General features: G+C 45.5%; 2 protein-coding genes across 4 annotated transcripts; one reads left to right on the top strand and one right to left on the bottom strand.

The window, feature by feature from the left end:
* Nucleotides 1-229: 229 nt before the first annotated feature.
* On the bottom strand, nucleotides 230-110,755 carry LOC142777401 (uncharacterized). 2 transcript variants are annotated; one of them, XM_075881752.1, is made up of 5 exons: nucleotides 110,283-110,713; nucleotides 54,819-54,945; nucleotides 54,637-54,755; nucleotides 11,141-11,235; nucleotides 230-509 (listed from the first exon to the last, which is right to left on the bottom strand). In XM_075881752.1, the coding sequence occupies exons 1-5, from the start codon at nucleotides 110,374-110,376 to the stop codon at nucleotides 441-443; spliced, it is 504 nt and encodes a 167-aa protein (XP_075737867.1). In that variant the 5' UTR covers nucleotides 110,377-110,713; the 3' UTR covers nucleotides 230-440. The 2 variants fall into 2 exon arrangements, with proteins under 2 accessions (XP_075737867.1, XP_075737868.1); XM_075881753.1 differs by lacking the exon at nucleotides 11,141-11,235 and having other exon boundaries at nucleotides 110,283-110,755.
* Nucleotides 110,756-121,216: 10,461 nt separating this feature from the next.
* Nucleotides 121,217-169,558, top strand: LOC142777398 (uncharacterized). Of its 2 annotated transcripts, none has more exons than XM_075881747.1 (3): nucleotides 121,217-121,632; nucleotides 152,401-152,778; nucleotides 167,825-169,558. In XM_075881747.1, the coding sequence occupies exons 1-3, from the start codon at nucleotides 121,513-121,515 to the stop codon at nucleotides 168,101-168,103; spliced, it is 777 nt and encodes a 258-aa protein (XP_075737862.1). In that variant the 5' UTR covers nucleotides 121,217-121,512; the 3' UTR covers nucleotides 168,104-169,558. The 2 variants fall into 2 exon arrangements, with proteins under 2 accessions (XP_075737862.1, XP_075737863.1); XM_075881748.1 differs by having other exon boundaries at nucleotides 121,628-121,865.
* Nucleotides 169,559-224,228: the final 54,670 nt, after the last annotated feature.

Genomic DNA, 224,228 nt, shown 5'->3' with positions numbered 1-224,228 from the left:
ATGGTGTAAGACACGCCAACTAAATGCCGATGTAGGTGAAAGCTTGATCTGCTTACGCAGAGCGTTGTACTTTTCAACATTACGTCAGTTTTCTGCATATGAGGTAACCTTAGTAGAATTCAGTGTTCCTACATTATGCGGTAAAGGTTGCACAACAGTTGAGCAATTTAGCCAGCGCTTGCCTTCTTGGGTCACGCTCTTTGTTTCTCTCCATTCAAGCAGCTCGAAATTGCCGAAACGCAATGTTTTTATTTACGAGCCATTCATGCCACATGTGGGCTAAAAGACGAAATTTGTGATCGAGTAGAGATTTCCATACTTCTGAGGCCCCAACCACGCGCTTTGCATTTTCAGTAATCAATTTTTGGGCTATATTTTCCTTGTTTCGATCACGCTGTCGTCATTTAGAGTGAAAGCTAGACGACTGGGATCTGGACGTGCTAGTTTCGTCTGTAGTACTTCGGCTCCACTTTGATAGAAGGACTTTCTTGGGTGATGGCCGGGTAATTCTGCAAAAAATTGAAATGAAGCATACGTAAGCAAAAAATATACTGGGGCTGCCAAAATTATTGTTCCGCACTGAAGGCCTTTGAGAGGAAAAGGCGTTTACAGAAAACGTTACCTAGACAGGCCAATTATTATTGTACAAATAACACACATCTTGAAAACGTCGTATTGAGGTATTCACAGTTTGAAACGTATGTATAAATTAAACGAATGCTCAAAAGCGTCGCCATTAAGCCAGCTTAATTACAAAAGGCCTGCGAATAGTACACAAAAACATAGCTGATTATTGCGTCATAAGAGTTGGTATAACATAGATGTAAAGCATGCCTTCACATGAGTAGTTGGTTGTTTATTTTGCATTGATATATGAGAGGTTGTCCAATATATATAGGTGTTAGGCAGTCACACCACCGTTTGACGTGGCTGTACTCACATTGACGATTAACGGCACATCGACATTCCAACGACTAATGCTTATGACAGCGATTCAGCCATTCTGAGTCATGATCGTGAATCCCGCGGAAAGATGTGATTCGAAAGCAGGTAAGAAACAGTAGTACTCAATATGCACTACTTTAAAGCACACAGTTCATACAGAAAGAAATACACAAAAACGAACCTACAAGTATACTTAGGACAAGCATGAACAACTCTAACAATTCTTACTCCGCGTGTGAGCAGCGTGCTTCTTTCGCAAACGCGGCCGTGGCAGTGACCGAAGTGACCTTCGTGCACTCTTTGGCCACTTGCACACCGAAGCCAACTTGAGGCGGAAGCACAAGAGGTACAAAACGCCCCAAACGCGAGAAAAGTGTGCGCGCGAGTGAGCGACTACGCCAGAAAACGTCTACACGCGCTTTCACCACACCATGGGCAGGAGCGCGCGCATATACCAACGCGCGGGGTGGTGCGGGGCGGTGACATATACAACAAGCGCGTCCAACACACGCCCCTCGCACTATCTCACTACTGTCGGCGAAAACGCGCTACAGTTGCTACGTTCTGAGGACAGTCATGGTGTGTACTAGTGGCTCGCTGTTAATCACCTGAAGAACGTACCCTCTGCGGCTTCGAGGCTTGTGGCGCGCGCTGCAGAGAAAGAGGTCACTACCTCAACGCCTCTCTATGGTACATACATTTAGGTGCACGGGGAAGAACGTCGCGTGATCTGCCCCTCTTCCTTTCTGTTCATTTTTTTCTTTCTTTTTTTTCGTGGCCGCGTTCACATGGAGTTGACAGCTAAAGGCTTATGTAGCTATGTTCTGGCGCACGTTGAAGAACGCTAAGTGGTATTATTTAATAAGTCGCCACAGTTTAAGGAGGTCACATGTTTCCTTTTGTGGAGAGGTGAAAATGCTGAAAATCAAGGCTCCGGCTCTTGTATTTGCAAATAAAGTGCCATTTATCCTCAAGAAAGTTTCTCTGCCCCCTCTACCCCATCCCGGTTGTGGCTTTGATGCATCAAACCCCTTTCTTGCTTGCCCAGAACCTCAACTAAAGAGGTTATTACGTTCACCTCACTCCCACACATAATGTCAAAAGCCTTACTCATTGCCAGCTGTTTATCACGACTGCACCTAGAACACCGTACTAAGGTCACCACATACCTTCCTTCGTTATATGTTGAAGTGGCAACGCAAATGACAGATAGGAGAGAGAGAGAGAGAGAGAACATAAAGAGAAAGGCAGGGTGTTAACCAAGGCTGACCCCCTAGTAGGCTACCCTGCACTGGAGAAGGAGTAAGTGGGAAGTAAAGTTATAGAGGAGGAGAAAAAAGGTCACTGGCTGGGCCGACGCGTAACAGTTTCACGCCACAAACGATGAAGCAGGCCGGTGTCTTTGAAAAAAACGCAACAGTGTTTTCGTTGCCTTTTCGAATTGGGATGGGCCGTGCCATGGTCCCAACACTTTCTAGACAGTGAAATCACTTCTGTCTAGTTGATTTAAAACACTGAACGGGTGAAACCTCTCGTTTGTGTATGCCGGGCAGTAACATAAGACGTGTTCAATAGTCTCATCGACAACGCCGTCATTGAACTCCGAGCTGTTGGCCATCCCAATATTATATGAGCAGGCATTGGTGAAAGGTATACGCCCAGACGCAGACGACACAACACTGTACCTTCCTCCCTAGAAAAACCAGAGGGTAGCAGCAGTCGCAAAGGTGGGTCGAGAGAATATAAACACCTCCACCATTCTTCTCTTCTGCGTATATACACGTGTCTACGTATACACTGCGACAATATAGTCGATTATGTGCGAACTGCAATGGCTTCCATTTCTGAAGTGTCATGTTCTGCGCCATCTTACTTAGGTATCTAGCCGAGCGAATCCTAGATAATGGTACGGAAACAGTGTTTGTAAGTGTGCATTTTTGTCCGCTTAATCGGCGAGTTCGTTGCCGCAGATACCACAATGTCTTGGTATCCACTGGAACACAACCTTGTGTCCTTGTTTGGTCACGTGGTGCAGCATTTCTCTGATATCCCACTCCTGTTGTTCGTACGACTCGCGACGAAGTGCTAATTTTCTCTCAGCACGTCTACGTAACGCCCTAATCCTTTCCAATTCGATGTCAAGCTCCGTGCGCTTCTATGAGCATGTGAAGCGGCGCGTAAAATTTTTTATTGCATCTGCAATTACTTCTTCCGACCCACACGAGGAATCATTTCTGCACGTGTCCTCCACTTGATCTTCATAAAGTGTCCATTCTGTATACCGATTGACAGGCGAGGACGAAGTCTCTTGGCCATGAATGCTGACATAAGTCGGAATGTGATAACTACCATGGGTTTCGATATCTGTAAACCACCGCACTTTTGAATTTAGGCAACACGACACCAGTGACAGGTCGAGGCAGCTGCTGTACGTCATTCCTCGCAGGTATGTCGGGCTACCATCACTCAGAAGGTGCAGGTTGTGATCTGACACAATTGATACCAGTGAACGCCCCTTCGAGTTTATCCTCAACCTTCCCCATATCATATGATGCGCATTGAAATCACCTGTTATAATGCAAGGGCCTGGAATAGCTGCCATATAGTCTGTTAATCTTTTACAATTGAATGGACTTGCAGGGGATATTTATATATATATCTATATATATATATATATATATATATATATATATATATATATATATATATATATATATATATATATATATATATATACGCCAATTAGTGTAAAAGACAACCGCTTCTTCTTTAGAGTAATGCACACGTACTGTTTCTCGTCATCTGGTGATATAGCATAGGCGAAATTAGTAAGGTCCTTGCGAATTTAAACAATAGCTTCGCTGCTCCTTCCATTCGTGGTTAAAGCGAAAGACTCGATGAGTTCAGCTCACAGATTAACATTATCGGGAAGTGGTTTTTAAACACTAACTGCCGGAAATTTGATATCCGGGACCTCGGGCCTCTCGCATTCCATTGAAATATGAAGGCGTTTCGAATATTCTCTGCAAACGATAGTTGTAGCCGCTGAGAAGCCATGGTTCTGCTGTTAATCTTGTTAAGCAATCGACTTCTGAAGGCTTGCTTGAGCCGGGCTTATGGTATCCAGCAGCTGCAGCACACTTTGTTCTATTGGTGTTTGCACCCTCTCCATGAACACACGAATGGTACTCACGAGGGAGCTGACCATGGTGACTAATTGTTTATTCGCCTCTGTTGGTTTAGAGAATTCGAACGAGGAGTGCTTCACTGCTGAAGTTTGATGGAGCTCTCTAGTGGCGTGTAGTCGAGGGAGTTCCGGCCAGGCGTCAGCTGTGTCGCTGTTGGCGGCTTCTTTATGCTTCGACCCGACTGCGCTTGTTCTGGGAGACAGAAAGGAGGCGACTTTGAGCACGGTTCACGAGGCAATGGTGTCTTGGATCTCTTGGAGCGCCGTCGATGACGCGATCGTCGTCGCCTAATAGATACGGCCGCTTCTCGGGGAGACGAGTGATCTCGAACCATTTTCTTCAGCACTGCCATTTATACCTTCGAATAATTGGACAGTCCTTCGAAGATGCATCATGAGGCCCATCACAACTAGAACATTTCCGAGTATTGGATTGACATGTGTTAGTGGCGTGAGGTTCAGTGCATCGGGCCCAAACGGTGGTGTTCTTGCACACGCTGCTCACGTGACCAAACTTCGTACATTTCCTGCACTGAAGTAACCTTGGTACGAACGGATGGACAGCGTGCCGAAAGTGTACCACCTTCACGTGTGATGGGAGGCTTTCACCCTTGAATACGGACGTCACGCAACGTGACGTGCCGAGACGAAAAATACTTGTGATGATGGTGTCTTCTGTAGCGAGCTTGATTAAAAGTGGCAAGTCTGTGTTGACAATGGTCTCGTCAACATCATAGATTACTCCAGTGATGACTTCTTTGCCGAGCGGTATGTGAGAGCAAACTGCCTTGCCATTGAGCTCTGTGACCTTGCGCATTATGTCCAGCGCAGCCACGTGGTTGACGTCAATGGCTAGAACATTCTTGCACGTGTTCACTCTGATGTCTGTGATATCGTTGGGCACCAGTGCCTCCAGCTGTGCAGACACGGCTTGCCTGTCGAGGGGCCTCATAATGTCCCTGGCGAGAACTGGTATGAATAGGATGATGAATGCCTCGATACTACGCGAAGGTGTTATAGTAGATGCACTCCAATCGGATGGCGTGTTCAATAAACGTCTCTTAGCCTTGCGGCTCCTTACCAGCTCGAAGGTGTCGTCACCGGACTCTTCACTGCTGACACAATAGTTAATGGTATCGTCACTGTCAGTGTCGCTGTTTGCGCCGTTGCGCTTCCTGGAGGTGGCTTCCACGGGATTCGTGGGGTCTGGCGGACGTGTGTGCGACTCCATCTCCACCGCACGCCGGCAGGAACCCGCACTTGACTGGTAAAAACAATGTTATCCACAAAAAATAGAAAAACTGAAGGACTCGCCTTTGGACACTTTGTCTACAGATAGGAGATGATAGATGGGAATTGTAGAAGTGGTAAAGTAAATTCCAGATACCAATTAACGATGCACAAGAAAACTGACAGAACTATTTGATCTCCATATTAAAAAATGTTTTCAAGATTTACACATACGCACAATAATTGCATAGACCACAGTGCGAATCTGCTAACGAAAATCGCGTTCTTTTTATAACAGTGTACGACTACACAAATAAAAAAAATTACGATTGTAACGAATCGGGCACCAGGGACCGTCTGTAGAGCAAAAAATAGCAGAATTGGCATGAACTCTGAATGGTTTGCAGAAAAAGAAACAGCCACAGCAAAATACGCGATCCATCCTACAGCAGCGTACGTGTCTATTCTGTTTGTTTGTGTGTTTCGCTACAAATCGCCTCCGAGAGAAATTACCAGTGCGTCACAAAACGTAACGTATGACATCAGCGAGCAGTCTTGTGGCGACATGCCTCTACCGCAGTCCTAAGTACGCGTCAGAATCGAAAAGGCAATGTGCCAATTGCAACAGTAAGCGACATTTTGCCTTTATTCGGCACATGTATGCCGCAATATTGTATGATACGCGTTGCACAGAGTTTGCGATTGCCAAACTATCGCCCTCCGTGCGTGTCTACGTCGGGAGAAGCGAGCCATGAGGCGGCGGCAAGAGTACTTATCCCGCTTTCTTGGATTATGCGCATCCATGTGAATGGGATGGCCGGAAGCGGTGCGCAGCCGGTTCATTTCGAAGGCCACGCTGCAGCAGCCATGTTGTCTACGGGCACAGCCAGATGGCGCGAACCAGTGGCAGCGGCTGGCCGTGGTCAGGGTACGCATTTGCCACGAAAAACAGGCGGCCACCACCTCATTATTTGAGTGTTGCTAGCAACGATGTGGTTCTTCATGCGAATGAATTTAAACAAAATCAGATTTTTTTTCATACTCTATTAGCCATTCGTTATTTAGTGGTAATGTGATGAATGAGTTCATGCTTATCTTGTGCAGTTCATCGAGAAAGGAGCGAAATATTGCTGTTAGTTGTAGGAAGGCGAAACGTTTATATTCGTGTTGTGAGCGCCATAGCAGCGGTACCCCTGACAAGTTCTTGGCACCTCATGCTGTGAATCTCATGAAGTTAATTGACAAGCCACGCTGTTGGGACTTTGCTGTGTCACGATGGTAGCGGTCGTCGAGAGCGGTGAGCAGCCGAACAGACGTTGCTGAACAGCCTTCGCCCACAGAGATACTGTACACGCTACATTAAGGTAGCAGAGTTGCGCATGCTTTTTTTCTTCCGCCGCTCGCGCCGCTATTCGGTGAGCGTTGTCACGTGGTGCAAAGTGACGCCAAATGCTGAATTTAACGTGGCGAAGCCAACTTTACGTGAACGATGGCACGGCGCCTGCAGGCGTTCTCTGCACGCACCGACTTCAGTCTCATCATGACCGTCATTAGGGGCTGCTAGCTTGTACGCATACGATATGCGTTACCGAGCTACCGGATAGAATTTGGGCAGGTTACAGAACGCAAACCTTTGCGCAACTTAAACCACCCGCTAGGTAGGCTTTACGTTTGTGGCGCTATTTCGCAAACCCAACTTCGTTCGTAGAAACTCGTAATATCCGCATTGCGGAGACTCCAGAAATCGTGCCAAAAGAAGCTGAATTGTGAGCCCCAGTAGCGATTACATTTTTTCAGCCAGATTGCCAAAGCTAGAAAGGCCAGAACATGGAGGAAGGAAAGGTAGAAGAGGGCATGTTCAGCCGGCGAGTTGCGTGAAAAGTGTAGAGGAAATGACATCATGGCGGCCATATTCACTGCGCACAATTACGGCGTTGCTATGGTTACGTGTTGCGAAGTGGAGCTGGTCTAGCAGTGAGCGGCCGTGGCTGGCGGCGGCTTGTGTGCCTCCGCAGGTCTTGTGCTGAGCCGTGGCGGACGAGGTCCATGCTCTGCGCCGCGTTATTAGTTACGCAGTGTTCTCCTGGTAGTTACTGTACTCTTAGCAACGTTTACAAATCCTTTTGTCAATCACGGTGTTTCAACAGTGCGTAGAACGAGTGCATATCCATGTGACGTGCGGCGGATGATGCGGATGAAATTTAGTGTTCAGCAAAATTGCGTTGGGCACTATGACGAAGCAGAACGACGACGAACGCCTTGCAGGTCAGTGACGGTTGGGCAGTGCTCCTGCTTGTGACAACGGACGACGCTGTTGAGCCCAGCAAGACGCCGTGGGGACCATGTGCACATACGTTGTTTCGTGTTGTGTGTGTACAGTAACAACTTTCATGCGCGTAATAAAACGCCTTTTCTGTTCCGCTTCATATACGTACCCCCAGCATTGCATGTAATCTCAACGTAACAGCAACCGTGTTCAAGTGTCACTTGCACCGTGTTCATTGTCACCACGGTCGCAGAACGCTGACGCCGGTGAGTTTCACGCGAAACACGGACACAGTGGCCGGACGCTGCGTCGGCCGCGTGGCGGAATGCAACCGTAGAAGACGCACGACCGATCGGGTTGTCTGTACAGTTGCTCAATTAATGACGTGAAAGCACTCACCGTTGTCAGTGCATCTAGCGCGCGTTCTCTTGTACTTGCTTCGTTGTCAGTGAGCTGTTACTTGCTGTTAATACCGGAACGAAATGATTTCGCCGAAGGTGTCGCGCTGGCCTAGAGTGTTGAGCCCCGTTCCATTAGTTTCGGATCGTCACGACACGCGCGCTGCGCAGCTCACGTGCATTCCGAGCCGGAGAGAGAGTCGTGCCTTCTGCTTTACGTTCGGATGTAAACAAGAGAGGAGAATTTGCCCAGTCAATATGGCCGACTTCCGGCTTCATTGTGGCTTCAGAGCGAGTGACGTCAGGGCCTCTCCTACCTCTCCTTCCTCCGTGGGCCAGAACATCGAAGGCGCAAACGTGTGAGCCCCTGACAGATTGAATAGGTGGCGCCATTTAGCGGGGTCAAAATGAACCAGGTAATCACAAAATTGTTATTGCAGAAACATTGTGCATTGTACGTCTGGTGTAAAAACCGCGCTGCAGCGTCATTACGAATGAGTTACTCTTTTATTCATTTTCACCTCATTTACGTAATTGTTGAGCTTAACGTCCCAAAACCACCACATCAATATAAGAGATGCCGTTGTGGAGGGCTGCGAAAATTTAGATCACCTGGGGTTCATTAACAAGCACCTACATCTACGCACACAGGCCTCAATCATTTTTGCAACCTATAGCAACGTACCGCCTCACTGCAACAGTGCAATTTTGCTCAGCGGACGTGCAGAAGTCTGCGTCACGCCGCACGCGCCGGGACATCACGCCGTATTTTTCTGCTGCACGTGCGCTACGAGTGGCTTCACTGTACTTCCGCTGAACATAATGGCAGACCTATGAGCAACTATGCTTCCGTAGGGAGCATATACAGTAGCTCTATTCGTCCAAAATCGCTTTGTAAAACAGCAACGTTTACTAAAGTAGATTATTGTAGGTAGAAAGCCAGCCAGCACGCGACGACATCAGCTGGGGCGGAACCTACTAACATGGGGCTGATACGCCCTTAAATAAGGTTCCAATCTATTGTCTGAGGCCGGTTACCGGTGCTTGGTGGAGAAAGAGAAGATTTCACCGGTACTCTAAGTGCCTCACCAACGTCTTCGTAGAAGAGGTGCTGGGAGGCGACACTTCACCAGTAATCAGGGCGACTAGCTGATCTACCGTAAGAAGAAGTGCTCCCCACGAGGACAATACATCTGCCACAACAATGCTTATTCTACTTGATACATCTGTTTTTGCGTTCTCTTGCTGTCCTAGTACTAAACAACAGTTAAATATGGGTTAAAAATGGATATCCCGTGGAAATAAGCGCTCCCAGACGAGGACAATGCCTCTGGCCCAACAACACTTATGCTGTTAGATACATAAGTTTTCGCATTCTCTTGCTGCACTAGCGCTAAAGAACGGTTAAATATGAGTAACCTTAAAACTTATCCACATTTCTTCCAGTGCCTTGTGTGTAAACTTAACGCAAAGAATTGTAGGGTGTAGCAGACGTCCTTCGCTTTCCGCGCGCTTCCAGAGCGCATGAAGCCCACTGGTCCTGCGCAACAAGGGCGAGGCGTGGCACTTGACCACAGGAAGCCGACGGAGGAGCCCCCACTTTGGACGCTTAATTTGCATACAACTTCAGAATTTTCTCCTCAAAACGAATGAGCGTCTCCAGACGGACGTCTTTTCCGATTGCCTTGGTCTTCCTGACCAGCACCTCCACGAAAGTTGTATTCGTTCATGCGTTCACATAATTCGACGCGTAGGCTGCGTTTGGCGGCGCCAACTAGCAAACCCGCACGTAAACATTCGTTTTAGTCAAAAGTAAGATGCATAAACAGCCATTAAATCTTTTGTAATTGTATTCTAGATGAAAATAAACAATGTCAATACGTTCCAAATGCGTGCAATGCTTATTTATGATACTTATAAAGTGGTAGCTATTCTCGCGGTGACCAATTCGTGCACATGTCTTATCCACCAGAGTGCGTTCAGCTACGAAAAAGAAACGATGAGTCGTGACGTTATGGGGCACTTTATCACATCTGCACACCGAAGCAGCCAGCTCAATCCCAGCATTAAAAGAAACTGAGTGGACGAAATGGAGAGTAACATGACTTTAAACAAACTTGACAAGCCTGAATATGCGTATAAACGTGTTGAAATGTTCAAAGAGCGATGCAGGGAATGCGTAAAGACCTCTCAGGGGCGTCAGGCGGGCGGCCGCGTTAAATCTTATTCAAGGGCTCACGTGATTAGAGTCGGAGATGTGCGTCCAAAAGAAGATCTCCAGGGGCAGCATTACTTTCGACCAAACGCATTCCGTTTCCCTCTTTTGTGTCTAGAGTTGTGAAAGCTGCGTGGCGTGAAAATGACATGACAATAGTTATAGTGCGAGAACGGAATGACGACAAAATAACAAGAAAGAGACAAGTGTGGAAGTCAGCGATCGTCTCCTTCTTGTCCCTGTGTCGTCGGTCTGTTCTCGCACTATAACTATCGCCATGTCATACCAACTAGCCCAAACCACCACACTTCTAAGTGAAAATGACGTTGCGGAAAAAAGACTGGAAACAGGTGGCACGCTCCAGACAATCCGGGGAGGTCGAATTGAGCATGTTCATGAACTGGACACCGCTAGAATAGATACCGGGTATTTTGGTGGTTGTGTAGGCCTACCTTTAGTATTTTTCTTTTCGTAATGGCAACAAAAAAGTTCTGACATGTCTTTCACACTTTTGTGGTCACCTTTTTTTTAGCTCAGTTTTTCATCCACAATCTTCTATGTAGCGCTCGATTTTGGCACTGTGGCTAGCCCATCAAAAATCACGAGCCCCCATTGTTGTCGAGATAGCAGGCATAATCAATAATTCTTCTTGAGCATTGTTTTATTCTCTCATGATTCGAAAGCTTCTGGTTTTATGTTTTGAAGCTCCATCACCTAGTAACATTTAGTAATGCGCTTTGCATAAACCTTATAGCTACTGTGCTCTCAGTTGAGAGTGGCAAGATTGAAACTAAATATAACATGAGCTCATGAATGGTTGGTGCTTTCAACATAGTACCCAAACAAAACACCTCAGCCAAACATCAGTACTCTGTGAAACTTCAATGAACACGACTTACATCTTGAGGTGGGCAACTTGGTTCCGGCTGCCGAGGGTGGCTTAAATGCATTAGCGACACGTTGTAATACGGAGCCACCATGGCTGGTCCTCCCGCTGCGAGATATTAGAAATGACAAAAAATATTATACGATTGATTGATAAATGTAGCATTTAACGTCCTAAAGCCACCATAAGATTATGAGAGACGCCGTACTGGAAAGCTCCGGTAATTCTGCCCACCTGGTGTTCTTTAACGTGCACCCCATTCTGAGCACACGGGCCTACAGCATTTCCGCCTCCATAAAAAAAAATATACTTGCCTATTCATAGCTTCTCCGTCATGGATTAAAGATAGGGCGCCTTTAGGAAGACTTCTTTGAATAAAGGCAGTCATTCTGAATGAAATTTAGATCTTAGGAACTTAGGGCTGAGCAAAGATATTTTGAAAGGGTATCACGATACGGTACAAAATACTCATGCAAACAATTACGAAATACTACCGCGAAGCTTGTATGTGATACGAACGTTGATTTGGTTGATAAGTGAGGTTTAACGTCCAAAAACAACCATACGATTATGACAAATGCCGTAGCAGAGGGCTCCGGAAATTCTGACCTTTTGTAGTTCTTTAACGTGCACCCAAATGTGGTCTCACTGGCCTAAAGCATTTTCGCCTCCATCAAAAAAGTATCCGGTGCATCCGGGATTTGATCGCGTGACCCGCGGGTCAGCAGCCGGGTACATTACCCACTACACCACCATAGCGGGGCCTGATACCACAGTTGCAAATATTATGTTAAGATGCTTCAATACATTTGTAAATTTGTTGTTATAGACCCCCGAACTATAGTACCGCATGCTCAAAAAGGTCAGCTTGAAAATTTTTTCAACGTAGTGAATTTCATTTAATGAAGTTTTTATTTGATTCTGAAAAGTGTTGCCCTTCTTTGCCAGAGTAAATTACTTTACAACTAAGGAACGTTTTGGGGGTTTGTTTTAGCTACTGAACAGAACAGCTCTGTAGACAATTCTCTGACAGTGATTCCTGCTTGTCATTTCAGTTATTGATGGGAGTCACTGTTGAGCTTGCCGACCAGCTTGCGGGTTGTCATCTGACCACACGAGCTTCAATAATAAGCCTTTACACGATGTCGCAAACACGGTGAGCTCACGGTGGCTGTGCTTCAGCGCAGATTACTAATCCACTGTTCTTCGCCATGCAGGTTCACGGTTTCTTGACGGGAATTCTTCTATCCGCAATCGTGGCGTTTCCTCAAGCCACCTCCACCCCAAGAATCTACCGCAGTCAGTCCGGCGCATGCCCCTTGCCTCCACCTGTCACAACTGATTCATTGCGTTCAACAGCGCCGCCACTACCTACTCTGGATCTGCATTTTCCACGAAAAATGCCATTGGCGGCTACATCGTCGCCCACGTTAGCTATAAAACCACCCCTGTCGTCTCTCGTGATCTGTGGGCTCGGTGGCTGCGCTTCAGCGCAGACCAATATTCCGCTGTGCTTCGCCATGCAGATTAGTGGACCGGATCATTTCTTCGGGAAGAAATCAAGCAACTACTTTCTAATACAGCTGCCGAGCCCCCGGGGCTGCGCTACAATTGTTGTTGAATGCATTAATCTCCTTAAAGTTTTGTTGCTTTTGTCGGGTGATATAGAAATTAGCCCTGGCCATGCCTACTTCAAGGACGTAATCACGAAGTTAGGAAAGCTAACTTCTGGCCCGTCAAAGCTGATCACCGAAGTGTTAGGCTTAAAATGCAAGTTACAAGCAACAGACCAACCCTATCTAACCTATGTAAGCACATGACAGATTTAGAAGAGCGTTACAAAGCCATCTCAACTTTACCAACTAACTTAAATACAGCAAGATCAGGCACTGGTCAAATGGCAGGCCAGCTCGATCGCCTTGCTTCAAAAATGTAAGATGCCGAAAACAGGTTACGCCAAATTGTCATTCGCCACCGCAAAGAGCATTTGAACGTCATCGGTAATCGCAATCACATTGAACGTGCACATCGTCTTGGACGCCATTCAGAGCGCCATGCTCGGCCACTCATTGTAAAATTCAACTCTTTCAAAACCAAAGAATCCTTCCTTCGCAATGGTCCTAAATTTAAAGGAAGCCAATACAGCGTCGGTGAGGATTTCTCGCAGTCCATCAGACTTGCTCGCCACCACCTTATCGCTTTCGCCAAATCAATATCTTTGTCCTATTATCTGCGCTTCAAAATATTGCACACTGGAACTAAACGATACGTGTTTGACCATTCAACAGAATCTGTTGAAGAAATATCATTGCAATTACCCAGTCATCAACATGTGCTTGCCCACCCAAGGCATTCTCCGTAATCAAACTAGTCGCTTTCAGCTATCTTCACTAACAAGCGCTGTTTTCTTCCAAAATGTGACATCATTTCTAATCTGGTTTCGTCATCTCACAGCAATTTTTTAATATTAACTAAAACATCGCTTACAGGAGACGTAACAGACAGTAAAGTCCTCGCTGAACTACCAAACTTTAAACTTTCTTGAAACAATCGCAGGGGCACGAGGGGGGGGGGGGGGGGTGGAGGGGTACTTGTTTCCGTCAGTCAAAACATATCCTGTACATTTGTGAACTTTGTATCTGATCTAGAAATCAAATGGCTCAACTGTCATGCCTCACCTCATTCGATTTTACTAGGCGTTTGCTACAGGCCCCCTCAAAGTGCTCCAGACTTCTCTTTCAAGCTGAGCAACGTTCTTAATGATATAACAACCAATCACCCTAATATGCATGTTATTTTGTTTGGAGACCAATTCTCCTAAAATCGTTTGGTCAAACATGGACGCTCAAGTGGCTACATCAAAGATATTGAACGAGTTTCTTGAGGTGCGCCTAAACTTTAATTTATCCTAAGTGGTCACACAACCAATTCGTGTTATCAGTAACTGCCAAAATATTCTAGAGCTTGTCGTAACAGATTGCCCCGAAGGCATCTCATCCATTACGTACCTTCCCGAAATCAGTGACCACAAGGTTATTCAGGTACACTTTGTGGTAAAACCTCTCTTGACCCCAACTGTTAAAAAACTATTCGTTTATATGATAAGGGAAAGTAACCATGACTTAAGGCAGTTTTATCCCAAATTTGAAAGCACCTTTTCTTCTCGTACTGTAGACGAAAACTGGCACATTTTTAAGATGACCTAAATAATTTAGTAGAGAAATACATTTCTCTAATTACAATCTCTACTAATTCAGCCAAATCCGGGTTCGGTAAAACACTGAAGCGATCATAAAATAAAAAGAAACGGCGCTTACGCGCAGCCAAGTCCCGTAACACACCTGATGCATGGAATGCGTACAAAGACGCTGAAAGCGTTCACCTGGAAACGATCCGTCATTATAAACACTCATTCTTTCACCATGACTTGCCCAACATGCTTGAGAACAACCCGAAAAAATTCTGGCAATATAAACTCTCATGACACGCGCTCTGTTACCTTATAAAACGTGTCAGGTGATGCCCTAACAGACGCTGAATGCGGCCATGTCTTCAACACCGCCTGTGCATCAGTGTTTATTCATGAAACTGAAGTGTCATTATCTGTTCCCCATGCCACTTTTGAATGTACCATGCCACCAATTACATTTTTGCATCCGGTATTTTATCCTTAACAGACAATATATAACTCTGGTCATGGGCTGGTGTGGATGATATTGCTACATGCATGCATATTGATATTCTAGAAGGTGGCGCGCGTGTGCGTCTGACGAGGAAGACGAAGGGTTGTCTCCGCTTGATTTGCATACATGTAGCAATATGCATGCATGTAGCAATATTAGATCAAAAGTTCTCAAAAACGCGAAACATATTTGTGCAGATTATCTATGTTTATCGTTTTCACGGTCACTTTCAACAGGCATGCTACGTGTTGACTGAAAACAGGAAAATGTTTGATTTGATATGTGGGGTTTAACGTCCCAAAACCACTATATGATTATGAGAGACGCCAGAAGACAGGAAAATGTTGTTCCAGTTTACAAATCTGCTAATAAAAAGGTCCCCATTAAATTATCGCACCATCTCATTAACCATTGTGCCATGCAAAATGCTTGAACATAATATATATAAACAAAACATGAACTTTCTTCATTCTAACCACTTTTTTCATCCATCACAGCATGGCTTCAGGAAAGGATTTTCGCGCGAAACGCTGCTAGCCGTATTTGTTCATTACCTACATGTAACGCTGGATTCTAACTTACGGACTGACGCCCTCTTTTTAGATTATTCAAGAGCCTTCGACGAAATTCCTCATGATCGTCTACTACTAAAACTTCATGCGTTGCATCTAAATCCTAGTATTTTAGCAAGGGTTAAACATTTCTTAATTAATCACTTAGAATCCGTCTTCGATAATAAGCATACTGCAGTATGTAAGCATACTGCAGTATGTACTGCAGTATGTCTTAAATAATAAATAATAATAATAATATTCAGTGCTACCACATAACTTAAGGTGTTCCTCAAGGGGCTGTACTTGGTCCACTGTTGTTCTTAATTCACATTATTGATTTACCATTGCATGTCTCGTCTAATATTCGTATGTTCGCAGAGAATTGCAAAATTTATCGTACTATTACTAACGTTTCCGATAACGCATCTCTCCAAGCTGACTTGTGAAGTGTGCGAGAATGGTGTATGGCTAATGGAACTAAACCCTAATACATGCATAACTGTCTCTCTCCACCGCCGTAAGAATTCACTCATTTTTTCTTACCGAATTGCTTTTCCTAACGTTAAACTAGTTCCTTCCTACAAATATCTTGGAGTGATTGCAGTGATTTAACCGGGGCGACTCACATTACGAACATCATTTCATCTGCCAATGAAGCACTCGGGTTGTTAAAACTCCTTGTGTACCATGCCGCTCAAGATGTAAAACTGCTCGCCTATCAGTCTTTCAACAGGTCTAAATTTGAATATGCATACCCCATTTGGAACCCTCATCACAATATCTGATCAATCCACTCGAGTCGCTTCAAAATCAAGCTACAAGGTTTATTCATTCCAAGTACTCATATGACGTCAGCATATCGGCACTGAAAACAGAATCGAAATTATCATTACTCGCATCTCGTCGCCGCACTTTGTCTTCTTCACAATTTTTTTTTTTTACAGCTCCCTCGACAAGCCACCGTACATTCTCCTCCATTTTCCCTCGCACTGGTCTCGCAACAAGTTGCTCGCCCACGTGCCCACACCGTCACTTTTTCGTCTCCATTCTTTTTCGTGAAGCAACAGACTGGAACGGCCTTTCCAATGACATCACAGCCATCATAGCACTATGCTCAAGACGCATGTATATTTTAAGCGCCTGACTGCTTTCCCAATGAACAAGAATATTTCCCACCATTCACTCTTTTGCATGATGCGCTCATCGGCAACCGCGGATTCATGCTTCGGCATCGAGAACAGTCTATTTGCATAACTCATCAGTCACAATTATTTTAAAATGGTATTCCTTCGATATCTTTGACCACTTTAACAGATCACTTCACATTGTATAAAAACATGGCTTTTGTTTTTCGTGTATATACCCATTCCCTATGTAGTACCCCTTCAATGGGGCTTTTAAGAAATGAAAGTGAAATGTAATGAAAATACCAGTATGCAGTTTTATCATCCCATAAAATACGGTTTTTGAATACTGTACAAAGTGCGCAGGCACAACAACGCTGGTGGCGATATTTTCGTGGCCCATTTTGTATATAGGCCTACGTAGAGGACAGAAAGCTACTATTTTCATATACGCCTCTATCTAATGTATTTTCGCGTAGGGGTGAGAGAAATCGGCAGCTGGTCTGGCAAAAAAAAACTCACTAATCGGGTAACTTACGCCCCGAACGCTAACCAAAAATACAAGCAGAGTGTGCTTTACTCTGATAGCAACAATAAATTTCCTCAACCTTCAGCAATGTCATCATCCGCTGAATGCTTCTTTTTTTACATCAGTGATTTCTCCTTCTAGCATTGCTGTTCGCATAAGCTCACAAATTAAGAAGAGTACGCTCGCATTGTGCGTAATGTGAACAAAACAATTGTTTTTACGTCCTAAAATCACAATATTATCTCGTAGTCATGATGTGGATAAAGGCAGCCAGCGGCGTGTCCGAGATGAAACTTTATACAGCTAGATTTGTGACTGAGGAACCGAATGCAAAAATACAGGAACATGCACTGACATTGGCAAACGGGGCGTCGGCCCTCGATAAACTGAGACGTGGCAAGACGCGTCGGCATTTATACATTCGGCACCGAATATTCAAGCGTTATCACTGCTGGCAGCGTTTGTTCGAGAATAAACTCAGGTGTTCGCGTCTGCACGCTCAAGACCACCAGATAATCCTGAAATAACCACGAATGCTCTCAGATATTCTGGTGCTGTTTTCGTAAGGCATTATCTACACGTGCAGTAGGCCAGCGACATGCAACATACAAAGGGTGTGTGTAGCAATATGATTATAACAAGGGCCGCAGAAGTGGAGGCGCTGCGGAAAATTTTACACTGTCGTGTTCTTTAACATGCAATAATATCTAAGTACGGTTGACCACAAATGTTTGCGGATAACACAAGCGCGTCGCCTAGAGCCTCTCTATGACCTTTCTGCCACATGAGCGGCGATCGAAAGCAGCACTACACCCAAGGCGCATGCATATTTGAAAGGCCTGACTGCTTTCCCAGTGAACAAGAATATTTCCCACCGTTCACTCTTTTACGGGATGCACTTTTCGGCAGCCGCGGATTCATGCTTCGGTATCGAGGGCAGTCTATCTGAATAACTCATCAGTCACAATTATTTCAAAATGATAGCCGACGACACACCATTCGAAGCACGCCATCGTAGCTCCTGCTATTAGAGTGAAAGTACCGCACATGAGCGCTTTGCGTGAATACATCGCTCTGTTGTTGTTCTGCACAGCATGTGGAAAATCGATATTCCAGTGAATACCGCGAATACGCGTTTCCGGTATAGCTAGCGCTGCGTTCGACGGTAGGTGACATACTGATAGGGGGCGTGGAAAGGGAGCCTAGCACGCACTCGCGAGGTCCATAAACTTATGCCGTGACTGTACATGCCCTATAGAATTTCGCCTACATTGTGATGCGGCTGCCACAGCAGGATTTGCGAGTAAGTTCAGCAGAACAGCCTGAGACAATCTCGAAGTCTACGAATGATTGCGATGACCTCGACGCTTGCGTCGAGCACTGATAAGTTTTTGTGCGCGAAGCAATTCTTGGCGAACTTCGGTGACTTAAAGTATCTATCTATCTATCTATCTATCTATCTATCTATCTATCTATCTATCTATCTATCTATCTATCTATCTATCTATCTATCTATCTATCTATCTATCTATCTATCTATCTATCTATCTATCTATCTATCTATCTATCTATCTATCTATCTATCTATCTATCTATCTATCTATCTATCTATCTATCTATCTATCTATCTATCTATCTATCTATCTATCTATCTATCTATCTATCTATCTATCTATCTAGCCACCTACGACTTTTAGCCCTCCTGACCGCTTCGATAATGGTATCAATACCAATATTAGTATGTCATAACATGACTGTATTACGAGCATAAGTGACTAGTCATAAAGAGAAATTATTGATATGTATGTCAGGAATGTCATGATTTACATTTCATGGTCTTGCTGCTCTTGCGGTGGTGTCTTTCATATGACATATTGCAAAAATGCTATGGTATGACATGACTGCATGGGAAACACAAGCGACGGACCCTAACATGGAAACCATGAAATGCGTGTCATGTAACAACCTCACTACATCCCACACTCATGACGCGCTCACGGCCGTTGCGCTAGCTTCACATATACCAAATATGGTATTACGGGACGTAAATGGATGTCGAAGGTATGTGACTGCTGCAAGCATAATAATCATGAGATGCGTGCCAATTTAGCGATAGAAACAAAAAATATGAAAGGAAGTAAGTTAAAAAAGAGAGATATAATGCTGAAAGGCAGGGCGGCTGAATTTTTTAGGAACAAATTACCCTATTTGCACTTTGTTATATCCACGGTAGCCATAATACCAAGCGTACGTAACAGGGAACGGAGTTAACTTTCAGGAAAGGCATTTGCGCGCAGCACGGTCCAAATGGTCCAAGCGCCGGCTTTCGAGTCCGCTGTGAGCCATAAAAGGGGTGAGGAGCACAAAGGACAGGTAACCAGTGCGCGGGCGCACTGATTGCCCCGACAGTCAGTCAGTCCCGCACGCGCCGTCAAGTATAGGGGGGGGGGGGGGGGGAGGGGGGGCACCCCTGCAGCTGGCTGGAAGCGAGAATGCCCGGTCTAAAGCCTCTCCATGCGTTTTCTGGTAGAAGACGCGATGGAGTGGCTTTAACTTCAACAGTGCCCATGGATGACTGATTACATCCTCTCCAACCGAAAACAAACAGACTACTAGTATCATAAATGAAAGAAGAATAAACACAATGGGTATTACCTGCGTAATTACAAAATGATGCGTAATAAATCAGTGTCGGATATTAGAATACGCCAAAAAGAATATTATAGCCACCTTATACAGCACGCAAATGGTAATACTAAAAAAAAAATATGGGAAATAGTAAAAGAAGTTACTGGCAACAACCCAAAACAGCAGGTTCTTCCCGACTGCATAGACGCAAGTATTCTTGACAGGTTTAATCTATATTTCACGAGCATCGGTCCGGCCTTAGCAGCAAAGTTTGACAATTCAACCGAGTACCGCTTTCACGGACACTCTTTGATTGATTGATTGATATGTGGGGCTTAACGTCCCAAAACCACCATTTGATTATGAGAGACGCCGTAGTGGAGGGCTCCGGAAATTTCGACCACCTGGGGTTCTTTAAGGTGCGCCCAAATCTGAGCACACGGGCCTACAACGTTTCCGCCTCCATCGGAAATGCAGCCGCCGCAGCCAGGATTCGAACCCGCGACCTGCGGGTCAGCAGCCGAGTACCTTAGCCACTAGACCACGGCGGCGGGGCCACGGACACTCTTTACCCAACACTTTCTGTATGTATGATATTGAATCCAAGGATATTGAAGCTGTTGTATTAAACATGTCTACGAATAAGGCTGCCGGACTAGACCGAATCACGGTGCGGTTTCTTAAGGAAAACATTGATATCCTGTGCCCTATCTTATGTAACATTTTCAATCATTCTCTGCATGCCTCTACGTACCCATGTTCTCTAAAAAAAGCTAGGGTCGCACCAATATACAAAGACGGAGAGCCCACTAACCCATCTAGTTATCAGCCAATATCCGTGCTAAGCGTCCTTAACAATCTATATGAGAAACTTCTTGCAACCCGAATACATATATTCCTAGATAAATACCACATACTTTTCCCACAACAGCACGGTTTTCGTTCCGAGCACTCAACATCAACCACGGTGCTGTCTCTAACACAAGCAATTAACTCCGTCCTAAAAAATAACAAACTGGTGGCTGTCGTGCACTTAGACATAAAAAAAGCATTCGACACCGTAGATCACTCCGTACTCTTAGGCAAATTAAAGCACTACGGTTTTAGAGGTACATCGTTTGACCTATTCTCAAGTTCTTTTCGTGATCGGTACCAGATTGTTCGCATTAACAATATATGTTCTTTACCTCAACGTATAGAAACTGGTGTTCCACAAGGATCCGTCCTTGGGCCCTTATTCTTCTCCATGTATATAAACGATCTGCCATTATCCTTACATTGCTCCGACGTTCTGATGTACGCTGATGACACAGCTATAATTATTACAGGTAACAATATCGAGGAAGTTAAATCTGAAACAAACTCGGAGTTATCAAGAATTTCCAAATGGTTTTGTGCCAACAAATTAACAATTAATACTAAGAAAACTAAATATACAATTTTTCATTCTCGTAACAAGACTGTAAATGTTAACTCCATCAATATAGCTATCGACAACCACTCTTTTTTTCATGCAACCTCTTACAAGTACCTTGGCGTTTACTTCGATAACCACTTAAACTGGCAAAACCACATAACGGAAGTTTGCACTAGGTTGGCGTCCGGATGTTATGCTTTACTGCAGGCCCGTAACTACTTCGATAGAGACATTTTACGAACATTATACTTCGCATTCATTCGCTCTTACATTACATACTGCATTGAATCTTGGGGAAGAACTTATAAGACTTACCTAGAACCTATTCGAATATTACAGAAACGATCTCTAAAAACAATAACATACTCTAAGCATGATTATCCGAGTAAACCACTGTTTACCGACATGCAAATTTTACCTTTTGATGCATTGCGTAAAGCAAAGACAGCTTGCTGCGTAAATAATATCATACGGCACAACAACCCTTTCGATGCATCCTTGTTCTACACTGCTTCTCGGCCCACTAGAAATGCTGCGTGTGGTATCTTCAATCTGCCCCCCACAAACAACGAGTATGGAGAGCGTCAGTTGCCGTTTATAGGAGCAAAAATATGGAACTGCTTGCCGCCTGAAATAAAGAAAGCCCCAAATTTAACACTTCTATAAGAAAATTTTATCTAAGCTTGAATGATGCGAGCTAACTTTGTGATTTTTTTTTGTTTCCTGGCATGTCGCGTTGCAGTCACAGAAATATCATAGGAGCTGGATGGTTATTTGGTGTGTGCAATTTTCAAAATGCGTGCCGTTGTTCTGGATTGTGAATCTTGTTGTGGCCTAGCAACGAATGTTGTATCTGTATTGCATTTGGGAATACGCATACTGGTATTGTTGACTACTTAATATGTCTTTGAGTTGTCTTGTTTATGTTATTATGTACACTTTAATGATATGCTTGCGTTGGTGCACCTTTTGACACTATTGCGATTATTGATTTTATTGTCGTTTGGCACGAAGATCGCATGCTAAAAAATGCTTGTAGTATTACTGTACAACAGCCTGTGTTTTTGAGTGTTAGTTTTTTTTATGTAACAGTAAGCCTGCATCACTGTACACATTTTCTTTTTGGACCCAGGACTAGCCTTTGGCTATGGGTCCAAGCAGTATGATGATCTTTTGTGTTGTACGATTCAATAAATAAAACAATAAAATAATAAAATAAAAACAAGCCGAAATTCCGGCTGATACCCTTTTTTTTTTACGATAGCCAGCGCCCATTCGGGCATTCTGTGAAACTGGCGGGCGACCACTGGTTGTCCTTTGTGGAGTTACCGGCAACGTGAGGCGTCTTCCTTATCTGGTGTAACCTTTCAAGGCGGTTCTGGCAGAATGGCTGAGATGTGTGTTCGCCACTCGCAAGAAAACATGAGATTCTCCGGTACCTGGCCCGTCTGGCCCGTTGTGAGTTGCTTGAAAAAAAAAAAAGCGTAAAGGAGGCTTTACCGTTCCTCATGCATGCTGGTGCATCTCTTTGCATGTGTACGTGTACACAAGCACACCCCCCCCCCCCCCCGCCGCGGTGGTCTAGTGGCTAAGGTACTCGGCTGCTGACCCGTAGGTCGCGGGTTCGATTCCCGGCTGCGGCGGCTGCATTACCGATGGAGGCGGAAATGTTGTAGGCCCGTGTACTCAGATTTGGGTGCACGTTAAAGAACCCCAGTTGGTCAAAATTTCCGGAGCCCTCCACTACGGCGTCTCTCATAATCAAATGGTGGTTTTGGGACGTTAAGCCCCACAAATCAATCATCAACCCCCCTCACCCCAGCACTGCCTACGCCACGGGTGTGTGCGATTTTTGCAGCTGAAGTGAGTTCTGGCACCAACAAGACGCCGAAATTGAGAATTCCTGTGGTTTTATGCTTGAAAGAACTGAAGAAGTTACTGCAATGGTAATGTTTACGTCGTTTGATGGGCTCTATCTCATAAAGATAAAAATGTTGCTGAGGCTTTATAAAGACAAGAAATGAAAGCACTTGTGAATACTTTATTTTTTATCTTTTGTTTGAATGTATACAAAGTGCATTCATTACTGAATACAGTGCTTGAACATATTGACGCGTGTGTGCCTACCTTTTGTACCTACCTTTTTTATGATCTTGGCATTTGCATCTGTTCATAGGTATAATTTGTAAATTTGTGTGCGCCATAATTTTTTATACTTGTATCGGGATATGTACATAGGTTGCACATATTTGTGACGGCTTTCGTGCTTGATTTTTCGCGCATACATTTTATATGTGTGCGCAATGAATGTCTAACAATCTTTGTATTTGTTAGGCACATTGTGGAAATAGATCATAATACACTCTTACAACATATTTTTTAACAAACGAGCTGCGTTGTATTTTGCATTTGCATGTTTTACAACAATCTACAGCTCTATGGAGCCTATCATTCCACACAGGTACTTTACCTTATCAGTGGAAGGTAGAGGAGGTAGTTCCACTTCTCAAATCAGGATAGAAAAGCTTAGAAACCAACTATCACCCCATTTCTCTTACCAGCACGTGCATCAAACTACTATATAATACTTCGTAATCAGAAGCATCAGCAGCCTCAGTTTTCTTGAAAATAACACCTTCTTTTTGCCTTCACAACACGGTTTTAGGAAATCATAATTATGTGAGACTCAACTCACTGATCAAGTTTCACTGATCTAATTCTTGATCGTTTATCGTCCGCTGAGTGAATTTGTTTTAGATTTTGCAAAAGCATTCGATAAAGTGTGTCATAAACTTCTCATCCACAAGTTACGGAACTTAAATCTTGACATTAACCTATTAAATAGGCCGGATGCTTTCTTGCTGATCGCTTACAATACGTTACCGGTAACGACTACAATTCATAAATGTACCCTGTTACCTCAGGGGTGCCCCAAGAGTTGGTCCTTGGTTCTTTGTTGCTTCTAATAAATATTATTGACCTATCCTATCAAGTAACTTCTAAGATCCACCTTTTTGCTGATGATTATGATACTTTCACAGAAATTACTTCAGACGACTATTGTAATCACCTACACTCCGATTTAAATATGATATCTAACTGGTGCAGCTTGTGGCTAATCAAACTAAATATTAACATATGTAAATTTAAGCATATATTTAGGTCACCTAATTCTTCTCGCGTATACTACTCAAATAATCTCCCGTGAGATCAAGGAACCTCATACAAATAATACTTAGGAATTTATATCACATCCAATCTTACTATACGCATGGGCTTGTAATGGTGCAATGGTGACTGCCCGGTCCCCTACTCATATCAGGGTGTGGGAGGGGAATGCCCATCTTGGCAGACAGAAGTTGTTTGTTATCTCGTTGAACGCGAGCAACGGTTCGCCTCGAGGTAGGCGGACTGCGGAGGCAGCAAGGTCCTCTGGCGTCGTCGTCCGCACAATGAAAATTCGGCGAACGCCTTCCTCAAACCACATGCCCACAAACGACACGCTGGGGGAAGGGGGATAGAATGGACTTCAACCATGGTCGGAGGCTCAGCTGAGCTCCCAACGAGGGAGAATGAACATTTTTCTGCCTGGAAAGTCTACCCCCCCCCCTTTTTTTTTTTTCACTCAGTTGTCGGCTTGACGGAGGGATAAGAGATAATCATTACTGCGGGAGCAGGTTTTTCTTGCTGAAGTGCTAGTGTGGGGACAAGTGTGGAGGAATCAAAATCGTGTCCCAGTCGGGTACGCGGCAGGATTCCGGCCCTGCTTTTGGCAGAGATAACCACAGCATGCAGCCAGTGACCCAGTGCTTCTATTTTGTACTCGCTCGCTTCATATAAGGCCTTATGTTGGCTGCTCTACGTCTCACCATATTTTGGTTCTGGTTTTACTGCGCATTTGCTATTGAACATTCTTTTTGCGTATTCTCTTTTTATGATGTGCCTGTATGTTCTATTCCCTCGTGTTCTTACCGATGAAACGGGCACAAGGGAGAGGTTTTCCTGCATGATTTATTTCATTACAATAATATAGTGATATGAGCAATGCGTGCGTGCGGGCGTGTCTACCCTCTCTGTATGTAAACTTTATTGGATCTTGCGGTACCACTCAAGCCTCGTGATGTTTTTCAGGCCGTGTGCAGTAGTTTATTCGTGTTTTATGCCCGTAAGATATTACTGGAATATATTGAATTTATGCTTGAAGCTTATCGGCAATTTGATTACCGAGCACGTGTTGCAATTGACTAACGTTTAATTGCGAATCAATCTAACCTTATTTTTTTGTAAATGCGAGAAACATAAGGGGAGGGGTGGCTTTATTGCTAGTAACCTTAATTCCACGTTTTCGCCGGACCACCTATTAATATCTTTGTTTTCTTCGGGCCTCTCTTTAACAATTTTTAATGTGTTCTTCTTTTACATCTCTAGATTTTTTTTCCGTGAATCATCACCGGCATTACTAAAAACCGCGATATTGTCCACAGTACTGAAATAACAAAGATATTATACGTTAAGCATTATTTTTCGTTTTCGTTCTACTTTAATATTATGAAAGTGCAGCGAATCCGATTCAAGATATTCTAACTCTTACTGAGCGCATTACCGACCATGATTTTCTTGCTTTTCATGAGGCATACGGTGGTTGTGGGATCGTTTAGAAGCACGTAATAAACTATTAGGTGCCTAAGCTACTACAAATATGAGTCTTGCTGACGACACTTTCTTTTATCATATAGGTACTTACATTGTTGTCGTAAGCATTTGCATATATGTAATTATTCGTGTTTCTTTATAGGTTTTTTTTTCAATTTCTCTGGGGCAGCACAATGTACAGAACTTTTTTTTCTAGAGGGGAAGGGAGGAGCAGGTGTTTAACGATACTTCATTATGTTCGTGCGTGTAATTTGTATGTGTGCGCGTACAAAAACACATGCATCCACGCCCTCCAGCCTTGGACAGGGGTCTGCCCAATTTTCGCAGCTGTAGTTAGTTTCGATAGTAATGAGGTTTTCATAGCACTACCATGGTTCCATGCTTGACAAAACTGAAAGATGTAGCTTCATTAATCTATGGTTCCGAAACAGTGAAAGGATCTTTCTCACACCAAAAAAAATTTGTTGGGGCTTGATAAGGACAAAAAAAAAGTACTTGCAAGGTATTTTTCATTTTTCTCGTTTTTTTTAATCTTTACAGTGAATATAACTTTATATTGTGCATGCATATACGTGCCTTGTATTGTTATGATCTAGACATCTTCCTTTGCTGGTAAAGTTTCCAGATTTGCACAACATAGTCTTGTACATTTGAATCGGGACATGCACATACTTTTACACATTCAATTGAGTATTTGTGTTATCTAAAAAAACTCATTTCTTATTGATTCCTTAACAGCACACAATGAGTATCAAAAGTTGTTTATATTTTTAGACACATTACAGATTATATCATAATATTGAATCGCAGCGCATCTTTGATTACAAATTAACTGCGCCGTATTTTGCAGATATGCTTCTTGCTATAGGCCACCACTCTATCAATGACAAAAATATTTCACTTTTCTTGAAATATTTTAAACGCTCAATGTTTTCGGAGTATTTTACATGACTCAATTCTACAAATTGACTACGAATTGAGTACGAATTGGGTTACTACAAATTGACTACAAGTTTGGTTACTGTGATTCGGTTTGTGGTGGTAGCTATAAAACTTTGACGACAGAAAGACTCATTAAAACATACGATTGACGACATCACTGCTGTCTATTCCTATATTTGCTCGAGTACAAGTGTATCCACAATATTATACACTGCGCCATTATTCAGAAGCATAGCCTCAGAGGGACGGGACTTGGGCAATGTCGGTAAAAAAAGGATACATAGTTTAGATAATTTGCATTTCCACGCTGAGTGATGACACCTTCACACCTAGAATATTTTGTGTGCGCTAAGAGTTATACTAAGCACACAGTGCACTAGTAAATGCATCAAGGCCTTCAATGTGCACTTTTGTGACGTTCAGGATGGTAACCATATGTGCATGAGGGGGTTCTGACCCTTACCAAATTTTTTGTAGTGCTTTAGCTTTTCGGGTGATACAAAAGTATCTCCACGCGTTCAAATTAACCACCGTTGTGAAAATGAGCATATTTGCACAAACCCAGGCAGGATGGCTTGAATTCATTCAATTATTTCTTTGTAGTATCAATTTCCAAGACAAGCACGCTCCATGAATGACGATGGCACGAACGCAGATCGAAGCAGCAATTCAACTACACGTAGTTTAAATCTGCTACTTCAGGTGCTTATTAGCAAAGCAAACTGCCCTGTCTCTCTCTCTCTCATACACACACGTACGCACGCATATATATATATATATATATATATATATATATATATATATATATATATATATATATATATATTGAAATAACTTGAAGATAGCACATAAGAAAAGGATCGTATTTACTAACGTTTCGGCCGTGGCACGGCCTTCGTCAGAGCAAGTAGGTATGATACAATGCAGCCGCTTTTATAGGCTCACGTGATGAACTCTCGGTATTGCAGCTAGGACAATCAAAGTAAAAAATGGTAATCTGTCAGGACCTTGTGTTGACATGACTGACATGTGACGGGTGCATGAATATAAAAGTTTCAAATTTCCTTGCGCATCGACACGTGGGGCACAGTATGGTTGGCAGGACATGTAAAAGAGCTCAGAGGTAAAGAAACCACGGTTGACTAATATACAATTTAATATACACTAAAATATTTTACTAATCTAAGAAGTCGTGTTGTTATAGTGCGAGGCAGGTGAGCTTTCCTACGTTTTCATTGATACCTGAACGAATGGTGTTAAATTTGTGGATCAAGAAGGATTCCCTCACTTCCCTATCGTGATTTGTCTTAAAACCGGACTGAATAATCGTGGCCCTAATTTTGTCGAAACCATGGCCAGGCATACTGACGTGCTTCGACAGCGGTAGATTAGGGAGGCTTACGGCATGTGCACGGTGATTATTAAAACGAATTCTGAAACTTGTCTCTGTTTGACCTATGTACTGAGCACCGCAAGTTGAACACTCGAGAAGATAGATGACGTTGATACTATCACACGTGTAGTTCCCATTTATCTTTAAAGAAAAACTGGACGATGTACTTGAAACTGTTTTAGATGTCGTCATGTGCGCGCACACTTTGCAACGTGGTTTGTTGCAGGGATGACAGCCTTCATGATGTGAACACGTGGTTTTAGATGAGGTTAGTAAATCAAGAAGGTTCCGCGATCGTCGGTAGACCACGCGTGGTTGTTCTGCAAAGATTCCTTTGAGCCGCTCGCTCTGTATTAAAATGTTAAAATGTTTCTTTAAGATATGGTTCACATTTGGAGCTGAGGCCGCATGTGTCAAAATTAGATTAGTCCGCGAACAATCTTTGGGTCTTTTGTTAGTACTCAGCAGGTCTGAACGGTCAAGCTCTTCTGCACGTTTGATGGCGTCTGTGATTATGCTGGCCGGATAGCTCTGTTTTTCGAGCGCGCTCCGAAGTTGTTCGCAGTGGTGGGAAAATTCGCTGCTATCAGAGCATATTCTTTTAAAACGGACTGCTTGGCTGTAGGGAATACTAGTTTTATTGTGTTTCACGTGACTACTACTAAAGTGAAGATATTGCTGCCTATCCGTGGGTTTCCTGTAAAGATTAGTTATCAGCTTCCCGTTACGTAGAGTGACCATGACATCAAGGAAGCTTATGTTCACAGGTGAATATGAGTGCGAAAAAGAAATCGCCGGATGAGCGTTGTTAAGATCTGCTATGAAACACAAATCACGATAGGGAAGTGAGGGAATCCTTCTTGATCCACAAATTTAACACCATTCGTTCAGGTATCAATGAAAACGTAGGAAAGCTCACCTGTCTCGCACTATAACAACACGACTTCTTAGATTAGTAAAATATTTTAGTGTATATTAAATTGTATATTAGTCAACCGTGGTTTCTTTACCTCTGAGCTCTTTTACATGTCCTGCCAACCATACTGTGCCCCACGTGTCGATGCGCAAGGAAATTTGAAACTTTTATATTCATGCACCCGTCACATGTCAGTCATGTCAACACAAGGTCCTGACAGATTACCATTTTTTACTTTGATTGTCCTAGCTGCAATACCGAGAGTTCATCACGTGAGCCTATAAAAGCGGCTGCATTGTATCATACCTACTTACTCTGACGAAGGCCGTGCCACGGCCGAAACGTTAGTAAATACGATCCTTTTCTTATGTGCTATCTTCAAGTTATTTCAATATAGAAAATACCCGGACCTGTCGTGCCTTCCCTTCAAGTTCTATATATATATATATATATATATATATATATGAAACGGGTTGTTGAACAAGCAGGGGTTAACTCGGCGAAGGAGAGCTTTATTTAGCGCAAGGGCTAACTGAACGCAAGCCTGCGATCACAGCAAGTCTTCTTCTTTTTCTATCCTCGAGCTCCATGCCCACTGCCCTCGTTACAATCACCCCCGGCCGATGAGGGAGCCATCCTGGCGACCTAAGGACAAGTGTAGACAGAAGGGTCATGGTATGGCTTGAGCCGAGAGATGTGTACGATTTCTTTTCCCCGACGGCGCTTGTCCGGAGATGCATCCAGCGGCTCGACAAGGTAGTTGACAGGGGATGTTTGGCGTACAACTCAATAAGGGCCATGGTACCTGGACGAAAGCTTGTGGGAGAGTCCTGGAGTAGTAGAAGGAATCCATAGCCACACCAGTGAGTTCGGAGCAAAGCTCATATGCGTGGTTGACGCGTCGTGGCGATGTTTTTGGCGCGTCTGGTCATGTGACGTGAACGCACGAGCAAGCTTCCGACATTCTTCAGCGTGTGCTGCTGCTCGAGAAACGGTAGTCATCTCTGAAGGGTCCGGTCGATAAGGAAGAATGGTATCCATTGTTGATGATGGCTCGCGTCCATAAAGAAGGAAGAAAGGCGAAAATCCAGTGGTGCTTTGCGTTGCAGTGTTGTAAGCATATGTCACAAAAGGGAGTATGCTATCCCAATTTGACTGGTCGGATGAAGCGTACTTGGCCAGCATATCCCCAAGTGTACGATTAAAACGCTCTGTCATCCCATTAGTTTGCGGGTGATAGGCTGTGGTAGTGCGTTGTATGATGCGACACTCGCTCAACAACGCTTCGATGGCATCGGAGAGAAAAACGCGGCCACGGTCGCTTAGTAACTCCCGAGGTGCTCCATGCCTTAAAACCAGGTTTTGCAGTATAAAACACGCAACGTCTTTTGCGGTAGCAGAAGGTAACGCAGCTGTTTCAGCGTACCGCGTTAGGTGGTCGATAGCGACAATGACCCAGCGGTTGCTACTCGAAGTATAGGGAAGCGGACCGTAAAGTTCGATTCCGACACGATCGAAAGCTTGTGCTGGACATGGCAACGGCTGCAAGGGACCTGTGGCATGTTGAGTGGGCATTTTGCGTCGCTGGCACGTAAGGCAAGACCTTACGTAACGGTGAACGAAACGGTACATACCGCGCCAGTAGTACCGCAGCTGCAAGCGGGTGTATGTTTTTAACACACCAGCGTGGCCACATTGCGGATCATCGTGGAACGTGGCACAGATGTCAGAGCGCAGATGTCGGGGGATGACGAGCAACCACTTACGGCCGATCGAGCTGTAGTTTCGGCGGTAAAGCAGGTTATCCCGAATAGCGAAGTGTCCTGCTTGACGGCGAAGCGTCCTGGAAACTGGAGCGGGCGTCCGGTTTGAGAGAAAGTCCAAAAGAGAAGAAATCCAAGCATCTTTGCGTTGCTCGGAAGGCATGTCCGAGATGCTGATGGCCAAGGCAGCACTAGTGGAGATAGGCGAGCCGACAGGCTCTGAAGCCAATGGCGAACGTGACAGGGCATCGGCGTCGGAATGCTTCCGGCCAGAACGGTAGATAACACGGATATCGAACTCCTGTAACCGCAATGCCCAACGAGCGAGCCGACCATTAGGATCTTTTAGTGAAAATAACCAGCAAAGCGCATGGTGGTCTGTTACAATATCAAACGGACGTCCATATAAATAAGGCCGAAATTTTCCGATTGCCCAAATAATGGCGAGGCACTCCTTTTCAGTTACACTGTAATTCTTCTCGGCTTTACTGAGGGTGCGGCTGGCATAGGCAACGACGTACTCGTCAAAGCCCTCCTTGCGTTGGGCCAGTATGGCCCCTAGCCCGACACCACTAGCGTCCGTATGAAGCTCCGTTGGAGCAGACGGATCGAAATGTCGGAGTATGGGAGGCGTGGTGAGGAGCCGTCGGAGTTCCTGAAATGCATCATCACACGCCTGCTACCACGCTGACAAGTCAGAACTTCCGGCAAGAAGATTGGTCAAGGGGGCGATAATGGAGGCGAAATTGCGGACGTAGCGCCGGAAGTAAGAACATAGGCCGATGAAGCTTCGAAGCTCTTTGATGGTGGTTGGCTTTGGGAACGCCGCGACTGCATTAAGTTTCGTAGGGTCCGGGAGAATGCCGTCCTTAGAAACCACATGGCCGAGAATTACAAGCTTGCGAGCGCCGAAGTGGCATTTCTTCAAGTTAAGTTGAAGTCTCGCCGTGGAAAGGCACGTAAGAACTTGCTCGAGGCGGCTGAGGTGGGTCGCAAAGTCGCTTGAAAATACCACAATGTCATCCAAATAACAGAGGCACGTTTTCCATTTCAGACCTCGCAATCGCAAGACGGTATCCATCATCCTTTCGAAAGTGGCAGGCGCATTGCAGAGGCCAAAGGGCATAACGGTGAATTCATATAGTCCATCCGGTGTTACAAAGGCTGTCTTCGGGCGGTCACCCTCTGCCATGGGCACCTGCCAGTAGCCAGAGCGTAAATCTAACGAAGAAAAGAACTCTGCTCCTTGTAGGCAGTCCAAAGCATCATCGATGCGCGGCAGAGGGTATACGTCTTTGCGCGTTATCTTGTTGAGTCGGCGGTAGTCAACGCAGAAACGGATTAATCCGTCTTTTTTCCTGACGAGAACAACCGGTGAAGCCCAGGGACTGTTGGAGGGCTCGATGATGCCACGTTTCAACATGTCGTCCACTTGTTCGTCGATGACACGGCGTTCAGCAGATGACACACTGTACGGACGCTGCCTTAGCGGGGCTTGTTGACCGGTGTCAATACGGTGAACGACCGCAGAGGTTCGGCTTAAGCCTGACTGGTCACGATCGAATGAAGAACGAAAGCGGAGAAGAAGATTTATAATCTCTTCGCGCTGAGTTGGTGCGAGCTCAGAGTCGATGGCATCCGAGAATACGTCCAGAGCATCATTAGGCGCGTTGGTAGGAGTGACAGCACCAATTGGGAGCGAAACCGCAGAATCGGGTATAGTAGCCGGAAGAATGCACTCGTAAGGTTCGTAGCTTCCCAGGCATTCTCCACGTAGTAGGGATGACGGGCTGTCCGATGGATTGCACACATAAATGGCAGCGTGACCATTGCGAAAAATGACGACGGCAAACGGAAGCATGATATTTCGACGGCACGCAGATGGGACCGATGGCATAAACAACACAGGTGATTTCGGAGGGGAGGCACACGACACCGAGACAACAACAGCTGAGAAAAGCGCAATGCCAACGTCAGAAGCAGCAAACACTCTACACGAAGCACCATCGTCGGGGTCATAGCACGGCACAGATAACGCGAGTTCACAACGAGCACAGTCGACCAAAGCAGAATTTGACGAAAGAAAGTCCCACCCAAGGATAACGTCATGCGAAGAACGGAATAAAACTACAAATGTGACGACGTACATCGCACCTTGAATGACGACTCGTGCAGTGCACAAAGCTGAAGGCTGAATATGATGGGACGTAGCTGTCTGAAAAGATAGGTCGGTAAGTTGTGTGGTCACTTTCTTCAAGTTTCGCCACAGTTTCTCGCTAATTACAGATACGGCAGCTCCAGTGTCAACAAGTCCGTTCACCTTAATGCCATCAATATAGAGTTCGATTTCGTTCGGGGGACAGCAGTTAGGTCTTGAAATTTTCGCTGCCAACGCAGTTCTTGCCTCCGGAACTGCGCCCGTCAGTTTTCCCCTCGCGGTGGGCTGTTGCGACGTAACATCGGAGAAATAGATCGACGACGAGGAGAAGGTGAACGACTTGCGCCGGATGGTCGGCGACCGGGACGTACGTCTAGAGGTGGATCGGCAGGAACGGGATATCGCGGCTGAGTGGGCATGGTGGGCATGTAATGCGAGGCCCCTGCAATCTCGTGAGAAGGGAAGCTGCGACGACGGCAGTGACGAGCTACGTGGCCTGGGATGCCACATGAAAAACATATCGGCCGATTATCTGGAGTGCGCCATTGGCTGACGATAGGGGCACTGTTCGCTGAATAAGGTACCGTAAATGGTCGTGCAGGCGGCGGCGTCATATAAACGTTCTGACCTGTTTCATATACAGCCGGAGACGGGATGGTCAGCGAGCGGGAAGGTGGCGTCGACGAATAAACGTGGCGAGTAGCTTCGTAGATGGCCGGAGACGCTGGCGCACGTGGCCGAGCAACTGCGGCTGCATACGTTAGTGGTGCGGTAACAGTTGGGGGAGCCTGAGCTGGCGGCAATGCTTCGGCAACTTGCGATTGAATGACCTGGCGAAGCGAAGGCGACAAGGGTGCCATCGGCTCGGTAGTTCTTGTGATTATAGATAGCTGCCGGGCGACCTCCTCGCGTATGAATTGCTTTATGACTGGCATCAACGCAGAGTGGTCGGCGGTGTCATGGCGATAGTCGAGGGATAAGATGTCCGCGGTGTCTTCCGCAGCGCAACGTGTAGAAGCGCGCTGCCTACGCAGCTCATCATAGCTTTGGCAGAGCTGAATCACCTCGGCGACCGTCGGGGGACTCTTCGCAGCCAGCATATGGAATGCACCGTCGTCGATTCCTTTCATGATGTTCTTGATCTTGCCTGCCTCGTCCAGAGTCGAATCGACGAGCTTGCAGAGAAATAGCACATCTTCGATGTAGCTCGTGAAAGTTTCATCTGCTCTCTGCACTCTGCCCCGCAAGCGCTGTTCAGCACGAAGGCGGCGGACAGCCGGACGGCCAAAGACTTCCGCGAGGGTTTTCGCCAATTCCGACCAGGTACTGAAATCACTTTGATGATTTCTGTACCATAGTTTTGCCACGTCGGTCAGGCAAAAACTCACATTTGTGAGCTTATCGGCGGCGTTCCACTTATTGACGGCGCTCACCAGTTCATACTCGGCAATCCAGTTGTCCACATCTTGGTCCTCTGTGCCACCAAATATGGGGGGGTCGCGCTGCCGGAGAGCGCCAGCGCAGAAGACAGGCACAGGTGCGAGATCTGGAGTAGCAGCATGAGATGGCCCCGGATCAGTCATTGTAAGAGGTCGTTGGAGTGTGCGGCTGCGAAGTTCCAGGGTGAGGACCAGATGTACCCAGCACCTCCACCACTTGAAACGGGTTGTTGAACAAGCAGGGGTTGACTCGGCGAAGGAGTCAGCTATAGGAGTCAACATATATATATATATATATATATATATATATATATATATATATATTTAAATATATACGACGTTTAAGTAGATATTTATAATTGAAAATTATAGAAATCGATTGTCAAAGCCGTGTTCTCCAAGCTCCATGACCTGCGCAGTACCAGCAGCACTTTAGCAGCCAGCACTACACAAAACATTTTTTATTTATTTTTGCTTTTATTTCCGAGTTCAATAAGTTGTGGAGTGAGAATTTTATAAACTTAAATGTAAGCATTTTGACTGTAACCTGCTGGGCTCGGTAGAATATTTAAGAAGTTTGAAAAATTGTAGAGGACGTGGGGTGTCAGGAACGACTTGGTAATTTTCTCAGGATCGGTCTGTGTTTGTCACAAAATCATCTCCGTATCTTCTTTTGCCAAAGCTGCGGCTTTCCGTTTCCAACACGTTTCAAAAGTTGTGAACGTATACTGATGACATTGTTCCTAGAGAACGGTTCAAGTTTGTTGGCGTGTTGTACATGTGCCAGGATTCGCGCAAGGACCTCCTTCCGAAATTCTTTTCTGTTTCTAGAACAAAAAAACTGTAGGAATTGATCACATGGTCGGGCTGCTCAAGGGCTCTGCAAAAGCGCCACGTTGCACTTCTGCTTTCGTGACGTCGTTCTTAAGTTGGCGTAATCTTTACGAGTGGGTGCGAAAGCTTATTGCTGCCCGGCAAGGCGCACGTTAGCGTTCAGCGGCCGACTCCCACGTCAGGTACGCCAGTCCAGACCTGTCGGCCGCTTCACAGGCTTTCTGAACGGAAACATTTGCTTTTGCCTGCGTAGCTGGCTGGACACTCTGAACACGGCAACTTGCAGACTACTCGCTCATGTTGCTTCTTCCTTCGGCCGTGGTAGCAAGCGGGTGAGCATCGAAACAGGCTTGCGAACCACCTGAACCCCTGATTTTCCGAGAATCGCGAAGAGCCCTTCACTGGCGGCCGGCACATATGGAATGACAATGCGCTTGGCTGGCTTCAATCATTTTTTGCCTGTGGGCTGACCAGGAAAGGAAGGTCTTCGCGTAGTGTGTCTTTCATGGGTCTCTTTACATCGTAAAGTGGTCGTTCTTTAAATACACGTCGTGACGTCCAGTTATAATAATAAAAATGCAGGCATAAACGGAAAGAAAACAAAAGCCATCTAAATGCACAACGCTGGGTAACAATTTTGTCAGTCTTTACCTCTCGAGGGGTCTTCACAGAAGTGTATCAAGTGAACGTTTCCATTGATAAATGTAAAACCTGGTTGCTGTGATCTATTAAAAGTGATAAGCCAACTAAAAATGTTATGAGTGAGTTATGCTGTTGTATACCATAATTGTAATAATGCCGCAGGTAAATTTTGTGTTACTGTGTTGCTTTCCGGCACTAAAACTCAGCTGTTGCTCCAGTAGTTCATCGCGTGCATCTAGGCACCAAGAACGTAACCCAATCAACTGTGATGAATAATTTAGTATGAGCATTTAGTGTGGCAAAAGCCGCCTAAAATCTATATTGCGTTCCGCAAAATCTCTGGTACTTTGCAACAACACTAGTCTTCTTATTAGGGCAGGCAAACTACAGGAAGCTCTGGCGACTCAGACTCAAAAGCTGACAACGTCCGATTCCATGAAACAGACCTACCTATACGTTGAACAGTTTAAAAAAAGAAAAAAAAGCAGGCTTTTAACAGAATGCTATTCTAGTTCGATGATGCATTTTATTGTCGCTTTCCTTTGTAACATTTACAAACGAAACCACTTCGGGCACTCTAGCACTGTGCGAAGAAATGCGAATTATATAACATTAATATATAAACAAATGTTATTGCTGACCTAAAGGGGGAAAAAAAGCAGATTTAATTGGCGCACACGAAAAGACTGCGGAAGCAACGGTACTGGTGGCCTACCCCAACTCCTTTCCTTTACCTCTTCCTCAGTTTCCTTTTTCCCTTCTTGCAATATTATACAAGGACAATATTAAAGACAGTCTATCAACTCGTCATTCACGTAACAATAATATATGTGGCAATGCTTTGTTTCCACTTAACTTGACGCATGTGTTCCGAGTTCGGAGTGGCCGTCGGCCAGGCTGTAAATGAAGCTTAAACACTCGGCTGTTGAAAATAAAATGCTACATGTATCAAGCGTGTATTTCACTTAGATTTTCATCCTACAGTATTGTTTGAGCTGTGGGAGGATTGAAGGTGTAACACTGTATACGATGGTACCAAGCGTGAACATTAGTTTTCTTTTTCCTGGAAGGAAAAATAAAAGCATATTGCTGCCAGTAATTACCTCACATTAGCAACTAATGAATTATTATCAATTGATAAGTGCTTTGTAGACTAATACCAAATGTTCTGCATCATTTTTTTTTCTTTGGCTACAGCATGATTGGTGTTCCTGCCGTTCCCATGTTTACACATACATCAGTGAGACCATTGAGTAAAAAGGTGGATTATCATGAATATTTTCTAATCTAATATTGACAATAATTATGGTGCATTCACTCTTCAGTCGCAAAATCAAACTCTGAATTCTGACAACATCCTGGCGCGAGAGGAAGCAATACGTGTTTGAGATGTATACCTAAATAAACAGCGTGGGTTTAAAATTGCTTTTAAGTTAAGCATGTTAGCCTTTACATTGTACGTCAAAGACCTTATTCGATAGCTGCTTTATCGGAACACAGGCCTTCAACACATATATCAACAACGCGGAGAGCGTTGCACATTCGACTATCTGTTGCATAAAGCACTAGTAATGTGCGCAATAACACTATAAAATTTCCTTTCACATGTCGCAATAAAATCTCGCCAGATGAAGCGTTACATATATAATTTATCTATTACTATTTTTAATATATCAAGGTGATTTAAATGTGCCAAAAACATAGATAAAGACACAATGGTTCTAGGTGTAGCAAATCTTTTGTCAAACACGCGATGCTGCATAATCCGGAGTTGCGAAGTTCATCAATGTTTTCATGTAGTAGTGCAAAACCAATCAGGGGCACGCTGTCCCTTGAAGCAGACATTGTTTGAAGTACAGTTTACGCAACTATGCTGGTTACCTTATAAAATAAGACGCCTGCAATGAGATGCCAGCAAATGAGATGCCAGCAAATGAGATGCTAACACTAAATTACAAAAAAGGTATACAAAAGCCACTCCTCCAGTTTACACTGTAACTGTGCTGTCCATCCCGAGCAACTTGTGTGTTTTTTTTTCCTATGGAACTATACTTAGCTCCTTATGTGCATTGACGCAAAGAATAAGCGCTACGTAGAAATAAGAAAGCGAACGAGCTTCCACAAGGGATAAGTGGGCAGTACAATCTCGGAGCGTTCACTATGGGGTTGCCAAGCATATTTTTTTCCTACCCCATGACTAGTGTATTGAACATATTATTTATTATTACTACTTATTTACAGTTACTGCAATCAACACTTGGTGATTGCAGCAGGGTAGTACATATAGTTAGTGTTGACTAAAACATGACAAAAAAGTGAAGCAGAAAAGTAAGCAGAGCTACAGTCAGAACTGAAACCACTTGTGTAGCTTCTGTAGGAGTCGAATAACACGTTTTTAAGTGTAGTTCATTCTTCAGCCCCACCTATTTATTGGCCACTAGAAGTAATTGCATAATCTACGCGAAAATGCGTGCACACGATGCGGTCAAGTATACAAAAGTGTTTGAGGAGATATTTTTGCACCATTGACATCATTAAATCGTACAAGCTATGTTACGTCTTTTTGATACATCGTTGCAAAAAATGTATCCTTTGTAATCAAAACTTTGCTGGAAATGCAAGAATTACTTATTTCCAGTACACTCGACACCAAGACGCCATTGGCGCACTTCGTGCTCAATATAGAAGGGAAAAAAAGAAAACAAGAGGTGGCTTGACATGACACTCTTCAAGCTCAGTCATAGAAAAATGAAACTGGGACATGCTGGGAATCTATCAACAGCATGGAGCACGAGGGGGATCAGCGTATGACGTAGTTGAATTGTGGGCAGTATAAGCATGCTCTCTTCTAGTATTGTTTCCTTTGTGGTGCTGAACGCTATGTGCTACAGCCAACCACGAGAAACTTTTTCTCGGGTCAAAACGAATTCACTTGTGTTTTATAAGACTATTAACCTAACAGCGCCAAAAGCAGCGCTCTTTCAAAGAGAATAGGAGAATGTATGTACCTGTATGTTCAACAAATGGATACCAGTGTCCAGTATACTGGACATGGTTCTCCTGCGAAAATGGTTGTACTAGCATCTTTTTTTATTTTTTTGAATGCTTTTGAATAGCCAATTAGCCAGAAAAAGAAGATTTAAAACTTTTTTCTGCCCTACAAAAAGTTCGGGTCAGAAAAGAATATGGCTGAACCACAAATTAAGTATTGAACCTGATATTATGAATACGACAGATTACCTACGACGAGAAAAAAACGAAAGAATGAAATGCAGTTGGTCGTACCTTCTTTGTATATAAATAACCTATGACTATATTTAAAAACTGTGAGGACTCGAACTCTACCGAGCCAAAGAAAGGCAGAAGCCCTTAGTCTGAAAAACCGTTCATGGCTGGTCCGGACCATGTTCGCGTACTCTACACCAGCCGGCTCTCAAACGGCGTGAGTAAGAATGCGCTGGCAGCGGGGCGCTATTCTTTGGTTCCCGCAATGAGTGGCAGGCGAGAACAGGTTGAAGAGCGAAACCATTTTTGTAGGGAACTCGTCAGCGTCGTGGTGGGAGGAGAAAAGAGTGAGCGGGGTGGGGGAGGGCTAAACTTTATGCGGCACGTGGTGGACGTTTAAAAAACTAGCCCCTCGTGAGCCGGAATCCTGGCCTCGCTCAACAAAGCACACCGCTTACACTAGCAACAGAAGTTCCCCTTAGGTTTCCTCTACCCCCGCTCAAACAAAACCTTGTACCGAATTGCCACCACTGTCGTCCGATGCTCCAAGAGCTCCACGTTGGGCCGCCAGGGTGGCGTCTTGAAATGGCGAGTGTTCGGGCTGTCACGGTGGATGGACGTGTTTTTCGAGCGCTCCGGATCGACTGCGCAGATAAGTGTTCTTGCATGTTTTCAGCTTTAATTATAAGGCAGCGGTTGAAATCTTCGTAGCACTTATTTTATGGTACGGCTTTTTCGGGGGCCAGTCACCAGGTATTTATTAGTGCGGGTGTGTGTGTTTGAAATTTTTTGTTGTTGTTTTTCTTTTGTCACCCCGTGGAAGAGGTGCGCGTACATTGAACACGCAAAATTTTGTAGTAGAGCTTAGACTTTCTTTTTTTCGTAGTGCACGGCTCGAGTTTATTAATTATCGAGTATAGGGACAATTGGTGTCAGAAAGACATGGTTAAAAAGACTGTAAAGTGTTCAGGATGTGGAGTGGGTTTGAAAGTGGACCCAAGCGTAGATGCGGATGGAGAAGAGGCTGACGCGAAGTGTAGGCAATGTGAGGTCGAGGCAAAAATGGAGAAAATGATGGTTGCCCAAAGTGAACTGCTGGTGAAAATCGATGAGCTCGAGACTGCGTTGGCGACAGAGCAAGAGAAAACGAGGGCAATGGGAGAAAGACTGAAGTCCACTGAGGAAGCACTAGCGAAGCTGAAGAAAAAAGCGGCCTACGGAGAGAACAGAAGAGAACCGGACCAGAACGGTGGAGAAGAAAGAGCAAACAAGTTTGGAAATAAACAGGTTTAGCCGGTTCAACTGTCGCAAGGCCCAGCTTCAGCGAGGTAGTGGTGGTGCTGGGAGGGGACAAAGCAGCCGGCGTCACAGGTGCAAGTAGCCCCCAGGTGCAGGACACTCCAGCTGAAAAGTCACAACATGTGATAATCGCCGGAGACTCGAATTTAAATCGATGCACAGAAGCCATCAAAGAGAGGCTAAGAGGTGACAAGAGGGTTGCAGTAGGGGCGTTCCCAGGACGCAAGCTGGAAGCAGTCATGAGGCAAGCGAGCGCAAAACTCAAAACTACATCTGATAGACGAAACCTCGTGATAATTTCAGGCGGTTTAAACGATGTCTTAAATGAAGATACAGCAGGACTAGCAGCCACACTGGCGAAAGGCGTCGATGACATGCGCGCCACTTCTCCTAAGGTACAGGTAGTGATATGCACGATACCGGAGGTACCAGTGCGTGATAGCAACCTGCAAAACGCGGTTGTAAACGCAAACCAAGAGATATGGCGGATGAGTCGAGAGAAAGGCTTTGAGGTGGTGGAAATAAACAGAGAGGTGCATAGGGGGGGGGGGGGGGGGGGGTTCAACTAGACAGAATTCACTTATATGGGCGGCTAGGTCATGAGGTGGGTTGGCGACTTGCAGGATGCGCAGTAGCTTTTTGGGGGGGCAAGCGAGCCCTTCGGGGTGCAGGATAGCTAGTAACGAGGAAAACAACCAGGGAGACTCTTCGACAGGTGTTATGGACAGATACGATTCCAAAGTGGCACCAATGTCTAAGATAGGTAGAGTCCGGGGCATAAATAGACGTAGCCACGAGCGCCGAGCCCATTCAGACATAGGGTATATTAACATGCAGGGTGGTAGGAACAGGCTGAAGTGGGAAGAGATAGAAGAACATCTAAGGGAAGAGATGCCGATGGTATACGGTTTTGTATAAACACATCTCAGGGACATGGAACAACCTCAGAACAATCCGGACTACGCGTGGGAATATTGTAATAGAACAGAAGGCAGCAGAAAGGGGGGTGGTATTGGGGCATTCATTCATAAAATGTACAGACTGGCAAAGGGTCAAGCAGGAGTGCAAGGAACATTTATGGCTAAAAGGGAAAGTGGCAGGTCAAATGACACTGCTTGGTTTCGTGTACTTGTGGACGGGAGCAAAGGCCAGAGAGGAAAACCAGGCAATGGCAGAGTGTATATCAAAGGACATTCAGGAGTTAGGGAGAGAGTGCGAGATAATTATACTAGGAGACATGAATGCGCACATAGAAGATATAGATGGGTATACCGACCCGACAGGCAAAATGATCATAGATATGTGTGAAAGGCTTGATTTGATCATTTGCAACAGTACCGAGAAGTGTGAAGGGCAAATAACATGGGAGGTAGGAAGGCTGCAGTCGACAATAGATTATGCACTGATGTCACATAGAATGTATGATAAGCTCAGGGGAATGCACATAGATGAAGGTGGCTCCAGAAGTCTGGGTAGTGATCACAAACGTATCAAGCTAAGTTTTGGAAGAGCAGTGAAAGTGGGAAGGAGACAAGATGAGCAACTACAGAAAAATTTTTATTCAGAAAGGCAAATTGAAATAGCCACTAAACAAATTGAGAAAGTAATCACGGAGGATATTAAGACAGTGTGGACATACACGAATCTAATTAGACTCTTGGAGCTAGAGCTTGCTAAGACGCGTAACAAGTCACCCCGGAAAAGAAGACACAAACCCAAAAGTAGGTGGGATGAGGAAGTTAAGAGAGCCATAGCAAAACGTCAGGAAGCCTCTAGAGAACACAGACATGCTAAGCAGCGGGGTGAACCGACAGATGGTGTTGAAAGAAAATGGGAAACCTTTCTAAGCTGTAGAAGGGCTGCATCCCTTCTGATCAATGAAAAGGTTAGAAGAAAGGGAGCTCAGTGGCTGGCAGAAGTACATAAAAAAGATTGAAAGGCAGCTGCGAACTTTTGGAACCATGTAAACTACCTAAGATATGAGACGAGCCTAGAGCAGAGTTTTACAACAACAGCCCAAGGTGCCAGGCTAGAAGGGGACGAAGCTATTGAATATATATAAGAACAAGGGTGACAGAAAAATTTCAACAAAAAAGTACTTTATGCACAACAATAGACAAGGACAAATCAAGTGGTGCAATGGCTCCATTTTCACAACGAGAGTGTGAAAGGGCTGAGAAAAGGGTTCCTAGTAGTACATCAACAGGCCCAGATGGCATTCCAATTAGGCTGATAAAGACATTAGGTCCGAAGTCTAAGCAGGCTTTGAGAGAGGCAGTGAGCAAAATAATAATCGATGGTGAAGTTCCCGATTGATAGAAACTTAGCAGGATGAGCATGATCTATAAAGGAAAAGGGGACAAAGCTGACATAAACAACTACCATCCTATAACAGTGACATCAGCGGTCTACAGGCTGGCGATGCAGATTATAAAGGAAAGAGTGCAGGCATGGATAGAAGATGAGGGGGTGCTGGGGGAACTGCAGAATGGGTTTCGGAAACACAGGAGGTTGGAAGACAATCTGTTCTCACTGACGCAGTGCATCGAAATAGCAGAAAAGGAACACAGGCCCTTGTGGCTAGCATTCTTGGATATCAAGGGAGCGTACGATAGCGTGGTTCAAGAGGAATTGTGGGGAATACTGGACACACTAGGCGTGGAACATGTAGTCACTAATCTTTTAAAGGGTATCTATAAAGGTAACAAGGTACTTATAAAGTGGCAAAAACAGGTATACAAGCCTGCAGAGGTAAAACGGGGGCTTAGGCAGGGGTGCCCCCTGTCACCCTTATTATTTATGATGTACCTACAAGGACTAGAGGTAAAATTAGAGGGAAGTGGGCTGGGCTTCAACCTCTCTTTAGTCAAACAAGGAAAACCTATTGATCAGGCACTACCAGCATTAATGTACGCAGATGATATAGTGCTAATGGCCAACAAGGAAGATTTGCAGAGATTGATGGACATCAGCGGTAATGAGGGAGATAGGTTAGATTTTAGATTCAGTAAGGAAAAATCAGCAGTCATGATTTTCAATAACAACGAAGGTAGTGAGCTTAGGATACAGGAGGTCACGCTAGAGATAACAGATAAATACAAATATCTGGGCATATGGATAAGCAATGGGACCGAGTACCTGGGGGAACACGAAATATACGTGACGACTAAATGTAACAGGAATACAGCAGTGATGAAAAATAGGGCACTGTGGAATTACAATAGGTATGATGTGAGAGAAATATCGAAAGGGGTCATGGTTCCTGGGCTGACGTTCGGCAATGCGGTCTTGTGCATGAGATCAGAAGTTCAAGCAAGATTAGAAATTAAGCAACGTGGAAGAGGTAGGCTTGCTTTAGGAGCTCACGGGAATACACCAAATCAGGGAGTACAAGGTGAGATGGGATGGACATCATTTGAGGGCAGGGAAGGTAGCAGCAAGATAAACGTTTAGAAGCGATTGAGAGAAATGAAGGAGGAGCGTTGGGCTAGGAAGAATTTCAGCTACTTGTACATGAAGAATGTCGATACAAAATGGAGGAAGCGAACCAGGAAATTGACTGGTAAATACTTAGAAAACAGCAGGTGGCCAAACCGAAAAGAACTATCGGTTAAAAAGGAAGTGAAGAAAACGGAGACTGACATGTGGAAAATGGGCACGATTAAGAAGTCCGCACTAGACATCTATCGAACTTTTAAGCAGGAAATTGCCAAGGAAATGATCTATGATAATACTCGGGGTAGTTCTCTACTGTTTGAGGCAAGGACGGGAGTACTGCGAACCAAGACATATCGGGCCAAATACGAAGGGGTAGACACAGTATGCAGTGCGTGTGGAGAGGAAGAAGAAACTGCCGAACACTTGATAATGTTCTGTAAAGGGCTTCACCCTATAGTTCAGGATTATGGCGCAGAGTTTTTCAAAGCACTGGGGTTTAGGGACCGGGAGGAAAAAATAGACTTTAAGCAAGTAGACTTAACTAGAAGGAGGTTATCTGATTGGTGGCTAAAGTCAAGGCACGAGTGAAAATTAAACTCTTCACTGCAATGTACGAATCCTCAAACTCACTTTTTAAGAGAAAAAAATAAATATAGTTTTCAGTTCATTAAGTATTACGGCTTGGTGGTGCTAGCCACCGCCCGATCTAAAGGGTACAGCCATATCCATCTATCCATCCATGAGCACCCGGCTCTTAGAGTGAGCGGACACAGCAGACGCGCTTTGAAGGAACCAACAACTAACATATTTATTTACCAACATTTAGAACGCCAATATTGTCAGCCGAATTATTATAAGATCAATTGGGATCAATACGATAAAACAATCGTGCACAATATTATCATACACTCCACAACATAGTGACATTAACAAGGCAGCGAACGCTGACCTACCACGAGGGCCCTCGGCCGACGGCCTGCGGTGCCGTGCATCAGGTACACACCGCGAGAGATAACCGTTCGCGCCAAACGAGATGCGCAAAAGAGACACGTTCAATTCTTTCGTGCCGCCACAAGTCTTGCCGCCAGGGGTCACCACCGGCACTACCGATATAACCATGATGATGAGAGTGGTGATCAATGGATGGTCAGATGAATGTATCCTGTGCCCTTTAGATCGGGTGGTGGCTTTCACCACCTAGCCATAAAGTTAAGTACTATCACTGTGTGTTTAAGGATTGAATTTCACTCTCGCCTCGATTGTAGCCACCAATCAATTAGCCTCCTACTGGTTATTTCTACCCGTTTAAAGTCTATTTTGCCTTCACTGTCCCTAAACCACAATGTTTTGAAAAATTCGGCGCCATTATATTCAACAATAGGGTGGAGCTCTTTACAGAACATTATCAAATGTTCAGCCGTTTCCTTCTCCCAATACGCACTACATACCGTGGCTGTGCCTTCGTACTTTGCTCGGTACGTCTCGGTCCGCAATACTCTAGTTCTAGCCTCGAAGAGCAGAGAACTCTCCGAAAATTATCGTAGATCTTTTCTCTTGCAATTTCCTCCTTAAAAGCTGGTTAGGTCTCCAGTGATGATTTCGTAAGCATTCCCACCTATCACATGTCCCTCTCTGTTTCCTTTACCTTCTCCTTAACCGAAGTTTCTTTTTGGCATGGTATTCTGCTGTTCTCTAAATACTTGCTCGAAAGTTTTCGAGTTCACTTCCTTATTTAGTACCAACATTCTTCATGTAGAAGTAGCTGAAAACTTTCCTAGCTTGACACTCCTCCCCCCTTTTTCTCAATCGCTCCTCAAATTCTATTTTGCTGCTAGCTTCCCTGCATTCAAGCGATGCCCATCCGTGTCCCCCTGTACCCTCTGATTTGGGGTATTCCCTGGTGCTCCCGAAGCAAGTCTACCTATGCCACGTTGTTTAGTTTCTAATTTTGTGTGAACTTATGATTTCATGCACAAGACAACATTGCTGAACGTCAAACCCGGAACCATGACACCTTTCTAAATCCCTCTGAGAACGTCACACCTATTGTAGTTCCACAGTGCCCTATTTTTCATTACAGCTGCATTCCCGGTGCCCTTAGTCATTACGTATCTTTAGTGATCCCTTAGATACTCAGCCCCGTTATTTATCCATACGCCCAAATATATGTATTTATCCTCTATTTCTAGCGTGACTTTTTATATCTTATGCTCACTGCCTTCATTATCATTAAAAATCATAATTGCATATTTTTTCTAGCGGAATCTCAAATTTAACCTATCTCCCGCATTACCACAGATGTCTCTCAATCCCTGCAGATCTTTGTTGTCGGCTAATAATACTACATCATCTGCATACACCAATGCTGATAGTGACTGTTCAACGTGTTTTGCTTGCTTGACAAAAGAGAGGCTGAAGCCGAATCGACGCCCGTCCAATTTGGCTTCTAGTCCCTGAAGATTTTCATTTTTATTATTTAGTACATACTGCAGACCACGTCGTGGTCCTTGCAGGACAGGCATACATAATTATACACAAAACTAAAGCATACATATGTATATACATACGCAAATAAACATACAAATATATATCCATATACAAACACATATACACACACATACACATATACACTACATATACACACATACATATACATTATATACACATATATACATACATATATACACACATATATACATACATATATACATACACATATACACACACATATATATGTACACACTAATATATAAATGCCTATACAAACATATTCAAAAGAACTTAACAAAATTGTGATAGAATGCACATAAAAAAGGTAGAGAAAAGTACATGTCACCCATCGTCACAAGTTCTACGGTGCGGGCAGAGAATTCCATTCTGAAATGGTCTGTAGAAAAAAGGAAAACTTATACGTGTCTGTTCTAGCATAGATAGGTGTTAATGCATCAGAGTGATGGTGCCGTGTTTGCCTTGTGGAAACAGGGCTTACGTAAAGCGAAGAGTTGAGGGTGAATTTGTGGTCAGCTAGATTATGTAAAAAATCCAAGCGGTACTTCTGTCTTCTTAATTCAAGAGAAGGAATCTCATTAGCGAACATTAGTTGTGACGGGGAGTCCGAACGTTTGTATTTAGAATAAATAAAACGAACCGACTTTCTTTGTATTCTCTCAAGTTTGTTGATATTGAGCTTAGTATACGGGTCCCATGCTACGCAGGCATATTTTAGTTTTGGGAGGATATAGGTTAGGTAGGCAAGTAACTTATCGTTTCAAGGAGAATTTCTAAGTTTGTGTCGCAGGTAAGCTAGTTTGCGGAATGCAGCAGAGCATGTGCTCTCCACATGAAGGTTCCAAGATAAATTGGCAGTGAAGATTACGCCAAGGTATTTATAGCTTTCAACTTGTTTTAACGGGACAGACCCCATTTTGTACACGTGATAGAGGGGATTCTTTTTATGCGTTATGCGAAGAGAGACTGTTTTGTCAGTATTTGCAGCCATGCCCCATTTTTCGCACCACAAGGATATGTTATTCAAGCTGAAATCTAGTTCCTTCTGATCATCCACAGATTTAGTTGTACGAAACACAACGCAGTCTTCTGCAAACAGTCTTATTTGTGTTCCAGGTGGGACGACGGGGACGATGTCATTAATATATAAAAAAAGAGTAATGAACCCAAGACACTGCCCTGGGGCACACCTGAAGTATGTGGTAGACAGCCCGAGTTGTGCCCATCAACTGAAACATACTGTTTACGGTTAATCAGATAGTCTGCGATCCAGGAAATTAGGATATCAGCAAGCCTAATGTTTCTTAGCTTTAGAATTAATTTTTCGTAAATGACCCTATCGAAAGCTTTACTAAAATCCAAAAATACAGCATCAATTTGACCGTTAGCATCCAAAGCTTTAGCAAATGGATAGATTACTACAACTAATTGTGTCATAGTCGAGCAGCCTTTTCTGAAGCCATGTTGACAAGTGGTTAGTATCGACTTTTCTTCTGAGAATTCATTAATGCGACTTGCGATTATGTGCTCAAAAATTTTGCAGCATTATGACGTCAGTGATATGGGGCAGTAATTCTGTAATAACGATCGATCGCCTTTCTTAAAGACTGGGACAACTCGAGCCATCCTCCAATCACTAGGTACTTTTGCACATAGCAAAGATTCTCTGAATAACACAACCAAGAATTTAGCAATAGTTTCGGCGTATCGCCTAAGGAACACATTTGGGATGTCGTCAGGGCCAGGAGTTGTTTTGGTTTTTAAGTTTAACAACATAGACACAATTCCATGGTATGAGATGAAGTTCGCCTCATGGCGTTGAAACACTACAGAGTCTGAAGATAACCCTGAACTACCACTGGTAAATACGCTATGAAAATAATCGTTAATATGTTGTGCGATAGCATTGAAGTTGTTAATAATTGTTCCAGTAATTGTGATTTCCATGACAGACTTCTTGCTTTCGCCTAGGTATTCCCAAAACTTATCCGGCGTGTTCTTTATAAATTTCGGCAATGTTGCAGTCATATATAGGTCTTTCGAATCACGTACAGCGCATGCTAGCTTGTCTTGTAGTTCACTGATAACATCCGTACGCGCACTAATAATCCCCGTACGCGCATGTTTCTTCTTTATTCGTTTGATTTTGCGCTTCAATTGAATTATGCCACGCGTCATCCATGGCATACTTTTATTGATCTTTTTAGATTTAGTAGGTATGAATGTATCTATGAAATGCTTGTACATTGTAGTAAAGGTTGCCCACAGAGCACTCACTTCACCGCCACCATCAGCAAAGCCCGTAAGACAGGTTTCCACGTAGTCAACGACGCTGGCATCATCAGCTCTCGAATAATCTACAACATCTAATACAGAACAGGATGACCTTTGCACACGCGTGGTTTCATTAGCCACTTGGATTATATCATGTGTCAGCATAATGTCGAAAATAATGTTAGCGTTTTCATCACTCCTACTGTTTGCTTAGAAGAGCTCCCAATTGACACCAGGCAGGTTCAGATCACCAATCAATAAAATTTTCTTATTCTGGTAAGAAGACATGTGCTCTTGAAGTTTATTCAAATAATCTGGATGCAGCATAAATAACAAAGGTGACAAGAGACATCCCCGTAGAAGCCCGCGTTGTATCACTATAGGTTCGGATACCTGCTCTTCCCATTTTATTACTACCTTGTTACTTTTATAGATATGCTTTAGAAGATGAGTTATACCTTCCACATCTAGTGTGTCCAGTATTCCTGACAAGTCTTCTTGAATCACACTATCGTAAGCTCCCTTGATATCTAGAAATGCCAGCCACAGGGGCCTGTGTTCTTTTTCCGCTATTTCAATACACTGCATCAATGAAAAAAGATTGTCCTCCAACCTCCTTCATTGACGGAACCCATTTTGTAGTTCTGCCAGCACCCCCTCACTCTCCACCCATGTCTGTAGTCTTTCATTTACTATCTGCAACACCAGCCTGTAAACTACCGATGTCACTGTCATAAGACCATAGTTGTCTACATCGACTTTGTCCCCCTTTTCTTTGTAGATCATGCACATTGTGCTTAGTTTCCACCCATTGGGAGCTTCACCACCTATTGTTGCTTTGCTTGCTGCCTCTGTTAATGTTTGCTTAGAGTTTAGGCCTAGTTTCTTTATTAGCATGATTGGGATGCTGTCAGCGCTGTTGTGCCATTACGGACTCTTTTCTCTGCCCTTTCCCACTGTCGTTGTCCCAGTGGAGCCACTGAACTAAATGGTCCGTCCTCATCTGGCCCGGTGCATGGAGCATTTTCTTGGTGTTCAAATTTTTTTTCATCATTGTTTTTATTTATACAATCGCCTCATCCCCTTCTAATCTGGCGCCTCGAACTGTAGTTATAAACCTTTGTTTCATTCTTGTCTTATTACCCAGAGAATTGAGACGGTTCCAAAACTTTGCAGCTGTCTTTCTATCTTTTTGTTTACTTCCGCCATCCATTGGCCCCCTTTCTTCTAATCTTGTCACGGATAAAATCTCACGCTTCCATTCTGCAGCTCAAAAGGTTATTCTAATTTCTTTTGACATTATCTTCTGGTTCACCCCTCTGTTTAGCATACCTATTTTCCCTGAAGGCTTCCTGGTGTGCTACTATGGCTCTCTTAACTGCCTAATCCCACCAGCAATTAGGTTTGTGTCTGCTTTTTCCGGGTAATTCGACTCGTACATTACCAAGCTCTAACTCAGACAATCGAGTTAGATTTGTGTACGTCCACTCTGTTTTAGTATCCTTGGTGATTATTGTCTCAATCTCTTTAGTTGCTATTTCCATTTGCCTTTGTGAATAAATATTACTATGTGGTTACTCGCCATTCCACCTTTCCAATTTCATTTCTCTTCCAAAAACTCAGCCTGATACGTTTGTGATCACTACCTAAGCTTCTAGACTCATATTCATCAATGTTCATCACCCTTATTAGCGATCATACATCCTATGTGACAATATTGCGTAATCTATCGTCGACTGCAGCCTTCCCACTTCCCATGTTATTTGGCGTTCGCATTTGTCGGTGCTCTTCCAAATGATGAACTCATGCCTTTCACACGTATCCATTAGCATTCTTCCTGTTGGTTCAGTATATCGATCCATATCTTCTATGTGCGCATTCACATCTCCTTATATAATTACCACACACTCTTCTCCTAGTTCGTCAATGTCATTTTCTATGCACTGCACCATTTCTTCGTTTTCCTCTCTGACTTTTGCCCCTGTCCCCAAGTATGCCAAACCCAGGAGTGTCATTTGGCCTGCCACTTTCCCTTTTAGCCATAAATGTTCCCTGCACTTCTGCTTGACGCTTTGCCAGCCTGTACTTTTATGAATGAATGCCCCAATACCACCCCCTTTCAGCTGCATTCTGTTCTATTACAATAGTTCCATGCGCAGTCAATATTGTTAGGTTGTTGTTCCATAAGATGTGTTTCTACAAAACCATATACCATCGGCCTCTCCTCCCTTAACTATTCTTCTATTTTCCCTCTTCAGCCTATTCCTGTCACCCTGCATGTTAATACACATTACGTCTGAATTGCCTCGGCCGTCGTGGCTACGTCAATTTCTGCCCCGGACTATACGTGTCTTAAATATCGGTACCACTTTGGAATCGTATCTGTCTATACAACTTGTCAAAAAGTCCCCCTTGTTGTTTTTTACGTTACTAGCTATCATGCACCCCGAAGGGCCCACGTGAACCCCCAAAAAGCTACTGCGCGTCCTGCAAGTCACCAACCCGCCTCATGACCTAGACTCCCAACGAAGTGACTTCTGTCTCGTTAAACCCCCCCCCCCCCCCCCTATGCACCTCTCTGTTTATTTTCACCACCTAAAACCCTTTCTCTCGACTCATCCGCCAAACCTCTTGGTTTGCGTTGACAACCGCTCTTTGCAGGTTGCCATCACGCACCGGCATCTGCGGTATCATGCATATCACTTTGCACCTGATGAGAAATGTCGCACATGTCGTCGACCCCTCTCCCCAGTGTGGTCGCAAGTCCTGCCATATCTTCATTTGAGACCTTGTTCAAACCACCTACAATTATCACGAGGTTTCATCCATCAGCTGTAGTTTTGAGTTTTGCGTTCACTTGCCTCATGACTGCTTCCAGCTTGCATCCTAGGAACGTCCCTACTGTAACCCTCTTGTCACCTCTTACGCTCCATTTGATTGCTTCTACGCATCGATTTAAGTTCGAGTCCCCGGCGGTTTTCACATGCTGTGATTTTTCAGCTGGAGTGTCCTGCACCTTGCACCTGTGACGCCGACTGCTTTGTCCTCTCCCAACCCCACCACTACTTTGCAGAAGCATGGTCTTGTGACCACTGAACTGGCTGAACCTATTATTTCTGAACTTGCTTGCTTTTTCTTCTCCGCCATTCTGGTTGCTGGTGTCCTACCGTTTTCTCCGTCGGTCGCTCCTTTGTTCACCTTTGCTAGTGCCTCCTCGATGAACCTGAGCTTTTCTCCCATACCCCTCGTTTTCTCTTGCTCTGTCACCAACACCGTCTCCAGCTCGATGATTCGCATAAGCAGTTCACTCTGGGCAACCATAATTTTCTCCATTTTTTCTCGACCTCACATTGCCTACACTTGGCGTCAGCCTCCTCTCCGTTCGCGTCTGCACTTGCGTTCATTTTCAAACCCACCCCGCATCCTCAACATTTTACAGTTTTTTAATCATGTCTTTTTGACACCAATTGTCCTCGTGAATTGTACCACTCGATAGTTACAAAACACGGCGTACGATTAATCCTGCCCTGCGAAAAAAAGAGAGTCTAAGCTCTACTAAAGAAATTTGCGTGTTCGGTGTACGCGCACTTCCCCCACAGGATGGCAAAAAAACCCTAACAAACAAAACACACACACACAAACAAGTAAATACCTGGTGACTGACCCCTAAAAAACCGCACAATGTAATAGGTGCTAGAAAAGCTTAAACTGCTGCCTTATAAATATAAAAGCAAGCTCGAAACATGCAAAGCCACCTATCTGTGCAGTCGATTGGGCGCGCTTAAAAAACACGGTCATCCACTGTGCCAGTCCGAACAGAACTCCTGCTTTACCGTTTGTCATTCTGTACTTTTATGAATGAATGCTCCAATACCACCCCCCTTTCCGCTGCTTTCTGTTCTATTACAATATTTCTATGCGTTGTCAGGATTGTTAGGTGGTTGTTCCATGTCCTTTTTTTGGCAGCTTACCGGCAGCATTCCTACAAATATTATGACAGTCATGCATGATACACTCCTGTTTGACCGTGAATTAGGTTCATCCCTTATAGCTGTCTTTCCCGCCCGTATACGACGCTGCTCACAGTCGCGACTGAGCAGCAACGTTCGCGAACACAACGCCACCTACCGCTCAATAGCTATGAACCCAAATCACGGCTTCTGCGCGAGACACGTGCGCCACACGGCGCAAACAACTTTACAAGAAGTAAAGTTGTTTAGTAAAGTCTTCGAACGAGCGAAGCATGCACTATGCGCCAATGTTTTCCAAGGCAAATTTCTTTACCGCTTTGCTTGCCACCGGTCCCTCTAACCACTAACACACCATCCCTCTGCATATATGTCCCTTGAAGGGTATTTTCATAAAGATGCCTTTGTCGTAAGTACACGTATGTGTACCTCTTTTATATAATAAATTTGTGCTCCTGCTGGAAACAATATTATCTGGGGTTCAACATCCCAAAATCACCATATGAATATGAGAGACCCAGTAGTAGAGGGCTTCAGAAATTTCGACCACATGAGGTTTTTTAACGTGTACCTAAATCTAAGTACATGGGCCTTAAACATTTTCGGCTACATCTAAAAGGCAGCCGCCGCAGCCGGCATTTAATCCCGCAACCTTTGGGTCACCAGTAGAGTGCCATAACCACTATATGTAGTGGTTATAGCAATAAGGCCATTAAGAATCATCGACTGGATTCCAAGAGAAGACAAGCGAGTGAAGGGAAAACAACAATTTAGGTGGCAGATGAGATGAGGAGATTTGGAGGTATAAAGTGACAGAAGCCAGCACAAGAACGAATTGACTGGCGAATTAGGGAGAGGTCTCTGTCCTGCAGTGGGTGTAGTCACGCCGATAATGATAGTGGTTAGGGCCCTCGTAAACTTTGCCGTAGATTCTGACGCCACTGATAAGCCAATCGTGATGTTTTACGGCTTTAACTTATAATTGCATAGTATGGACTGGCGGCGATAGTGGTATTTGCCCATTTTTTTGTGATGAAGCCTGACGATGGCATGACATGCCGAGACCGAGAAGTTCTTCCCCCCTAAAAGAGTTGAGAGCCTCAAGTATTGTATGGGATGCAAGAGAAGGATGAATAATAAGAAAGTTGTGCAAGCAATGATATTATGGAAAATTTTAACAGCTGTATGAACAAAAACAGAAAGAAGAAAGATATATACTTTACTCCAAGAAATTGTATGTGGTAGTGATTATTCTATTACATTTAGCCTCGGTACCAGTGGTGCTACAGTTAGAGTTTTTTGTTGTGCATGTCACTCATCTGTAATTCGAACTTATTCACAAGATCTTTCATTTCACTGATGAGTGAAAATCATAAAAAGTCGAGCAACCTCGTGCTTCGGAATTCATAACAAAGCAGAACTTAGGAGAGCGGCATAGTGGTACGCCACAGGCATTGTGGCGTGCTCCTCTGGTAAATGACTAAGAATAATATGACGGCATTGACACAACCTAAACAGAGAAAAAATCTAGGAAAAGAAGGCACGTAGGCAAGCGCGGAATCATCTACATTTGTGCACTTACTTTTGTCAAGTCTGCACCAGCACTGCATTGTTGCTCTCTCTCACAGAAAGGGACACATACACATGATCACCTGCCCCAAATGATTCAATGTGCTGGAATGATAAAATTATGTAACGGTCCTTGGTCTTATTCAAGTGGAATAGTGACATCAGTACCTGCTTGAGAAGAGGAGTTCATTCGGCGATTACTGTTTAATGCGGTAGTGCACGATAACAGTACCTTGCATTTTTGATACATGACACATTTTAGGATACACGAAACATTATTTAATGTATCGCAAATGCAGGCACACATACTCTTCTTGCAAGATGTTTGGTGATACATATACAAGATATCAATAGAGTATCTAAGATGCACGTATCATAGTTACTGCGCAGCCCTGTTCCTTCGCTAACTGGCAAGGTTGAAGTGATGGAAACGCAATGATGACCAATATAGATTCAAATTTTTAGACTCAGATTTGACACTTCCTCATGGTGGGCAATCGTACAGCGCCTATGTTATTGCTTTCATATTACACGAGCACAGTGCTTTGCTCACCGGCAATGGTCGTATCCGTTGGCTGAACAGTGACGTCGATGTTGTTAGGGTTTGCATAGTTCTGCCGTCGCTGCTGGTGGTGCTGGCAGGAGCCGTCGCAGCTGTTGCTCGCCAATGCTCTGTGCGTACAGACACATGTATTTTTAAGCACGTAGGGTAACAACACACTAAAGACTTCCCACCTAGTGGCGATGTTCACCAATCCAGTGGCAACAATCAAAGCGCTAAGGCAAATCCCGATGACAGCAAAGACCAGCAGAAGCGCAGACACGTAGTTATTCTTGCTCAGAAGGTCCGAGAACTGGTAGCCTGCAACAAGCTCACATAGAAAAGTACACAATGCAGTTCAGTGGCACACAAAACAGCCTAGAACCAGTGCCCTCAAAATCAACGCTAACCAGTTTAGGCTGTCTTCGAAACGAAGTTGTAGGTGTTCAAAAAACAAAAAAAACGTGCACATAGTGCACCAAATAAACGTCATCATTATAGTGAGCATATTTTATGCATGTCTGCTTTTATGTATGATCTTGCTGGATCTGATTCCATTCTGTTCATCATTCTATAGTTCGATCTAACTGGATTACTTCATCTGATTCTTTTCACAACGTAGGTATTCATTTCATTGCCCTGCCTGTCAAACGCATTACGTGGTCGGCTGAATCCATATATTTCGCTTAATATAATCAACTAGAATATCAGCCACGCTTTCTCGCTGTCTAACTCAACGTGGTAGCTTAGCGGGTAGGCTATAGCACTGCTTAGCACGTGACCATGGCTTTGGTTCTCGCCTGCAGTTTTAGGGCTGAAGCTCCTAACGGCATAGGCGTGTCCACCATTGTTGTCCGTCGTAGCCATAGAGTTGATATATAGTATAATATCTTTATGGTCGTAACCACCTCTATGGCGATGGCGATGGCGCTGTGGTACTCACACAGCTAGTACTCGGCTAGCTCACTAGATGGTGCTGCGGGGCTGGCTCCGCTCGCACCCACTGAGCAGCCGACGACATCCATCCACAAAAAAAGATAAATCTAGTTTTGGATTCAATAAGTATTACGGCTAGGTGGCGTTAGCCGCCGCCCGATCTAAAGGGCACAGCCATATCAATCCATCTATTTACTCCGATGCATGCGCTAAAGGCTGTTTCACATGCGAGCGATTTTGCCCCAAGAGCGGAGCGGCAGCCACCGCGCGAGCCTAAGATAGATGTCGGTCACGAGCACTTCACTTCACTTTATTACCTTAAAGACCCCTCAATAGGGTGTTGCATAAGAGGTGGGTTGTACAGAGATGTAACCAATGCCACAATTTATTAACGAGACAGGTACATAGATACACTTTGAACAAAATGTGATGCACAAGTGATAGAAACGATGTCGCGGGGAAGGCCATTCAATTTTGCAGCTGCGCATCCTGGCTGCGGGGGCTGCATTTCCGATGGAGGCGGAAATCCAGTAGGCCCTTGTGCTCAGATTTGGGTGCACGTTAAAGAACCCCGGGTGGTCGAAATTTCCGGAGCCCTCCACTACGGCGTCTCTCATATACATATTGTGGTTTTGGGACGTTAAACCCCAAATATCAATCAATCGTCAATTCTGCAGCTGCGCGGCAACAAAAAAAAAAAAGGTGCAGAAAAAGTAATGGTGCTGGAACGGGGTCGGCAGACTTGAAGTGGATGGCCCGAACGGGAGGAAATGCGCGTGGCGGGAGCGGTGTAAGGAGGTTGGCTGAAAGAACTGTGATAAAGTTTGGGGTAAAGTGATATTGTTGCGATTCTGTGGCGGCACGAAAGAGTGGACAGCCCAGATTCATTTTTAAGAGATGACACACTGATATCATATGAATAGGAAGACTGAATGAAACGCGCAGCACAATTTTTCAATGCTTGGATAGCGTTTATTAAGTAAACTTGGTGAGGGCTCCAAATGGGTGATGCGTACTCGAGTTTGGGTCGTATTAGTGATTGGTAAGCCAAAAGTCTCACGTGATGGGGTGAGTGACGCAGATGGTGTTTTAAAAATCCTAATGACTGGTTAGCCGAATAAATGATATTAGTAATATGCGTGCGCCAGGAAAGATCAGGGGTTAGTGTTACGCCAATGTATTTATAAAGGTCACTTGTTTCGACAGGTATGTTAGCGATTTCATAGGAAAATAGGAGCTGGGTTTTGTGGTGGTGAAAGGAAACTAATTTACATTTTTTTATGATTAAGGGTCATTAGTCAGTGGTTACACCCGTCTAACGCATTATTGAGGTCATTCTGTTGGGCAATTTGGTCAGAAGTGTTATTATTTTTGTAGATAACACAGTGGTCAGCGAACAAGCGAATGTTGCATGGTAAATTGTTAGGCAAGTCGTTGATATAACAGCGGACCCAGGACAGACCCCTAGGGTACGCCGGAGGTTACAGGAAGCGAATTAGACTGGACATTGTTAAGGGAAACAGATTGGGAGCGGTTAGTCAGAAATTGGCTAATCCAGTTTAGGACGTCGGGTGGTAGATTCAGTTGAGAAAGCTTCATTAGTAGGCGCTTGTGGGGTACCTTGTAAACGCTTTGGTGAAGTCAAGAAAGATAGCATCTGTGTGTAGGTTAGTATCGAGGTTAGTATGCAGCTCATGAAGAAAAAGGGCTAATTGGGTTTTGCATGAAATGCCTTTTTGAAATCCATGTTGTGAGCAATAAAAAAAGCGGTTAGAGGCAAGGAACTGCATGATTTGAGAGTATATGATATGTTCCATAAGTTTGCAACACACACTGGTTAGTGATATGGGGCGTTAATTTAGCAAACAGTCTATGTTACCTGATTTAACAACATACACTGCACAGATAACGAAGAAAAGCTGTTAATTGCAGGCCCCAGTGCAGCAACATATGCCTAGAGGCATGAAACTAACATACACGGCCGGATACTACTAATTGAATGTCACTGTTTTCTGACTGCGAAGATGCGTTGTGTAAAATGATGTGATACTTGGCTTTCCTGCTCACCACCGCAGCATTTATGGACGAAAATTCCCGTTAAAACAAGAATTGCTCCGTAGTCCTCGATATGGTCCATGCACAAGCTTATTATAAAGAAGCCAAAAAAAACGAGACAACGAGTGTATCACGTATACCATGCTGCCTGCCCTTGGTGAAACTCTGTCTGAGGTGGTTTACTGAACCATTGAAAAACCTAGGAGGCTTACTATTTAGTGTAGAAACAAACAAATCCGAGCGCCAGAAGATATGTAGACCATTGGGAAAATCTCAATGAATAGTGTGCTCACACAAACCACAGTGTGACCGAAAACACGGCTGAAGCTCACCCCCGAGGCTTTTTATAAAAAACGTTTATTGTGACTGGAGCGAACAGGCACAGAACTTTAGGTATGAATTTTGCGAGGTGTATATACTGGGCTGACAGAAACCGCGTTCTGCGTTCCAAAAATCAATCGCTGAAAGCAAGAGCCATGAATCGGAGAAACACTGGAAGTTCTGCGTAAAATACGCTCGCAGTTCTTAATAGCTGAAAAAGCTGTCTAATAAAGCAGTGCCAGCAAACTCTTGCATTTGCTTCTTTCTTCATTGCCAGTTATGTGAGCGCGAAACAAGAACCATACTTTAAAAAGCCAGAACAAAACAAGAAGCGACTGAAAACGCTGTTTATTTATTTTAAAAGTCACGTTACACATAGTTCAATCAGTGTACAGACGCGTCAAAGTCGAGCGGCAATTGAAGAACCTCGCAGCAAAAGGGCGCCAAAGGCAGGATACTTGGAGCAAACCGTAGTTTTTAGATACGACTGAAAACAGCGGTTAACCGGCGCCTTCCGCGGACAACACTGTTCGCCAGAGCGGGGGGCGTCGCGTAAGGTCAGTGCAAGGAGGATCAGCGGCGCGTGTGAAACGAACGCGCGTCCTGCTGCCGCTCATCGCCGCCGCTGTCACCCGCATGTGAAATAGGCTTAACGTGTGATAGGAGACCGCTAGAGGCGCAGCTATAAAATGCGTTCACTCAAGGCGCACCTCCTGTTTCGCCGGCAGTCTGTGGCTGTGTTCCAATTCTTAGACAGCACGTAGACAGTCTATGAAGTCTGTTTAGAAGACAGCATCGAGCCCATGCTGTCTGAGAAATTGAACACATTCAAACGGCCTTTACGCGACAATGCGCTACCTCGCGTCTAGAAAAAAAGCTAATATGAACAAACGTAACAGTTGTAATTTCTGGCCTATTTCGTGTCGAAATAAAAAGCAAATACACGTTACTCTCATTGAGCGTTCGGGAAAACATCTGTTTGTGTTCAGACGACCATTCCGGCGAGATTCGATCTATCTGAGCGATTCGTTGAGCCGCCATCTTGTTCAGACAGCAAAGTAGCCTGCATCCACCTGCATCGTATTTGTCTACGATGCGGTTTTCCCGGAGGTGTCTATTTAGCCGGCTACATGAAAATTGGAATGGGGCTTAAGATGGCCGCCATCCATTTAGCTGTCTATTTAGCCGTGTACGGTGAGTATTGGAACACAGCCTGTGTGCTTCGAGTATGAGCGACGAAGACGGCGGAGGTGAGGACTCGGAAAGCACGCGCTGCATTGAGAGCCCGTGAAGCTGAAGCTGCACGGGAGCGCCGGCAAGACGATTCTGAGCTGAGAGCCAATGAAGCGGAGGTGAAACGCACACAAAGTGGTTGCCACGCCTTCACATGACGATCGACTGGGGAAAACTTGCGCAGGCTTCACGGTTTACCGATGTACCTCCGAGCTTCACCCACTCATCGTCATGACCGCGCACAAATAAACTGTAATATAGTTAGCACATGAATAACAACTTTGCACCGAAATGCGAATGTTGGTTCACCGTGACGAATGTTGCCCTCAGAGATTCAATCTGGAACACCCATCACTGAGGCCGTGCATAAGTAACCTCAAATCTCGTTAGCCCTTGAATAAAAACTTTCTACAGAAATCAGGACGAAACGTGCTTCATTGCAACAAATGCTGCCCTCAGAGATTCATTTGAAACACGCATCTCAGAGGCCATGAATAAATAAGCTCTCACTTTGGTAGTCCTTGAATAACAACTTTTTACAAAAATAAGAAGGACGGAATGCGTTTCACCGAAACAAATGCTGCCCTCAAAGATTCATTCAGGGATACACATCTCGGAGGCTGTGCCTAAATAACTTGAATCTCGTTAGCTCTTGAATAAAAACTTTCTACAGAAATGATACGGACGAAATGTGCTTCACTGCAACAAATGCTGCCGCCAGATTCATTGTACAAGAGACATTTCGGAGGCCTGAAAAAAAAATAAGCTTTAAAAAGACGGTTTACCGTCCTTTGTTCCTCTTCTGCTCTTTGTCACCATGAAAAACGTACGATGTGAAGTGCGTAAAGTGTTAAAAAAATTTTGTCCCCGTTATGCCTCCTTCCATCAGTGGAATGAATGTCCACTACTCTGGTTGGTGCAGGTTAAAGTGAAAAACTGAAACCACGTGTGATTTTTGGAGGCTTGATCAAGTTTTGGCATCTTCGTCTGGCAGCACCGATGGCGTTTCTGTCAACTCGTGCCGTGCAGTGTGCTCGTCTGGGCACCACGCCAGCTGTGCCGCATGTTCGGCTGAGCCGGCCACGACAGGAGTGCACGCCACTACAGCACCGCGGAGCTCGACGGTGGAGCATGGTGCAATGCCATCAGCCCGCGCGCACTGGCAGACGATTCGGCGACATTCCGTCATTGCAGGCGTAATTTACAGCTGGCGCTGCGGCAAAACACGACGGCAGGGACGGGACGGGAAACGTGCGTGAGCTTACATCCTACGGCCGCACTCGCACAAGGCTATTTCGCTGCCAGGATTCCACTGGACACCAAAGGCGATGGATGCAAAAAATTAGCGTAACCCTCGTCAAGTTCATACAGAATCAACGCAGCACAGCCACCTGAAGAACAGACCCGCACTCACTGGACGCGTAGCGTATCACAAGTGTCTCCTATTGTTTCATTTACTGTTGTTTGCTCTCTGATTATCAGTACAAATAGGACGCTGTAAATTGTCGTCTGCTAAACGGTGGCTTTCGCATGCAGCGCCGCTGTAGCAGATTCTAGGTTTGTGGTTGACACGTTCGGCTGGCGCATAGCAAGGTGTGAAACTCGGGTGATGTTTGGCGTAACTTTCCTTCCCGTTGCGCGCCAGTGCACCTCAGCCGAAGATGCCTTTTGTTATTAATAAAACAAGTACCTTAGTGGTCGTTTTAGGCACGCAGTCACTTTTGGTTGTTCTCATGCGCGGCGGTGGACTCCGTGGTCGTGTTTCTCTGCTGATTGCAAGCAGGTATACAGGCAGGCGATGGATGGATGGTTGTATCCGGCTGTGCCCTTCAGATCGGGTGATGGCTCACGCTACCTAGCCATAAAGTTAAGTGCTATCACTACGTGTTAAAGGATTGAATTTTACTCGCGCCTCGATTGCAGCCACCAATCAGTTAGCCTCCTCCTGGTTATTTCTACCCATTTAAAGTATATTTTGCCTTCACTCTCCCTAAACCCCAATGCGGACACACTGCCGGCAGCGCCACAAGGCGGCTAATTGAAGCTCGAGAAAGAAAAGCAAAAATTGGTATCTGGCACAACGTAGATCTCCCTCAAGTACATAAAATAAAATTTCAAGTTAACTGTGTTTATTATTCAAGCAAAATTCTTGTCCTACTAATATATTCTTACCCTACTGATAGATTGTCAAGATTGACCACATTCGCTGTTGGGTTACGCTTGGGTGATTTTTATCTAATTTCAACATTAAGTTAAAACAATAATTCATTTTTTTTCTGGCACAAAAACATGCTCGTTGCCACCGATGTGATGAACAATCTTTTCATTTCCACCACAACTAAAAAAACTTGAGTGGACAGTCGCTTTATTCTCGTTGCCCTTGAATGAGGTTGAAAGAGGCCAACCGCCACGGTGGTCTAGTGGCTAAGTTACTTGGCTGCTGACCTGTAGGTCGCGGGATTGAATCGGGTTTGTGGAGGCTGGATTTTGGATGGAAGCGAAAATGCTGTAGGCTTGTGTGCTCAGATTTGGGTGCACGTTAAAAACCTCAGGTGGTCGAAATCTCTGGAGCCCTCCACTACGGCATCTCTCATAATCATACGGTGGCTTTGCGACGTTGAACCTCACTTATCAATCGAAATTGGCCACCCGCTTAACGTCCCTAGATGGTCCGTACGCAATCCGTGCATTGTTTGGAAACAGCTGCATACATTCATTTGCGAATTCAGGCTTAAAATGTTTAAGTGTCCTGTTATTATACAGTGTGTTCACTTTCACTTCACGCTGTGCATGTGCTGATGGGCTTGGTGCATCGACGTGATCAGGAGTGTCATTACGGCCCGACTCGCCAGCTTTTCAAGTAACTGAATGTGTTCTCTTGAAGTGAACATGCCCACTAGGGCTGTATTCCAATTCTAGACAGCATCGTAGACAGTCTACGTTGACAGCTTAGAAGAGAGCATCGATCCCATGTTGTCCGAGAAATGGAACGCGTCTGAATAGCGTCTACCTGACGTGGGGCCACCTCACGTCGAGTAGAAACAGCTAAGATAAACAAACGTAAATCTTATTTCTTTAGCCTATTTCATGTTCAAATCTAAGAAAAATTGAACGTTACTCACATCGAGCTTCTGGAGAAGCGCCTGCTTGCGTGCAGGTGATCATCCCGGCGAGATCCGATCTATCCGAGCGATTCGCTGACCCACCATCTCGTCTGGACAGCAAAGTACCCTGAATCGCTTTTTTTATAGATGCCGTCTTCACGGAGCTGTCTATTTTGCCAGCTACGTCGGAATTGGAATGGGACTTAAGATGGCCGCCGTCTACGGTCAGTACAGGTGGACACATCGTAAATAACTCCCCTGTTCGTGGCATTACTGTGACTACAAAGAGCAGACAAATATAACGTAGAAGTTAGCTAAAAGCCGAAATGCGTCAACAATCTGCTTTCCAGACTATGCAGACGAGCTTTTACAGCGAAAGCTGCATATGGCTAGGAGAAATGAAAAACCGCCCAGCAGCGCTGCTACGAGTGGGGGAAGGAGAAAGTTATTTTAAAAGGAAAGAAGAAAAAAGTGAGCCCCATAACTGTCTTTCAGGGGCAGGACACCTCAGCAGTAGCTCATGGGAGATGGGAGTAGAGAAGGGATTAAAAAGAATAAGATTAGAAGGTACAGAAATAGAGAAAGAGGAAAGAGAGAGCAAGGAGGTGGGACAGGGAGCGACGGAAGTAAGGACAAGACAGGGAAAAAGGACACGGTTGCAGAAGTCCGAGTACGGGGCACATTGATTGGTTGTGTTATCAGTTACGTTGTTCGCAGTGTCGTACCAAGCACACGCGCTATTGGCTGCGTTGTGAGTAACGTAAGCCATCCATCCCGTCGCAGCCGTGGCAGTGAGGCGAACACGCGCGAGTTTCTCCTGAGACCTTGGTGCATGAGTCTGCTACTGACAACTCTGGAAGAGAGACGACAGTGAAAACGTGAAAGAGCTCAAATTCGTAGGGCCGAAGGTGCAGTCCGGGCACAAAAACAGGCCTGTGAGGCCGAATGCCAGCAGGAACTGCGTGCCGATGATCCGGATGCTTTACAAGCCGTGCTGAATCGCTAACAGGAATGCATGCGCCGGTGACGGGAGTATCCTGCAATCAGCGCCGCTGAGTTAGCTCACGGTGTCAAAGCATACAACAACGCGCCGTCGCGGCGTTAATGTGATTAGGGAGGTTACATGACCAGGCGATCATATAGGCTCCCTAAATGTGATGATTGCGAGGGAGTGCACACCGAGGCGAACGTCCGCTTTCGGCGGGACAAAGGTTGCACGGCGGGCTTGTTGGTTATTCATGTTGTTCGAGGTATAGCGCATCCAGGACGGGACAGAGAAGGAAACGCAGAACACATACACAGCGCTAACTTTCAACAATGCGGTTTAATCCGAGAAGCAGCAATACTTATACTCATTATCATTATCATTGAAAGAATTGCATTATTTGAATGTCGCATGAGTTGCAGTAGATCACAATTTTCTGGTTCTAGCACGTGCTTGAGACGCGCCATGTTTGGGTCTAAGTATTGCTGTTTCTCGGATTAAACCGCATTGTTGAAAGTTAGCGCCGTGTATGGGTTTGGCGGGAGTTTCTGCAGTGGCCCATTCGCTTCAGATGCGACGTCCGTGACCGCCTGTGGTTCCAGAATAACCACTGCGAGTACACATTGCGGAAAACATTTACCGCTCATTACACTCCTCCACGGCCGTAATCATGCGAGGCACAAAGTGAGGCATGTGAAATATACACTGTGGTAAACCCAAGCCAAACGTGTGTTTAACCTCATTAGAAGCACGAACAAGTAACCAATAATGGCGAAAAGCCTCAGTTCAACGTCGAGCTGAACCCACTGGTTAACACAGCGGCCGCATGTTTCAGCTTTCACTGGTTAACAATTTGTACAGAGTGCTTGAGCGGTGATTTTTTTCTTCCTCAGCCTAGCACTCTGCTGGCGGCCTCATAACATTTCAAATGCTATACATTCTTGGCTCGAGCAGCTTAAAGTACACCACGAAGTATTGCCAGTAAACAGCGTGTGTTTAATTGGTCTTCAAACTCCTCGGATAACATAACACAAACCAAAACAGTAGACAGGACGAGCGCAGCAGGAATATGACTGCGCTCATCCTAATATTTTCATGTCGTTTATCCTCCCCTATTTTTCGCTGAGTTTAAATGTCGTGCCAGCTAGCCTTCTAACGCACTCTACTTTACCGCCTCTCCACTACGTGACTCTCTAAAGCTTATTATTAATACTTCATATTGTCATGACGCAGAAAGAGCAGCAGTCAAATGCAGGACAGCTCACTTTGTTTTACCACCGCCGCTTCTTCTTCTTTTTCTTCTTCTTCTTCTTCTTTTTCTTCTTCTTTTTCTTCTTCTTTTTCTTCTTCTTTTCTTCTTCTTCTTTTCTTCTTCTTTTCTTCTTCTTCTTCTTCTTCTTCTTCTTCTTCTTTTCTTCTTTTTTTCTTCTTTTTTTCTTCTTTTTTTCTTCTTCTTCTTCTTCTTCTTCTTCTTCTTCTTCTTCTTCTTCTTCTTCTTCTTCTTCTTCTTCTTCTTCTTCTTCTTCTTCTTCTTTTCTTCTTCTTCTTTTCTTCTTCTTTTCTTCTTCTTCTTCTTCTTCTTCTTCTTCTTCTTCTTTTCTTCTTTTTTTCTTCTTTTTTTCTTCTTTTTTTCTTCTTCTTCTTCTTCTTCTTCTTCTTATTCTTCTTCTTCTTCTTCTTCTTCTTCTTCTTCTTCTTCTTCTTCTTCTTCTTCTTCTTCTTCTTCTTCTTCTTCTTCTTCTTCCCATCTTATAGCTATTATCCAATGCAGGGGATTGGCTGAGTGTTAGGTATTTTTTTTTTGTTTCTTCACAATATACTTGTATATGCTAGGGATAGGTTACACAACAAATAATTACTGAATAATATTATTTAAATTTTTAAAACATTGAATAATTTAGCTCTATATTCTTTTAGTCTTAGTCTGACTGATGAATTTTTCTAGGGCGTAGTAAACATCCCTGTCACTGTAGCCCAGAGTAAATGCGCCGAATGATATAACTGATTCGGATACTTCCAGGCACTTGCAAGCTGATCGGGTGACAACCTCGCCTTTCGCTCTCACTGCACGTGCTCTTCGTTGTCCTTTTGTGCTGCATGCTGAGTGCGACATTCGCATTACTCAAGAGAAAACATGGTCCCGGTGTTTTACTACAAAACATGGTGCAGTAGATGCAAATGGTGCAAATCAGTCTGAACAATATGGTTTCATTCGCACAACATGCACAATTTCTGGTTTGTGCTGGCGAGTTCTCGAAGGTCTATCAGGGACGACCTGTCTATAACCAGTCTATAACCAACACTACCGTCGATGCCAGTTGGCTTCTTGACAGCTAGATGACGTCATCGTCGAGCGTTTTATTCACTTGTTCTTAGATTGCTTCACGCTGTTTCGGTGCTTCAGAGCATGAGCTTTGTCGTATTGGCCTTGCCATGTCATGCGTTAATCATCGGTGGCGTTGGATCGACCCTCGAGTTCTCTGAGAAACAGTCTTTAAAGTGGCGAAGAAAATCTACCAGTTGCTGTCTATCAGCTGGTGATAAAACTCTGCTCACGTCGATAAGTGGTGGGGCTGACGCGGCTCCTTTGTCGCTGCACAGCACTAGCGGAGTTTGGCAATCTCGTCTAAGTAGGCAACTTTAGTGCCTTGTGTATTGTGTCGTAGCTCGTTGCTAAAATTCATCAACAGGACATCCACTGGACCGCACAGAACTCTGACGATGCTTCTGGGAATCGCAATACCTCGAGAGAGTAAAAGCGTCGATACTTGTTCAGTGCCACCTTTTCCAGTATTCTGCACGTTGCACATGACAGAAACAAGGGGGTCCAATAGCGGAGTACAGTCCCGTCATGAAGAAAGAGAGAAACGAAAAAAAAAAGGAAGGCAGGGAAGTTAACCAGATGCTAGTATTCAGTATGCTACCTTACACTGGGGTTGGTAAATAGGTGGTTGAAAGAGAGAGAGGTAAAAAATGAGTAAGAGTGAGAAACGCGTAGGGACTTTCGCTGTAGCGCTGTGCTTTGATCTACGGAAAAGGTGAGTACATTGTCCTCTATATTGATGAAGACACCTGCCTGCTTGCAACTCTCAAAAAGAATAACAAACTTTGGACGAAGGATGAATTCCCTATGTTGATTTTCGCGGTGCACTTTCTAGTAGGTGCACTTTCTACTAGCTTCCCTCCAGCTCCTCTAATCTGCGTCCCTGTCCAATTTATTCACAAATTTCTGAGCTTGTCTGCCAAGTTTTGATAATGATGTGTGGTGCTTAATGGCGCAAGTGCCAATCGATGGCCAAAGAGCGCGATTTCAGTACAGAAGAGAGGGGGACAGTATTATGGTATGTGACCGTATAGGAACCTTAAAACTCCTCACGCTAACGCGACTAAAAACATAGAAATCACAAAACCAGGACAGTAAAGATAAAGATGTGCAGTTAAACTGAAAGACGACATGTCCTGATAATAAAACTATAGTGAACATATAGCCACCGCAGCCTCGGCCTCAGTAGTAACGTCGTGCTACGGATCAGCTCAGTATGGGGTGAAAACTCTGTAAATCGTTTGAAAGTCAAACGGTGATTATAGTTTAAAAAGCGGATCTCTATTGATGAGCATCACAGGGTGCTGTGGAAGCCGCCGTCGGTGGTATTGTAAAAGTGCTTCTTTTTTTCTAGACAAAACGTATGACTAGACAAAACGTATGAATGTGCTGAGTGAGGTTTCTCTTTAGCCTCCTAAAAGTGACTTGTGTATAGCGTGATCTGGATACTGTAGGGCAATTTTCAAGTCTCGGTTTCAACATGCAATTCTACATGAAATTTAACATGCAATTTGTTATCTGTTTGCTATCCCACAGGCGCGCCACACCACGGTGGTCTAGTGGCCAAGATACTCAGCTGCTGACCCGCAGGTCGTGGTACCGAATACCGGCTGCGGCGGCTGCATTTTCAATCGAAGCGGAAATGCTGTAGGCCCGTGTGCTCAGATTTGGGTGCACGTTAAGGAACCCCTAGTGGTCGGAAATTTCAAGCCCTCCACTACGGCGTCTCTCATATTGTGGATTTGGGACGCTGCACCCCACGTATCTATCAATTATATCCCACAGGGGCTGCCAGCACGCCTTCAGCTGCTGTCATAGGAAAGGTTTCATGTCAATTGAAAGGACGGCCAGGGATGTGTTGGCGGGTGCGTGGTGCGTAGACCCAGCCAGCTGGTGGGCCACTACTTTTCCAGCAATCTCGAGTTGCCCTGGCACCCAGCACAACACAACCTGTCGTTTGAGGGCGTAGATCATGCATAAAACAGAGTAAAGTGATACAAGGACAGGATTTTTATGGGTTTTTTTTTCAGAGTTATCAAAGCAGTTACGACGCTCAGCAAATCTGTGCATAGACCCTATCAATGTTTACAAACGCAGGCCTTCATGACATGCGGTTTTCTTCCCTGATGTGCCTTAATAGCATCGGTGGACAACAACAGCTTTCGAAAATAGCCCACTGACTTTCTACAGTTTCCTTCCCCTATTTGTCAAATATATTCAAATAAATGTTCTTTTCAGCTACATAAAAATTATAAATCATTCTCTTGTACTTTACACACATTTATTTTGTGTGAAAAACGAAAGGAAGACTTTGATTACCCTTGAAAAAAACAAAACAACGTGCTTTCAGTTTCGACGTTAGGAGTTGGTAAATGAGATGACCGGAAGTTTTTTGGGGCACAGTTCTTGCAGCCTTGAAACCGTGTATACAACGAAACGTAGCACTTGCAACTCCTTCATATGCTTGCCAGCTACATATATGGCATGGACTTCTGCAGTGAAGATGCTTGTTTGCAGGTGCAGGGTACCGTATATTTAAAAGGATAGGCCAACAGCTGCATAGGACACACCATTATGAGACTTTGCCACATCTCTAACGAATTTTCGGCAAGTGTACTTACGTTGAAGTTAGAGGTAGTGTGTGCAGTAGGTGCTTGTTTATAACTTCCACGAAGTAGTTTCCACAAAGTCTACTACTGCCACGGCGGCGGATAAACTGCGGGAGCCATCTGCCATCAACCAGTGCTCTAGAAATGGCATGCCTGTTTCCTCAGTGAGGCTCCTCACACGTAGTGAGTAACCCTTACAGAAATGCCATATATGCACTCATGTAGGTTTTATGTGGCCACATATAAGCATATATGTCAGCATAAGTGGCTTCCGTTTACCATATATGGATGAATATTTGGCGGGGGTCGGTTCATATATGGGGTTATATGCAGCCATATATTGCGTGGTTGGCCCATATAAGGAGTCAAATTTGACCTTATAAGGCACGGCCACACCATATCTTCAAGTGGATCATATCAAGTGGATCATTATATGTGGAAGTGCTCCCTTATACGGGATGAACCACGTATATATATAAAGCACCATGGTCACAATTTTTTATGCAGATTGTCATATATAACAATTCGTAAACAAAGGTGACCTGCTTGTTTTCTCAACAAGAGTAATAATTATATATATTGTTTCTGCCATACAAATAAACAAACAAAATTTTAGGTCAGCTTTGTGTACGTGATAGTTGCAACTATGCATGCATTTGTGTAATTTAACTTGTACAAATTTTCAATGGTATTTAGGTGTGAAACAATAAGTTGCAAATAATACGACGTAAGTAATGTATATGAGAGCAGACATGATTTACAAGGATGGAATCGTGTCTGGTCACAAAGCGTATGCAAGCTCCCGAACCTCACTATTATTATAGAGCAATTCTATGTAGTAATATATAAAAATAAAATGCATGTAACTTATATTGTTCACATTAATGCATTGTTTAGAGGGGCAACAAGAATAAAGAAATTTCAATGCATTTTTAGCTTCCACATTTGTGGACAAAATCACTGATTATTTGAAGGTTTTGATGGCTATATGCTCCCTTCATATAACTAGACTTCAGTTAATCCTGTTTACCCTCATCTGCGACTGCTTTCAGCGGCCATTTACCATAATTGCTTGCGCAGTGTGATGTTTAGGAGAGTATGTTGAAAACAAAAAAAAAGTTATGTGAATGCAACTGGCAGGCAATATTATGATTAAATTCAAGATGAAAGTTGTCCTAATTTATTCCAAAAATACATCTTCCGTTTCCTTAGGCTACGTATAACGTTCTTGGCTGCGCAGGTAGTAAATTTATCGAAATTTTCATGATTGCACTAGTAAACAAATAATTTGGTGTAGTGTTCGCAAGCATCAAATAAATCTCACGTCGTACACAAATACGTTAAGAAGGGTGCAAGTGACTCACACGCGATGCACATTTATTGCACCATGTATTGAAATGCTGAAGCTTTATAACAACATTTAACATAGGCTGCCGAATTCACAAAACTTCTATTTTGCGTGCATGTGTCATTACTTGGCCGAGGTCACTCATGCGCACGTGCCATCATCAGGATTAGCTTAAGAATTACCTTGCGAATACCATTAGTATGACACATTTTTGCGAATAAGGGCTGTCGTGATGCCTAAGCCAAAATCTACATTATGTAAACAGTCCTTCACTGTGCAGCCACGTAATAATTAAATATGCTTGCGAACATATTTTCGAACGCTAACACTGTGCTGCATTTACTTGTAAAACATGTATCCCGGTACATACTCACTAAAATGTGCATATACACACTCGCGTATAGAGATTCATGGGCACCCGGACACTGGCATTTGCTTGAATGCGCCCAGATATTTTCGGCCATGTGCGAATGATATCAGTGTATTATTATTATTATTATTATTATTATTATTATTATTATTATTATTATTATTATTATTATTATTATTATTATCAATGCTTGAGAAATAAGGTGAAAATCTGGCTGGAAGGCGTCTTGGTAGCCAGCATACACGAAGCAGTGCTGTCCGCTTCACCGAATGCCTGTCTCAAAGGTCATGCACTGCCGCTTTCTGGGCCCGCGGGATGAAGTTGAGCTCCATTGTCCCAGAAAACTCACCTGACCGCACTGCAGCTATTGGCAAGTTTGTAAGGAGTGCGCACAGTAAAGAATACAAAAAGGTGCGCAAGTAGGAGGGGTGGAAAGTTCGGAGAACGTTGTTCGAAGAAGCGCGCGTAGGTGCACTCTAGCCCGGCTGAGGCCTACAGCAGTCGGTCGACACAGCTAGCGAGAGAGTGCCGCGGCCCATTTCAAGTAACGACACAGAAAATAGTATGCGCAAGCTTTCGGTCGTATGGTAATAATATTGCGTCAAAAATTGTGAACAAATAGAACGTCCTTCGCAATAAGCTCAGGAAAATGTAGTTCCCGTGAAAAGCACGTCAATCAATGATCTCAAGGGGTAATGTAACTTAGAAGCGTGGCAGCTTTGGCTAGTTGGTATCAAGGGGTAATGTAACTTAGAAGCGTGGCAGCTTTGGCTAGTTGGTATGGCATGACGATAGTTATAGCGCGAGAACAAAACGACGACACAGAGACAAGGACACGAAAGACACGAGCGCTCGTGTCTTTCGTGTCCTTGTCTCTGTGTGGTCGTTTTGTTCTCGCGCTATAACTATAGGGAAATGTAGGTTACATTGTAAAACCTGCACTGTATTCTTCCGCGCCATTGTTACTTTTTCGCTCACCGGAGTCATGGGTGTGGTGCTGATGAAGTTCGTCACTTCTCGATCCTCTTGCTCTTATTTCATGTTCAACTACTGCTGCAATTTCTACAAGATAATCACGCAGTTCTCAAGAATCTACTTCACTGTACGTGACGAAACTGTGGACGGACGTGGAAGTGTTTTTTGTGCGTGTTCGTGTGTACGCCGCTGTATTGGCGATCGTCAAGTTTTGTTGCGAAGAAAAAATGGACACCCATGCTTGCGGACAAGGACTACTTCAACACTTCTCCCAAAAGCAGTACGAATGGATGTGTTGGCTTTAAGGTGTGAATAGGTTATCTAGATGAACAGGCTCCTTGAAAGACAAGTCTCGGTTAATTTTGAGGGTAAGTTCATCATTTTCATTACCTTCGCACGTTGTTCGCAAATGTTATGGTTGTCTCAATTAAGGTTTCGCACATGGCTGCATTTTGTGTAAAAAAGGGGTAGCATAGTTTCAAGCACGAGCAATATTATGTTATGGAGTGTCCAGTAAAAATTGAAACACAAAAGGAAGACACCTGGACACAGCGCGCACTGACAACTGAAACTTTGTTGGAGAAAACAGACATATATATGCAGTTACGAGAACACCTGCAGTGAAAGAAATTTATTAGGTGAGCAGACAGATTTTATTAATAATGCGCTTCCAGAAAAGCTACCTCAGCGGCTAGCAACATAACCGAAAGTTACGCTGACCCATGAATCACCAGCTTTGCTTGTGAGATATGACTCTTCAATTTCTCGTGCTACCGTGTCCCTGAATCTAGCTTTACCTACTGTATCCTCAAACAAAAGCGCGCAGCCACACTCTCTACAATGCAACGATTGGTTAGAGCATGGTTGTCTCTTTAGAGAAGCTTCGTGATCCACAATTATATTACTGAATCCTAAATAATACTGCCCGCACGATGTCCACACGGTGAAAGAAAATGATTAGATGTCTGCTCATCTAATCATTTTTTCCACCTCACGTGTTCTCGTAACCACCTATATATGTCTGTTTTCTCCAATAAACTTTCAGTTGTTACTATGCGCTGTGTCCAGGTGTCTTCCTTTTGCACTTCAATTTTTCTTCGTGCAACTCCGTTAAGATGAATTGCCAACTCGCCCAGCAGACCGTGCTTCTCAATATTATGCGTGTAACATGTTTTTGAACTTTATGCACTCACTACGCAGTCGTGAGGGAATACGCGCAGTAACGTGTGTGCCTTTGTAATGGTTGGTTGTCTTTAGACCACGAAGTCACGTTGATAATAACGTATGGTGATGTCCGATGACAATGCACGCTTGTATCATGCAATAATGTTGCGATAATAAATGTTGTGCTGTGAAAACTGTATACAGGATGCATGTATTTGTTACGCATGACAGTTATTTTTCTTGCATTTCCAACCAGAGGAAGTTATTCATACTTTATTTCCAAGCAGAGCACTTGCTTGCTATGTCAATGGCCTGCATGATTTTTATCATTACTCAGACCCAAAAATTTATAATATTTGTTTTGTTTGCATTCTCTCAATTCCAGGTCATGGAGAAGACGATTTTTCACTCAGAGCCACCGACGCCTACGCCGGAATTTCTGCGGAACGAGCTCTTCACCGCTGTTGCGTTAATGATGCATATTTGGCAGAACGGAAAGTGGGTTACGTTTACAAAAGACATTTTTTAGTGTCCCGTCGGCAAGAAACATCACTAAAAGCCCCCGTTTTCATGTGCACAGTGCCTATAGACACCAGTTTTAGCAGTCACGCTATAGGTCATTCCTAGTCAGAATACTTGTACATGACAAGCTTGCATAGCAATCGCTTTTAGCAAGGCAATAATTTGTTTTTACTCACTATGCACGCTCCATTGGCACGCCATAAAAGTTTTGAATAAAAACACGGGGGAAAATCTTTTTACGAAACTCAAATTGGGTTTTTTAATGCCATTTATCATTGTCAAGTCGGAATAGATACAGCGAAATATTTACTTGCACCCTATTATGTCTGAGACCGTGTTGAACACCGGATCAAGATAAGAAAACTTGCATGCAAGACTGACGTATTTCAAAATGAATTTTTTTACCAAAAGAATCAGCGAACAGAACCTACTGCCTTCTAGCATTGCCTCTACCATCTCAAAATATTTGTTTTATTTCATGTTAGAATTAGTGTGTTGCACTTTTTTGGGGTGTGTTACATTTTTATTGATATATGTATTTGTGTGGCAGATTGTGATTGAGGCGACATTGATTTGTTTGGCTGACTATGTATCTTTTTGTATTCTAATTTTTCTAAACTCTCCCCAACTCTGATGCCAATTGGGGCTATCGGTAATGAAATAAATAGATAAATTAATAAAGTGTCGACAAATAAACAATAAATTGAAGCCCAAACAATGTACCTTTTCACGGAAAGTGGACTGACAGTGACATGTACTCACCGCAAAGTTTAGGTATGTTGCCAAGTTACATTTTTAGCAATACTTTCTTGAGAATAACTCGAGATATAATGAGGATAACTTGAACAAGATTGTTGAGGAGATATGTATTTTGGAAACGATGGTGACTGCATGCAGACCGTTCAACAAACCGCCATATTTCTAGCTGAAGAATGATTTGTGGGGCTAAAATTTATGCCAATGACACAAGCTGAATTCGCATAAATAAATTATCTGAATGGCTATATATACAGCTATCAATATAAAGCCATGTTTAACTTTATGTGGATGCTTCTATATATAGTCATATATAGATGATCGCCATATATGACCATATACAGCAACACTGGTAAATGGGTATATAAAGGATTAGATATATCAGCTTGTATAAGGTTCATATATGGCTACATCAGGAATTGGGCTTAGGTTATATAAAGCCCATATACGGGTATTCATATCAAGCTTGATATGCCCAATTCCTGATGTAGCCATATGTAGGGATTTTTATATAAGTCCATATATAATATTGTTGTAAGAGAAGGCTGTCTCAGTGTAAGACAGTTGTTGAACACGGCAGCATTGGACACATCAATATTTGTGGAGTAAGTGGGATGTTGCTCGTCTGTGTTAACCTTGAAATAGTATGTAAAAGACATGTAACACCTCTGCAGGCGCAGTGACCATTCATTTGTATATACATGTATGCTCTCTAAGGAGCTAGTTCCAAAGGCACCCGTAGAAATGCCAATGCCAAGATGGTGGACACAATCGAGCGTCTTGAAGGCTGACGGTGTCGCAGACTGATAGGTAATAGCACTGTAACCTTGGCGCGTACGCACGAGGCTTCTATACAAATTCATCAGGCATTTCCTGTCACTACCCCACGTAGTGCGTGACAACACCTTCAGTATATTCACTGTATTTATTCACCTGTTCTTTAAATACTCGATAAAGATACGAAGGCGTGTTTCGCGTCCAATATGAGGCCCAAAACTTATGCTCAGGCTTTACAGACAGATGTTGACCATGAAGGTCAATCTCAGGATCGGGATGAACGCCCCTCCTATAGCAGAACAAGATGCAGGTACTCCTTTACACGTTCAGTTTAAAAACATTGTCATCTGCCCATTGAGAGACCTTGTTCAAACCTAATTGAACTTTACTTTCACACATTGAGAGGTTATGGGACTTAAAACCGACCTGCACGTCGTCAACATATGTACAGTAAGACATTTTTTATGAGATAGCGAGGCGCAAGGAGCTCATTTTTACTATAAAAAGTGTACAACTGAAACACCTTCTTGTGGCACTCCCGTTTCTTGGACATGTGTACGGGACAACACAGTGCCTATTCGAACACGGATTGTCCGATCGGACAGGTAGCTTTCGATTATTGCCAACATTCTGCCCTGCAAACTTAGGAGCGACAGGTCTCGGAGTACACTCTTAGCAAAAAAATGTGGCAGTACTTGCTAATACTGGGGTAGTAGTGGTTTGTCACATATGTAAAACCCCGGTAGAAAGCACAGTTATGGTGAGATGGTAACAGTTACGACCTTTGTAGTTACTACCAGCTTTTAGTAACTGTTACTACCCTAGCTGTTACTACCCATAGATAGTAACTTTTAAACGTGTCAAAAAGTAGTAACTGATACTACCCTGTTCATTCATTTTGGCATATTATATCAATGTCTCATTGCTACTCTGTTTTGGGTAATGAAGCGTGGTGTACCATGAACGCGAAGAATACATAGACCTAACACATTCGCTATTTTACGCATACAGTATCAAGTAAGCGTGCGGTATATATCGCCGCTGTTTTGCAGGTGCACGTCTGCCACAGAGGAGCACTTGTGTTTCAGGATGAAATATAGCAAATTTAAACTTATAGTGCTATGTTATACTACATAGTTACGTGAGTATGGGAACACAAGACTTTTATGCAGCCTTACTTATAAAAAATTATGTCATATTTACTTATTATAATAAAGCCACAGAAAGGCATAATGTACGGTGGCCGAAAGAAGGTACTAAATGCCATCTCAGTGCATTTGAATACTTCACACGGCTAATACATCAACGGTTAAAAGGTAATAATGGTGGTTTGACAGGCCAAAACAATAATATTATTTGGAGACACTCCGCAGCGGATTAATTGTGACCGTTCTCGGGGCCAATTGTGATCGTCTGGTTATTTTGATTAGCCGGTCTTGTTAATTTGCTGTGATTTACTAAAGTTTGTTGTAATTGTCTATTACAATGCATGTAGCACTTGCTTATGCTTCGTTAACTCGTACTTCTCCGTTTCAACAATATCAGAATGTCGTTTACATATCTCGGTTGCGCAATTTAAAACAAAATGTATTTTCTTGGTCTATAATTGTCTTCTGCGTCATTTTTTCGTTTCACGATGATACGTCGAGACGATTCCTCTAATGAATTATCAGAATCAGAATGACACTATTTTGAATTAGATAGTCAGCAGCCCGGTAGCAAAGAGGTAGTAGCGGGGCAAGAAAGGTGGTAACGGATGCAGTTACTACCTCTTTCATTCCAGTTACTAACTGTTTACTAACGTAAATAGTAAACAGGTAGCAAAATTGTAGTAATATTTCAAGAAAGGTCGCAACCGTGATTGATTGATTGGTATATGGGGTTTAACGTCCCAAAAGATAGCAACCGCGGCAGTTACTGCCTATTTGCTTGCAGTTGCAACCTTTTTACGAACTTTTTTATGAGTGTATGCCAAAGCACCAAGTTGTATCATAGGCCTTCTCTATATCGAGGAACACAGAAAGAAAAAAATGTTCATGGATGAAAGCATCATGAATTTGTGCCTCAACACAGACAAGGCGTTCAGTAGTGCATTTAACTTCTTGAAACCCGCACTGGTATGGGTCAAGTAGGCTATTTGTTTCAAGGCAGTGCATCAGTCGCCTGTTTATCGATTTCTCAAAGGCCCTGCAAAGGCAACTTGTAAACGCTATGAGCCTGTGCTGACGATGGGTCCTTACCCTGTTTAAGGATCGGAATATTGATGGCTTCTTTCCAGGCGGAATGGATCTCACCGGAAAACCAACCGGCATTATATAAGGAAAGGAGGGTTTTTAGGGTTTCATGGGGCAGGCATTTCAGCATTTAGTATGCTATACGGTCGGAGCCTGGGGCAGTTTTGTTACAGCAGATTAGCGGTCCTTGCAGCTCAGCTAAGATAAAAGGCTCAATGTATACGTCACTGTTTGCTCATTTTCGTTCTATTTTTTGTTTTCTATTGTTGCTTCGTAAAGTTGGAACGCTTGACTGTAATGGGATGATCTGGAGACCTGTTCGAAGTGTGCATCAAGAGAGCTCACTTGGCTTTTTCAAATCAATGCCTTGTGTGTTTACTAGAGGAAGAGAATGTGCTTTTCGTCCTACTACCCTACTGACCATGCTCCATACTCTTGCCTCATGTGTATATGAGTTGATGCCAGATAGAAATTTTTACCACCTCTCTCTTCTGGCCTATCGATGCGTTGTCCTGCCTCGAGACTTGGTGTTTTTAAAATTCACAAGATTCTCGGTGGTCGGTGAGTCTCGAAGACGCCTCCATGCTTTCTTTTGTTGTTTGCGCGCATTAAGACACTCATTGTTCCACCAGGGGACGCATCGTTTTCTGGGTAGTTCAAAACTTTGTGAAATACACTGAGCTGCAGCTTTCATAAGAAAAGCAATAAAGTATTTACAGCTAGATCTAAGCTAGCACCGCATATGTCAGTCCAAGTTGAGCCATTCGAGAACGTGTGCATGGTATCCAGATGATGTTAGTGCGCTCAAAGTTATAGTAAAATGGTCACTTCCATAATTATTATGCATAATTTTCCATGTGAGCATAGGTAAGAGCGGTGAAGAGACAATGCTGAGGTCTATCGGTGAGTACGTATTGTTAGCCAGGCTATAGTATGTTGCTGTTGCTTCTATTCGATTGAAGAGACACGTATCAGAACAAAAAAATAACTGCTCAATAAGGCGGCCTCAAGCATCGGTGCGAGAGTCACCCCAAAAGCTACTATGTGCATTAAATCCTCTAAGATGGTATACGGTTCTGAAAGATATTCGATCAGCTACTGAAATTTATGTTTGTTTATTTGGTGGTGTGGAGGTATGTAAATACTGCAAATTGTTACCGGTTGGTTGAAGATGACCGCTCGGACAGCTACTGCTTCCAGTGATGTCTGAAGGAGTAAATGTGTACAGGCAGTTCCTTCATTGACTATTGCGGCAACACCCACAGATGACGCGACTGCGTCATCTCGGTCCTTACGAAAGACAATGTCATTGCGTAGGACGTTTGAGTGTTTTATTTAAAGTGTGTTTCTTGCACAAAGAGCACTTTTGGTGTACGTTTGTGTAAGAGCTCTTCAATATCGTCGAGGTTTCTGAACAGTCCTCTGAGATCGCACTGCATTGCATGGGTCATTTCAAAGTTGTGTGGTGCTGTGTGTACAAAAAGTGTTAGCTTTTGTAGGCCCGTGTACTCAGATTTGGGTGCACGTTAAAGAACCCCAGGTGGTCGAAATTTCCGTAGCCATCCTCTACAGCGTCTCTCATAATCATATGGTGGTTTTGGGACGTTAAACCCCACAAATCAATCAAAAAGTGTTACCTTAGGTTACAGGACTTTTTGGGGGCCCCGTAACTCAAGCTTTTTTTTTCAGGAATGCTCCAAAGAGCTGCGTCTATCTTTCGCGGGCTGAGGCGCCGCAAGAGTGGGACTTTTATCTACCACCTTTGGCGAGGTGGCGAATGGTGACTGGTGAGCAGGCACGTTCACAGAAGTTTAGGGCCTAACTTTGAGTGAAGTGGTCCGGGGTCCGGCAGACTCTGAAACCTGCTGAATCTGTTTGGCAGGAGGTGGAGCGGCACAGGCTAATCCAGCCTTCGGTGCAGATGGCGCAACCGCGGTCACACTGTGACCCTCGTGGGCGCGGAAAGATGTGGCGCGGCGCCCTGACGCGTCACATCTTCAAAGGAAGGATAGCATTGTTTATGAATAGAGAAGCGCTGGCGCACCTCTTGAAAAGTCAGATTGAGTTTTATTGTAGGCTCAAAGATTTGTTTTTCTTTCTTCGAGAAAGGGCACGATGTGAGCAGGTGGGATGGTCTCCTTCGCAATTCGCACAGCGGGCTAAAACGGTACAATTATCAGATGAATGTTCGTTGGAGCTACATTTCACGCAAGTAGCACACCCTCTGCAGCCTTGCGACCCATGTCTAAAGCGCTGACATTTGAAACACCTTAAGGATTGGGTATGTAGGGCCTTACACGAAGCTTGCAGTAGCCTGTCTCAATAGATTCGGGTAAGTCACTGGTACCAAAGATGATAATTACATGTTTTGTTGGTGTTTGTTTGTTGTATTATCTTATCACTATTTGTTTAGACTTTTCCTACATTCTGGGCTTGCCAGCCTTCCAAGAATTTACTCTGTAATGATTCAAAAAGGTCGTCATTTTATATGACACCGTAGACTGTGTTTGTTGATTCGTGTGGGCCTAAAAAAAACAGGGACATCCCCAGACGCTACGAGTTAGGTAAGTTGTCGTATTGGAGCTTGTCGCGACCCTCCAAGAGGAGGTCGCCGCTTCCCCACTTGGTTACACGATACTGTGGGCTGATTTTTTTAGTAAGTGTTTTTGAGACAAGAAAAGATGTGATTGCTCGGACTGTTTTCTTTTCTTTCTGACTCTGCATGACATAAAACTTGGGTAAGGACTGCTTTGGTCTTGAAAAAATGAACGGTTCTTTGGTACTCCAGCTTTTCGGGTGGCGATCGGGGAGGGGGGGGGAGCGTTGGCCATACAGATTGTGTGAAGTTCGGCAGGGATTGTAGCTGTTCACCACCAAGCCGAACAAGGGGACGCAACAAGGTTGAGTAGTAAACACTTGAATATGTTAGCCATGCATCGCCGCTATAACCAAATCTAACTACCTAAGGTTGGGCAACTACACAGGGTTCAACCTCGCCGCCACGAAATTTGGAAGTAATCAGAAGAGAGAAGATGACAGGACAGATAGAAAAGTGAGAAATAAAGACAAATGTGTAGAGAGAGAGAAATAGAAAAAAGGCGACTGCTGATTTCCCCTGGGTGGGTCATCCGAGGGGTGCCGTTTACGTAAATCTGGGGTGAAAGGGGTGCGTTGCCTCCACCAGGGAGCATTAAAGGTCCAATCTCCCGGCGTCGGCTTAACCCCCCGCATCCCCTTTTCTCAGGACACGGCTTAGCCACGCACGGCTAGGCGTGGGAGAGGTCGAAAGCGCCCTTGAGCTCGGGTGTGTGGTATCGCTACACACCAAACGCCTGATTTCGCCGATGCCGGGGTCTGCCAGGTTTTTACTCATTATTGAAAAGCCCGCACCATCGCCGACCATTTTCATCACGTCGTGCCCGTCCATTCCGGTGTTAGCAAACTCAGTTTTTATCGACTCATTAGAAATTTTCCGCTATTCGTTCGGCAGTAATGGAGTGACGGGAGCCCAGGTGGAACATACCGCGGGGTCATCACACTCATGTCGACGTCAGGTGTTCCTCGGAAATGGCGCCGAGGAGCAGTGAACGAAAATCCTTGATACCCTGCAACGCGATATGTGAAATATCGGTCGATATGGCCTGCGTCTCCACAATGACAGGGGAAGGGCCTAAAGTCAGGGGTACGCCACACGTTGGTTTTGCGAAGCGGTGGAGCATCAGCGACGAAGTTTCACTGCAGTACCAAAGCGCTGTCAGCTGCTGTATTGATGCAGTGTCGGTGCGTTAGGTGGCAGCCGGTGGACTATGGGTGCACTGCTTGCTCTAGAAGTGTTGGTGTTTGGTTCGGAAAGCGAAAGCGTTGCTTGATCTCCTGGCGCACAACTTCTGGGACCGACGCAACATCGCAGTCATTGGGCTTGACGACGAGCTTCATTGACCTCTTTCTTGTCCGATATTTCGTACCTGTTGGCGCCAAGAAATCCCGTCAGGTGTTGTTACTGCGGTCACAGCTACCACACTGAAGGGTGCACTGTTGCTTGGCCGGTCATACTGGGGGTATAGCGTAGCTGCAGTTCGCGTTCGATAGCTGTCACCCCCTTCGAAAATATTCGGCACTTTAAAATAATCGGCTTTCGCACGAGAAGAGCAAAGAGCTGCTCCTTAAAGCCGCGCATGCGGTGGCTAATTTTTTAGTTCTGGACCTCTGGAGATATGGTTGGTGAAACAGCCACGCTATATTCTCAGAAAAAATCTGTGACTCGACGATTCGCTGTGCAAGCTCTCGTCTTTCTGTGCTTCTGACTTGTTGAGGAAGTTCGGCCGCTGCTCGTCCTAAGCCTACTACACGCAATACGTGAACAATGTTCGGCTTTCGTCTTGAAGGGTAAAAATTGGCAGATGCCACTTACAGCCGGCATCGATGATAACACAAGCACGAATGAGAAAGGTTGATATGTCACCTTAAAATCAGCACTATTTTACGAGACGAAGGTAAATTATGCCGTGCATGACTTTTGTTCGAGGGTTCTCACGTTTGGACGAGTCATTTACCTTCATCGTCTATTCATGTCATGTGACACCAAATTTGGTATATGTGGAACTAGAGAAACAGCCGTGAGCGTGCTATGAACGTAGCATGTAGTCATGTTCCACATGACACGCACATCATGAATACCATGTTTGGACGTGTCATTTACTTCGTCGTCCATTGATGTGGCATAATACCCAATTTGGTATATGTGGAGTTATTGACGTGGCCGGGAACATGCTATGAGCGTAGCATGTAGTCATATTTAACATGACACACATTCCATGATTATCATGTTTGAACGTGATGATTGATATGTGGGGTTTAACGTCCCAAACCACCATATGAATATGAGAGACGCCGTGGTGGAGGGCTCCGGAATTTCGACCACCTGGGGTGCTTTAACCAGCACCCAAATCTGAGCACACGGGCTTACAGCATTTCCGCCTCCATCGGAAACGCAGCCGCCGCAGCCGGGATTCGATCCCGCGACCTGCGGGTCAGCAGCCGAGTACCTTAGCGACTAGACCACAGCGGCAGGGCATGTTTGAACGTGTGATTTACCTTTGTCGTCTATTAACATCACGTAATACCAAATTAGGTATATGTTGCTCAAGCGAAATGGCCATGAGCGCGCTATGAGTGTAGCATGTAGTTATGTTTTTCATAACAGGCATATCATGATTATCATGTGTCGACATGTCATTTACATTCGTCATCCATTCACGTCACGTAAGACCAAACTAATTAAAAATAAATAAAGATATGTAAAAATAGGGAAAACGGCCGCGAGCTCATCATGAGCGTGACCAGTAGTCATGACTGATGACTCACATGACATGCATGTGGTGATTTCCGCTTTGGGGCCGTCACTTATGTTCGCCATGAAGTCGTGTCATACCATACCATTTGCCATATGTCATGTGAAGGAAACCACCGCTAGAGCAACAAGACCATAATATCTAAATGACATTCATGATATGAATATTATTATTTTCATGATATGACTTATTAATTATACTTGTCATACAGTCATGATATGTCATACCAATTTTGGTGTCGATACCATTATCGAAACGGCCAGGAGAGCTAAAAGCCGTAGACAGACAGACAGACAGACAGACAGACAGACAGACAGACAGACAGACAGACAGACAGACAGACAGACAGACAGACAGACAGACAGACAGACAGACAGACAGACAGACAGACAGACAGAAAGACAGACAGAACGACAGATGCGCTCAAAGTCACCGAAGTTCGCTAAGAAATGCTTCGCATTTAGAAGTTCGGCACATGCCACTTACCTTGGCCAGCCATTTGGGCTACAGCCATTTGGGCTATGGCTGGTAGTGGTTCATTGTGAACCACTGCCAGCCATAGTCTGTCCGTGTCTATATTTTTGCGCTGTTTTTACTTCCCAAGTATGAACCACCAACTAGCCCAACTTTATCGCTGTTATTCATTGTGAAAACAAGAAGTGGGGCGCAGCCCGTAACAGGGACTGGTGGCGACAAAAATAACACAGGCACCACAACAAGGGAATTAGCAACACTACAAGCGGTGAACCTATATGTAGCACTCGTGCCAGCGAGGATAGTGCCCCTGGACACTGCTAAATGAATGAGCTTCAGTGAATGACACTTCTCTATGACTGTCCTTAACCCAATGTCATGGCTATATGATAGGAGTACGCATGTATTGTTCATAAGATTAGATAGCCAGCACTAAACCGCATTTGACGTTGCACTAACTTTATGACCTACATGAAAAGCAATTTTGAGACATAACGTGACTCTATGGCAGAGTACTTGAATGACAAGTGGTATACTGGGGTTCGATTCCAGCTGGGACCATGAAATTTATACTATGCAATCGTTGAGAATTATATGGTGGTTTAGATACGTTCAACCTCAAGAAACATTATAATACCACGCCGTTTGTTTAGAAGGCATATTAAGACATTCATGACATGAGAGAGCTGTGAGCATGACGCCCAGATCATGCCGCAGATGACACGAGTGCCAAGGTTTCCATGTTATGACCAGCAGTTCTTATGCTGTGTGCACTCACGTATCACTAAACTAATTCTAATACATATCAAGTTAACGAAGAGGCTGTGAGTTCAATATGAGCAATGCATTCAAATAATATCGTGCGTGGCACCCATGGCATGATTTTCTCGTAACCAGACCGGTGTTAAATTTTCTCAAAAACTCATGGCCCAACACGTATGCTTTCTTTAGCATATAAAGCCACCGAAACCGCACAATGAACGTGGCATGTAACAGCAAACAACAAAACGAGCAGCTGCGGGTTGTTTCTGTTCAGCTGCGAGTTAGCGCTTGTGTGCGTCGCATCTTCTCCTACGGTCTGGTCGTTATGTTGTGTGATATTACATTGAAACATGAACCAATAAAATCTCACCAATTTTGCAGTTTCTCATGCTGGACAAGCACGCATATTATGATTATTGCGTTACACCTGTCGTAACAGTGAACAAAAAACGAGCAGCTGTGAGTCATTTCAGTTCAGTTGCTAGTCAGCACTTGTGCGCGTCGTTTCTTCATTGTTCAGCAAACTGGGAGCGCGGGAGGAACACAGACACGAAGCAAAGAGGAGGCACACAGCACGAGCACTCACTAACAAGAGTTGTTAGTGGGTGCTCGGGCTGTCTGCCTCCTCTTTGCTTCGTGTCTGTGTTCCTCCCGCACTCCCAGTTCGCTGAACAATTATGAATTACCAACTAGCCCACCTTTCCATCCTATTGCGTCGTTTCTTCTCCTACAGTCTGGTCGTCTTGTTGTGTGCTATCACACTGAAAAATTGTCACGCAGCAGGAATTTGCTGGAGCCACGAATACGAGGAGGAAGGAGGGAGCGCGAGGAACGAGCAGTTGTGGGGCTGACTGTCCTGCCCTTTGCGCTGGACAACGCATCTTTAGCCTTTTGATTTTGTAAATAAACCCATCACATCGTTACAGTTTCGGTGGATGTGGTGGGTAAGTCACCCTGGACGACCGACCTCGACGCAGTAAATGATTGGCCGTAGGCTACCACCAGAAGGCATTGCCATGAACGACGCGGACGGACGTGATGGCGGTCGAGAAAGAGACGCGCAAGAGAATGCTCGAAAGAAACGCGCAAGAGAATGCTCGGATGAGGACGTCGATGACTGGCTGAAACACTATCAGAGGGTGAGCTGTCTCAATGAATAGAATGCATCTGCACAACTCACTCATGTTGTGCTGTACCTCACCGGAACGGCACTTCTCGGGTTCGACAATAATGAGAGTATACTAACGACTTGGGGAAAACTTTGTTGCCGAGTTATTGTGCCCTGGTGACTCACTTTCGAAAAATAAAAAGACCGAGCAGACACTTTCTTGGCGAGCACGGTTACCTGGTAAGACATGCACAACCTACATAAAAAGAGATTCTGAAGCACTGCGGAATAATGAATCGAAACATGGAAGACGAGGATAAGGTCGGTCATTTTCTCAGGAGAATCCCCGAAGATGTCTATATTTTTCTATCTCCAAGGAAAACATCAAGACGCCGTCCAACTTGAGGCGTCATTGTCGTGCGTTTGAAGTGCTATGAACATGGCGGATACTTCCGAAATTTGGTCGAGTAGACAACGTCACAACGATACCAAGCGTGGAAGTCTCTCCCCTTGAAGACTTCGCCGCAATGGTACGGCACGCTGACAGAGACGAACTGGCTAACTTCTACGGCACCGATGCCAAACGCGTGTGTCACCAGTATGCATTGAATGTGCGCTATTCGGAAGTACCGCTTGCCTGGTCACGACCTGCATACCCTATCACCCAGTCGGTGATGACGTCATCATGAAGGACACCATGACACAGCCTCGAGAGATGGGTTTAACATGTCGCCAGGACGTGCCGCCTCGGCGAGATCCTCCCGATTATGCATTGCCCCGAAGGCCTGTGTTCTACAACAATGAAAACTACCGCAACCAACCTGTGTGCTTCAACTGCGGAATTCTTCGACACATCTCGAGGTATTTGCAGACGGGATTCACAACGCAATGCAAGAGATTGTGCATACCCGCCTCACATGCAAAGCGCTGTAGCCTGGTGACCGTCCACTCCATCTGCCCCTTTTCATCCACCACTTCGATATTACATGCCCGGGAATGCATCTCCAGCGTCTAATCGCAGCCTGACTCCGCCGCTATCCCGGACGCATCGATCACCATCGCCACGTCACCGGCCGCCTACTCCACCCAAGCTGGGAAACTAGGTGGTGCGACCGATGGAGGTGTGGTCGGAGGACGGTCAGCCCCACAACTGCTCGCTCTTCGTACTTCCTTCTTCCTCCTCGTCTGCCAAAATGCCAAAATTCATTAAGATGCTCGACACATGCCTGCAACACTTGCCCCAGGGGACTTTGTTTTAATTTAAACACCTGTGCGGAAAAAAAAAAGGTCTATATGCGAAGTTTTTGCCTAGGAATACCGGACCATACGTCATATTGCAGCGTTTAAGTGACGTAACGTTTGTCATAGCTTAAGTGACCTCTGACAACCAGTGGTCACGTAGAACCCAAGCAGTGCACGTAGCCCGGCTGAAACATTACCACCACCGGTCTACGTAAATCGCTCGGAGAGCTTCGTCTGCACCGGGAGAAATGGTCACGCAGCAGGATTTCACTGGAGCCACGAAGTCGAAAAGGAAGAAGGGAGTGCGAGGAGCGAGCAATTGTGGGGCTGACTGTCCCGTCCTTTGCGCTGGACAACGCATCTTTTAACTTTTCATCTTGTAAATAAACCCCTCACGTCGTTACGATATGAACCGATATACACTCACCAATGTTGCGGTTTTTCATGCCGGGCAAGCAACAGAATCCACAGGTTATCATGTTACACCTGTCATATATATTCTTCGCACACTCACGTCCCGCAATACCACTTTTGGTATGCAGATATGTCAAGCTAGCAAAACGGCCCCCTGCACATCATGAGCGTCGCATGTAAAACATGCCACACATAACATGCGTTTCATGATTTTTAAGTTACGGCTTGTCGTTTGCGTTCGTAATAAAGCCATTTCACGCCACGCGTATTCTAGCATATGTAAAACTAGCCAAAAGGCAGCAATATTATCGTCAGCATGTCATGTAAATCATGCCGCATATGAGATGCATATTATGTTTTTATGTGCGTCAAGAAGTCACGTCATGCAACAGAAAATTTGTTATCCGAACGTCAAGCTAGCGAACGAAGGCGCCATGAGCATGGTATGTAAATCACGTTGTACATGGCATGCATGTCAAGATTTTTGTGTTACCGTCTGTGCTTTAGGCTCTTTGGTATAGTTGAACCCACTTACAACAATACATAGGTTATAAAAACGGGAGGTGGGGATTCTTAAATAGGGGAAAAGAGGAGAAAAGTGAGCCCCGCAACTGTCTGCATGAGAGTGCGACACCTCAGCAGTAGCCCACGAAAGAAGGGGATAAGGAGGGATTAACAGAATAGAGTGAGAAGTAAAGATTCAGAAAGAGAAGGATTGCGACACGGTCGAAGGGGTCCGAGGACGACGCACCACTAAGCGACAGCTTTACTGCGTCAGGAGACGGCGGAGGGTGAACAGGTCGGCCAGAGCTGCGCTGGCGTCGGAGATCGCGGGGGCACAACCGTTCGGCATGGAATCCAGCTGCTGCACCATCAACGTTTGTCTGTTTTCACAACCCGTTTATCGCAATGCCCACATGCATCTTTATAGTACATTAAAATTAATTCTGTCCTTTGGTTGTTCGTACTCAAAGGTAATGAAACGCGAAACCTTTGAAAAGAAAAAAGAACACGGGAAATGCCAAGATGCTGAACCCACAATCCCTTCACATTCACGCTACGCTGCACCGCAGGGTCGCACAAAAATGTGGCAAAGCTTACTTTTGAAATCTGCGATGATGCAGAAGTGCCGGCAAATTCTCTTAAAGCACTTTCGTGCATGGAAATTAAGTATAAGTTGATACTTCCAGAAGATATATAGTCAGGAATTTCAGACATTGGCATACATTGGCTTTATGGGGCTTGTGGTACTCTCGTGAAAGCATATTTTGAAGCATGCCCAAAATATTGACAGCTTTGACATCCTTATCTATGATGTCTCTTGGCATACCACTCGATTTTGTAGTTGCCTAACTACAGCCTTGCCATACCTCACATTGCTTTTTTTTGTGTAACCCGTTTATAACGATTAGCGGTTATAAAGATCACATTTTCTTGGCGCTTGCGTATTGCTATATATGGGTTTGGCTGTGTATACATCGAAGTAAACAGCCGCGACCACTCGAAAACCATGTCATCTAAATCACACCATACGTAACATGCATTTCATAGTTGGCACATTACAATCTGTCACTTACTTTCGCCATTAACTCTTCTCTCGCCATAGCATTTTTCGTATATTCGGCGCGAGACCCACCACTGGAGGTGTGAGTGCTGCAATTGCTTTGGCGTGCAGGGTTGGATCATGTGACCTCGCCTCACTCTGGCGAAGGAAAGCTCACGGTTGGACGCGTTGTTTGTTTACAGTGGCTTCACGGTGTTTTCATTTTTGAACAGTGTTGTTGCTGTGGCTTCATGTGTACGGACTTTTGCGGACTGCACAATCCGCAAAGTGGCAGCAAAAGTGCCACGGTGTGATACGTACGTATGGGAACAGTCATGCTCGCTGGCCGTGCCACTGTCACCTCTCTGTTTCTGTGTTGTTGTGGTTGCTATTTCGGGCCTATGGGGTTGAAATGAGCGCAGGCCATGAATGCTGTAAAAGCAGAATATTTCAGTTTCCACGCGGGACACTCGTTCACAACGAAAAATGAATGTGCAAACAGTCCGAATATGAATGTTTTGAAATAGTACGCAGGTCTGTACATGTGGGATAAGTTGCCGTCATTACATTCAAGAACGTGTGCCGTCGTCTGAATTGTCAGAGTCAAGATATAGCCCGGAAGTCCAGCCCTTTTTTCATTTATCTTTGGTAATTTTACCATATTTCAGTTTATATTGAGTGGCTGTCAAATGAATGATGTAAGCTCGAAACTGGTATCTAAATACAAGTAACTCGGTGTTTATTTTACGTCACCGCATAAGTGGCAGAGACAGGTTGATTACGTTGCAGCAAATGCTTGGAAAGTGCCGGAATTTTCGTGACGATATGTGAAATATTTTCCTGCTATTACTAAAGAATCATGGTTCAAGACCAATGTTAGACCCATCCTTCAAAATGCATGCGCAGTTTGGGACTCTTCAGCTAAGCGAGACGTCGATAAATTTGAAAAGACCCAGAATCTATCTGCTTCGTTTGAGTCGGGGATTAATAATACAGATATTTGTTCGGCAACACTGAAAGAAAATGACCCGGTGCTTTTCGGTCATTGAATGGCCCTTGCACCACAAAGCACCAAACATCATCATGTTCCTGAAATCTCATCATCAACGATGGGATTTCAGATTTCAGGTTTTTTTTTTCGCCCTATCGCAGTGACCTAGTGGCTAAGGTACTCGGCTGCTGACCTGCAGGTTGCGGGATCGAATCCTGCCTGCGGAAAATGCTGTAGGCCCGTGGGCTCAGATTCGGGTGCACGGTAAAGAAGCCCAGGGGGTCCAAACTTCCGGAGTCCTCTACTACGGCGTTTCTCATAACTATATGGTGGCTTTTGGACGTTACACTCCACATATCAATCAATTATAATGTAACCCCTTTTGAGTAACTTTTAGGCATACACAGTTGTCAAAATGTAGCTGCTTCTCCAACGCGGCTAGCTACAATCACAGAAACACTTATTGATTGCTATATGAGATATATTGATGAAACAAATTTAAACTGTATGTCATTAACTACTCCATTAGTGATCATGTTCCCGTATTTATATCTCTAAATATCTCATCTGAATTGATTCGCCACTCTGAATCAGCAGTGATGTTTTCTTACTGGTTAATGAATGCTTCCACGCTAACCACTTTTCTTCAGCCTGTCTCATGTGAAAGTTTGGTTGATGCTGTTAGCGAAAGCTATTCAGAAATAGTCTACGACACATTTTTTGGAAAACATTGCGTCTATCTACGATGCATGCTTTCCACAAAAAATATTGAACCAACCAAAAAAAAAAAAAAGAGCGTAAGCCATGGATAACGAGTGTGGACATTTTCTGCTCATAAGGAAACCAGACCACCTATACGATAAATTTATTCAAACTAGATGCCCTGATATGCCTATTGCCTTCGAAAAACAGCAGTTATGTAACTGCAAGAACAGGTATTATTATCATCGACTCGTTACTTCGAGCCGACGCTCTGGGGACATATGGCGCTAACTAAATATGATAAGAGGCAGAGCAACTGATCATATTACTGGAATAGTAAGATAATGCCCAGAAATTATTGGTTAAGGACTACCGGACGCATTTGACGATTCCTTTCTTTGCAAAATTTTATTGTTATCCAGAAGTGACAGCGTCCCCTACATGCAGCTGAATTTTGAGCAGACGATATTTCTGTGGCCTATATCTAAATCGTCACTTATTGCAACCTATATTAGCCTTAAAAACACACAACTACAGATAATACGAAGCTTTAGATCAAACCACCTAAATTTTTCATCGACTTAATCGCCTCGTGCTTAACAAATATAATTATTAGTTGTATTTTATGTGCAGTGCTTCCACGTAAGAAGCAGTGTGCTTAAGTTAAAGCCATATACAAGCAAGACAATAAAAATGATCTTTGAAATTACTGTCCGATCCCTATTCTCCCAGTGTTTCAAAAAGGGCAGGAAAAAATAATTTAGCCCGATAAATTTCTTTCACTGATCGTTACAGCATTTTAACAGATTCGCAGTACGATTTTCGAAATGGTACGTCTACTAAGCGGGCATTGCTCACGTAAAAATAAATATTTTGTTACATATTTGGAAGTTAAATCTTTGTTCTTGGTATCTTTTATTATTTCAAAACGCATTTGATCTTATTACCCACAACATACTAATTGAAAATCGGAGCAATCTGGCATTCGCGGAAAAGCTTTGTCGCTTATTTCATCCTATCTACAGCACCATTCATAGGTCATCATGGTTAATGGGCACTCATCTAACCAGCCAATATACGTGTACCTCAGGGAATTATTCTCAGTCCTTTTGTCTTTGTCCTTTATATTAATGACATTGTTAACATTGATCACAGGGCAAGACCTATACTATACACTGATGATGCTGGCCCCTTGTTCGCTGGCTCGGACATTGCATGTCTTTCGGATCAGGCAAATGAAGTACTTCAGTCAATTCACTCGTGGGCTACTAACAACGATCTAAAGCTAAACATTACTAAAATTAAGGCTGTTTTTTTTTTTGCTCGCAAAATAAATTTTGTGCAGTCCCCTGGTTAGTGCTCAATACTTCTGAAGTAGAAGTTGTGAATACTTTCAAAACAGTAGGCGCATTGATTGATATGTGGGGTTTAACGTCCCAAAGCCACTGATGATTATGAGAGACGCCGTAGTGGAGGGCTCCAGAAATTTCGACCACCTTGGGTTCTTTAACGTGCACCCAAATCTGAGTACACGGGCCTACAACATTTCCGCCTCCATCGGAAATGCAGCCGCCGCAGCCGGGATTCGAACCCACGACCTGCGGGTCAGCAGCCGAGTACCTTAGCCACTAGACCACTGCGGCGGGGCTACAGTAGGCGCATTTTTTTTCGAGTAACTTGCCCTGGGATGATCACATCAATTATTTCCTGAGACTGTCAAAAGTTATTGGTCGCATGAGTAGACATTGCCTTGCCCCCCCCCCTCTTTCAATTAACAAAAGTTTATACAACGCCTTGCTTTCCTCTACTCTGACCTATGGTGCACTGGCCTGGAAGAAGGCCACAAAAGAAAAGATAAAAAACTTATCTTAATTAAATAAGGTTCAGCAAATAGTTGTCTAAAGCTGCTCACCTAAGTCACACACAAGACATGTTCAAAAAGGTGAAAGGTGTAAGCATACAAAATATTTACAATTTCAGACTACTGCAACAACAAAACTTGGAAAGACAAAAAGTCACAGCTTTGTTGCAAAGGCGAAGCAATAAACGCGATAGCAACAAATTTGAAGGTCACGCGCAGAATCACAAGCAGGTCTAAACGTGCTCCGCGTTTCTCACGCGCAAATGACGCACGAAACGGACTCACAGGTGCAGATGAACGCAAATAAGCATCTCAGTTGTTACTTCGCTGTGTATGAAAGGCGCGCCCTTTTCTCAAACGGAAACTGTACAGCGATTGCAGTGACCTTTGTGCGCCCCCTAACTATAACACAATCCTTCAAGTGCAAGCCCAACGCCAGCCAATACGTATGATCCTCCACACTGGGAGATAAGGGCACTCGAGAGGTTGTCCACTCCCCTCCTCTGCACGGGCCTAAGTGCGCGTGAGAGATGAGAGCCGCCGTGCTTTCACTGCGCCATCTTGCTAATAATGCTGAAAACACGATAGCTCCCCCGCCGGAGATGCCTCCCAAGGTATGTAATAGATATAAATAGCCTGCCATTTGAACGTTGAAGGAGGTACTCCTCGGTGGCTCAGTGGTTAATGCTTCCCCTTCACGACGGGAGGTCTCACGCTCAATTCCGCGTGCCGGAGTTTTTCTTCTGGATTTTTTTTCTTTGTAGCGTTTTCATATATATAGATACGTATACATATGCGGTGAATGAAATCGACGCCCACGTCGATGCCAGCAACGAAATCCAGCCGAGAGTCTATATAATTGCTATCACGATAAAAAAAATTCCGCGTCTAAAAACATTGCCGAAATTGACAAAAAGAACCTGCATGCCACACACGCCATTCTAAGATGTGGAAAGTTTGAAAATGCCAAATGTTTGAAAATGTTTTATGGAAATCAAATGCTCAGGTACACATTACCTACACTACTAAATGAACTACCAGATATATCACGGACGTAAGTTAAATGGCTTTGAATCAGTTTCGCAATATGCATGTGCAACTGTGGTTGTTATTTTTGATCAATGTACTACCTATGTTTGTTACTTTGATTTGAAATTTAGCCAATTTTGAATAGTTTGAATGTGTAGAGAATAAAGAAGTCAAGAAAAGCTCTTGTAGTTCTGATGTGTGTATTAGGTTTTTTTCTCATTATTGATGTCTATACGCGCTTTCATTGCGCTTTTTTCTTTGTGCTCATTTTCTCTTTATGTGATGCGTTCTACCTATAGACGAGAGCACGCCTATCTCGCACCCAGGCGCCTTCGGCGGTATACCCTTGCTCCCAGAGGCGCCAAAATTTGTTTCGAACTGCCAAGACGTGCCTCGCTAGCATGGCAAGCAGTGGCTCTGGGACATTAAAATGTGAGAAGAGCGCCTGTTCACGCTGCGCCAGCTTATAATAAGTCATCTGGGTACCATGGCGCCGTCTTCAGATCCAAAAACAACCAGTGCAACGCAAGATATTACTCAGCACTGTCTGTGAAGATCTCACAACGATGCGGCAATTGTGCTGGTGCTGTGCTTGCCAATTGCACAGATTTCCATCTGCAACGGAAAACGCCGAGCTCCACCAGCGGAGGATATAATCGCAATCGGCAGGAATAAGTGCGAGTCAAGCAAAAGTGTAAAAGTAAATAAAATAATTGCGTTTACTCAAGCGCGGCGCCAGCTGTTCCACTTTAAAATAGCAACTTGCTTGCAGTATGCCTGTATATTATGTGGCACCAAATCATTGCCGTACTCTTTCGCAGGTAACAGGCCAGTAATAGGTTGTATTATGACTCACGCGTGGATGCAAGCACCGCGCACTTATACTACTATAACGGCGTACTATAGGGATGCAAAAAGATGTGAACAGCACGAAAAGCATTGCTTTTGACTCAGTCAAGCTGCGCAATGCCTTGACTCACTAGACGAATCTGTACTTTCGGTCGGCGTCGTCGTAGCAATTTAAAATCCTGTTCTCGGTGGCACTTTCCCAACGCGTATGTGTTCCGAGTGCCCGGAATCAGTGGCAAATGACAAACACAAGCAGTGAATGAGCGCAAGTTGGCGCGAGATTCTAGCACTACGTTGGCGCCGACTTACCGCACAACTTCTGCCTTGCCACCACAAAGACATGCCGCAGTGCGACTTAGTCGAAAGGAATGCTTTCCACTGCTCGCGTTTCTTTCAATCTCAACAGTACGTACCTGATGAAGTTGCTTCCTTAGTCTGCAATGCACGTGCTGCAGACATTTCGGACTGTCGAGGAAGGTGTTCTCGACGGTTCACACAAAATCAGCACAAAACTCCAGAAGAGCAAGAGTGCGAAACATCCTTACAGCCAGACTCGGATTCTGCAGTTTCGCATTTCATTTTCGGAGCGTCTGCTCGCGTGGCAGTGTATAGGTGTTGCTTCGCCGCGCTTGCAACAGATGGCGCGACACGCTTTACAGTATGGCAGCACGCACTGAAGTTACTGTGTTCTGTTGTATGTTGTTGTAATTCACACCACTGTTTGCAATACTCTGGTGCACGGATCTAGTTAAGCCTTCTCAGGCTTTTTCTCCGCGCACCAGATATCTGTCAAGTGTTCAATAAATTGAATCGGAAACTATTTCAGTTGAAATTTGCAGTACGTAAACTACCCGCTGCTAGCTGTTACGTTTGTGGCACTGTCTCGCAAATCCACCTTCGTTCGCAGAGACTCACGATATCCGCCTTGCGGAGAATCCAGCCATCGAGTTTAAAATAATCCGAGTGCAAGCCCAAATAGCGATCACATTGTTTCAGCCGGATTACTAGATAAAAATGGCCTACAACACTGAAACCGTACACGTGAGATTCCCCGAGAGGCTGAATAGCTGGCGCCATCTAGCAGTACCAAAATGAACCGGGCAATAACAAACACGGCCGGGCTAGACTGCACCTGCGCACTCCCTTTTTACGGCCTTCGCAACGGGTGTAGTACATGCCTCTCGCCACTCCTTTGAGAGAGGCGCTGTGAACTTGCCATCTTCCAGGCAAGGTCGCAGGCAGTGAGCAGGGCAGTGAGCAAAATAATAATCGAAGGTGAAGTCCCCGATGGATGGAAACTTAGCAGGATGAGCATGATCTATAAAGGAAAGGGGAAAAAAGCTGACATAAACAACTACCGTCCTATAACATAACATCAGTGGTCTACAGGCTGGCGATGCAGATTATGAAGGAAAGACTACAGCCATGGATCATAGTAGAGAATGAGAGGGTGCTGGGGGAACTGAAGATTGCGTTTCGGAAACACAGGAGGTTGGAAGACATCTCACTGACGCAGTGCATCGAAATAGCAGAAAAGAAACACAGGCCCCTGTGGCTGGCATTTTTGGATATCAAGGGAGCATACGATAGCGTGGTTCAAGAGGAATTGTGGGAAATACTGGACACACTAGGCGTGGAAGATTGAGTAACTAATCTTTTAAAGGATATCTATAAAGGTAACAAATGTAGTTATAAATTGGGAAAACAGGTATCCAAGCCTTCAGAGGTAAAACGGGGGGGCTTAGGCAGGGGTGTCCTCTGTCACCCTTATTATTCATGATATACCTGCAAGGATTAGAGGCCAAATTAGAGGAAAGTGGACTGTGCTTCAACCTCTCTTTCGTCAAACAAGAAAAACTCATTGAACAGGCACTGTCAGCATTGATGTACGCAGATGATATGGTGCTAATGACTGACAACAAGGAAGATTTGCAGAGTTTGATGGACCTCTGCGGTAATGAGAGAGATAGGTTAGATTTCAGATTCAGTAAGAAAAAATCATCAGTCATGATTTTAATGACAATGAAGGTAGTGAGCTTAGAATAAAGGAGGTCACGCTAGAAATAACAGATAAATACAAATATCTGGGCGTATGATTAAGCAATGGAGCCGAGTACCTAAGAGAACACGAAATATACCTGACGACTAAAGGTAACAGGAATGCAGCGGTGAGGAAAAACAGGGCACTGTGGAATTACAATAGGTATGATGTTGTGAGAGGAATGTGGAAAGGGGTCATGGTCCCTGGTCTGACGTTCGGCAATGTGGTCTTGAGCATGAGATCAGAAGTTCAAGCAAGCTTATAAATTAAGCAACGTGGAATAGGTAGGCTTGCCTTAGAATCTCACGGGAATACACCAAATCAGGGGGTACAAGGTGATATAGGATGGACATCATTTGAGGGCAGGAAGCTAGCAGCAAGATAAATTTTGAGAAGCGATTAAGAGAAATGTGGCAGGAGCGTTGGGTTAGGAAGGTATTCAGCTACTTGTACTTGAAGAATGTCGATAGAAAATGGAGGAAGCAAACCAGAAAATTGACTGGCAAATACTTAGAAAACAGCAGGGGGCTAAATCAAAAAGAATTATCGCTTAAGAAGAAGTTGAAGGAAGCTGAGACCGATATGTGGGGAATTGACATGATTAAGAAGTCCGCACTAGAGATCTATCGAACATTTAAGCAGGAAATTGCCAAGGAAAGGATCTATCATAATACTCGGGGTAGTTCTTTACTGTTTGAGGCCTGCACGGGAGTATTGCGAACCAAGACATATCAGGCCAAATACGAAGGGGTATACACGGTATGCAGTGCATGTGGAGAGGATGAGGAAAGTGTCTAACACTTGATTATGTTCTGTAAAAGGCTTCACCCTGTAGTTCACGATGATGGCGCAGAGTTTTTCAAAGCACCGGGGTTTAGGGACAGGGAGGGCAAGATAGACTTTAAGCGGGTAGAATTAACTGGATGGAGGTTATCCGATTGGTTGCTAAGGTCAAGGCACGAGTGAAAATTAAACCCTTCACTGCAAAGTACAAATCTTCAACCTCACTATTTAAAGGAAAAAAAATAAATCTAGTTGTTCGTTCATTAAGTATTACGGCTTGGTGGTGCTAGCCACCGCCCGATCTAAAGGGTACAGCCATATCCATCCATCCATCCATCCATCCATCCATCCATCCATCCATCCATCCATCCATCCATCCATCCATCCATCCATCTATCCATCCATCTGTCCATCCGTCCATCCATCCGTCCGTCCGTCCATCCATCCGTCCGTCCGTCCGTCCGTCCGTCCATCCATCCATCCATCCATCCATCCATCCATCCATCCATCCATCCATCCATCCATCCATCCATCCATCCATCCATCCATCCATCCTTTCATATTCCTTACAAAAATGGAATTTGCGTTTCAATTGACCATGAACTGACGCCTTTTTTACTCAATAGATGGTCAATTAAACGGCATCTTCTGATGAGTGCACTCAACAAAAATTTAATTGAGATGCGGCACCAAAAAGTCTATTCACTCTCACTGTTTACATTTTTTAATTGACATGCGTTAACAAATGGTCAATTGAGCCGCAGTCACTACAGTGTTAATCGACATGCGGTAAGAAATGTTCAACTGAACCGCAGTCACTACATATTTAATTGACATGCGTTAAGAAACATTAAACTGAACCGCCGTCACTACACGCTTAATTGACCTAGTACTGATCCCTCTCAATGAGGGATAGGTGTTGATGGATGTTGACACCTATAGCTACATCAATATTGGGAGCCCGACGCACAAAACGTGTGTGTGTGTGTGTGTGTGTGTGTGTGTGCGTTTGCGTGTGTGTGTGTGCGTGTGCGTGTGTGTGTGTGTGTGTGTGTGTGTGTGTATGCGTGTTCTGCAGTTTTATTTTGGGTATATTTCTGCAAAATGCATTCGTCATTATGGGCCCTGCATCATGCATACAGTTGCAGCACTCCAGGAAGCAGCAATTTATTACATAAAACTGTACGCAAGCAAATGTTTTCAGGTACTAGCTGTCCGACGCACGTGTTTTTGAATTGCGTGCATGGATATTTAGATCACACACACTAGCGTGTAGCAGTAAAGAGTGGTAGATGCATTTTTTTCATTGACGGGAAAAAATTTGCCCTCTGGGATTAGCAAAAGTATTGTTCATTCGATGTTCATAGCGATGCAGCTTCTGTGCATTGAGCGACAGGGCCTTTGTGTTTATCATATTGTATTCGTTGCACCTTGTTCATTATTGTCCCTTTGCCTGTTGTTTATTAAACTCTAATTTGTCTTGTAGTGCAACTCGATTTCCTAGTCAAGATGTCTCTTGTTAATTTATTTGATAGAAAACATGTATTTGTTTGTATTTGCCACCACTCGAATAAGGACTGTTTATATTTCTATTATTTTATTCACACTTCTGGCAGTTCCTGTTCGACTATGGTACCCGTGTGAGATAACACGTGATGTTGTAATTTTCTGTCCACTGTACTTGCGGTATGTTTCTGCTTTACTGCCAGGGTGGCACGACCAAGTCAGGCATTTACTTAGCCTTTAGTCATGTCCCCCAAGGCAATGTTGTTCAATTTTGCCTTGAATAAAGCAAACCAAACAAAAAAAAACAATTATAATTCATGTTAGTTTAATATATATAATTATTTATTTAATCAAAGTATGGTAAACACACGGAGAAGACATATCGTGGTAGCAGTTCTCTGCGAATAGATTGCAGATTTGCCACGTCTTTCAAAGGTCGGGCCCTTTTTCCCTTCTGTTGACTCATGTGGGGGAGATTAGTGGGCTACGGAATGCGCACTCTATTGTTCGAAATCTCGCCGGTCTGACTGGTTTTTTTTTCTTTCTTTTTTTTAGCAAGTCTAGTGCGGTGCTGGTTGCACGTGCAGGGAGGAAGCACGTGGAGTTGGCGACCGCTGAAGGGGTGAAAAGGCACCTGAGCCCTTTGGCTGTTGCGATCAAGAAAGTAGACCGGGAAAAAAATAATTTGTAGAGTGTTTAACATTGCGTTATAAAAACTTGAAACTTAGTTCTCAAACAAGCTTCACAGTATTAGCTGCCAGTTACACCCGTGTGAAGTGAAAGTTTGAGATGGCCGCTTTGCGCTTGTTGTCTATCCCTCCATACGGCACTTCTTTCTTCACAATCGCTCACCAGAGTCACACGTGTGGCTCGTGCTTGTCACTTGATTTTTCTTGCCCTGATTTTGGGGAAAGTGAGTGCCGTGACTTACTCGGACTATCTGCTCAAAAGTGAAGAAGCTACTACGCTGTATGTGATGCAATTTTTACGTTACATGGACATTTGTGCCGCCGGCATGGCTGTTCATCAGACCCAACATCGCAACCTTCAAGCGGAAAAATGGACACCTCGCTTATATGCAAGACTCCAGCACAGCTTCCTTTCTGGAAACTACGGAAATGGACGCCGTCACCTTGATCTGTGATCAACATTCACTGCAATTACTGGATCTGCAAACCACGTGCCTCACTTGATTATTTTGAAGGTAAGTTTGTCATTTTTCATTGGCTTCATACGTTCTATTCGTAAGTTAGGAAAACCGAAAAACGTATTGGGCGTAGGATGTTAGAATATTCAACTGTGTAGTTAGTCGGGTTTACAATATTGAGCCGTCTTCTCCTAGATACTATATTTTTACGGCAAGGCCTCCTCTCTTTTTTGCGTTTCTTACAGGCAGGCCTCACCCAAGTGATTCGGAAACAGGCGCTCCACGAACTCAATGATCCTAGTCGTCTCTATTGTCGTTTTCGTAAAAAAAATAAAGATGCTAACAGATCTGTGTTTTGCTTCTTGGATTGAACAATTTACAGAACACCGTGCATCACTGTGTACGTGCGTGTGTGGTATTCATGTGAATTGTGTACCCGTGTCCTAGTTCGTGATTATCACCCAGTTTATACCTTGTTTGAGGGACTGAACGTGTTTCCGATTGAAATAACGCACGCGACAAGAAATTTTCGCTCACGCGAGCTTCCAATGATCACCCCTATTTTATTTCTAGCAACCGCTTAAAAACTGAACTGATAGCAGTGAATTCGGTACCGCTTCTGAAACAAAATATTCAAGTGGTGAATTTTCAAGTAATGTTTGCGTGAATATTTGAAAATTGCATAACACGCTTGCGCATTGATGATTTTGACCGAACTCAATAAGGGTTGAATATACACTCCCCTAAATGGTTTCAATTCACACTCGGTACAGGAAGTCACTAGCTGGTCAATAATTCCTTTTGACTCGCTCAAAAGACTCTCAATTCATCCGCAAAAATTAATATTCAATAGAAACACGGTGGCCAATATCCTTGTGTAACTCAATAGGAAAACTCAATAGACGCTTAATTTATACACAGTACATCCTATGGAGAAAAGTTAATTTAGCCTCAATTAAATCTCTATAAGGATTTTTGTAAGCACGCTGCGACAGCGCGTGAACTCATGAGTTCGGGCACACTTCTCCACTGACTTCGCGTTGAAAAACAAGTTGCCTACTTATTGAAAACGCACAAATGGTTTATGGCATTGCTCATACCCGATGATGCTGGGCTTCAACTTATACACCTCTGAAGAGTGCCCTTTCCTGGCATTGTTACATGCCCCGAAGTGTGCGCATGATCGTAGCCTCTTTGTGACAAAAAGTGGCATGCCACACACCCCTTACCAAATTGTGTGGAATGCTTTCTTCCATCACATTCTATTTGAGGCAAAAAAAAAAAACACGGCCTTTTGTCTCCTGTCTATGCAACTGCGGCGAGTTTCTTAACGCATGCGGGGTGCTTGCTTTCACGATAATATTTGGATGGATTTTTTTTTCTTTCAGCAATCACTGCACTTTCTCGCATTTTAAAGGATGGTGCGACACTTGGGAGCGCAATCGTCCTATTATAGTCTGATATCGACCCACCCGATGAGAGTCGCTGTTTATTGTTTGTATACAAACACTTCCTGCATCTTGTTCAGTGAAAGCGTCTTGTGAAGTTGCTACATCCAGATCTGTTTTATTGGTCTCTGCTTTTCTTGGGACGTTAAACCCCACATATCAATCAATTGGTCTCCGCTTTTCACTTCCTAGATGTTTGACATATATGGGCCAAACCCGTGAAGCAGGATCTTTGCGAAGCTTCTATGCGCTTGAAATCATGTAGGAAAGATAATTCTCAAAAAGAGTAGGCGCGTGCGCAGTCAGGAAGAAATTTTCTGAAGCGGAAAGCAGGCCCGTAGTCTTCCCCGCGCAAGTGTCTGCTGCATACGACTGTCGATGCAGACTTGTCGTTGATGATGAGCTTGTTTCTCGCAATATTCTTTTGTCACTTGGCGCACAGGTCACTATTGTTTGGGAATTGTTGAGAAGGAACACCGGGTGTATTCTCCACACGGGACATGCAATACGCAACCACGGCGATCGAGCGGCCGTGACGGAACACAGTGATACACCTTCACGCACCTTATATATACCCTTGTGCGTAATGCACGCACTGAAGGTTGTGCGACTGCCTTCTCGACTCAAAAATCACTGTAGACTGAACATTGACAAAGCATCGAATAAAATGTAGCCGTGGTGGGTAAATATCAGAATAAAACAAGTCACATTAGAGATAAAAGCAATCCACAACAACCTGCTTATAGCAATAAGCTACAAGAAAACTTATACAGATTTTTTAGAAGAACAGCTGTTACTTGCCAAAAAGTTGTAATGTTGTCAATTTCCATTACTAAACATGTTATTCTAAGAAATAGAAAGTTAGCGTAGAGGTCATTTGCACTACACTTTTTGTTCCAGGTCAAGCGGCTTACAAGCGTAAGCAGCTGCGTACTTCGTTCGTATAACCCATGGACGTGGCTTGCAGTACCAAGGGATGCAAAAGGGCTTGGGGTCTCTGGAATCAATATGTCCAGGTTGTGTTAACGCCTTACAATGCACATCACCACTCTCTACGCGTGCCGTTCGAAGACGTTATTCAACAACAAGGGCCCTCTCTTTTATTTTTTACTTTCTTTCTTCTTATACGCAGTTTTTTAGCCATTAAATATACAACACACGTATGTGTTTAAAAGAGTTGTCAGGCTGCAGACAGCAGCTACTAGGCCTGAAAACAATCCAAATGTATTTGAAAAAATAAAGAAAAATGGAAAATGGCTGGAAAAGGGAAGGCGCGCTCGTCATTCCGTGAGCGATCTCTCTTAATTGCGACGGCGTTGTCCTACGAGAACAAGGGCCAAAGGTGTTGAGTGCTTTCTCATTCTAGAACAGGTGCAGCATTGTTCTTCTATCTCTCTGATTGTTGCCAGTGATTTATGTCTTCTGAATTATGCCCCTCATTAGCCGATTCTTCCGCATTTTTACGAAGTTTCAGTTTGTATTATCCACGAGCACATACATTACATCAAGCGGCAAGCCATCTGGTAAATTAGTTTTTATTTAGTAGACGATCCTCCTTCTGTCCTCGATTTCTTCAATAATCCCCCTCTCCCTCTTCGTCATGAACTCTTATTCAACGGTTTCACATTGTTTTCTGTTTTCAGTCGTGAAAATAACTTTGATAGCCCCAATTTACCCTTTCAACATGTCTTCCAAATGCTTCCGATTAGCATTACTGCCTCGGGTATCGCTAAACTAATAGAAAAACAAAAAAATATCTTGTGCCCCAGGACCTGATAAAATTACAGCTAAAATACTTAAACATACGCTAACGTGTTCCCGCAAAATATTAGAAATAATATTCACGCAAAGTATAAAAGAAAGTACACTTCCGCATGACTGGAAGCTAAGCTGCATATCTCCAATATTTAAAGCGTGTAATCGGTCCGTTCCTTTGAATTATCGTCCAATTTCTTTAACTTCTATACTTTGTAAGCTGCTTGAGCACATAATATACTTTAGTGTGGTAACCCATCTTGAAAACAACTTCTTATTTAAAAAAAAATATCAGCATGTCTTTCACTCAGGTTTTTCCTGTGAATCACAATTTTTTTAGTTTACGACGGACCTCCACTTGAACATCGACTCTTCATTTCTAACCGATGTCATCTTCCTTGATTTTGCTAAGGCGTTCGATCGCGTTCCTCATCAAAGACTTATGCCTAAAATTTTCTCCCTTTATCTAGACCTGCTCATACTGTCATGGATACAAGCCTTCTTCACTAATCGATCCCAATACGCAGTCATCGGAGGTCACCGTTGCTCGACTACAAATGTAATATCTGGCGTACCTCAAGGTTTCGTCCTTGGTCCTCTCCTCTTTCTAATTTTTATTTATGACCTTCCCTCAAATGTTACATCTCCGATACGTCTCTTTGCCAACGATTGTGCTGTTTACCACCGTATATGTGATGGCTCTTATCAACTTGCCCTCCAAAATGATTTAAATGTAATTGAAAATTGGTGTGTTTATGGATGATGCAGCTTAATATTTGCAAGTGTAAATCTATGCAAGTTTCCCGTAAGCGTTCAAATCTAAATTTTACTTATTCCCTGCAGTCTAACGATTTCACTCGAGCAGAATCGTACCGATACCTGGGTGTTCTCATCAACAGCAAACTAACATGGACTGACCATATCGCACAGCTTACTGCCGATGCATCCAAAACATCGGATTTCATCAGAAGATTCCTGTCCTGCTCACCGGCCTCAGTTCGAAAACTCGCCTACGAAACCTACGTCCGTAGTAAAAGAGCTACCAAACTCATCGCTGCGACGACAGAAACGCCGGATGTGGACCGGCATCTGCTACATCTCTGGGATGCCCACAGAGGCTTGACACGGCGGTGGCGGCGACAGAAACATAACCGAAAACTTCGTCTCCGAATCGCCAAACTAGCTACTGAGGCACATGACTATGCGAACATCCTCACCAGCAACAATTGGCATAACTTCTGTGATCGACTCAACGGCTCACTAAGTACACCTCGAACGTGGCGTATACTCCGTGCTCTTTTAAATCCCACGCAGACAAAATCACACACTGCTAACGCAATCCGCACCATTCTCCACAAATCAGGGCTCGACGATAACACTCTGCTGCACACCTTAAAGCAACACTATGTATCCACGGGCCCCCGTCCCGCCTACCGTGATTATCCACACGTACACGATACGCCTCTAGATGAGGACATTACAGAAGCAGAGGTTAGGGCAGCTTTGCAAAGCATTAAGCGCAACATAGCACCAGCACCCGGCACAGACGGGATTACGTACACACTTCTGCGTAATTTAGATGACCAGTCCATCGAATATTTAACCGCTTTTTACAACGAACATTGGAAAAACGGCACGCTACCACAGGAGTGGCGACACGCAGAAATCATACTTATTCCAAAGCCTGGCAAGCCGCTATCCCTCCAGAATCTTCGCCCTATATCCTTAACTTCATGTGTAGCTAAACTCTTTGAACGCGTTGTCCTCTCTCGACTACAACCATTTCTCGAAGACAATCATTTTTTTCCAGATACACTATTCGGCTACCGTCCTGGTATCTCTACACAGGACCTATCATTACAGCTTAAGGAGGACGTGTTAGATAGCCCCACTTCAAACCAGGTCCGAGCTATTCTGGCCCTGGATCTCAAGGGCGCTTTTGACAACGTCTCCCACAACCTTATTCTTGACAATCTCGCTTCATCTCAGTGTGGCTCACGTATTTACAACTACGTGAGGTCCTTTCTTTCTGACCGCACGGCCACTATTGGGATTGGAGACCTCCGTTCGGACGTCATTCGTCTCGCAGGCAGAGGAACACCACAGGGCTCGGTTCTCTCGTCCACTTTGTTCAACGTGGCTATGGCTAAACTCCCTTCCCTATTACAACAGGTTCCCAACATCCAGCATGCCATCTATGCAGATGACATTACAATTTGGGCAACCAAAGGATCAGACGGAACCATTCAGGACGCCCTACAGGAAGCTGTGTCTGTGGTACAAGACTATGCTGCTGCGGCAGCCTTACGTGCTCAGTGGATAAGTCGGAGTTGTTATTGGTATACAAGCGGCGCCGCAAAACCGCTGATTCTCCTGACATTTCGCTGTTTCTTGATGGCCATCCTATCCCTCTGGTACCACGAATTCGCATTTTAGGCCTCTACCTTCAGTCCGATGGCAAGGCCTCGCACACTACACACCTTCTGGCTCAGCAGATAACTCAAATTACACACATGATCCAAAGCATCACCAATCGCAGGAGAGGCCTCTATAAGAAGGATGTCCTCCGCTTGGTACAAGCACTCATAGTTAGTCGGCTCACCTATCATCTTCCCTTTCACAATCTCACGCTAGCTCAAATAAAAAAAATGGACATCCTTCTACGGACAGCTGTGAAGGCGGCTATTGGCTTGCCTCCACACGCATCTACACAACGCCTCCTTCAATTAGGAGTCCACAACACCATAACCGAACTCATCGAGGCCCAGCACAACAGTCAGCTCCAACGGCTCAGGCAGACCCGTCAGGGCTGCGCCATCCTGTCTCGTCTTGGCTACCCGATTCCTCAAAAACCCGCACAAGTACCGCGACATAACCTTGCTTCTACTGTCCGCGCACTCATCAAAGTGCCTCCGATTCCACGCAATATGAATCCCTCCCGCCACGCCGGTCGTCGACGTGCCCGAGTTCAGGCTATGACACGCGTCTTTGGTGATGGTACCTCAGACTTACAAGTACTTTGCACTGATGCAGCACGCTACCCAGAGAAGTGAGCCATGTGTTTAGCCGTGACAGATGACACAGACGCCCTTGTCGCGTCTGCCACACTTCACACTACAGACAGTGGTCTGGCAGAGGAGGGAGCTCTCGCTCTGGCAATTGTTCACGCTACGACACTGTCACATGACTCCCCTGTCACTATTGTAACAGATTCACAAGCTGCTTGCCGTGCTTTCGCTCAAGGACTTGTGGCTGCACATACACACAATATCCTTTCTTCTGTCTCACCATCTGCATTACGTCCTGTGCGTATCGTCTGGACTCCTGGACACGCCTCTCTCCATGGTAACGAACGCGTTCATGCGGGTGCCCGAGAGCTGACCGGCCGGGCTCCATTGGAAGAGCTGTCCAATCCAGACGACGCATCGACAGAACCACTAAACTACAACGCTACGCTGGAGTACTACCAACAGAGCCGTTATACATATCCTCCTCCTCATCCTTCACTTAACAGAGCAGATGCTGTCGCTTGGCGGCAACTACAGACCAATTCATTTCCTTGCCTTTATATGCTAAATAGCTTTCATCCGACTCTCTACCCCTCCTACTGCCCCTTCTGTGGATCCGTACTGACGGTGTACCACTCCACGTGGGAATGCTCTGCCCCACAGGGCGTTCCTCCCATTCCCAATCCCACCCCTTCCTCTTGGGAGTCTGCACTGCTCAGCTTACACCGGCAGGAACAGCAGCAGCTGGTCCAGCGGGCTCGCAGGGTCGCACAATGCAATGGAGCCCTGGACTGAGGGCCCCACCCAAAGAAGGCTCAGTGTGCATTTGTTATTAATAAATGTTTATTGTCTCTCTCTCTCTCCGTGGTAAACTCGAGTATGCCTCTCCAATTTGGAATCCACATTAATCTTATTTATTAGACGCCCTTAAAGCCATTCAAAATCTCGCTGCTCGTTTTATAACCTCTCAATACAATTTCCGCGCAAGTGTTACTACTATAAAATTATCACTGTCTCTCACCTCTCTGGATATTAGACGAAAAATAGCACGCCTTTGTTTATTTCATCATTTATTGAACCCTTAAAGGCCCCTTGCGGGGTATTACATAAGGGGGAGGCAAAAACACAATTCAACAGATGCATGATTGTCAATGGTACAAAGCATAATTTAAAGTGAACTACATGATAAAAAAAACAATGTCAACAGAAGGAAAATATATATATATACGTAGAAGAAAACGGCAACAATTGTAAATTAACTAACATATCAAGGGATTTGTGATTAGCTGTTTAAATTTTAAGGGGTTTTGTTCGTGCACTATGGATTCAGGCAGGTTATTACAGTCTTCAATGGCAGTAGGTAAAACTGATTTATTGAAAGCATTAGTTGAACCATGTAAGCGCTGTAAACATAGGGAGTTAAAGAGGCGATGCAATGAACGGGCGGGAGGTAGAAGAACGGTATTGCGTTGCGACGGGAAATTATGGTATAGTTTGTGCAGAAGGCAGAGCCGAGTGACTTTGCGGCTAATTTCTAGAGGAGGGAGGTTGAGGGATAGTTTGGTACTGGTAATACTTAAGCGAGAACTGTATTGTGAGGTGATGAATCTGGCAGCGCGATTTTGAATTGCTTCTAATGCGTCGAGTAGGTGATTTTGGTGAGGGTTCCAAATAGCAGAAGCATATTCAAGTTTAGTACGCGGGAAGGTTTCATAAGCTAATTTTCGGATTTGTGGTGGGCAGGACGTGAGCGATCTTTTAATGTAGCCAAGTGATTTTGCTGAAGCGGTGACTAGTTGTTCTATGTGCTCGGACCATGTTAGTTTACTTGTTATTATTACGAAAAGATAACGATAGGAGTCGACCTGGGTCAAGGGTTGGAAGTTCACAGAATACTGGAAGGAAAAGTTAGTGTGCTTGCGCAAAACTTGCATGAATTTACGTTTTTGTGTGTTAAGCTGCATTAGCCACCGCGAACACCAATTATGTTTGTTAGACAAGTCATTCTGGAGTGAAATTTCGTCAGTGCAACATGAGATGCGACGGTAAAGCACACAATCGTCTGCAAAAAGGCGGATGGTGGATAAAATTTTGTCTGGAATATCATTAATAAAGATCATAAACAAAAGACGCCCAAGAACGGAACCTTGCTGTACACCGGCAAATACATCAACACGGGTTGATTCAGTATTCGCTACAACAGTATACTGAACATGACCGGTTAGAAAATTTTTAATCCAAGATAGGGCTAAGGGGTCTATACTGAGACAAGAAAGTTTATTTATTAGACGGCGGCGGGGAACACGGTCGAAAGCTTTGGAAAAGTCGAGGTATATTACGTCTGTTTGAAAGGAAGAGTCTAGGTTAAAATGAAGGTCAGTAGAAAATTTGTACAGCTGTGTCTCGCACGACAGTCCATGCCGGAACCCGTGCTGGTTAGAAAAAAAGAAGGAATTTTGGTGTAGTTGAGTTGCAATGTGGGAGTAGATTACGTGTTGTAGCAGCTTGCAGGCGATGCATGTTAACGAAATAGGACGATAGCTTGAGGGGTCTGAATGGCTTCCTGATTTGGGCACGGGGGTGACTTTACTTATCTTCCAGTCTTTAGGAAACTCTATTTCACAAACTCTATTTCAATTATTCTTGCTTACATGGCTCCTTGCTTTTCCCACCAATTCGAACTTCGCGCCGTCTCTTCAATTCATTGAGTGTCCAAAATTTAAAAGGTTCAACCAACGCTTTTAACAAATCTTTTCTCTTGTTAACAATTGAGAATTGGAATCGGCTTCCACATGTAGCCAACAAACGTAATACTCTGAAGTTTAAAACCTTACTCGAAACTCACTTTACAACCACACCGTCATAATTTCTGTATGCCACCCGTTGCCTTTCTCTCATTATTATGGCACTTTAAATCGTGCGATTAGTTGCATAACGAGTTCTGTTATTATTATTACCCTATATTTTTGATCCTTGAATTGTATCCTACTTTATGTTCTCGGCCTGTAATTGCCTTTGTGTATTCTTGTTCAACCCCCCCCCCTTATGTAATACCTCGTCAGGGCCCTTTAGGGGTCATTGAACAGGCTCCGACTTTTTTTTACACCCCGCATACAAGCTCGGTAATTCGTAGAATAGACCGCAGCGATTACGTTTTCTGAATATTACAGCGCTGCGCGCCACGCAGAGCCTCTATATCGAAAAACCTTTCCCGCGCATCTTTCCTACGCCTGACCGACCCCCTTGCACGCGCAGTTAGGTCGGCTCGGCAATCGTCGACGTGACGTAGCACGCAGCTCGCCGATCGGTCGAAATCAGGCGTGAACAAACAGTGGTGAAGTCAACGTCGGGTCCTGTTTCACCCACAGCTACGAAACTGCTCCTTGTCTCTTGGCGCTGCGGTGAAAGAACCAGCCTCGCAGTTGTCGCGTGCACGTGTACACTCGTCGCTCAACTACAGCGCCTGTGCGCACGTACGAAGGTACTTCGCCCTCAACATGAGCAACACGGGTAAAAAGCGTTGCTCTGTCGTCGGCCGCAAATCAAGCGACTGGGCAGCGAAGAAGCATCAGCACCGGATGCCTCACGATGGGGCCCTGCGCGCTGCATGGCTGAAGCGAATCAGCCATCGAGCGACGTATACGTCAGGGACCTGATCGCTTGTGGTCGACATATTGCACCTGACGCTTACACGGTTGACCCGCAGCTGGTGCGGGAAACGGTAAACAAACAACTACGCTTCGCGGCAAGCGGAAGTGCGTTGCGACTGATAGAGTTCGCCGATGACGTCAATCACTGACGCGATGTCACGTTGCCTAAGTGGGCGGAGTCACGACGATGGACTACGCCTTTCCCTTTATGGAAGGAAAAAGAGGGGCGAGGCCACGCGAAAATTTGAAACCAACTTAGATCGATGTTATAACCCCTGTAACTTCTTTAATATAGCACGTATTCGCAAAATTGTTGCGGCAGCATGTTCGCAATGAAAAACTGCACATATATCTCTTTATAAAAAATTTTTGGGCCTCAGGGCTATTTACTGGCCCTTTAAGAGAAAATAAATGATGGTGATGGTGATGATGATGATGATAATTTCTTTTGTGCTATGTTCGCGGCGCAGAAAATGCAAGGTAAGGGTCGCTGCGCCCCTACCGCCAACGGGTGGCTAAACATACTCAGAAACGCTCCCCTTATATTCGCGACGGGTGAGAAGGCCGTAATGAAAGAAGCGCGCGCAGGTGCAGTCTAGGCCAGCCGTGTAACAAAACTATTATTGCAGAAACATCATGCATCATACGACTGGTCTAGAAACCTTGCAGTGGCATTATTAGGAATATCTTATCTTGTTAATCATTTTGACCTAGAAATGTCACGTGATAGCCAACGTGTTCACTGGTGTGGTTGCAGGAAGTGTCACAAGATGTCAACATTATCTTTGCGGAAACTATGTATTTCTTCAGCCTTTTGCGCATACGAGGATACTTTGAGTAATAAAAAAAATCTAGTGACTTTTTTGCGCCGCAGTGATTCAGTTTAGCTAAGTTAAATATAGTTTGAATGCACTATATAGTTGAAATAATATAGTTGAATGAATATAGTTGAAATATAGTTTGAAATATAGTTTGAATATAGTTTGAATATAGTTTATGTACGTAACCAAAAGTTTCAGTAATATACGGGGAGCTAAAGCTTTGAAAAGCACGTTCTCCGGTAAAGCGGGAAACGCCATTCGATGTTACGGTAACGTAAAAAATTATACGTACAAGCCCTAAGTCCATTTTTACGTTCAACATTCGTTAATATGATAGTACCTCCTAATTTTTACGCGCAAGTTGCGAAGGGTGTCTGCTGCAATTTCGATGGAGGCGAAAATTCTGTAGGGCCACTGTGCTCAGATTTGTGTGCATGTTAAAAAACCGCAGGCGGTCGAAATTTTCGGTGTCCTCCACTACGGCGTCTATCATAATAATATGGTGGCTTTGGTACGTTAAACCCCACACATCAATCAATCATTATCATCAAAAGTCATGAAGGAATCTACGGTGGCACAGGGCTCAAAGAAAATATGAGATGTTAATTGTAAAGGGACCACATACGCACATCGTATGGAACGCCTATTTAACCTGCAATAATGCACCTTCACTGAAGTAAAATTTTCACTTTTTAATTTGTTTCATTGCGTTTCTCAACAGAGAACGCAATGTTCCGGGCTCCTTATGGTCAAGGTTAACATACCTACCTCTGAGGTACATTAAAATGAGCTATTACGAATGCACGTGTCTTTTCTTAATGACATGGCAAGCTATCACGAGTTTGCTTGAAGAAAACGTCATGCGGGCAAGCATGCGAGAGCAGAGTGTTTCAATCTGGCCGCGGGGCTTTTTGCGATAAGAAGAGCAATCTATCCAATCTGCGCCATAAAATTAAAAGGGGGAGGGTTGCACTTGGCTTTGTAACGCTCACCAGTGGTGTCAACAGTGCCAACCACCACAAGGTTTGCCGTTTGAATAACTTAGGAAATTACGTCGCTCGTTAGCAGTTCATTAGGCAAGACTGTCTACTAAAAGTAGGTTCATCGGCAAAACAAGTTTATTTTAGCGCTTGCGACAAACGTCCAAAAAGAGTATGCTTTTCGCCACACTCCTTGGTTGGCCTTTCTTTGAAGTAAGCGCAAACGCCTTACAAGTTTTCTGTCTCCAGGAAAAGCAGTGAAATTTCGAACCTTGCAATTTTCAACGACGCGGATGAACATGGAGCATCGCAACCTTCATTTGAATGAACACGTTGTGCACCACAACATGAACGTGTTGAACGAGCACCCTAAAGACAAATGCCAAATGATGAAAAGCAATATCCGTGATTTGCGATCAAGCGAGATAAATGGCACCCAGTGCCATTGAGCTCACTCGTGAAGGCATCGAGAACTGCCCACCTGAGTTGTGCCAGTAGTGCTCCACGCTGATCACAGCGGCGACGCTGGCCAGGTAGGCGACGACGAGAAGAAGACGCGTCTTGAGAGTCGCCATCCTAGGTGCTGCACGCTGCCTGCGTTTCTCCCCTTGATAAGATAAGTGCGCTCTCTGGTGGTAATAGCCCGGCTATACACATCTCCCATTATTCACTTGATGACGTGGCAGCCTACTTTGTCACTTCTATAGGGCGTTTGCTGCATAGTGTTTAGTTACGTGGATCTGTGTAAAGCCACATTCTGAATTCATGCTTTCATCAACCTCAGTTAAATATTGGGGTCGTCAGCTACGAATATTCGTCATACATACTGCATCTTCCACGCAAGTACACCACGGGACGCCGTCATGAAATGCAATTGTGAGTGCGACTAAGAAAGCGTAAATCACTGAAACAGTCAAGAAAGATAACAAGAGTTTGAACAATATGAGCGAATGACTCTAAAAGCACCAGAAGCGATTTATATGGTAATCATCTTTTAAGGAGCGAAAGTGACGCCTCTGTTTCACGCCTGCAGCACAGTCAGCCACTAATAGCAGCTGTTTGTGACACGTGTTGGCTTCCGGCAACCTTGTTTCAACGAGTGGGGCACAGAACTAGGGTTGCTGCGACTGCTTCCAGACGCTTATCTCCATCGAGCAAGGCACTTCCGACGTGACAATTATGGTGAACGATAACGAGAATAGAGACTTTTACAACCTGCAGCAGATAAGAACAGCATGAAGCATCTGCCTGCGGGCACTGCTTTTGTATTTGATTACATTGGGATAGGCATTAACTATTTAGTTTGATTCCCATAAGCTCCATGCACATTAGCGACACAGAAAGAACTGTGGCAGCGAAATGGCCAGCGTGTGTTGGTACTTTGTGTGATATATTAAACTGCAGGATTTCTCTTCTTTTGACTGTTATGTCCTCTATTGGCTAATAAAAACCAGGGGCCGTATTAACAAAACTTACCAGAAAATCATCGAGTAACAAATTTTGTCACGTAAATTTGTTCACAAAGCAAAAAAAAACATAATAAAAGACCATATAGTTATCACATCAGCCAGTGCGATAAAGCGCACTGCGTCGGTCCAGGAACATGTCAGCAATAGTGATACCGTTGCTATGTTCAGTGACGTCACAAAAAAAGACTCGTGATTGGGTTCACAAACCAAAATTCTCGCCCACACAGCGTGGCTACGAGAAATTTCAAAGAGTGGTCTCTACCAGTGTGGCGGAGTTGCCACTCCTGAACTGGGAGGACCACAGAATAAGTCCCCATTTTCGCGACCCCGAAATGAAATGGGAATTGAATTTGGGTAGGGTGGAGTAAAATCAGATGCGGGGCAAAACGCGAATTTTGACTTTGCCGCGGCCTCTGTACTTAACACAAAAAGTACCTTCCCTTGTTTCTATTTTCCAGTGATAAGTGTTGGTACATGCCAACCTTTCCATGTGTAAAAGTTGAAAATTGCTCGCAGCGTTCGCATGGGAAATATTTGCGAGGCTAATGCCATGCAGTGTTTCAATGACCCGTTAAAAAGGGGTGAAATTCGGCTCACCCAAATTTTCGGATCAATGAATGAAGCCGCTCCGGCGTCAGTTCAATGAGGTAAGTATTTATTTTGTTACTTTATACTACTAGCTACAAATCACCAAAAAAGTTATCTTTGATTCCCTAGACCAAAGTAGCATTTTTTTTTAATTTGGGTTTGTCAGAGAGGCAAAACGCTACAAAAAGGCATCAAGTTGCCATAGTGACTGTCTTTTTAAGTGAACCATTTATTTGGACTCATTGTACATTTCATTTCCTTGATTAAGGTGGGTTCGCCCCGCCGCGGTGGTCTAGTGGCTAAGGTACTCGTCTGCTGACCCGCAGGTCGTGGGTTCGAATCCCAGCTGCGGTGGCTGCATTTCCGATGTAGGCGGAAATGTTGTAGGCCCGTGTGCTCAGATTTGGGTGCACGTTAAAGAACCCCAGGTGGTCGAAATTTTCGGAGCCCTCCACTACGGCGTCTCTCCTAATCATATGGTGGTTTTGGGGCGTTAAACCCCACATATCAATCAATTAGGTGGGTTCGGACGTACAAGGTAATAAGACATAGAACTTCCTTCGTGGAAAACGGCAATAAAAGCACTGATTGCTGTTAAGGACAGGACTCACTTTATTCGCGCAGCGTCAATGTGGTTGCATGGTCCCAAGGATGCTCGTAAGAGGCACTTGAAAAAGTGGAATAATCTCCAACTAATGCCGTTCACAGACATATCTTAAAATCAAGCTTCACTTAGGTTTTTCTCATACAAAGGAAAGCAGTCCGGTTCATTTATAACAAGTTCTCACGAGTCGACTCTCCTTCTGAAATTTTGAAGACCAATGGCATTTCCCTTCTTAGCACACGTAGAAAAAAGATGAGAATTGACCTTCTCTCTCTTCTTCTGAACCACAAACTTGCGATTGACCCATCGCCGTACTTGAGATGGTTATCAACCAGACCCACAAGGCATCATCACGCCAAATCTCTAACACCCTATTTCTGCAGGACAGACGCTTATAAGTTCTCATATTTTCTACGAACGGTCTCAGATTGGAACGGAACAACTCGGGCATCCTGAAACAATCTATTTCTCCTTTGCTCTAAATAGCATTGTCTTGAAAATTTAGGTTTCCGATCTTTTATTACAGCGTTTTTTTGTTTTTGTTTTTTTTTTCATCTTGTATGTGCCGTACTTATTGTATACTTATGTATTCATTACTTTCTTGGCTTGAACGGTGAAAATTATTGTGTTTATTGTTTTGCATTTATTATGTATTTATTTTCACTTTAATCACACAACATATGAAGTATGAATTTGTGGTGTTTTTTTCTCTTTTGTCCGGTACATGCGTTATTATGAAATAATTTGCTATGTCGCTCCTTGTGTTCACTATGAGTGTATAAAATACTTACCCCAAACAATCTCTATGCCATTTATTGTTTCGACTATCTCCCCTTGTAACTGCCCACCTGCTTGGAGCTAAGGGTCTGCAGAATGTAATAAATAAAAATACCAAAAATATTAAAATCGCAAGTGATAGAAAATCCGAAATTCATGGCCTCACGAAGCCCGCCTGACGAAGTTGAAAGCCACGATGTGTCCGTGCAGTTCTGCATGAAAACGGCAAAGAGAGGTGAAGAGGAGGTGTGGGGGAAATATGCATTTCAGTCGTTAAATAATCCGATTAAGCGTAAGCCTTCAAAAAAGACAACATTAGCACAAATAAAGACTGACACTGTCGGACCTGCAAAGAGTTCAGAGCAATAGAGCGCCGGGGCCTGTCTGTTCTCATTGCGTGGAGGGCAAGAACTTAAGTGTGAATAACCACTGCGTGGAGCACAAGGGCTTAAGGGGACTGCGTGAGGAGGGCCTACGGACTGAATTTCAAGTGCTTCTACTTCAACAGCTAAAGAGTTGTTATTTCTTTGTTTAATAAATTTTTGAACAGTGGCAACATGGTCATATTTATGTTGCACATACCTTATATTAAAAGAAAAAGTTCTGCATTGTCATTTAATGGTAACGAGAGAAAGCCAAGTTTATATTCACTACTATTAAGCTTTTGTCTTAATTGTGGGGGGGGGGGTGCCACAAGAAAACCAAAATTAACTTGAATGAAAGATGACGACGTCCTGCACTATCAACTGTGAGTTGTCTAAGGCGCTAGAGAAGGCATAAATTGAGCAAACATCAAACCATACTGATAGGAAGAGAGGCGTAACTTCGCAAAGTGGATTCGAAAATTTCGGCCTGAAGTTCTCACTTCCGGTTCTTTGAAACCATGTATTTTGTCTCACCTCGTAGCACTTAGCGGTATCATAAAGAGGTTTTGGCCGTCACTTGTTCCCGCATTAGAAGGCGCAACAACCACCCACGGCAACGAACAGCAACGTCCTTCTTGAATGAAACGTATTTCGCAGCACTCCGCGCACGGAAGGACAAATTCGTATTCGTCAAAACAGATGATCTGTGCCCCAAGGAGTCCGCGCCTGCAGAGCCCAGATGGCTGTCGCTAGCGACTGTAAGCAAACGAACACTGCGAGCGGTCCCAGGTGACGCAATCTGGCTAATACCGACGCGGTGCCATCCTCGGAGAGGTCAGGGGAGGAAGGAAAGACAGGAGGCGCGCGAATAACCACATACGTCACTGTTTTGCAAAGTTTTAGGGACTTTAACCAAAATTGCTGTAGTTGTGGTAATCATACAGTTAGTATACATAATGACTATAGTTATTATGTATATGAATTGTTATGTATTATGTGTATATTATGTATTATTATGTAGTTATGTATATTCTGTATATGATATACATAATATACATAATAATCCTCCATGAAGTATGACTTATGCACATGTTGAACTCACGGTTCCAGGCATAGGGTCAAAAGCCCGGCTCTAGTCTCCAGTGCTAAAGCAGTTTTCTCTTCTCTTGTTATATCAGAAGTACAGTGAGCATACTCATCTATATACTGACGCTTCAACTAAAGTGGATGGGTCTGCAGGGTCAGTGATCTTTCCTGCAACAGCGACAACGGTGAAGTTTTGGTTATCCCACCAGACATCATCGACAGCTGCGGAACTTCCTGCTCTGCGTGGCGCAGTTATAGTCATTAAACACCAAGAAGCCAAGAAATGGAGCGTGTTCACGGACTCTAAGGCAACACTACAGTGTTTGATATTCGCCTTACGCCGGGGACCTCATGAACAACTAGCGCTGGAAATTAGAGAGCTGCTTCACCACCTCTTCGACGAAGGACACAGAATCACGTTTCAGTGGCTTCCAAGTTACTGCGGCATATTGGGCAACAAACATGCCGATGCCGCTGCTCGATCAGCACACGAAGATGGTGAAGAAGAATCTATACCATTTTCAAAAACTGATGCTGCAATGACAATCCGAAGAATCGCTAATGTGGAATTAAAATCCCTGTGGAACGCCGAGTGCTTACGGCACACGCGACTGCATAGACTGGACACGTCTCGCCGACTCCGGCCTCCGTCTGGACTCTCTCGACTCGAGACAACGGTGCTTTGCCGACTATGGCTTGGTGTCGCCTTTACCAAAGCTTTCGCTTTCCGAATCGGCATGAAAGACAGTGCTGCTTGCGGTCATTGCGGCAGTGATGAAACTATAGAGCGCGTTCTCTGTCACTGCCCTCGTTAAAGCGTGCAAAGATGGCAACTAGCTGCTCCGTTAGCTCGCCTTGACGACAGACCTTTGTCTGAACAATCAGTGCTTGAAAGGCGCCATGATTTGTGTGCTCACAGAAAATCAGAGAAGGCCTTACTGAACTTTTTGCGTGGCAGTGGCCTATTGTATAGACTGTAGCAACCAAGCCCCATCCCCCCTTTTTTTTTTGCCCGCGTCTATTTCCCTCTTCGCTTTCTTTCCCATCTTTCTTCTCCATTCCCCCTTCCCCAAGTGCAGAGTAGCAAACCGGATGCTCCATTTTCTGGTTAACCTCCCTGCCTTTCCTTCATTTTATTCTCTCTATCTCTACATAATTACTTTATAGCGGTGATCACTTGCATGCGCGGAGCCTTCGTCGGGCTCCGCCGCGGTGGTCTAGTGGCTAAGGTACTCGGTCGCTGACCCGCAGGTCGCGGGATCGAATCCGGCGGCGGCGCCTGCATTTCCGATGGAGGCAGAAATGCTGTAGGCCCGTATGCTCAGATGTGGTTGCACGTTAAAGAACCACAGGTGGTCGAAATTTCCGGAGCCCTCCACTACGGCATCTCTCATAATCATACGGTGGTTTTGGGACATTAAACCCCACATATGAATCAATAAGCCTTCGTCACAGGTGTTATTACTGCATGGTTGCCGCCGCTTGCGACCAGGACAATTTTCCATGGCATTCAAATTTTCATGAAGGAAACAGCTTGCTTGAGTGCGCGAGACCCGCGCTGTGATCTTGCGCCGGATTCGACGTTCGACGCGCTGGTACAGCAGCCGGTTCGGTGATGTTCTGTTGTGGTTGGGTGCCAGATTGGGCATCCAGCGTGCGTCAAATGCTGCTTTCAGGTGCCGATGGCCTCGGTAGAGGTGCAGTTGGTCTCGGCGGCGTGCTCCGCCGATGAGGTAAGGGTCTCACTTTCTGTGCCTTTTGATACTTGTTTCTTCCATGCGTGCGCTCTGTTGCACGTGGACTATCGGCGTCGGGTTTTTGTGCCCTCGTTTGATCTCGGCGACGCGTGTTTAGTTAAGTGCCTGTTTGGGACAAACACCATGCACAAGTTCACTTCTGTAGAGCGCCGCGCCTTTTCCACATTTTCCAGTGTAAAATTAGTTGTATGGCACCCAACTGGAGGAAAAATCTCAGCCGAGAACTTCACCCATCCCCTCATAGCAAAGCCATGCAAAGCGTTGTTGTCTTCTAGGCTTCCAGAAAGTTCCGTGGCTTTCGGTGGCGTCTCCATGGGCGCTTATGCAAGCTATGCAAGCAGTGCAAGCAGTCTGCGCTCTTTCCTGTCTCTTGATTCTTGTGGGCGCGACACGCTACCTCTTGAATGATAAGAATCACCAAGCTGCAAAATGGTCTTGTTATTAAAGCGACCTTGTTTAGTAGTCACAGTTTGGGATCGTTGGCTTTCCCTTGTCACTCATCAACCAGGATTTTGTCTTCCACTTTGCAGGAAGGTTAACCCGACCCAGTTGTTCGGAGCTTATGTTGGTTTACTGCTTCTTTTAACGCGATAACTTTATAGGGATCGTGTCGCAGAAATTCCGCCGTAAGCATCGGCCCCGTTGGTTGTGAGCGAAAAAGCTCGTTACAGAGATCACCGCCGGGGGCTGCTACTTGTCCACGTGTGTGCACGTGATCACACTGAAAAAAGTCGCGCATTAGAAAAAAAAAAGAAATAAGTGCTCAATGTCACGAGGTGCAGGTGACGTAGTTTCTTTGCCCCTGCCACCCCTCCCTCCTTAGCTTCCAGTGCTTTCGTCGGGGCGAGAAAAGAGAGAATGCAATTGCAGCGTGCAACGAACCTTTGTAACTCCTCTCGCACTCGACAGATTCTTAAAAATTTTGTAGCGTTAAATTCCAGAGACAATAAGCTCTTCTAATGAATTTCTTTCATGGTTACTTGGTAAAGTGTTTCAGGGCCCCTTTAACGCATTTTGTTCGACAGGTGTCACGACGAAAACGAGCCCATTCGACGATTTGTAAGCGCATTTGGAAGGCCATCAAACTATACGTCGAAAAAAGCCGGGATAGTGCAGCCATCGCTGCTAAAAACACGCAGGATCTTTCAAAGAGCTTTAAAAATATACAACTATGTCCATCTAGTGGAAAACATATCATGCGTTTCCGGAGGAGTTGATCAAGCAAACAGCAAATGCTAGATGATGTGCTGCAATCTCTAAGGCATTGTGGGCCTTTTTATAGCCTCCGGGATAGCGAGGTCGCGGCGTGTATCTTGGAGGCCATGCGACTCTTGCTTTAGATCAAAAACCTGTATGTACCATTCCCGCGCGTACGCTGGTACATTCTACTGTGTGTGTGTGTGTGTGTGTGTGTGTGTGTGTGTGTGTGTGTGTGCGTGCGTGCGTGCTTGCGTGCGTGCTTGCGTGCGTGTGCGTGTGTGTGTGTGTGTGTGTGTGTGTGTGCGTGCGTGTGTGTGTGTGCGTGTGTGCGTGTGTGTGTGCGTGCGTGTGTGGTGTGTGTGCGTGTGTGTGTGTGTACGTGTGTGTGTGTGTGCGTGCGTGCTTGCGTGCGTGTGTGTGTGCGTGCGTGTGTGGTGTGTGTGCGTGTGTGTGTGTACGTGTGTGTGTGTGCGTGCGTGCGTGCTTGCGTGGGTGTGATGTGTGTGTGCGTGTGCGTGTGTGTGTGTGCGTGCGTGCGCGGTGTGTGTGCGTGTGCGTGTATGTGTGTACGTGTGTGTGCGTGCGTGCGTGGTGTGTGTGTACGTGTGTGTGTGTGTGTGTGTGTGCGTGCTTGCGTGCGTGTGTGTGTGCGTGTGCGTGTGCGTGCGTGGTGTGTGTGCGTGTGCGTGCGTGGTGTGTGTGCGTGTGCGTGTGTGTGTGTACGTGTGTGTGTGTGTGTGTGTGTGTGTGCGCGCGTGTGCGTGTGTGTGTGTACGTGTGTGTGCGTGCGTGCGCGCGTGTGTGTTTGGGCGCGCGTGCGTGTGTGTGTGCGTGCGTGTGTGTGTGCGTGTGTGTGTGTGCGTGTGTGTGTGTGTGTGCGTGTGTGTGTGTGTGTGCGTGCGTGCGCGGTGTGTGTGCGTGTGCGTGTATGTGTGTACGTGTGTGTGCGTGCATGCGTGGTGTGTGTGTACGTGTGTGTGTGTGTGTGTGTGTGTGTGTGCGTGCTTGCGTGCGTGTGTGTGTGCGTGTGCGTGTGCGTGCGTGCGTGGTGTGTGTGCGTGTGCGTGTGTGTGTGTACGTGTGTGTGTGTGTGTGTGTGTGTGTGCGCGCGCGTGTGCGTGTGTGTGTGTACGTGTGTGTGCGTGCGTGCGCGCGTGTGTGTTTGGGCGCGCGTGCGTGTGTGTGTGCGTGCGTGTGTGTGTGCGTGTGTGTGTGTGTGCGTGTGTGTGTGTGTGTGTGCGTGCGTGCGTGCACTTAGCGGTTGAAAGGTGCACTAGGGTCCGGATTTCGCTATCGCGTTCAAAATTTAAAGGCGAAGCTTAAGGGTGCCCAATTTTTTTTTCTGTGCTGCGAAAACTATCTCAGCTATGCTCACGTATTTTGTTTAATGGCAGCAGCAAAAGTCAATGCAGCAAGAAGCACGCACACCTGTGCACAAAATGTGTCACCGGTGTAGTTTATAAATTTCCGCTATACTCCGGCAAGACGTATGCTGGCCAGACAAAAGGTGCGTGAGTGAGCGTGCGTGCGAACTGCACGAGCTCTAACTAAATGGTAAAGATGCGGGACACTTGCTGACGCACTGGTATTTTCATCAGTGTGAGCCATGTTGACTGAGATTAATGTTATCAGCAGAAGCAGGGATACCACGGGTTTAAAATTGTTTGAGGCATTCCAGATAGAAGCACGAAGTTCCTCTCGTACGAGTGATACATTTGTGACTCCTTCGGAGGAAGAGAGCAACTGCTTAGTCGACAAGTTGTGATTAGAGTGGTTTGCAATCACGAGTGCGTGGCTTGCTGCGGCTATCGATTTTTGTGCGGGATATCATCAATAAACATATCGACAGTTTACGCTTCCTTTGACCCCTGTTTTTTTTTTTTTTTCGTGCAAAAACAGTCGCAACTTTGTGGCCTGTGTTCCAACATGCTCCGCAAAGAGTGCTTCTAGTCCCCCTGTTAACGTTCCTGAAAAAATAAACCGTGCCGCAAATCGCTGCATGCCTACCAGCTGATCAACGAGCACTTGACTCCGCAGGTCCCAGATTAAACTAGCGTACTATAAGGTTGAGCGCACAACTCTTCTGCAAGCCATCAGCATTGATTCAGACACGGGATCTCATAATCGTAATGAAAGGCATAATTTATGTGCGATGGAATGTCAAGTATCTTTAAATAGTTAATTCTCAAGTCAAATCGTGCTCATCTTAACGGCGAGATATTTTATTTGTGTGGATTAACTTGTTTCTTTCTAACTTTTTTGCGCGGTGACATAAAGGTATTTTTTTAATTATTTTTACGGCGCCCCCCTATTCGCCTCACTCGTCCACAGCCCTTAAAGCATCATTGTACACCTAGTAAGCGCTGCTTTTTACACGAGTAAGCAATCAACTGTCATCCACCAACAGTCTCGCATCTAAGGAAGAGTGAAGCGCTTTTTCATTTTTTTTTTCACGCATATAGAACAGAAATGATACAGTTACCACAGCCGAACCCTGTGGTACTACACCGAATGTCCAAGGCAAAGTGGCCAGGCCCAGGATATATCGACAAAGTCCTTGTTATTCAAACAGTAGATATTCAACCCATTCTTAATTCTCAGAGCCAAATCAAGCTTGTGCACCTTTTCAGATAGACTTCTAACGACAAGTGGTGTGAAATACGTTTGACCAATCTGTCGTGCTCTTTCTTCACTAGCGTTAAGCGCAGTGGCAAATGCATCGATTATTTCAGAAAGCTGTGTGACAGCTGATGGGTGCTTGCTTCCAGAAATTATGTCTGTCATCGTAGATAACTTCAACGTATTGCACCCGTGTGCTCAGATTTGGGTGCATGTTAAAGAACCCCAGGTGGTCAAAATTTCAGGAGCTCTCCACTACGGCGTCTCTCATAATCAAATGGTGGTTTTGGGACGTTAAACCCCACATATCAATCAATCAAATTAACGTATTACACTCATTGCTTAAAATTATACCTTGTAATATTCTTCACGTGCTTTATACGCGAGAGATCGGAGAGGTAACGAGTCAAACTTCTTTTCTCCAGAATTTATTGAGAGATTATTTGCAGCCAGTCACGTGGCATTGCTGTCAGCGATACTTGTGAATTTTTTTCAGCAAAATTGCGAGACTCACTGGCAGTATTATTTTGGCCGCCATGTGGCAGCATATCCGGAACTGCTGCCTTTTTAAGAGCTAATTGTAGCCACCAAGACAAAATGCTCTCATCGAAATAATTATAGAGTCGTTATTTTGTTTGTCGTACACATGAAGGATTAGGTGCATTTCAGGCAAATAGCGAGCTCAAGTAAGCAGACAATGAATTATTGAGCATCACCGTTATTTTCCGAGCTACCTCCGTCAAACGGGTTGTTTGTGCAAATGCCGTATATGCAGAGTATTCCCAAGTTTAGCACGGTGTAATTATGTTTTTTTTCCTCGCGCTATTGCTCATTTTTACAGACTTCGACATTCTGAATGGACAGAATCAGCGGAACTCAAGCACATTATTACTTGGCCGACAACGACCAAAAAAGGTCGGTAAGCAAAGGCTGGCACATTGTTTTGGGTCATTCAATCTGTCGGTAATTATGGAGGCGCAGCTGTGTACACTTCATGGGGCCTCTTTATTCAGTTATCGGCCAGCTTTTTCATAACGTCACGTAGAATAATACGTACGCGCGCGCTGACAGGCAACAGCCACGGCTTCAATTTTTCACGAACCGGGCGGCATTTCCCAACAATCAACGAAATATTTGTTAGCTGGGAATCTCTGTAGTACACAAACATCGTGAAACACCGTCAGACAAGTAGAATGACCAGGTGTAGCGCTACACTCCGCGAAATTGCATTTTTTACGAGAGAATAATGGGCGCACTTTTTCACAGCGGGCTTGGGCGACGAGCCGCCAACAGCGCCCTCTGGCCAAGTGGCGCGAAGCCGCCGATCAATGCGGCGGAGAAGAGCTGCCGTCGCTGGACCGAGCAGGTGAGCCCTATTGATGGCCGCCCTTCGGCCACCACCAAGTGTTGTTGTGTCGGATGCTTGTTGTATCAAGAAAGCGACATCTTGGCAGCCCATATGTCCTGCCATTCTAAGTCGTACGCGCGACTTCGAAGGGCTCATACGTGGTTCTGCACTGATCACAACGCATATTCCACGGCGTAACCTTTCGATATAGGGATCGCAACTGGATCATCACCGTGGAAATTCTTACTGAGGTATGTGGAGGGGCCCTCTGCCGCAAATACTGTTGGTAGTGTATGGATGCGCTGCACGCGAAATTCATGTACGTAATCATCTTTCGTTTATTTTTCATTTTGATTTATTTATTTATGTATTTATTTATTTATTTATGTATTTATTTATTTATTTATTTATTTATTTATTTATTTATTTATTTATTTATTTATTTATTTATTTATTTAGATAGATAGATAGATAGATAGATAGATAGATAGATAGATAGATAGATAGATAGATAGATAGATAGATAGATAGATAGATAGATAGATAGATAGATAGATAGATAGATAGATAGATAGATAGATAGATAGATAGATAGATAGATAGATAGATAGATAGATAGATAGGCAATGTGTCAAGGACTAGTTCATCGGCTCGGGTGGTCTGTCATTATTCGTTTGTTCCCCCGATCGCCGACAGCAAGCGCCCTAGTGGCAATGCCTCTGCTATTCTCCATTGCACTCTTGCATACTTTGGGCGTTGGCAGGTGCCAGAAATGTGAAATGTCTCTGGCATGCAGAACTGGCTGTGTCTGGGCGATAGCCTGAGACGGTTTCGTCGGCCCAGATACCTGTTTGGGGCATCTGTCAGAAACCTCTCGTGTATTACACTGGCAATGCCGTAGCTTCTCAGACGACTGTATTGTCGCAAGTGAGAGAATGACACGCGGAGCCGCGAAATATTAACCCCTTTCTGACTCACTAAACTAGGTCTGTCGCAGTGAGGGCGATGCGTCACAGTTCATCATCGTCACGATGTCTCATGCAAAACAGGCAATTGTTCCACTTTAATGTGACGACTGTGGTCCAGTAATTCTTCAAGCCAGGGCTGAATATCTCTATATTCAGTTAATGTATTTGTTGTCAGCCGAGGTTGCTGATCCAAATGTCAGGAAAGGGTGCCCTACACGTTCGGTTCCAGGTATGGCAGTATGGCCAGTGCGAGCACAGCTGCCACCTCTGTAAGTAGCCAAGTGATGTCAAGCTTGAGGGCTGCTTCTCCGAATGGCGTATATGGAATATTGTTTTGGCCTTTAACAACAGTGACTGTCTCGTGCAAGAAAACGAAGACCCCTATAGGCACTTAGGTGAACACACACTAAGTCACGATGGAAGATGCTAAGTCGCGATGGAAATGCCGGGATGACGAGCTTACTCTTTAATAACAGTAACTTATCTATTTGTTTGTTAACTGTGCAGGGACTACAGACGCGCGCTCCAAATATGGCGGCGCGCACTTAAATGGCTGTGATCTGGTGCACAAATAAGCACCGAGGGATTGTTGCGCGCTCCGATCCATTCTTATGGTTATAGCATCGGCGAGCGCACAAGGGAGATGGATACCCCTTTCTCCTATCCAATACGGGTGCCAGTCTTTGCCCTATACTTTCTCAGTTAGGCTGGTCAGGTCATATTTTTAACGCTTATAGTGATTGCCACACAAGCATTATGACGATAAGGGCGACCGAGAAACCTCGGTGTTCCACTTAGAGAGCTGTAGTTCACTTTCCAACTTTACCCCTAGAAAGTCGGGGCGAAAGGCTGGCTGCTGTAAGAAGCACGTGATCATTCATTTTCTTGCATATATACCGGACCTTCTTTCCTTTCTGGCTTGGCAAACGAATTCCCCCCCTCTTGAACAAGGACAAAGCGCACGCCTGTGGTAACAAGACCCCAGCCTTTATCGATTAGTTAGGTTCATCAAGTGTTCCTCATGATCGTTTAATCTGGTCACGTTCATAGTCATGACTGATTTTGCGTTGTCTCCAATATCTGATCTTGCTACATAATTATGGTGATCGTGTCTACATTAAATATTAAGCCTGCGTAACCAGGGGCAGGTACAGTGTGTCCTCGAACCCGCAGATTGGCAATGACCAAGTCCCCATGTCAGTACATACACGTGTACCTAATAAATTTTGTACAATCATACGCCAGCGATAAACTAAGTTCACACGCAAAAAATAATTAGTGACTGAAAATATTGAAGAATAGCCAGGTTTTTGTCTCCGTCAAGTCTCTAACGAAATTCGTTGCTGTTCCTTGCTAGTCCGTAACGCACTGCCAAGCACAACGACAAGCAACACTTGCCCCTCTACCACGAGTGCCAAACCTCTCGGCCACTTTATCTGTTCCCCTTTTTTATAACGTGGGGCCATCGATAATTTGCACGCACATTACTGCAGTTTATGCGAAAAAGGTCGTTTCTCTCCAGAACGGAGGAAAACACTCTTTTCACCACGCCGTGTGATTTGCCTCACTTTGCCTCTTGTTAGACGCAAGCAGCCTTTTCTGTTTACCTGTACTCACGAAACCATTTTTAGATTGGACTAGCAGTTGCTCTTTCTTGATAAAAAATATTACTATTATTTTACGGAGCAAATTTACTATGATTGAATTACGAAACATTTAGAATTTGCTACACGTATGCGACTACATACACAATCATCATACACATGTACAAGAAACGCACAACACATAGGATTCGAACTCGTGACGATTCAATCAGCTACCACGCACGCTAACCAATACAGCACTCCACGACATCGCAGAGTGAGAAGTACTGGGGTATACGCAGCAAAATGAAGTTAGATTAACGCTATTTGCATAGTTAGGAAGCCAGTGGAAATGAGCACATTGTGTTTCAAGTCATTTGAAGGGAGCCATGGCGCGTGACACGATTTCGTTTTCTATTCGTACAAGTGTAACATAACATAAATTTATTTTTCTTAAAGACCCCTCGAGGGGGTATTACATAAGGGGTGGGTTAACATATAATTTTTTTTTGTTGCCACAAGTTTTTATCACGAAATGTGGACACATAATTGATCAAAAAATGATGATGAGCATTCAGTGGTGACGGCATCATGGGGAAGGTTCTTTCAGTCTTTTGCTGTCCCAACAAAGAAGGACATAGAAAAGGTGGTCGTCTTAATCCTCGGCCGGGCAACTTGAAGCGAATGACACGTGCGGTGAGATATGCGGGCCGGTGGGGCGATGTAGGGATGACGAAGAGTGCTGTGAAAAAACTTATGAAAAAGGCTGAGACTAAAGATGCAGCGGCTAATGTCAAGGTTTAAAATAGCTGATTCTTTTTTGAGTGATGTTACACTTGTATTGTAAGAGTACGAAGAATGAATGAACCTGATGGCACGGTTTTGAACTGCCTCGAGTGAGTCGATCAGATAGGCTTGGTGTGGGCTCCAGACTGCGGGTGCGTATTCCAATTTGGATCGGATAAGGGACTTGTAGGCCTGTAGCTTGACATTTTTAGGTGCGTGCCGGAGGTGACGTTTCAGGAAACCCAGAGATTTGTTCGCTGATGATATAATGTTTGTAATATGCGTGCACCAGTTTAGATCACTACATATGGTGACACCGAGATACTTGTATGACTGCACGTGTTCGAGGGTAACGCTAGCAATTACATAAGGGAACAGAAATGGGTTGTGGCGGCGGTGAAATGAAACGGTCTTGCATTTGTTGGGGTTAAGTTTCATGAGCCACAGGTCACACCATTCTTGCACGTGGTTTAGGGCATCTTGGACAGCGGCTTGATCAGTGGGGTTGGTAATTGGTTGATATATTACGCAGTTGATATATAGTGTAAGCACAGACATTGGAAGTAATAAGCATCGTTCGGACGCGACGCGTTCTACTATATTTGGGTAGCAAGCTTTTTAAATGCGAAGCATTTCTTAGCAAACTTGGGCAACTTTGAGAGTATCTACTTATCTATCTAGACGCTTACGTTTCGGTACTCTCGCAGTCACCCCCTTATCTTGGCGTGAAGCAAAATTAGCATGGGAGTGTAAAATGGATGGATGGATTCGTGGGGTTTAACGTCCCAAAACCACCATATGATTATGAGAGACGCCGTGGTGGAGGGCTCCGGAAATTTCGACCACCTGGGGCTCTTTACCGTGCACCTAAATCTGAGCACACGGGCCTACAACATTTCCGCCTCCATCGGAAATGCAACCGCCACAGCCGGGATTCGATCCCGCGACCTGCGGGTCAGCAGCCGAGTACCTTAGCCACTAGACCACCGCGGCGGGGTGAGGGTAATATGGTTTGACGAATATGACACGCTGATCAAGACATGAATAATGTCACACTCCCGTCACGTACGTCGTCAAAACCGTCCTGCCAGACAGTGGCACATACTGACAAGCGGGCATGTGCCTTTGGTATGCGGGTATGTGCCACAGGTGATTGACATTTAGTATACCTACCCAGTAACAACGAGAAACACATCGGCAATTTTAACGCGCGAGCGTTAAGAAATACCCGACATCGGTAGCGTTGAGCCAACGAATTCAAAGAATTGCAATGCAACGAATGCAAACTGTGTGTGTCAGGGTCCCAGCTAGAATCGAACCCAAGCATTCTGCGTGGCAATGCAACATTCTCCACAGAGCTACGCCAGGTCTCGGAACTACTTTTCAAATAGACGCTAATCTTCTTGAAACGTCAATAGTAGTTGCAGTGCGCCCTAACCAATTTTATAAACATTACATATGTACTCCTTTGATACAGCTGTCACGTCGGGTTAACGTCAATTATGGTTTGTTGAATGCGCTGAAGTTGATTTATGTAGCAGTCTCCAGGGCCAGCATCCTCGCGTGCATCAGCGCTTCATATCAGCTTCTGATGTTTCTAATACGCATATTCTATTTGGCAACGTTGCGCAAGTGCAAATAACTGGTTATATAAACATCTGCAACTCTTCGACATATATGTCTGTGCGTGCAACATTTGTACATAAATTTAGCGTTGTTTCATGACGTGTCGCTCAAAAAAAAATTACAACACGGTCACCTTCCCTCCGCATGCTTCGCATTCCGTTGATTCCGAGATACATGGGATCTACCGAATTTTTTCCATTTTACACTTAAGCCTTTAGTTAATCATGAGCAACTATTTTTTATGGCGTACGTGAAAATAGGAAATGGGTAAAAGTGGTATTATGCAAGCGTGTTTTAGCAAATTACTGTGTGTACGTGCGTGCTCACGCACCTGTCTGTGTGTGCGCGTGTGTGTGCGTGCGTGTGTGTGTGTGCGTGCGTGTTTCTGCGTGTGTAAGAAAGAAAGAAAGAAAGAAAGAAAGAAAGAAAGAAAGAAAGAAAGAAAGAAAGAAAGAAAGAAAGAAAGAAAGAAAGAGAAAGGCATTGATGTGTCCAAACCTTCTTTTTTTATCTATGAGATGTTTACGCATTTCGAACGCTTACATATATGCTCCTGTGATGTCCAACTTGCTCCTTTTATTTACACAGCGCTCTCTTTGCAACATATTTCCATTGGCTAAACGTTCGACACGTACCATGTCATGCTTCGGGAAGCCTCCTAAAAATCATTGCATTTGGGAAAACGATTGCTGGAAGGAAAACCTGTTGAGGCAGGTATTTCTTGAATGTTAGACAAATGAACACAGTCAAAGAAACACACGAAGGCAACTCACGTTACAGAGGCGATGCACGTCTACTCTAACGTTGCGCTCACACGCCAACTCAAATAGCTAATCTGTTGAACACTGCTGATGTCAGCGAGTAGATATAGATATGTCAGCAGATAGGATGACCTCTCTGCATTCTAGGGTCGACATTCAAATGCGAATATTGTATTACAATGGAGGCTGCCCACCATTACAAACATTTTATAGAAAACGTCTTTACGTTTTTAGTCATTGTTCTCACATTGTGTTGAATAGTAATTCTCTGTTCTTTGAATAATCAATGAGCACGTTGTTGAGACGTTTGAAAATTGTTAGCTGAAATCTCATTCAAATTTTGTTAGAGAAGGAGGTGCTGAATTCTAGTCCATTTATTATCAAAAGTGTATACTGTGTATTGAAAAATCACTGTGATGTTTCTGTTGTATAGTTACAGATAGAGAATTGAAGCACTATTTAAATTTTGTGCAGTATATACGCAACAAAAAACATGTTTTAAAAGTGGTTGAATTGTTGCAGACAAGTTGTTGAAGAAGGCTACGTCAATGTGTTGCGGCGCTAATAATGACAGCGCAGACGCCCCTTAAGGCAGATTGCGCTTTTCGTTAGGATTACATACAAATTTGAAGATGGTCGAGCCACTGAAGAATTGCAACCTGAATGAAAACCTGCCAATAATGAGGCCAAAAAAGCTATAGGTAACGTTAATCGTACACTCTTAAGCGTGTAGTAATATTTTTGATTTAAACAAAGTAAATTGCATGAAAAGACAACTCGTCGCTTGCTGGGCAAATGATTTTCGTCCACCGCCTATAAATATGGCAAGTCGTTTCGCACCAACAGACTCCTCCATTACGACACTTCTACTATACGGCAACATACAGGTGCTGTAAACACGTTCGTCAACCACATTAGGAAGTTTTATAGAAGTATTCAATTTACTATGCACTATTCTTCCAACAAAATTGACTTGCCAGACACGATAGTGTCTATAGAAAGAGAGAAATTAAAAAGGGCACTCTGCTGAACATGAACACATAATCAACAATACCTAGATTACACCATAATCAAGGTATGTACCCGAAGCAAGGTATATTTGTTGAACGGGCCAGGCTTATAAGATTTGTAGCTAATATGTTCGGCACTTAGAGAACCTAAAAAAAACATCAGTTCATAATGACGTTTTTAGGGGCGAAGCTCCGCAGGGCGTGGGTCTGTAACTCCTCTGACGTATGTAGTATGTAGCCATCACCTGTGGCACATACCTGCATCCAAGCGGCCCATACCCGCCCCCGAGTATATGCCACTGTTTTAGGGGTGAAGGTCCTTGGGGTGAGGGTCTGTACATACTTCGATGTATGTAGTATAAAGCCACTTCTAGTTTAGTTCTTGGAGTGTTCACTGGATGGAGGAACTTGTAGTTGATGAAAAGATGTTGTAAACCAGATGGCGGTACTTCCCTGCTTCTGTCTGTCCGTGCTTCCGTCCGTGTGTCCGTCCGTCTACCTGTCCGTTCCTGCTTACGTTCATTCGTGCTTCCGTCCATCCGTTCATCCGTCCAGACTGTCCGTGCTTCCGTTCATTCGTCCATCCACCCGTGCTTTTGTTCGTCTGTCCATCAGTCTGTGCTTCCGTCCGTCTGTCCGTGCATTGGTCAGTCAGTCCGTGCTTCCGTGCGTTTGTTCGTGCTTCCGTCCGTCTTCCTGTCCGTTCGTGCTTCCGTCCGTCCATCAGTCTGTCTGTGCTTCCGTCCGTCCGGACGCTTCGCCTCACTCATCATTCACTCCGTAGATATGCTGTGGCTTTTTACAGCGAAAGCTGCTATGGGATCAAAACTCGAGTCACGCGCGGCGCCGTAGTTGTGCGCCGCCGCCGGTGTCCGTAACCACTATCGCGAAATAAGAAAAACAAACATAGTACCAAGGACACAGTAGGACTCGAATCAGGGTCCACTGCGTGTCAGCCCAGTATTCCACCACTGAACCACACTGGTGCTTGGGAGGTCATCGCAAACTTGCTTGAGGCAGGCTTGATGTTGGGAAAAGAATTGCGTTAATATGAGTAATAAAGCGTCTTATAGGAGCAAAAAAAAGCGACGAGGCGTCACACAATGCGAATAGCGTAACGAGTGGGTCGTCCAATGCACCAACGCATTCCAAAACCATGTTTATGATCACCTAAAAACTGTGGCGCATACCCACTTCAGGCATAATTCGTCATCGTCGTCAGCCACATCAAGAACAACTGGCACGAAATTGCTTGCAAGTGTATAGCCGATACAACGCTTCTCAGAAGAATGACGAAAAATGGCATAGCGAATGCTGGACTACTCTCCAGAAATTATTAATATTATTATAGCCGTAGAGGGTACCCAGCAAGTGTGCTTGCAGCAGTCATCCAATGAGTGTTTATAAAAGGCTCTAAAAGACCGCTCTTCTAGCTTTCGCTGTGACTGTGCTGTGCTTTCCGCGCAGGCCTGGCATTTTTGCTTTTTCCACCGCATGAACGAAACACGGCTTTAAAAATAATTCTCCATAAAAAAAGTTCTTTGAACACCTGCATTTGGGTCAATATAACTGCGAATAGCTCTAGATGCCATGTCCTTTAACTTAAGTCCTTCGGTGCTTAATCTGTTCAGCAACCTTGGTAACTTTTTTCCAAGCCTTTGTTGCTGATAAGTTGTTCGTACTGTTGGTATTTAGGTACTCTTTTTTTTCAAAATTTTCGTACAGTAGCCTTATCTTGTAATGTAGAAAAGTCCGTAACAATATCCTATCCAGTTTTCAATTCATGTTTATATGCTCTACACCAGCCATGCATGTTTCGGGGACCCATTTTGGTAGCGATGAGGGACCCCTTGCAGTGAGTGAAAGGCGTCAATAATGAACGCAACATACAGTGTACAATAGGTGATCAGTTGTTGTCCCTGGCAAAGAATACTCAAGCCACAGCGATCTTAACAGCTTTTTAATAAGTATTGCAATCCTAGGTCACATTAATCTTGTTTTCAGCTACGTTTCCTATGCAAACCTAGAAAAACTATGCTCGTGGACATATGTCCTAGAAAACTGCAACAAAACCTTCACAACCATCTCATGCACAAGGGGAACACAAAACAGCTCCACCGCAATGAAAAAAGTTTTATGTGGCATCCCACATCAAATATAAGAAGGGGCCGCTGTCACGGGACATAGTATGCTTCAATATAAATAAATAAATAAATTAATTAATTAACGAGTTTTATTCATTTTTGATAATGGCGTTTCTATCCCCAAAAATGACTTTGGGGCCCAGGGTACACAAACTGCCATTCAATAAGCACTTGTTTACACAATCAGTAATCATACAAAGTTGTGAATAGCAACAAATAATCACAGGTATGCAAGTTACTTGTCGCATTTTCAGCCCCATGTGAGAAACTTTTTTTGTAAAACGTGTAAAAAGGCGCACAATTTCAGTGTGTGCGCAGGCTGGGTAAATTCAGAGGCTGCAGACAGAGAGCGGCCACAGCTAAACTTACTTCCCTTAAAAGCAGTTAATTCTGGCGTCCACCGCGATAAAGCAATGTTCGAAGTGATAGGCTGGCTGACGCGAAGATAGCGCGTTAGATCCCGGCTGCAGCGGTCGCATTTCAATCAAGAGAAAATGGTAGAGGCCCGTGCGCTGTGCGATGTCAGCGCAGCTTAAAGAACACCACATAGTCAAAATTGCCGGAGCCCTCCCACTATACGGCGTCTCTCGTAATCATGTCGTGGTTTTGGGGCGTAAAACCTGAGGTGTTATTATTATCAGTAGTAGTGCTTTTTAAGATTTATTTATTTTACATATTTACATAATATGTGGCTGTTCTAAATCATAGGGGGTCTCAACGTTCTATAGAAAAGTTTTTTATACGTACGCAACAGGCTAGAAAAAAGTTTATCGAATTCACCAAAACGCAAAAAATACAACCATGAAGCTTTCGGGTGACAAGATATGCATGAATGGCAAAACTTACACACTCGACCATGTTAGCAGCGCTGTTATTTTATCAGAAATATAGGTCGTAATGATAACATGTTCACCATTTCGAAATATCAATCACCGGAATACCAAGTTGCAGCTCTTACACCTTGCACGACAAAAGCTCCCTGAAAACCAACATAACATTTGACTACTCCTTCTTTGCTAGTATAATTTGCTAACGCTATATAATTTTTGGCGTTCAACGTCCCAAAATCACCATATTGCCATGCGCGTTTCTGATTTTGGATCTTGTTTGATTCGGTTTCGCTTACAAACCCTGGGCCAGGAATGCTCAGCGCTAACTGTGCGTCATTGTTCGAGAACGTTCGCGCTCATTGTAGACCGTTCTGTGAATATTTCCTTCTAGACACGAACAATCGAGATTATTCCAGAGCTTGCACAAAGACCAGTGCTAAGAATGTAATATCATCATCATTATCATCAGCCCGACTACGTCCACTGCAGGACAAAGGCCTGCAGTGGACGTAATATATGCATGTCTGAATGCCGCCACGCTTCGCCATTTGTGAGTTGATCGACGGCCGACGCTCTGTTCACCGCTACCAGTGCCCGTGTGTTGCTGTAATCTGACCTCCAGTTTCCTGGCCTCAAATTTCGCCGAATAAACAGTTTCATCTGAACATCGAGGGTGCTCCGTTCATCCACCTCATGACCCTGTGGTAGTATGATTATGAGAGAAGCCGCAGTAAGGGGCTCGGAAAATTTCGACCACATTGGGGTCTTTAACTTGTACCTAAAAACCTAAGCACACGCGCCTCAAGCCTTGATTGATTGAGATGTGGGGTTGGACGTCCCAAAACCACCATATGATTATGAGAGACGCCATATTGGAGGGCTCCGGAAATTTATACCACGTGGGGTTCTTTAACGCGCACCCAAATCTGAGCACACGGGCTTACAATATTTCCGCCTCCATCTAAAATGTAACCGCCACTGCCAGGATTTGATCCCACGACCTGCGGGTCAGCAGCCGAGTGCCTTAGCCACTAGACCACCAAGACGGGTATATCCTAACACTACAAGCTTAATACACAAACGCGATGCAATCTGCTCTTTTCTAGAGGCTAATGCTGATACCCTCGTTCTCACTGAAACTTGGCTCTACCTTGTAATCGTAAGTAACGAAGTTCTTGCTTGATAGTGAGTGCTGTAGCATATACCGCAGCGATCACGTTGACAACAGAGATGGTGGTGTACTTCGCGTAAAAATTCGCTCACTTTTTACTTGCTGAGTCTTGACTTGACCAATAAAATCATTTGGATAGTCTGCATGACTAAATACGCTAAGCTTCTTATTGGCAACTGCTACCGTCCACCTGATTCTAGTAGTACGATTGCGCGTGAGCTTGTTCATAGTTTAGAAACTTACATACATTTTTGCCCTACATATGCGATTTGTCTCTTTGTTAACTTTAATTTTCCGCTAATTGTTTGCGCGATCATATCTTCGCCATGCTGCCTTTCAAGAAAATTGGTTGGCTTAGCATTGGATATGTTACATGTAGACCATCACCCGATTCAAGGTTTAAATACATTGAACTTGTCAATTACAAATGTTCTAGAATCAGTGAAGATGCCTAGAAGGTTTCAGTGGCCATATTTTATTAAATTAATGTTGATTGATATGTTGCGTTGAACGTCCCAAAACCACCTTATGATTATGAGAGACGCCGTAGTGGAGGGCTCCGGAAATTTCGACCACCTGGGGTTCTTTAACGTGCACCCAAATCTGAGAACACGGGCCTACACCATTTCCGCCTCCATCGGAAATGCAGCCGCCGCAACCAGGATTCGAACCCGCGACCTGCGGGTCAGCAGCCGAGTACCTTAGCCACTAGACCACCGCGGCGGGGCTTTATTATAGTAATGCTGCACCTGCCTTTACCATTCACAGGAATGTCTAAAAAAAGGCGGGAATACCGCGAATATCCCTTTTGCGAAATAAACGCACAGCTAGAAGAATATATCAAGGTAGTGTTTTTTTTTTATTGATATGATACATGAGGAGATGTTGGCGCACAAATAAGGTGCCGGGTACTCCTTAGTCCTTGAATGAAACTTGAACACGTATCTTAAAGTAAAACATACGAAGCAGTGCATGCAAAGTAGAACACTCGGGCACCTATATGCAAAGATACACTTATACGCACATATCACAACAAAATTGTAAATGTTCGAAAGTCAAAAAATTAACTTTCTGATGATGTCCCTCATTAATAATGGGTCCAACCAGCACAAAATATTCAGTCCAACCAGCACAAAACAGCAGAGCACACGCCTGGTATTTATGATTATGTATTCGCTCGTGTGTACATAATAGTCGACACGTCATTCACTTCAGTACACACATATGATGGGTGTCGCGTGATACTGCACATAATAAGTACATGTGTCCTACAAATTAAAGTTCATTATTTCTTAGTACTTGTCAGCAATTCAGCTGTCTTGTAAGAAACGTGTTAATAATTTTAAAGTGTGTGACTGTAAAACTCCAGTTGGCCACGGCCCCAGAAGTTTCTTCATGCTAAATGGTCTGCGGTCTAATGCCAACAGTTCCGATTTAAGACGGCGTCTCGGCGTGTCATGATGTGGACAGTCTATGAGAAAGTGACATACGTCTTCATCTATAAATCCCCATTCATGTTCGGGAGTTTCAGCTCTGCCAATTCTGTGCGAAAAATTTGTTGTGTATGCGGTGCCTAGCTCAATCAGTGAATTAGAGTTTCCATACCTCTATCTAATGCCAGCGTAATTTTGAATTCAATAAATGGATGGATGTGAGATAAATCACAGCTCTTTGTACTTTGGTCCAATTAAGCAGTTTTACTCATTCTGAAAGTTGTATTCTTTGTAATACTACGCAATTCATTTGTCAAAATCGGTAAAGAAAAAGTAACATCATTATGATGTGCTTGTCGTTCTGCTTCATCGGCAGCCGTGTTTCCAGGAATGTTGCAATGCACAGGTATCCACTGAAATTCGATCTCATGTTGTGCCTTGTTTGCTTTAGTGAGCTCTTTCAGCGTTTAGTATGTCATACTATCCCTAAACTGTCGTGTTTGTACTGGAGAGTTATCTTAATGTGGTCTCTGAGTCACTAAAAACTTCCCTTTTTTTTTGCGCCTGCTGCCGAGTTTATAAACTTTATAGCATACAGTATAGCGAAAAGCTCGGCGGTAGTAGATGACGTCATGCAACATAATTTAAATGATTCCTGAATATTGAGCTGTGGTATAATAAATGCCGATGTTGAAGACGTTGTAATACTTGAACCACCTGTGTAAACGTGCATGTACCCTGGATACTGCATGTGTATCTGATAAAGTGCTAGTTGTTGAGCAGCTTGGATGAACATGTCTCTCTTTCTGATGATGCCATCCACTGAGTATTCAATGCTTGGTATTGCAAACAGCCATGGAGGATAGTTGATTTCAGAGCTCCAAAATTCATTTCTTGGTAATATATGTACATTACTCTGTATTTATTCGTGATCATTGCTTTTATCCCTTCGTGAAATATCCAGCGCCAATGGGTGGTCCTTGTGTTGCGTCTGTAAGTGAAAAAATGGGGGCATGTTTTGATTGTTTTCATGACTGGAAGGGGTGCTTGTCGAGTCTCTGTTATGACAAGGCTGCTGGAAGCCGCTCATGGAACACCTAGGCAGACGCGCAGTCCCCTAGCTAATAGTCTTTGGAGTCACTCCTCTGAAGTGCGGGAAAGGCCGTGCAACACTGTTGCAGAATATGCAACATTTTTTGTCGTAATAAAGCACTGTGAACAGCGAGCATGGATGATACAGATCCACCCCATAATGTCCCAGCAATTCTGCGGAGTATATCCACTAGCATATTCACCTCGTTTTCGAGTTTCTTTATGTGAGGTGCCCATGATAGCTGCCTGTCAAGTATTACTCCGAGAAACGGATGCTGTGTCACAATCATTAGTGGTTCTCCTTCTAAATTTAGATTGAATTTTTTAACTTCTTGCGAGTGAAGGGCAATACAGCTGTCTTTGCGTGCGACAGAACTATTCACCCTTTCTTTTAAAAAGTTGTTAATAATATTTATTGCGTCTTGCAATGCAATCTGAATCAACCGTACGTCCGTGCCAGATGCCCAAATGCACTCATCATCTGCATATAAAAAGTACTTCAACCTAGAAGGCAGTATTTTTGCTAGATCAGTCATAACACAGTTGAAAAAAAAAAAAGGGCTGAGTACGCTTTCTTGTGGCACTCCCTGTCTGACATCTTGTCCCACACTTTTTGCTTCGCTCGTCTGAATGAATATTTTGCGACCTGATAGAAATTCAGATACCCACCGCAAAGACCTGCCCGACAGTCCAAGTTCCAACATACACAGCAGAACATGGGTGTGACTGACTGTTTTAAATGCCCTTTTGATGTCTAAGAACACTGCGACCGTCAAACTACCGCAGGTGCGTTCATGCTCCACATACGTTACTATGTCCAGTATTGCATCCATTGTGCATCTCTGTTTCCTAAAACCTGTTAGGTAGTTGGAGAATACACCGGTTTTGTTGCACCCCCACTGAAGTCGCGAACCAATCATTTCTTCCATTACCTTACATAGACAGCTTGTAAGACTAATTGGACAGAAAGGTTCAAGGGAGCCTTAGCCGGTTTTAATACTGCAATGATGCGAGCGAATTTCCGTGACTCAGGTTCAATTTCTTGCATCCATTGATAATTGTAAATATCCTAGAGAGTAGTTGTGCCTGTCGGCCCAAGGTTCTTTAGCATACTGTACGTAATGCCGTCCGGTCCAGAGGCCGATGTTTGACGACACGATGCTATAGCACATTGTAGTTCACTTAACGTAAATAGAGGGTCTAGTTGAGGACGCTGGGCCCAAAAGCAAGCAATAATTTTCTGGCTGGCTAACGTGACAGAATTATCAAATAAGGCACATTGTGGTGCGGCGGGCCTACTGATAAGTTGACAAAAGTCATCTGCTACCACAACTTCCCGTTTGTTCAAGGCTACAGCAAGAGCACGAAATGGGAAGCGCTGGGATACAGGGCTACTAAATGCTCGAATTACAAGCCAAATTTTTGGAACAGGTGTGTGGGGAGAGAGCGTGCCACAAAAATCCCGCCAGCGTCATTTCCCTAGATTTTCTAGTCGTCTGCACATTACACTGTGGATTTTCTGCGCATTTTTATATGATTCTAAACTTCCGCTGCGTCGATATGCCCTTTTGTCTGACGGCTCTTAGATGTTCATACTTTCCATCGACTGCAGCATAGTCTTTTGGAATCGGGACTTTTTCTGTACATTTATTCGCATTCTCTTGCAGAAATTTAGTAAAGCTTTCAACTGTCGTTAGTTCATTATAGTGTTGTTTCCGTCAATTTGTAACTGGTCTGTGAACAAAATCTCGGTGCTTTTCAGAGACAAAATATCTCACAAATTGGTCAATATAACACAATTACCGGTCAAAACTTACCGCAATTAATCAAATCCCCGGTGCACAAAATTTCTTCGAAAACAAGGAAACAAAAAAAGTGACTGTGCTGTAATGCTAACCACGCTACAACCTCCGCTTAGAAAAAATTCAGGTGCTACTTGATCAATTACAGTACGAGACTGTGTAATACCAAAGACGAATATTTTCAGAACAATTTGCCTTCTCTTTTGCAAAGTATGCAAAAGACATTCTAGTCGCTCATATACCCTGTCACGGTTTTAGTCACTTGTCATCAAAGCAACCTTTCGACTTCAAAGTACAAGGGTGCTGGTACTTCCAACACAATTCACTAATATATATATGGAAACCGGGAAGATCCCTACGACGTGCCACATGTCCCTGATTACAACTACCTGTACATGTACGATGCAGCCTAATGAAATTATTGTGGATGGGATTGCGTGTGGGATTAAACAGATTAACGCATCCTCATCAGCCGGTATTGATAATACTTACTATAAATGATTAAGAAGTACTCTTTTGATTCTAGCATTATATTGGACCACATTATTCGACAGTCGCTTTCGCCCGAAAACCTGCCAGAAGACTGGAAGGGTGCCACAGTGATACCTATTTTCAAACCCGGAAATAGACATTCGCCAAAAATTATCGCCCAATCTCACTCACATGCATCAGTTGCATACAATACACAAAACCATATACAGGTCGCATGTCACCTCAGTACTGAAAAATTCTTCTCTAACCAGCACAGATTCAGTAAGAGCATGTCAAACAAAACACAAAATTCACTACGGGTATTTATAACAGCATCAATTGTCTGCAGACTGATTGCACCCTCGTTAATTTAGCCAATGTTAAAAAAATATGCTTAGAACAGAGCGCAAAAAAGGCACATCACACACAGATAGCGGACGCACCCAGCGTTGGCTCAATATTTTTGTTAAACAGTGCACCGCTATAAGTACAGAAGATAACTCCCATAACACCACGTGAGAGGACATAGCACAGAGAGGCCAGCTACAGCATACCTAATACAGATTGCGAAAACGCCTTACGTAGATAATCTAGTTCTATGGGCAATAGATCTATTGACATTGTGTTGACGCTGTTGTCGCCCAATCGCGAAATCTGATACGCTTCAACAATTTTGCGTGTTAAGCAGCATGATACTTGCTAACTGCGCCAAACTTCCTAAAAGCCGGTGAGCCCGTGCATGAGCGACAGTGATTGATATGTGGGGTATGAAATCCCAAAAGCATCACACGATTATAAGAGACGCTGTAGTGGAGGGCTCTGGAAAGTTAAACCAGCTGTGGTTTTTTAACGTGCACCCAAATTTGAGCACATGGGCCTACAGCCTTTTCGCCTCCAACAAAAATGCAGGTGCCCCAGCCGGGATTCCATGTTACGGTCTGCGGTTCAGCCGCCGAATACTTTAGCCACTAGACCACCGCGGTGGCGCCATGGGTGGCAGTGGATGGCTAGCCAACTATCTTGTGCACGTTTTAGATTGTTACCGTGATATCTTATTCTACCGTTAAAACAACGACCCGTCTGGCCTACGTAAAATTTTGCGCATGTGAGAGAAATACGATAAACAATATGTTCAATGCAGTCGATATACTTAGTCGTATGCTTCGTTTGGCAACATTTATTATGGTTCACCCAAATTCATGGTTGGCTAGCCATGCACTGTCGGTCATGCACGTGTTCACAGGCTGTCGATAAATGCAGCGTAGTCAATCTTCCTATGTCTCTTCTGGCGCCTCACAGGGCAGCGCTCGTGGTACATTACTTTGCTTTATCTGCATCGAAAGCCTCCCAAATATTATATCATCAAATATCAGAAACTTCCCTGATGAATGCATCCTGTACAGACCGATAAACCCAATGACCTAGTGACCACTTCATCCTCAAGTATGACCTGAACACGATATCTAACTCTTGTAAGACTCGGCTGATACCCTAAGTAATAATAAGTGCAATGTGTAATTCCCTTCCCTTGGACGCAAAACATGTCGTTTATAACTTGACTTTCTTTACCACATACAAAGTGACAGGTTTTCCCGAGCTACTACTTATAAATATCTAAGCATCCATCTTACTCCAGAACTTTCGTGGTTTGACCAGATTGCTGCTACTTCTGGAAAAACTTCGTCATTGCCTCTCCAACGTTCGTAAATTGTCCTACCAAACTTTCGTCACCCTGCAACTTCAACATGCTCATCTGTTTCGTCTTCTTCCGTTCAATATACAATTAACATGCTTGAAGCGGTTCAGAACAGAGCCGCTTCTTACATTTAACAACACTCCGGCAAACAATTTAGTGTGACTCTGCCTAAACTCAACCATTTTGTCCATGTTTGCCGTCAGATGTTTTGTTATGCCTATTTCATAGATACGTCTACAGTAGCACAGCACTGTCGTTGCACCTTCAACACCCACACGTCATGCAGGTTACATAATTACATCAGCTTCACACGCATCTTCGGTAACACAAACACGTTTGACACATCAGCACTACACTACCACAAGTCATTTGTACGTGGAATGGCATTCTTGTCTATATCGCATCGGATAGCAACCATAACACGTTTCGGCACAAACTTAAATAGCACCGTAAAATTGTTTTATCTTCTAACTTTTTAGTATTTTATTCTTGCAATGTTTACAGCTTTATTTAATATAAGTATATTTTTCTGGTATTGTTAAAAAACGTGAAGTAATTAAACAGGTTCTGCTTAAATTTTAAAGAATCAACAAGCATTGCTCAGAGTATATGTTTCTAGTTTACATATGAATGGTTTGTATGAAAAGAAATGACTTGTTTATGCAACGCTAGAAATATATTAGAATTGCAAACTTTTCAGTTAAATAAGGTACAAATACAAAAGTAAATAATAAGCTAGAGCACATGAAAGAGCCTTTATGAGCATACCTTATTGGGTAACCTTAGTCGCATTGTAGAAACAACCACAGGCAACGTCTTTCACACCGCGATCTATATATAGGCCACGCCCGCTACCAACAGAAATGTTTGCGGTTGTATGAGTGTTATGGACATAGATGAACTATAAAAATGGCTTGCTTTTTATGAAAAGTAAATTCTCACAATGCAGGTGCTCTAATTTTTTTTTAAAATTAGAACAGCAAAAAGAAATTAGATGAATACAAACAATCGCCACGGTTGAAATGCTCGTATACCAATATGACAAATGTTTCTGTAATTTCATATACTAAGTATAAATAAATCAAACACGTGCGTACACATGCATAACTGTATGCGCGTGTACATCTATGGGCACGTGCACATTAGGATGTTCTAACTGTTATCCTAGAACCACCCGGAACGCGCGGCTTAGCAGGTATCTGGAGCACCCCTCCGATGACACTTTTATAGAGACTTTGAGAAATCAGCTTCACCATTGTTGAGAAATTCTTCTGACCTTGCGCAAAGCAGGCATTCGCTGCGAGGCGCTCTTAACCTGGGACATCTGAGAAAAGACACGCAAGTATTGATCACGGTGAAACATGTTTACAAATCTTCGTCACGCTAAATATGCGTTCCCGAGCACCAACGATAGCGTCAATTCGGGCTCATGTAGTTTTATCTAGCAGGTACAAGATTTCGCGAACCATGGTTCGTGCACGGTTACTGAGATAAAATATACCCCTTCACACCGCATGAAATTATGACAAATTTCCAAGATTTGGGAAATCATTCTGGCGTTATATGCATTTCAGCACAGCTTATGACTTCATTCGGCAAAAGTAGTACAGGGCGCACCTTCTTTCTAAATCTTTGTTAACAGATAAGTTGACCCTCCTGCAGGCACCATCTTCAATCGCAAGCACGCCAGCTGTAGTCGATTAGCATAGCCACAGTATGAAACGACATTCTGGCCGCAAGACTGTATATTGTCTTGCCCGAGCCCCTCTGCTCAAACCCAAGGGGTGATGCTGAGTATTTACAGCTGATAAAACCAAGCCTAATAATAATGCTTACACTATCTCCCCTCGCGCTGAAGAGGCCAACCAGACTACGACTTAGACTGGGAAGAAACGTCGAACTACAGACGTGAAACATGGACTTTCTTTGAACCATGGTAGCTATGGTAAAAAGAAACCTGAACGGGGGGGCATGATAATTTGCATAAGATGTTTGTTCGTAGATGTAGGGACCAACGGGGGGGCATGATAATTTGCATAAGATGTTTGTTCGTAGATGTAGGGACCAAGAAATTGTGACTGCGACTTTTCCCGCGATCCTGGATAACGAGCACTCTTCCAAGGGAGGACTTTATCGCCAGGATGGAAAAAGACGTCATGATAGGAGCTCTCCTAACGCTACATGCTAAATGTCTTTGGGTGAGTTGGTGAATAATGATTGCTTGGAACATAGATGCATAACGTAGAGGAGAACAGCCCTCATAAAAAAGAACCTTGAGTTTCTAGTGTACTTAGTGTGCTCCTAATGAGTAAATATATATCCATTAGGCACGCAATGGTTTATTCCATTTATTAGTAAGTGCAAATCAGAGTCAAACGACCATACGCATTTTAATTTATTTCTGGTCGCTGAAGCACTCAGATTTTTGTTTGTTGTTCCTTATGTCAAGACACCTTCCCTCCCCCCCCCCCCCTTCCTCAAAAAAAGTTCAAGAGCTTTATTGCTACCGTAAATGAGTTTATCATTTTTATACGTTCGTTTATTCTTTTTGTTTTTCAGTAACTGCATGCCATAAACAATTAGAGCTCAATCTGCACTAATGCGATGTTCAAGTAGAATATATTTCCATGTTTCACACAATCCGTGAAATAAATGTCAGCTAGCAAAGCCCAATAACTATTCGAAAGCCTACCTGCAAGTTGGTCGAATAATTGTTTATAACTACAATAAGGCTTATTGTTCGATGCGGTGTATATTCGGAAAAAAACGTTTCCTTATTTTTAACAAGCATGTCTTGATCGGACAGGCAAATGTGGACAGATATGATGAAATTATGCCGCCAATCACATTCGCTCTGAAGCCTAAGTATCCCGCTTGGCCGCTAGGAAGAGGGTAGGGGAAAGGAATGGCTCAGGCGGTGTCATCAAAAGTTTTCGGGTGGAGAAGGCTATGAAGCCAAATTAACTGTGGAAATGATGCGACTTACATAAGAAAGTTCGTCAACACTAATAAGGAAATTGAGGATTCTTCTTATTCATGGTGTAATTATATATATATATATATATTAGTCTCCGCGGATATTTTTAGCCAGGATTGAAAAATATGCAAATGCACTCGGTGACCCTTCAACGAAATACATGTTATTTACTACCAGCAGGAGTAAGTCAATTTTGTGTGGTTCTGTTTTCTGCCTAAATGACTAGTTGGACATGACTAAGCAAGTAACTTCGAAGCAACAAAGCTAGCCGATAAGTTTGTGGAGAAAAATTGTACATCGGTTTGGTGAACATTTGACAACACAGTTTTAACTTTATATCTGTTATTATTAGAGCCTTTCTACTTACTAGACATCCACGCGAGATACAAATACACGGCGTGACATGCCCGCTTGCGCGCCTAGGTGCACCATAATTGCAGTTATCTTTAACAATCTACGGATAAGCGATATACTTACCTATTTACCCACTTACCGATATGCTATCGCCGTTCATCATAGCAAACACATGTCTTGTGTGCACATAGCAACAATGAAGGCACGGCCCTTTGGAGTCACATGCGTAGGTGCATTTCATAGAATAGTAGCTGCCAGCATATGAAACATAGCGCTTTTCGTTGCCTGACTTCATGCCACATCCTCCACACAGCACAAGCGAATTTGTGCTGTGAAGCACTGTCTGCGCTTCCTCAGGTGACGAAACAGTGCGCTGTGAGTAGAGGTGGCCCCTCAAGTACACACAGTAGCACAACGATTCTGGTTGATTGACAGCTGGCTTGAATTTCACCAACTTTGGCAACAGCATGTGGTCTGCCTGTTCACCCTCAAGCTCGCATAGGCCAAAGTGAACCGCATCTTGTTCAGTATCAAATGTCAGCTTATTCCAGGATAGACTAGGCAGGAGGAGATTCCCGCAAACATCTTCTCCTGTCACGGCGTTCAGTACATCCGTTTCAGGATGGCCGACAGCTCGCTGCTCCTGTGGCGGCTGTGCGTCGGCTGCGGCGTGTTGTGGCAGTTCGCCTTCCGTGGAACCATCGTGCACCATTTGCTTTTTTGAAGGATTGCCACGCTGCTCACACAAATTTCTTTCTTTCCTCTTGATAGGCGCTTTCGTAGTGAAGTACTTCGGCGCGTCGGGGAATACTGTCGGGACTGCGTCCGCTCTCAACTGCGGCGGATCCCGCGGCGTTTCAACCACTTCACCGTAGATGATGTCTTCTCGACAAATCTTTCTTCAAAATGACGCCCGCAAACCACACAGTCGTGCGTCAGCTCCTTGTCATCCCGTTTGATATTTCGGGCCCATTGCTCCCTTCTTGAGGCGTCCTTTGGAGCTTTAAACACCGACCCCTTGTCCACGCACGACCTATACCCAGTTTGGCAGCCGGGTACAAGGCACGTACTTGACCTGGACGACGGCATTGCGTGGCTACATTCTCCAGCGACGATCTCGTTCGGCGAACTAGGTGACTGACGGATCAAAACGAAGCAAGCGCACCACAGAACACGGAGATGGCGCACGCAGTGTTCGGGGAGGCGAGCGCCAGCACCTCAGTCCACTGCAGCGCCCCTAGCGGTGCAAAAATTTTTTCATCGCATTTTGCGCCCTCCTCTCTCACGGGGCGAATACGGCGCCCGTCACACTTCCCCTTCTAGCCACCATACCACGAGAGAGAGAACACAACTTTATTGTCGTCAGACTTAAGGAGGTAGGTGACCCGCCAGGCTGAACCTGATGGCCACCTCCTCTGCCCTTTGTACGGCCTGGAGCTGAACGGCCAGGCTGGTGGAGGTCAGAACTGCCTCCCACCCCTCTGGCGAGGGAGCGGCTAGGAGATCGAGAGAGGGGGGATCTTCCCTGCAGGCCCAGAGAATGTGATTAAGTGTGGCTATTGAGCCACAATGCGAGCAATGCGGATCAATCGAGTCGGGGTATATACGTGCATAAATGTATGGGCACGGAAATGAATGTGTTTGCAAGCGGCGCCAGATAACCTCCTGGCGCTTAGTTAGCTTATGGTGCGGGGGTGGTTTTGTCTGCCTCGAAAGACGGTAATATTGTGTGATGTCATGGTAGGATGTCAAGGCTTCACCAGGGTTTTCCAAATCAGAGGCGGGTACCACCGCTCGGCTGACGAATCCTCGAGCATATAGGTGGGCCGCCTCGTTCCCTGGGTTCCCCGCGTGAGCCGGCACCCATACCAGCGCAATGGAGGATAGTGCGTCTTCCTCAGCATCTGTAAGGAGACTGGGCAATAGTAAACGCAGAGTTGTGGGGGCCACAATGCCACGTGCGAAGTTGGATATAGCAGCCTTTGAGTCACTGAGTATAGTGGTGAATCCGGATGCTGCTGCTAGCGCTATCGCCGCTTCCTCAGCTTCTGTCGTATTAAGCACACGGACAGAAGCAGCCGCTTTAATTTGAGGTGAATTGGCGTTGTTGCCGGGGAGAGTGATTACGCTTATTGCATATGCTTTAGTAAACTCTCGGTATTGGGCGGCGTCAACGTACGCAACGGTTGGGTTGGACGCGTACGTTTTTTGCAAGAATTTGGCCCTCGCTTTCCTTCTACCGTCGTGATGGCTGGCCAACATGTTCTTTGGCAGTGGTTTTATGAGGAATTTCTTTCTGATGTTGGGGGGGATGACAGCCGGATCGTTACCCGTAGGAGATACCACATGGTCAATGTTAGCAAGGATCCAACGCCCCGTCCTGCTTCCCTGTAATCGGTGAATTTGCGCCGTAAGATGCGCTTCAAGAAGTTCTTCTAAGGTGTTATGCAGCCCAAGACTGAGGAGGTGCTCTGTCGATGTGTTTCGGGGGAGACCCAATGCCACCTTATACGCTTTGCGTAAGAGCCGATTTAGTTGGGCTCGCTCAGATTGAAGGAGGTGCAAATAAGGGAGGGCGTACGTGAAGCGCGACAAAACGAAGGCTTGAATTATCTGTAGCAGTTCTTTCTCCTTCATGCCTCGATTGCGAGCGCTCACTCGAGATATAAGATGGGCCGTCTGGTTCACGGTTACGGTGAGACGGTCTAGCGTAATGTTGTTGTGGTGGTTTGTTTGCACAATGAGTCCGAGTACTCTCATGTGGGCCACCTGCTTAATTGGCGTGTCATTGACATACACGTTAATACTAGGAAGTGGAGTCTTAATTTTGCGGCGATCTGGAGGTCGCAGTAATAGTAGCTCCGATTTGCTCTGGGAACACTCCAAACCCGCTTCTGACACGTGCTGAACGACTACGTCGGTTGCTCTTTGAAGAGTCTCCTCGATTTGACCATCGGATCCCACCGTCGTCCAGAGCGTGATGTCATCTGCGTAGAGGGTGTATCGCAGGCCGGGTATCGTGTCAAGTTTGGGAGGTAGTGACCTCATAGCGAGGTTGAAAAGGAAAGGGGACAAAACAGCTCCCTGCGGGGTGCCGCGATCACCGAGTGTGATGAGCTTAGAACGAAGGTCACCCACTGAGAGTTCAACCGTTCGATTAGATAAGAAAGCACGGACGTAGTTAAATATGCGTTCCCCGGATCGTAGTTCGGACAGACTGCCTAAAATGGCACTATGCTTCACGTTGTCAAATGCTTTGTGAAGGTCCAGACCGAGCAAAGCCTTGGTACTAGTGCCACTCTCAGGTCGTAGGAGATCGTGATGCAACTGGATGAGCGCATCCTGAGTGGATAGATGGGCCCTGAAGCCCAGCATTGTGGGGGGAAGTAGGCGGTGCTCTTCCGCGAAATTTTGCAAGCGACAGAGGACAACATGCTCCATTAGTTTGCCCAGGCAGGAGGTCAACGAGATTGGACGAAGATTCTCCAGGTCGAGTTTCTTGCCCGGTTTCGGTATAAACGCGACCCTTGCGTGTTTCCATTCTGATGGCAAATGGCCGGACCTCCAGCACTCATTCATATATTCAGTAATGGCCCCTACCGACTTTGGATCGAGGTTGCGCAGCGTCTTATTTGTCACCCCGTCAGGACCGGGTGCCGATGTTGTACGCAGTTTATGTAGCGCTATGCAAACCTCACTTTCCGAAATGTCGGCGTCCAACTGTTCGTTGGCTGTTCCAGTGTATTCAGGCAACTGCTCTGTGCTGTTCTGTTTCTGAGATGTGTTGATGTAGCGGGTGATGAGCTCCTCCAGCAGCTCTTCGTTGGTGCCCGGGTATTGATGGACAATTCGCGCGAGCTGTTTGCGTGCGGCCGACTTGGAGCTACCAGGGTCCAGCAGGTGTCGCAGAAGATGCCACGTTTTCTTGCAGCCCATCTGGCCATTGAGGCTGCCGCAAAGTTGGCCCCACTGTTGGCGTGTTAGCACAGCGGTGTGGGCTTCTAATTCACGTTCGAGCCTCGAGATGCGGCGGCGGAGCCTTGTGTTGTGACGTTGGCGCCGCCACCTACGCATGAGGCTTTCATGCGCCTCCCACATATGTAGAAGGCGTGAATCTGTTGATGGCTGTTCCGGAGTTACGTCTGCTCGGTATGTTGTAGCGTCCACATCTCGACTCAAAGAAAGTATCCATTCGTTCAAGTCCAATACCGAATCGGGTGCCGTTTCTTTGCGCAGTTGGCGGAATTTATCCCAGTCTGTAATGCGAGCTGTGGCTCGTTTTTTTACATTGCTTGTGGTTAACTCAATGGTTACCGCTAGAATGAAATGGTCACTTCCTACGGTGTGACCTGTGTTTTGCCAACGGGCACCCTCCGTGTTTTTGCAAAGGGAGAGGTCTGGGGTAGTATCTCGACATACGCTGTTCCCGATTCGCGTCGATTGCTCCGGATCATTGAGGATACTGAAACCTAGGTCGTGAACCATACCACGAGGGTTCCCTTCGAGGAAATGGTCAATTTTTTGTTTTGTACTGTAAGAGCACACAGGACGTTCGAGTAACATTTCTAAATCGAATGTTTCCTTAATGAAGATTCATAATCCGCTACCATATGCATGGGAACAATTTCATTAGAAGACATTGTACGATTTCAGGTATCGAATGTAATTACCCGTCCGACATTCGAAAGAAAGCGTAAAACGATAGGGTGCAAATTAGGAGACAATGTCGAAGAGGCCCTAAAGCGCATCATGAACGGTCGCTAGCATTTATTACAAAATTCGCCAATGCACCCACTAACATAAAATATTCCTCCACAAGTATATACAATATTAGCTTACAACGAGCCCCCCCCCCCCTCCAGAAAGCGTTTCCCGTAGTACCAAGAGTCGTGTATCGCCGTAACAAAGACTGTAGGAATATGCTAGTGAATGGAAAGAAAATAAACCCTCATTCTGCTACCCACATGACACCAAGTTCTTGTCCCCAATGTAACCCGCGTATTCTGAAGCAAGCTTCGACTGAATTCCAGGCTTCACTTGGCCGAGCTGAACACTGCGCCACTGTTCGGCTGAAAAAACGCGGCGATTTTCAAGAATCACTGGATATATAGGTGATATGCAGTGACTTATTTTGCCTAGTGGCGGTGGTCGCATGAGCTTTCTCAAGTCAAGGTGGAGTATTGAGTGAAGAGATGCTCTAGAAAACGAGGGTAAGACGGCGAACGCCATCAAATTGAGGTTATCCCTAACAGTACCGGAAATGATTACGTTCATGATATAAATCTTTATTTTGCCTGCCTGGTTCAAACGAATACTGAAAAATCGAATGTTGAAATTATTCGCCGCCACGGTTGTCTGGTGAATACAGTGATTCACTGTTGACCTATAGGTCGTGGGATTGAATCGCGACTACGGCGACAGCATTATGCAAAAATGCTCGAGGCCTATTTACTTAGAATAGATGCACGTAAAAAAATCCCAGGTTGTCATATTTGCGAAGCCCTCCATTACGGTGTCTCCCATAATTGCATTGCAGTTATGGGGCGTTAAAACCCATTATATATTATGACAAATGTTCGCCTTGTCCTAAACAGTACATTGAATAAACAGGGCAGCCTCTTAAAGGGGTCAAGACACCCAATTTTGAACCATAATTTGTGTTGTGTGCGCTCATTCTTGTACGTTCACAGAGAAGCTGGTGAAACTTGAGTGAATCCGGTCGAGCCGTTCATTTATAATTGAATATTTTTATAAACGAGCGAGCAGCTTGACAAATGGCTGATACTGGCACGCACGTCAGCGGTGACATCCCGATTCGCATGCTGGGCGAGCTCCTACACGGTCTACAGTTCGGAGGACGATCGTGTTCTGTGGTCTGCTGCGCTTGCAATCGAACTTTTTCTACGTTGTTCACCTTGCCACTAGAACTAAATTACCTTCAGGGGTTGGAACAATGCTACCGCGTCAACCATGTAGTGCTGGTACTTGCGGCAAGCAATTTCGGAGGTCAAAAAGTATTGTGTGAATGTGCAGTGCGTAGGCTGTTTGCCACTACGGATAAACATTTATTGAAACTCCTCGCAGGAAGTGGCGTGGTTGAGCGTCACACTTCATATTTGTTACTGGAACCTAATGCAATCGACCGAGTTCAAGCAAAGATTCGGTCAAAATATATGTCGTGAGTAACCCTAGCGCTATACTGACATGCCATTCACTTCGGCTGATGTTTACATATGTACACGTAACAACCAATCGGAAAACCACGGTTCCAACGTGCGGCATCGCTATGACCAGTTATTTATTATATTCAGCCCCGAAGGTCGTCCATGCACGTATGCTAGTCAACACAAATCTTTACGCTTTATCAATTCTACGGTGCTAAGTAACACTTGCTCATGACACATTTTTCACTGGAGGATGAAGATGGTTTAACACGCGCAGAGAAAAACGAAAGATCGAGAAAAAGAGAGAGGAAGCGACCATGGATGAGGTAGCACGGCGAGTCAACGGTTGTGCGCTGTACAGAGGTATTGTGCGCAAAAATGACAAATGGCAATATTGCGTCCTAGTTTCTGTGGTCCGGTTCGATATACATGGCTATCATGTCTGACAGTGTACAATGAAAGCGCTAAGTCAGCCCGTTCGTCTGAGAATGGTATCTGGAGCTTGTTTTGTGGGTGGTAACGTGTGCTTTGAGCACTTTTTCGACGAGTTCTGAACGAAATACTTTTCCAGGGTCACTCAGGATTACACCAGGATCACCCTGACGAAGGATTATTGCTCCAAGGATGAAATCGCCAACTTCCGAAGCTGATTCAGGAGGCACGGAAGCTGTTTCGGCGCAGCGTGTCAGGTGGTCGACACCTGTAACTATCCATCGATTGGCCGTGGCAGTCATACGAAGTGGACAGTACAGGACAACACCAACTACCTCAAATGGTTTCAGGGAATACGGAAGTGCTTGCAATATTCCGCTTAGAGCTGATGTAGGAAGCTTGAGACGCTGACTAAGGACACATGAGACAACGTACTCCGCTACACTGGTTGGTAAGCCCGGACAGTAGTAGTGACGTATTATTCGGTCGTACGTTTTCTGGAAGTCCAGGTGTCCAGCAATCACGTTTTCGTAATATACCTGGAGGATTTGAGCCCGAAAAGAGCAAGGTAGAACGGGCACTCAGCGTTGACTATCAGGGTGGCAGATATGGTGGTACAGGACGCCATTTTCGACCTTCAGTTGCGTCAGCTGCTGGCGAAGACGGGCGTTAGGGGGCCGAGAAGTCCCGTCAAGACAGTCGACATCAGGCGGGGACAGTAAGGATCAGCGCGTTGGTGGGAAGCAACAAACAACACTCGTTCGCAGAAGTCGGGTTCAGAGTAGATAAGGACGAAATGTGTTAAAGAGAGACAGCGGAAAGCTCGTCGCGTGTGGTATGGATGCTTTTTTATGTGACTCTGAAGGAAGCGGGCAACGCGAAAGCGCGTCGACATCTTGATGTTTTTTCGCCGACTTGTATATTATACGGAAGTCATATTCTTGTAAACAAATAATCGTGCGATAAAGGCGCCAAGACAAATTCTTGAGTGTCGAGAGCCAGCACAGGGCCTGATGGTCCGTAACCACAGTGAAGTGGCAGCCACGGAGATAAGGTCAAAACCTTTGTATAGACCAAAGGACCGCAAGGCACTCTTACTTGGTGATGGCGCAATTCTTTTCGACAGAGGTCACCACACGGCTCGCGTATGCGACGACTTTCTCACGTGAAGATTTATCTCACTGTAGGGGAATACCACCAATACCGTGACCACTAGTGTCTGTGTGCAGGATTGTAGGCGCGTTGTCATCGAAATAACAAAGGGCTGGTTCGGATGAGAGGGCACGCTTAAGTTGGGCAAATGCCAATTCACATTCACAAGACCACACAAAGGGGACCAAGCAACTTGTGCAAAGGCGAAGCTATTGAGGCGAAGCCTCGAATGAACCGGCGAACATAGGAAGCGAGGCTGAGGAAACTGCGCAAATCTCTGGCTTTTTCAGGTCACGGGAAGTGTTGGACAGTGTAAATCGTGTCTGCATCGGGAAGAATACTGTCCTTGTTTACGATGTGGCCTAACACTTTGTCTTGCTCGCAAAACGGCACTTCTTGATGTTTAGGTGAATACCTGAGTTTGCAAGGCACTTAAGAACTTCGTCCAGTCGTTGCAATAGCTGAGGGAAGGTTGAGAAGAAAATAACGATATCGTCTCAAATAGCACAAGCAGGTCTTCCGTTTCAAGCCTCGGAAAATTTTGTCCATCATAAGCTCAAATGTTGCTGGAGCATCGCCGAGGCCAATGACATGACGTCTGGTGTTGAAAACGCTGTCCTGGTTGTCCTCGTGCCTGGGTATCTGCCAATAACCCGAACGCAGGTCTAGGCTTGAGAAGTGCTCAGAACCCCGCAGCGAAGCCAAGGCATATTCTATGCGCTGCACAGGGTAGACATCCTTGCGAGTGATCTTATTAAGTGTCCTGTGGTCTACGCAAAATCACACGGAGCCGTCTTTTTTCCGTACTAAAACAACGAGAGAAGACCAAAGACTCGCGGAGAGACGTGTGATGTACCGTTGCAGCATATCAACTACTTTTTATTCAAAGACCTTCCGCTCGGATGAAAAGACGCGATAAGGTCGACGGCGTACGATGGAAGTGCAATCGATCACGATACGATGCGTGATAATGGACGTCTGTCCCAGAAATGAGGAATAGTCATCAAACGATGTCTCGTGCTTTTGTAGCAAGGCAAGCAGCTCATCTGTCAGTGAAGAGCACAGCTCTGGACTAATAGTCGCCGCAAGAGCAGAAACGCATTCGGAACGTCTAATAGAAGGAAGGTCAGAACACACCGGATTAACCGGCACAACAGAGACAGGCTGGGATTCAGTAGCGCAAGCCATTGTGGTGGCTTTAGGAATGAGAATTTTTTGGACGTTTGGTTTGTACCGTAGAGAATTCCGGAGCCATTGTGAAACCGCACTAGACCTAAAGCGAAGGCCACACCGCTTCTGAGAGAGCGTGCAGATGGCAGTACAAACACGACACCATAGTCGATCACGTTAGAAACGGTGGTAAATATTCGTTGATGACCAGGTGGTAGCTCGTTATCTTCCTCAACGAGCAAGCGAAGGGGCATGTCAGCCACCTAAAGGGCGTAGTCAGTTTCCGTTATATGATCATTTTCTGGACAGCAGATGGAAGCGTTCGTTATAGACAGAAACTTCCAGCCTAATTCAAGTAGCTCGTTATCTTCCTCAACGAGCAAGCGAAGGGGCATGTCAGCCACCTAAAGGGCGTAGTCAGTTTCCGTTATATGATCATTTTCTGGACAGCAGATGGAAGCGTTCGTTATAGACAGATACTTCCAGCCTAATTCAAGCTGGTGGGCACACGACTTCAGTACGGTGAACTGTACATAATGGAGAAGACCATCAATGAAACCATACGCGGTGCATATGGCGGCAAGTGTAGTTCCTTTGAGCAGCGAGCAGTATAGGTCCACCTACACTGCTCGCTTCAAAGAGGTATCTTGAGTTTCAACGTTTCAAGAGTACTCTTTAGTGCCTTCGATACGGCAAGTAGACAATGGAAAGCAGTGAGAATAAACAGAAATTTGAAAACATTCAAAGCCCCGCGAAAGAACCATTATCAGGTGATGCTTCGTTTTAATTGCAAAAAGGTATATTCACCGAAGCTGCCCTTACGAATACAAACCCCTACCGCTTTTTTTGTTGTTCTGTTTACTGAAGCATTGCCATTTTTGAAGTCTTCATTTTCTCCTGTTTTGTTTGGAACAGGAAAGAGGCTGCGAAGCATTCGCATACTTTCGCCATGTACAGTCATTTGCAGCCACGAAGATGACCGCTGAAGAGGTTAAGTGGAGGATGAAACAACTCCACTCAACCTCTCTCATATATGTGAAAAGCATAGTGTATGCAACGATACGTTGTCGTGACAAAAGAGATGTGAGGATTGTGTGTAAAGGATTCAAACCTTTGACTAGTGGCAGTGTCATTCATGGAGAAAATGCGTCGTTTTGTTGTCAGGGCATGTGGAGCGAGCCGCCCGTGCCGGAGGCGATGGCGCGCTCGCCAAGCCGCGAGTCGTTCGGCACCGACCTGTCGCTCCTGTCGCTGTCCAGCCTGGGTTCAGAGCGAGTGCGCGCGAGGCGCTGCCTTCTACAGGTGCCCGGTGACCCACGGCGGCGGCCCCTTTCGGGTGAGGTGCTCATCGAGGAAGAAGCCACGGCACCACTAGTCAAGAGCTTCAGCACTGCAGACATCGTGCAAGCCACAGCAGCGGAGCCACTGCGCACCAGCGTTTCCGAGCTGGCGCTAGCCGAGCTCCCAACGCGCCTCGAGTCACGCTCTTGCTCCACATGGGTCGCTGTTGGCGACATCGCCTCACAGCTGCCTTCACCACAGGTTAGCTAACATTCGAGTGCATTTTGTATAATGGTAGGTCAAACCCAATAAATCAGTTCGTAGGGGGCATGAAACTGGCCATGAGGTTATCCAGCCCAGGCAACACTGGGCGGCTGCTTTTGATTACCTTCCAGATTGATTTACACAGGCTTCCATTATCATAATCATCCATCTGACTGCTTCCACCGCAGACCTAATGTATTTCCCCTGTTTTGTCGTTTAACCTGTGCTTGCTGCGGTTACGTTACCCAGCAATCCTCTTTATCTCTTCTGACCCCCAAAATCTCTCTCGCGCTTGTCTTCCTTTGAAATCTTCTGAAACTTTTTAGACCACCTTCCTTTCTCGCTAAATGCTTTCGTATGCTCATTTTCGTGATTTCTTAATGATTGTTCTTAACACGCGTTTGTTTTCTCACCGACACTGTTCTCTCCCTGTCCCTTAAGGTCACACATATCTTTTTGTACTCCATATCTATTAGTGTCAATTTCGATCAGTAGATTATAAGCTGAACTGTTCTCGCAAGCCTCCAGGTTTCTTCCGCGTAAGCAACTATGCCTATGAGATGCAGCTATTATATATTTTTCTCGTGAGCAATACTGATAAACTGTCATTCATGATCAAAAGATATCTGTCAAATTCTTTCACCACAGTCTTATTCTTCTAGTTACTTCAGTCTTAAAGATCAAACTTTTAGGGACACTGCATAATCAGCACTTGCAGTGGCCACTTCTGGAAGCCTGTCTGTTCACATTGTGACAGGCTGATTTTTCGTTGAGAAGAAGTCGTAGAGGCGTAAAATTTAAAAGTACGTACACATTTCATTTTTTTCACATTTAAGGGCGTAAATTATTCTTGTAACCCGAGGGACACCCCATGTGTGTTATGGATACACCCTACTGAAAGGGTATTACCTGGACACCCTATTCCCGAAGGGTGTCCTGCAAGATCAATCTTAGGGTGTTACGGTGGTCTCACAACTGAACACCATTATACTAGGGTGTTGGAAGGGTGTGTCACCTGCTACATCACATCACAGAACCTCGAATTGGTAGACACGAGGCACGCTATTAACGACTGCAAAGGATAATATAATAAAAGAAAAGGTGCTCTGTTCTGTCATGTCCGCTTCACACAGAAGGCTAGTTGCTTATATATATATATATATATATATATATATACAAAAACTGCGGGTCCAGTGCCCATATAGTAAAGAACAAAAGAACAAAAATTCGATACTTTTTCACTCTACGTTTCAGCCGTGCGGCCGTGGCTCGACGAAACGGAACGAAGGCCATTTATAATATATATATATATATATATATATATATATATATATATATATATATATATATATATATATATATATATATATATATATATATATATATATATATATATATATATATATATATATATATGTGTGTGTGTGTGTGTGTGTGTGTGTGTGTGTGTGTGTGTGTGTGTGTGTGTGTGTGTGTGTGTGTGTGTGCAGACATATACACATACAAGCCAGCTTACTGCAATGCATTGATGTTACTAAAAGCCTTGTTTGGAAAGCCGACTACATAAATTCTGACGGCCTTGTATGGTTATACAATTAAATACAAATAACTGGAATCCTAAATAGGGTAAGCATCTCGTATATATTCACCGGAGGCTGACTTGGTCGATACAGCAAGGGTGCTTGGTATGTATGTGTGTATAGACAAACAACAAACACATTTAATGAAGACATATAGTGCCCATAGCAGTGTGCACGTCTCATCCAGGATGCAGACATGTACACGTTTCAGCAAATTGATTTGCAGTTAAACTTGGCATGGTGAACCATGTGAGTTCAGCCTCACGTAGCTCATTTCAAACCCTCGGAATACACAGAAATAACAGTGCTCATCTTGTAAACATCGTTCCCGCTTATTGAAAAATATTTTTTCACACCTCCTGTAAGTAAATATATATTTGCGTAGGATGATGCCCAGGAAAGTGTGCCACAACGCAGCTTTTCTTTCAACTGAAACCATAGACATTTATCATGTAATTTCATACATGTCTTTCAACTACACAGCCATGTAATGGAAATCGCAATAGCACACCGTATGTCGCTTTACCAGAGCGAAATAGAATGCTACACTGGTACAATGCACAATATAACAAAAAATGCATGGCACAGTTAAAAAAAGAACAAAAAGTGCCAAGGTCGTGGTAAGCCAAGAACGTGAGGCTTTTCCAACAATGCTGAGAAACTTCGTGACAACAGATCTCTGCGTTGTTTGCTTTCTTAAAGCCTTCAAAAGTCATTTAAGCTTTAGAAGTGTGTTGAAAGTTTGGCGGGCGTATTGCAGAATAAACAGCCAGTATGCACACATCGCTGCAAGTCATTCTTTTGTAGATAACAGAGAAGCATTTCGAATGGTCTACCATAAACTACAAAAAATATGCCCGCCCCTTCCGGGAAAATTCCCACTGAAGTTTATACATGATGTTTTTGGTATGCCATTCTGTATTGACAAAGTAAAAACGGCGTGTTATGCATAAGAATGCGCTATGCGGTTTCGCTAAAATCTTGTACATTGCAACAAGTTGCTCTTGTGAGCATGACCAAACACAACGTGTTTTAAAAATATTAGACATGCTGTCTGCTATTAGCCGCAGAGTTCTGAGGAGCAAAGGAAATCATTTTTATGTGTGCACCTTAAATGTAATTCAAGAGGAAGATCACAACTATATATTGCATCCCGCAAAATTAGAAAAGCCAACTTCATTGTAAAAATCATTTCAGAGAAGTGAGGCTACATCTAGACGGCACGTTTTTGTATTGAATCGTTTATAAAGTGTGAGAAAACACATTTCATAAACTACGTTCACGCTTAGGCAAAATACGACACATGCAATTTCATTATCACCAACACTCGTATAACTGCGCTCACGATGCTGACATAGAGCACCAAATGCATATGTCTTGCCTCTTGCTTCATTGCAAGCTCCGACGTTTTGCGATTACACGACCGCAAGCTAAACGCACGTAACGCCAGAGCACACGAAGCTAACAGCCACCTCAGGCCTGCACCTAAAATGCGTTAAGCAGCTGTAACCGCCTGTGCACGCAGTAGGCACGGCCAGACCAACTAGAGGCACGCTCACCTGTCCCTCCTTTTCACAGCACATATGACTCAATCCCTCGCTCTCTTTCCCATTTCACCTGTAGCTTCCGCGATGGGAAGGCGCGCGTTAAGACACAGTGCATTTTTCCTCAAAATCGCACACTTTCTCTTTCACAAACAGCGTATGTGTCCCTATGTGTAGTTTATATGCCAAGAAATTTTATTTAAGCCCCGTCGCGGTGGTCTAGTGGCTAAGGTACTCGGCTGCTGACCCGCAGGTCAAAAGATCGAATCCCAGCTGCGGGAGCTACATTTCTGATGGAGGCGGAAATTTATGCCCATGTGCTCAGATTGGGTGCAGTTTAAGGAACCCCAGGGGGTCGGAATTTCCGGAGTCCTCCACTACGGCGGCTCTCATAATCATATGGTGGTTTTGGGACGTTAAACCCCACATATCAATCAAGGAATTTTATTTAAGTTTGAACAAACCCAGAAAGTTTAAAGCCAACAAGATAGTAATGTGCGCTGAGAACCTCGGCTACTTTCCACGATCCGTTATCGAGAAAAGCATTAGAACATTACAGAAAATCTCCTCATACTATAAGTTCAGAACAACTAGAGTTATACGAGTTCATAAGAACGAGCTTGTCCATGCTCTTTTGCTCCCGCTCACGAAAATTTGTTGCGCGGACATTTACAGCCAATTTGCAGAATTAGTTCAACTGGTAAACTGAAATAATTGGCTGGACCGTCCAACCTCTTTAATAAAGAACGGTAGGAACTTGAGCAAATCGCATCGTGCACGCTATGTGACTGAAGCAATAGAAAATACTCAAAATAGTTCCAACTTCCAGAACACTCCGAGCCGATAACACACCTTAGTCTTTTAGGAAATAGGTGGTACTGTTGAACAAATAAAAGTACGCGTCCCAGATTCATAAACCTATGCTAAAAATGTCCATTTTATGAAAATTGATGTCCGCTGTCAAACGTTCAGAATCAACGAGTGTTCTGGAGCTGAGTGAAGTTATGTCGCATTCTCGGCTGTGTACAGCTCTGAACAAGCTCATCGATTTCTGTCGATACATCCGGCCCCAATCCTTACTCCTGGGCTCTTGCTCAATTCTTAGCAATGCCTTGATGCCTCTGGTGTATCTCCGCGAGTATATCTTCGCTCATAGTACAAGGAATTATTATCCTTGACCCTCTGAAGAAGAAGATGCGCCTTCATCCAGCAGCATGGCCAACACCCGGCTAGCTCGGTTCACGCTTCGGTTCGCTACTGTGCTTCTGAACGCTTCTTCGAGCTGCCTCGTCGCTGACGACTTTAACGTCCCCGTAAAACCAATAAACCTCTTCACAACCCTTTCATGACAAGACCATCTTCAACAGCATTGCTGACCTGTGCTGCGTCTGCTTTTTCGGAAGGCTTCGCAAGTCCAAGTCAGGTGTTCTAAATATGCTCGGCACAGCCACTTGACAGTGTGTACATCGCGCAAAGGTGTTGTTACAGGAATGTCAGTTAGCTTGTTTCTATTTCAGTGGTATATGTGGTGTGTGTGTTGAGTTGACCATGACTTGGTTCAAAAACAATTCACTCATCGGAATAATTCGCTTATTCTGTCCATATTATAATGTCTGCGCAGATAGTAAAAGGCGCCTTAGAGTCTCTCTGAAGCCCTTCTGCCACTCGTTCCATGGCTAGATTAAAAAGCAAAAGTCTGAGAATGGATGTCTAAGGTACACCCCTCTGCAATTAATAAATCCTGAGGCTCCCTCCTGGTGCCTTGCGATGGAGCTTGACAGGTCTGCTTTGGAGGAAGCTGCGAATCCAGTTGTATTCCTCTTGGCAAAAGTGCATTGCTCCAACTCCTCCAATATCACCTCTTGTTTCACATTTTTGAAACCATATCAATGGCTAGAATGCAATCCGACATTTCTTTGTGAGACCTGCTGTTTATTGCTCTTCAGAGCGACCATAGGTAGTAATGCGTACCAATATTTGCACGAAAACCTGCTTGCGCCAGGCGTAGGTCAGGTCGTTCATATTCAATGTAGAGTTGCATTCTCGTGTGTAGCCATCGCTCAGTCAGTTTACAGAATGTGGAGATTGGAGAAATCGGCCACATATGTGCTGGCCTTGTGTGTTCTTTGCCCGGCTTAGGCATTGGGTAGATGAGTGATAGTTTAATTGACACTGCCATCTCGCTGGATGTGACTTCCAGACGACGGATGCATATTGCCACGTGCGTCTCGAACGCTGAAGCGGACTGGACTATCTTATCGTGTTCCTCAACCGCGTCTCGCTCGCGATCAAGTGTAGCCGCCATCCTGATTCCCGAATGTATCGCCACGCAAGGAATACATAAGGAATCACTGAATCCACCGGTGAACAGCCTAGCAGTCTACTGGCCACCGTTCGGGCACGCTGTTTTGTTTTTGTTATCGACGATGGGTGCGTGTTAGCTTGCCTTCGGTGCAATTCAGCCCAATAAATTTTTTTTATTTTATTGCGGTCATAGTATACCTCTTTGCTGCTCTTTGCACAAGCCAGCTAACCGTCACCTACGCGGCATTAGGTGGAGGAGCTCATGTTTAGCTCACTCCAATCGCACCGTGACCCCAGCCCATGTAAGTGCCCTTTAAGCAGCCGACACCGACGGAGCCACCAGAGACGACACGAAACAACAAACTCGAAGTATCCACCTGCTACAAGGGCTACCAGCATAAGTGCGACCGCTCCCAGCTACTCATCATCGCATGAACGACTCTTCAATTTCACCGATGGAGGCTGCTAGCGCACCCACACTAGCCATCATCCAGCAGCCTCATCACCCCCCACCCTCATTGTTTCGTGGCTCCGCTTGCGAGGATGTACAGTCGACCACAAAAGTTTGCGGACCACGCGAGCGCGTGGCTGAAAGCCTCTTCGCACACTTCGGCTACGTCAGCGGCGGTCGACAGCATCGCAGTGCCCTGAAAGCATCCCTCCCCTATGTAATGACCTTTCCTTTTTCTGACTGGGCACAAATAATTTTCACGTTTCGCTTTCCACCATGATGCGCTTTTGGCATCTGCATGTACGATCTTCTGCCTGGAAAGCCGCTTATGAGCATAACCGTTATCTGACGCAATCTTTATCAAAAAGTGACACCTAGCCAACGAAACACCGTTTGAGGAAGGTCGTGATAGTTTTGATCCTCCTATGAAAACAGTGATGTGATGGTCATATGCAGATAAGCGCTTCGCGTGAAAACTGTGAACTAACAATGCACTACTCGGCAGCCGAAAACTGAAAGGTCAGTGAATAAGAAGACCCGTTTCCGGCATCGAACTTCGGTCGACGGTAAATGGCGCACCGCTAGGTGGCACGGACTCGAAAATTGCGAACTCAAAAATTGTCGAGCAAGTGCTTAGACAACAGCAGAATACCAAGCCTAAGGAAAACACCGGTTAAAAAGAAAGTGAAGGAAACAGAGAAGGACACGTGGAAGATTGGAATGCTAACGAAATCATCACAGGAGATCATGGTGCAAGAATGCGTTAGGTGAGCCACCGCCGGGACTATCCGGTGCCCGGTAGTGTTCTGCTTCACAAGGAGCACGAGATATGGCGCTACAAGCTTTGCCCCTGCTCCCCTCCTTCCTCTCGGCGTAGGAAAGCAACGTACGATGGAGAGTAGTGGCGCTCATTTATCATCGCCACAACTCCCTCGCCGTACTGTCAACTTCCTCCCTTATTACCCCCTCTTTCGCGGAGTCACTTTATGCGTGTCGTGTGGTTGACATCACGCTATAGCCCGGTGTTCTCACATTTGGAAACCGTCAACCACGTGCCGGGTGTGCTTTGCGGAATTCGCCAGAAGCCCGCCATGGTCCTCAGTCCAGCGAGCCATCTATCGGCATGCCGCAAACGAGAACATTATCGGTCCCTTCTCGCCAAGCGCTCGCTTCGCGGCGTTCACTCACCTAAAATATCCTTGCACCGTGCTGGAGACCTACCGAACTTTCAAGCAGGAAATTGCAAAATATCTGCGATAATTATCGTAGCAGTTCTCTGCTGTTCCGAGTCCAGAGCGGGAGGATTGCGGACGAAGACGTACCGAGCCAAATACGAAGGCACAGAATTCTTATGTTGATCGTGTAATGAGAAGAAGAAAACGGTTTAACATTTGATGATGTTCTGTAAAGGGCTCCACCCTATATTCTAATATATTGACACGCAATTTTCCAAAGCATTGGGGTTTAGGGACAGCGAAGGTAAAATTGAACTTAAACAGATAAAAATATCCAGAGGAGGCTTACTGATTGGTGGCTACAATCAAGACGCTAGCGAAATTCAATGCTTCAACGAATAGTGATAGCACTGAACTTTATGGCTCAGTGGCATGAGCCACCGTTCGATCTAAAAGACATATCCAGATACATCCCTTAATCCATCCATGCATCCATCTGAACAGGCAGTTTGGCACGCGCTCGCGTGGTCCGCAAACGTTTGTGGTCTACTGTACAAGACTTGCTGGAACGTTACAAGTGAGTGGCAGCCCCTCAACAATATATCGGATGAGCACAAACTTCGACACGTTTTCTTTGCACTCGAGGACTCCACGAGCACGTGGTACGAGAGGCAGTAGCCCTACTTTACAACGTGGGACGCCTTCAAGAGGCAGACATCAAAAACATTTCGAAATGTCCTACAAAAAAAATTGCCCGCAGCTTCCCTCGGGGGAACACTGAGGAGGATGCGGAAGCATGTAATTGGTTAACGGGTGTTAAATTGCGACTTACTTGGGTCGATGGCTAAATTGGTTAACGTGGTTGTGAAATGGGGTGTTAAATGAGTGAACACGTACGGCACGTATGCGAAAGGGCGGTGTTTTATTTATTGCGACGAACTTTGAGGACGATGGCTTTGTGGTCGGTAAAGTAAAGAGTGAGTGGATCGGGTTGCATCGGTCGTAGGTCGAAATTTGCAAAGACGTGGTCGATGCAGGTTCCGCGAATGGTGGTCGGCTGGTGGTGTTTGCAGTCGTCGTGCGTTGCGCGTTTCAGCGAGCGCGAGGCACAGATGGTGGGTGACGGCGCGACGGCGCATGCGCGCGCGTCAGCTGTCGAATGTTCGAGAAGCGGTGCGGACGGCGCACTACAAGGCGCGAGTATAAGATGCTTCGCATCTAAAAACGCGAGTTGAGTCGTTGCTTCAAACTTGCCATCAACACCCATACGAGCCCGTAACCATCCTTGCCGAAGAAATACAGATCCTATTCCGACGTGCGGATGTGGGCATGACTGACGACAAGAAGCTTCGCTATCTTATGAGGGCCGCCCAAGAGCATTGCGGAGTGGAATAACGAGACCACCGCCATCGAGCAGACGCTCGAGTTGCGTGGAAAGCAATACGACCGCAACTACCACGCTCCCCTGACACACTGCAATGATCCCAGGAGTACCCCTTCTGAGTCGCTTTGAGACAACATTTGTACCATCGTGCACAATGAGCTGCGCAAGCGGGTACCAGATGCACAACTTACGATCTCATCACTCGCTGACGTAGTACGTGAAGAGGTTCAGCAAGCCCTGGCATCACTTGATCCTACCGAAACACCCGCGACCGCATCGCCGCCCATCTCGGAACCAGCTGTTGTCATCTACGCCACAGCTCTGAGAAGTTATGCAAGACGAAGCGGCTGGTGACGAGAAAGAGAAGCGCCACGGCGTCGCATATCATTCAGCTTGCCGCCGCCACCCCGCATGCCTCAGCCTACTCATTCACCTACGTACCAGAAAATCTCACCGCGGAAGAGGGATGTTCAGAGGACCCCAGATCGACGGCCGCCTTGTTTCGACTGCGGTAAGGCCGATCACCTTCTGCGACACTTCCCCTATTGACAAATCGGCCTTCGCGGATATCACATCAACGCCCAGTCAGCCTTACCTGGCCAAGGACCTAAATAAAGCGGCCGAATACGCCGGCCCGCGTCACTACAGGTCTCCGTCACCCCATTCTCGCTGTCGCTCTATAGCGGTCACTCTGGAGGGGAGTAACCGAGCCCCCGAAGAGAAACTAAGACCAGCGACGTCGGGAGGAGACGCCGCTTTCAAGCGAACACCACAAAGCCCTCCAACGATCCCGACACAATGCGACGACTCGGCGAAACCGTGCATTACAACGATCCGACTCAAATCTGCAGCGCTTAGCTAAAAGGCTACCACCCGGCCCAGGTGTGACCATGCGAAATGATACATTGCACAGTCGGTGACCTATCAACATCGAAGCCGGAGGTCAAATACTGATTAGCAAGTCACAATCGACGGTTGCCCAGTGGTCGCACTTGTCGATTCAGGTGCCAACAACTCCATTGTGAGCGGACGATTTGTTCGTCTATTCAATAAAGTCGAAGCCCTGTAGGACAGCCCTCAAATACGCGCTTCAGAGGGCCACCTGATAACACCTACAGGACGATGCACAGCGTGAGTTCACGGTCACAGCTATTCTGTGAGCTTCATCAGCACTCCTCTCACAACGTCATCCTGGGGATGGGCTTTCTGAATAAAAACGGCGCACAGATCGACTTGCAGAAGAAAACTGTAACAACAGAATAGTGCACATCAGATCAGATAAATTATGAACACGCCACATTCATCATCCTCACCGATCAAGTAAGCGTCCTGCCTAATGGCACTCGTCGAAACGGATGCGCTCTCAATCGGTGAGGCAATCGTGGACGCGAACTTGCAGCTACTTCTCGATGGCCAACTTTGTGTCGCCCATGAAGTCGTCGAACTACGTCGTGGCCGAGCAGCGATGTTTATCACCAATTTCAGAGTGGAACACAAGTACCTGAATAAGGGCACGACAGTCGCTTTTATGGAACATTTTGCCGAAATAAGCGACGTCCTAACGCTCTGCGACTCATCCCGAGCAGCACCTTCGACGACAATCCGTGAGTTGAATTCTGACGTTAAACCCGACTCGCCACAACAAAACCAAGCCACGTCACATCATCTTAGAAAAACGTGAATTCTTCGCGAAATAATACGAATTATTATTATTATTATTATTATTATTATTATTATTATTATTATTATTATTATTATTATTATTATTACTTCAGCACCTACAGGAACGAATAAAACTGTGATGAGGCTATAGAAGTCTAGCAAAAAACATCTAACTGTTTGACAAATGGCTGCACCCCGTTTACCAAACTATACAGGGCAAAACAGCAGCAGACAACAAACAAGTGCAATTAAGGAAAAGCCTCTAAACATAGCAACGTTTTATAAGTACGATTCTCCATTTACATTTGGTTGGCTGGATTAACAATGATGGGGCAGAAATTGCACTTACTTCACTAGTTATGGTAACCTTTTTAATTATGTAGTTTAACATATTGGCGGAGGAGTTCAGAACCTGTGGCAGAAAATACACCAACGTTTGGCGGCTGTAGTTTGCACGAGTGTAGAAAACGTTCCATGTGTGGCTGTGATTCCAGATCTTCAAATATTGCCTTTTTATGGGCTCCGTATGGTTCATCGAAGATGATTCTCATGGCTTTTTGCTGCAGCCAATGTATTTTCAACAAGATTGGGTAAGTCACTTTGCTCCGTACCAGATATCCCTATGTAAATGTCAAATAGAAAAGGGAATTGTATAAAAGCGATTTGAAGTGATCTGGTGGGAAGTAACAGAGGGGTGTTAGAATACCCACTACTCACAAAAGTTTAGAGTGCACAAGATTTATGTGTGCATTTCATCGCACATTTTCTTCAAAAAGAACAGCCAAAGCTTTTATTACTGCCATCAGTTCTATTATAAAAGGCCAAGGTTTAGGATGTTACTTACAATAATTGACTTATATAAAAAACCAAACAGAACTGTTTTTGTGTTTGAAACGCTTATAGTAAAGGAATCGATTGGACCCTAAGCATTCAATGTATTGACCACTTCATTCGGTTTTTTTTTTTCAAGCAAAGACAGGCTGGGATATGTCAAAAATAAGCTTGCATCGTCTGCGTAAATTACGAACGATCAATTCATCTTGATATTGACACAGTCATTCGTATATTTGTTGAATAGCCGTGGGCCAAGAATGCTTCCCTGAAGAAAGCCATGTTGGAAGGGTTTGAAACATGAGTTTGATTTGTTAATATACACGCTTTGCTGGCAGTACTGTAGGTACGACTTGATGACAGAGAGGAAACAGCCTATGTAACCGTAACATTCCAGTTTTTGTTTAAGTGTGGCTTGATTTATGCGATCACAAGGCTTCGAATAGCAGATAAAATTTGAAGCGCGCACAGTTCAAGGTGAAAGGCATCCAGGATTATTTCTGTTTGCATAAGTAAGGCACTTTCTGTTGAACGCTTTTTTTTTTGTAAACCCACATCGATCGGGCGTCATGATGTGGCGTTTGATTAGGAATAACACCATTCATATGTGTATTAGTTTTTCGATACCTATAGAGAACATCAGGAGCATTCAGACAGGCCTGTAATTAGACACGACACATTTATCCCCACCCTTTTAATGGAACCGTGAAACGGTTTTGACGATTTTTTACAGACACATGAGACAGGTAGGCCAAGTCCCAAGAGTAATTAAGAGACCCATTTCAGCTCTCCGCATAAACAGTGTAATTTCTTACAACGCTTTAAAGCTGCGAATTGCTCCAGATCGCTGCGGATCGCTGCGACTCCGCCAACCGCATTTTCAACCGCCCGTAAACCAAGCGACACGCTCTGCCCCACTGACGTCATCATTTCCAGCTTATCTGATTTGCTGTGGAACGCGCAGCACAGACTGCCGGTATCAGATCGGCAGCGGGATTTACGCGTATGCAGTCTGACGCCACATCGTGAAGCAATCGCCGTGAAGGTGGAGCTTAGCCCCGAGCGCTCGAAGGAACAGTTGAGGGAAGTTGCGGGTGAGAGGCGGAGTCGAGAAGGAGGGTACTTTTTTAGTACTCGTAGCTCTGGTAATAATTGGGGTTTCGATTGAACTAAGGTGCCATTGGTTTGCTCCAGTAGTGGTCTAATCAAAAACAGAATGTGAAAAAACCGTTTCAGGGACCCTTTAAATGGTAACAACCTAGGCGACTTCATGTCAGTAGGATACAGCCGCATGAAAAGATTTCATTGATGATGTCCTCTAATATCTAATCTATAGTAGTGACAACATATTTAAGTGGCTGAACATGCCGACCATCTTCATCACTACATGTAGTGTTGTTTAAAGACGGTTGTACGCGTGACCTCACCTGCAGCTTTTGGAAATAAAAATGCCGTTTCCTGTACTGGTGAAAATATAGTTATAAAAGTTCGTGTCATGATGGGTATTTCGTACTGATATGCAAAAACTATTAAACGATACAGCTACAATCTCTACCGCGTGACTAGTAACATTTAAACTAATTTCACTGGAGTTATTATTTGCGCTGGGGTGTGTATTCAACCGTGTATTCCTTTTTTTCGATAGATTTTTAGTATTAGTTTCATATCTCGCGGGGTAAGGTTTTCCAAATACTCTCTTGCTTTTTTGTAAGAGGCTATTTGTCTTCTTCCTGTGTTTTCTGAATGTATGTAGATCGTCCTTGTTCTTTAATTCAAAAGTTCTTATTGCGATAGCAATTATATGGACACTCTCGACTGGATTTCGCCTCCGGCGTCGACGTGGACGTCAATGTCATGCACCGTATATATATATATATATATATATATATATATATATATATATATATATATATATATATATATATATATATATATATATATATATATATATATATATATATATATATATATATATATATATATATATATATATATATATATATATATATATATATATATGTGTGTGTGTGTGTGTGTGTGTGTGTGTGTGTGTGTGTGTGTGTGTGTGTGTGTGTGTGAATACACAAGAAAGAAAAAAATCCCAGAAAAAAGACTCCGGCACGTGGCATCAAACGTGGGACGTCCGCATCATGCATGCGAGCGAGGCTTTAACCACTGTTTTTATAAATAACGTTTTGAGCTTTATAGCTTTCAGACACTCAGCGGTAATCCATAGTTTGCGTACGTTACGTGGTTGCTTTTTTTAGTTTTGTAAGAAAAGCAGCCATTATAAACAGTTATAAATTTACCTAAGACGTTATGGGCTTACAGACGGGCTGCCGCTCTCTAATTGGAACATTTTGTTGCTAGTACTGAATATATGGGCAGATGATCGCTGATGTGCGTTTCGAGAATGCCTGAATTGATAGGTGCATTTGTTGAGTTTGTGTTAACGACGTCTATGAGTGTGGCACCTAAGTGGTGCTTAATCATACCAGTGACGTAAACACGATGGAGCGCCTGTATGATAGGAGTACATATTCAATGTTTGCAACAATAGAAAGCCAACACTGCAAGCACAATTTATGTTTCGCCAACATTAAGAATACATAGGGTCGTTTTCTAAAGTAGTTCCGAGACATTCGTGGTTCTGTGGTAAAACACCTAATTGCCGCGCCGAATACTTGAGTTCAATTCCTGCTGGGACACTGATAATTAGTCTTTTAGTTCGTCTGGTAAACGCTGGCGATGGAAATTTTTCATAACCCTATCGCGTTCAAATTACCAAGGTTGGTTTTCGCTGTTCCTGGGTAGATATCAACTGTCAATCACGTGTGGCGCATACCCGCACAATGCTGCACGTTCAGTACGAGTATGTGCCACATGTGCATGGAGGAAAGGGTTGGACATCGAACGTGACGGGATTTCAACTTACTCCTGTCCTGACCAGCCCGACATGCTGGTCAAACCCTCTTGCAATCCTATGCGAATTTTGGTTTACCCCAAGTTAAGAAGGTGATCACGACAGTGCCCAGACGTAGGCGGCTGGATGAACGGACAGACAGACAGACAGACAGACAGACAGACAGACAGACAGACAGACAGACAGACAGATAGATAGACAGACAGACAGACAGACAGACAGACAGACAGACAGACAGACAGACAGACAGATAGATAGATAGATAGATAGATAGATAGATAGATAGATAGATAGATAGATAGATAGATAGATAGATAGATAGATAGATAGATAGATAGATAGATAGATAGATAGATAGATAGATAGATAGATAGATAGATAGATAGATAGATAGATAGATAGATAGATAGATAGATAGATAGATATATAGATAGATAGATAGATAGATAGATAGATAGATAGATAGATAGATAGATAGATAGATAGATAGATAGATAGATAGATAGATAGATAGATAGATAGATAGATAGATAGATAGATAGATAGATAGATAGATAGATAGATAGAAACTCAGTGTTAGCACTTCGCTAAGAAATACTTCCATCTTAAAGAAAAGGAAGCACTTGTAGTCTTCGGGTGCCTTCATTCGAATTAGGAGCGGTAACAGCACAATGGCGTGAAAATCAATAGGCGAGTGAGAGTGCTTGACTGAAGATTTGTGCAAAACGTGCATTGCAGTGCAAGCGCTTTTTTTGTGTGTGTGGGAAAGGTACGACTGCTTGTAGAGGAAGGGTCTCTTTCGATGAATGTGAGATGAGTTGTGTGCGTCAGTCAGGCTTTACAAAATTGGTCGCAGTTATATTGCATCCAGAGAGGGTGGTGGCCGATAAGGCGACTGCAATGAACTTGTGCCCTTGCGTTGACCTACAATTGAGCCATCTTAGCCACTTGTATTGCGCAATAGGACTCGGGCATGGCCGACCATCCGACCTCAAACGGAGGATCCATGGACATAACAGCGCTCACTGTTAGGCTTAATGCACGATGCGAACAGGCATGCGTAATTTTATACCCTACATTACTAGGGCATACTTTCGCAAATAAAAAAAAGTGCTGTGACAAGCACGAAACAAAAATGCGTTTTTTGTATCAGCCAAACGCGAGGACTTACGATTGTCTGTACTCGCAGGCCTCTGAGGCGGCTCTGGCCCCTGCTGACCTGGTCCGCTCGGTGAGCACGAAGGTGCGGCAGATGTATATACGGCGACGGCTCCTGTCCACGTACCGAGCACTTGAAAGACTCACGAAGAGCGAGCTGGATGTCAGTGGAACGGTACCGCGCGTGCACGTCACCACCGACACCAAGCTCACTGTGCGAGACGTGCAGCGTGACCGCGGCAAGCCACTCACCAAGTACGAACGCAACATGATGATCTTCGACTGGCTTCAGAACCTCGACCAGTCCTAGTTGTGACGAACTGTTGAGGTGCGCAGAACCCTGCTGAAGAAAGTCACCTGTGTTTTAATTCTATCCGCGCGATCCCACAAACAGATTAGGTGCATTCAGAGGCTGATGAATGAGGTCTCAAGCGGCACCAAGACTTGTTGATCGTGATGTGAACTATGTTGATGGCTTGCCCATTCCAAGGCTCGCTGATGGAACCACAAGCTCATTTTCATGCATGCGCTCCGCTAGCCTGCACGTTCGGTCTAACATGAATTTACGAACGTCTAACGGCTACTAATTGATATGTTTCGTCGTCTCTCAAACAAACTAATATGGAAGAATACAATGATCGGTAACATCGCAAAACGCTTTGAGCAGTGCTTTTGAAGCCTACCGCTTATGCATTCGTGGAGCCCCTAATGACCAGAAAGCGTATCGTGCTGCTGAGGACGCTGTCAGGTCCTTTAGGCGAAGCAAACCATTATACATATATTGGTATATATTGTCTAACGATGGTACATTATGATGGACAAACGCAGCATTTGCATCCAAGTATGCACCCGAGAATTTTCGAGTTCATACAGTAAACAAAAGGCTTCACGCTTTGACAGTTGTTCGGTATTTTTTGAGTTCATGAGACATTTCTTTTATTTACGTTTTCGTGCAGTACGAACTGACGAGGCATCTGCTACGATGACTCTGTTCGTGGATCACTGTTCATAAGCGCTGGCTATGAAAGGTTTATATACAACGTCCAGCAAGCAACGACCACCCCTTTTCATATAATCAATTTGGCCAATGAATCATTATGGGTAATTATAAGCATAAACTATTGCAGGCTGCGAGAATGAGGTCGGTGGAGTAAGCAAGACGTCGTGGTATTTCGTCAAATGAATTTTTTTCTAGTTTTATTTTTTCAGCGAATATTTAGTATTGGACAACAGATTGATGATTGATTGATATGTGTGGTTTAACGTCCCAAAACCACCATATGTATATGAGAGACGCCGTAGTGAAGGGCTCAGGAAACTTTGACCACCTCGGATTATTTAACGTGCACCCAAATCTGAGCACATGGGCCTACAGGAGACAACTGATATAAAATTGTTCCTTTCTTGTGTTCTCCTGGAGAAATATTTTTTTACGATGAAATGTGATGAGTATAAAGGTCTGTTAGACAAATATAATTCAAGCGCACCGCTTTGAAGTGCAAAACAGCATTACTTCATTATTATTACTTATGGTCAAATGACACGGAAGAAAAATTGTGAAAATTACCGCAGTGTAATAAATATACATCAGAAGCCAGCGCATAAAAACAAGGTTTGTGTATTACAGTAATCCTGTCATGAACACGCGAGTACCTTATTTTTGGACTTCCACGTCACACCTCTCAATGGTTTGACTGAGTAAGGAGTTACTTGAACACCGTTGGCACTATCCAGAAATAACAAACCCTTGCGAACCAACCCTTGCGCCAACGTTTTCACAAGTGGCCTCGACTTCTTCAAGCAAGCATTGGCGCGTGTATACTTTTGGTACTGTAGCACAATGATGCCCTGCACCGCGGTACATCGCGCGTACATTCACGGAAGCAAAAACAGATTTACAAAGAAGGCCGGCGACGTCGTCATTAGGACACGATGTTCGGAACTATATGATAGGCATCACACAGAATGCGCCCTATACGCAGGGCGAAAACTGTTGAAATTTGCGCGAGTGCCGAAATGGGTATTGTTGTTCAGCAAGAGATACGAATGTATTCAAGAATGTCCCGCATTTCACCCCATATTGTTATTGCTTAGCAGCGCTTCTTTGCTACGCTGGATCTGGCGACCCTGTTTGAGCACGTGCTAGCTGGTGGCGGCGTTCCGGAAATACTGTCGATCACCCATTACAAAGAAAATGGCCGCCTGCATAATCATGCCCAGCTGTGCGCTAATGGCTCCTTTACGAATAAAGGGGGAATTGTGCGGGCACTTTCGAAACAGCTGGCCGCGAGCATCACGGCAGCCACGAATGTTTCTGGCTTGAGCTAAAGAAATAAACACTAGAATACACTTGAAAAAACTAAAACAAGTGGCGTCCGGTACTTTCCAGACTCTTCAACAGTGATGCCTGGAAACTAAACCACAGCTGTTTTTCGTCGCCCAACTTTTATGCTGATGTGTTGATACTATAGGGACCTAAAACCAATTTTCATGGCCACTGTTTTTTTTTTTTTGTGTGTGTGTGTGTGTGTGTGTGTGTGCGCCACTGTGGGGAGTTCCTGGATTCTCAGGCAAAGGCATTCAGGGACAAGAAAGCATTTATAAAACACCCTCATCAGAAGACAAACACACACACACACTTGCTGAACGCTACTATACGCATCTGCCCTGCCTCTTTGCTTCAATCTCAGCAGTACGGTACGCCTACGCGAATCCTCTCGCTCTAAGTGAATATGAGAGGAAGAAGAGAAAAACGCCACCCGTAACTGTCTCTCCTTAAGAGGACACCTCAACAGGTCAGCACTGGAATGAGGTAAAGGCAATAAAATATATAAGAAGGAAAAGATAAGAGAAGGGAAAAAATAAATTAAAAAGCATGGCATATCCACGAAGCAAATAATGATGAGTGGGGCGAAACATCCGTCCGTCCGTCTGTCCGTCCGTCCGTCTGTCTGTCTGTCTATCTGTCTGTCTGTCTGTCTGTCTGTCTGTCTGTCTGTCTGTCTGTCTGTCTGTCTGTCTGTCTGTCTGTCTGTCTGTCTGTCTGTCTTTGGGTATGCTGTGCTGGCTACGCCGGCAGAATGGACTGCGTGAGACCGTAAGAAGTTTTGCCCCTAAAAGAAAATAGGACACATTTGATTCGCCTCCCCCGCACTCTCCCAAACCAACGCGACGCGTCGTTGACCGGGTAAGCCACCAAGAAAGCCAGGGCATGAGCGAAGTTTTAGGAGCACGGGGCTAACATAAACAGAACGACGGGAGCGCAAAAAAGCTTACGTCCTGCTCAGTTCAAGTCTCACTGAGCTCTCCCCATACGCGAGCATCAACGCGTCTTGCCTGATACGGAGTCTATTGTTCCGCAGAGATTAATCACGGTAGCGACAACCGCATAGCTGAGGCACGCTCGCAATAAGAGAAGCACGATGAGCCGTCGACGAGGCAGAACCACATCCCGAGCTGCTCGCTCAAGCCCGCATCAGACCACGATGCACCCGGGGAAGCACCGGGTCCACCCAGCTATCAGTCGTGCCGGACCGGAACGTACTTGGCAACAGGACCATGCCCTCGATCATCAGTCAGTTGTACCAAACCCAAGCTGCCTCAGCACCATGGCTTCACGCCGCAGCTGGTTGGTCTTAGACACACCACCTGGCACAAGATCAGTATTTTTCAAGGGCCAGCTCGCACCACAAGAACACTTCACAAGGCCTGGTTTGGAACAGCCAGTTCTCAGGTCTGCCGATCCCAGACCATAAGGACTGCTTTTCTCTGCTCTTTCTTCAGAGTTTCATAAAGTCGTCCAAGTTATTACGCTTTTACTGCTATGGTTGTGTCTCCCAAAGTCACTAAGCTGCTGATCCTGGATCCGCAGAAGTCAATCTTTCGTCTACAGTTTTCCGCGTACCTTTTCTTGATTTCACCGCTACCAGCTAGTTCGTTGAGGCGACGTGTGGGTTCTTCGGCGCGGCCAAGATTGGACAATGTGCGTAAAGGCATGACTTTGAGGAATGAACTGAGAAAAACTTTTTTATTAACATTCAGAAAATGTCCATCAGTCAAGCAGCGTGAACACCCACTTTCTCGGGTCGCTGCCATACGTCTTCTGCATTAGCCCAGCTTCTCTTCCTCTCAATCTTGTCCCGGTGCATTCACCAAAGAAGTTGCACGCGGGAATGTCTAATGCGCCAGAGCTGCTTCTTGGTCATTCGTCGAGATCGGCTCTGCCATTGTGTCGAAGCATCCACGCTGCGCCGTGGCAGAGGCAACCAGTCCAGTCGCTTTTCGCATGGTTTTTAAGCGATGCCAAGAAAAGGGTCGGCAAGTCGCATCGTCCTCCGGCACCAGGACCCCATCTTCTGCGGCGCCCGCCATTGTGTCTCAAGCTTGTCATGCCGGACTTGACTAGAAGAACAGAACGCAACAAAGTGATAGCCTCTGTTTAAAACTTCTGTTTTTTGCAGTACACTTCTTTGCATCCACATCAATATTGTGTAGGTTTTGGTTTCTCGATTTGTTTTACGTTATACGCGCAGGCTGAGTTAAACCGAGAAGGTTTACTCAAAGCCCCTGTATACACCTTGTGTAACTTACAGCATACTTCTCAGTATGCGCATCAGTGTAATGTAGGTTTTTGTTTCTCTGTTTGTTTTATGTTATACGCACAAGTTTGAGTTTTACTTCTTTGGTGATAAGCATATTGATCATTCACTATCTTCCTTTTGTTTTTGTTTTTTGTGTCGACCATAGCACATGCATGCTTTAAAGACTGTGAATTTCTCTGAGAAATAATACAAAATGTTTGGTCAATTCACTCGCTTCGCATGTAGTAGGTATTTGTTTCTTATGGCTTCGTTATTTTGTACGTTATTTTTACGAGCGAGTGCACCAATTATTGAATTTGAGGGAGTTTTCATCAGAAAATGTAACCTGGCATTTCTATAGGTCAGTTGAGGGCACTCCGTTCTGCCTCGTGTCTTGCGTGGTTCGCTTATGGCGTTTGTTAGCCACCGCTCAGATCCAGAGATGGGTGCAGCCTACGTCAACGTCAACAAGGAATCATATCTACGGTCTCTGTGGAGTCACTGGTGCTGCAACCCTTTCGACAACTTCTGTGGCGGTGGACGATCTGCTATGATCGGCCTCCCTGGCTTGGCGCCACTGGGATGCGTGAGGCATTATGGCAGAGCCAACTCTGATGTCTTCCGGGCCAGGGCTCCCAGAGATGCGCCAAGAGTGGTGGCCACACGAAAGTCGTGCTTCGAGTTCTGCAAGGCCGTCGGAGCCCCTCGTAAAACTTTTTCGACACGCCTGACCGACTGACGAATTAGAAAGAGCTGTTTGCCATCTAGCCTGTTTTCTTCGTACGTAAAGATGCCCGAGACAATGAGGCAAGCGTCTGAGATCCATCTGCAGGGACGTTTCCCACGTGCTTTGTTGTGCCTTTATGGCGACAGTTTTCACAAGCCGTGGCCTCCCCGGCGCCACTGACCACATCAATGAGTCAACGCTGCACCTGAATGCACAAGTTGATCTGCACGTAGGACCCAACGTCTTCGCGCTGTGCTCTGTCGTGCTTATTGTGTATTGTGTAGTGTTTTCTACCTCGCTATAGTACGAACTGGGCGTGCCTCTTGCCCCTTTCCTGGGTTGGGAAGGAGGCGGTGTTTCGCCTTCGCATTTTAGGGATCGACGTGAAAAATATTATTTCATTGGACTGTCCTGGCATCAATTGTTTTTCTTTGCAGGGAATCACGGGAGGACCAGGGCATAAAACGTGAGCGTCGAGATGCCCCAGACAAGCTCCCAGAAGCTTTCATCAAGCATGCACAGAGATCTTCCATTATGTTACCATCCATCATTTAGTAATACCCCTCTCAAACGGTCCGTGTAATGTCATTCACAGCGAATCATATTCAAAGTGAATGTCATTGCGACCTTACATTCAAGGTGTACTCGGCCACGTAAAATGACATAAACATCACTATTCGCTATTCACGTAAATGTTTATCGGTAGGCTGCTATGATACCAAATAAACTACAAATTGTGCATTTAATTTACACAACATTGTCCAGAAAGTTGAAAATATACTGCTACGTGATAAACTAGCATAGGCAGAAAAAAATCCTCATACCAAAGCAAGACTTCAGCCTAAACCTCGCAGTCACAAGTTGCAGTCAGCAATACTTGGAACCATGACAGCATTCATGAATTTGCGACCGCGATAAATTATAATCAGTGCAAACGAACGATAATTGCTTTCTGTCCGCGGCGAATGACGCACCAGGACTGACTAAAAGGCATCAAGCTTGATATTAAAGAAAGATCACAGACGACGAGGAATTTCGAGCTGCGCCTACACGGCAATTCTTTCATGTTGGCTGCTTGTTGGGCTTGGACTTCGTCAGTGAATAGCAGAGAACTGTGTTGCTTTGCAAGAAAGCAAAATTGGTTTGAAAACACTCTACCTAAACTGGTGTCCAGTATGCGCGTGCGTGTCCTGCTACTAGCGAGTCTAACGCGACGATGCTGCACCAAAACAGCGAGCGTTTGTTAACATGGCTGACAGGAAGCGCTATAGTGCCAAGTCGGTGTCTGGGAAAGAAAATACAGCGGCACCAATTGCTTCCACTATCTTGTTACATGTCAAAAAGTTAACAAAAAGTTAACGACATTTAATAAACATCTGAACGTCGTTTACACTCGCTTTAAGGTATCGATTATGAAATCACTTGTCAAACGCATGTTGACGAGAGTACACATGTCGCACTTGCATGAGTTCAGTGAATACATTCAACGAGTGAATGTCATCAGGTGTGAATGTCATTCCCTTCGCCTGTGTATAGAAGCAAGAAATTGACATTAACGCCTAATTTTATTCGCGGCGAATGACATTACAGGTGCCGTGTGAGAGTGGTATAACACGCAACCTGCAAACAATTTGAATAAACCTTCATTTTAGCAGCCCGGGCTACTCTCCTCGACATCTCCCCAAGACTTCGGTTGGCTCCGGTCGTATGGGCAGACCCCCGACTACATCAGTATATTGTATCCTTTGTTTATAAAAAGAGACAGCACTACTGAGAAGTACGCACGTGTCAAGTTCTGACAAAGAAACGTGTATGTAGGACGCCAGACATTTGATGGATACATCGAATAAAAAAAAATTCGGTAAGGCTTACGCTGCCTCAGTCAGGTCTTAAAGAGACTCTAAAAAGAAAAGAAAACAATTTTTGCCTGCAAGTAAATTACAATTTCACAATACCGAAAGCACCGCTGTTGCCACCTGCAGACGCCTAGTTAACGAGAAAACGCACAAAAAGTAAATGTGGGCCACCATGAAATTCCCGAACTAAGGCGTCATAGATTTCGGCTGCTTCTACTATAGGCATAACTGACAACAATAAGTTACGCTGTTCTCTGAGAAGACCATACAATCAACACATCAAGTTTTAGAGAAGTTTGTTGAGCCAATGATGTACAAAATATATACTTTTAAATTCATGACATCACACTCAGGCATTTGATTGCGAAATTTAGAAATTAAGTTTACTTCATTTCCTCTAGAAGTAATGAACAAATGTTGATAAAATTTTTGACAGTTATCAGTGTAATATTTATCAATTTAAAAGTATAATTGTTTCACTTTAGTATTCTTTTAGCGATCAGGTCGAGCGTAGACAGGCGGCGAAAAGGGCCAAATATGGTCGCTAAAGAGCTGCGCTTGAATTCTGCATTGCCCGAAGGACTGCAAATAGTTGGACAGCTTGCTGGTACTTACCTTACGCCTGAAGATTTTTCTGCAGTAACTAATTGGTAAAAACACTACATCGACAAATAAGCTAACATGTAGTAACATTTTTTGACGCAAATGCCACCCGGGGCGCTTGCTTCATGACTGTGATTGGTGAGTGCGGTGGAATTGAGTGCGAGACATCGCAGCCGTGTGGTGATACAGCTGTTGGTTCTTCGTGCACAGTCCATGCAATTTATATTATGGTTGAATTATGCCACTCGCTAGCCTTTCAGCGTGAGCACTACTCCGCGACAAAAGCAAACCAGGTAAGAAGATTCAATCTTCGCTGCGGGCATGTATCAATCAAACTGATTGACGTACGAACTCGGATACAAAACGATCGTTTCAGCGCGAACGCGGAAGAGTGAGAAAGAGACAAGAAGACGAGCGCTCGTCTTATTGTCCCTTTGTCATCTTTCTGAGCTCACGCTATAACAATACTCATGATCTACCACCTATATAGCCCAAACCACAACGCTTCGGGTACAAGTTCGTTGATTCTGGGAAGGCCCGAGTTCCACTCGTGACTGTCATATTACCAGTATGACTGTTGAGCGTTTCATGAGGTGGACGATAAGCAGGAGCTTGTTGGCATACAGTTTGATCAGCTTGCACTACTCGTGCTAGACTAGTGCCATCAGATGAGCTCAGCTTCAGTCTGCTCGGTCTGCTTCTTAATGAAGACGGTGTCAGTTCACCCTCAATTAAAATGGCATAATTATTGCGGTTTTCTTTAACACGATACTTCGTAGTTCTATTTTGACTAGAAATAATTTATTTAAACGGCAATAATTCAGGCATTATTGCAAGGTCCTAATTACGTTACCTATTTTGTACATTCTAATTAGCGAATTATTACTAAATGCTATTCTAAGCAGCTTACTTTTACATAGGACATTCCTAATTAGCGTCGTGTTACCGTGGTTCTAATTAGTTGTTATTAGCTTCACACACTTCATTAGCACGGTCATAATGACCTAAGACTTAATTAGCTCGGTCTCACGATGGCTTTGCGTATTTTACTTGGTTACAGCATGTATTCACTTATTCAGCTATAGGTATAACACACAGTCAATGACTGGAGAGAAGGTAATTGAGTGAGGGGGAAACAGAAAGGTAGGTGGGAAGATGAGATTAGGAAGTTTGCGGGTATTCAACAATCCAAAAAACGCTCCATGTGCTGGTGACACTGGTAAAAAAACGAACATGACTGCGCCTAACGGGTTCAACGCAGCACTTTTCCTTGGCTGTGATAAAGTTTCGTAATTGTGGCATCGGTTCGCGCTGCTTCGTCGAAGGCGAAAAGATGGAAGTGTGGCAGTTTGGGCCAGTTGGTATGACATGACAATAGTTATAGCACGAGACGATAACAACGACAAAGGGACGTGAAGAAGACAAGCGCTCGTAACCTCCTTGTTTCTTTGTCGTTGTTCTGTTCTCTTGCTGTAACTATCGTATCGAAAACTATCTGGCCACGGAACACCCCATTCTCATCGGCATACAAGATTTTACTCGCGAAACGGCGGAAATAGTGGCGATGTGCGCGCAAACATTTAGCCTCTTCGGTGACCCACATCAGATTTACTTGACGTTGAAGAATCTGTATAGCAAGCCCGAGGTTGAAGAAGGCAACTGATCATGCGTTGCAGGCCTCTTCGAAAAATGCTAGCACTTCTGCACTTCGTTGCTACACTGCTACAGTCAATAGGTGCTGCGCCATGCTCCCTACTGGGCTGCAGAAATTGGGCGCCTTCTTTCTCTTCTAACCGCTACCACCACCACAGTCAAGGCCTTAACACTTTTTGGGGTCACTACACTGTGACTCGCGCTGCCAATTTTATGTATTTCATTGAGCTTCATTGTCTCAATTTGTGGGGTTTAACGTCCCAAAACCACCATATGATTATGAGAGACGCCGTAGTGGAGGGCTCCGGAAATTTCGACCACCTGGGGTTCTTTAACGTGTCTTCGTTGTCTCGTCAAAAGCCAAATACGCATGCCGTTCACCTGAATATAGAAGGTATAGCTACGTCTGGGCCAGAGTATCTTGAGATAAGGCAAATCGCAGTTTCGATTGTCATAGGAACGCTTCTTTCGTTTAGTTTGCGATCATGTTATGAAGTTGTCTAATGTGTAAGGTCGTTTGCTTTCGGATACTCGCTTGTTGGTTTCGGCAGAGTTATATATATATATATATATATATATATATATATATATATATATATATATATATATATATATATATATATATATATATATATATATATATATATATATATATATATATATATATATATATATATATATATATATATATACGAACATAGTACACGTACGCTAAGCACGCGCGCGTTTGTGTGCGTGTTCAGAGGGAAGAATTACAGCACCTTAATTTGAGAATTTGTAGCACTACGACTTCCACAGAAAACAAGCACAGTCAGTCACGTAACGCAACAAATTTTCTGAAGCCCTTGCTTATATACACGAAACTAAACGCTGTGTTTAGAGAAGCCTGAATATTGCTAAAATTGCGCACATGCTAAATAATGGTGATCTTATCGACGAGAAGTAAGTCGTCGCGAGTGAACAAACTACCATAGTGTGCGGGTTCGAATCCCGGCTGCGGCGGCTGCATTTCCGATGGAGGCGGAAATGTTGTAGGCCCATGTGCTCAGATTTGGGTGCACGTTAAAGAACCCCAGGTGGTCAAAATTTCCGGAGCCCTCGACTACGGCGTCTCTCATAATCATATGGTGATTTTGGGACGTTAAACCCTACAAATCAATCAAACTACCTTAGTGTCACTCACTTTCTTTTCGACGCGCAAGTTCTAGATTTCTACCGTTCTCTGTATCACGTCGTCTGCATCTATCAGGAAGTAACAGAACGACACGTTGCCATCTTTCCACCGCGATCCACGCACTGCGGCACACTATAATCACCTTTAGACATTGCTTTCCCCCCCTTTTTTTTGAGCTCACGTGTGCGGCATGTCAAAAATACAGAAACTATGTGCAGTATTCTCAGGTTGCGCAATGTGGTAACATATCTTCTTTTTATGTTTACTTATGAAGCATTGCACGGAGACAAGCACAAAAGGAACGAAAGAGACCATGCACGACGCTGCTGGTTCCTGTCTCCGTGCACTGCTTCATAAGTTAACATGCACTAACATCAACTCGCCCAACTTTCAACATTACTGATATCTCATTTAAAGTTGACCCTGTTTGCGCCGTTTCCAGGCACGGCCACTAGGTGGCGAGTGCTCAGTTAGCAGCGAGTAAAGTGGCGGATTTCTGCCATTCTATAGCTGTAACGGTTCTCTGCAGTCTTGTGTTAACGACCCAATCAAACCTCGACGGTAATAAAAGTCACAGCGCTTTATGAACAGCTCATCGTTTAGCAATTAGGAATTCAGTGTTCCAGCTCACGTTCCTCAGGATAGCATGTTTTTACCACACGTATCGGTACGCAAAAACTCGCATGCCGCTCATCACGTACACCCGTTCAGTGATCTTACACTGACTGCATTATTCATTTCACTATTAATGCGTAGATATACGTGCAGGTGCGTTCGGATTCTATTCATCAAGCGGCGCCATGCTCCTTTCGTTTTGTGCTCGCACGGCTCCAACGGGCAGTGGGTGGAGGAAGAGCCAGTTCTCTCGGCGTACCAACTTTTTCCATAGTGCTCTGCGCAGCCGCGGGGCATTGTGGGATTGCTTAAAAAAGGTCTATTCCCTCTCAGAGAATCTGATATCAAGTCCACGTACCACTCCTTTGCCACAGCTTTCGGGCGCAGCCTTATATGCCTTCACCTTGTACTCCTTGCCGTCGAGCTTTATGAATTTCAGGTCCAACATTTTCTTTGTTTCGTCCTCTCTGTGAGTGCCATTTATCAATGTTCCTTGCTTGTCGTTTACAATGATCTTGTCCTCCTCACGACCTTTCTTACATGAAATGCCTGTTGCCATCCTGACTGCTCCACCAATTACGGGTGCTGAGAGTTTGGTGAGCGTCAATCCTTCTTTAGGCCTGATAATAACCTTGTGATCCGCGTTCAGAAGACGAGGTAAGTGCGACGATACTGACCGCTCCGCGAGCTTTTTTCCCGCCGCTTTGTATGAGGGTCTCCCGCCTACACCAAGCTTGTCCCATTCGTCGCCGGCTGGCACCGTCCTGCTTTCTTTTCACATCCACCGCTGGTAGACGCCGCCCTGGTGGCGCCATCGCATTCTTGTTGTTGACTTTCCTGGAGCTGCGCCACATGTTTTGACACTTTCGCCACCCAGTCGGAGCTTTCCGATTCTGATGGGTCGGCATCTGTACCGTTAACAGTCACTTCTAATGTCATAGCGCCTCCGCAGACGCTCTGCGAGCCAACGCCTGGAGCCCTTGGACGCCGATCCGGTGACCTCGGGGCTAGGCTTAACGGTGGAGTTGGTGAGACGCACGACGAGGCCGAACACCAAAGGCGCAATAAAATCCTTTAAAATCTACTTACAATCTTGAGAATGGTAGCCGGAGGATCCTCAGCACGTCCGCAAACACACACAGCACTTCATCAGCCAGCCGGTCGTCGTCTTTATCACGTGAAAAAATGGTCATTTCACGTAGCCGACGCAACGCACGTCCATTCCCGGCTTCTGTCCTCTATCGGATCATCCGGAAAGACCAAGTCAAGTTCGTTTGATCAGATGCAACAGGCGCCATGACCATGTCACCTAGGGTCCTATTAAGCCGCTCAGTCAAGCCATTCGTCTGAGGGTGGTAAGCAGTACTCATCCGGTGTACGATATGGCACTGGTAGAGAAGTGCTTGAAAAACACCGGATAGAAGTACATGGCCCCGGTCACGGAGGAGTTCACGAGAAGGGCGATGACGTAGCACAAAACGATAGAGGATGAAAGCTGCAACGTCCTGGGTGGGCGCTGTAAGAAGAGCAGTAGTTTCGGCGTACCATAAGGTGATCCACAGCAACAATAGCCCACCGGTTGCCTGCCATGGTCAATGGTAGTGGGCCATAAAGGTTCATTCCGACGCGATCGAATGAGCGGTCGGGACACGCAAGCGGCTGTAGTGGAGCTGACTCAGGGTGCGGTGGCTTTTTCCATCGCTGACACTCGTGGCAGCCGCGAATAAACTGTCGAACAAAGGTAAACATCCCGTGCCAGTAATACCTTTTCCGTAACCGTTCGTATGTCTTCAAGACACCGGCATGAGCGCTTTGCGGTTCGGTGTGAAATGATGCACAGAATGTAGAGCGCAGCTTTCGGGGAATAACGAGCAGCCACTTCCTGCCGACTAGTAAGTCATGACGTTGGTACAAGAGGCCACCTCGAATGTTGAAGTGCGAAGCCTGGCGTCGCATCAATCGAGTAGTCGAAAGTGCCAGCTCCTCAGATAAAACGTCCAGAAGCGAAGCTATCCATAGATTGTCGCATTGTGTAGAACGCATTGTGTTGATGTCAAAAGCTGACAGCGCGTGTTCTATAGGGGATATAGAGGCAGCCTCAGTGGACAGGGGTGATTGCGAGAGTGCATCAGCATCGACATGTTGGCGGCCGGAACGGTACACGACGCGGACGTCATACTCTTGAAGTCGCAGAGCCCAACAAGCAAGGCGACCTGATGGATCCTTCAGTGGCGACAACCAACATATTGTCACGTTTCTCACGACAAACTTGATAAAATGGGCTCATTGAGTCGTCTTGCCAAGCAGCAGCTCAGATAGATCGTCTTTGTCCTCTTTCACTCATGGATCTCACCCAAGCAAACCATGTGTCAATAGTCCACCCCCCTTTAAATGCATCGACTCGATGCTCGTAAAGAAAAAATGAAGGCATACACACGCAGATATGGAGAACCAAAAGAGGGAGAGTGAAAGTACTCACAGCGCAAATGAGGAAGTTTCGCCAACAATTGCGCCAAGCGCAAAAAGACAAGGCATAAAAACACAGGAGGACACAAACAGCAGCAGCAACACAATGTCATGGCATGTCGTAACACGTGAAACCACAAGGGCTACTGTGTGAAGTAGCCCTTGGGGGCTTCAGCCGAACGACATGCATGGTTTCGGGCCGAAGTTGTCGACGAGAAGACGCTGCGCCATCCGAAAATACTTCCTAGGTAACATCTGTGACACGTCTAGAATCTTGTACGGTCCAAAATAACGGCTTAGAAGTTTTTTTGGATAAGTCTGGTCGCCGGACAGGAATCCACACCCACCTGCGGTCCCCTGGGTGGTAGGTGACATTTTGATGGTGGAGGTTGTAACGTCGTGGGTCTGTATCTTGTTGGTGACTGGTGTTTATGCGAGCTAGCTGACGAGCTTCTTCGGCGTATTGAGTGTATTGCTCAGCGTCTGGAGCAAGTTCCTTGCTTTGGTCGCACGGAAGCATAGCATCGAGCATGGTTCGCACGTTGCGTCCGTAAACAAGTCGGAAAGGCGGAAATCGCGTTGTTTTTTGCGTTGCCATATTGTATGCCAACGTGATGTATGGAAGAATCTCGTCCCTGGTTTTGTGTTGTACGTCGACGTGCATTGACAGCATGTCCGCTATGGTCTTGTTAAGCCTCTCTGTCAGTCCATTGGATTGCGAGTGATAAGCCATCGTTTTTCGATGACTTGTGCACCTCAATTTAAAAATGTCCTCCATCATTCGTGCTGTAAACGACGTCCCTCTGTCCGTAATCACGCATGACGGGGCACCATGCCGTAGGACGATTTGGTGCACGAATAACTGCGCGACTTCAGAGGCCGTGCCACGGGGTAACGCTTTTGTTTCAGCATAGTAAGTTAATCAGTCGCAACTATAATTCGTATGTTCCCAGAGGACGACAAAGGGAAGGGCCCGAGAAGGTTCATTCCCACGAGGTAAACGGTGTCCGGGGTGGCTCGATCGGCTGAAGCAGGCCCGCGTGTCTCACAGGCGGAGTTTTGCGGCGCTGGCACTCACGGCAGCCTTTCACATACCGATGTACACTAGTTGATAGTCGCGACCAGTAAAACTGTTGGCGTACTCTGGCGAGAGTTCGCGATTAGCCCAAATGTCCTGACGTGGGCTCGTCGTGGCATGCAAGGAAGATCTCGTCATGGATGCCGGTAAGAACAATGAGTAGGAAGGCTTTGTCGCTACCACGGGCGTTTTTCCAGCAAAGAATGCCTCTTCTTAGACAAAAAACGGACAGTTCGCGAGCAGTGTGTTGAGCTACCTGAGAGTTCCGGCCTTCCAGAGAATCAATAGCTGGGCGTATTTCGTCGTCTGCCCACTGTTTTGACATAAATTTGGAATCGCCAACTGCTCCGAGAAAGGCATTTTTATCCTCAGAGCCCCTGACAGCATGCCCCACAGGCGCTCGATAAAGCGCATCGGCATCTTCGTGTTTGCGCCCTTGCCTGTACACAATCGTAATATCAAACTGCTGCAAACGCAAACCTTACCGAGCGAGACGGTCGGATGGATCTCTGAGATTTGCCAGCCAGCAGAACGAGTGGTGGTCAGTCACCACTTTGAAGGGACGACCGTAGAGGTAAGGCCAAAAGTTGATCGTCGCCCACACGACTGCGAGGCATTCTTTTTCTGATGTCAAATAGTTGGTCTCGGCTCGAGAAAGAGTACGACTGGCGTAAGCTATTACATGCTCAACGCCACCGTGTCGTTGTACAAGGACAGCGCCAAGTCCGACGTTGCTAGCACCTGCATAAATTTCTGTAGCTGCGTCCTCATCAAAACGGGCAAGAACAGGGGCTGTTGGGATTCTCTTTCGTAGCTCTGTGAACGCTGTAAATTGTTCTGCGCTCCAAGTAAAGGGCATGTCATCTCGGGTGAGTCGCGTAAGAAGTTCAGCTACCTTCGAGAAGTAGGCGATAAATCGACGATAATAAGCGCACAAGCCGAGGAAGCGGCGTACTGATATTTTATCTGATGGAACAGGGAAGGCGGTGACAACAGCAGTTTTGTCTGGATCAGGTCGCACTCCATCCGCACTAATGAAGTGTCCCAGAAATTTCAGCTCTTCATAGCCGAAATGGCATTTTTGGGGTTTTAGCGTGAGTTCAGCTGTGAAAATGGCTTCCAGAACCTTTCTAAGACGCTTCAGATGTTCTTCGAAGCTCTCGGAAAAGATGACCACATCATCGAGGAAGACAAGGCAGCTTTGCCACTTCAAGCCAGCGAGAACTGTGTCCATCATCCTCTTAAAAGTGGCTGGGGCAGAACAGAGGCCAAAGGGAAGAACTCGGAATTCGTATAGTCCGTCTGGAGTCACAAACGCGATTTTTTCTTGGTCTCGTTCATCCACTTCGATTTGACAATAGCCACTCTTTAGATCGATGGACGAAAAATTACTTCGCGCGTCGTAACCTGTCAATAGAGTCGTCGACCCGTGGAAGCGGGTAGACATCTTTTTTTTGTGACGCTATTAAGCTTCCTGTAGTCAATACAGAATCGCAGCGTTCCGTCTTTCTTTCTTCACTAGAACGACTGGTGAAGACCTAGGGCTGCTGACTGGTTGAATAATCCCGTCATGGAGCATCTCTTTTACTTGTGTCTGAATAGCCTCGCGTTCTTTAGCAGAAACGCGATAAGGCTGCTGCCGGATGGGGCAAACGTCAACGTCGGTAATAATTCGATGCTTCGTGAGGCGTATTTGACGGACTTGGAAGAAGAGGCGAAGCAAGATTGAACTTCCCTTAAAAGGTCATGAAGTGCAGCCTTTCTCTCGTCTGACAGCGTCGTATTAATGTCGATGTGGTCTAGAAATTCCTCATCCTCATGCGTTTCCTCGGACGTGAAGCATTCCGTCACGTCGGCAACAGGGTCTCCATAGGCTACGGTGGTTCCGCGGAAAAGATGCCGGTGCTCGTAGTTGAAGTTCGTAACTAGTATATGTGACTGTCCGTTACGAACACACACAACACTTCGGGCAGCGCATACACCTTGGAGCAGCAAAAGTGATAGGTTGCTTTCAGCCACCACGTCACCGTCTCGGATGTCTTCACAAGTGGCTTCTATGGGAACAGACGCTCGAGGCAGCAGCGTCACACTGTCGTCAGCAACACGCAGCGCACATCTACGACAGTTATCAGGGTCTCGATCTATTGCGCCTTGAGTCGAGAAGGTCACGATGCGCTCACGGAGATTTATGATGGCACCGTATTCCAGAAGGAAGTCCATGCCGATAATCAGCTGACGTGAACAGTCGCGAAAAACGAGGCAGCTGAGCACAAACGTTGACGCACGAATTTTCACTCTTGCGGTATAGCGACCCAGCGGTGTTACAACGTGTCCTCCAGTTATTTGAATTCGCGTTCCATTCCACGGCGTAATCACTTTCCTGAGATATTTCGCTAGCCTCCCGCTGATAATCGAATAGTCTGCACCAGTGTCTACCAATGCTTTGACCTGAAAACCGTCAATCAGCACAGGTATGTCGAGTGACACGCGTTCCGTGGTTTCAGAGATAGATTTCGGCGTTTCTTCGGTAATGCGATTATTCTCTGGCGAAATGCCTTCCGCGTTGCGTGCAAGCCTCGATGGAAGGTATTCCGCACTTTGAGTCCCAGCGATTTTGCCCCCGAAGGCCGCTGCCTTCAGTTTTCCCGACGAGGACTCTGGGAGCGTTCCCGTGCCGTCACCTCAAAACGTGGCCCAGTGGCTGCGGGTCTCCTCGGAGATGGTGACCGCGATTTTCATCGTGTAAAAGGTGCACGCTGTTGCGCGAGATGCTCTTGACCTTTGACCAAATTGGGACGAGGGTAATTGATGGAAAATCCGCGCTATCCAAGTTGCCGGTATGGGCATTCGCGGTAAATGTGACCAGCTTCACCGCAATGATAGCAGAGGGGTCGTCTGTCCGGCGTACGCCAAAGATCAGACTTGCGCGTCAGTGCACGGCGACCATCGATGTCAAACCAGCATGCGCTGACTGAGTCACGACTGACAGCATCATTGTCTGGATCGGGACGTAAGGCATTGTCTGGATCGGGACGCGCGGCACTGTCTGGATCGGGACGTGTGGCACTGTCTGGGTCGGGACTCCTTGACCAGAAAGAGGCATGGCAGATCGCAAGGCTTCCACGTACGTACGACGGCGACTGCCAGTAGACACAGGAGCCGTTGCCGGATCAACCGACATCGGCGGAAAACGATGGGCGTACAGCACCTGCTGGACCTCATCACAGATGACACTGGTGATAGAACCGACATCGATTTGCCTTGTCCCGTACATCTTTTCCATTTCTTTTCGGACGACAGAGCGGATGACCTCGTGAATCTATTCGGGGCTCTTGCTCCCAGGGGTGCCAAAAATTTCGGAAGTGGAGGCAGCATTCACTTGACGGTCAAACAGGGCAGACCTTTGGTGCAGTACTTGCTCCATTGTTGCCGCTTCAGTAAGGAACTCAGCAACACTCTTGGAGGGACTACGCACCAAACCAGCAAAAAGTTGTTCCTTCACACCGCACATGAGGTGGCGCACCTTTTTTATCTTCTGCCATAGCAGGATCCACTCACTTGAAAAGCCGTGTCATGTCCTCGACGTACATCGATACGGTCTCGTTGGGCATCTGAATTCGTGATTGTAGTGCACGCTCCACCCGTTCGCGGCGGTCGAGACTCCTGTAGGTCTCCAGAAGGCGACGCTGGAACTCGTGCCAAGATGTCAGAACATCATCCCTGTTTAAAAACCACGTCTTGGCACCGTCCTTTAGGCACGTGTAGACGTTCCGAAGCTTCACGGCATTATCCCAGTAATTGATCACTGAAGCACGTTGAAACTCACTCAGCCAGCCTTCAACATCTTCATGCTGCTCTCCGTGAAAGGGGCTAAGCATGAGCGGGTTCTGGACGGTGCAGTACATCGGCGTGGAAGGTGTCGGAGCTTGCACGGGATCTTGTGTCGAAGTCATAGTCGCTGCGTCAGTGGTTGGTGTCTCAGGCGATAGGCCTCGTTGGCGGTGGCTTACTCTGTGAACAGGAGTGCTCACGGGTGCGGGGCTTGTGTTCCAGCTGCTGGGCGGGGTCTTGGGCATCGGGTGGATTGTGAGACGTTGTACCCAGCAACTCCACTAGTCTTGTCATGGTTCTCACGACAAACTTGATACAATGGGCTCGTTGAGTCGACTAGCCAAGCAGCAGCTCAGATAGATCGTCTTTGTCCTCTTTCTCTCGTGGATCTCACCCAAGCAAACCATGTGGCAATATTGCATGGTGGTCTGTAACTACAGCAAACGTGCGGCCATATAAGTACGGGTGGAGCTTGACAAGTGTCCAAAGTATGGCCAAGCACTCTTTTTCGGTAACACCTTAGCTTAACTCCACCTTCGTGAACGTTCTGCTGGTGTAAATGATGACAAACTCTAGAGACCCGAGTTTTCGTTGAGCAAGAGCTGCACCCAGACACCACTGGCTCTGTATGAGTCTCAATTGCAGCCATAGGATTGTAGTGGCGCAATATAGGTGGTGATGTCAGGAGACGGTGAAGAGTGGTAAATGCGTGGTCACACTCGGAAAACCATGGCGAAACGTCTTTGGGGCTGCTTAAAAGTTGGGTCAAAGGCGCAATTATGAAAGCGAAGTTTCGCACAAACTGACGAAAGTAGGAGCTTAATCCTACGAAGCTGCGTATCTGTTTTACAGTGTCGGTTTGAGGAATTTGGCGACAGCGCGCAGTTTAGCAGGGTCGGGAAGAACGTCATCCTTTGATACGGCGGGACCAAGAATGGTGAGTTTCCACGCAGCGAAGTGGCATTTCTTGAGATTCAGTGTGAGAGCATTCTTTAGACGCGTGAGGACATGTCTTAGGCGTACAAAGTGTGTTGCGAAATTGGGTGCAAACACGACGATATCGTCAATGTAGCAGAGGCATATGCTCCACTTCAAACCAACAGCACGGAGTCCATCATGAGTTTCAGTGTGGCTGGCGCATCGCAGAGGCCGAAGGACATGAAATGGAACTCGTATAGCTTGTAGGGTGTCACAAAGACTTTTTTGGACGATCGGCTTCTACTAAAGGCACCTTCCAGTACCCCGAACGCAAAACGATGAAAAAAACTCGGCATTCTGTTAGCAATCAAGGGCGTTATCAATCCTGGGCAAAGGGTATACGTCTTTTCAAGGGATCTTACTTCGGCACCGGTAGTCCACGCAGAAGCGAATCGAACCATCTTTCTTCTTAACAAGAACGACGGGTGATGCCAATGAACTTTGGTAAGGTGGGATAATGTCGCACTTGGGCATATATCGTCAACCTGTTCGGTGATAACCTGAAGTTTGGCGGCGGAAATATGGTATGGTCGCTGTAGTACTGGCACGCTGGAACCTGTGTCGATGTGGTGAAAGAAAAGTGGATGTTCGGCCCAGGTAAGTTGAGCAACGTCAAAAGATTTGCGGAACTGGTAGAGCAGCTGGAGAAGCTCAGAGTGTTCAGATGGTGACAGTCTGTCGGCGATCAATGAATTGAAATGCTTAGAAAGTGGTAGATCAGAAACGTTGGTGGCACTGATGGCGTCATAGTCACCGGTAGAATCTGGCAGCATGGTAAAAATTTGTGCCTTTTTCAATCGCGTGCACGTGTACACGATACTCATACTGACACAGTTTGAAGGGACACGGAAGGACATTGATGAGGCTGAAAGCACTGTTTTCTTCCGAAATGGAGAGGATAGAGTAAGGCAGAATTTGTTCTTCGACAAAGGAAGAGGCTTGATGGTTCAAAGAATTCAGCTTCGTCCCAAATGCCATCACAAAACAGGAGGAGCAACACAGCTGCTGTCGGAGGAATTTCAGTGCCTTCTTTGACAACACTTTTGTGTACGGCTGGCTGAGCGTGGCCGGTAGGTTGGTCGTAAAAGGGGAAGAGTTCAAGTTCGGATATTGCATAATCAATAGCGGCGTGGTTACGCGATAAAAAATCCCATCCAAGTATAATGTTGTGTGAGCATGATGGAACTCAAAAATGTAGTGGTCCTTCACGATGACCTCTCGGGCAGTACATGCGGCTACAGACCGAACAGGTTCCCCATTCGCTGTACGCAAGGACATCATATGAAGAGGCGTAGTCACTTTTCGGAGCTTGCGGCAAAGCTTGGCGCCTATAACGGAAATGGCAGCATCAGTATCAACAGGAGCACATGCACGAGTACCTTCTACAAAACCTTCGACAATATTTGACGGCAAAGTTCGAAAACTCGAGCATTTTGACAGCGCAGTTCTTGCCTCCTGAACTGTGGCGGCCAGTTTCCCTCGTGTTCGGAGGCTTGCTGACGACGTATGGGTGACAAGGAGTGACGACGGAGGGAAGGTGAACAACCAGACGCAGTTCGCGGATAGGCCCGTGGAGGCGCGCTTGGCTGAGGGTCCCAATCGTAAAAACGAAATGGAGGAAGGTCAGCGTAGCTGTTGTTTTTCCGGGCGTCTGTGTATCCGGGCACGCGACGACAGTAGTGTTGAGCGATATGGCCAGGGCCACCGCATTCAAAACAGAATGGGCTGATTATCTCGCGTTCTCCGGGAATTCGCAGCGAGGGGAGCAGCCCATGCGGCGAATGGGTGATTTGGAGTTGTGGTTGCAAAAGGAGGAGCCCATGCGGTGGACGGTTGAGTCGGGGCTGAAATAAGCGGCAGTCCCTGGAGCAGCGGGGGCTGGTGTACCTATTCCCGGTTCACTGCCTCGGCGTAAGTGAGAGGTGCGGTGAAGGGGTGCTGCTGAAAGGGCACTGGTATAGCCTCAGAAATCTGCTCCTGGACCACATGTCACAGCATGGGAGCCAATGATGTTGAGCGTCGCAGCGGCTGCTGCTGCGAGAGCTCCTGGCGTTGAGCAAAAGGTAGTAGAGTAAGCTCCCGAGCCACTTCCTCTCGCACGAAGTCTTTCATTTGTGCGAGAAGGTACGTGTTGTCAGGCATGGCGTCCAGTGCGATCACTGGTTGGATTGTCTGGAATGAGCGTCGTGTCTGAGCGCGTTGCCTCCTCAATTTATAATAGCTCTGACACAGAGTCACTACTTCAGCCACAGCGCTAGGAGACTTCGCGAGAAGCATCTGGAAAACGTCATCGTCGACGCCCTTCATAATGTGCTGTATATTATCACTCTCGCTCATGGAGGTATCGACGCGCGCCGGCAAAGATTGATTATGCGTTTCATATAGAGGTGAATCTATCTATCTATCTCTCTATTTTTCTATCTATCTATCTATCTATCTATCTATCATCTATCTATCTATCTATCTATCTATCTATCTATCTATCTATCTATCTGCTTACGACTTTTACCTTTCCCGACCATTTGAATAATCGGCTCTATAGCAAAATTGGTTATCTATCTATTTATCTATCTATCTGCTTACGACTGTTACCTCTCCTGACCATTTGTATAATCGGCTCTATAGCGAAATTGGCATGGCATACCGTGTTTGTATTAAATGCATAAGTGACTGGTCGTAACGTGAAAATCATTGTATGTATGTCATTATTGTCATCAATTACATGTTATGGTCTTGCTTCTCCTGCGGTGGTTTCGTTCACATGACATATCGCGAACCGGTATGACTATATGGTGAGCATAAGTGACAGGCCCTCACGTGGAAATCATGTCATGCGTGTCAAGTAAGTCATGACTACACGCCAGGCTCATGGTGCACTCGCGGTCATTTAGCTAGCTTCTCATATACCAAAGTCGGTATTGCGTGATGTGAATGAATGACGAATGCATGTGGCTGGTGCAAGCATGAGAATTATGACATGCGTGTTATGTAAGAACGTGACTACATGTCATGCCCATGATGTACTTGCCGCTGTTTTCTAGCTTTATATATACCAAATGTGCTGTTACGTGACATGAATCGTCGACAAATATAAATGACGTGTCCAAACATGGTAATCATGGTATGCTTGTCATGTGAAACATGACTACATCACACGTTCATGATGCGCTCGCAGCCATTTTGCTAGCTTCACATATACTAAATTTGGTATTGCGTGAAGTGAATGAACGACGAAGATAAATAACTTGCCCAAACATGGCAATCATGGAATGCGTGTCACGCAAAACATGACTATATGCTACGCTCATTGCGCGCTCGCGGCCGTTTTCTAGCTTCACCTATACCAAGCTTGGTATTACATGACGTGAATGAAGGACTAGCACAATTGCTAGGCCAAAACATGATAATAGTGAGATTGAAGTCATGCGTAGCATAATTAACGTCCATTTCGTAAAGTTGTGCTGATTTTAATGTAACAACTCAACCTGCCTCTTTCGGGCTTCGCATATAATTGATTTCACTGTACGTAGGATCTTCCGAATTTTCACTTCATGATTTATTCGCTTGATGTATTGTTTTAGGAGCGAACCTCCTAAAGGCATGAGTCTGTTCATCCCTTGTATGTACGCGACCACCTATAGTTCCCCCTGTACAAACTGCCCACTACTTCGTCTTTGCAAACATCCCACTGCACCCCATCACTGATCCATCGTTTCACCGACCATGAAACAAATACTCTTGAAAAGTAGCCAATATAAAATGAAGATGGTCCTGAACTTTTATGCAGGCGCGCGTTAACGAGCCATGTATTGTTCCACTGTGTCCATCTTTTGTTTGTACGTGACCACATGTATAGTTCTACTTGTGTAAACTGCACACTACTTCGTCCTTACAGACATCCCACTTCACCCCGTCACTAATTCACCTCTTCACCGACCATAAAACCGTTATAGTTACGAATAATAGAACTTCTTGTATAAATATATACAGCGTTTGTCACGTCTTTGATTATGGGCGATATTTGAAGATGGTTCACGGCTTAGCGATGAAATCTTTCAGCGCTTCGCCCCACTCCTCATCATTCACTGCTTGAATATTTTGTAGTTTTTGAGTTTTTTTCCTTGCTTGTGCCCAGTTAGAATTAGTGTATTTGATCGGCATCACTTATTGTTGTAGTTTCACGTGCCAAACAAGGATGCATGCGTTAGTGTGGGAATCTGTATTACTTTTCACAGCTTGAGGTTTTTTAATGCGCTCACAAATCTAAGTATAGTTTGGGCCGGAAATTTAGGATCAAGCAACACGATGGTTGCTCTAAAAAGTTTAACGAAGCTTTTGCCTTCTTTTTTAAAAGCCAGAACATAGCTATACGCTACCAGAAAGGGAGTTAGAACGCCGTGGCTGACACCTTGTCGAGAGCCCCCCATTCTGACCTCTCAAATTTGTGTCCGCAACTCCCAGTAGCAGAACTGAATGCAGGAACAGCGCAACCTAGAAGTAGTTACTTCGTAACTACGGAAGCGAAAAAACAAGGACAGAAAAGAGCGCTGTCCCAGTAGCAGTTGCACTTAGTAGACTTCAGAGCCTCTGTCTGTAATGGGTCGAAACGCGCGAATCCCGACGGCGAAGTCACTTTCGAGTGGACTGCCTTGGGTAAAGACGCATACCTGGTAGACCCTGTCATGTCCAACGGCATAGTATTCAGCAGATAGGACCTACACTCAAAGCACAAAAGGGGAATTTCTTTTGATTGATTGATTGATTGATTGATTGATTGATTGATTGATTGATTGATTGATATGCGGGGTTTAACGTCCCAAAACCACTATATGATTATGAGAGACGCCGTAGTGGAGGGCTCCGGAAATTTAGACCACCTGGGGTTCTTTAACGTGCACCCAAATCTGAGCACACGGGCCTACAACATTTCCGCCTCCATCGGAAATGCAGCCGCCGCAGCCGGGATTCGAACCCGTGCCCTGCGGGTCAGCAGCCGAGTACCTTAGCCACTAGACCACCGCGGTGGGGCGAATTTCTTTTGTCAGCAAATTGTTCACGGGCTCAAGAGCTGAGCTTCCAAGAGGAGCGTGGTGGTCAGCCTGCTGGGCGCAAACGGACCGTTGGTATTGCTTTCGGCGCCAACTGTAGGACGTGAACTATAGCATTGATTCGGGCACGTTGGATTCAGACCTGCTTCATAATGATGGTGATGTCCTGTGCACCGTCTAATCTCATCGAAACTTCCGAGGAGTCTTTCAAGGTGGTGATACCCCGCAGTCTAAGGAAAGCCACTCTCGGGGACTTCCACAATTCATGATTGGCTGGACAAGTGAGTGGTCTTAAGACTTTTCAAAAGTTGCGCCGCTATGAAGCACCATGCCATTTAGTACGCCCACTCAACCCGCGTGTCCCAATGTATGAAGCCTCGTGAAGGCAAGCGTGCCGGGCTTATGCAGCCGATCGACAGCCAAGAACCCTGGCGAGTCACGGTCTGTGACATAATGGGCCCTTCTGAAGAAACAGGAGGGGCCATGTTTTCCTCCTAGCTGTCACAGATGATTTCACGTAGTGGGCAAGTTGTTTCCGCTTCGGAAGTTAACGGCATGCGCAATCTGGGACTAGTTGACCGAGGTCTTTCCACGCTTTGACTTTCTGGCAGAGTGTCACAGTAAATGCGTCCTATTTTGTGGCCAAGGTGTTTTGGGATGCGTGTGCTGCTTTTGGCATTAAGCACCGCACGAACACCACGTATCACCCACAGGCCAACCCCACTCAGTGGATCAACGGGAACTTCAAGCCCCTTGCTGACAGCCTTTGCACAGCAACACAAGGACTGCGATGCCTATCTTAACGGCTTGTCCTTCCAATCCACAGTGATTCGTTCGAACAGGTACACGCCCACTTTCATCAACTTCGGGAGAGGGCTGCCTAATCCCATGGACCTCGTTCTGTGGGAAGGCAGTGGGGCATGCACTATGAAAGACGACCCACCTGGCTACGCAGCGGAACTGCACTCACCGACGGACACAGCTCTCGACCTGGTACGTTCCAATCTGGCAAAAGCGCGAGCTGGACAGAAGGATCCATATGACTGGTCACATCGGGACGTGCACTACAATGCCAGCGATATCGTCCCCAGGCACAATAACGTCTTCAATGAAGCCACCAAGCATCTCGGCCTCACTGTCGGCCACGTAGTTGGGCGCTTACCAAGAGCAAACCTGAGTATCGCCTCTAGTGTACAAGCTGGCTGACTGCCAAGAGAGAGAAGTAACATCTCCGACCTAAAACCTTTTGTTACCTGTAGCAACGACTTGGGAGGGAGGGGGAGGTGGTAAGCGAACCGCAAGAAAACCGTGAGAAGGCTGGCTTCAAGGTATACGCCACTGGTACAACCTGTGAAAAACGAACTTGAGCAACCTTTGTCCCACTAGCAGGCAGCTGGACTTTATTTTACATCACGTTAGTAAAAAGAGAGTGATCACGGACACACGTCTGGAAGTGGTATAGAAGGCCCACTTGGCAGAAAATATCCCCTGATGTGTCATTCGCCCAAGCCCTACGCTGGCAAGCGCCCCCTTTGTTAGGTAGCATGGTCAAGCAGGCACCCTATTGGGCAAGCTAGCTATGCCTGGGGAAATTATGACCACTTCTGCGTCACCCTGTCGTCTTCCGGCGTCTAGTCCTTCCGTAGCGCCAGTCTATTCTGATCACGTGGCCTGCGGTCCGTTTCCCCTCCCGGCTGTCTTGGTCTCCGCCATTCGCACTCCTGACTTCACCAACCTGCCCACTGCAGCTGGTAGCCTTTGCAGCCGCTATCGACTGGATCCAAGCTTTGACTCGTGCCCAAGTGTGAAGCGGGAGCTGACTCTGTAGCTCCCGTTTCTGACTACCTGCTGTCTGCGGCCAACGTTCCCGCCGGCCCTCGTTCCACCAACATTGATGCCTACCTGCTGCGCGCACTTTGTAGCCACGCCTCGTACGTTCCCGGCTGTCTTCTTCTTCCAGACTAGCGACCTTCAAGCTTGCTGGCTACGTCCTGTTGTGCAGTGCTGCCCAGTTCCTCCAGGGCTGCTGTGCCTCCTTCCTGGCAGTGGGATCTCTCTGGTGTAGTAGAACACTTGTGTGACCAAGGCCATGAACATGGACTCATGTCAACTGGAGCGACAACCTCGCCTCTGTATAATGTGCGGCACCCTTCTGTTCTGACCTTTGCAGAGATGACACCCCCTTTGTTAAACATTGCCTTATTGACCCGTCCTCTTGCGGCTGAGCTGACCTTGTTAGTTAGCCTCGGGCAGACTCTTTCACAGGCTGGCCTCGGTATTTAAAAGGGGTGAATGTGGGAATCGAGCGGGCCTTCTCCTTCGGCGCCTCTTTACCCAGCAAGCGCGAGTGCTGCTTGGTGCGGTTCGAGCCCCAAGAAGCGCCATCAAAAGGCGACATGGTCACCGTGATTTCGCGACCAGGCTTTTTTGTCTGGTGTGAGCCATGCGTCAGCATTCCCTGCACGAAGACACGTGTCTGAACATGCTCTGACAATGCTTTGCCCTGGCGTCGCACTAGCGCACGTGTCCATGACATCATCGAACTTAGGCTAACCTCAATGTCCACCAGTAACAACTCCTTCTTTCTCTCTGGCTTGCTTCCACCCGGCACTCGCTCGCCGCGCAGATGCTCACAGGCCTGTGCGAGAGTTATACGCGCGGCTTAAACAGGCGTCATCTCATCCGTGCGCTCGGTTGCTGCCCTTTGTGTGACAGCCATAGCGCTTGTCAGCAGGTGTAATCTCGATCAGAGTTTCTCTGTCGGCCCTCAAGCACTTTATTGTCGCACTGTGATGTATCTTGAATTAATAATCCCGTTTGTTGTCAAGCTGCATCGAGTGTCGTTACTACGTCCGGTTGGAGAGTCGACGAATCCGGCGGTTGCGTCTTTGTGCGCGACGGCAGTGGAAAATGCCGGGTCTCTTCCCGGTCGCTTAAGGTAAGCCTTTCGCAAGCCTATCCGCACAAGAACGGGTATGTGCACCCATTTAACTACGTCAGACACCTCGTTAGCAAACAGTTGCTCCACGCGGTGCACAAGCCACTCCGACACAGAAACGACTCCTGTACCGAATGAATGTGATGTTACTAATTACGTCACGCGCATCCTATTTCCCGCTAAGGCGCAACGTTTGAATATGCCATGTTATCGTTCACCCGTCATGCGCGCTCGCTGTTGTTTCTGCGCTGTTGGTGGTCCTGCCTACAGGCCTTCGGATATAGAATGTTTGATTACCCTCGCTGAATTGTCTCTATCTACTATGATACGCTGTTTCAAGAGTCGGTATACTTTTTGAAATAGGAGCACGAGGACACACAAAATTCAGATGCAGGAGTTTCTGCGGCAGTAATGTTGATTTCCACGGTTTATCAAGACTCTGATGCCACACGGCAACAGCCATGGTCTCAGAATTGAATCACTGTATAAGCGCCTAGATTTCGTGAACATCTCGTTATCACTTAATATCATGACGAACGCGAACTCATCTATTTTATATATTGCATCAACAAGAATATATTGCATCAACAAGCAAGCTGCAGCATGAGGTTAATAGCAGTACGCGCGTACACACACACACCCACATATTCAAAGCTCGATAAAATAAAGAGCCCCCTAATACGCACGTATACGTGCCATAACCCTGCCGGGAACGCGGTTGTAACTATGCACTGGACGTGGAATACAATAACCGTGAAGTACGTAAGCGTGCGCAAGGTTCTGTTTCAATGGGGGGGGGGGGGGCGAAGGTATGTTGCAGCGTTCCTCCCTCCATAGCACGTCAATATAGGGGGCTGATTATTCGTTTGTGCCCCGCTCTTGCCCATTCCATATAATGTAAAGGTATGGGGCTGGCTTTACGACACCCGTTTCGCCCTCCCCCCTGTGATCCACCCGTGCGCACACCTATGACCATGTGCCAATTTACATTTCTCTACGTGCACCATCACCGCTAAAGAAGGAATAAATAGAGTGCCACAACAAATACTGCCTAAAGTGAACATCACTAAGCCATTTCTTTCTTTTTGCTAATGTTCATAAATAACAGACAACCTTGCGCGACCATCCAGTGGCACGCAGTAGCGACTCCAAAGACCATTTCGAAAATATTGTGGAGTCCGGGATATACGCAGTCAACACAGTGACTGACATAGCGACGAAACAGACATAATCGGCTGTCCGCGATAAATGTGTACTGAGATCTGCTACTAAGCGAAAACTCACACAGGTTTTTTTTTTTTTTTTTTTTTTTTTTTTTTTGAGGCACCGTGCGGTCGCAGGGAACCGACGGCTAGTTGCGTGCAGCGCTTCGCCTACTTAGCGTACACACCATGCCGAGCCGCTTGCTCCCACTCACCTTCATATACGGCACAGTTAAGGCTAGAATCCTGTTGCTTTTACGCGACGATGCTATTCTCAAGTTTCATCGCCTATAGGGGGTGCATAGGATGGTTCAATATGGTGCCCACAGAGAGTATAGGAGTCGCTGAGCACATGTCCGGCCTGCACTTCAGTACTTTTTTTTTCTTCGCAATGGCTCTACCCTTTTTGCAGTCGGATATTATGTGCCACCTAAACCTTTGACAAACTCGGATCCAATGCCTCAGTGAAGGCGAAGAGGTCCTGAATGCAAAACACATCACTTGTGGCGTGAAAGCCGGTAGCCCATCAGTCGTTGTGCAAGGCATCTGTCGTTGTGCAGACGTCTCATGTCCGCCAGAAGCCACACGAAGTGGAATTCACATATGACTGGGAAGGTTCTGTATAGGGATGTTAGCTTACTTTTCGTTTTCGCGCTAGTCGTGCCGGTCTGCAAGACGTGCCTTTCGTGCACTGACGTTCGGCGACACAAGTAATCCTACTGTTCTTCAATGCTCCATACGTGTGTGCCACGATAATGTGGTGGTTACGATGTTCTGCTCTCACCCGAGTGTTCGATACCGGCAGCGGCGGTTGCTTTGCGATGTAGGTGGAATGCCGAGTACCACGCCATGTCCATGCACGTTTCCCTCCACTAAAAGCGTGCCTCGCGATCGATACGTGGTTTGTCACGCAAAACCCCAAATTGTGTTCCTTCACGCCCTCTGTTTTGGGCGAATAGTTACCGATTTAAGATTTCACTAAGTTATCGCAATGCCGATATTTTTGACACATTAAAAAATATATTCCACAATACTGTAGCACTTATTTATATTCGCTAGTGCAGCTGCTTGTCGTTGGATGGGAAAAGTCCAGATTTGAATTCAGTGCTAGTGCTTTATGTTGTGGCACTTTAGTTTTCAGGGCCATTGTAGCTGCAGAGCAGGCAATTCACGACGCTGAAAGCACATCGTCGCGATGTGCATGCAGAGGCTTCTTTTAAACAAGCAAGCTCAGAGGCTTTTGCATAATTAAATATAATACTATTTTGTTAAAATATTGTTTCTTGATTGCTGCACGCAGTAAAACTGTGCCCATATGCATGCCCAGGCAAAATCTAAATTAGTTCGTTTAGGCCCAAGCCAAAAGTGCTGCATTTTTTTTCGCGCACTATACATGAAGCTTTCCTTACACCACGCATCATGAATGTATGGTGTTTTCGCATGCGAAGCTCTTAGCTATTTTGTAAGTTTCATGCAATAATCAGAGCACAAAATTTCCGGGGAAAAAAACTTTATTGAGCATGTGCTACCAGATGAACTAAATATTACACAGTATTGCCACTATCATATGCACACATTTTGAAATGATACAAACCTTGAGAACGCCTCAGAGATGCACGAGCACTACGTTCCGCTACGGTTTGCGTTCGTGACAAGTTCTTGCCGTGAGGCCGCCGAGACAAACATTCAGAAATATCAGCTGACAATTTCAGTCACTTTTTGCAGTATTCTTTATCTATGGGTCTGCATACAAAAAAAAAACTAATTGTGACTTCATCAATACATATTCCTTCCAGAAATAGCTTTAAATGACTATTTTTCACAACACAACATGTCAAGTGCTTCATTCACAAACTGCTCCGTATTTCTAAAGCATAACCTAACTAGCTCATTCCCGCTACGCTGACCACAACTGTGCAGCTCGAGCTCATTCAAGTGATGGCATACGGGTGCCGGGTTTTAACGAGGGGAGATGTAACGGCGACCACAAACTAGGGCTTGACACAAGCAAAACCACAAATGTTATGTAACGCCCACAGGAATGATAGTGCTACTGTAACACGCTGTCGCAAGCTTTACTTCATTTTTTAATGAACGCCTCAATTGTTCTCATAAAAATATTGAAAGCATGCACACAAATCAGATATTATCACTTTCTTACCTATTGCTACACAAGTAGTCGGTGTTTACAAAGTTCGCACTGCACTCTTTCATCGGCGACGTCCGTGTCTTGCTGAATCTCAACTTCACGATCCATTCTTTTTTTCCTCGCTGCGTCTCTTGACAAGGCGTGAAGGCTGATTCTTGTCGACGCTCTGTTTGTACAATGCAGCACGAAGCACGTTCGATTGCTTTTGAAGCCTCTAAATTTTGTCATTTCATGCCACTGCTGCAATTAGGAGAGTGGATAATAACGACACGAAGAAGAAAGAACCAAACGCCCCTTTCGATTGCCGCTGTCCCACCGCTACTCCGATACCTTCTGAAAAAATTACGCTGGTGGCAGCAGGTGGCATGAAAGTCTACGGAACTTGCCAATAGGCGATGCTCTAGCGGTCCTGGCAGCAGACAGAGGCACTTTGGGCTGTCGCCTCATGATATCGTGTGCTACGTTTGCTGACTCGGTGCCTGCGATTTGAGCATTCCACCTCTATCACAAAGCAACCACCGCAGCCGGGATCGAAAACGTGACGTTTGGGTCAGAACAGAGCATCGTAGCCACCCCACTAGGGCACCACGCACGTATAGAGCTTTGAAGAACAATAAGACTACTTTGTGTCGGCGAACGTCAGTGCACAAAAGGCACATCTTATGGACCGGCGCGATTAGAGCGACGAAAAAAAAAGACGAAAAGCAAGCTAACTTTCTTTTACAAAACTTTCCCAGTGATATGTGAATTATAGCCCGTGTGGCTTCTGGCGGACATGAGACGTTTGCAGGCAGAGGCCTTGCAGAATAGATGATGTGCTACAGGCGTTCACGCCACTTGTGATGTGTTTGGCACTCAGGGCCTCTTCCCCTTCAATATAGCATCGTATCAGAGTTCCTGAAGCGTATTGGCAGCGCATAATATCCGACCGCGAAAACAGTAGAGCCATCGTGAAGCAAAAAAAAAAAATCGGGAGATCCCATGTACCTCCGAATTGACGTTATGCGAAGCATGCGGAGAGAAGGTAACTGTGTTGCATTTTTTTATTCGCACGCCATGAAATGACACTAAATATATGTACAAATGTAGCACGCACAGACGTGTGTTGAAGAGTTGCAGATATTTATATAACCATTAATTTGAACTTGCGCAACGATGCCAACAGCCCCGCCACGGTGGTCTAGATCGCAGGAGAAAAAGGCCAAGTTATTTTTCAGAGCGTTCTTCTACTCTTGCAGATCATAAGATGGAGTGAAATTCATTTTTACTCTATGAAACGAGAGAGTGAAACAGTTTTCTACTCTTTATCTTTTCGAGAGTGAAATGACCATATACTCTTCAGACCCGAGAGAGTAAAACGTGGTTACACTCTTGCTGTTGATTACTTTTAGATGCGCCGGCACACCGCGAGTGATTAACACTACCTAATAGCCACACATATATGCAGTTAAACGCACTGCATTTGTTTGTTGAGACGTTAGAGAGGATTAACAAAACGAACAGCGCTTCCAGCGTGCGCCAGCGAATTTCACTGCACTGGAAGGCACTTGAAACTCTTAATATTAAAGCGATGTCGAAAGACTCGGGGGTATAACAAAACGTATATATTAAAAGAGCGAACCTGTTGATTGATTTGTGGGGTTTAACGTCCCAAAACCACTATTTGATTATGAGAGACGCCGTAGTGGAGGGCTCCAGAAATTTTGACCACCTGGGGTTCTTTAACGTGCACCCAAATCTGAGTACACGGGCCTACAACATTTCCGCCTCCATCGGAAATGCAGCCGCCACAGCCGGGATTTGATCCCGCGACCTGCCGAGTACCTTAGCCACTAGACCACCGTGGCGGGGCAAGAGCGAACCTGTGCCCACAACTCAACGTGACTATGGTCCTAGAGCTACATGTCAGTCGAACACCAAAGATGTCTTTCAGCTGCCTTCTTCTTCCTTTCCGTGAGATGTCCCGAGCGCGTGGCGCACATCAGCTGGGTCCAGCTTGGTGCTCGCGTCATCATCGTCTCTGCGCAACACTAGACGGCGCGCATGTGTGTCTCTGAGCGTCACGGCTTGGTGGCGCTAGCCACCGCCCGATCTAAAGGGTACAGCCATATCCATCTATCCATCCTGCGTAGGTAGGCTTGCCTTAGGAGCTCACGGGAATACACCAAATCAGGGAGTACAAGGTGATATCGGGTGGACATCTGTGATGTTCAGGACGGTTCGAGCACTTCCACTACTGTGCAGCGGTGCAGGAAACAGACAGGGAGACGAGTTCAAACGTTTATATACAAAAGGAAGGCTATGAAAAGTCAGTGATGTGGATGCCGTCGGGACGACCACCACGTCACATAAGGAAGAAGAGTCCCGTAGGCTCACGACTCTCGAGCAGCGGTGGCGTCGTCTAGGAGATGTCTGGACCAGCACGACCTCGGACCTTGTTTCCGAGCTCTTAATCACCTCCCCGACGTAGCAGTTCTACGTGCGGGTTCTGGCCAGCACAGCAGCGTCTGCGCTCTCGTGGAACCGCTCGGCAATCCTCGATTCAGCCAGCAACTCCCCTGGCACCTGGATCCTCGGCCACCCTGAACCTCGCCCGGCTCCGTGGTCCTCCGTGCACACGCCCACTTGTTGCCCGGTAGAACGTCTCGCTCGTCCCCTGAGGGCCAGATCGGCGGTACGACAGACGCCGATGAGGTGCAGGGCAGGCGGCGGTGGAAAGGCGCTATGGAATGCGCTCACTTGCCGATGTGCGATGCTCTGGTGACACCGGCGCTTGATGGCATGGGTGCGACTACGGAGCAGTCAACCCGCATCGGAGACGCGATGCTCCATGCGTGTAATGGGCCAGCACGTCCAGCGAACAGCTTGCGTCGAGACGCAATGCTCGGCGCAACGGTGACCATTAGCCAGGCCACGTGCGTCGCTGTGCCGAACGTCTGACCACGGAGACGCCTCGCCGAGATCCGCGATGCCCTCAGCAAAGAGAACAGCAGGCCAGGCCGCGCCCCCAGATGCAGTACTCGTGCCGGCAACGCCACCCCAGCTGGTAGTTGGACGGCAGTAGCATGGACAGCCGCGTTCCCTGGCCGGAACCTGGATCGCCTGCGTCCGACGCTTTGGCCCGCTGTCTTCCATCTGCCGCTGCTTCCGCTCATCCCCAGCCACAAAGGCTACCGCCACGTAATGGTCACACCTGGCCCAATCGTGGTACGCCACTTCCATGGGCCACCATAGGTCATCAGCTGATTAGCTGACCTCACGCGCACAGTTGGCTCGAAATCACACGCGCCTTGCCCCGCACTTCCATTGTTATCGTCGTCTTCTTCACTCATCACAACATCATTTGAGGGCAGGGAAGCTAGCAGCAAGATAAAATTTGAGAAGCGATTGAGAGAAATGGGGGAGCAGCGTTGGGCTAGGAAGGTATTCAGCTACTTGTACATGAAGAATGTCGATACAAAATGGAGGAAGCGAACCAGGAAATCGACTGGTAAATACTTAGAAAACAGCAGGTGGCTAAACCAAAGAGAACTATCGGTTAAGAAGAAAATGAAGGAAACGGAGACCGATATGTGGAGAATTGGCATGACTAAGAAGTCCTCACTAGAGATCTATCGAACTTTTAAGCAGGAAATAGCCAAGGAAAGGATCTATGATAATACTCGGGGTAGTTCTATACTATCATAAAGGGTGCTTACCAGCGCAAACGACAGGGCAGGAGGGGACAGGAGAAGAGACGAGACAGAGCGCTGAACTGGCAACAATTTATTTCTTGTGAAGGTATTGGCTTTTGTACAGTTGCCAGTCGCACTAGTCGTGCGCGAAACACAATGACAGTGCATAAGTACATCACATTGACAAGCAAAGGAACAACTTTTCCTTATCGGTGAGCGCAACAGAAAGTGTGCTAACACAAACATCTTTCAATGAGCAAATCTTTTCTGCCTCTATGATCTCGCGTGTGGTACGATTCCTGCATCTAGCAACAATAGAACACTCTGAAAATATTGGCCGGCAGCCACACGTGCTGCAGTGAACGGACAGCCATGCTTGTTTATAGTGATCCACATTGTACATATGTTCCCTCAGCCTCTCATTTATACATTGACCTGTTTGACCGACGTAATACCTTCCACACGATAACAGCAGCTGATACACCACATTACAGATGCAATCTCTGAATTTATTTGCATGTTTTGTAGTGCAACCGGGGGTATGTCTGGATGGAGGAACGGACAGCTTGCACAGGTGACTCAATTTTTTAGGGGCCGTAAAGACCACCTTCACATTAACTCGCTGTTCCACTTTCTTAAGATTGTGCGCTATCTTGTGCATATATGGAACCACGGCGAAAGCCTGTCTAGCTGTGACAGGTGGGACTGCATTATCTGTCCCTTTGGCCTTAAGTTCACGCAGCAGGCCTTCTGCAACAGAAACTAGCACGTGGTCGGGGTAACCAGCCAACGTCAGCCTTGAAGATTGCTCAACAAAGCTTTCTGTAATCTTGTACACACATTATTTTCGCAAGGCATTCATGAAGCAAGATTTTGCAATACCTCGCTTTACTAACTTATAATGCGCGGAATGAAATGGCAAAACAGGCTTATTTACATGCGGTTGATACATCCAGCAAGTGCGTCCATTATTCAGGAAAAGCTTAAGGTCAAGGAACCTGATTTCACAATTCTCAGATAGTTCATGAGTAAGCTCAAAATGTTTAAAACCATTTCGCATCAGGTCTAAAACTGTAAGAGCGTCATTCTTATACAAAGCAACGTCAGTGTTCATAAAAATTAAAAAATCATCTACGTATCTGAAAACGTGCGTCACATTAGTGTTAATGAAAACTTCCGAAATGGATCTGTCTAATTTGCCTAAAAACAGGTCACTGACAATGTGAGCGATGCAAGAACCAATACAGATACCGGATTTTTGAAGGTGAGGTTTTCCATCCCATAGGATGTACGTCGACTGAAGGTAAAACCTTAAAAGCTCTAAAAACCCACTGACGCTGACGCCAGACTGGGTCTGGAATTTTGAGGCGCCATACTCATCTATATATTCTCCAATGCATTGTAACAATGAGTCATGTGGAATGGAATAGTACAGGTCCTTGATGTCTACAGAGAAGGCGAAAAGAGTCTTATTGCAACGCGATGAAACAAGCTCCTTGACTTCATATGAACTTTTTACCAGAAATGGATCGTTCCATTCTAGGTACTTCAAGGTTTTCTGAAGGTAGAGTGCAATGCATTTTTGCCAGATAATATTTTCAGTTTATATGCACAAGATAGCGCACAATCTTAAGAAAGTGGCACAGCGAGTTAATGTGAAGGTGGTCTTTACGGCCGCTCAAAAATTGAGTCGCCTGTGCAAGCTGTCCGTTCCTGCATCCAGACATACCCTCGGTTGCACTACAAAACATGCAAATAAATTCAGAGATTGCATCTGCAATGTGGTGTATCAGCTGCTGTTATCGTGTGGAAGGTATTACGTCGGTCAAACAGGTCAATGTATAAATGAGAGGCTGAGGGAACATATGTACAATGTGTATCACTATAAACAAGCACGGCTGTCCGTTCACTGCAGCACGTGTGGCTGCCGGCCAATATTTTCAGAGTGTTTTATTGTTGCTAGATGCAGGGATCACACACGCGAGATCATAGAGGCAGACAAGATTTGCTCATTGAAAGATGCTTGTGTTATCACACCTTCTGTCACGCTCAGCGATAAGGAAAAGTTGTTCCTTTGCTTGTCAATGTGATGTACTTACGCATTGTCATTGTGTTTCGCGCATGACTAGTGCGACTGGTAACTGTATAAAAGGGAATACCTTCACAAGAAATAAATTGTTGGCAGTTCAGCGCTCTCTCTCGTCTCTTCTCCTGTCCCGTCCTGCCCTGTCGTTTGCGCTGGTAAGCACCCTTATGATGTTATACCAACACGCCCATTCCCACTGTCTCTTTATTTCTATACTGTTTGAGGCGAGGATGGGAGTATTGCGAACAAAGACATATCGGGCCAAACACGAAGGGGCAGACACGGTATGCAGTGCATGTGGAGAGGAGGAGGAAACTGCTGAACAGCTGATATTGTTCTGTAAAAAGCTTGACCCTGTAGTTCAGGATGATGGCGCAGAGTTTTTCAAAGCACTGGGGTTTAGGGACAGAGAGGGCAAAATAGACTTTAAGCGGGTAGAAATAACTAGAAGGAGGTTATCTGATTTGTGGCTAAAGTCAAGGCACGAGGGAAAATTAAACCCTTCACTGCCAAGAACGAATACTGAACCTCACTACTTAAAGAAAAAAATAAATCTAGTTTTTGGTTCATTGAGTATGACGGCTTGGTGGCGCTAGCCACCGCCCTATGTAACGGTACAGCCATATCCATCCATCCATCCATCCATGCGCGCGGTGATGGGCGCATTGTTTCAATGCAGGCAAAATGTCGCGGCAATATCAGGTACTTTTAGTTGGGTGAACGCAGAAGCTGCTTACGCTGTGAAAATTACGCTGCGTACGCGGCAAGTGAAGCATGTGGCGAACACTTTCAGTTGCTGGATGCATTTCACTAAAATAGATAGATGTTATGCGAGATACAACATTTTGTAATGCTTATTTGCGCCACCGACGTTATAAGTATGCAAGGTCCCACTGCCGTGGTCCCATCAATAACGTGGCCTCTGTGATCTGCACGAAACTTGACTGCAAGGGTAAGGGCCACCAGCGTATAAGTCACGCTACGGCGTTCTGTAGATTTTTAGCATCGTTCCTGGGTGCACCGAATGCGCACGTTCAGCTTTGCTGTTTCGAACTTGGGTGCGCAATGTAAGATCGGCGTCTGATCGGGCATGGCCGCACTGGATTGACCCCAGGGTTCTAGTTAGCGCTGCTGCGGATGAGGCCTATAGCGTACCCCGCAGGAAGTGGTCGCGTTCCAGCTATTCATGACCTTACCTCCTACTACCAGCACATTTAAAGAAAGAAAGATCGCCCAACGTCCAAGGCGTCTCATGTTGCACCATGAATAAAAGTACGTACCAAGGTGCCATTTTATTTACGGGTTCATTCGCCGAGAGACCTGGCAGGAAGAGACGTGTTCCCGCACACACTCATTTAAGGCGATTCTTGAGGATTTTTCTGGGACACCAGGCAATTTATTCTAAATCATCAGGATGCGGGAACGCGCCGCTTGAGTTCAGCTATTCTGGCATGAAAACACCGCGTTTCATTGTTAAAAACACATGCCTTGCATCAGATCCATTGTTGCTGTCTGCGTCGAACGCCACTGCTGCCACCATATACTCTCCTTCTAGTTACTGCCGAGTTCTCGCGAGAACGTAACGTTGTAAGGGTAGCGTTACGTACGGAGCATCTTGTTTCGGGCGTACGTGCGCATCTCTAGAATCGATACGTTACGTACTGCACATGCGCAGTTTTCTACCGTGGTAGTGCTGCGTACGTGGGCTCGTTACGTACGCCCAACTAGAAGTGTCTGTTGTCATGGGGTCGTGACGTGAACGAAGGGAGCAGACTCCTCGTCAAAAAAGAAACTGGTTATTCAGGCCGAACTTGTGCCACGCAAAAGGAAGGTAAAACACTGGTACTGATAGCGGCGAACAGAGCGTCGCCCGTCGATGAACTGAAAAGCGGCGAAGAGTGTCGGCTTCCTTGCACTCGCTATCGAACATTCTAGTGTTATCGCGAGCGGCGACGTAGGTTACAGAATAATCTGAAATGTTCACAAAGGGGGTTTAAGGGGGTTAAAGGGGGTTTAAAAAAGGGGTCTTAACAAAACGATCTACTACAGTCCCGAAGCTTCTTTAACACCATAGGCGCGGTTTGCGCTGAACATAGTATAAAGGGACGACTACAAAAATTGAGGAAAGGAACGTGGCATTGCCCCCTCTGAAAAAGGCATCATCCCGTTGCTTTAACAGAAGATGAAAGTACAAAAAATAATGTAAGAGCGAAAACCCCATAAAAAACAATGAAGCAATAACAGCAACAACAAAATATACTATTTCAGTTCGTTAACGCGGATGAAACAGCTTGAGGCGCGCGACATGGACGACTTCAGGTCGCAATCGGCGTAGTTGAGAGATCGTAATACTGTCGGGGACAACCTCGTAATCAAGTGGTCCGAAACGGCGAATTACCCTGTATGGTCCAAAATACCGTCACAGAAGTTTTTCACTGAGTCCACGCCGGCGTATCGGCGTCCATACCTAAACACGTTCACCGGGCTGGTATTCCACGAAGCATCGTCGAAGATTGTAACGGTGGCAATCCGTCGTCTGTTGGTACCTGATACGGAGGTGGACGAGTTGTCGGGCTTCTTCGGCGCGCTGAAGGTACTCACTCACATCGAGGTTATCTTCGTCGGTAGCGTTGGGTAACAAGGCGTCGAGCGTCGTTGCCGGGGTCCTTCCGTAGACCAACTTGTACGGCGTCATCTGCGTTGTTTCTTCTACGGTGGTGTTGTATGCGAACGTCATGTGCGGAAGGATGGCATCCCACGTTTTGTGTACGACCGGTGGTCTGGTGGCTAAGGTACTCGGCTGCTAACCCGCAGGTCGCGGGTTCGAATCTCGGCTGCGGCGACTGCATTTTCAATGGAAGCGGAAATGTTGTAGGTCCATGTGCACAGATTGGCTGCACGTTAAAGAACCCAGGTGGTCAAAATCTCCGCAGCCCTCAACTACGGCGTCTCTCATAATCATATAGAGGTTTTGGGATGTTAAACCCCACATATCAATCAATCATTTGTGTTCGACGTCGACGTACATGGCCAGAATGTCGACGATGGTCTTGTTTAGGCGCTCGGTGACGCCATTGGTCTGTGGGTGGTACGCTGTCGTACGGTGGTGGCTTGTCTGGCTGTATGCCAAAATCGCTTGCGTTAGCTCAGCAGTAAATGCCGTACCTCTGTCGGTGATGAGCACCTTCGGAGTACCGTGGCGCAGGACGATGTTTTCGACGAAGAATTTGGCTACCTCAGGTGCACTACCTTAGGGCAGGGCTTTTGCCTCGGCGTAGCGGGTAAGGTAGTCGGTAGCTACGACGATTCATTTGTTTCCCGAATTCGACGTCGGAAACGGCTTCGGTAGGTCCATCCTGATTTGTTGGAACGGTCGGCGAGATGGCTCGATTGGCTGAAGAAAGCCTGCTGGCCTTGTCGGCGGTGTCTTGCGTCACTGACAGTCTCGGCGTGTCCTTACGTAACGAGCGACACCGTCGGTAAGGCGTGGCCACTAGTACCTTTCTTGTATTCTTGCGAGCGTGCGGGAAACTCCAGCAGTTCTACCATCGGGTCTTCGTGTGGGGCCTCAAGTACTTTTGATCTCACTGCTGAAGGAACCTCGAGGAGGTCGTCGGCTCGAAGGCATTGTTTGCAGTACAATGATTTTTAAAGCTCTATGAATCCCCAGCAAGGCGTTCCGAAACAGTTTTTATCTCCCAGCATGAGTTGTTCTTGGGAGCATATTGGCCATGATTTCACACGCCTCAAGTTCTGCATATACAGAGCTTTCTTGGCAACCTTATTTTCGAAATAAGGGCCGTATCTCCGATCAGTGATAGCAACAGCTCTATCAAAATACAGTTAGACGAAATTTTTCCAAAACAAGCGAAAATAACGTCAGACCGCACTTTAAATTTTATTCTGAGTGGTTCATTCACCAATAAGGACCGTCACTGCGAGAAATGCTTCGCAAAATGAGGAAAAACGTGGAATTGGGATACTCAACCCTATTCTATATTGGTCAGTTTCGCTACGCGTTCCAGAATTCGTACCCATTCTTATAGCAGAGTATTGTGCGATAATTTTGGCTCTCCACAAGGTAACTGCATCAACTAGTTTAGCCATTATTTTAACTGATTCGCTGTGGGTGTGTTTTTCTCTCACTGCAAAAGAGAAATCCAACGTGCTGAGAACTTTCAAATCATTCATCATCATCATCATCAGCCTGACTACGTCTACTGCAGGACAAAGGCCTCTCCATGTTCCGCCAGTTAACCCAGTCCTGTCCTTGCTACTGCCAATTTATACCCGCAAACTTCTTAATCTCATCTGCCCACCTAACCTTCTGTCTCCCCCTAACCCGCTTGCCTTCTCTGGGAATCCAGCTAGTTACCCTTAACGACCAGCGGTTATCCTATCTACGCGCTACATGCCCAGCCCATGTCCATTTCTTCTTCTTGATTTCAGCTATGATATCCTTAACCCCCGCTTGTTCCCTAATCCACTCCGCTCTCTTCTTGTCTCTTAAATTTACACCTACCATTTTTCTTTCCATTGCTCGCTGCGTCGTCCTCAATTTAAGCTGAATCCTCTTTGTAAGTCTCCAGGTTTCTGCTCCGTAGCTAAGTACCGGCACGATACAGCTGTTATATACCTTTCTCTTGAGGGATAGTGGTAATTTACCTGTCATAATTTGAGAGTGCTTGCCAAATGTGCTCCACCCCATTCTTATTATTCTAGTTACTTCAATCTCGTGGTTCGGCTCCACGGTTATGACCTGCCCTAAGTAGACATAATCTTTTACAACTTGAAGTGCACTATTACCTATCTCGAAGCGCTGCTCTTTTCCGAGGTTGTTGTACATTACTTTCGTTTCCTGCAGATTCATTTTAAGACCCACCTTTCCGCTCTCCTTGTCTAACTCCGTAATCATGAGTTGCAATTCGTCCCCTGAGTTACTCAGCAATGCAATGTCATCGGCGAAGCGCAGGTTACTAAGGTACTCTCCATTAACTCTTATCCCTAGCTGTTCCCATCCTAAGCTTCTGAAAACCTCCTGTAAGCACGCGGTAAATAGCATTGGGAAGATTGTGTCCCCCTGCCTTACACCCTTCTTGATTGGTATTCTGTTGCTTTCTTTATGAAGCACTATGGTAGCAGTTGATCCCCTGTAGATTTCTTCCACGATGTTTATATATACTTCATCTACGCCCTGATTCCGCAGTGTCTGTATGACGGCAGATATTTCTACTGAATCAAACGCCTTCTCGTAATCTATGAAGGCTATGCATAGTGGTGTGTTATATTCTGAGCATTTCTCTATTACCTGATTAATAGTATGAATGTGGTCGATTGTTGAGTAGCCTGTTCGAAATCCTGCTTGTTCCTTTGGTTGATTGAATTCTAATGTTTTCTTTACTCTGTTAGCAATCACCTTTGTAAATAGCTTTTATACTACAGAGAGCAAGCTATCGGCCTGTAATTCTTCAAGTCCTTGTCATCTCCTTTCTTATGTATTAAGATGACGTTAGCGTTATTCCAAGACTCTAGTACTCTTCCCGTCAGGATACACCTCGTAAACAGAGTGGCTAGTTTTTCTAACACAATCTGTCCTCCATCTTTCAGCAGATCTGATGTTACCTGATCCTCACCAGCAGCTTTGCCTCTATGCATGCTCTCCAAAGCTTTTTTGACTTCTCCTATCATTACTGGTGGGGTGTCATCTGGGTTACTGCTAGTTTTTATAGTATTAAAGTCGTGGTTGTCCCTGCTACTGTACAGATCTCTGTAAAACTCCTCCGCTATTTCAACTATCCTATCCATATTGGTAGTTATTTTGCCCTCTTTGTCCCTTAGTGCATACATCCGATTTTTGCCTATCCCAAGTTTCCTCTTCACTGCTTTGACGCTTCCACCGTTTTTCAGAGCGTGTTCAATTCTCTCCATGTTATACCTCCTTACATCGGATACCTTACGCCTATTAATCAACTTCGGAAGCTCTGCCAGTTCTATTTTGTCTGTTGTACTTGAGACTTTCATGATTTGGCGCTTCTTAATGATATTCTTCGTTTCCTGGGAAAGCTTGCCAGTGTCCTGTCTAACTATCCTGCCTCCAACTTCCACTGCACACTCCGTAATGATACTCGTCAGATTATTATTCATCGTATCTATGCTAAGGTTGGTTTCCTCACTAAGAGCCGAGTACCTGTTCTGAAGCGAGACTCTGAATTCCTGTACTTTCCCTCTCAGTGCTAGCTCATTGATTGGCGTCTTGCATATCAGTTTGTCGTTTTTTCTTCAAGTCTAGGCGAATTCGAGACCGTACCATTTTATGGTCACTGCATCGTACCTTGCCAACCACTTCCACATCCTGCACGATTCCTGGGTGTGCACTCATTATAAAGTCTATTTCGTTCTTATTTTCACCATTAGGGCTCCTCCATGTCCACTTGCGGTTTCCTCGTTTTCGGTAGAAGGTATTTAAAACCCGTAAATTATTGTGCTCTGCGAATTCTACTAGTAGCTCTCCTCTGGCGTTTCTAGTACCGATGCCATAATCTCCTACTGCCTGGTCTCCAGCCTGCTTCTTCCCTACCTTTGCATTGAAGTCTCCCATCAGTATTGTATACTGTATTTTTACCTTACTCATTGCCGATTCCACATCTTCATAAAAGCTTTCAACTGAAGCGTCATCATGGCTGGATGTAGGCGCGTAGGCCTGTACCACCTTCATCTTGTATCTTTTATTCAGTTTAATTACGATACCTACCACCCTTTCATTAATGCTATAGTATTCCTCTATGTTGCCAGCTATATTTCTGTGAATTAGGAACCCCACTACCAGTTCTCTTCTGTCAGCCAAGCCCCGATAGCAAAGGACGTGCCCATTCTGTAGCACCGTATAGGCCTCATCTGTCCTCCTAACCTCACTGAGCCCTATTATATCCCATTTAACACCCTCTAGCTTCTCGAATAGAACAGCTAGACTTCCCTCACTAGATAAGGTTCTAGCGTTAAACGTTGCCAAGTTCAGGTTCCAATGGCGGCCTGTCCGGATCCAGAGATTCTTAGCACCCTCTGCTGCGTTGCAGATCTGGCCGCCGCCGTGGTCAGTTGCCTCACAGCTGCTGGGGACTGAGGGCCGTGAGTTATTTGACGTTTACATGTGGGAGGTATCGGCCAAATACTGCACCAGGGTGGCCAATCCTTTTCTGGTGAGGGAGTGCGTTCCCGACGGTGGTTACCAGTGAGGCCGCACCCCAGGCCTCGTAACGCAGTTCCATCACCGTGCGGATTTTTTTTATCTGGTTGGGAGCTGCGCGGCATCGGGATTTGAACCACGGACCTTTTGCATGCGAGGCGGATGCTCTAATCACTACGCCATCGCTGCTGATTTCGCACTATCATTGCATAGTGCTAAAACAGACGAGGTTTTTTTTAATGTACACAGGTGCTTGTTACAATAGTTGTTTACAAAAATAATTAGCTAATAACCGAAAATAAGCAGTTCACTCATATATATTACTACATTATATATTAGGTACACATATATTCACTTTCTATTCGAAAACATACAGTGTGCTTCAGTGAGCCATGGCACAGCCTAGAATGGACACTTGCTTAATTTTTACATGACAGTAAATAGTAAATAGTCTGCAATAAGAATTTGGTAGTTGTGGTATTTCTCCCTTCATTTTCAATTTTCAGTGAAAATGCTGTCATCCCTCATTAGAGTGCATAAGTTTTTGGCATGTACAGAATTAGTTGTGTGCTTCTCGGATAATACACACTTTCATCCTAGAGGTAGGATCCCTGCTTTAGCTGTCTTGTCCATAAACCCTGGTCCAATTTTTATATTTGGTCATCGGATCACAACATGTAGTTATTTTAACACATGACTGCCTCAGCAGTAAACACAGTCTTGCATAAGTTGCCTAATTGATCTAGTCATTTCTGTTTTTAAAAGGTCTTCAAACATATCTGCTGAAACACTCTACATGTTGGACACGGTACAAGCAACGAAAGTTCTTGGTGTGTTGCTGAAGCCAACATTTGAATAAGTTTGCTTTTCAAAATCTTGGCTCCAGCGCCAGCTCATGTTCCAAGGATCCTCCCATGAACATTTAAATTCAGAAGTAACGGTCATGAGACAGTCTTAAGCTGAATTTTCCGAATGTGTTAGTGTGTGTCAGTAGACGCGGCACATCACTCACGAGAGATGCATTTCTAGACTTGTTCATTCACAAGTGCGCAAAATTAAGCAATTCTGTTTATTAGTGTATTAAGCGGAGAAAATTTAAATTCGTTTGTGAAGTGATGTTTCCAAATTAATCTTTCTAGTGATTAGGCTTAATTTTGATAACGATATAGCTCCGGAACTATTACACGTGTCCTGATGAAACCTGAGCGGCGACAGGTTTACTACTAGGGCTTTGCACCCTATGTATGAGAAGTTTCCCGGTAGGTTATTACCAAAGTTAAAAGCGATCGTAATGAAAAAAAACGTGGTCCCAGGCTTTGATTTGACGGGCGTACCTTTTGCCCGAGCAGTAAGCCACCCTCCTCCTCTGAGCGAGGGAAGACGCGGGCGCCTCACGTTTATTAGCGGTTCTCTTTAACTTCTTTCTAACTGCATACCTTTTAATTGGCTAAAGCTATCGAAATACTTTTTTCACAAGAAGAAGCGGATTGTTATGTTCTAAAGGTAGGTTTCAGCGGTGTATCAGTCAAGTTTGTGGTTATTTTTATAAAAATGTTTTAATAAAATGAGATTTCTGATGATTACCCCATTAATTAAGGGCCTAGAGAGTACGGAGTTGGGCCTCCAGTTAGCCTATGGGGTGCTGTTTATTAATATACTAAGCGGAGAAAATTTAAATTCGTTTGTGAGGTGGTGTTACCAAATTAATCTTTTTAGTGATTAGGCTTAATTTTGGTCACGAAATAGTTCCGGTACTATTACTCCTGTCCTGATGAAACTTGAGCGGCGACAGGTCTACAACTAGGGCTTTGCACTGTATGAGTTAGAAGTTTTCCGGTAGGTTATTACCAAAGTTAAAAGTGATCGTAAGGGGGGAAAAAAACACGTGGTCCAGGACTTCGATCTGACGGGTGTACCTTTCTCCCGCGCAGTGAGCCACCCTCCTCCTGAGCGAGGGTGAGGGAAGACGCGGACGCCACACGTTTATTAGCGGTTCTCGTTAAATTCTTTCCAACTCTGTATGTTCCGGTTACCTTAAGCTGTCAAAAATATTTTTACACGGAAAAAACTGGACTGTTGCGTTCTAAAAGAAGACATTAGCTACTTTTCGATGGCGTTTGTAGCTCATTTTGAAAAATTGTTTTAATGAAATGAGCTTTTTGCTGATTACCACCTTAATTAGGGGCCTAGAGTGTACGGAATTGGGCCTCCTGGTAGCCTATGGGGTGCTGTTTATTATTATAATAAGCGGACAAAATTTAAATGCGTTTGCGAGGTGATATTACCAATTTAATCTTTTTAGTGATTAGGCTTAATTTTGATTGCGGAATAACTCTGGAACTATTAAACCTAGCCTGATCAAACTTCAGCAGCGTCAGGTCTACCCTAAGGACTTTCAACTTTATAAGCAAGAAGTTTGCCGGTGGAATATTAACGAAGCTACAAGCGATCGTAAAACACACGTGGTCCGACTGTTGTTGTTTTCACAGATTCACACTGTTTTCCGCTCCTAAAATTTAAAATTTTCGTTTGTAATAGCAGTATTTGTAGCGGTTGTACTCCTTGTATCTTCACGAACAAATAGACACCACTCTGACCCTCCTAGAACCAAAATTGCTAAAGTTATAGGTAGATATGTGCAGAGCTCACTTACCTGTGCTGCTGACGCTCGTCATCGGCGACAATCATCATCGTCAAATCATTAGTTCCACCGTATATACAGTTGGTTAAATTGGTTTGGGTACCAGAGCATAAAAGAATTTTCCTCAATTAAATAGTGGATGCATTAGCTGAGTCATTAATAAATGGCCCTGTTATTCACATACTACCAGCATCTAAATTCATTACAGGGGCTAGATTTAGGAGTTAAGTGATGCTAGAAGAATTTTCTTTGCCGTCTATAATAAACACATTGAAATTTCAACACCTAAATGGCCGTTGGAACAGTAAAATATGTGACACGCTTGCAGTTGAAGTCTGAATCACAAGGTTGAGGTGTCATATTCTATATCTCTATTTTTATTTACACAGAGCTGGCCTGGCTGCTTCTCCTAATTGTTGGTTTTGTAGAGTCCCTGAGACAATAGAGCATCATCCGATATATTGTAAAAAATACGCTGCATTGCACATACATGCGTTGACCTACTGGTTATATATATATATATATATATATATATATGAGATCTAACAGACAGTAATGAAGTAATGTACAGGGGAAGTTATTAGAACCAATGGAATGTAAATAAGAAGAAAGAAAAGTGGATGAAAAAATAAACAGCCGTGAGCAGGGGAATCGAACCTACGACCTTTGAACATACGACCTTCGAATGGCGTCACGTAGCACGTGAACTTATTATGAGCGGGCAGCTGATTAATAGTCCCTCGTACAGGAGGGTTGCACAGGGGCGTGGCCCACGAGATGGCGCCAGCGTCGAAGAGGCAGCGCATCCATCTTTATGGTCTCCCTCCCTGCCGCCGCGGACAAGCAGTCGCAGAACTATAGTATGCAGGTGTTCTGTGGCGCACTCACGGCTGCTCGCCTGTGCAAGATTCCTGTGCTCATAATGGTGAACTGTGCCTTATTTGGTTGCTACTATCACTCGAGTAAGAAGGCTGGTCATGAGAATGCGTCTGATGTCGGCTTTTTTTTTTTCATGCCTAAAATGATTGTAAACCAATCGAAAAGGTTTGGATGACTCAGCCACTCACTATGCCGCGTGTGCGTTAAACATTTCATTTCCGGTAAGTGTTCAGAACCTATGCAACATCATAGAGGCTCGATTTTGTGGTGAAAAAGTTGGGTTTTCGCGACGTGCGCTATGAAGCTTTGTTTACGCAGCAGGAGACGAGCGCGCGCACTACGACCGCGATCGCTGCTTATCAGCGGTATCATTCAGGTAGGTGCGACATGTTACTGATTTATCTGTGTTACTAAACAGTCAGCGACGCAGTGCGTTCTCGTTTACCCATGCTTTAAAGAGCTGAGCACATTAACGTCGATCAGTTACAATCGAGACTGTATGTGATTTCTGGGTGCGCAACTGCCCGACGCGCGTGATTGGACCCTGCAGCAAAGAGCATTTTTGATCGCAAGCGGCTTGGGCACAACCACGAATGAACTATGCCAATTGTATCACCTCACATGTTCTTGCAAATGGTGAAGCCCTTCCACACAAAGAATTCGTGAAGCGACACCACCACGGTGAAAAAAATTATTCGTCCAAGCACTGAGCAATGGGAACCAGTCACGTTTTCGACGAAGACGCAGCGGCCGTCTCCGAGGTCTCTAACTCGATGCTGTTGGACTCATCCGCTAGTGACATAGTTTTGGGCGTCCATCAATTTACAGGCTTTAAGCTCGTCCCTTGTTGCAAAGCTTGTGCCGCCAACAAGGTGGTCCTTAATGTCCATGAGCTTGATGCAGGAATAACACTTCACATCCCACACAGCTTCATCACTGCTGAAGTCGAACGGGTCGATATCCGCCGCAAATGTGAACCTTATGTTCGTAGCGAAGTTTCGCCGGACTTCAGAAGTCACGCGCGTAAGCACTCAGTCGAATTTCACCACGTTGGTACCGTACGTAGCGGCACGCACTAAACCTCTCACTGCCGCTCGCCGCTTCAAAAAGGGCGCGCTTAGACCACTGACATGGCGGTAGAGGCAAACGCCGCGAGCGCCTCAAGCGGATGACGTCACGTGCAACCCTCCTATACAACCTAATGACACCAAGTCACCGAACGCCTCAACAAGACCCTGGCTGACATGATAAGCATGTACGTAGATGTAGAGCACAAGAACTGGGACATCATTTTGCCCTACGTCACGTTCGTGTACAACACGGCTCGTCAAGAGACCACTCGGAAGACACCCTTTAGTCTCCTTTACGGACGCGAGGTTACAACAACATTAGACGCAATGCTCCCTCATGAAAATGATGGCAATGAGACAGACGCCGAAGAGTTTACCCAGCTAGCAGAAGCCAGACAACTTGCCAGGTTGCGAATCGCCAAACAGCAAGACGACGATGCCAAGTATTACAACCTCCGGCACAGACCCGTCATATACAACGTGGACGACAAAGTATGGGTCTGGACACCTGTTCGTCAGCGTGGGCTCTCCGAAAAGCTGTTGCGAAGATACTTCGGACCCTACAAGGTTCTGCGACGCATTAGTGACGTCAACTACGAGGTTGTTCCGGACGGCGTGCAGTGTTTAAAGCGGCGCAGATATTCACCAGAAATTGTCCACGTGCTTCGGATGAAGCCTTACTTTCAGTGACTAACTGTGCAGTTTTGGTTTCGCCTTGCTTCTCAAACGTTTAACATCGGGACGATGTTTTTTTTAAAGGGGGAATAATGCCGCGCGTATGTGCCAGTGGTGAGGACAACGAAGCAGCGCGAGTGTCCTTGGCCAAGGGAAAAAGACGAAGAAGTCGTTGCAGTGTTTCCTGCGATCGATAAATCGTATTTGTTTGAGGCGCTTTGTGTGCTCGTCAATCTCGCGTCGTCACAATATATATATATATATATATATATATATATATATATATATATATATATATATATATATATATATATATATATGTGTGTGTGTGTGTGTGTGTGTGTGTGTGTGTGTGTGTGTGTGTGTGTGTGTGTGTGTGTGTGTGTGTGAGAGAGAGAGAGAGAGCCCTCCGGAGCGCTCACAAACACCCAACCGAATACGCCATGTGCTTTGTGCGGGCGCTATGCCGTGCTGTTGCACCTATGACTGCAACAACCGCAGTGCAAAAGGTTACACGCTTTTTATGGTACCCCAAGGTAAACGCAAAGGCTTGCACAAGCAGCGGTGGCTCCACAAGATCGGCCGAAAAAAACTTCGTTCCAACAAAAAACAATGTTCTTTGCGAGATAAGGCGCCTTTCTTGTTGCTTGTATGAAAGCATCGCCTAATGCTGCATCTGAAATATTGTGTCGGCCTGCTCAACATAAGTGTTCTTTAGGGGCGAAGCTCCTTACGCCTTGGGTCGTATGTCCCGTGTCGTCGTAGTAGCCAGTTGCATTCCATTGCATGACAATAAAAACGGGGTCACAGCATATCTACGGAGTGAATGATCAGTGGTACGAAGCGTCCATCAGTCCGTCCGTGCTTCCCTTCGTCCGTCCATCCATCTGTGTGTGAATCCGTTCATCCGTGCGTCCGCACGCTTTGCCCCACTCATCATTCACCTCGGGGATATGCTGTGATTTTTTATTGGCTATTTGAGCAATGTTTTAAACAGGAGTTGCCATCAATATGCTGAATTCCTTTGTTATAAAGAAGAAAGTTCATTCTTTTAACATTTTTATACAAAATTATGGCAGGGAAAGTTGCCTTAAATGTACCTTGTTGCGTTCAGCCAGCCACTGTTAGAAATATCCGCCGAAAACATGATCAATCCTCTGCACCCATATTTGCACAAAATATTGCTTACAAATAAAGTTATTTTCCCAGAACAGTCGATGACTGGAATTCACTGCCTCATGAGATTTTTTCGGCTGACAATTTTGCTATATCGCTGGAAACTTATCTACTTGGTGATTAGTGTGTTCAAATGTGTTGTAATATTTGTTGCTGTTTCACAGACATGCGACCTCTGTTAGCGTATAGATACGTTTATTTATTATTATTTTTTTTTTTGCTGGTACGAGTCACTTCATGTTTCTTATGCCCCTCCTGCCTGGACCAAAATGCTTGTCTGCAGTATTTTTAAATATATATTTTTGTGGATATGTAAAGCTGACTAAATAAATAAATAAAAATATATAAAAGTATTCAGCTCATACTTCGTCACCTCACTCGCATTTCGGCAATCGTCAAAAATGCACAACTGTAGTTTGCTTTCGCTGCGAACAATTACGTGGGATGACACAGCTTCTCGATCGCGAGTTTTGTGGCTGTTATTAGGATTCGTTTACGAGAACGTTTGCTGGAGAAAACAAATGAATAAATGGAGATGACACAAATGGGCGCTCGTTTTCGTAAGGGCACTCATTTTGTTTTCTCTATATTTTTTGGTGGGGGGGTATTACCACACAAAAATCCTGAAATAGATGCAGTTCGTCGAAAGAAGGAAAGAAACACAGAGGCGCAACAACAACAAAAAAAAGCTGTAGCACAATGATAGCAAAAGTGAGCCATATTCTAGGAGACTGTGGCTGCAATAATTTTGGTCAGGCCTGCATGTTTTTAATTCACCAATAAGAAACTATATTATCTTTTATACCAGTGTCACATGTCTACTTCTGAGCAGGATCAGTCAATCAAGATAAGCTTTTTTCGTTGCTATCGACGCAGTGATTCTGATGACCTTCCTGGTGCAGAGTTTCTCCTTTCACAGGTAACCCGATCGCTAGTTTCTCTAACAACGTCAAAACACAGTTTTAATTATTCCCTTTCTTATGTTTCTGTCATTGTGGTAGATGAGTCAGTGTTGGTGACACTTAATCGTATTGACATTGCTCAAAGGCCTGCTTAAGTTTGGAGACCACTGCGCAAAGCTACTTTCACGCCGAGTAAGTGAACACATCACTAACACCACACACGAAGTCATTGCGATATGTGACGCCGTAAGTACCTGTGTCGTATACTGGCGCACAGGCGCGAAAAAAAAATCCGAACACAGACGCACATGCCACAAGCTGAACTATACCAGATGCAAGCGTACAGCATGTTGTTATACGGCCGTAAAACGTCCACATCGTAGAACTCCCTATAAAAACTTTTATTTATTTGCATGCCCCATTTATACGACCTTTGGAAGAAGCTAATCTTTTAATAAACGGTTGCCTCAGTGTTATTTTATTATCACTTTTTAGAAAAAAACTCAGCTCTACTGTGGCACGCAAGATGCTGCGAATAACCCGCCTCCATTAAATTCTGCGGCGCGCCCGCGGGGGCGTCGGCAAAAGATGGCGCCGTGCGCCACGCGTACGGCAAGCGGGCGAGGAGAATGGAAGAGGAAACGCGTCCGTGGAGGAGAGTGTCGTTACTTGGAGTCTCTCTCGAGCGTTCACAGAGAGCAGACGTGTTGCCCGGTGCTCCCGATTCTGCGAGAGACGCTACCGCGTCAGCCCGCGAGAGACGCGACCGCGTTCCGCGCAGTGCTCCTCGCGTTCCTGGACTCTCATACCCGTTCGAGTCTTGTCAAGGAGAGTAATCTTTACAGATTATGCCCTTGGATCCCTGCCACCGCTTTCGGTGACCTGAGCCCTGTGACAGCGTCCTCTGCTCCTGCGCGTCGCTGGGGCAGCTGTCATCCCGACTACCATGGCAGAGCAGTCCCCTCCATTCTCGGCTACGCCATTGGAACGCCCGTCGCGTTCCCTGGTTCCCACATCGTCACACAGACGCTCAGCGAGCGTCGCGTGCACCCGCGTGCTGTGGAACCTCATCTCCAGTGCCAAAGCGGTGCGGTTGCATCATGAACAGGCACAGAAACTGTGCAGAGTCGTCAGCGAGAAACCGACATCACTTCGCCTACCGGTGCTTGCTGCCGACGTCGAGACAACTGCAAGGGGCCTGACGTCCTCGGCGGCCTCCAGCCCTACCACTAGCACCACAGCATCTTCGACCGCTGTAGCGGCGCATCATACAGCCCAACTCGAAGATGCCGGGTCAATTCTGTGCGTGAACGTCACCGTTCCGCAGAACGTACCACTGCCGTTAGACGAGGAACCTGATATTGCAGACATGGATACTACGTCAACGCGTAAGCGCTCGCGTCCTAGCGAGTCGGGCAGCGACGATGAGGGTGGCTCGCGGAAGATGCACGCAGTAGCGCCTGAACGTGCCACAGTTGCGTGTCTTACCCCAACGTCAAATGATGCGGTTGCCCACGAAGACGCCGTCACACACGCAACTGACGAAATCAGTCAGTCTGAGTTTCAGACCGTCCTCTCCAAGTCTAAGAAGCGCCGACAGCGAGCCTCGACATCTCAAGGACCCGCTGCCCACACTGGTCCTCGTCCCGCCACTGAATCGACGGCTATGCTTGCCCACGTTGCTCCAGGGACTTCTAATGCGCCCACTGCGACTCAGACCGCTCCTGCAGGGGTCCGCGCCACTGAACACACCATGCCGGCTTCTGCTTCATCGTCGCTAGACTCGGGCACTATTCTTTTTCGACCAGCAAACGCCAGCGCCTCCTTTCACCGCACCTCTCGTCTTGCCATTGCGCAAGCTCTCTCTGCGCTGCCCGGAGTCAAGGAGGTGAGAGTAAACACGAAAAAGAACATCGTGGCAGCAGACGCATCTACACCAGAATGGATGAATCGCCTACTAGCAACATCGGAGCTCGCAGGAATACCCGTGACTGCCCGCCTCCCTGCTGACCGTTCACAAAGCAGTGGCGTGGTGCAAGGCGTCGATGGCGACTATACCGACGAAGCCCTCCTGGCCGCCGTGTCGTCCGATGTGCCGGTGATTGCAGCCAGGCGACAAGGGACATCACTAGTCTTGCGGTTCGCCTCTCCCGTGCCTTCCACCCGGGTCCGCCTTTTTCGCATGGTGTTCGAAGTGAGGCCATCCCGACCTCGCCCGCTTCAGTGCCGGCGGTGCGGACGCTATGGGCATATCGCCGTCACTTGCCGAGGACCAGAGCGGTGCCTGCGATGTGGTGGCCACCATGGGAAAGACGCCAACTGCACCAACAAATTAAGATGCCTGCACTGCGGCAGGCCACATTCAGCTGATTCCGCAGACTGTCAGCTCTGGCAAAGAGAGCGGCGCCTGGCCACCATCAAGGCATCAGCTCCCACCTACCTGCCTCACCGCGAGGCTCAAGCAGTCTTGCGGGCAAGCCCTAGTGTAACTGATAGTCCTCAGCTGAAGCAGACCACGGGCAAGAGCTATGCTGCCGCAGTGGGATCACCATCCAAGATGACGGTCAGCTCGACCCATCCAGGCCAGACAGGCGTACAACAACGGGGCCCTTCGGCTGGTCTCAAGCACCCAGACTCTACCACGACTCGTCCACCCGCGAAGGTACCTTCCCAGCCTCGTGTGGACCAGGAAAATGCAAACCTGAGGCTCCTGTTAAGAGCAGTTGCGGACCTGCTGCCTCCTGAAAACCAGCTGCGCTCCATCTGCCTTCAGGCAGGTGGCGCGCACCCTCATAGCAGCCACCATGGCTGACACTCATCCGCATGCTGCAGAGAACCACCGCCGCCGCCGCCCGTGTGTGCTTCAATGGAACGCTCACTCGTTGCGGCGGCGGCATGCAGACCTCTCCTCACATCTCCTGCAGAGCGAGTATGATGTGCTTGCTTTGCAGGAAGTGTACGTAGCAGCGACCGACTTGCGACTTCCCGGATACATCGGTTACCAAAGTATCACGTCGTGTACTCTAGACACGTGCCAGGACGCGCCGTGCATAGCGAGTGCACATCCCCAGGGTCGACCACGTTGTGCAGTGTACGTGCGACGAGAACTACCACATGTGCACATAAACGTGGCTGATGTCACTGGAGGGGCTCTTGAGTGTTGTGCCGTGACGGTGCGGCTTCGCGGTGTGGACACGACAGTGGCCTCTGTGTATGTGCGACCTGGACAGCGGTGGGACGCCTCCATGCTGTTACAGCTCACGGCTAAATTCGGAAGAGACTACCTCATATGTGGGGACATGAATGCTCATCACACCATGTGGGGGAGTAGCACCTGCTCCTCTCGAGGAAGGGATCTGGTGGACGTTATCCATCAACTGGGCCTACAAGTTTTGAACACCGGATCCTTCACTTTCGTCCGCAGAACAGCACGACCGTCATGCTCCGCCATTGACGTCACCTTGGCCAGTGAAGGGGACCGGTACGATTGGGCAGTGGAGCCTGACTCCTGGGGTTCAGACCACCTGCCGATCGTCATCTCACCTGTGGGCGGAAAGATCCCAAGGAGGAGGCTGTGTAGTACGATCGATTGGCGGGCTTTTCGAAGGCAGCTTCGAGACGTCCCAGAGGATCAGGATTTCCTGAATCTGGTAGCAGTGGCAGCGCAGGCGGCAACTATCCAGACCAGGGTGCCAGAGCACCACCCTGTGCCAGACCTCCATCACTTGAACTTACGGGCTGCGAGGCGCAGGGCTGAGAGAAGGTACCTAAAATCCCATGACCCAGCTCAACGTACACTCTTCAATCGTGTGGATGCGGTATGTCGGCGACATGCCAACCGTCGCAGGCGGCAAAGCTGGCAAGGCATCTGCCTCTCCCTGAGTCAGGCAAGAGGTGGCGCAAAAGCATGGCGACTTCTACGATCCCTCGTCACTGGACCAATGGTGCGGCAACCCGTCATTGCGGTGGCCATCTACTTAGGCATTAGTGAAAAAGAACTGGCAGAGCGACTGGCCGATCGCTTCACAGAACTCCCACCAGCCAATCCTTCAGCCCTCATCGCCACGCCTGCTCCCAAGCCACCGCAAGGTCATCACCCTGCCTGGACGGCCAGCCAGATCGCATCACTGTGTCAGGACCCTATTTTCGAACACGAACTGAACGTTGCTCTAGCCAGAACCAAGCGCCGCAGTTCCCCTGGTGCCGACGGCATCACATACCAGATGCTGCGCAACCTGGATATGGCCTCACGACGACACCTGTTGAGGACTTTTAATGAAATATGGCAGAGCGGCAACCTACCTGAAGCCTGGCTGACCGCTGTTGTGGTGCCGATCCGGAAACCTCGCCGCCCTTGTGCCGCCATTACGTCCTACAGACCCGTTTCTCTCACCTCTGCTGCCTGCAAGCTCATGGAAGCCATAGCACTGGCACGCCTAAATTGGATTGCGGGGGCAAAGGATTTCCTACCAGAACAGCAGACGGGCTTCCGACGCCACCGATGCACAGCAGACTCGATCGCGGACGTCGTCTCTACCTTGGAGGAGGCCAAGCGCAACGGCGAAGTGGCCCTCCTCGTCCTGCTGGATGTACAGAGCGCTTTTGACAGCTTGCCTCACATAGCGATAGAGAGTGCTTTGGACACACTCGGCATCGTGAGCTGCCTACGTACCTTTATCAGTGCCTTTCTGGCAAAACGCACCCTCCGGGTTAGAGTACGACGCGCGCTCAGCGATCCACGGCCAGTGACAGCAGGCGTTCCACAAGGTTCCGTCCTGAGCCCCTTTCTGTTCAACCTGGTGCTAGCGGGGCTGCCGACCGCGATGCCCGCAGACAAGCGTTACCCCACGCAGTGCTCCTTGTACGCAGACGATGTGGCACTGTGGGTTAAGGGGCCTAGGCAAAACTTCACGGCCATAAGGCGTTCCCTGCAGCGCTCCTTGGATGCCGTCGTCTCTTTCTTCAAGGCAATCGGACTGAACGTTTCGCCCACGAAGACGGAGGCACTGCTGGTTCACCCCAGAGCCACTGCGCGGAGGGCCGTCCGAAGGCTTGTGCTAGGTGACCGACCTATCCCGTGGAGCGATGCAGTGACGTACCTGGGGCTAAGGATCGACCACCGCCTTACCTGGATACCAGCCGTTAAGCTCGCCGTCCTCAAGGCCACCAGGGTCGAGACTGCCGTAAGCAAACTGCTCAGCAGGGGCCAAGGGTGCACCTCACGGCTGGCTCTAAGACTCTACGAAGGGGC

The sequence above is a fragment of the Rhipicephalus microplus genome, chromosome X (genome assembly GCF_043290135.1).
Source record: "Rhipicephalus microplus isolate Deutch F79 chromosome X, USDA_Rmic, whole genome shotgun sequence".
Taxonomy (NCBI): domain Eukaryota; kingdom Metazoa; phylum Arthropoda; class Arachnida; order Ixodida; family Ixodidae; genus Rhipicephalus; species Rhipicephalus microplus.
Note: the sequence above shows the minus strand (reverse complement) of the source record. Positions and strands in the feature narration are given on the sequence as shown.

Bases quoted from the DNA above. Each gene is read 5' to 3' on its own strand.
- LOC142777401 (XM_075881752.1), bottom strand. From the start codon at position 110,376: ATGGCGACTCTCAAGACGCGTCTTCTTCTCGTCGTCGCCTACCTGGCC. The intron at 54,946-110,282 runs GTGGGCAGTTCT...AGCTTGTTGCAG, and splicing joins GCACTACTGGCACAACTCAG to GCTACCAGTTCTCGGACCTT. The intron at 54,756-54,818 runs GTGGGAAGTCTT...CTGTACGCACAG, and splicing joins TTGGTGAACATCGCCACTAG to AGCATTGGCGAGCAACAGCT.
- LOC142777398 (XM_075881747.1), top strand. From the start codon at position 121,513: ATGGGCGCACTTTTTCACAGCGGGCTTGGGCGACGAGCCGCCAACAGC. The intron at 121,633-152,400 runs GTGAGCCCTATT...TTTTGTTGTCAG, and splicing joins GCCGTCGCTGGACCGAGCAG to GGCATGTGGAGCGAGCCGCC. The intron at 152,779-167,824 runs GTTAGCTAACAT...CTGTACTCGCAG, and splicing joins CACAGCTGCCTTCACCACAG to GCCTCTGAGGCGGCTCTGGC.